This window comes from Populus trichocarpa, chromosome 2, assembly GCF_000002775.5.
Source record: "Populus trichocarpa isolate Nisqually-1 chromosome 2, P.trichocarpa_v4.1, whole genome shotgun sequence".
Lineage (NCBI taxonomy): Eukaryota > Viridiplantae > Streptophyta > Magnoliopsida > Malpighiales > Salicaceae > Populus > Populus trichocarpa.
In genome coordinates, this window is record NC_037286.2 from 177,347 (window position 1) to 448,924 (window position 271,578).

At 35.8% G+C, this 271,578-nt stretch overlaps 41 protein-coding genes, 1 long non-coding RNA gene, 2 other non-coding genes and 4 pseudogenes across 107 annotated transcripts; 25 read left to right on the forward strand and 23 right to left on the reverse strand.

The window, feature by feature from the left end:
- The first annotated feature begins 821 nt into the window (after positions 1 to 821).
- Positions 822 to 3,130, forward strand: LOC112326663 (DExH-box ATP-dependent RNA helicase DExH12-like; annotated as a pseudogene).
- A 63-nt stretch (positions 3,131 to 3,193) lies between these two features.
- LOC7471735 (calvin cycle protein CP12-3, chloroplastic) lies at positions 3,194 to 4,030 on the reverse strand. The gene has a single exon (XM_002301856.4). The coding sequence runs from the start codon at positions 3,920 to 3,922 to the stop codon at positions 3,476 to 3,478; it is 447 nt and encodes a 148-aa protein (XP_002301892.1). The 5' UTR covers positions 3,923 to 4,030; the 3' UTR covers positions 3,194 to 3,475.
- Positions 4,031 to 4,174: 144 nt separating this feature from the next.
- Positions 4,175 to 9,102, forward strand: LOC7471736 (mitotic spindle checkpoint protein BUBR1). Of its 5 annotated transcripts, none has more exons than XM_024596191.2 (13): positions 4,175 to 5,019; positions 5,099 to 5,158; positions 5,348 to 5,492; positions 5,601 to 5,758; positions 6,399 to 6,480; positions 6,576 to 6,642; positions 6,707 to 6,761; positions 7,246 to 7,417; positions 7,513 to 7,595; positions 8,057 to 8,134; positions 8,243 to 8,302; positions 8,563 to 8,601; positions 8,677 to 9,102. In XM_024596191.2, exons 1-13 carry the CDS (start codon positions 4,847 to 4,849, stop codon positions 8,708 to 8,710), a joined length of 1,206 nt encoding a protein of 401 aa, XP_024451959.1. In that variant the 5' UTR covers positions 4,175 to 4,846; the 3' UTR covers positions 8,711 to 9,102. The 5 variants fall into 5 exon arrangements, with proteins under 5 accessions (XP_024451959.1, XP_024451957.1, XP_024451960.1 ...); XM_024596189.2 differs by lacking the exon at positions 8,677 to 9,102 and having other exon boundaries at positions 4,175 to 4,335; positions 4,667 to 5,019; positions 8,563 to 8,670; XM_024596192.2 differs by lacking the exon at positions 8,563 to 8,601.
- Positions 9,103 to 10,149: 1,047 nt separating this feature from the next.
- Positions 10,150 to 13,532, forward strand: LOC7474543 (splicing factor U2af small subunit B). 11 transcript variants are annotated; one of them, XM_024595520.2, is made up of 4 exons: positions 10,150 to 11,209; positions 12,855 to 12,942; positions 13,038 to 13,118; positions 13,219 to 13,532. In XM_024595520.2, the coding sequence occupies exon 1, from the start codon at positions 10,320 to 10,322 to the stop codon at positions 11,139 to 11,141; it is 822 nt and encodes a 273-aa protein (XP_024451288.1). In that variant the 5' UTR covers positions 10,150 to 10,319; the 3' UTR covers positions 11,142 to 11,209; positions 12,855 to 12,942; positions 13,038 to 13,118; positions 13,219 to 13,532. The 11 variants fall into 11 exon arrangements, with proteins under 11 accessions (XP_024451288.1, XP_052306128.1, XP_024451289.1 ...); XM_052450168.1 differs by lacking the exons at positions 12,855 to 12,942; positions 13,038 to 13,118 and adding an exon at positions 11,769 to 12,016; XM_024595521.2 differs by having other exon boundaries at positions 12,852 to 12,942; positions 13,038 to 13,532.
- Positions 13,533 to 16,872: 3,340 nt separating this feature from the next.
- Positions 16,873 to 22,771, forward strand: LOC7471737 (pyrophosphate--fructose 6-phosphate 1-phosphotransferase subunit alpha). The gene is made up of 19 exons (XM_002300579.4): positions 16,873 to 17,078; positions 17,452 to 17,624; positions 17,894 to 18,006; positions 18,190 to 18,264; positions 18,361 to 18,474; positions 18,561 to 18,628; positions 18,775 to 18,858; positions 19,375 to 19,428; positions 19,688 to 19,768; positions 19,865 to 19,958; positions 20,041 to 20,114; positions 20,331 to 20,441; positions 20,545 to 20,589; positions 20,677 to 20,733; positions 21,021 to 21,125; positions 21,216 to 21,332; positions 21,524 to 21,627; positions 21,788 to 21,953; positions 22,429 to 22,771. Exons 1-19 carry the CDS (start codon positions 16,989 to 16,991, stop codon positions 22,555 to 22,557), a joined length of 1,854 nt encoding a protein of 617 aa, XP_002300615.1. The 5' UTR covers positions 16,873 to 16,988; the 3' UTR covers positions 22,558 to 22,771.
- A 1,221-nt stretch (positions 22,772 to 23,992) lies between these two features.
- LOC18096060 (cinnamoyl-CoA reductase 1-like) lies at positions 23,993 to 26,201 on the reverse strand (annotated as a pseudogene).
- Positions 26,202 to 26,824: 623 nt separating this feature from the next.
- LOC7471739 (serine/threonine-protein kinase ZRK1) lies at positions 26,825 to 28,102 on the reverse strand. The gene has a single exon (XM_002301857.3). It carries the CDS (start codon positions 27,968 to 27,970, stop codon positions 26,999 to 27,001), a length of 972 nt encoding a protein of 323 aa, XP_002301893.1. The 5' UTR covers positions 27,971 to 28,102; the 3' UTR covers positions 26,825 to 26,998.
- A 193-nt stretch (positions 28,103 to 28,295) lies between these two features.
- LOC7474544 (cyclin-dependent kinase B2-1) lies at positions 28,296 to 30,798 on the forward strand. Its single transcript, XM_002300580.4, has 8 exons — positions 28,296 to 28,702; positions 29,059 to 29,200; positions 29,311 to 29,372; positions 29,457 to 29,568; positions 29,669 to 29,762; positions 29,866 to 29,935; positions 30,028 to 30,166; positions 30,260 to 30,798. The coding sequence occupies exons 1-8, from the start codon at positions 28,449 to 28,451 to the stop codon at positions 30,350 to 30,352; spliced, it is 966 nt and encodes a 321-aa protein (XP_002300616.2). The 5' UTR covers positions 28,296 to 28,448; the 3' UTR covers positions 30,353 to 30,798.
- Positions 30,799 to 30,867: 69 nt separating this feature from the next.
- On the reverse strand, positions 30,868 to 34,802 carry LOC7474545 (protein PIN-LIKES 3). 2 transcript variants are annotated; one of them, XM_024596163.2, is made up of 12 exons: positions 34,424 to 34,802; positions 34,141 to 34,224; positions 33,863 to 34,042; positions 33,666 to 33,745; positions 33,444 to 33,568; positions 32,831 to 32,952; positions 32,453 to 32,656; positions 32,257 to 32,349; positions 31,808 to 31,908; positions 31,610 to 31,662; positions 31,345 to 31,530; positions 30,868 to 31,138 (listed from the first exon to the last, which is right to left on the reverse strand). In XM_024596163.2, the coding sequence occupies exons 3-12, from the start codon at positions 33,995 to 33,997 to the stop codon at positions 31,014 to 31,016; spliced, it is 1,224 nt and encodes a 407-aa protein (XP_024451931.2). In that variant the 5' UTR covers positions 33,998 to 34,042; positions 34,141 to 34,224; positions 34,424 to 34,802; the 3' UTR covers positions 30,868 to 31,013. The 2 variants fall into 2 exon arrangements, with proteins under 2 accessions (XP_024451931.2, XP_024451930.2); XM_024596162.2 differs by lacking the exon at positions 34,424 to 34,802 and having other exon boundaries at positions 34,141 to 34,373.
- Positions 34,803 to 36,711: 1,909 nt separating this feature from the next.
- LOC7471740 (DEAD-box ATP-dependent RNA helicase 42) lies at positions 36,712 to 41,813 on the reverse strand. 6 transcript variants are annotated; one of them, XR_008058369.1, is made up of 3 exons: positions 41,647 to 41,813; positions 37,146 to 41,406; positions 36,712 to 37,010 (listed from the first exon to the last, which is right to left on the reverse strand). XR_008058369.1 is itself a non-coding variant. In XM_024594109.2 (2 exons), exon 1 carries the CDS (start codon positions 41,293 to 41,295, stop codon positions 37,756 to 37,758), a length of 3,540 nt encoding a protein of 1,179 aa, XP_024449877.1. In that variant the 5' UTR covers positions 41,296 to 41,780; the 3' UTR covers positions 36,712 to 37,010; positions 37,754 to 37,755. The 6 variants fall into 6 exon arrangements, 1 of the variants encoding a protein (XP_024449877.1); XR_008058367.1 differs by having other exon boundaries at positions 37,146 to 41,542; positions 41,647 to 41,806; XR_008058366.1 differs by having other exon boundaries at positions 37,146 to 41,456; positions 41,647 to 41,796.
- A 1,147-nt stretch (positions 41,814 to 42,960) lies between these two features.
- LOC7474547 (AT-rich interactive domain-containing protein 5) lies at positions 42,961 to 49,508 on the forward strand. Of its 4 annotated transcripts, none has more exons than XM_024595346.2 (14): positions 42,964 to 43,338; positions 43,635 to 44,075; positions 44,164 to 44,297; positions 44,393 to 44,432; positions 45,560 to 45,612; positions 45,921 to 45,966; positions 46,310 to 46,402; positions 47,368 to 47,490; positions 47,582 to 47,624; positions 47,719 to 47,788; positions 48,125 to 48,191; positions 48,319 to 48,369; positions 48,683 to 48,775; positions 49,206 to 49,508. In XM_024595346.2, the coding sequence occupies exons 2-14, from the start codon at positions 43,665 to 43,667 to the stop codon at positions 49,308 to 49,310; spliced, it is 1,329 nt and encodes a 442-aa protein (XP_024451114.1). In that variant the 5' UTR covers positions 42,964 to 43,338; positions 43,635 to 43,664; the 3' UTR covers positions 49,311 to 49,508. The 4 variants fall into 4 exon arrangements, with proteins under 4 accessions (XP_024451116.1, XP_024451115.1, XP_024451114.1 ...); XM_002300582.4 differs by having other exon boundaries at positions 42,965 to 43,338; positions 47,582 to 47,630; XM_024595348.2 differs by lacking the exons at positions 48,319 to 48,369; positions 48,683 to 48,775; positions 49,206 to 49,508 and having other exon boundaries at positions 42,961 to 43,338; positions 47,978 to 48,191.
- On the reverse strand, positions 49,367 to 55,100 carry LOC7471741 (AT-hook motif nuclear-localized protein 25). Of its 2 annotated transcripts, none has more exons than XM_002301860.4 (2): positions 53,281 to 55,094; positions 49,367 to 49,938 (listed from the first exon to the last, which is right to left on the reverse strand). In XM_002301860.4, exon 1 carries the CDS (start codon positions 54,578 to 54,580, stop codon positions 53,672 to 53,674), a length of 909 nt encoding a protein of 302 aa, XP_002301896.2. In that variant the 5' UTR covers positions 54,581 to 55,094; the 3' UTR covers positions 49,367 to 49,938; positions 53,281 to 53,671. The 2 variants fall into 2 exon arrangements, with proteins under 2 accessions (XP_002301896.2, XP_024451117.1); XM_024595349.2 differs by lacking the exon at positions 49,367 to 49,938 and having other exon boundaries at positions 53,158 to 54,432; positions 54,553 to 55,100.
- A 12,558-nt stretch (positions 55,101 to 67,658) lies between these two features.
- On the reverse strand, positions 67,659 to 70,406 carry LOC7474548 (3-hydroxy-3-methylglutaryl-coenzyme A reductase 1). The gene is made up of 4 exons (XM_002301862.4): positions 69,314 to 70,406; positions 68,887 to 69,068; positions 68,432 to 68,778; positions 67,659 to 68,282 (listed from the first exon to the last, which is right to left on the reverse strand). Exons 1-4 carry the CDS (start codon positions 70,306 to 70,308, stop codon positions 68,040 to 68,042), a joined length of 1,767 nt encoding a protein of 588 aa, XP_002301898.3. The 5' UTR covers positions 70,309 to 70,406; the 3' UTR covers positions 67,659 to 68,039.
- Positions 70,407 to 77,547: 7,141 nt separating this feature from the next.
- Positions 77,548 to 80,111, forward strand: LOC7474549 (cinnamoyl-CoA reductase 1). The gene is made up of 6 exons (XM_002300583.4): positions 77,548 to 77,845; positions 78,160 to 78,329; positions 78,419 to 78,604; positions 78,768 to 78,930; positions 79,444 to 79,633; positions 79,807 to 80,111. The coding sequence occupies exons 1-6, from the start codon at positions 77,728 to 77,730 to the stop codon at positions 79,937 to 79,939; spliced, it is 960 nt and encodes a 319-aa protein (XP_002300619.2). The 5' UTR covers positions 77,548 to 77,727; the 3' UTR covers positions 79,940 to 80,111.
- A 3,069-nt stretch (positions 80,112 to 83,180) lies between these two features.
- Positions 83,181 to 84,839, reverse strand: LOC112326642 (uncharacterized). The gene is made up of 2 exons (XR_002980502.2): positions 84,089 to 84,839; positions 83,181 to 83,680 (listed from the first exon to the last, which is right to left on the reverse strand). It is a non-coding gene; the product is annotated as an uncharacterized LOC112326642 (long non-coding RNA).
- Positions 84,840 to 85,009: 170 nt separating this feature from the next.
- Positions 85,010 to 90,770, forward strand: LOC7474550 (cinnamoyl-CoA reductase 1). Of its 2 annotated transcripts, XM_052450674.1 has the most exons (9): positions 85,010 to 85,201; positions 85,291 to 88,498; positions 88,596 to 88,678; positions 88,848 to 89,047; positions 89,197 to 89,372; positions 89,514 to 89,699; positions 89,801 to 89,963; positions 90,101 to 90,290; positions 90,463 to 90,770. In XM_052450674.1, the coding sequence occupies exons 4-9, from the start codon at positions 88,936 to 88,938 to the stop codon at positions 90,599 to 90,601; spliced, it is 966 nt and encodes a 321-aa protein (XP_052306634.1). In that variant the 5' UTR covers positions 85,010 to 85,201; positions 85,291 to 88,498; positions 88,596 to 88,678; positions 88,848 to 88,935; the 3' UTR covers positions 90,602 to 90,770. The 2 variants fall into 2 exon arrangements, with proteins under 2 accessions (XP_052306634.1, XP_002300620.3); XM_002300584.4 differs by having other exon boundaries at positions 85,291 to 89,047.
- Positions 90,771 to 94,246: 3,476 nt separating this feature from the next.
- LOC7471743 (uncharacterized) lies at positions 94,247 to 98,603 on the forward strand. 2 transcript variants are annotated; one of them, XM_002300585.4, is made up of 8 exons: positions 94,247 to 95,114; positions 95,319 to 95,442; positions 95,564 to 95,696; positions 96,813 to 96,849; positions 96,955 to 97,195; positions 97,588 to 97,698; positions 97,800 to 97,899; positions 98,217 to 98,603. In XM_002300585.4, the coding sequence occupies exons 1-6, from the start codon at positions 94,884 to 94,886 to the stop codon at positions 97,683 to 97,685; spliced, it is 864 nt and encodes a 287-aa protein (XP_002300621.1). In that variant the 5' UTR covers positions 94,247 to 94,883; the 3' UTR covers positions 97,686 to 97,698; positions 97,800 to 97,899; positions 98,217 to 98,603. The 2 variants fall into 2 exon arrangements, with proteins under 2 accessions (XP_002300621.1, XP_024450773.1); XM_024595005.2 differs by having other exon boundaries at positions 94,293 to 95,114; positions 96,952 to 97,195.
- A 73-nt stretch (positions 98,604 to 98,676) lies between these two features.
- LOC7471744 (SWI/SNF complex subunit SWI3B) lies at positions 98,677 to 102,664 on the forward strand. Its single transcript, XM_024595004.2, has 7 exons — positions 98,677 to 98,809; positions 99,596 to 99,957; positions 100,038 to 100,480; positions 100,732 to 101,142; positions 101,583 to 101,721; positions 102,205 to 102,335; positions 102,413 to 102,664. The coding sequence occupies exons 2-7, from the start codon at positions 99,603 to 99,605 to the stop codon at positions 102,620 to 102,622; spliced, it is 1,689 nt and encodes a 562-aa protein (XP_024450772.2). The 5' UTR covers positions 98,677 to 98,809; positions 99,596 to 99,602; the 3' UTR covers positions 102,623 to 102,664.
- A 2,655-nt stretch (positions 102,665 to 105,319) lies between these two features.
- On the forward strand, positions 105,320 to 106,895 carry LOC7471745 (serine/threonine-protein kinase ZRK1). The gene has a single exon (XM_002300587.4). It carries the CDS (start codon positions 105,545 to 105,547, stop codon positions 106,559 to 106,561), a length of 1,017 nt encoding a protein of 338 aa, XP_002300623.3. The 5' UTR covers positions 105,320 to 105,544; the 3' UTR covers positions 106,562 to 106,895.
- A 2,849-nt stretch (positions 106,896 to 109,744) lies between these two features.
- On the forward strand, positions 109,745 to 114,418 carry LOC7471746 (AT-hook motif nuclear-localized protein 10). 3 transcript variants are annotated; one of them, XM_024595102.2, is made up of 6 exons: positions 109,745 to 109,925; positions 110,366 to 110,965; positions 111,774 to 111,826; positions 112,771 to 112,902; positions 113,378 to 113,539; positions 113,819 to 114,418. In XM_024595102.2, exons 2-6 carry the CDS (start codon positions 110,401 to 110,403, stop codon positions 114,053 to 114,055), a joined length of 1,149 nt encoding a protein of 382 aa, XP_024450870.2. In that variant the 5' UTR covers positions 109,745 to 109,925; positions 110,366 to 110,400; the 3' UTR covers positions 114,056 to 114,418. The 3 variants fall into 3 exon arrangements, with proteins under 3 accessions (XP_024450870.2, XP_002300624.4, XP_024450869.2); XM_002300588.4 differs by having other exon boundaries at positions 110,371 to 110,965; XM_024595101.2 differs by lacking the exon at positions 109,745 to 109,925 and having other exon boundaries at positions 109,942 to 110,965.
- Positions 114,419 to 114,817: 399 nt separating this feature from the next.
- Positions 114,818 to 117,575, reverse strand: LOC18096065 (uncharacterized). Its single transcript, XM_006386068.3, has 5 exons — positions 117,301 to 117,575; positions 116,624 to 116,966; positions 116,010 to 116,281; positions 115,622 to 115,818; positions 114,818 to 115,359 (listed from the first exon to the last, which is right to left on the reverse strand). Exons 1-5 carry the CDS (start codon positions 117,488 to 117,490, stop codon positions 114,925 to 114,927), a joined length of 1,437 nt encoding a protein of 478 aa, XP_006386130.2. The 5' UTR covers positions 117,491 to 117,575; the 3' UTR covers positions 114,818 to 114,924.
- Positions 117,576 to 118,502: 927 nt separating this feature from the next.
- LOC18096066 (uncharacterized) lies at positions 118,503 to 121,646 on the reverse strand (annotated as a pseudogene).
- A 685-nt stretch (positions 121,647 to 122,331) lies between these two features.
- Positions 122,332 to 123,677, reverse strand: LOC7471748 (heavy metal-associated isoprenylated plant protein 28). The gene is made up of 3 exons (XM_002301863.4): positions 123,306 to 123,677; positions 122,931 to 123,003; positions 122,332 to 122,768 (listed from the first exon to the last, which is right to left on the reverse strand). The coding sequence occupies exons 1-3, from the start codon at positions 123,309 to 123,311 to the stop codon at positions 122,572 to 122,574; spliced, it is 276 nt and encodes a 91-aa protein (XP_002301899.4). The 5' UTR covers positions 123,312 to 123,677; the 3' UTR covers positions 122,332 to 122,571.
- A 2,512-nt stretch (positions 123,678 to 126,189) lies between these two features.
- On the forward strand, positions 126,190 to 128,763 carry LOC7474551 (increased DNA methylation 3). 2 transcript variants are annotated; one of them, XM_052450339.1, is made up of 3 exons: positions 126,190 to 126,407; positions 126,988 to 127,979; positions 128,299 to 128,509. In XM_052450339.1, the coding sequence occupies exons 2-3, from the start codon at positions 127,025 to 127,027 to the stop codon at positions 128,361 to 128,363; spliced, it is 1,020 nt and encodes a 339-aa protein (XP_052306299.1). In that variant the 5' UTR covers positions 126,190 to 126,407; positions 126,988 to 127,024; the 3' UTR covers positions 128,364 to 128,509. The 2 variants fall into 2 exon arrangements, with proteins under 2 accessions (XP_052306299.1, XP_002300625.4); XM_002300589.4 differs by having other exon boundaries at positions 126,193 to 126,407; positions 128,289 to 128,763.
- A 1,568-nt stretch (positions 128,764 to 130,331) lies between these two features.
- Positions 130,332 to 134,980, forward strand: LOC7474552 (probable inorganic phosphate transporter 1-9). Of its 2 annotated transcripts, XM_052450380.1 has the most exons (3): positions 130,332 to 131,135; positions 131,701 to 132,586; positions 134,949 to 134,980. In XM_052450380.1, the coding sequence occupies exons 1-2, from the start codon at positions 130,435 to 130,437 to the stop codon at positions 132,584 to 132,586; spliced, it is 1,587 nt and encodes a 528-aa protein (XP_052306340.1). In that variant the 5' UTR covers positions 130,332 to 130,434; the 3' UTR covers positions 134,949 to 134,980. The 2 variants fall into 2 exon arrangements, with proteins under 2 accessions (XP_052306340.1, XP_002300626.4); XM_002300590.4 differs by lacking the exon at positions 134,949 to 134,980 and having other exon boundaries at positions 130,334 to 131,135; positions 131,701 to 132,757.
- Positions 134,211 to 138,899, reverse strand: LOC7471749 (uncharacterized). 11 transcript variants are annotated; one of them, XM_052450383.1, is made up of 6 exons: positions 138,717 to 138,898; positions 137,522 to 138,630; positions 137,320 to 137,392; positions 136,394 to 136,530; positions 135,475 to 135,515; positions 134,211 to 134,998 (listed from the first exon to the last, which is right to left on the reverse strand). In XM_052450383.1, coding segments are annotated over exons 1-5 (1,419 nt in total). In that variant the 5' UTR covers positions 138,816 to 138,898; the 3' UTR covers positions 134,211 to 134,998; positions 135,475 to 135,514. The 11 variants fall into 11 exon arrangements, 10 of the variants coding, with proteins under 10 accessions (XP_052306343.1, XP_052306347.1, XP_052306346.1 ...); XM_052450385.1 differs by having other exon boundaries at positions 134,852 to 134,934; XM_052450384.1 differs by having other exon boundaries at positions 134,950 to 134,967.
- A 1,015-nt stretch (positions 138,900 to 139,914) lies between these two features.
- Positions 139,915 to 141,516, reverse strand: LOC7471750 (cysteine protease XCP2). The gene is made up of 4 exons (XM_002301865.4): positions 140,985 to 141,516; positions 140,653 to 140,888; positions 140,360 to 140,500; positions 139,915 to 140,266 (listed from the first exon to the last, which is right to left on the reverse strand). Exons 1-4 carry the CDS (start codon positions 141,448 to 141,450, stop codon positions 140,051 to 140,053), a joined length of 1,059 nt encoding a protein of 352 aa, XP_002301901.2. The 5' UTR covers positions 141,451 to 141,516; the 3' UTR covers positions 139,915 to 140,050.
- A 10,105-nt stretch (positions 141,517 to 151,621) lies between these two features.
- On the forward strand, positions 151,622 to 154,142 carry LOC7474553 (protein CUP-SHAPED COTYLEDON 3). Its single transcript, XM_002300591.3, has 3 exons — positions 151,622 to 152,117; positions 152,611 to 152,885; positions 153,236 to 154,142. Exons 1-3 carry the CDS (start codon positions 151,916 to 151,918, stop codon positions 153,968 to 153,970), a joined length of 1,212 nt encoding a protein of 403 aa, XP_002300627.3. The 5' UTR covers positions 151,622 to 151,915; the 3' UTR covers positions 153,971 to 154,142.
- Positions 154,143 to 159,575: 5,433 nt separating this feature from the next.
- LOC18096067 (uncharacterized) lies at positions 159,576 to 160,174 on the reverse strand. The gene has a single exon (XM_006386070.3). It carries the CDS (start codon positions 160,075 to 160,077, stop codon positions 159,802 to 159,804), a length of 276 nt encoding a protein of 91 aa, XP_006386132.2. The 5' UTR covers positions 160,078 to 160,174; the 3' UTR covers positions 159,576 to 159,801.
- A 645-nt stretch (positions 160,175 to 160,819) lies between these two features.
- Positions 160,820 to 163,813, forward strand: LOC7474554 (protein PLASTID MOVEMENT IMPAIRED 1). The gene has a single exon (XM_002300592.4). The coding sequence runs from the start codon at positions 161,016 to 161,018 to the stop codon at positions 163,581 to 163,583; it is 2,568 nt and encodes an 855-aa protein (XP_002300628.4). The 5' UTR covers positions 160,820 to 161,015; the 3' UTR covers positions 163,584 to 163,813.
- A 2,742-nt stretch (positions 163,814 to 166,555) lies between these two features.
- LOC7471751 (monosaccharide-sensing protein 2) lies at positions 166,556 to 171,596 on the forward strand. Of its 3 annotated transcripts, XM_052450614.1 has the most exons (7): positions 166,556 to 166,889; positions 167,457 to 167,574; positions 167,838 to 167,963; positions 168,057 to 168,398; positions 169,198 to 170,144; positions 170,364 to 170,551; positions 171,002 to 171,596. In XM_052450614.1, exons 2-7 carry the CDS (start codon positions 167,496 to 167,498, stop codon positions 171,441 to 171,443), a joined length of 2,124 nt encoding a protein of 707 aa, XP_052306574.1. In that variant the 5' UTR covers positions 166,556 to 166,889; positions 167,457 to 167,495; the 3' UTR covers positions 171,444 to 171,596. The 3 variants fall into 3 exon arrangements, with proteins under 3 accessions (XP_052306574.1, XP_002300629.1, XP_024451274.1); XM_002300593.3 differs by having other exon boundaries at positions 167,838 to 168,398; XM_024595506.2 differs by having other exon boundaries at positions 166,556 to 166,843; positions 167,838 to 168,398.
- A 3,936-nt stretch (positions 171,597 to 175,532) lies between these two features.
- LOC7471752 (protein MULTIPLE CHLOROPLAST DIVISION SITE 1) lies at positions 175,533 to 178,508 on the reverse strand. Its single transcript, XM_002301866.4, has 5 exons — positions 178,119 to 178,508; positions 177,642 to 177,977; positions 176,928 to 177,094; positions 176,227 to 176,614; positions 175,533 to 175,942 (listed from the first exon to the last, which is right to left on the reverse strand). Exons 1-5 carry the CDS (start codon positions 178,182 to 178,184, stop codon positions 175,739 to 175,741), a joined length of 1,161 nt encoding a protein of 386 aa, XP_002301902.4. The 5' UTR covers positions 178,185 to 178,508; the 3' UTR covers positions 175,533 to 175,738.
- TRNAW-CCA (transfer RNA tryptophan (anticodon CCA)) lies at positions 178,387 to 178,458 on the forward strand. Its single transcript has one exon. It is a non-coding gene; the product is annotated as a tRNA-Trp (tRNA).
- Positions 178,509 to 181,652: 3,144 nt separating the features above from the next.
- LOC7471753 (RING-H2 finger protein ATL8) lies at positions 181,653 to 182,609 on the reverse strand. The gene has a single exon (XM_002301867.4). The coding sequence runs from the start codon at positions 182,492 to 182,494 to the stop codon at positions 181,892 to 181,894; it is 603 nt and encodes a 200-aa protein (XP_002301903.1). The 5' UTR covers positions 182,495 to 182,609; the 3' UTR covers positions 181,653 to 181,891.
- Positions 182,610 to 188,824: 6,215 nt separating this feature from the next.
- Positions 188,825 to 192,932, forward strand: LOC7474556 (dolichyl-diphosphooligosaccharide--protein glycosyltransferase subunit 1A). The gene is made up of 10 exons (XM_002300594.4): positions 188,825 to 189,037; positions 189,129 to 189,173; positions 189,339 to 189,973; positions 190,056 to 190,203; positions 190,289 to 190,465; positions 190,539 to 190,607; positions 190,754 to 190,843; positions 191,861 to 192,019; positions 192,126 to 192,350; positions 192,567 to 192,932. Exons 1-10 carry the CDS (start codon positions 188,930 to 188,932, stop codon positions 192,756 to 192,758), a joined length of 1,848 nt encoding a protein of 615 aa, XP_002300630.1. The 5' UTR covers positions 188,825 to 188,929; the 3' UTR covers positions 192,759 to 192,932.
- Positions 192,933 to 194,004: 1,072 nt separating this feature from the next.
- LOC7474557 (MLO-like protein 9) lies at positions 194,005 to 198,513 on the reverse strand. The gene is made up of 15 exons (XM_002301869.4): positions 198,163 to 198,513; positions 197,887 to 197,944; positions 197,535 to 197,752; positions 197,167 to 197,283; positions 196,860 to 196,917; positions 196,652 to 196,740; positions 196,335 to 196,409; positions 196,165 to 196,253; positions 195,991 to 196,040; positions 195,851 to 195,891; positions 195,587 to 195,760; positions 195,333 to 195,368; positions 195,180 to 195,247; positions 194,951 to 195,011; positions 194,005 to 194,736 (listed from the first exon to the last, which is right to left on the reverse strand). The coding sequence occupies exons 1-15, from the start codon at positions 198,289 to 198,291 to the stop codon at positions 194,383 to 194,385; spliced, it is 1,617 nt and encodes a 538-aa protein (XP_002301905.4). The 5' UTR covers positions 198,292 to 198,513; the 3' UTR covers positions 194,005 to 194,382.
- A 2,062-nt stretch (positions 198,514 to 200,575) lies between these two features.
- Positions 200,576 to 200,647, forward strand: TRNAD-GUC (transfer RNA aspartic acid (anticodon GUC)). Its single transcript has one exon. It is a non-coding gene; the product is annotated as a tRNA-Asp (tRNA).
- A 149-nt stretch (positions 200,648 to 200,796) lies between these two features.
- LOC7474558 (protein S-acyltransferase 21) lies at positions 200,797 to 205,693 on the reverse strand. The gene is made up of 10 exons (XM_024594234.2): positions 205,350 to 205,693; positions 204,632 to 204,745; positions 204,394 to 204,514; positions 204,001 to 204,197; positions 203,589 to 203,657; positions 203,435 to 203,506; positions 203,172 to 203,300; positions 202,599 to 202,679; positions 202,305 to 202,511; positions 200,797 to 201,954 (listed from the first exon to the last, which is right to left on the reverse strand). Exons 1-10 carry the CDS (start codon positions 205,392 to 205,394, stop codon positions 201,031 to 201,033), a joined length of 1,959 nt encoding a protein of 652 aa, XP_024450002.2. The 5' UTR covers positions 205,395 to 205,693; the 3' UTR covers positions 200,797 to 201,030.
- A 1,655-nt stretch (positions 205,694 to 207,348) lies between these two features.
- Positions 207,349 to 211,632, reverse strand: LOC7483219 (MLO protein homolog 1-like). Of its 2 annotated transcripts, XM_052450277.1 has the most exons (15): positions 211,396 to 211,632; positions 211,248 to 211,305; positions 210,847 to 211,118; positions 210,623 to 210,739; positions 210,184 to 210,244; positions 209,565 to 209,650; positions 209,334 to 209,408; positions 209,156 to 209,244; positions 208,988 to 209,037; positions 208,863 to 208,903; positions 208,595 to 208,768; positions 208,443 to 208,478; positions 208,194 to 208,322; positions 207,881 to 207,995; positions 207,349 to 207,850 (listed from the first exon to the last, which is right to left on the reverse strand). In XM_052450277.1, the coding sequence occupies exons 1-15, from the start codon at positions 211,519 to 211,521 to the stop codon at positions 207,591 to 207,593; spliced, it is 1,689 nt and encodes a 562-aa protein (XP_052306237.1). In that variant the 5' UTR covers positions 211,522 to 211,632; the 3' UTR covers positions 207,349 to 207,590. The 2 variants fall into 2 exon arrangements, with proteins under 2 accessions (XP_052306237.1, XP_024450706.2); XM_024594938.2 differs by having other exon boundaries at positions 207,349 to 207,995.
- Positions 211,633 to 213,096: 1,464 nt separating this feature from the next.
- LOC7474559 (glyceraldehyde-3-phosphate dehydrogenase GAPB, chloroplastic) lies at positions 213,097 to 215,749 on the forward strand. 2 transcript variants are annotated; one of them, XM_024594940.2, is made up of 9 exons: positions 213,101 to 213,267; positions 213,371 to 213,484; positions 213,793 to 213,954; positions 214,068 to 214,235; positions 214,342 to 214,502; positions 214,616 to 214,677; positions 214,760 to 214,809; positions 214,925 to 215,331; positions 215,465 to 215,749. In XM_024594940.2, the coding sequence occupies exons 2-9, from the start codon at positions 213,458 to 213,460 to the stop codon at positions 215,598 to 215,600; spliced, it is 1,173 nt and encodes a 390-aa protein (XP_024450708.2). In that variant the 5' UTR covers positions 213,101 to 213,267; positions 213,371 to 213,457; the 3' UTR covers positions 215,601 to 215,749. The 2 variants fall into 2 exon arrangements, with proteins under 2 accessions (XP_024450707.2, XP_024450708.2); XM_024594939.2 differs by having other exon boundaries at positions 213,097 to 213,484.
- Positions 215,750 to 216,266: 517 nt separating this feature from the next.
- LOC7474560 (serine/threonine-protein kinase/endoribonuclease IRE1b-like) lies at positions 216,267 to 219,866 on the forward strand (annotated as a pseudogene).
- An 816-nt stretch (positions 219,867 to 220,682) lies between these two features.
- Positions 220,683 to 223,276, forward strand: LOC7496848 (glucan endo-1,3-beta-glucosidase 12). The gene is made up of 2 exons (XM_002300598.4): positions 220,683 to 222,241; positions 222,750 to 223,276. Exons 1-2 carry the CDS (start codon positions 220,891 to 220,893, stop codon positions 222,779 to 222,781), a joined length of 1,383 nt encoding a protein of 460 aa, XP_002300634.2. The 5' UTR covers positions 220,683 to 220,890; the 3' UTR covers positions 222,782 to 223,276.
- Positions 223,277 to 224,125: 849 nt separating this feature from the next.
- Positions 224,126 to 229,862, reverse strand: LOC7496850 (glutamate receptor 3.3). Of its 8 annotated transcripts, XR_008058458.1 has the most exons (9): positions 229,540 to 229,862; positions 228,824 to 229,162; positions 227,347 to 228,689; positions 226,987 to 227,264; positions 226,599 to 226,630; positions 226,323 to 226,501; positions 226,095 to 226,150; positions 225,310 to 225,781; positions 224,126 to 224,542 (listed from the first exon to the last, which is right to left on the reverse strand). XR_008058458.1 is itself a non-coding variant. In XM_024594559.2 (8 exons), the coding sequence occupies exons 2-7, from the start codon at positions 228,864 to 228,866 to the stop codon at positions 225,314 to 225,316; spliced, it is 2,571 nt and encodes an 856-aa protein (XP_024450327.2). In that variant the 5' UTR covers positions 228,867 to 229,020; positions 229,540 to 229,857; the 3' UTR covers positions 224,126 to 224,542; positions 225,310 to 225,313. The 8 variants fall into 8 exon arrangements, 7 of the variants coding, with proteins under 7 accessions (XP_024450327.2, XP_002301908.3, XP_024450325.2 ...); XM_024594559.2 differs by having other exon boundaries at positions 226,095 to 226,501; positions 228,824 to 229,020; positions 229,540 to 229,857; XM_002301872.4 differs by having other exon boundaries at positions 226,095 to 226,501; positions 228,824 to 229,132; positions 229,540 to 229,857.
- A 5,815-nt stretch (positions 229,863 to 235,677) lies between these two features.
- On the forward strand, positions 235,678 to 238,004 carry LOC7474561 (probable protein phosphatase 2C 27). The gene is made up of 4 exons (XM_024595750.2): positions 235,678 to 235,985; positions 236,059 to 236,268; positions 236,372 to 236,577; positions 237,072 to 238,004. The coding sequence occupies exons 1-4, from the start codon at positions 235,818 to 235,820 to the stop codon at positions 237,628 to 237,630; spliced, it is 1,143 nt and encodes a 380-aa protein (XP_024451518.1). The 5' UTR covers positions 235,678 to 235,817; the 3' UTR covers positions 237,631 to 238,004.
- Positions 238,005 to 238,354: 350 nt separating this feature from the next.
- LOC7474562 (uncharacterized) lies at positions 238,355 to 240,740 on the reverse strand. 12 transcript variants are annotated; one of them, XM_024595756.2, is made up of 8 exons: positions 240,590 to 240,740; positions 240,447 to 240,512; positions 240,201 to 240,255; positions 239,598 to 239,726; positions 239,448 to 239,499; positions 239,270 to 239,294; positions 239,082 to 239,173; positions 238,355 to 238,590 (listed from the first exon to the last, which is right to left on the reverse strand). In XM_024595756.2, the coding sequence occupies exons 2-8, from the start codon at positions 240,486 to 240,488 to the stop codon at positions 238,539 to 238,541; spliced, it is 447 nt and encodes a 148-aa protein (XP_024451524.1). In that variant the 5' UTR covers positions 240,489 to 240,512; positions 240,590 to 240,740; the 3' UTR covers positions 238,355 to 238,538. The 12 variants fall into 12 exon arrangements, 11 of the variants coding, with proteins under 11 accessions (XP_024451524.1, XP_024451520.1, XP_052306605.1 ...); XM_024595752.2 differs by having other exon boundaries at positions 240,198 to 240,255; XM_052450645.1 differs by having other exon boundaries at positions 240,447 to 240,507; positions 240,574 to 240,740.
- A 1,315-nt stretch (positions 240,741 to 242,055) lies between these two features.
- On the forward strand, positions 242,056 to 244,943 carry LOC7496851 (F-box/kelch-repeat protein At5g42360). The gene is made up of 2 exons (XM_002300600.4): positions 242,056 to 242,408; positions 242,881 to 244,943. Exon 2 carries the CDS (start codon positions 242,959 to 242,961, stop codon positions 244,705 to 244,707), a length of 1,749 nt encoding a protein of 582 aa, XP_002300636.2. The 5' UTR covers positions 242,056 to 242,408; positions 242,881 to 242,958; the 3' UTR covers positions 244,708 to 244,943.
- A 654-nt stretch (positions 244,944 to 245,597) lies between these two features.
- Positions 245,598 to 250,673, reverse strand: LOC7496852 (U-box domain-containing protein 44). 2 transcript variants are annotated; one of them, XM_024594718.2, is made up of 4 exons: positions 250,324 to 250,673; positions 248,940 to 249,509; positions 248,472 to 248,781; positions 245,598 to 247,442 (listed from the first exon to the last, which is right to left on the reverse strand). In XM_024594718.2, exons 2-4 carry the CDS (start codon positions 249,492 to 249,494, stop codon positions 245,866 to 245,868), a joined length of 2,442 nt encoding a protein of 813 aa, XP_024450486.1. In that variant the 5' UTR covers positions 249,495 to 249,509; positions 250,324 to 250,673; the 3' UTR covers positions 245,598 to 245,865. The 2 variants fall into 2 exon arrangements, with proteins under 2 accessions (XP_024450486.1, XP_002301911.2); XM_002301875.4 differs by having other exon boundaries at positions 248,940 to 249,512.
- A 7,825-nt stretch (positions 250,674 to 258,498) lies between these two features.
- Positions 258,499 to 261,753, reverse strand: LOC18096068 (probable leucine-rich repeat receptor-like protein kinase At1g35710). The gene is made up of 2 exons (XM_024592876.2): positions 259,225 to 261,753; positions 258,499 to 259,107 (listed from the first exon to the last, which is right to left on the reverse strand). Exons 1-2 carry the CDS (start codon positions 261,527 to 261,529, stop codon positions 258,734 to 258,736), a joined length of 2,679 nt encoding a protein of 892 aa, XP_024448644.1. The 5' UTR covers positions 261,530 to 261,753; the 3' UTR covers positions 258,499 to 258,733.
- Between the last annotated feature and the right edge of the window lie 9,825 nt (positions 261,754 to 271,578).

Sequence of the window (271,578 nt, forward strand, 5' to 3'; positions counted from 1 at the left end):
TTTTCATGGGGTTATTATGGTCTCATGATTAGGGTTATGGATTTGATAAGTTAAACACGAGTTGGTCTACCATGCTTCCATTTCAATATTTAAAAAGAAGATGTTATCTTAAATTTATTTTGAATCAAATTATATTGTTTAAGTTGTTTTCAAACTTGTTAAATCAATCATGTAAACTCCTATATAGTTTAATATTTTTTTATTATAGAAAAAGATGCTAGCAACCCTGCATGTTTTTTTAGGTTCAAAATAACTTTACCTAATGTGTAAACAATCTATTATAATATATAATTAGCAATATAGAATAAAACCCGTGTGTATATGAAGTCTTTCTGTAAAATAGCATAGCGCAACCAACCAAGTAGATTATGCTTACTTTTGTAGATTCAAATACGATTTCTAAGTTTATTCCTATCAAGATTTCAAACAATGAAAGAAGGGCATGGGATTATCTAGTTTCAGTTTTAGTGAGCAGAGAGCTCGTGCTTCATTCCACCAAAAACACGGGAACAAAACGAAACAGCCCTTGAAACTTCCAGCGTAAGCACCTGATCCACATCTATTAGAACATTAAATTGCTGATGCTTTTAAAGAAGGATACATTTTAAAAACACGATCAAATCCAGGATGAAGGCAGGTGCTTGACTGTACTACCAATAGCAACGAGTGCATTGTATAGACCTGATAGTTAGTTGATGCATCAAAATTAGAAAATTAAGAGATGTTATAGTCCAATTGGATTTGATAAAAAATTCCAGAGGGCTTCTCGATCCACTGCCCTCTGGTGGAGGCCTCAAAAGACGGTATCGTGTGGATTAACGATGGCAACGCTTGCTGTTTTAGCAATGGAAAGCCTAAGAGAAGGAAACAGCCCTCCCAGCCTCACAACACAACGTAGGAATAGTAGTGGAGCAGTTGTCGCAATAGACAATAGTAATAAGAACCACGGAAATTAAACATACAGGAGCCTAGTGCACAAATTAACGTTTTGCTGCAAAGCTAACAGTTAAAGGCATTTCATTGACATCTGACATGGTTTTCATTACCCAGGTTCAGCTTTGTGTTCTCTAATTGGTGTCTTGGCTTCTCCTTTTTTTCTTTTCAAAATGGATAAATTCCAGTTTTGCATACAATTCTTATTCATTTGTTCTTGTTTTCTTCGTAGAGTGTTGGTTGTCTTAAGCGAGCTCATTTTGATATTGTTTTGAGAAGAGGATGGGCCCAGTTAACATGCATAGAGAAGGCTATGGACTTGTGTGGAATGGTCAATAGAGAACGTGGAGGAGCCTCCAGGCTCCCCCTCGTCAGTTCTATGGGATCTCGAATGAAATCCTGATGAAGTTGGTTAAGAAAGATTTGGCCTGGACAAAAAAATTATGACCTTTCACCACACGAGAATGGCGAACTCATCCGTTCCCCCAAGACGGACAGGAAACCGGACAAGTTCGCCCACCAATTTCTAATGCTAATCTTGTAGCACTCGTTCAGCATGTTCCTCACACTGTGTCGAGGAGTGAACATACAATATCACCAGACTTTCAACTGGAGGACAAGGTTATTGATAAGTGGAGCCATTTTGGGTTATCGCGGAGGAAATTATGCTGACTATATTCTTCATCACAAGCACTTCATGCTGAAGAAGTGCGTTGATGATGACCACATGCTGACTCTTGTGCTGCACCAACAAGGAGTGGCAATACTACAAGGGACCAACAGTGTCACACGTAGCGTATATTGCACCTCTTGAAGCAATTGTCAAGGAGTGCTATCGTGGCGGGGAGAGAGTTCGGTAGAGGTCTTGGCATATAGTTGAGTTTGCAGGGGAAATAGCCACTTGCTTGAAAAGGGTGAAATAATCATCAGGACCCCAGAGATATGGTGCTTTGTCCTGACACTGGAAACAACGCAAGTATGTTCAGCAAGTTAGTGTTTTTATCATTGACGAGCTAGCTTCGCTAGATTGGAATTACGCATTAAGAAATAGATAATGCCAATTTTGAGACAAGGATGCAAGCTATGATGCAATTGACAAATACTTCTATATATAGCCCTGCATGCAAAGAATGGAAAGCCTGCTATTGTGTTTGTTACCATGAGAAACTAAGAAAGCATGTGCGACTCACTGCCATAGATCTGATGACATACTCGAGCGTGGATGGTGGATAAAGCCAGCTTTTCTGCTACGGTCCCCATGGAATGGGAGCCTTTCACTGAAAAGATTCAGGAAGAAAAGTTGAGGGCCACTTTGGAGCACGGAGTTTGCTATTTGCATGAGGGCTTTAGCAGCTTGGATTGATAAGTTATGTCCCGACAGCTTGAAGTTGGATGGATTCATTTGTTCCTTGAGTAACAATGTGCTGGGGAGTGCCTTTGTCTGCACATTTGGTAGTTGTGATGATGGGCATGAAAATGTTCACTTGGATTGTCCTCTTCTGCAGATGATGGCTGGTCGACCTATACTAGATAAACCTGCAAAGTGGTCATCCTTTGCCACGAACCTCCCAAAGAATACTACATGAAATTCTTATATGAAGCATTTTCCTCAGAAAGTCATCTATACCATTTCTGACACGGTAATTTTAACACTGAAAGTGTTGCTGGAGTTATTGAGAACAAGCAAGACGTTGTAGGTTATCTCACGTTTACTTTCATGTATAGGAGGCTCACTCAAAATCCAAACTACTACAATCTCAGGGAGAGTCAAAGGAAACTTTGTGATCACCTTGAGTTATCAAGAAGCAAGTAAATGTGTTCTGGAAATCCTCTCTTCAGCCTCAGAGAAGGCACAACTTCCAATATGACCCGGGGAAGTGAAGGTGCTTCAACGATTAGTCAATCAAACAGGTTTTCATTTGAAAATCCAAGATACACTAATCTGCATGTGAAGGCTACTGTGTTGCTGCAAGCCCATTTCTCTACGCAATCTGTGAGTGGGAACCTAGCATTGGACCTGCTAGAGGTGCTCCTTTCTGGCAGTAAGATTGCTTCAAGCAATGGCTGATTTCATTTCTTGTGGGTGATACCAAGAGCAAACAACTGCTTGCCATCAAAAGCGTCTCCCTTCAGAGGAATTCAAAGGCAAAGCTGAAGGAAGCAATCTCTCTATTGATGTGATGAAACACGCACACACACACACACACACTAGTGGAATAGCAGTGGTGCTTTTTTCTATTAGGCAAAGGTTGCATCATCATGATCAAGTACTTATAATTTATTAATTAAAATTATCCTCTTAAACAAGAAAAGATAACATACAGTTCAATAGATAAATATGACTGGCTTATTATAAAAATAAAAATTTCCTGGTTGCCTTGGCATTACCAGTGGTGGAGTGGGGGGTTTGTAATTTACAAGGAGGGGATCGGGGGAAGCAAAACACCATTACAATTATTACACCTACTTAAAGATAGAGAGAGGATCCTGCTTCTCTAGACGGTGTTGATAGGGATGGTGGTGGCAGGACGTGGGTGCGCAGTCAATCTTCATAGACACGACACTCGTCGGTCTCAGGATTGTCCTGACAGTAATACTCGAGAGGATCCTGTTTCTCCAACCTGCGCCGGAAATCAGCCTTTGCTTGGCTCACCTCCTCCACTTCGTCCCATGCCACCTTGCACTCGTCTGATGTCTCGTCTCCCTCGCACACTTCCTTTGCTTCTACGACTTTCTTCTCTATCATCTCTGCCAGCTGCTTCTCTCTCATCTGGGTCCCTTTGAACTTTGCCACTCCTCCTCCTCCTCCTCCCCCCCCTCCCCCCATTTTTGCCTTCACCCTCGCCTCTTTCATAACCCTCTTACTACCGTCCCACTCCCTCGCAGTACCCTTCACAGCAAGAGATCTTCCGTTGAACAATTTGTTGCCAAAAACATCAGATCTTGATGAGAAATTAGATGAAGACAGGATCATGGACAGAGATGCCATCCTCTTCTTTCTCCTCTTTCCTCTTCTCTAGCAATCAAAAGCAAACACAACAGGTCCTTATCCACCTACTTTGGCCTCTTCTTCAATAATATACATGGTTTTTTTTTTTTTTTTTCAGAATTTAACAATACGATGAATGATTACTTGATTAAGGATATGAATGTAATTTCATGGGGTTGGGCTAGGTCGTTGATAGCTTTTGATAAGATACTTGGACTCAACTTTCGATTGATGAATTTACCAAAACAGCCTCCCTGCCCTGGCATGACGGTCCACCACCACCACCACAATCCGTGGTCATTAATAAGGGTGTCTCCATTTTACTTCAACCAGCGGTGTGGATCACGCGAGGGCCCTTTTGCCTGCCTTGAAGATCCAAAAGGTAGAAGGGAGGTGGCGGTGGATTTGCTGCGGTATAGATTTCTTTGGGCATTTCAAAATGGCTTTTATTGTCTCGTTAGAAATAGACTTGAGCATCTGTTTTTCCGTTACAAGTAGCTTTCAATTTTTTTCAAGATCAAGATGTTTTCATCCTAACTTAAGTGATTATTTAAATCATTCTCTTTGATAAACTCTCACATCAATTTAGTGTATTTTAAGAAAATAATCTTTGATTAATAATTTATTAAAGTTTAAACCTTGAAAGTTAAAGTAGGATGTTAACCTATCTCGGTATGCCCTGTCAAAAAGATGGTCTGTATAAGGCATTCCCCAGCCCATACAAACGCTCTTCTCTTTTCGCAGCTCCACTGGCGCTTATATGCGTGGCCCAAGCCCACACACGCTCTGCTTCCCTTTGGTAACATTTCAAAACAAGCAGCGGACACAAATCAGTTTGTATAACTAACGGCTAGTTTTTTATTCCAATCACAATCACAGTTGCAATCTCTCTCTCAAGATTCAAGAAGAAGAAGAAAGTGACGAATGGATCCAGAGACGGAGTTTCTCGCATCAAAACAAGAGACGGGTAACGAGTGGGAACTGTTCAAAGAAAATGTAAGACCCTTGAAAAGAGGCCGCAATGTTGGCCTCTTGAATCAAGCCCTCAAATATCACTCAGAATATCAACTCAAGAGATCTCTCCTGGATACCCGAAGGTCCTTCTTCATCCCTCTTTTCTTTAAATTCGTTTTGTCTAACCTGTGTTGTTCTTACTGATTGATTTCATGGGTGTAGGAAGTTGATCGAAGCTATTGATGAGTACGAAGGGGATGACCCTCTCTTGCCATGGATCGAGTAAGTACCATCCTTCCTCGTATCATCGATATTTAATGAACATAAATTCATGCGAGAGTTGTGTTCTTTTATTTTTATTCTTAATTCCATTTGATTTGAAGGTTGGGAGTACTTAATAATTTGTTATCGATAATTCTTATGATTGGAATAATAATATTAAAGTAGTAAAACTGGGGGTGAGTTTTGAAGGTGTATAAAATGGGTTCAAGAGGCATTCCCACAAGGAGGAGACAGCTCAGGCCTCATACTCATATACGAACAATGTGTGCGTGCCTTTTGGCATTCCGACCGGTACAAGGATGATCTCCGTTACCTCAAAGTTTGGTTAGAATACGTGGGTTCTTACTTTTCTTTCTCAATTCTTTTCACTATTTACCTGTGCTTTCAAATCTTTTGGAGACTCTTTGTCGTGATGAAAACGGTGCTTCGCTTTTTCTGTCAGGCTGAAAACTGTGTTGATGCAGAAGTCATTTACAGTTTTCTTGATGCAAATGAAATTGGCAAGTCACAGTCTGCCTATTACCTTGCATATGCTTTGCATATGGAATCCAAGTCTAAGATGAAAATTGCAAATGACATTTTCAATCTTGGGATATCTAGGTAAGTCTCTCTCCAATACTTTAATTCTATACGACAGAGTTGGTTTGATTTCTAAAGGGCATAAGTTATTATATACGGATTTGACCTGGATTTATATCACTCCCCTCACAATTCAGAACTGATGTTTCACAATTCAGAATGAAACTGTTCTGTAGCTGAAGTTACCGGGAGGGAACTCTGTGTCTGTTAAGATTTGTTGCAGTTTAGCAGCATTTAAATCAATTCACTGTTCTGATGCTTGATAGATTGAGAGCTTTTAAGGTGTTTGCATATGTGTTTGCAAACAATAACAATTAGACTTTTGAAAGCAATGCGAATCTGCACATCATGCACGTAAATGACTTTATTATGTTATTTTAGTTTAATACATGGAAAAGTTCTGCAGCGCATGATGGATGTTGAGGGCACAATCTTATCTTTTGTTCATTATCATCAGCCAAACTTTTTTGAGATCTGATATCTCAACTCTGCAAAAGGCATTTCGTGTTTAAATTCTATCATGCTTTTCCTACAACAAAAGCAACAGCACGCAAGTTACCCGTCCTTCAGTTTGATCTTGGATTCGTTAGTTTTTATTATGCAATGATGGACTTTTTTATACAATTAAATTTTGTTTTTCAACGAACATCTACTTTTGCAGGGATGCTCAACCAATAGAAAAATTGAAGGATGCCTACAGGAAGTTTCTTATTAGATCAATGACAAAACCAAAAGTTGTGGAGGTATCCAACTTTTGTAAATTATTTTGTTTAGTCGATACATGATCAAATAAATGGAAGTGGTTTGTTATTCCATCTGTCTTTTTGTTTCTTTTTAGGATGACGGTGGAGAAAGTCACTTACCAGTCCGAAGCTTTGGAACTGTCTTGTCCAGCGCAGATAATCGTAAGTTTCTACTGCTCTAATCTGCCGTTTTGAATTTGCTGCTAAAAACTCACTAATATTGCAGGGAGGCAAAATATGGAGAGATCCGAACTTGCAAATAAACAAATGAAGCCGGACAGGCAAGCATTTGGCTTTACAGTTCTTACTTTTCTTTTATTTCCTATCTCCTATTCCTTTTCTTGTCCGCATGCATTTATCTCTAATACTTGGTTATTTTGATACCCAAGTATAATGAAGCAACATATCCATTTAGAAACAGTGCACAGGGTTCCACTGTTGTCCCTTTTCGCATAGCTTTCTAGGTTGATTCGTTATAAAACATCTATAAAAAGTCTGTTACAAATATTTCCACTGAAGGAGCAATATATACCTATTGACTTGCATTTCAAACAGTTTGTGCCCATTTTTTTACATCAATTAAAGAATCTGTGCCATGATTTCTCTCCCCTAACCATGTAAAACAACGCGGCATGTTGTATGTATGCAAGTGTTATGCCTGAATGTGCCTAGTGACATGTTGATTTACATTAGCAAACTCGGCCTGCATTATCATGTGGATTTCTGTTCTAACTTGTAACACGCTTTTCTGATTCAATTTTCTAGGACTCAGAAGATCCCCCTTTCTATTTTCAAAGACACAACAAATATTGATGCCATGCCAGGACATCAATCAGTTAAGGCCAAGCCAGAGTTGAATCCTTGGAGCACTCTTGGAGCTCGAGAAGAGAGAAACAAAGAAAATAGTGCAGTGCCTACCAAATGGACAACATACAAGGTGGGTTTGCCTTTTAAAAGAGCTTTCTCGCCACCAATTTTCATAAAAATCCCTTTCCAACAGGCATTTAACTTTGAGAATATGCTGTCTCTCAGATTCCGCAGAGACCTGGAGCTAGATCTGGAGGGGTAACTGCAGGTGCCTCCATTGAAGTGTTTGTTGACGAGGAATGTTCCAAGTAAGCAATACCATTTTCTAAGTTTAAAATGGTCATCTCTAATTGACGGATATAATTTTATCAGGGAGATTACTGTTAGAGAATAATATAAATCATATCCTGGGACCTCACCTAACAGCTTAAGCTATTGGGTTGAGATGGTTCTTTGACATGGTATCAGAGCCTTGATGACCAAGCGGTCACGAGTTCGAATCTCACCATCCCCATTTATTTGATAAAAATTAAGCACAAGGTAATGTAGGTCTGTGCAAGTTTCAAGCCCAAAGGGCTTTCACTTGAGGGGTTGTGTTAGAGAATAATATAAATCATATTCTGGGACCTCACCTAACAGCTTAAGCTATTGGGTTGAGATGGTTCTTTGACAATTACATCAATTCTTCAGTATCCATACACACTACATAGTGCTTGTTGATATGTTAATGTCCTTGTTCTGTTAATAACTTGTTATCATATCTTATCAGAAAGGTTAGAGCACATGATCACGATGGCATGTCTTCGACATTGAGGCTGAGACAGGGGGACGTCCTAGACATTAAGAAGTAAGTGCTAGTTGCTTGGCTATTTGTCTGCCAGCTCAAGGATGTTCTTTATGGAGGATATATTTTTTGAGTGAGAACTAATTGGTTTTCTTGATCTTCAACAAGCAGGGAAACAGATCTCTTAAGGGAGAACCCACTAAGGAATTTTCCTTTGCGTAGCCTCCCTAGGTAATCGAATGGATATTTTACTTTCCTTTCAGTGTTGCATGTTCTCAGGATCAGCTTTTATCTCTGAAGCCTGATCCATATCTTCCAGTAGCGTACGATCCAAGGCACAAATAACATCTAGAGATCAAGTCATGCTGAGATTTTAGATTGTATACTTTGTGTTGAGATTTCGACACTGAAATTATTGATTTGGTAAGCTAGCGCTACTGTGCTATTCATATGAAATGTGTGTGGGTTTTGTTGGTTTTTACTTAATTCAGAATCTGGAAGTTCAAAGGAGGGAGCTTGTGGAGTTCTCGGTATTTTCCTTTTTCCTTTGCCATATTCACAAAATGTTAAGAGATTACTGTATCTTTACCCATCATTTTATAAAGGGAGGACCTGGCAAACGGATGCAATCTTGATTGAAGGAGAATTCCGCATCAATACGAGGCATTCCTGAAAGGCGTGCTAGGTGAAGCAGATCAAGACCCGGATGCTCATGCATTGAGTGAATTGATAGCTTCAAGTACAAAAATCACTAACCAGGAAATTCATTCCACTTGCTTTTTCGATAAAGGGTGGCAAAAGTTGAGATGAAGTTGACAGCAACTGAGGTGATTTTGCAGGATAAGAGGCCACTGGTCATGTGTTAATAATACAAGCATGCATAGGCAACCCCTTAAGAATCACCTTCAAGTACTGCAATAAGATTAGTTAATCATTTTGAATTTCTAAGCCTCGCTTTTCTCTGGAATGGAACGTGCAAATTAAAGAATTTAGCCCTTGATAATTTTATGTGAGAGATATGTCGCGCCTGAGATCGTGCTAGCGATTGTGCTTTAAAGTGTTTTTTTGTTTAGAAATACATTAAAATAATATATTTTTTATTTTTTAAAAATTATTTTTGAGATCAGCACATCGAAATGATCTAAAAATATATATATAGAAAATTTTTAACATTTTTTTTTTAAATTTAAGGGAACGCGGTTTGCACCGCGTTTTCAAACAGACTCGTTATTTAAATCAAACTCAACTCATCCCTTCAGATACCTTTGTTTGTTTTGCACTCTTTTGTTTTTGGTAATTATGGGTGTTCATGTCAACTTATATGTATTTCGACTAATTCCTCGAGATCCTAAAATTAATGATCAGGTAAGCCAGTGGCGGAGGCAGGGGGCTGGCAGGGGTCGGGCCCCTGCAAGGAAATGTTTTTCCAGCACCCCTCCCTTGTATAAAATAACTGAAATTTTAATTTTTTTAAAATAATTCTTTTAATTTGCTCCTCTTAATTTTTTTTTTCTTCCTTCGTTTCTAGTAAGTTTCTGATAGTCCCGTTTGTGGCATTTAAATTAATGACTACTAGGAAATAAATTTAAGATCTGACTAATTGAGTTATATTTTTAATAATTAGTTTTTAATATATGGCAGAGGAGGTATTATTAAGGTAACTTTGGTTTAATATAGATTGATTTTTTTTTCTTTTAACCATTGAAAAGTAAAGATAGTTATTAAAAATTCATTTATGTCTTCGCCTTTGACATAATATATTTTAAATTTCTTATTTATTATAGAACGCTAACACATGGTTTGACTTTTATTTACTGTTTTAAAATCATATAAATGATGTCATGATTTAAACTCATCAAATTAAAAAAAAGAAGCTAACGTCTTTTTAACTAATAAATTTACTATTTTAAATTTACTGTAAATAAAATTCCTACAAATGCATATTATCATTAAGCTCGTACAAAAATGTATTTTAACTTCAAAAATAAAAAAAGTAAAAGTAAAAGTAAAAATGATTTGGAAGTCAATAATTCTCTTACGGTGGTGTTTCCACACACGCTCATTTATTAATGGTACACGTCCATCCCCCTCGCAGAGACAGAGAGACTAGAACCTTCCACAACCCAAGTCAGAGACGACAGCGAGTCCGATAAATCCCCTAAATCTCCAAATTTAGGGTTTTCTTTTTGTTTTTCATGAATTAGGGTTCTCTCCTTTCCTTCAAACCCTAACTAACAAATACAAAACCATGGCGGAGCACTTAGCTTCAATCTTCGGTACTGAGAAAGACCGAGTTAATTGTCCTTTCTACTTCAAGATTGGCGCATGCCGTCACGGCGATCGATGCTCTCGCCTCCACAACCGCCCCACCATCTCTCCCACTCTCTTATTATCCAACATGTACCAGCGTCCTGACATGATTACTCCTGGCGTCGATGCTCAAGGTCAGCCACTTGACCCGCACAAGATCCAGGAGCATTTTGAAGAATTTTACGAGGATATTTTTGAAGAACTGAACAAATTTGGCGAGATCGAGAGCCTCAATGTTTGTGATAATCTCGCTGATCACATGATCGGTAACGTTTATGTTCTGTTCAAGGAGGAAGACCAAGCTGCAGCCGCTTTGCAAGCTCTTCAAGGACGATTTTACTCTGGTCGCCCAATCATTGCTGATTTCTCTCCCGTCACTGATTTTCGTGAAGCTACCTGCAGGCAGTTTGAGGAGAATAACTGCAATCGTGGCGGTTATTGTAATTTTATGCACGTGAAGCTGATTGGGAGGGATTTGCGGAGAAAGTTGTTTGGAAGATATCGTGGATATAGGGTTAGTAGGAGTCGGAGTAGGAGTGTGAGTCCTAGGAAGAGGGAGAGAGATTATGATAGGCGTGAGAGGGATTACAGGGACAGAGATCGAGACAGAGACCGTGATTATCGTGGAAATGGGAGGAGGAATGACAAGTATGACAGAGAGGGAGGGAGAAAAAGACATGGGAGTACAGTTAGGGAAGGCAGTGAGGAACGAAGGGCTAGGATTGAGCAATGGAATAGAGAGAGGGAGGAGAAACAATAATTTGAAGAGGGAGTGTTGTTTTGGTTGGACTAGGAGTGGAGATGTATGCTGGCATTTTTCTCCTATTGGTAACGATTCTAGGCTCTGATGTTTGGTTTTCATGTTTTCTTGAACTTCGAATATTTGACTCTATGTGGTGTCCCTGTCGAGGATTCGAACTATTTTAGTTTCTACCTTAGCTATGTTGGTGATTATGTCCGTTAACAGTTATTAGTTTAGTGCTAATTCATCTTGCTGTTAAATTTGTTTGATGGATTTTGTGTTTTTTATGGTTATCTATCATTTAGTATTGGGTTTGCTCTGAACTGAATTGTAAAACTGTGGGCTTAGTTTGCATATTAACTTTACTGGCAATTCCAAAAGTGATTTTTTCAAATTTATCTCAGCATGTTGTGACCTCTTCTGATGTATGAACCTGGTATATCATGGATACTTGAGTGGTTACTTGGGGCTTGTTAGCATTAGCTCAAATTACTTGCTGTATGTTGTTTATTATTGACCAGTTCCTCCATTTGACATGCGAATTGTTTTTATGCAAAAACATGCAATAGGCTTATTCTATAACAAAGATATTTTTTATTACAACCCACATCATGCTGTAACGGCTTTGCTGTACCTTTTATTTAGGCTGCTGAGAACCTGGGTATGGGGAATACAATTGTTTTAGCATTTAAATAAGAAAACCCTGGGAGGTTGCTGGTCAGATAAATAAGTTCTATATATTTGATTGCTACACTGGGCTTGTTATCAGCTGGTGAAAATCCGTGGTTGTGATTTGAGTTAGAGTTAAGCACTTGTCAATTGGATGAAATTTGTAGCTGATCAAAGGAAGCCTCATTTGGAATGCTGTGTATTTAGAGCATTGGTGAATGAATGTCTAAGTATGGACTCTGATGTCCTGCTAAAATCTTTTCCATAATCTGAAGTGAAACCTTTTTGTTTTCATATAGTGGGAAGGCCATTGTGGTGGGTTCAAGAAACTGGAATTGTGTTTGGATCACTTAGGAAGGTCCCATGTTTTGGTATTTTGTTTTTGGTGACATGGATTTGATGTGTGTCATGTTGATCAATGCTGTTAACTTGAGGCTGGCCCAAGATCCAGAATAGTCTAGGATGTTGAAGTCCTGAAGCACCAAGAACAAGTGGAACTAACCAAACTGTCTTGCTGGAGTTGGGACCCAGCCAAACTCGCAACATTTTATGCATCTAACTACTCTCATGAGTTCTTCTATATCATTTTAAACATGTATTGAGATGCATGGTGCCTTATTAGGTTTTTAGATAATCTGTGCTCATTATATTCAAGGGTGGATTGATAAAATAGTTATATACTATGTTAACTCTAGGTAGTGTTATGAGTTGCATGAAACTGCTACTTTACCTCGGGTCTTGATTTAAGAGCAGTGTTTTGTCCATGCTATGAAATGCATGTATGTAATCCCTGAGAAGTTCGATGATGGAGCATGGACTAGTATCGATTTTCTGTTAGCTGTCTAGTTTTTGGACCGGGATTTTCCTTTTGGGTCGTGGTTAGGTTTTTTAGAGACAAGGTTTTAGTCAGGGCATTTGGTTAACTTTGATCCACAAATACTTGACAGTGGTGCTCAAAAGGCTAAAGCATTGCATTCATGTTTATAAAGGTCCACCCTGTACTAAATTTATTTGGCAACTTTTATGTTTTTATTGGACTTGAAATCACCACTTTTTTAGCAGCTTGTAGGTATAGGGATTGCTCCTGCCACCAGATACATCACAGCGGCAGGGTGACCTGGGGCCCAAGAGTTTTGTGCTCCACATTTGAGTATGGACGAACTCCAATGATTTTTTTCTTTCTCAGTTCATTAAAGGCAAAGTAACATTGTTTGTTTTTCTAATGATTTGTCCAACTGTCTTTAGCTTAGGATCAGTTCTGGAACTCTGAATTGGGCCAGTTGAACACGAAGTTGGTCAGAAAAAAGGGCATGGTGTCCATGTCCAGTTAGTGTATTGAATATGTTGGTATTGTGTCCTCTGAAAAGGGGTAAATATTTTCTGGAATAGTTTCTGATTATCATTTTCTTTTTGCTTCGAAAAGCAGCATGGGCTTACTCTCAAAAGACTCTTGCTATGATACAACATCCTTGACTCGGTGGTTGCTTGCCAAGATAACTGTGGTTAGTAGGAAGAAGTCCATGCACCAGATGAACTGAGTTTTAGATAGATTATTATTTTAAATTTTGGAACAGGAACAGCTTGTGGTCGCGAGTCCTAGATCTTGATGTGCAGAAGAGGCAAAACCAGGATCGTAGGAGGTCTTGCTTGTTTGCTAGTATAGTTCACGGACGGTTATTTCGGTCCCTGTCCAGTAGAAACTCTCAATTAATATAAAATTTACGTTTTATTGGATGCAAAGGTTATACCAGCGTGCTAGTTTTTGCAGCATTGCATTACTGGAGTCTCCTGAAACTGTGGAGGCAGCTGCCCAAATGCTACCGGCTTTAATGTATCAGTATAATTAATGTATCAGTATAACTAGTCCCTTCCACCTTGCCGGGGCCGAACTATTTCTTTTTAAGAAAAATATTCAGGTGCTGAATAAGATAAAAACAAAACATAATGATAAACTTGTAATTATAGTTAAACTAAATTATAAAGTTTTTTTTAAGAAAATAAAATTGTGGTTAGTTTTTTAAACTTATGATCCATGTGAAATATCTAATATGTAAAAATTATAAAGTTTAATTTTTAATTATATTTGAATATACAAAATGATTTACAAAAATATATAAATTTAAAGAATAAAGATAAAAATAAAAAATATAATATTTGGTAAATAGAGATTTAATGATGAAATTAAAAATAAATAATTTTTTTATAAAAAGATCAAGATAAAAATTTAATTTTTTTAAAAAAATAAAGACCGAAGTTGAAATATCAACAATAAAAAGAGTTAATTTTTATTTTTTTAGGGAAGAGAGAGAAAAATATAGAGAAAAAAAAAGACCTATCGGTTCCAAACTGAACCACCAACAAAAAAAAAACACGATGACACTTCCAACGACATAATAAAAAATTATTTTGAATGTCAAGAGGCGCTGCACGGGCTGCCTAACGAGTGCCAGCGCCTCCAAGTACACCACACGCGGATGTCATTTTTTCTTCTTTAGCCAAATATAAATTGTTATTGATCTATTTTAATAATTACAAAAAAAACTATGGTAAAAAGTTGAAAATACCTCTTATTGTAAGATTTATAATTTTTTATTCTACTAGAATTTTCATCATTTCATTATTCATTTTAGTTATTTATTATTTTATTTTTTATTTTTGTGCAAATACTAAATTCTCTCTTGGCTTAAATTACAATAACATAAAATCATTATAGAAATACAAAATCACTTCTTGATGCTAGATTTAAATTTTTGCTCTCAAGGATATTTTAATGGTTTTATTTATTATGCGGTTAAAATAAAAAAAAAAATTATCTTTAATTAATTTAAAAATGAATGAATCATATGAAAATAATTAATACTTCTGAAAACTAGATTTAAAATTTTTGGTAGAAGTATACAATAGTAATTATACTGTTCCCGTGAACAATTTCCATGAATCTAGAGTTACAGTAATTTTTAAGGGCAATAAGGTTTTGTTAATAATTTGCCTTCCCGACCATTTTACTTGATTACCAGCAGCTTGCCTTGCAAATGCAGAGGTGGTGTTACAGAGGCGACATGCTATCCTTTTACATTTCCTAAGGTTACTCCTCCTCTATGAGAACAACCCCACGACCTGTAAACCCGTAATTTACTTACTCGTGTATTTCTGTTTAGTTCATCTTGAATGGGCAACGGGCCAATAGAAACATGCTTAGTTTATGCAACCAGTCTCCAATCCGGCCACGTCAAGGCATCAGGCCAAGATGGTTTGAATCTCTTGGGTCCATCGACACGTGTACGGTTAATTGTCACTCTAGAGACGAGAAAACTTTTACCGAGCGAGTAACGCGGTGAGAATCGACCTCCAACTCTCCCCCAATATATATAAGCAGAAGAAATTATCTTCTTCTCCAATGCTTTATTCTTTTTCTCTTTTTAATTTGATTTCATAAACAGCTTCGAAACAAGCCCATATATATGTCATGCCAATATGTGTTGTTAAGGATGCATGCACCAAATGCTACCAGTTACCTTGTGCTAAACTGGTTACCTTCGTGGATCCTGGTAGATTTGCTAGATGCATGTGCCTTTTCGTCCTTGCTATGTATTTGTGGTCCAGGCGCCACTGAAAGCAAAATTATTTGTTTCTTTTGTGGTGCTGCTGATGACTAGCTAGGTTAAGGTCGATTGGCCATGCGTTGAATTGCTTGATCTTAAGCTACCGCTATTATTGCTTTCTTGCAGAATCCCTGCTCTGGTTCCTGGGCATCGGGCGCCTGTTCACCCAGCCTGCGATGCCCCAGCCAACTCTGGTGGCAGTTCTACTGGAAACCATGGAAAAGAAAGCTCCAGAAAACGCGGCCCTAAGAGGAGAGCCATTTATATATATCCTTGGCAAACAGCAGGAGATGCAAAGCTTCAAGACCAAGGATGAAACAGGCTGATGTGAATCTTCTTTGCTCTGAATTTGGCTTTGTAATTAAGGTCTAGAACTCTTTATCATGCTAAGCTGGTGGGATGTTTGATGAGCACGCAGAGCAAGGTTGTTCCCCGATTCTGACAATTAGGAATCTCAATCATATGTTCATCTTTGATTTTGTCTGAAATCTTGTCTCCATGTCTCCGTACGTTGACTGCTTCACTTTGATCAATCATAACGAGGCCATGCTTTGGAAGGCAGTGGTATGTTTTAAGGGTCCTTTTATGTGTCATGCTTTTAAGGGTCCTTTTTAAAATTCTTGAAGGTTGGAATTAATTTTTTTTTATATATATTTTAATTGTTTTTATACATTGATATTAAAAATAATTAATAAAGAATAAAAAAATAGTAGCTAAATCCCGGCCGCGCATCTCGCCATGCATAGCCAAGGTTGTCTCTTTCTTCGAGATCCTTGCAAGGGGTGGGTTAATGGATAACGTCAAAGAGTCCAATTGTTGACATTAACAAGTGAGGAAACCAGGGGCACAATATCGCGGCCCCTTGCTTGGGGTTCAAGCCGCTCGACGGGGAAGCAAATTAAAATCCAACCTAATCTTACCTGACCTGTCCTTTTCGCTCGGGGGAAACTGTAATGTAAGAAAACGGAGCAGGGTATTAGGTGAGTGATCCAAACGAAAACTTGGCAAGTCAGTGGGCTCCTTCTGAAATTACCAGAATATCCTCCTGGCATATTCCCAGCTGGATCAATTTGGATAAACTTTAGATATGACCACAATAATTACCATCATCATATCTAATCCCTTGCAATGACCCCCGAGCCCTTCAACACTCTTGAAGTGTACACCCTCCTAGAGTAGTGTTTATCCACTCGAAGGGAAAAAAACGGTGGGACGCGACGAAGGGATCCACGGTGACAGTGGGGATAAGAACGAGGGGAAACAAAAAGAAACTCTAGACAATGATGGAAGGAGAGGGAGAGGGCGCCTTGTAATAAACCCTAGAAGCAAGGCGGATTAATGAATTATCAAATACAAGTGGCCAAAACTGGTGGGCTATTCTTTTCTTAATTTTTTTTTTTTTTTTATAGTTGGTAGTATCGCCCGGTCCCCTCCTTTCCCTTCCCCCCTATAAAAACCGTATTTTAAAGCAGAAGCAAGGAAGACTACAAAAAAAAAAAAGCCCGACCAACACACAGCTACCTGCACTCCTACTACCTGACTCCTACTACCTGAACTCACCAACCAAACAACAAGAAGGAAAGGGCAAAGAGGCATGGATTCCGATTTCGGCATCCCTAGAGAACTTTCCGATCTCCAAAAACTCCGATCTCTTTACCAGCCAGGACTCCCTCCCTGTCTTCAGGTCTCTCCTACTCCCTCGCCCTCTCCGATTTTTCTCTTCTATGCTCTTAAAACAACGCAGAACGTATCGTTCTTATAGCATTAGTTACTTTCTAGATTTATTTAATTCTTGTGTTTTATTTTGTTGTAATCGATGTTTCATTGATCTTTTCGCCTGATCGATTTTTTTTTGCTGCCGGCTGGTAGATCTGCTTTAGCAGAAAGAGAGAAGAGAATCATGAATTTTTTTGTTAGTTTGATTCTTTTAGTTATTAGTTCTGGATGGATTAATATATACTTGACAATTCTTATTCATTTATTTTGCTTACAGTAGGAATTGAACAGTTAATGAGTTGGATTTGTATTTATATGTATGGGACCTGTGCATCTTGCAGGGAACTACCGTGAGGGTAGAATTTGGGGATGTAACCACATGTGCGGACCCGGCTGATGTCCACGCCATAAGCCGAGCCTTTCCCCACACCTATGGTCAGCCCTTGGCTCACTTCCTCAGGGCAACTGCTAAAGTCCCTGATGCTCAGATTATAACCGACCATCCTGCTGTCAGGTCTGCCTCCTCTTCTATTTCCATTCTAAATGATTGATCAATCATCCATTTCCCTTTCCCTTTTCTGTTTCTGGTGCGGCTCTTTTTTGAATTCACTGTTATGATCAGCGACCTGATGGCTTGTCCGGTCAAATGCTCTTTCTCTTTGTTTTTTGTGTTTCTGTGAGTGTATGCATTGATATTGGATGTAGTGAAAAGTTAAAAGACTGGTAATGGGCGTGCGATAAAAAGGCTCATATTTGGCTGGTGTATTTATTGTCTCTCAACAGGGTGGGAATAGTCTTCTGCGGGAGACAGTCTCCTGGAGGACATAATGTCGTATGGGGTCTTCAAAACGCTCTTAAAATCCATAATCCTAAAAGCACTTTACTTGGATTTCTAGGTAAGCATAAGCAGCAACATCTCATCCAAGCGTTTCATCTTTGGATTTAATTGTCTTGTATTTCTACCCAGTCTCTTTGCAGTTTTACTTCTCTCACGAACACACATCGTGTACTTGTTAGCCTGTTGTGTTTTCTTTCAAGAAAATGACATCTACTTTATACAATGCTTTATCTGTCACCAGGAGGTTCTGAAGGTTTTTTTGCTCAGAAAACACTTGAAATTACAGATGACATTCTTGAGACCTACAAAAATCAAGGTATGTATTATTACCATCTGAATGTCATGATGGGATCTTCGGTTGTCATTTGGTGATGAGACTTGGCTAATTTGTTATTTTGTTATGCTTGACAAGGCGGTTATGATTTGCTGGGACGGACAAAAGATCAAATAAGAACAACCGAACAGGTTAGGGCAGCACTAACTGCATGCAAAGATTTGAAACTGGATGCCCTTGTTATCATTGGAGGTAAGTTTGATGCTTTTGTATTTGCAAAGAGATGCATATGCAATTTTACAGCAATTACTAAATACGGAAGCTTTTTGCTTTTGAAGGAGTTACATCAAATACAGATGCTGCTCAGCTTGCTGAAACATTTGCTGTGGAAAAATGCCAAACAAAGGTATTTCTGCATGCTTCTGACATAGGATCAGCAACAGTTGCAAATAGTTTATGCTTGCCTGCCTAGCAGCCTTAGCAACTTTTCCCGAGCATATTTTTGTGCTACAACCTCTGCAATTTACTAGATATAGTATTTGGATTTTGCAGGTGGTTGGTGTTCCTGTTACTTTAAATGGAGATCTCAAGAATCAATTCGTGGAAACCAATGTTGGTTTCGATACTATATGCAAGGTATGATCAAATGACACCATACTGTTCTACATTAATCAACACTTTGAGGAAATTGCTTCACCTAGTAAAATGGATCACAAAAACCAAAAAAAGAAAAGAAAAGATGGTTTAGGTGGTATCAAAGTCAATTAAGCAGGAGCTACTGCTGTCTACGTTGCAATATTTGTATATTTATAAGTTTGTGTTGAATCAAGCAGCTTATATAGAAGGAAAACTTGATAGAATTACTGCTCATTCGTGCATTGAAAATTTCCTATATGATAATGTGTGAAACTATGTTGCACAGTGTCAGCAATGCAATATAATGAAAGTGGTTGGGTTCATGATCAAGGATGAAAACATCACCCTACATTGGTTTTTTACTTTCTTATTTTCTTAACCCAGTAGTGCTGTTTGATTCTGTCCTTTGGGAAACTGAGGTGCTAGGCTACTTAGTATAGTTAAATTGTTACGTTGTGAATATGCATGATGGAATTAATTGAATAAAATAAAATTTCACACTTTACTCGCTTGCAGGTTAATTCCCAGCTCATCAGCAATGTGTGCACCGATGCTCTCTCTGCAGAGAAGGTAATAAATTCACCAACCTTTTGACTCACAAACCTCCAGTCAAGAATTCACTGTCGTTGTCTAATTTTTTGAAGTTCATTTAACAGAAAGCTACCTTAAGAAATATAAATTAGTTGGTTAGTACAGCACGTTGTCTTGAAATTAGATGAGATTTTTCTTTTGCAATTACAATTGTGATGGTAAAAGATAAAGGAATATAAGACTATTCCTTACAGTGAATTTGTCTGTGTAACCTTTAACATATTATTTCCTTTTCCAGTATTATTATTTCATCCGGCTCATGGGCCGAAAGGCATCTCATGTTGCTCTGGAATGCACACTTCAGTCTCATCCAAATATGGTTAGTTTTGCAGTTACTTTTATTTTTAGCTTCAAATGACTCTTTTATGCACGTGGCTTTCTCCTTCCTAAACAATGCTTGTTCTGCGTTTTGCAGGTTATTCTTGGTGAGGAGGTGGCTGCATCGAAGCTTACTCTTTTTGACTTGACCAAAAAAATTTGTGATGCAGTCCAAGCACGAGCAGAGCAAGGTTCTAGATAATCTAAGTTGTTGCATATCATGTTTCGTGATAAATTGTGGTATTGGTCATCTCACATGATTAATTGCACCAGACAAGAATCATGGAGTCATTCTACTGCCAGAGGGACTCATAGAAAGCATTCCTGAGGTCTATGCTCTCTTGAAGGTAATTACTTTTGTATCTCCCTCCCTAGCAGCATTTGGGAATGTGAGTGTTGTCCCTAAGACCACAGTCCCAAACAAACAGTCTCTGCATGTGCCTAGAATACATCTACACACATGTCCAGATGCATACCTAATATTTCTGTGCCAGTGTGTATGTGGGATAGCTTGCTTCTCTTTTCCCATGAAAGGGAGTACTGAAATTCTGTGCACCTCTCAGGAAATACACAGTTTACTCAAGCAAGGTGTTGCTCCTGACAGCATTTCATCACAGCTTTCACCATGGGCATCTGCTTTACTTGAATTTTTGCCACCCTTTATCAAGAGAGAGGTTTAAATTTCCCTAACTGATTTGTTTTTCAAGATATGTGTCAATCAATCTTAAGTAAATGAGTATTTTACCTAACTAAAATTTAATATTTTTAATGGCACAGCTGCTGCTTCATCCTGAATCAGATGACTCAGCACAGTTATCCCAGGTAATGAGCATGCGATTCTTATTAAAAGGAACTAGTAAATTTTAAAATAGTGATAAATTGATTTCTTGTTGTTTGTTTTCACCCTAGATTGAAACAGAGAAACTTCTAGCACATCTTGTGGAGGCAGAAATGAACAGGCGGCTGGTATGACATGGCTTTTTTTTTTTTTTTTCATTGTTGATTACCTAGCCCTGATGATTTTATTATATCTTTAACTTGTCTGGTGGGTGCTGAAATAATTTTGCATTTCTTTTTCATGAAATGATTGTATGAGATCTTACAAGTCTCCTTATTGTAACTATCCATGATCTGTTGCTATATAGCTCTGAAAGTTTTGTCAAGCAGAATGGTCCTATTGTTGGTTTCCATCAACTGTCTAATGATTTTTAGTTTGATGCAACTGACTTAGCTTCTACTGGTGTTTTGAGCAGAAAGAAGGGACATATAAGGGGAAGAAGTTCAATGCTATATGCCACTTTTTTGGTTATCAGGCCCGAGGGTCCTTACCATCGAAATTCGATTGTGACTATGCCTATGTATGTTATCAATTAGGTTTGATATGTATTCTCACCTTTTCCAAGTCCAATACAGGGACTTCTATTTAATATTGAGTGTTATTTTCATAGGTTCTTGGGCACATCTGCTACCATATTTTAGCCGCTGGTTTGAATGGTTACATGGCCACAGTAAGTAACCTAAAGAATCCCTCGAACAAGTGGCGTTGTGGTGCTGCTCCTATTACAGTTGAGTTTTAATTCTGTTTCTGCCTGTTATGGCAGATTTCTTTTGTTTTCTTTTTTTCTTTTTTACTTGCAAAGTTCTTTTTCCTTGCAAAATCATGATGCATGCATTGCATCCCAGTTCTGGTTACTTTGTGATGCTTGTAGTGATACAGAATAATAGCTTATCTAGATTATTTTCTGTAAAATCATAGGCAATGATGACAGTGAAGCATTGGGCTCAAAGCCCTGGTGCATCTTCAATTGGAAAACCTGCTATTCATCCAGCTACAGTGGATTTGAAAGGCAAAGCATATGAGTAAGTTCTTTTTAATGTTCCATTAAATGTACATGTTATTTAAATAGTAGGAGAATTAGCCAAGTAGGAACTTTGTAGATATTGTGATCACAACTTACAGAAAGTCGTCATGAACTCAGAGAAGCATGCAGTAGTAATTTTCTGCATGGCTCAATTGCAGGCTGCTGAGAGTAAATGCAGGAAGATTTTTGATGGAAGATCTGTACAGAAATCCAGGTCCCCTTCAATTTGATGGTCCTGGTGCTGATTCTAAGGCTGTATCTCTCTCTGTTGAAGACGCTGATTACATGGGCCGGATCAAGAAACTGCAGGAATACCTTGACAAGGTGCTCAGTTTCTATTCTCTCAATTACGTGTTTCACTTTTAGATATTTTCTCAATATCTTGGATTATCTTCTTTCCCTTTGCACAGCCTATGAAGGCCATCAGATTAGTTTTTTCCAACTGGGTTCTCGGAAAATAAAATGAAAGAACCTAAAACATAAATTAATTTGGTTTATATGTGGATTCATCAGTTTCCTTAGATGGAATTACTGTTCAATTAGTTACGAGGCATGATGATTAGTGTCTTCTGCGTGTATTTGTTCATCATACATTCAGTATATTAGCTGTTTCATATGTTTAAAATGCTTATGCATATTTTATGTGCTATTCCTTTGTGGGGTGAATCAGATTTAGCAATGCTGGAGGATCAGCTGACATAATATTCTACGACTGAATTTTCTCTACTACATGTTATTGCACGAGTGCTATTCGAAATGTGTTTGCTTTCACTGAAATCGTTTTGCTTCAAATTCCCAGGTTAGAAACATTGTGAAACCAGGGTGCTCTCAGGATGTCCTGAAAGCTGCGTTGAGTGTCATGTCTTCTGTGACAGAAGTTCTCTCTGTGATGTCCTCAACCTCATCCAGTGGCCTAACAACCCTTTAAGAGGACAGCTTCAAATTTTCCTTTCCTCGAGCTACCTCTGTTGTTCCGTGGTTTGGCAATTACGTACTCCTGTTGGAACACTTTGTGCCTTTTTTCTTAATTTTTATTTGGAACAGTAGGTAATTAGATTGGTAATAAGCCAACTTTTCTTCTTCTTTAATCAGCTGTAACTTTCACGTGTGAGAATAATGAGGCAAAGTTGAAATTTTGTTAATGCTGGGTCATGTTGGATTAATGTGCGTAGTCCAGGGTTTAACCTGTCGAGATTTAACCTCACCCAAGGCCCGGGTCGAGGGTCGGTAAATCAACATAAATTTTTTTGATCAAGGAATTGGTTGCATCTCTCCGTCGGTATCAAATGAAGCCAAGTGAAAAATTCATGCTCCAAGTACTACTCTGTATTATGTCCCAATGCAAGAGTAAAACTCTTTTGCCTACTCAATTTCCTTTAACTTACGTTCTGGATTTTGTATTCTGATATAATCAGCCTATGAGGCACTGGGGCCCTGAATTCAAATCCGCTCATAAACAGCACCTATACCTCGGAAAACAGCCCCCTCTTCTTCCTTTATACAGCCATTATCGATGTCTTTGAAAGTGTCCCAAATCTTGATACAAGAGAGGTGATTCCTGTTTGGTCATTGGTGATAACACCAGTGCTTCTGGTTTTCTATTAAACATAGGCAACCCTTTTACCAGTTTGCCTGATCCAATTTTGAAACTCATTTTTAAGGATGGTTTAACACTATCAGGAATCATTGTTTTTTATTCCAAAGTCTATGTCTTTAGTGGGGTATGCGCATACCCCGCGTAATTACTCCTGCACTCTCTAATGAAGTCAATCCTTGTGTCTTTTTGAACGAACCCCTTTCTCTGTCTCCACCACCACAACTTCGTACCGCATTCATGTTGGCCGCGGGCAGTGCTGGGAGTTCCACCGGAGATATATTCTTTCCCCTACTTAGAGAGTGTAAATTACACTGGAGATATATTCGTTGGTTATCGTTCCAGTTAATATTCAAAGCTTTCTTGGTGGAGGAGCAGATGATTGTGAAATGCGGTCTTGAAGATGCAAAATGCAAAGGAAAACAAGCCTCAAAGAGCTAAAAGAGGTTGATAAAGTGAAGTGGGCGAAGGCCCTTTTCAACTGGATCATCAAAGCAGAAATTCACAGTAGCGCCCCCCCCCCCCCCCCCCAACAAAGGGTCGTACAAAATCTTATCAAAAGGGAGCTACGCTCCTCTTGAACATTCCAAGATACAAATTGTAGACTACAGGCAGAATAATTAAAATTTGTGCTCCAAACCTGCTTTTCCATTTTTTTTAACGGCATATCCCCATGCCTCATTCTCTGCTACTGTCTTAGAAAGACACTAGCAATTCTGGTGCAAAAACAGAAGTGGGGATTATAGTCAAAAAATGAAAACACCGATCCTTAGGCCACCAGAAAATCTTGGATTTGGAACTACATAATGCTCAAATTGGAATTACAATATTTGCAGAGCAATATGGCTCATTGATCTGGTGCAGACAAAGCACTTTTATTACACTGAAACCTATATCATAAAATGTGGGGCAAATTGACCTGTATATCCATGTTTGTTTAATCCAAGAGTCTAGTCTTTTGATAATTTTCCATGGAGTCAATGAGAGTTTCCTCCGCGATGGACGGAAACTCCAACCTAGACTCTGTAATTTTCCGAACTTATCACAAGCACAAGTATTATCAGATTACCAAGAAACATGAATAAAACCATAAATGGAAATCAGTACTTGTAGATGAGGTTCAACATGTAACATCAATTACGCAAAGAACTCCTAAAGAATCACATTATAGTAGTAAATATGAAATCTGTTTGTTTGAAAATGTGATCTAACGAAGTACTCACCTTTTAGGATAATTGTAGTTATGATATGTACTCCTCAATTTCTCCACTAAATCCTTAACTTTGATTGTGTGCGCCATGCATATGTATCTACCTTTTGCCTCAGGCGTCTCATATGCCAAAACCTGCTCTTCAACCACATCACGAGCATCTACTATCAGCCGAAACCCGTTTTCCAATGAGTTGCACCCGTCTGCAGGGGCATTTCATGCATGCAGAACACCACATAGTAATGAGAAGATTTGCATTTTGACGTGGGAGGCAAGTTAATTACTTGCTGAAGCACGTATAACCACAGTTTACAAACTTTGATATAAATTTTTTTTATGTAATTATTTAAATTCTCCAAGAACGAAAAAATGAAAGTATCAACAGAATGCGGCAAGCTGCTGTTGAATTCTGAAATTGAAACTACAGGATTACAGCCTAGCACGAACAGGAGGCAGTACAAGTTAAAGCTCCGGTGATAAATTAAATACCAATTCTAGTATTTGATGCTCAAACCTGAACGGTATTTCATCTTGAAGTCATCAGAAATACACATAAACCTAGGCAAACACAAAACACAAACAGATTTTGCAAACTAGGTGTGATTTGAATAGCTACCTTTCAAAATCTTAATAAGAGCCTTGGCACTTGCATTAACTGTGGACTGCAGAATTGGCCCTAAAATGAGGGTTGGACAAATTGCTACAACATCAAGCCCTGTCCTTTTTGCGTATTCCCAAGCCTCACTTTCTGCTTCTGTTTTGTAAAGACTATACCAATTCTGGTACCAAAACAGAAGTGGATATTTTAGTAAACAAATGATAACAAAGATGTATTATATCATGGGGAAGAGCGTTACAAAATGCCAGACAATATTCAACTTGGAACTACCAATTTTGCACTACAATAACTTTCTGGGTGTTCACCTCAGTTGTTCTGCAATGTTCCTCATCAGAACAACATGTCTCATCCATCACTAGATCCTTGGGCCAGTTTGGGTTCCTCACAACTGCACTTCCAGAGGACACAGTGATTACTCTTTTTACCTTTGCCTCAGCACTTGCTTTAAGCACATTCAGCGTGCCCTTTACAGCTGGTTCAATCAACTCTACCTAAGATCACAAGGAGAAGGCATGTATCTTAACTAATTACCGTCAAATAATGATTTTAGTTATTCAAGTAAATTCATTGGAAAGAAACCATTTTGAAGTATCCTGGCTTGCCTCGGGGTTTGGTAGTGCAATGGAGGGAGCGGGAGCAGGGCTGGCCACATGGAAGACTCCTCTGCATCCTTCAATAGCAGAACAAAGAGAGTTGAAGTCCAGTAAATCTGCCAAGAGTTTGAGATTCTCGGTCGCCTTGTCAAGTTTTTTCAAGTGAGCGTACTTTTCATCCGCTGTACACCATGGTCAACAAATTTACGTCATAGCATATCGTAAGAAATAATTCCACTCAATAAGTCTGAGCTATTGAGATGCACTAGCTGCTAAGAATCGTGCCATGTTTGCTGCAAAAAAAAAAAAAACTTCCTTAAGAGATCAAACAGTGAAAAAAGATACTGTTAATCAGATTAGGAAATTAGTAATAATAACTTAAGTGAAGCATGAAGTAATACTTAAGATAAAGAGAGATCCTATTAGTTTTAAACTTACTGGGATCTCTAATGGTTCCATGGACAAGCTAGTCCTTAGAGAGAAGCTGATTGACGACCCATGATCCCAAGAATCCTCCAGCTCCTGTCACGCACACCCTCCCCTTCTCCGATGCCATTTCCAAGACCTAACCCTAGTAGTCCCCGTTGTCAAACATCTTTATGTAGGCCATAGCGTGTCCTTTTTAGCTTTTGCATTGAACTAAGGACGGTCCCACACCTAGAAATCTAATAACAATTGTACATTGGCAGCTATCGCACATGACAGCAAGTGGTATGCTTATGCCAACAAAAGCATAAAGGAAAGGACCACCATAAGTCAGCACATACTCACATACTTTAGAGCCCCATCATGATTGAACTGAAATCAAGTTTGCAATTGCAATTCCCCAGTCCCAGTTTGCAAGTTTAAGGCTGCTAAAGTTTGACAAGTACATGGTCCCTGTGTTGAATCATATCTTACGCCTATTCTATGAAGAAAGTTTATAATTTAGGAAAAATATGGAGTGAAAAGGAAAAATTCTAATCAATTCATATTAGTTTGGCTAGAATCAGGTTAGAAGACTAAAATCCTACCGAATTACAAGAGCTGGTCTTGCAAGAATATTGCAAACTTTTTTTTTTTTTTAAAAAAAAAATGAACGATACTTATTAATCAAAACCAAGGTACATAAAAGAAATCTGCAATAACAGAAACCAAGAGAACAAACAAACTAGGTAGCACATGAGACTGATCATGTTCATACAGATAGTAAAATAACAGTTAGGAACTTAGAATTCATCTACATGATATAAAAGAAATCTAGATGACTAAAATCCTACCGAATGCATCAGTTGTTGAGTGCTACATTGCATTGTTGGCAAGCATTAAGTGGAAGTGTTTCTTGCACTTTAGTGATACAGATAACATTTGTAGCTATGGAGCTGCAGTGATGGATCTTTCAATTCGCTGGATTTCTTTTGCTACTTCTATCATTAGTGGCCTATCTTCTCCTGAATCATCGGTGCATCTCAAGGCTAGTTCAATGGATGCTTCCAGTTGTTGCTGATCAATTGCTTCTCCCCCGTTTCCCCTAATCATAGGATCCACAGCTTCATGTACCCGATCCTGTTCAACCAAGAGTTTCACATGCTCTATCAGATGGATTTCCCCTTGACGTGTTGCTCGTCCAGTAAGAAGGACGAGCAGCAGCACCCCAAAGCTGAAGACATCAGTCTTCTCTGTCACAAAATTTGTCATCGTATAATCAGGGTCCAAGAAACCAAATGTCCCAACAAGAAGATCATCTCCAACCTTCGATTCACCTTCAGGAATTGATATGGAAAAAGAGAAATCGGACAACTTGGCAGCATAATTCTGGTTGAGGAAGATATTTGCAGGTTTTATGTCTCTGTGGATGATGGGCCTGGGAAATGCAGTGTGGAGATATGCCACGGCATTTGCAATTTCCTTGGCAATTTTCAATCTGGTTCCCCAAGGTAATGATCCATAATGAATATGTCTATCCAGACTTCGATTCTCTGGATATTCATAAACTAGAGCTGGGCCTTCTGGGATCTCCAAACAACAACCTAATAGCTTGAGAACATTGTTGTGACTGCTCATCTGCGACGAGACCACAATGTCACGGTAGACCTCTTGACCGCCTCTTGCATACCTCTTGATGAAAACAAGACGCCCATCTAGAACTCCCTTTTTCCATTCAAATTCTATACAGCTTTGTAAGGGGTGAATTTTTTGGAAGTCTTGTATGGCTCTGCAGATTTGATCAACAGAGAAGTTCCTGATAGGATTTGATCTACATCTACCATCACAAAATCTGATCCTTTCCTCCAATAACTCACTTCCACGATCCAATAATATCTTGCTCTGCCTTCTCTTCGCCATTAATCCAGCAACCTAGCTGAAACCAAATTAACTATTCAAGGAAACCTAATATTATCGAGGAGATAATTTTCAGAGTTATCAAAAGTCGAAAATTATTTGGTCCTCCTAGAGTTGACATGGTTGCCAGCGAGCGAGGTCGAGGCCGTAATAGACAATCTGTTTATGGCTTATTTGGGCCTGTACCCAGTATTCCATGCAGTTGAGGGGCTAAAGCTAAGCATTTTAATTTGTGAATGGGCCTATATCGGGCTTGGACCATCCATGTCGGAAAAAAGGCTAAGGAGGAGGAGATAGTAGAGGCGTTTGTTTGTGCCGCCCAGTTTTTGAAATTCAAAATAAGTTTCCGTTGGGAAATGATCCTGAGAGGCAGTTAGAAAGAGGTTATAAAAGGACACAAATCTCTCGTGTATTTTGGTTTCTTTGCTGCTACACTTTTTTTCTCAACACACAAACAGAGATAGAAAGCGAGAGTTTGAAAATGGAAAAGGCAGGAGGAGTAGTAGCAGCAGCACCAACGAACACGGTGGTGTCGGCGATGGATGCATTCGAGAAGCTAGAGAAAGTAGGAGAGGGAACGTACGGTAAAGTGTACAGAGCAAGGGAGAGAGCCACTGGAAAGATCGTTGCTCTCAAAAAGACACGTCTCCATGAAGACGATGAAGGAGTCCCAACCACCACTCTTCGTGAAGTCTCCATCTTGCGTATGCTCTCCAGAGATCCTCACGTCGTCCGGTACTCTCTCTCTGCTTTTCTTAGATCTACTTCCTCGCTAGGGTTTCATCTCTGTTTACTAACGATCTATGTTGCATGGGTCTGTAGAGTTTTTTAATCATTTGGTGAATTTAGGGTTTAGATAAACTGAATTTGGGGATTTTTGTGATGTGTCCTTCAATTCCTCCAATTTGCCGTTTCAATTTAGGGTTTTTGCCTGCATTTCCTAATTGTGGATTTCTAAAAGAGAATTATCAATTAATTTGATGTGAATTGCTCTAAATTAGACAAATAATTTTGATCCGATCCGATCTTCTCTTCTATTATTAGGTTAATTAATAATCTAATTATGTGTTAATGTTGTCATTAATTCATAGTTTGATGGACGTGAAACAAGGGCAGAATAAGCAAGGCAAGACAGTTCTGTATCTGGTTTTTGAGTACATGGACACCGATCTCAAGAAATTTATCCGAAGCTTCCTCCAAACTGGAGAGAACATTCCTGTCAAAAATGTGAAGGTATATAAATTCAACGTTACCCCCTTTTTTTTATCATATTAGTTTGAGAGGTTTTTCTTCTTTTCTTTTTAATCTGATCACAAATTTGGATGATCCTTATTATTATGCAGAGCTTGATGTATCAATTGTGCAAGGGTGTGGCTTTCTGCCATGGCCATGGAGTCTTACACAGGTTTCCTTTTATTCTTTTTCTTTGCTTTTACAATATCCATTTTAATCATCATATATGTTAACCCTTTATCTCTCATCCTCTCAGGGATCTTAAGCCTCATAACCTGTTGATGGACCGCAAGACAATGATGCTTAAAATAGCTGATCTTGGACTAGCTCGAGCATTTACACTTCCTATTAAGAAGTATACCCATGAGGTAATTAAATTAAATTAATGCATGCTTGCTACCACCATTCTTCTGTCATGCTCTTACAATATCAATTTGTTGAGCTAATTGAGTGGGATTTCTGTTTCAGATATTGACTTTGTGGTATAGAGCTCCTGAAGTCCTTCTGGGGGCTACCCATTACTCAACTGCAGTGGATGTATGGTCTGTTGGCTGTATATTTGGTATGGATTTCCTCGTTCTTTTCTCTTGTCCTTAATTTTATCCACCAATCTGCCAAGTCTAGAAATGCTCAATTGTTGTGATTGTGTTTTGCCTCAACTCTAGCTGAACTGGCCACAAAGCAACCACTCTTCCCTGGAGACTCTGAACTACAACAGCTCCTGCATATTTTCAGGTTTGGCAAGACGATTCTTGCATAATGATGGAGGCTTTGGTCTTGCTTTATCAATTGGGTTTCTCTTCATACGTTTTGAAACTCTTGTGCAGGTTATTAGGTACTCCAAATGAAGAAATGTGGCCAGGAGTAAGCAACCTGATGAACTGGCATGAGTATCCCCAATGGAAACCTCAGAGCTTGTCGTCATCTGTAACTAATTTGGACAAGGATGGGCTGGATCTACTATCAGTAAGTCATCATGTTCATCAACAATGAATGGTTTCTGATAGTTTGCACAGATCAACGCTGTAACTTACTTTGTTCAAATGCTTGTATTTGCAGCAAATGTTGCAGTATGACCCTTCAAAGCGTATCTCAGCAAAGAAAGCCATGGAACATCCTTACTTTGATGAATTGGAGAAGGAATGTCTCTAAGAAACACAATGGTGTGATTAGGATGGGCAGCCTTGTTTTGATGATCATAGGACCAGCTAAAAGAAGTTCTGTCTGAAAATCTATTTGCTTCACTCAAGCATACTACTGAAAGGAATGTCTCTAAGAAACACAATGGTGTGATTAGGATGGGCAGCCTTGTTTTGATGATCATAGGACCAGCTAAAAGAAGTTCTGTCTGAAAATCTATTTGCTTCACTCAAGCATACTACTGAAAGGAATGTCTCTAAGAAACACAATGGTGTGATTAGGATGGGCAGCCTTGTTTTGATGATCATAGGACCAGCTAAAAGAAGTTCTGTCTGAAAATCTATTTGCTTCACTCAAGCATACTACTGATCAAATCATGTTATATTTGTCTTAGGATGATTGCTTAATGTTGAATCTTCATCAATTTAATGCCATTATTGCTTGCCATTTCTATCAAACACATAGTAAGTTTTGCTATTTACTTGTACAAAATATTTTTTACAGAGTGTTGAAAAATGGCACAGATCTTCAAAAACAATGTTCTCTTGATCAACTTGTAAAGTAGCATTTCCATTACAAGTAAACCTGTGCATTTATGTATCAGTATGTAAGACGGTAACCTACAAAATATAGTTATCTTTCCTACAAGATATGACGCCTTATGTTAGGGCAATCAAGCCACCAGCCACATAAAGAAGGTTGACCAAAGAGTGAGTGAAATTGAAGCCAAGGCATAAGCCCAGAGTATGATAACAGAACATTCAGTCTCTCCCGCTCCAAACAGTTGGGTGATGGTACCTGCCAAATTAGCAGTAACAAAGAAAAGCTTCCAGTTTTCAGTAACTGGTCCGGCTCAGTGGTCTGCTAGAGCATGCTTGAAAGAAGCATGCATCTCATGCTCAAGCTACAAGAAACTCATGCATATATTGCCCACGAGGGGCAAGGCAATAACCGTGCGAAAGAATTGTGAGAGATGGTGCAGCAGCAAGATATGCATATATTACCCATGTTCATTGCAGGTGGAACTGCAAATTGAAGCAGAAGAATAAACTGATACAGAGGATCTTGAGGAATAAAACCGAACCGGAGTGCTCCTCTAACGATGAAAATGCCAATTAGGGGCAAGGCAATATAACGGGCAACTATGATGCCAAAAATGACAGATTTCTGAATTCCTGACCCTCGTAAGCCTGAAAGAAACATCAGTCAATTTGAATAAACAGCTTCTAGAAATCAACCAAAACAGCCAATTCTACAAAAATCTGCTACCTTTCAAAAGGTTAGCCCCCATTATCAGGTTGAGGGTTGGGATGGCTCCATCTCTACAGTCAAGGGGGGGAAACTAAGAAGCTCAGTGAAAAGAAGAAAGGAGGATAGGATAATGAATGAGCAACTAGTTGCAAGTTAAAATACAGGTTGCTAAATCAAGTTAAGCTCAGCTAGAGCTGAGTGCAGTGTGTAAAATACCCCAACAAGGAAGCAGAGTCTTGAATCACGCGAAGAGGAGCATCATTGCCAACCATTAATTTCCGGGTCAGTGGGATGACTCCAATTACAAATCCAACAATCTGCCCAGTGAGTGAGCATGGTGAGAATTAGGTCAACGTATAACCAAGTGTTGCCTAGTCAAATCAGAGAATACATTGAAGTACCTACCTGTAATTTCGTATAGCTACAAGTTCATGGATCAATAGAAAATGTACGATGACTAAGTTGTAATCCCATTATTGATCAGGTTGTCTCTAAGGAAAGTAAAACCAAACCCATCCAAATGATAGGAAAAAAAAACCAAGATAATAAAAGTAGTTTTCATGGCCAAAATCAAGTCGAAGAACTCTACAAATCGCCATACAGATTCAACCAGAAGTGTATTCACAGATAAATGTGCACGAAAATGTAAAGCAATAAGCTCATACCGCTGCAATTGTAGAAGGAGCAAACAGCGACTTCCAATTGATATTTCCGAAGACCACCACGATCTTTTGCTTCAATCCGCTGCGAACCACCATCTGCCACAGGATTCCAGGGATCAATCTATAATTTCCTTGAAAGATGGTGGTTGTAAGTAAAAGGTGAAAAGGTTGAAGGAAATGATACAGTACAGGAAACAACCTCATCAGACGCTGAGCTGCGCAGTGCATATTGATCCGCCTGGTTCTCAGAAGCTAGTAGTGGTTCCTTGCAACTCCCCAGCTCAGATTTGGGTGTTTCTATTGAAGATTCATCAACATGGATCTTATCGAATTGCTTAACGCTCGGAAATGAAGATGCCCGCACAATATTAAACACATAGGACCATAGATAAACAGCTCCAATCTGTAGAGTTGCCATGAGCAATGAATAAGATTAATACCAGAATTAAATCTTCAAAGTCGGACAACATGATAAATTATGTTTCCTGTACCAGTATGTTATGCTTTGGGGGATTAATATTATACAGGTATAAATAGTTTGCAACGCGAGCGGATAGGATTACTATCAAGTACCTACCGCCATTGAAAGTGAAACATAACCCAATCCAAAAGTCTCGCAGATATCAGGAGATCCAAAGGGGCTTCCTTTTTCTTTACAAATTGCTGGGATCATGATAAGAAACATATTCCCCAAATTCCCTGCTCACATCAACATGGAAGTCAAATCAGAAGAAATAAATATTGTGAAAAGGAATGTCACAAGAGGGTAAACATGCGCTGGAAAGAACAAAAACAAGTGGTAAATTCATCAAACTAGAACCACATTGATTGATATCCAAGTTATACAGGATGGTTCTGAACAAAGGCGATTCATCTACTATTGTAGGAGAAAAAACAAAATTCAATCAATAGGATTTCCTGTTTATCGCTTGGTTGCGACTCTAGGTGTAAAGATATTTAAACCAGGCATGTGAAGGTCCAGGTAAAGCTAATGACTCTCTGGCCGCTGCCTTTCAAATCCGAGCAACCCGAACTGCTATCACGAGGAATCAAGGGGCAATGGAATTCTATGTCTCTGGCAACTTAGCTATGACAGAAGTGTCTTGTGGCTTAGGATATGGCATTAAAACTTTGAGACTTTGAAAGACCTGCACCTGGAAAAGGCCAGATAGCATGAAGCGAGTGTTTACCTGCGGCACAGCAACCCACGATGAGGCCATGCAGGTGTGAGGGTGGTCTGGTGAATTGGACAACAAACCAGCCAAGCAAGGAACCAATGACAAATGTGATGAGAATATTGAATGGCATGAACCACCTGTATATTCAATCAAATATTATTAAAATCAGCAGCTACAATCGAACATTGAACAGCATAGGATATAACACAAATTAATCACATAAATATGACTCACATCTTCTTCATGCTGTCATATGTAATAGTTTCAGCAAGGTTGGAGGACACAAGGGCTGGATTGAAAACATAAAATACAACCTGTTCACACAAACAAACAAAAAATGTAGTAAGTGATTCAACAGTTCTCAGCTGGGTTTGAATTCTCGGGAGCTGTCTTGGTAGACAAATTAAATACAAGCGTCAACAGCAGCTTACATTATTTACATGCTTTCTAGCATCTTCTCCCAACACATCAACATGATCAAGAGCAAGATATGATCCAATTGCTGTTATCAAAAGCACTTTCAAGACAGGAATCGATGAAGCAATCAAGAGATCCAAAAGCCCCATGTAAAAGTTTCTTTATCGAATATAGAGATGATTTTCACCAAGCTCCTGCATAAAAGACCAATGACTTGAATGAGATTCTTTTAATTGCCAACTAAAACATCACCAAGAAGAAGAAAACCAAACAAAATAAGGGACATTTGAACCTCGTAGGAAGGGCGAAATTAAATGTACAAAGGCTGTCGTTGACTTCGGAAGTTATTCAGGTAACATGGAGGCAAGAAGCAGCACTGCCAAATTCAAGACAAGGCGTTTATTTCAGATCCCAAAATACCATTATTTTAAAGCAAGTGAAAGCAGAAACAAAGATCCATGGAAACAGCTGTCGAAGAAAGCTCCAAAAAACTAGTCAAAGCTGCCAATGATGTACGATAAAACATAAAGAAGAAATTCAATGCTAGCTTTTGTCTCCAGGGAGGATTTATTTACCTTGTCATGCAAACTTTATGTGCACATAACAGTATAGATGTAGAGATATATATGTGCGCGTGCGCGTGCAAGGAGTCAGTCCTATTCATGAAAATGGATAAGAACCTGCCAAGAAAAAGAAATTTTGAAGGATAGAAGTCAACAAAAATTCAAAGAAACGTTTACCTCTCGCAGTCCCTCCTTTGTTTTCCTTTTTTGGAAGAGAGAAAAAGGAAATAAAACTAGGAAAGCAACACGTAGCATACAAAAAATGGTGGAGATTGTCTGCTTTCTCTTTGCCATTGGTGAATAAGGAAGTCAGAAAGCAGCTTACCATATTAGCCACCATTGATTTATGGACAAGAACCATTCACAATCCTAGTAACAAGTAAATGCCCACCACTCACGAACAGATTCTTTTTATACCTTCACTTATATACGATATATTTGAGTATTTCTCAGGTTTATTTTTAGCTTCAATTGCATATAGGTTGAACACAGAGCAAATCTTTACCAGCTGCATTTTTTCAATGCCTTCAACCTTTTTTTCGCTTAATTATCATTTAGAGTGGAAAAGGGCCTGAACGTAGCATTGTAAATTTATCACTTCAAATGATTGTATCTAGAGATTTCTATCTCGACACTACGAAACTTTCCACCAATTAAATCGGTCATGCTTGATAATAGAAAGAGAAAACAGGACAAAAAAGAAAATAGAAATAAAATTATGATTGATAATAATAATTTATAAGATAAAGTGGATAATACATAATACATAATATTCTCTATATCTTCTTTAGTTATAGTAGATAATACATAATAAAATATATAAAAAATTATTTTATCTTTAATATATATTATAATCAAATGTTTATATTTTAAAAAATAATTAGATAATATTTTCTTATTTCTCTTTAATTTATATTAAATGTTAAAATTAATAATATTATAATAACTCTAGTTATAAAACCAATACTGATCCAGTGAGTTGATTTAGAACCGGGCCGACCTGGAACTTGGACTGATCTAAGTTAAAAAAAATAAAGAAATGATTGACTTGACTTATCTAGTCAAGAACCCGGGTCAATTTGATTATTTTTTAAAATATATTTTGGGTCAACTAGGTTGACCTTCCTGACCGATGACTTGAATTTTATCTTGGGTCGACTCTTGAGGTAAATTTTAAAACTGTGATAATAATCATTTTTATCCATATCTTGAATCAGGTCAACATGACTTGATCTTTCCAGCCCGTGACTCGGGTTTTGCTTCAGTCGACTCTCGAGTCGAGTTTTAAAATAATGTTGATAACAACTTTTATCCTTACATTGACCCGGGTTAACCCTCCTGACTCATGACCCAGATCTTACACCAGGTTGACTTTTAAATCGGGTTTTAAAATTATGATAATAATAATTTTTATTATTATGTTAACTCGGGTCCACCCGAGTTAACTCGGCCCGTGACTCGGACCTTGACCGATGACCTGATTTTTGCCTCGGATCAACCCTTAAGTTGAGTTTTTAAAACTATGATAATAATTATTTTTATTCTTATATATCTTAGTTTGATAATATTAAAATTAAGAGTTCTTTACGACGATAATTTAAGAATAAAAAATAATAAATAGTCTCTGAAAATATATCATTTTTGTACCTCCTGTTTTGAAATACAAAAATTCACTCCAAAATTATCTCATTTAAAAATATAAAAATTCACTTTAAAATTATTTCAAAAACAAATTTATTTTTATATATTTATTTATATATCTTCAACCAAACGTATTTTATTATCCATTATGTCTAGAAAGGTATCGAAACACTATCTTATAAATTATAGAGGATTCGAGAAGGAAGAAAACACAATAGAAGAAAAGACAGACCAAATATTATTCAATAGCATTTAGTTATTATCTCAGGAAATAAAAAACCAACAACATGTACCTTTTATCCGTTTGGTTAAAATGACAAAAAATCATTTCAAAATTATCCTAGAAGTATTTTATTTTATAGCCTTGTCCTCCAACGAAACTATTCTGACACCGTAAACAACCTAAATTATTATTTAATCCACACATAAAAACTTTCTACGGGATTTGGTGATTTTTCTTAAGCTTCTACATTCCAAAAACTTGCAATGGGACTCAGTCAAAAAAAGTTCAATATAAAAAACAATTTGTTTAGCCTCTGCTGCACTCAACCAGCTGCACCTTGCTTGAAACCAAAACATCAAAAAATTCCTTCCAGTTCCAGGTCAACAAGACGTCCATCCCTTTATCCTATCAGATTTTCCATCATACGAGGCCGGCGTTTAAAATGTGAATTCGCAGAACAGATTCTTTCTCATGATAGAAATTGTTGTGTAAATGGAACTGTTTTCTATTAATAATCGTTACTAATCGAGCTAAACAATTAAGCTGTTTCACATCCATTCTAGTTGCACAATCAGAGTAGCCGATAACCCAATCCAGGCAGAACCAGGGGTCAAAAAAGAATTCCAGGACACCAACAATAAACTTGTTGCCATCCTTCTATTCTGGTTTATGCTTTCTTCATTTGGAGTAGCAAGCCTCTCCGAGATGTGACTTTTGGAGTTCTTCTACTCAGAACTGCAAAACCCAAATAAGATATCAGATCCCAAAGGCGACGCAACAAGGAAAAAAGAAAGCAAAATATGCTACCACAGGAGCTTCAAACAATCCACTTTGTTAACCTATAGGAACTAGAAAGCAGAAGCATCGCACCAGATCGCCATCTCTTCAACAGCCATCATAGACAAAGGAAATGTAGGCAGAGGATACATTGGACATGCCAGCATAGGCTTAAAGCGTCCCTCGAGCCACGGGGAAATGAAACAAAAGAGGAAAAAAACAAAAAGAAAGAAAGAACACGAATTAAAAGGGAAAAGGAGACATGGAAATGGACAACAAATTTAACAGCTTATGGATATCTTGAGAAGCTACATGATACAAAAATAGCAGGAGAGGAGAGACAGAAATTAAACAAAAAAAGGAAACGACTGATTGCTTTAGGCTCATCATCCTCTACAAGGGCATTGTTATGTTCTTGGGAAACCCCGTGAACCAAGTATCTAATCCTTCCGACTTCCACGCACCAAAATCATCCATATTTTCAAGAGGAAAAAACATTAACTGTGCAATTTTCAAACTAAAATAAACACCATTCAAGCATTGCCTACAAGTCCCAACTCCACGAGCAAGAAGAAAAGGGAACTAAAATTAACAAAAAAACGATAAATTATAAAGATATATGCAAAAAAGAATCAAAAAATCAAACATCATTGTGTAGTCAAGTTCCAAACTGAAATAAGGAAAGTTTTAGTTGAACTTACACTCATACAACCGAGTATTTTCCTGGTTGAGTTCCACCAGGAAGTTGGTATGTCTGGTTCGTGATGTCTTCCAAAACACGTTTTAGGTCAGCTTTAGCTCTCTTGACAGACTGTTCAGTAGGACCCTCAATGAACAAGTAGAGCTTGCGCTCTCCTGGTCCCGGCACCTTGCCTGGTGGAAAAAACTGCCCCCTGGTAGTAATGGCAGCCCCAGTCCAATCTGAAATTGGGCCCAATGTTTCCTTGTGGGTAACCTTCCACCGAGCATTTTGGGGAAAATCATTGATTTCCAGCTCTGCTTCATAATGTTCAGGCATTGCATCAGCTTGGATCCTTGCCAGGTTGTGTTGCAAATTCATGGCAGCTGCAAGTGCTGCTGCCCTGGCTGCCCCTTCATTATTTGGAACAAAAGGCAGCCCAGTAACAGAAACAACAGCTGGACCTGGATTGGGAGGAACAGGTAATCCACCATTAGAAAGCAATTGAGCAACAGAGTGAGAAATTGGTGGTGCAGGCATGGGGACTTTTGAGACAGCAGCAAGAGCAGCTATCTGCTGAGCAAGGGCAGTCTGCTGTGAGACGTCACCGACTGACTTCCGAACAACTTCATCTTCATCTTCTGAATCAGACTTCTCATCCTCATAGCCATATTCTTTTGCCTGTGCTTTCTTTGCCGCCATTCTCTTTTCATCCTCCTCTTCATTGAATTTAAAACCACTTCCACCATAACCTGTTCCATGGGCTTGCTCAAGACCCTGATTCACTTTTGCCATAAAACCATCAGCTAGAGCTTTCAAATCTTGTGGAACAACTTGCTCAGAGAGTTCCAACGCTTTTACAAGATCTGGTGCATATCTTGCATCATCCTCGGAGATAAATGTGATGGCACAGCCTTTGCGACCAGCTCGGCCAGTCCGACCAACACGGTGAACATAATCCTCATAGTGGTTTGGAGCATCATAATTGATTACCAATTCTAGATCCTTCACGTCTAAACCTCTGGCTGCAACACTTGTTGCAATCATCAAATTGCAGACATTGGTCTTAAAATCCGAAATGGTGGATTCACGATCTGTCTGATCCTTAGCCCCATGAAGTGAGAGGCAAGGGTAACCAAACTTCAGTAAGTTCCTAAACAATGAATCACATTTGTCCTGTGATTGGACAAATATCAAAATTTTTCCCTTCTGGTACCATTCACCAAGTAGTTCTAAAAGCCTAAGCCACCTTTGATCTTCTGTTCTTAATTCAACCAGCTGAGTGATGTCCTTATTCACCACACTCCTCCCACCGACCTGTATTTCCACAGGTTTGTTCAGTACTTTACGAGCCAAAGTTTCAACCTGTCGAGGGAAAGTGGCAGAAAAGAGTACAGTTTGACGATCTGGGCGAATATTCTGGACAATTCTAGTGATTTGAGGTTCAAACCCCATGTCAAACATCCGATCAGCTTCATCCATAACCAGATATGTAACTCTGCGAAGATTAGTGATTTTTCCTCCACTGGTGCACAGTATGTCAATCATTCTGCCTGGAGTACAGACAACTATCTCTGTCCCCCGCTTTAATTCACTAATTTGTTGGGCAACACCAGAACCTCCATAAACAGGCACACATCTGATACTCAGGGCCTTAGCAAACTTCTTTATATCGCTGTGGATCTGCTGCACAAGCTCCCTTGTGGGTGCCATTACAAGCCCAATCGGTCCTTCTCCAGCTTCCACAGGAGGCTGGTCCTTGATATGCCTCAGCATTGGCAGCACAAACGCAAGGGTTTTGCCTGAACCAGTTTTTGCAATGCCTATGCAGTCCCGGCCACTCATGATTATAGGCAGGGCCTGAGCTTGAATTGTCATTGGCTTCTCATAATTAAGTTTCTTTATCGTCTCTAGAATTTTACTTGTGAGTCCTGTCTGGTGCCAGGTTTTAATTGGTTTTGGCACATCCTTTCCATGTAATTTTAACTCCAGTTCTTTCCTACACGCAACAACCTCCTCAGGAGTCATCCTCGAGATCTCCTTCACTTCAATATAGAAATTCTTCCGGAAAGGATTGTAATCAATCTTTGAGTGGTCAACAATGGACAGTTTCTCAGCTTTTGTTTTCTTCACCCTCTTCATGAACTCGTCATCATCCTCCTCTTCTAGAGGATCTTCACCATTTTCAAGATCCCCATAGTCTGAATCAGAATCTTCCCCTGGAACAATTCTCCCTAGAGATTTGTGAGAGCCTTTCTTCCTCTGTTCTCCATTGATTCGCTCTTCCTTCTTATCCTTATTCTTCAAGTCTGTTTTATTGTCATCAGCAGTATGAGTAACCAGAGTACTGTTTAGCTTCTCAACCTCAGGTAACACCATAGAATTCATAAAAGCATCAAGTGGATCAATTTCCTCATCCCCATTAACGGCATCATCCTCATTTTGTGGAGCAGAGATGTCATTCTCAGTGTCCACTACCATTGCATCTTCAACTTCTTCATCAGGTTTTGCATTTTCCTCCAGGTCCATATCCGTCTCAGATTTTCCGGTGGGAGGTGCTTCTTCATCGTCGGATTCTCCTTCAAGAGTCCAGGTTTTACCAGTCTTGGGTTCATTAACATCAGCTTCTTCCCCATGCTTTTCCCTCTCAGTTTCTTCCTTCTTCCTCCTTAGCTCTTGCCATTCCTGGACTCTCCTCCTCCTCTTCTCCATCTCCTCGTCCAATTTCTTCTGCTCCTGTTCTAACTCCTCTTCTCGGGTTTTAATCACATTCTTATCAGAGTCCTCCTCGTCACTCTTTTTCCTCGGGATCTCTTCACTGTTATCCCTGTGCCTGTTTGACCTGCTAATGCTCTGTTCGCGCACTCTCTCCTTGTAGTCATCATCATCTCTTCTTCGCCGCTTCTTATCACGATCCTTGGAATCATCATCACTGTCACTGCTCAATTCCCTACACTTTTCCCTTTCCCTAGTCCTCCTCTCCCTTTCTCTCTCCCTCTTCTCCCTCTCCCTTTCTTCTCTCTCCCTCTTCTCCCTCTCCCTTTCTTCTCTGTCACGCTCCTTCCTCTCCCTTTCTCTATCTCTCTCCCTTTCACGTTCCCTCTTCTCCCTTTCCCTTTCCCTTTCCCTTTCCCTATCTTTCTCTTTCTCCTTTGCCCTCTCCCTCTTCTCCTCTCTGTCCTTGTCCCTATCCCTCTTCTCCTCTCTGTCCTTGTCCCTATCCTTCTTCTCCTCTCTGTCCTTGTCTCTATCTCTGTTCCTGTCCTTAGCTCTCTCTTTATCACCATCCCTACTCCTTGCTGCTCTATCCTTATCCCTGTCTCTATCCCTGTCTTTATGCTTCTCTTTCTCCCTTTCCTTTTCATCAGAATCACTACTCTTGTCTCTCTCAGAACGCCTGATGCTTTCACGTTCTCTCTTCTCTCTGTCTCGATGCCTCTCTCCATTCCTGTCCCTGTCCCTGTCCCTATCCCTGTCCCTGTCTCTATGACTCCTCTTTGAATCCTCTTTGTCCTCCTTCCGTTCCGAATCATCTTTTCTAGATTTATGTTTCACGTCCTCCATAATTACTCGCTCGCTTACTTATTTTATTGCTCAGTCAATGAAACATCAATAAGCATAACCGATCCCCCTGCTTCTAATATAATACGCCGAGTTCTTTCTTCCCCTTGGGGTCTAGCCAGTCAATTAAGAATAAAATCAAATGGAACACTTGGAAATAAACCCTAGCACGTCAATGAACAGAAAATGCAAATAAATTTCAATTGTGGCCACAAAAAGCTTACGGCGGTGCAGCCAGCCAGCCACCCAACTACGTTAATAAACCACCCGATTCAAGATTAGATTGTATCAGTCATCGAAGAAGAAGAAGATCAAAGAGATGAGAACAGATTACTAGAGGAAAAGAAAAATCACCTGAAACGTCTTTGAAAATGAAGAGAGAAAGATCTCTCGAAAACCCTAATTGCTTACTGCCACTTGATTTTGGGGATCGATCTTTCCTTTCCGTTCTTCTCTTCTGTTTTTTCCCGTGTTCGTGTTTATATTACAAGGGCCGGCCTCTTTTATTCTGTTAAGAGTTAAGACTCCACGCCCCTCGCCGTATGCTATGCCAGTTGGTGAATGAGGATCCGTTTGGTTTGCATCTGGATTGGAATTGGGCTGGGTACATTTGAGAAATGGGCCCTTGACCCAACAAAGACAGAGATGGGGCTAATATTTTGATTCTCTAATATCAAAAACAGGGTTGGTCATGACCGACCTTGTCTTGGGCAATAATTGCTCCTTCTCTCCAAGAAAACTGAGACTTTTTTTTTTCTTCTTTTTTTAAATTGCATGATTAAGGGCATGTTTATATCGGTTTTAAAGGGTAAGTCTTCTATTCTAGATACTTGATAAATCTAAGAAAATGATTTTAAGAAACAATTAGTGTACGAGATACATATATTTAAACAATACATCAACCTAGACAATGTATAAGATATTTTAGAGAAGCAGTCTAAATAAAACCAAATCAAATAAAGTATGCCTCCGAGCATTATGTTAAGCCACCTCACCATCCATCATAACAACATTGAATGCTCTTCATGCCTCCTTGTCACGATGAAGCTCCTAAAACAGTGCTCGAAAAGCTGTTCCTAGATGTCATCATTTTTAATTTGTTAGCAAACCATGACGTTTAATGATAAATAAATATTACAGTATTTTCTCCACCTTACCTTTCTATTCATGTAAATTGACATTGCTCATGGTTATATAAATGTCCTGGATAAAAGATTTTAATCTTTCAATTTATTATTTAATTAAACCTTAAGAATACACGTGCTTGCTGTACTTACAACACGTGCTTGCTGTGACAACATCTCACGACAAACTTGATCACCCAAAGGTTTCCAATCCATTAAATAAACCTGTTCAAGGGCATCTCAACACAAAATTATCAACCGCCTCCTCTCCACTTTGGAGCCCTCCCTCGTGAATTTAGCACCTCATCAATAATACTCTCAAGTTTTGTTGGTCAGGTTCAAAGCCTTAACCACAGCCAAATGGGGTTAAAAAGATGAATTTCCTTATTTATCATTTTTCTTTAAAAAAAAAAAAAGGAATTTTGTTAGCTAATGTGGGAAAGGAAGGAAGGGCACAATCGGAGAAACACAAGGGCAATATGGTCTTTATAGGGGCACGGTAAGCGGGTAAGGCAGATCAGCATCAGCCCCGCAATAAAAATGCGTCCAGCCAGGTGTTTGATTTCCTCGAGAGTCAAAGGAGATTTATTTATATCAAAGCAGAGAGGCAAAGAAAAGAAAAATCCTCACTCCCACCCCACAGCCATGGATTTGCTCCCCTACTTTCCTCCTCGTCTCTGCTCTCTCAACAATTAACCCCGTCTTCGCCGATAAATTCGAAAGAATTCGCAAATCGAACCGTCCTTCCTTTGGGTCTGGCACTGACCACACCATATCTTCTACGCTCGTCGGATAAGAATCGATTTCACCCTTCTCTGCCTTCCTCTTCACCTGCATTGCCCGCTTCTGCTCAAATTCAAACCTTAATACGCTGCCGTTTTCTCTCTCCTCTCTCAACCTCCGCCTCTCCAATCTCCGAAAGGCAAGCTTTTACCACTTTTTTTTTATTTATTTGCCCTTTATTTTGAATCTTGAATTGTATAACAGTTAGGTTTAAACATTGAAAATCCTTTTTTAAAAAAACTAGAATTGGATTTTTGGGAGTGATAATTCTTTTTTTTAATTATTATTATTTTTCTTCACAAAATATTTTACTAGAGGCTAACGTGAATTATCCCTATATTTTATTTGTTTTCCAAAAAAATATTAATTTAATTTAGTTTAATACGAGGTAATATAAAAATAAAATTAGTAACAATTCGTTATATTTGCTTACAGGGTGAGCTGGACCCAAAAGAAATAATATTAATGAGCGAAATGGAAGATAGTGAAATGGTTACGGTACAAGATTTGCTGGTAGACTCGGAAGATAAGAAGCCGAGTGAGGCCTCTGTTAAAGAGCAGGAAGAAACTGCTGATGCTTCAGTGGAACAAAAGTCGAATGAGAATGGGCAGACATCGGTTGCTGACGATGACCACACTGTGACTTTGGCATCTGATGTTCCTATGAGTGATACTCAAGCTTTGCCTAATGAGAAAAATGATACGGATGAAAATATTAATCAGCAAGCGGGGGAAGAGAAAACTGATGGAGATGATGGTGGCTGTGTTCAAAATCAGCCACAAACTGCTACTCCATCGACCCCGAGGAGGCATGCGACTCCTAAAGCAAAGCAAGATAGTGCGGCAAAGTCCAAGAACGTGTGGACGGATATTAAGGTAATTGAAACTGCCATCCAAATGCTTGGAATCTTGGAAGTGGATGTAGTGTTTGTGATGGAATGATTATATGTTGTTTGAAATGTAGATGGGGGAGGCTGATGTTGCAGGTACCCCAGAAGAGCGAGCTGCATTCATGAAGGAGCTGGAAACTTTTTATAAGCAGAATACCATGGATTTCAAGCCCCCCAAGTTTTACGGGGAGCCATTGAACTGCCTGAAGTAAGTTTATGTGAAAATAGTTTGAGTTTTTTCTAATGATAAGTATCTGACTTGTAGGTGTGAGTTAATATTGTCGTGTTTCCCCTGGGAATTAGGTTATGGAGGTCTGTGATCAAACTGGGTGGCTATGAAGTGGTATGTGTATTTTCTTTCGCTGTTCAGTACTATTTTTCATTTTCTGTGGGTTTTAGGCTTTGGCAGCAAAACATTTCTGCACATGAATGGATTTTGTAGTTGTATGTTAAGCATGGTTTCTGGAATTGGTGCAAGAAATATGAAAACCTTGCAGCAGAAACTGTTACACTGAATCAGTAGTGTTGACTATCTACTACTGGAAATTTAAATATCCCACATTTGTGGCTAGATCAAATTATAAATAAGCAAAGGGATTAAGAGTAGCATTAGTAGTTGCTTGAAACATATCAGGTTACTGTGCTCCTGTTGTCGAGCATAATGGGCATTGTGCTTCAAAACGCCTGCATGTGCTGACAGCCTCTTTTTTCTTATCATGTCTGGAACAATGTAGGTTTGTCCTTTTGATTGGGAGTTTAAAAGTTAATAAATTTATTTCTATTCCTCCTCAAAACTGAAAAAGCACACCTGCTTTTACAAACTGCAACTAATTTTGAGAGGAATTTGGCATTCTCCTCACATTGGTTAAATGTAGGATAATGAAAGGCAAAAAATTGAAGCAACGATTACATCGAACAAAATTGAGAATCATTCATAATGGATGAGATTAACCAAAAGATAAGGGACGTCAATGAGAATGGTTGGAGAAGTATGGCACATCCAAAGAAAATCAGTATCATTAGCAGAGAAAATGTCAGCATTTTATGAACTTGCTGTTACAGAATTCTTCTTAATAATAAAGCATAAGGGCTTGATTTTTTGTTTGACCTGGGTAATAATGAAGAAAATGCTCGATCTCCATCCAGCTTCTGGAGTAAAAACATGTGAATACGTGATATGTTTCAGGATCTTAACATCTATATAATTCCAGAAATGTAATGGAGTACTTGTTGTTACACAGTCCTGCCCCTTACATGATACCTTTTGTGTTTATGTGCCTGTATTATTTTCTTCCGATCTTTTTGTGAATAGAAACATCTGATTAAAAAATTTGAGTATGAAAATGCAGGTTCAATGCACTTATATGCTGTATTTTAATTGCTCTGTACTTCAACGCTATATTTCATGGATTTTCAGGTGTTTATTGCCATTAACTTATGACAGCTGCTTTTGATCTCTCATATATGTAGGTTACTGCGAACAAGTTGTGGCGGCAAGTGGGAGAGTCTTTCCACCCTCCCAAGTGAGGAAGGATAATTCTTTTAAGCAATCTTGTACAATTTGCATGGTTTATCATAGGATTATAAAGCCAAGTCTTTTTTAAGTAATTTGTAAAATCTGCATGGATTTGGCATGGGATCGTTAAGCATTTTCAGTTACAATTCTTTTCAGTATTTTCTTTTTACGCCGCAGACAGTTGCCATAACCTTCTTTCTGATCTTTGCATCTTGGTTGCGGGCTATGAATGGGTGGCAATAATTTATATGGATGGCTAAAATCTGGAAAAAAAATTATCATTTAATTCGTCCAACTTTTCTCTGTCTCTCACAGGACCTGCACAACGGTGTCTTGGACATTCCGTATTTTCTATGAGAAGGTAATTGCTTTTTTTCTCTTCTCTTCTTTCTTTCTTTGTTGGGTGTTTATTTATTTTATTTTTTTTGTGGTGAAAATGCTCTATGTATATATCCATTTTGTACTCAGTAACAAGTGTTGGAACTCGATGGGTTAGATAAAACCCTAAATTCAAACTTTGTTTTGTTTTCCTCTAATATGGAAGTTGTCAGTGTTGAAAAGTGTCCAGGCTTATCTTTTTTGGAATTGAAGTGAGTTTAGCTGTCCTTATGTGGATGATTTAAAAACTAAGTGGCGGACCAATGGATTGTTGTTCTCTGTTTGACTTTCTTGTAATTCTATTCCTGATCCTTCATTTACTGCAGGCACTTCTGGAATATGAAAAGCATAAGAAGGAAACTGGTGAGCTTCAACTTCCTAGTTCACCCTTGCATCAGGCTACTAGTGTTGAAAAGGAGGTAAACTTCTGTTGTTGCTTTTTTTGTTTGACTGTAGCATTTCCAAAATCTTTTACCTGCTAAAAAAGAGAGAATCACTAGAGCCTGTACAGAACTGCTCGGTGCTATTGAATAAAAGCTTGGCTTGTGCTCGTACATTTGCAATATTGAACTGAACTTAAACTTAAGTGGTTGAACTTGCAGTCTTGCTTAGAAATCAATGCATCAAAAAGTCCTCTGTTTTTTTTTTCTTTGGTTATTTTGAATTGAGGTTGCTAAAGTAGACTTCATTTGTTACAAATACAGGGAGCAGGCAATCATTTGATATTATTATAGCATGTATAGATTTCTATTTCAAAATTACAACTTGTGCTACATATGGTCACAGAGTTTTATTTGATGAGAGAAAAGTGCACTCTATGATTAAAAGCTATTAAAGTTTTCACAGTTCACTAAAATCCATGCCTCTTTTTGGTTGTGTACATGCACATAATGTAATTGATCAATTGCATTTCTGGCACAAAAGATGATAGTCTGTTACACTGGATGAAACGGGATGATAAATCCTGGCATATTGCTGAACGTGAAATCTCTGTGCATCACTATATGGATGCTTCTGCGAAGTGATCAATTGTTATTGTTAGTGTTTGTCTCTTGTCAGCCATACAAATTGCTGATAAACCATACTGGATTTAACTTAGTTTTGCTTATAAACTGTTAATACTCAACTATGAGGAAACCACAAGATGAGGAGAAAACCAGAAGCCTATGGCTAGTGCAAGTATAAATTATGTATTTTCTTAAGCTCGGGGAAAACAATGTTTTTATTGGAATTTATATACTGATGATTTTGTGAGCTGAAGTTGTTTGGAACAAACTAGTTTAGTAAGAGTTAAGCTCTATGGTTTCTGGTTCTCATTCCTTTTGTCCCTGGTTTCCTAATTTGTACTTTTATTCATCTCTCCCCCCCCCCCCTTCCCCATCAGGCAAGTGGGTACCAAGCGCCTGGATCTGGCAGGGCAAGAAGGGATGCTGCTGCTCGTGCTATGCAGGGTTGGCATGCCCAGCGTCACCTTGGACATGGTGAGGTTAGCGAGCCAATTGCTAAGGTTTGTTGTGACAATAACATACACTTCCTTTTATATTTATATCTGTGCAGAACATTGCGGTGAAATGATGCTTTTCATTTCTCCTGAGCAGGTCAAGAGCTTAAATTTTGCAAGGCGTGAAAAGCCTCTCAAAAGTATCGGTACAACTCCTAGATTGAAGATCTTCCTAGTTGGCATGTTTTTGACACAGACATACATTTATATTTTTATCCTGGTTTTCTGAGATAGGTTTGCACAGACAGAAGACAACTAACTTGGAACTTGCCGAGAGACCTATGAATGCTGAACCAGATAAGGAGTTAAGATTGTTCATCATTCCTTTTCAACTTGTTTTCTCAGTTTTGTTCACCACTGTATTCATACTATATATTAAATGGTCATTAGATGATCCTACTGTTTCTTATGCCGTCATCTTTCAGCACAGTAGCAACTGTAGATTGTATCTTTCAACAATTGAACCATGACTTATTTATAGCTGTTCTCTTAGGTTCTTGGTTTCAAACTACCACGGGAAAAAGAAAAAAAAATCATCCATAAAATGTGATCAGTCCAAGAAGTGCCCCGTTTTACACCTTACTGCACGCATGATATAAGGTGTTTTCTTTTTGAGGCTAAATGTTTTTCCCCTTATTAGAGTGGATGCTGAAATTGCTGATATTGGCCCCCCTGCTGATTGGGTGAAGATCAATGTGCGGGAAAGTGTAAGCATCTGCTGTTTTCCTTTCTCTTAATTTCTGTACTCCTGAGCCTTTTCGATTGAATGCCTGACCTAGTTGTCAAGTTCGTTCCCCTATAGCGTACTGACTAATAGATTGCTCCTATACACAGAAAGATTGCTATGAGATATATGCTCTAGTCCCAGGACTTCTCCGTGAAGAAGTAAGCACCTTCTCTTGATTTTGCCCCTTCTCATAGTTTGTCTCTCCTGCTCTCATTCTTACCTCCTTGATGATATTTAGGTGGAATTTATAGATAGAATGCATCGTGCCATGCTTGGCAATAACAAGTTACTCTTTATTTGGTTATACACCAAGCAAGCTGGTTCTTTCTTTTGCACCAGGACAATAGTTGCAGGAACTAAAGATGTTTGTTCTTTCATTTTTAGAACTTGAATTATTCATTAGTAACATTATTATTGACTATATCACTCGGCCTAGAATATGCATGAAATGGCTTTTTTTTGGTGGATCAGGTTCGGGTTCAATCAGATCCTGTTGGACGTCTGGTTATAACAGGTCAACCAGAGCAGCTGGACAATCCTTGGGGTATAACACCATTTAAGAAGGTATTGTTTTTTTTTTCCCAAAAGAATAATAACTTTAAAAGAAGAGAGGTGCTTCTGCTTTATAATCTTTGACTGGAGTAAATGGTACTTCTGTTCCAATATGGATTCACGATGACTTGACCAAGGGAGGGCTGGCATCAGTGAGAGCATGGGAATTATTTATTTATAACTATGAAATGGGGTGTGAGAATGGCATCAATGAGAGCATGGGAATCATTTATTTATAACTATGACATGGGGTGTGAGAAAAATTAGTCACCGACTCTGCCAGCAGTTGGATCATTCATTATGTAAAGCATCTCTTGAGAAGGTGAAATTGTTTATGGTATTTGTGTGGTTGGATTGGCAGAATGTTCTGTGGTGATGGCCTGTTGCTTTAAAATATTTAACTTGTATGTGAAAAACATTTGAAATTGTCTTTTTTGGTCAGGTTGTGAGCTTACCTACGAGAATTGATCCACTTCAGACATCTGCTGTTGTTAGCTTGCATGGGCGACTCCATGTTCGTGTCCCTTTTGAGCACGGATCAGCTTGACTTTCCTTCTTGTGTGAGTCGGAAATCGATTAACTTTTCTAGGTAGAAATCATAAATTTTGGGAGAGACAGACAAAGGCTTGAAAGGGAATAACTGGGATTGTTTTTGTTTCTCTCACCTTGTTAAAGTAGCTCTAACTACTGAACTTTGTAGATGCCAGCTTATTATGTGCAATGTGAAGATCTGTTAATTGTAAAACTGATGCATGTCATTGGGAAAAGCCATATTGATCCTGCGGCTTGAAACCCTGTGTACGACTGCGGTTATAAATAGCTGGTGGTAGCAGTTTCAATTGATCCTGTGACTGAAAACCATTCCCATGGCATTTTCAGAAACCAGTATGCGACAAACTTATGCCAGATACGTTTCCTGCCTTGGCGACGGTGACCTGATCCAAATTCCATTGTTCTGTTTTTGTTTTAAATATACAATATGATTGGGAAGATGTTAATGATGCCTGAAAGCTGGTGCACTGAGGCACAATATTCCACTCCAGCCTTCTCCTAGACAAACTGCATGCTTCGGAGCTTGATGTTTCCCAAGTAATTCCATCTGACAGGGCAGCAGTCTTCTGTATTTTAATCAAAAGCAAAATACAAACCCCTATCTATGGACGCAAGTTTTTTAGCTGCAAAAAAGTAAATGATGCCATGAAAGTTAAATTTACAACAGTAGCCTGTAAAAGTCATGAAAATGAACAATGAGATAATTCCCTCGATTCACGTTCTTAAAAGTATTTACCCTAATTTGGGTCTTATTGCCTCTTGGATTTCTTAAATTTTGTCATCTAGATAAGAAAAATTTGGATTCGGATTGTGATCTAACGTGTGGATAGGGATATAAACAAAGATATTAAAATAAATTGTTTTAATAAAATAGTTTTGGAATATATCTTCTTGTTTTTTAAAATATTTTTTATTTAAAAATATATTAAAATAATAATATTTTTTTATTTTTGTAAGATTTATATCGGATTTGAAAATATTAAAAAATAATAATTTAAAGTTGATTAATTTCTTTCAAAAACATTTTTTTAAAAAAAAACAGTATATAAATATTACCCGCACATTATTTTAATTTCAATTTTATTTCCAAGTGTTTGACATAACTGGCAGGTTTTATCCCATAATAGAAAGCTGACACCCGCATGATGATCCATGACTCTGTCTTAGGAGCTAAATGAACCTTTACAAACGTGGCTGCCATTGTTTTATAATTTCGTTAATTAATTGCTGAGCATTTTCTAATTAAGGCTTTACGATTAGCTCTGATGGGGAAATTAAACCATGCATCATCCTGAGTTTCTCTATATATTTAGCCCTTGCCGTAACTTCTGTAGATTGTAGCAAGTGAATTGGCCGATATTATCATGAGGAATATTAATACAGCTGATGATCACATTATGTATATAAAAGAAGCTAGATTTCTCACCACCTATTTCTTACTGCACCAGTAGAAATCATGAATGGACCTCTCTCTCTGAAATCATGCATGCTTCTTTCGCCTTTAATTTATCCTAAGCATATATACTCCGTCACCTCCCACTTTTATAGCTTGAATTTGGCTCCAGACTTTTATAGGAAGATATTGGAAAAAGGGTGGGTGGGGAGGGAGGGAATCCAAGACCTGCTGCTGCTTGCATGCATGCTATAGTAAACTTACAGTACTGTACTACAAGAAAGCATGCCCTAAACAGGCCCTAATACAGTGCACTGACATTAATGGTGTCGGAATTTCACTGTAGAACATAACATTAACAGTACTTTTTGGGCTTCCCTAGCAACAGGAGGGGGGAAGATGCGAAGTGTCATGATGATTAACATGCCTACTCGCTGTGTTTTCCCACAACATATATATAGAATTCATATATAATTATACCTGCGATCGAGAATATATATATATATATATATATATATATATATATATATATATATATATATATATATATATGTGTGTGTGTGTGTGTGTGTGTGTGTGTGTGTCTATATATGTTGAAACCATAAGGAAAACATACACATCTAGATCATGCAAGAATTCGATTCATTTATATATCAAAATTAAGGAGGAGAAAAAATAGGTTCTGCAACAAACATGAACCTCTATGTATTGCTTTAACCATATATACTATTCAGTAGAGTGATGACTAGAGTCTTCAGCAACAAAAAAATATTTCTTCTCTAATCTCTTCTTCTTCTATTTAGTTAATAACAATCAATTGAGTAAAGATCCCAGGGTCTTAATTGAGGCGCTATATCAACCAAAAACAGAAAAAGGAAAAGGAAAAAAAAGTGTTTCATGAGCTGTTGCATTAGTATATATACATATATACTGCTGGGATGAAAAACATTCTATAACTAATATTCTTAATTAAGAGTTGGTAATTATATATACACGCCAAAGCAAATCGTGCATAGTCAAAGCAAGAGCAGGCCTTCAAGTTTAAATCAAGATCTCGTCATATATATCATGTTGAAATATTAGCTGGCTATATATAGCTAGTTAAATATTCATATAATTAGTTGTATAATGTTGGTCCTAAGCTTCTTCTTATTCAATGTGTTTGTGCGTATGGTTAATCGAAGAATTAAGAAGGTACATGTAGTGTAATTAATATTGTGCGTGCATAGACCAAATTACAGGCAAAACAAAAACAAAAGACTCTGGTGCACATGTGATGTGAGTGTACCATGAGAAGAATATTGTAGCAAAGGTAAAAAGAAATCAAGCCACTGCAGGGAGTTGGGGTTATGATTCTTAAATCTTTTCTGCAATGCAGCTGATCTAGCCAGATGGGTTTGGGGTAAATTAATTAATTCTTTTTTTAAAAAGAAAGAAAGATGAATGCTTAATTCAAAAGTTTCCCTCTTTTCAAGTTTAACAAAAAAAAAATGTCATATATGGTTCCAGCAGACTTTTTTATATGTTGTTGTGGACACTCAGATAACTACTAGAGGCTCAGGGTAGCATATATGGAGAAGATATGTTTTTATTCTATGCTTAATTTATGTTTTGAAAATATAAAAATTCATTCTAAAATTATCTTAAAAAGATCATATTTTTAACCAAACATGTTTATGTTTTTTCTTTTTATATTGATCTCGATCTTCTGTTGCACTAACGAGACACAACGTCGACCTGGTTGTTTGACTACTGCAACAGTAGTATTGTTAACTAGTTTCATCATATCTTGTAACTGACACTAAGAAAAAGCTTTCTAGTTTCTGCTGCTACTGTAACGCTTGGTGAAAACAAGAATTAAGTGTAAGTTGGCACGCGAGAGACAGATATAGAGAGAGTAAAAAAGAGACACCTTAGCTAGGGCATCTACTGTTCTCGAAGTTCAGAAGTAGGTTTTTTTCCTCTCTTTAATTTCTTGTAAATGGAACAACAGGCTTTTAAGGTTCTTCACTGCTGCTTTTCCCCAGGTGGGTAAGCAGAAATAAAATAAAGGAAGAAGACATGGGCACATGCAAGACAAATAAGATATATATGTATGTACAACTGCAGTACTTTGGGGCTAGCCGAGGAGTGATCTTTATTCTGGGGTTCCATGCCTTCAAACAAAGAAGATAATTCTAAAAACAAAGGATGTACTCTAATTAATTAATGGACTAATTGAGAAAAAAATCAGTGTGCTAGGTTGTATGAATATTAATTTGTTATATGACATAATATTATTAAAGGACTAGTGTATCAGGAAATTAAACTCCCACCAGTGTATTATTAATTTGAAGAAGAAATTCATAAACTGATCGATGCAGCACATTTTTCTATTCTAATACAACAAAAACCATATGATATTTCTTGCACAGGAATTATGTATATATTAAACCCTAGCTGGCCAGAGTTGTGCATCAAACTATATAAATATTAATTATTGACCTGATTAAGCAATTAAAAAGCGAAAGAAAGGAAAAGGAACGAAACCAAAAACCCAAAGTGGTTTATACATGAAGTTATACTTACTGACCTTGACAAATCTGTGAATTTCATCGCTCTAGTTCCTATCTGGGTTCCAAAGGAAGTGATACCAGGCAGCCTCCATGAATATACTTCTTCTTCTATTCCTTTTCCCCTTGTCAATGAAGAAATTAGGAGACCGATCTCAATCTTTTTGGCCACCAGAACATCACATCAGGGCCAAGTTTATATATTAATACAAAATATATACTAGCAAGTTGATTGCTTTATGTGTATATATATATATATATATATATATATTCCCTTGAGCATTGATTGCTTCATCGTCAATTATTCAAAGCTGATCACCAGAAAGTCTCTTACGCAGATTCTGAAGCTAATTTTTTCCTAACATCATCACTCGTTGGAAAAAAATAAAAATAAAACCCTTTTTACCCTAATCAAAATGGAGGCCTTGAAGCATTTCCACCCCATGATCCAAACAAATCAGCTGAAAATGGATAGGTCCCATGATGAGCTCCTCCCATAGGAAAAAAACCACCTCCTCCAGTGCTGCTGCCCCCTCCACCATCACCCATCTGTCCACCACTTCCAGTCACACCCGAGTTCTGAGAAGCCGTGGGTTGAACCTGCACCGCCCCAGCTTCCTCTTGATCATCCAAAGGCAAACGCTCAAAAACTGCATTAGCAAAAGATGCAGCCATCAAAACCACAGGACCTGCAGCCATTAAGAGCCCCACAACATTTCCTCCAACAACCTGTCCTTGTCCACCAGACAAAAATATCGACAACCCTCCCGCACCAGGTGGCGCAGGTGGAGGAAGCACGGTTCCAGATAGAGAAAGGATCTCAAACCTTCCGTGCAAAGTAAGCACACTCCCCGCGGGAGAAGCTGGCTGCCTTAAAGTAACATTAGCAACACTCCCACTCCCACTAAGAACACAAACTCCTATCCCTCTCTTCCTCGCATAATTGGACACACTTTCCACTATATCAGCACCACTAGACACCTCAAGCACATGGGATCGGAGGGCATTAGGGCTGTCCCGTGTTACAATAATGGGCGGCTTCGGTTTGTTCTTGGAACCAGCTGGACGGCCTCTAGGGCGGGAACTAGGATTGGTCCCACCGCCCCCAGAGCTAGTGCCAGAAGTAGTCCTATCCGGGTGATGATCACTAGTTGCAATTGGCTTGGCATGATCTGGTGAAGGGGTGTTGTTTTCTTTAGAATCAGAAGAAGGAATGGTTGAAGGTCTTTGAATCAGATGAAGTTCAGGTCTGAGAAGGTTGTGATTGTGATGAAGGTAGCGAGAGTTATTACCTGTAGAAGTTGATTCATAACCAGCCATGGTGGCAGTCCTTGCCACATCTATTCTCTCCCACCACTTGCTATTATTTGCCAGCTTTAATTTGATCTCTTCTTCTTCTTCTTCTTCACTTCTTCTCTTTTGATCTCTCTGATTTCGTCTTTACTTAAATAATTTATGCTAGAAAATATACTTCAGATCATCGAAACCAGAAGATAAAAAAAAATTCATGTCATGATTTTTCCAAAGAAATTGAAAAAATATTAAAAAAAACATTGAGAGATCAGAGGAATTAATATATACTATCAAATATATGTTTTATAGCAAGTGAAAACAAAAATTAGACTAATTAATATGCAATATATATTTCTTGAAGATGAAGATGGAAATGAAAAGAAATTATAGAAAGTCTGGGGTGTGAAGAGAAAAAAAAAATAGAGAAGGGAATTAAGCAAAGGGAATCGATCATTTATGTGATATGAATGGATACACCGGATTATAATCTTTTATTTTTGCCCTTTAACTATAAAGGTATCTCGAATTTATTTTATTAGGGTTTATTAGAATTCCTACCGAGAAATTGTCAATAGGCGTTTAATTAGTCTTTTGGTCGTTGTTTTTTGATATCAAACGAAAGGTCAAGAATACATTAGGTAATGGAATTGTTTATTTAATTACCCCATACTATGTATTAGAAATAATCAACAAGCCTATGGTCCCATTGGTACGTTCTTGTCTTTTAATTAATACCAATCAAGAGATCACGTGTGTTAAATATTGAGTTTGTTTACTTACATCATATATATGTGTAAGAAAGACATAATTAAAATCAACTAATCAGTTTTATTACATCATATACCCAGACTAATCTTCTATTATATTAAACTCGAATCCTTCTTAATTTTTATATATACTAATTCGTAATAAATATTCATCTTTATCAAGGAAAAAAAAACCCTGGTTAGCTAGATAGAAAAGATATGGTGGTGGGGATTTTCATGGTGTATATCTCTTTTTTTTTTTTTGATTTGTTTCAACAATGGTAATGATTGATTGTAAAAGAACCATCTCACTTAGAAGTTTAAGCAATTAGGTGAGGTCTCAATATATAATTTATATTATTCTCTAATATACATTTTCAAATGAAAGCTCTTTGGGCTTGAAACTTACATAGATTCACATTATCTTGTGCTTAATTTTTATCAAATAAATTAGGAGGTTGAGATTTGAACTCATGACTGCTTGGTCATCAAGACTCTGATATCATGTTAAAGAACCATCTTAACCTAATATAGTTAAACTATTATGTAATATTTCAAGATATGATTTATATTATTCTCTAATATTTATTAATAAAAAGTTTTGTCGCAATGATTTTTCTATGGAATAGTGGATTATTTGGCATATTAGGAACAAATTCATATTTGAAGCAATCATTCTAGATTGAGAATATGTTTTTTGTTTTTTTTTTCACAATGTTGCATCTTAGATTAGTTGCTATAAATCTAGCTTCATATATACTGGCATGGATCTATTAAGAAATAAAGAGTGTGTAACAACTTGGAATAATTAGTGTCCGTAACTTATTATACTACTTTCTACTAAAACTATTGTTTTATCTTTTCTTTGTCATGTTAGATTTTCATCCATTACATAGCTAGCTTTATATGTTTTTTTTATATTCAAAAAATAAAGAAGAAAAAAGAAGTGATATGGTTCACAAGGAAAGGTAAAACTTTTTTAAAGAAGAGAAAACATGGTGGTGGAAAATAGGTGATGTAAAAAAAATTAAAGTCAATATATTAATTGCTTAATTATAATTTTGTAATACTTTACTATATAGAAGTACATCTAATAAACCTATTTTTAACAAGCCTAAAAAACCCTTATGACCCTTCTTTCTTGGGCTCCCTTGGGCATACCCAAGGAAATGAGCATGCCTCGAGTGGGGGCTTGACAGTGTGCTGAGCCCTGGGCACACTGGGTCTAGCGCCAGACCCAACTACGATTGGGCTTGATAGCGTGCTAAGCCCCGGCATGCTAGGCTTAGGAGTATACCAAGCCCCTAGCACACCCATAAGAATGTGCATCCTCCCTTAGAACACCCAAAGGAATAATCATCTTCCTTGGCATGACTCTTGGGCTTGGCATTCCGCCAAGTTCACGATAACACGGGTTTGACAAACATACCAAAGTCAAGGCACTTGGACTTGGCATTTCACTAAGTCCACGATAACGTGAGTTTAACAAATATGCAAGACCCAAGATACTTAGACTTGGCAGTTAGCCAAGTCCAAAGTAACGTGGGTTGCCAAATCCAAGGTACTTAGACTTGACAGTTAGCCAAGTCCAAGATAACATGGGTCTAGCATACATGTTAGATCAAAAGTACTTGAACTTGGCAATTAGCTAAGTCCAAGGTAACAATTATCTAGTAAACATGTAAAACCCAAGGTATTTGGACTTGGCAATTAGCCAAACTCAAGGTAACGACCATACTTCTTTGACACACCTAAGGGAATGACTATCCTCCCTTTGGCATGCCCAGGGATGACCATCCTCCATTGGCCCGCCCAATGAAATGAGGTAATGTGAGTCTAGTAAATATGTCAGACCCAATGCATTTGGACTTAGCTATGCGTCAAGTTCAAGATGACGTGAGTTTGGCAAACATGTCAGATCTAAAATACTTGGACTTGACAATCAGCCAAGTCTATTGCACTTGGATGTGGCAGTTAGCCAAGTTCAAGATAATGTGAGTCTAACAAACATGTCAGACCAATAATACTTGGACTTGACAGTTAGCTAAGTTTAAGGTAACGTGTGTCTAACAAACATGTCAGATCTAAGGTACTTGGACTTGACAGTTAGCTAAGTTCAAGGTAACGACCTTCCTCTTTTGGGCAAACCCTTAACATGGGTCTGGCAATCTTGTCAGACCCATGGTATTTGGACTTGGTAAGTAGCTAAGTCCAAGGTAACAATCATTCTCCTTTGGACACGCTCAAGAGAATAATCATCCTCCCTGGTACGCCTTGAGATAATGTGAGTCTAGAAAATATGTCAGACCCAAGACACTTTAACTTGGCAGTCCGCCAAGTCCAAGGCACTTGGATGTAGCAGTCAACCAAGTCTAAGACAATTTGGGTCTAGCAAACATGTCAGACCAAAGGCACTTAGATTTGACAGTTAGCTAAGTTCATGTTAACGATCATCTTCCCCTGGGCACGCCCAAGAAAATGACCATCCTCCCTTGGCACGCCCAAAAAATGACCAACCTCTCTTGGGTCTAACATCGGGAAAGAACTTAGCCTACTTGGGCTTAGCTGCATTTGACATCTTGGACCCCAATCTCTTACACCTTTTAGGTGTATAAAAGTCCTTCAAGGACCCACCATATTCCAATCAAATATTAATATAGATGTAAAGATATTTATTCCTCATTAAATGCTATCAAGATAAGATTATACATTTTAGGTGTATAAAAGTCCTACAAGGACCCACCATATCTCCATCAAACATTAATATAGATGTAAGTGATATTTATCCCTTATTAAATGCTATCATGGTAAGATTACACTCTAGACCCTTATTTTCATAAAATAATAAGACTTATGAGCTATAAATACACCATGAGACCTTCAGAACAAAAGTTCACAAATTTCATTATGTACTGCATATATATTTCCAGAGTGTATCTCTCTATAATATACTTGTATTTTTTCTCTCTAAAAAGATACTTATTTAAATATCAGAGAGTCTTTACCTCCACCAAAAGGGACCTTTTACAAGTATTAGCTACAAACCACCTTGGCCTACCAAGCACCAAATATAAGCTATCAACTATCTTGGCTAGGGAGAATGGATGAAATTACTAAGACCAACTGAATAACCAATTATCCAACCTGAGAGCTCTATTATTATGCTAGTTGGATTTTTTTGAACTTCATTAGCATCATTAAGTTAATTTATCTAACTCACATTCATTCATTAGCTTTATTATTATTAGTATTATTATTTTGTGTTATGTTGTTTCTTTTATTATTATTATTTGAGATAGGAAACGGAGTATATGCTTTAAAATATATGTATACTTTGTACATGGAGTTGTTATTGACACTTCTCTAGTTGCTAATTAATAACCCTTTGGATTTTTATTTTTTTAATTTATAATTTGACAAGATTGTCTTTCTCTTTTCATACAAAATGGTAACATTACCTTAAAAAAAAATAACATTAATAATATCAAGTACATCGAATGGAAAAACATAAATGATATATATATATATAGTGAGATGTGATTTATCCAGAAGAATAATTATTTTAAAAAACTTGTCATTCAAAGGGTTCAAGACAAATTATAATCCATGGCTATAACCTCTCTTGTATAGTAAATTTAATTGTATCTATCATAAGTTCACTGAATGAATAAGGAGAGGGAGTGTCCAATTTGTTCAAGGCAAAGACAGAAGCAAAAGGCAAAGCAAGCATCCTCTTGTCCCCTGTCGTCCTCAGCTAGCTAGCCACATGCTCTCTCCCAGCTGATGCATGACCAGCTGCCCCCACAACCCCACACCATTTTTACATTGGTGTCGCGGGAAACCAATGGCCCTTGCCCCTTTCACATGTCACATCAATCACTTTGCCAAGTTATTCTCTTACACTATATATATATTTGCCCTAAGAGTTTCTCGCAATATTTGCGATATCATTATTAGATTTGTTCCACAAATGGCATATATATATACTTGCCCAGAAATTAATACTAACAAGGAATGATCTTCTGAATTGGAGAATTTGTAATGATTGATCACACCCACCATTGGTATTGCTACGTACTCCCTTTTTTTCTTCAGTTCTGTATCCATATCGATCAATGAAGTTCTATATATTTTGTGTTGCAAAGATGAAAAAACTCCCAGGAAGAGAGATTATGATTGGACCCACGGTAGCTGAACTGGAAGGAAGCTTGATCGATGACAGTACCCGTGTTAGTCAGCTAATTCCAATTCAATTGTCTAAGGTTGGGGTCCTCACGTACAAGTGGAGATTGCATACCATGCTTCAGTCTTGGCTTACGTTCAATACATGCCAAGCAATCACGTCTCCTTTTTTAGTAATGAATGAAAGTACTACCATCCCCACTTGTATCAATATGTATATATAGGCCCCTGCTGCCATGGAGAGTACCAATACCCTAGCAGCTTGATTTCCCTCCTTCACGTCTCCATTTTAAGTCATGAAAGCACCACCCCACTTGTACCAATATATATAGGTCCCTCCTGCCATGGAGACCAATACCCTAGCAGCTCAATTTCCCTCCGTCAGCATGTTGGATACTCTGCTCGATTAACACCGACATGCCTGGAAGAAAAATTAAAATCATCTGAGCATTTTTATTCCACCATGCACCCCTTTTTTTCTTTGGCATTTCAGTTTTTCGATCATCCGGCCCCCGGCCTCTAACTCAACTACGTACAGTCACATAATCCAACCTCTAAATCAACATTTAAATGCTACTCGTTAGTTCTTTGTTACATTAATTATTCAACTTAGTTAATGTTTCAAGGCATATGAAATAAATATAGAAATAATAAAAATATGTCATCTTTATCTTCACTATTTCTATTTATTCTATATAAAAACAATAATTAAATACTACTTTATAATTATAATGGTATTTACGAACAAGATTTGTTCTATTGAAACAATTGTTTATTTACAACACACAGATTATATGGAGAGAGAAAAGTAAGAAAAACTTGAAATTAAAGCTTCGATATTCATGACAGCGTCTTCCATGGCGTGTCTAATTAAGTAATAGGCCAAATGGATGAAACTTGAATTATATTTTAAAACACGGCATGTCAAAGAATCATCTTAATCTAAAAGTTTAAGCTGTTAGATGAGGTCTTAAAATATGATTTATATTATTCTCTAACACACCCCCTCAAGTGAAAGCCCTTTGGGCTTGAAACTTGCACAGACCTACTTTACCTTGTGCTTAATTTTTATCAAATAAATGGGGATAGTGAGATTCGAACTCGTGACCGCTTGGTCATCAAGGCTCTGATACCATGTCAAAGAACCATCTCAACCTAAAAGCTTAAGTTGTTAGATGAGATCTCAGGATATGATTTATATTATTCTCTAACACAGCATACAATATTCCACCCCGTCGATATCATGGATTAATTATTTTTTATTTTAATGTATATTGTGTCATACAAACTGTAAGTCCAATAGACAGATCGATGACAAATTAAGTATTATACTGAAACCTAAAAAAAACACTAAATTTCCTTTTCTTGATTGCCGCAGGTGAGTTTGAGTGCCTTTTTTATTTATTTATCTATCCATCAAATTATATGATTCCAGAGGTTGTTAGATTTCTACTATTTTGTTGCAGTTCATGACCAATCAAGTTCAGTACATTATTAGATTAATCCCGGCCATATCAATTATTAAATGCATGAATATCTGTAAATAATTAAATAAAGAAATCAGGCCTTTGAGTTGAGAACAATGGAAATTAAAAAATAAAGAGGGTATGAGAATCCCTGACGTGGGAATCACTTTTAACAATGTTTAAATAAGCATCTTGCTTTAAAATTAAGAAAAAAATAGATTTGAATAAAATAAAATAAATTTATTTGTATATAGGTTTAGAGTAAATTTATATATACTTTCTGTTAACAGAAACATGTGATACTATGTACCTTTATTTTTTTTAAATCTAATTAAAAACAATAGCTAGACTTTACCTATTTGATGAGATGTTTGCTCGTCACAAGGACGTAGTTAACTTGAACATGAGATCATGATTACAATCATAATATATATATAACCCTATATCGATCACTGCATTAATTAATTTGTTTTCCCTTTTCTTTGTCATCCATGGTTTACTAAGATGCTAGCTTGCCACTAAAATTCAGTGCAAAAGTTCAAAATACAAACATGTATGGTGTCAATATTGTCAACAAGTGAAGTGGCCCACGATTCAATAAGTTGAAGATTGGGACCGGTGAGTGAACATAATTAAAGGGAGACGGAGCACATTAAGCTTGACAAAAGCCTAACAGCACTATCAAATAATCTAATTTTATAGTAAAAAGCAGGAGCAAGTTGCAGGTGGCTTTATAATTAAATTAGAGTACTGGTGTAAGCATATAATGTGCCATGCATGTGGTGGACACCGAGCCCGTTTGTCATCTAATCCCATCAGGGATCGTTTTCGATTCAATCCCCTGGACAAAATCCCTTCGATTCTGATGGTAGTGGCCCCGAAATTACCTGCCAATAGCAAGCCGTTAATTGTTTCCAACGAGGAACCCTACTCGAGCTAGAGCCAAGTTTTTCACACAGCAGATTTTCCAACTCTTTTTGTTGTTAAGAACCCAGGACGGACGTACCTGTGGTGGTAATGCCAAGTCATTTTAGAGAGAGAGAGAGAGTAGGGGAGACGTCCAATTCCCGTTCCGAATTAAATCAATAATCCATTAGAAAAGTCGAACGAAAACGGTAGTGAATATTTTCGAGAGTGGGCGATCAAGGACAAAACAGGTGACATGTAGACGTGCTGACAAGCCATGGGTTCACGTGATGGAGCTCCACCTGGATGAGTGGTTGGTGCGTGTTTAAGCAATAATTGGTGCCTCCAAGTTGATTGCCATGGTCACGTGATCATGTTCTGTTGTGGATCTTGGTCGTGTGGAACTCGATGACCTTTGCCTTGAATATGATCAAGTCCACAGATACGATCAACCAGCCGTTGCTGCCTTTCGGGTCCACAAACCTTTGGGCTCTTTTGCTTTCAAAACCCACTGGATTAATTTACATTTCCTTTTCGTTAAGACTCCTAGTGATTGGTTTGCTTGTTTTTCATAATTACAGGTGGAACGGAGCATTCGTTCATGGTGAAAACCAGACGGACAAAGTCCCTAGTTTACAGCCAAGTCTATCCTTCGATGAGGATGATGGAGAAACTTTGAATCTCACCAATTAAATTCTAAGTCTGCTGTTTTGATAATTATCGAGGAAATTCGTTTTTTAATAATTGCGTTTCAAGATTTGTTTGGCATAAAAAACAAAGTGCGTTTTTCAAGGGTGGGATAATGGCAAAGGGCTTGAGATCTGCACAGTAGATCTCGAGTTTGAGTCGGGGCGTGCACCTTCTGTAAGAGCTTGGAATAGCCGGGGTTTTACTCGCTCACTTGGACCCATAAAATACGCTTTACGGGGGGTGGGGTTTCCTCGAATCCAAAAAAAAAGTTTCAAGATTTATTTGGCATAAAAAACATCAAAATAATATTATTTTTTTTTAGTGTTTTCTAATTATTTTATGTCCTAGTGTCAAATATATATATATATATATATATATATATATATATATATATATATATATATATATATATATAAATTATTTTAATATATTTTCTAGTAAAAAAATCTTTTAAAAAATATTATGCATCACAATACTAAATATATAATTGATAAAAATAATAATTAATCTTGATATATATGATAATACGGAAGTGATATATTATTATTGTTAGTATTTGTCTCTTGTCAATTATTCATGTTCTGAGAAATTAACAAATAAAAAAAATTATAAGATAAGAGGTTTTACTGTACCCCTTCTCATAAATTATTATTTATTGGGATGATTTTTTTCCTTTTTTTTCTTTGTTTTTTTCCAATTAATGTTTTTTTATCATTTAATATTAAATTTGTTATTTATTAGGTTATCTCACTCTCATGATATAGATCATGGGTTTAACGGGTTAATCTGACTAACTTGTTTTTTATTCTTTTTCTTTTAAATGATATATATTTTTTTAATTTTATCTTTTAATATGAGTTTGACTAATAATTAAATTTCATGATTTTTTTTATATATATTAGGTTATTCTGGCCTCATGAACCAGAAATAGTGCTTAGCAGGTTAACTCGAGTTAACTCGGGTTATTTTTTATATTATTTTTTTAATTAATTTTTTTAATTTTATTATTTATCATTAAATCATTTAGAAATGATTTTTCAGTAGAAATAGCAATAGCAGGTATCATCTAACCTAGTTAGCAAGGTATTCGTGTGTGTGTACACGCGCCGTGTGTGTGTGTGTGTAAAAGATGAGGATGGTGATAGATTTGGAAGAGGCATGTACTTACAAGCCAGTTTCGAGCAAGTCGGTGGCTTTGTTGATTCAGACAATAACCCTCAATATTGCTTTTGTGATCCTTATAACTGCCATTAATTGATCTATAACATGCATACATGCTACTCTGATATTTATATAAATCTGTAAAAAAAAATAATTTAAAATCAATTATAAATATTAATTTAAAATCAATAAATAATTTTAATAAAAATAAATAAATAATTTTTTTAAAAAAAAAATTGATGATATGCTGTTCCTGGTTCATCTCTAAACGATTAAGATAGCTAAAAAGTTAGTTAATCGACTCCTTAAACTAAAAACAACTTATTTATCACCATTGTTTCAGCCAAAAACACTTAAGAAATACTCTAGATATCTTAATAAATACATTTATGGCATTAAATCAGAATAAAACAATTTAAAAAAACTAAACTTCAACCTGAACCGTGATGTACTTTATATATATATCAAGAAAGGAACACAATTATTATTATTATTATTATTATTACAGGGAGAATTATGGTGGAGATGATGCTGATGAGGATGCTAATGCTGAGAATGATTATGACATTAACAAGGATGAGACTGGGGACGAGGAACCTGTAATTAAGAACCCTTAATTAGCTCATGAATTCATTATAAACCTCCACCTCACAAAAAAAGATTCTTCGTGATACTTGAAACTATATATTGGTATAAATACATACCTAGAAATACTTGAGAAAGACTTCACAGAACAAAAGCAGATTGACTATCCATCAAGTCTTATAAGATCGTAGTACGTAAGACCACACAAAAGAATTTAAAGAAAAAAGTCTGCAGATAAAATGAGAAGAAGACAAGGCTTCGTTGCTCACATGTAGAGAAGCTTTTGGAGAAAAACCCCTGTTTTTTATTATATTATATATATATATATATATATATATATATATATATATATATATATATATATAAAATAGATAATAGTGGGCTAAAAGCCTATAGTTCCTAGAGCCAATACTGTTGGAATTGCACTCTTGCTAAGATGGGAGTTAAAGGCTTACGCTGCTTATCTTGGCCCACAATCCACAGCCCATTGGGCTCATTGCAGGACCACCTCTTTCTTAATAATTTCAAGTCTTAAGGATTTATTGGTAAGGTTAGTTAATCCGAGGGATTTGATGTTTTAAGGAAGAGTTGTAATGATAAACTTGATTTTGTTGAGGATAATTTGATGGGAACAATAAATTGTATTATTTGCACGAATTGAGAACGAAACTCCTAACGCCACCACACTATTTTTTACTAAAATAAAATAGATACACGTCACTAGCTACATGTTTTAATACTCAATATATATAATAATAGGTGAAAATAATTAACAATATGATAATGTATAATTATCGGAAAAGTATTTCATTTTGAACGAGACAAACTAAAATCAAGAGAAACATTTGTCACCCGTCTTTCTCAAGAAAGACGAAAAGAAAACGTGTAAAGTTCAAATAAATCTTATTGAGAAGTTTAGCAATTTTCTTTCTTCATATGTTTTTTTTTTTTTTTTTGCCCGTTGATAGAGAATGAAGGATCCATGTATATATATTCTTAATCAAAATGAAGACTTATTGAGAAGTTTAGTGGCTATATTATATATAATTATATTAAGAAGGATCAACTAAACGTTTGATTACCTTCTCGAAACAAAAAAGAAAAAGGAAGAAATAGAAGCGACATCTCAACCAAACATCTCAAACCCTTGAAAAACGAGGGCGGCTTCAAATTTGTCCTCCTTGATGAAACCTCTTCTTCCACATGATTGGATGTTGCCTCGAAATTCAAGGCCGCAACGTTTTCATCCATGTGTTTTGCGCGATCCATAATTACGACCCCTTCTCTCCATGCGCATGTCACAGAATGCGTGACGTGGATACACTTAATGCTTCTAATCAGCATATGTGGCTGTGAAACATCGTTGGAGAGAATACCAGTGGAAAACACTGAATCTTCCTCCATGCTGGACATGGCTGCTGTCAATCATCTCGATCCATAGAGATACGATGGGATTTCATTAGCTCTAAGAATCCTAGTACAGGGATTGTGTGTTAAATTTGTTGTGTTACAGAGTGAGTGCAAGTAGTAAACTTCTGGTCAGGAGGATTTCTACTTGTACAAGGTCCTGTTATTCTCGTTGCAGGACAAGCTCTCAGACTACTAGCATTGAGAGCTTCTCTTGAGCAATTACATGTCTAACTAAGCTAAAATATCCTGTACTATTCATTATCTTCCTCGCAAAAGATCCCCTTAATTTGAAGCTTATTCAGCAGACCAGTAAACATCCCTTTCTGTTCTTATTCTAGTCTCAAGGTGGAATCATGCTAAAATGAAGTAAACAGTTTCAAAAACCCCTATTTTCTAAACATGTGCTCCATCCTTAATTGGTCACCGAAAACCACTTCAGATAAACTGAACCTATCTCCAAATAGTTTCGGTATGAAGAAGGCAGCAAAATATGATGATCAACTGGGTGTCAACCATAACAAACTAAACCCATTCAAACTTCAGGACTTCCATGCCTAGACTCACACAATAACCGATTCTGAAACATGGAATAAATGGAGAATTATCGAATCGCGAGTGCAAGTAAGAAAACAGTAGCAATGAGCACTAAGGCAGCCCAGCAAAAAAACTTGAATACCCAATAAAGCGAAAAAAGGAGACATGCTTTAATGCTGTCATTCAATTGTACTAATTATCAAGTTTACCAATTTCATTTTGCTGTTTACGGGGAAACAGAAACCCCTATTTTCGACCAATCATAAGGTTTGATGAAAGCCCTCTTCTGTTTATAACAAAATAGCAAATGGCACCATTGTTTTTTTTTTTTTTTTTTTTAATTTAACGTGGGTGTCCGGGCCAGCTTGCGCGAACCTCGACTAATCTCACGGGCCCTGAAGTTAACGACCATGTAAGCCTCTAGTGGCCATCATATGAGCAACTATAGGGCTCGAATCTGAGACCACAGAGGGAGCAAACCTCTTGATCCCAAACTCTTATCACTGGGCCACCTCTTGATCCCACGGGCCCTCAAATGGCACCATTGTTGATCTGAGAAGAAGTGGAGAGAGTCAAAACATTGCTGTGGTGCAGGCTGAACAGTGGCTAATGAACCGGCAGAAGCAGAATCGGGGGGCCGGCCGTCTATGTACTATAGCCATCTTTACTTATTCGGTAAAGGTTTTTGCTGTGTCATTGCGATCTCGACAATTGCCTTAAACTCGTGGAATAGATTTGAAGACAACCTGATAGAGCAATCTTGGCTTGAACGGCAGATACACATTTATCATTTCAACAAGAATCAAACAAAAAGAAAGGAAAAACAAGAAAACATGGCAGGAAAATAGTCCACCGAGAAGACGTGACATGGACCCTGAAGTCTGAACCATAGCTTGACCATGTTTCCTAATCAGGAAATGCACAAGGCTCAAATTCTAGAATACGAAGGAAAAGAATCGAGTATACTCTCAAAACAACTCTTTGATTAACGGTGTGTTTGAAAAAACGATTCAAATAATATTCTTTTAAATTTTGAAAAACTTTTATTTTTTTTATTTAAAATAAATTTTATTTTATATTTTTATATTGTTTTAATGGGCTAATATCAAAAATAATTTTTTAAAAACATATTATAATATATTTCTAAACAAAAAACAATTTAAACCACCAACATAATTCCAAACACGAATAAAAAGTCTCCTCCATGGCAACTATATGTTTTTTATTAAAAAAAAATATTTTTTTAAAATATTTTAAAATATTTTTAGATTATTTTAATAATTTAATACCAAAAATAAATTTAAAAAAATAAAAAATATATATTATTTTAATATATTTCTAAATAAAAAAATATTTTGAAATATAATTATAAAAAACATTCCCGCATCTCGGTAATAAAATGAAAAGTAAAAACACTGCCACAACTTCAATCACTCATGAGACACTCTGGTCCCCAACTCCAAACATAATAATTGTCTATTAAGTATTAACAACTAGGAGAAGAGAGGAAAGGACTTGAAAAATTCACAACAAGACAGAAACATATACTACGGTGGGAAGAATCACTCGCCCACATGTGATCAGAGGATACAGCCATGTTTGCAGAGAGAGCGGAGGGAGGAGCACAAAGCACGATTATCCATGTTCTCATTCCTCCCCCCCCACTTCATACAGTAGCACCTTTACACCTGTGCAAGCTAATCAAATCTCACATGTACCGTTAGCCTTGATTTTTTTTCCTACCACACCATTTTCTTTCTCTCTTTTATTTCCCTTACATCATTGCTGGACCACACTGCCTTCTCACTAAGATGCAGCTTTGGATATGTCTTTGCTCGATCTGTTGTATTTCATGTGACTCTTGACAAGCTGCCCTTGTGCAATGGCAGCCATTAGAGAGAGCTCCCCGGCTAAAACTGAACCAGCTACTATGGTAGCCAAGAGTCTTGAGTTTGAGCCAGGTGACTCTTTGCTTGCACCCTTGACACCAAGTAGATTCAGGCAGGCGGATTGCGATACAAGTTGAGTTCCACCTCCAACTGTACCCACCTGATAGAAGCACAAATTCTGTCAGCTTAAATCATCGAATACCAAATAAAGAACTCCGATAATGAAGGATTATAACTAATAGTTTGCATCATTAAATAAATAAATCTGCTAGTATAACGACAGTCTCATAACATGAGTAGTTTAACTACCTCAATGCTAGGCATAGTCACAGAGATGTGAAGATCCTTTCCGTTGTTAACAGCCTCCATCATGGTAATGCAGTGAGAACTCTCAATATTCTGTGCTGGATCCTGGCCAGTGGCTATGAAGATTGCAGAGACAATATTGCTGGCATGGGCATTAAATCCACCAAGAGCACCAGCAACAGCAGAACCAGCAAGATTCTTGAGCATGTTGAGCTCCACAAGGGAAGCAACACTTGTTTTCAACACCTTCTTGACTATCTCTTCCCTGATAATTGCCTCACAAACAACCGATTTCCCACGTCCTTCAATCCAGTTTACAGCCGCAGGTTTCTTGTCCGAACAAAAATTACCTACCCATTTGTGAAACATAAACTACATTAACTTCTATAGACAACAAAAAGACAATTAAACCTTAGTTGGTCTTATGAGTGTAAGTTAAGAAGAGCAGAGTAAATTACCAGAAATGCCAATAACTTCCATGTCATGGAAATCATTCTGAAGGAAATCAAGCACATTCTGAACCCCTTTAGAGACCATGTTCATCCCCATTGCATCCCCGGTACTACATTTAAATCGCATATAAAGATTCTTCCCAGCCATAGAGCATTTAATTCCTTGAAGCCTCGCAAACCTACTCGACCTACAACCATCAATAATAGTAATATCAGGTAACTGTCAGAAATGGAAATCCAACCCTTTCCACAGCTATCCTATCTTTCCCTTTAATAACAACCAACATAATTTCTCTTCTTAACTAAACGATGCAGCCGCATACAATACCTGGAAAATCCTCACCACCACAAATACATGTACAGTAGATAGCCATCAACATAAAAAAAAATCTAAAACACTCAGACAGAAATAGAGAATCCAATGAAAACTGACCTGTTAAAAACAATGGACAAAGTATCAAAGTTATCAGGATCCTCCAAGAACAACTTCAATTCCGAGGCTCGTTTCGCCGTCTCGAATCTAACAACAGGAGCCCTAGTCATCCCATCTGCCAACAAAACACTAGTAGCCCCACCGGAAGCGTACATTGCCTTACACCCTCTGTTCGTACTTGCAACCAAACAACCCTCTGTCGTTGCCATTGGGACCATATACTCCATCCCATTCAGCAACAAAGGGCCAGCAATCCCCACCGGAATCTGGACGTAGCCCACCGGCATTTCGCAGCACTGTCCTAAAATTGAATCATAATCAAATCCTTCAATAGGTAGACCCTCTAGAGATCTCCCAGTTGTCCTCTGCAACGCCTCCCGTCGAATCACAGCTGCTCGTTTACAATCACCAAGCTTTGATTCAAGCGAATAAGAAGGCAATGTTCCTTCTGTGACGGATTTAACGATTTCTTCATCTTCCACGGAGGCTAAAGGTGTAATTATTGGTTCAGGATTGGGTAATTTGGAAATGGGAGGGACGTTTGCGGGCGGAGGGCAAGTAACCAGACGGTGATCTTCGTTGATGAGGTAGTTAGGATTGTCGGTATCTTCCAAATCCCACGTGTCGTGAGAAGGGCGCGTGATGAATGATTGAACAAAATCGATTCCAAAAAATCCTAAAAGGTAAATAAAGGAAGCCATTAGGGAAACAATGGCGGCGATTTCGGGGAAAGTAACGACATGGAGTGGCGTAGAGTCACGGATCTTTTCACGCCACCGGTGGAGGAGGTAGTAGGCTACGGAGAAGAAAAGCGTGAAGAAAATGGCGTTTGTCAGGTAGAGAGGGAGGGGAAGCGCGTCTGATGCTTTCGGTGTCGGTGATGGAGAGCGGTTGTCGACGGAAGGAGCAGGTCGCTTCTGGTGATGGTGGAGAGGACCGCCGTCGTTAGAGGACGTGGTGCGTGATGATTTAGGTGGCAGGCGGCGGGAGTCCATCCGTATATTCCGGCGGATAAATTTAAACTGAGTTTTGCTTTCGGGAAGTTTGGGCGTGCTGTTATAGCACGCTTAGTGGTTGTGCTGAGAGTGAACTGAGGGCATCAGGAGAGAAATTTATAAGGGAAGCGTGTGACGACACGTGTGGTGTCTGCGAAGTGTCTAGCTGTTAATTGCATAGTTTTGAAACCCAGAACGGGTCGACCCGGGACCTGACCGACCCGAACATGAAACCAGTCCGGATCTAAGCAAAAACCTGTTTGGAAGTTGATCTGGCAAAACTCGGTCGATCCGGCAGGTCGACCCGGGACCCGGCTAACTCAAGTAAACCCGGCTGAGACACGATTTATTTTTCATGCTTTTTTACTGTAGCTTGTAGAAGTACCAACAGATGTAGAGGTCATGCTCTGCATATGCTTTATTAACTATTGAACAATAAAAAAAAGAATAAAAAAACCATTAGAGAAATCCTATGCATAAAACCCATCTTTCCAATCTTCAAAATTCAAAGCTATATCACTATCAGTTGCGATTTGCCTTAAAAACGAATGGCTTGGCTTTTATTTTATTAATTAATTTTAGCAGGAGAAAAGAAAGAATAGCTTTTAAATTCTAATTTTTAGGTCAACCCGGGTTAACCCATCTGACCCATAACTCGATTACTATACCGGATTGATCACCGGATTGGGTTTTAAAACTACGGTTAATTGTTTCTTTGTTGCCTCCCGCTGGCAAGTTATGAGAAGCTTCTCTTTATTTTTACAGCAAAGAAAATATAAATATTATAACTACTTATGAACTAAGAGTAAAATTAGAGGTTAGTAAATAGGTGAAATAGATTATTTTATTATTATTTTTAAAACTTCAATTTTAAAACCATCATTTAAAAAATTTATTCTTTAAAATCATTCTAAGAAAATAATTAACTAAATTTAATTAACACACGAATCAATATAAAAATATTTTGATTAAGTAAAAAAAAATTGTAAGGTTTTAGTATGGTTAATAAAATCATTATATAATAATGTCACTGTAAAGAGAACTACTGTAATATATCTTTGATGGCCAAGAAAGCTGATTTATGTAAAAGTTTTATTTTACTTATTTAATTTTATTTTTTTTATTGGTGGCAAAAGAGCAAAATTGGGAGTGGGGGTCATGTTGTAGTTACTGTCTATATAAAATACCACGGTCCATAAAATATCTATATAAAAAAAACATAATTTAGCAAGTTATAAAAAGAAATACTGGAGGCACGTTGAGATTTTAATAATGAAATCATTCATAAATATTTTCACTATATGAATTTGATAACGTGAAAAAAAAAATCAATAAGAATTGAAGTGAATCAAATATACAATGAGTTTTTTTATCACCATTGAACAGCTCGTAGAACTATTAGATATCCCGTGGAACACTCTCTATTAATTATTTATATTGTTGGGTTTTTCTTATTAAATTTTTTTTAATGATACTAGTTGTGTTGTTGGAGTTTTAATGTGTTTTTAATTTTTTATTTATTTTCTCTTTCATCTCTCTTTATAAATATTATTGAGAAGAGAGAGAAGAGAAAAAAACAAAAAAAGAGACTTTTACACACCAAAACTTCAATGATAATACCATCAATATTGTTATAAAAATTTCAACTAAATAAATCTAACAATATAAAAAAAAATCATTAATAATAACTAGAATGAACCATATGAGCTGTCAAAAAACAAATAAGTCACACATTATTTTTAGATGATTTATAATACTCATTTTTGTTTCCTTATTTGAAGTTGTTGAATTTTTGATAATTTGATTTTATCATCTTGGAAGTTTCATTATAACTATGTGATATCTTTTTTTATCTCCTTTCTTTTCAATGTAATTTGTATTAGAATATTTAACAATTTATGACAATTGTTATGCGTAAATGGAAGAGCCATACATTTTTTATTTTTTCTAAATATTTTATCAAGTGTGTTGTTGCTGTTATTATTATTATTATTATTATTATTAGATTTCAAAAAAAAAACAATTGTCGGCTGGCTGGGCTCCGACAGATTGTAATCATTGCTGGACTTGGTGCTCTGCTTTTGGATTCATAAATAATAATAATAATAATAATCCCCCGCGGCTCACGTGAGATCCAGGCTAGCAGCTGTTTCTCTGAAACATTTTACGTACTTCAATTATACGACTAACATGTCTTCTGTTCATCGCTGAGGTGGATGATCAATTACTGGTTGGCTCTCACCTACATGTATAGTTTTCCAATCCAACAGGAGGACTTTGAAAAAATATTTAGGCATGATTCCATTTACAACTCATAAAACTGAGGTAAATTGTTTTTATTAAGATAACAAGGATTTTTAAATTAAATTTGATCATGTTAACTACATCATGGTAAATTTGACCAAATTAATCGAGATTTTTTAAGTTAAATATTATTTAATTTAATTAAAAATTTAATTCAAGTTAATTTTTATATCTTAAATTTTGTAGATAATTCATTTAATTAAGCCAAAATTAATAGCCATGTCTATATCAAATCAAAGAGGTCTGACATGCTCACAAGTGATGATCATGTATGATAGGATATATCATGTTTAAGATTAGGAATGAAAAAACTAGTTGTTAATCTCTATAATAAACCCAGAATTAACAGGCTTAAAAAATCCTTTTAAAAATAAAAAAATTATGGTTTCAAGCAATGTGTCCAAGTCCAACTAAGAGAAAGACCCACCTCACTTGGAGTCAGCTATATATATATATATATAAGTCCTTTAAGAATTTAACATATTTCTATAAAAAATAATGTTTATGTAAGAGATATTTTTTCTCATTAAATCTATCAAAACAAAATTATATTTTAGTTTATCCTCTCCATAAAAAGACAAGACTCATTAGTTATAACTACACTATGAATCATTCAAATACAATGTTCTGAATCTCTATTCCCTACTACATATTTATTTTCAAGAAACTAATTAAGGATTAATTTGAAAAATAAAATAAATGAAGAAAAATGATATAAATAAAAAAATGGACTAAAATTGGAAACAAAATAAAATGAAACAAAATTCTAAAGGACAAAATAAAAAAAATGCAAAGGTCAAAAAAATAGCAACCATAAGAATAAGAACCAAATTGAATAAAAAATTAAATAAAATTAAATGTTAAGAAATGAAAATGAAAAAAAAAAAACTTTAAGAAGCATTAAAATAAAAATAAAAAAAATAAAAATTGAATTTAAAACAAAATACAAATCGAAAGATACAACTGAATATTTAAAGGCCTGGCACAAATATCAAAATCCATGAGAGAGAAAAGAAAAGAAAGAGAAAAAACATCATAAAAAAAAAACCATGCTGTAAATACAAAAACACCCTCTCAAGCTAGCCTTTAATTTTTTTGAATCAAAGATTAAATATGTTATTTCACTATATAAAAAATATGCAAAGATAACATAACCCTCTTCTCAAGGTAAATATTTTTAAAGGTAAAAACATCATTTTGTTATGCAAATAAATAGAAAAGGACGCAAAAGCCCCGAACAGAAGGCGACGAATTTTTTTAGCCTTTCAGAGCAATTTTTTATCCCACTCAATTGACAAATGACAGTACTTGGATCTCATGGAAAACATGATTTTATCCCTCTGTCAAGGCAATTGTTTATTGTAGTAAATAACAAAATGGCCAATATATTGTCTGAATTTACAGTGTTTATACTCATATGCACATAAAAACAACGATGACTTCTAGTTTTTTTTTTCTTTGTAATGAGAAAATTTTGATTTTATTTTAATGTAGAAATGGCCACTAAAATGATCGTTTGGCTTGGAAGTACGGATCGAAAAAATCTTTTTGTCTGCTTTATAAGCCAGGAAATGGAAATTACGTATACAATATTTACTCAAACTTCTTTCCAAATCAATTTCCAAAGTCAAGTTTAACAATTATAGCAGCCACATTGAGAATCCAGACTATACAAAACTCATGAAGACTTGTCCCAGAACAGGACAGGACCCTTGAGAAAGACCTCAAAACGATGAAGAATCCCACCCACTGCAGTATCCACGAGGCAGCGTGTATCACGAAATGAGAGGGTCCAACGACAGAACATGTAATGATTATGATTTTAGCCTTTGGATCTATTTGGATATCTTTAGAATATCACAAGCGATGGTTACTGGGAGTGACTGGAAGGGATTAATTAGACAATGAATAAAGCTGCAGTTGCTTCGACAGCACTGAAGTAGATTAACTTCTTTTTTCCAGGAGTTACTAGCTAGCTAGCCGGAGAGATACATGTCTGGTGGGATTAATTGACGTAGGTATGCTTGGCAAGAACAGCGCGGTACGTCGAAGACTAAAGATAATGTCTACAATATTGTGGTTGTTTTCAAAAGCATCGACTCCTTGACGAGTGGCTCTCTCTCACCCAGTACCACCTCTCGTTAATTCATGCTAATTCTTGACTGTGAAGACCATAATTACAACTTTTGAAAAAAGAAAACAATTCGACACCATACATAAGAGTACTTAACGGCGATAAGATTGATTCATGAAACCATCTAGCTAGAGTGATCATGGCAAATGATGGACATCACATCTCTCTTTCATTAGAGATGTGATGAGGTTACGGATAACCTTTGCTGGAAAGGATAATCAGAGGCAGATAGAAGCTGAAGACAGCCACGTTGAGTTGGATTAGCCATCTAACTTGCAAAACAAGTCCTTTTTCTTTTTCTTTTTCTTATAGATTTAGAGGAAATCTTAATTTCTAAGTTAATTTACGATAGAGTTTTTGTTTATGAAGAAGAAAATCTCACCTTGTAACTCAAAGTGACAGTATTTATAACATTGAATCCATCTGAATATGTTCATATATATATATAAAGGTAATCCAGTCAATTCTCTTGTCACCTAAACTAACAAAGGGCTCTCCCTGCGAGTATTTAAGTAGTGTTTGTTTGTTTTTGTTTTTCGAAATCTGACAGGCATTGTCTCCAATGTTAGCATGTCCACCCTCTGTTCTGCACTTTTTTCCTGCTAGTTTGTTTTAAATTAATATATTTTTAATATTTTAAAATTATTTTAATGTTAAAAATAAAAAAAAATATTATTTTAATATATTATTCACCAAACATTTTCTAAAACGCCCAGTCGCGTTTGATGGTCAACAGGAGGTAACTGTCAGCGTCGAGGTATGGCTACTAGCTGCGTGTTTCATGCAGCTAGCTGCGTATTCATGTTTCGTATGGCTAAAGAGTCCCATGGGCTCACGTCGCGAATTTATTAATGAAAAGAATCGATCGATAAATGCGTTCGGTAATTGATGGTAGCTAGGAAACTCGTGGATTCCGAGATTGCATAGCGCATCACCAAATGTTGAATTGCCAGGCCAAGAAAAAACTTGAGAAGATGTGTCTCATAACTGCCCTGCCTAACATAACAATAATTTGATGATAGGTAGGTGCTCAATTGAACGGACCGAACCGCGTCTCAAGTAATTTCAATCATGGGCCAGACATCCCACCACGTGGCCCAACTAAAATCAGAAAACTATTAACCTGCGTGGGTTTTCTACCATAGCTGCTACCATTCACACACTACAAATCTCTAGCATGGAGTTATCATGATATTTAAAATCCAACACGGATTATTTATTAGATTACATTTAATGAATTTATTTATAAAAATTATTTTATAATAGAGATTGATTGATAAACATTAAATTTATTGAATAAAATAAAAAAATTAATATTCAAGGTTATACATATTAAAAATATTATAAAAATAAATATTTAATCTATATAAAAATTAAAGATCAATCATACCAACCCTAAAAAAAATAAAACACACCCAATATAATTAAAAAAACGATCGTTATTCAATGAAGGATAAAAAAACCAAAAAAATCATAGAAAAATGGTATTAATTAAAAAATAAATTTAAAAATTATTTTAAAAAACACACACAAAACGCCATTAATATAAAAAAATTAGAAAAATGAGGCCAGGCCTAGCGCTTGATCCAATAAAAAAAAAAAAGCACACACGTGGGTCTTTTATTTTTTAAGAGTTTAATGGCGCGGACGATGCGTCGTCCGCCATCGTCCGCCCCAACTGGTTGCAATAAAAAACAGACGATGCGTTGTTTATTAATCCCAAAATCCGACCACTAGTTTGGCTGGAAAAACAGCTTCCTTTTGTTTTTACCTAAAACACCATAGGAATTTTGTTAAACCAATCCATGATCTCTAAAAACGCAAAAAAGCAATCCAAAACCCGATACCCACTTGGAAGCATAAATCTTCCCGAGCTCAGATTGTGTTTTTGTAAGTGTTTTGAAAAAAACCCTAATAGAAACCCTCTTATCGTATGAAACCATTTGACATAAAAACCGATCGTTTTGGTAGTCTAAATCTTCTCCAACGACAACCTTTTCTTTCTAAGTCGGAATTCAGCGATTTTCTCTCTCGCCTCCACCAATAAAGGACTAAAAAAATTAGGAAAATGAAGTTTTATAGAAAAATATATTTTAAAAAAAATTATAGGGATCAATCACCTAATAGCTTTAAAAGATGAGGAATGAAAATGAACTTTTCAAGATATTTCTAAAGAACCACTATGTTACACGTGTTTTTCACTTCAGTCCTGTCTTTTAATTCAACTCTCACAACAAAAAAAACATGTAATTAGACTTTAATATGGGTTCAAAAGGGCTTAATTGTACAAAATAAAATATCGAGGGTCAACTTAAAATTTATCAAAAATCACACTATTGCAATCCACAGCAGTGAAAATGCAAGTGAGTGAACAATAACCATGTCTAGAGTAAAAGAGCTTATAATAATTTCTTAAAGTTTGGGGCGATAACGAAGATAGACAAGAGAATGGAAATTAAAAGTGCCATCACAATTCCATCCCGTTTATCATTCCCCGGTGCACTTAGGCTGCCAAGCTAGGAAATGACAAGCTGACAGAGTCCTGTAGTGTACGTTCCAGAACACAACAGGACATATTTTTTGTTGCCGTTGATGCATGTTGCAATAATCTGGATTCATTAATTGAATGCAAATAGAGGGCGTGGGTTTTTGTTCTTGAATAGTATTGTCGTGGTAATGGCAGTTCGAACTTGTTGCTGTAAATTCGTGACGACTGAAATCTTGATATTATCATATCATCATCCAGCGGCTGTTGTTGCCTCTTTCGCAGAAAGGAATACAAGAATAACCGGTTGTTCTACTAGTTGCGGGCCCTGTTTTTTTCAAGGTGTAGTAGCTAGAAAGCCAAAACACAGGAAAAAGACAACTCCTTACCAATAAATAAAGGAACCCTAAAAGAACTTCTATTTTTGTGTGGAAGGCAAGACAACAGTGCAGACAAGTGCTAAACTAAAAGACTGATTGATTACGAAAGCTTGGAAATGGCAGCAGAGAAGGGGAGGGTATGCGTGACAGGAGCTGGAGGTTTCTTGGGCTCTTGGCTCCTCAAGGTTCTTCTATCTAAGAACTATCTTGTCCATGGAACCGTTAGAGACCCCGGTCGGTATCTACAAAACTGTTAGCTATTTATTTTCATTCTCTGTTCTCGCTTTGGGTTACTTGTATTGCTATGCCCCATTTTCATGTATTATTCAGATCTTTAAGCATTTAATCGATAATACCCAAATTTGTAATGGTTTCATTTTAGCTACATGTCATTGATTCACTGATGGCCGCATTTTAAATATTCGCATCTGGATTCGGCAGATAGTTGTTGTCAAAAATCGAAGCTCAGCCTTTATCAAGTGGAAATATGGAATTGTTTTTTTTTTTTAATGGTGCTTTAATGCAAATTTGTTGACAATATCATGCAGCGGACGAGAAGTATGCTCACTGGAAAACCATTGACAAGGCATCTGAGAATCTGAAACTCTTTAAGGCAGATTTACTGGATTACAACTCTCTTTGTTCTGCTATCAAGGGATGTGAAGGAGTCTTTCATGTTGCCAGTCCTGTTCCCTCCACTACAGTACCAAACCCTGAGGCAAGCGTGCCTAATTAATTAGAGTGTTCAACTGACAGTGTGTTTGATGGTGATTGATAAAGAAATATGCCATCTTGTAATGATTTTAGGTAGAATTGATCGAACCTGCTGTAAAGGGCACATTGAATGTGCTCAGAGCATGTGATGAAGCAAAGGTTAAGCGAGTTGTTATTGTGTCCTCTATGGTTGCTGTGTGCATGAACCCAAGCTTGCCAAAGGGTCAAGTGATGGATGAGAATTGGTGGTCTGACAAGGAATACTGCAGAGCAACCAAGGTGATAAACTTGAAGTTAGTTTTTAATGCAAATTTGGAAGTCCTGAGTTGAACATATTTTTCTGGTCTTACATTTTGTAATTCTATATCATGAGAGTTAATCCCACAGACGATTTAAGTTTTTCCATTGTTTGCTATTATCTTTGGTTCTATTTGTGCACCAGAACTGGTATTGTCTGTCCAAGACAGAAGCAGAAAGTGAGGCGTGGGAATGTGCAAAAAGAAGTGGACTTGATGTTGTAACAATTTGTCCTTCCCTCATCTTGGGGCCAATTCTGCATTCTGCAGTAAATGCAAGTAGCAAGGTTCTTATTAAACTCTTGAAAGGTAGCTAGCTATCCATACGATGCCCAGGTCACCTGGTTTTACTTTTACCTGTGCATGTTAAATGTCATCTTTACATACAAGTAATCCAAGGAATTTTTTAGTGTACTTTTGATGATTTTTAACACTGAGATTCTATGAAAATTAAGAGTATTAAATACTCATAATAAAATTGGTCCTTTGATTCATTATTGTAGCTTTGACCTAAGCTGCGTCTGATTCAATTTGTGCTGATGGCTGTGACCCTGTGGTTTGGACTCTGGACTTCCCAGACAGCTTGCCACATTTGATCATACTTTAGTTTTTCATGCTTGGATAACTCAAATATTTAAACATTGCTGTTGTAGTCTGTAACAGTGGCTTATGGCTCACTCGAGGCTAGTAACTTGAAACCCAGGTCAAAAATACAAATACTATTTGTTAGTTTAGTTTAGTTTAGATATGGTTTGTTCTGAAGCAGAATTTTATGCCATCTTCTCATTGCTCACCGGTGTTCTGCACGAAATGCTAATGCAGAAGGGTACGAGTCATTGGAAAACAAGCTCCGAAATCTAGTAGATGTTCGTGATGTTGCTGAAGCACTGCTTTTGGTATATGAGAAGCCAGAGGCAGAAGGGAGATATATATGCACAGCTCATGAAATCAGAACAGAGGATTTGGTGGAGAAATTGAGAAATATATATCCTAACTATAATTATCCTAAAAGGTAAGTAACTTGAAAGATCTTGTACTCATCCATCCATATTATTCAAGTTCAGTGCTATTCTACTTTGATTCTCTTGTTGGATGATGCCACTCACTCACCCTTGCAAGGATTGCTTTCCTATTTATTTTTCGCTGTTTTTGGCAATATGATTGCACATCTTCTTGCACTGGCAGCTTCACTGAAGAAGAGGAAGGAATAAATCTGAGTTCAGAAAAGTTACAGAGGCTAGGGTGGAGCTACCGGCCACTGGAGGAAACTCTCATTGATTCGGTGGAAAGCTATCAGAAGACTGGAATCTTGGATTAAACAAAATGGGCAGTTCATCTTATTCCCTTTTTTCTTTTCAATTAATAAATGCGATTTGCTAGCATGTTGTGTCGATGATTCATGTTGATACCGTGACTTGTATGGATATTTGTTTTTCAATCAGATCAACTAAATTATTAAGAATAACAAGATGGAAATCATGTTAATACAATTTCCTTTTTAAAAAAACAGAATATTATTGCAATTTTTTTTTGATAACCCGAGATGTCCTGACCAGCTTACATGCATCACGACTAATTCTCGAATCCACTGAATTCCTTGCAAGCTCTGTAAACAGGTGAGACACTACAAGAATAACAAAGGTACACATAAAGATTCGAAACTAGGATGTAGAGACAGGAAATTCCTTACTAGGACTGCTAAGCCACTAACCCGGGTGTGAATGTTATTGTAATCTTATGCCGCATGTATGGGGTCATAATTGTTAAACTTGGAGCGTTAAAATATGAATTTTTAAGATAAAACTGATTCGATAAAATTCTTAATGATTCATAACTCTATTAAATTCTTAATTAAAATCTGATCAGTTTAATAGTCAACGCAGCAGTATTGATTTGATAAAGAACAGTCAACTTGCAAAATCGAATTCGGCGATCATGATAGGGGCATTGAAGTCAACTAACTTTTCAAGACTCATTCCATCATCTAGGAAGAGCACAGAACCCTCGGGAAAGACGTTCGGAAATTCCATCCATTAGAACATTACAAGTGATGAGTTTAAGTGTTTGCTGTATAGTGATTTTTAAAAATTAAAATGTATTAAAATAATATCTTTTTAATTTTTGATATTATAACATTAAAATAATTAAAAAATATTAATCCAGTACCTTTTCAAACACAAAATAATTCTAAAAAACAAGTAATAACAAAAAAACGAAAACTCCCAGATATCATTATTATTAGACATCCAGCTGGAAAGAGGAAAGTGAAGATGAAAAAAGTCGCCCCCCCACGTTCTTAATGACATCCAGCTGGACTAAACCCCATCTAACCTCTAATTAATTAATTATTATTAGACATTTGGGCTTATTTAGAGTATAAACTGAGCCCCCATAAACTAATGTTATTCGGTCATTAATATCGTGTTTTAAATTGCATTTGATTTGAAAAGATTTTAAATTTATGTTTCTTCAAGTTAAATATGGAAGAGATTCTGGCCCTTTATGTTTACATGTGATCCTTAATTGGTCTCCAAGATCTAGACACCCCTAAACTAAGTCTTTGTATCCTAAAATCTAAAGTTTTGACAGTAAGAACTAATCATGGAACTGATCTGGTTTAATAAGATTTGGATGAGTTGCCAGTGAATCCAAACTATGAATTTTGAAATGATATTGTTTCAAGATAAAAAAAAAAAAAAAAACAAGAAAATAACATCATTATGCATTAAGAAAATCTATTCTACAAGCTAGATTTTGAATCACCGAGTTAACTCATTCGGTTTTATAACCATGTTTGAATTCTATCCATGTCCAGCAGCATCCGAATATCAAAGTTACAAAATATTCCTCAGGGTTATGAGCCGAAGTCCCTCCCTCATTAGTTTTTGTTTCAATAGCATCTGCTTGTACCGGCAAGCTATGTAAATGTTGTTGATCATGGGTGGTTAAGGAAAATTCTCGTAAGCTGACACAACAAATAGCCAAGTTTCTTAAAGCATGAATGGAAGAGAATCATAAGATCAACAATGCGATGGCATTTATGAGAGTCTTATAACATATTTTGAGTAATTAAGAAGAAATTAGGACAATAATGTAGGCATATGCCCAAATTGGAGATATGCTTTGCAGGGCCTTAATTACATGGCTTAAAAAGAACAGGGATTTAATGTCATCATTGTTACAATTAAAACCTGAAGCCAAGTTTACTAACATAACTTAGAGCTGAGTTGTTCTAATGAATTAGTTCTGCGAACCAAGCACGTAATTTTTAGTTATTGAATGGCAAGAATTTGAGTATAAGATGGCCTTACAATATCTGGAGCGAAATCAGTTCATGATTGCCAGTAGCAGTACGCTCATTTTAACAAAGCGACCCTGCTGGGGAAAAAAGGAAAGAAAGTGACAGACAATGATCAATTGTATGGAAGAGTCACTCATTAGCGAACAGATGAGTGAAGTATCCTGTAGAGACAACAAATTAGAAAGATGATGTGATGAATCAACTCGATTTCAAAGAAACAACTTATGCACCTAGCTATAGACAGCTACAACAACATGTAGTATACAAAACTGAAGCATGCGCAGGTACAGAATCCTGGTATAAATGCTTGCAAACCAGTGCAATCAATGATACTATCAAAGATCCCCCATTGTAAAACTATGGAAAATGCAATATGTTTCTCGATTGCTTCACCTTTCTTGCATGTCTGGTTTTGAGGATTGAAAGCAGGACAAAGCTAAGACACTGAAGAGGATGAATGATAATATGTCAAACCTTCGACACATACACACCGCATAGGAATCTTATGACAATATCTCATAATTCATTTTGTATTGTGATTGCTACTTTAACAACGAACCTGGCTGAACACCTAGCATAGCCAGCTTCCAATCCCTTCAAAGCCTTCCTCCGACCATTGAAAGAGCAGAAGCAATGTTTTGAGGTTTTCAATTAAATGTTGGTGGGGTTCTCACGGGCAACCTCGACAACAATCCAAAAATAATCTCAAGAAACGGGTTCTTACAGTCGAAAACCTCTGTGACAATGAATACACAACCAACCATGCAATCGAAACTAAACATACACGTCTTTTGTTCAAATTAGTGAACCGACATAATCAAACAACCAAATCTCTTTAAGGTTAAGAGTAAATAAATCTTGAAGGACACCATGGGAAAGTTATATAACAACCTCTGTATTTTTTTTAATCTCATCAGAGTTATAGCAACCAAGTTAGAATTTCAAGCCTAGATCCTACTCAAGCTCACCCTCTATACATATATTATCTTCAACAATGCTAAGGGCTTGAACTTTTCCAAGCCAAATGGAGAAATTTATTTTTTGTGGTGATAAGTAATGAACAATATGAAATAACTAGTTCGCGTCTAGAGGCATAGCTGACACTTTATCGAAATCATACTACACAATTTCTGGATGTTGCCAACTGAAGCCTGTATTGGGATTTGTTCCTTTGGCTTGCAATAGAACCTCAACCTTTCGTCCAGTTTGAAAAATCAGAATCTATGTGAAAAAGGAAAGCATGAAAAACACAAACTCCTAGTAAAAAAGAAACCATCCATTGCAAAAAGTAATTGGTGCTCACACAATGTTAATTAGTACTTGCCAGTATCTGCCACCCATCAGAACTCATCAATGATAAAGATACATTGGATTGATCACTTTATAGGCCTTCCCTTGTTTGATATTCTACAGGAAACAGGAGTTAAAGAGAAAAGGGTCAGATCTCCAGCTTTTCCTCACAAACAATTATAAGAGACATATAAAATCATTTTTCCTTCAGTTAATGCATATAAAAGAAATTATCACATTTAGTGTCAGTTGATTCTTAACATGTCTCAAAGCCCTGGATTGTATATACCAACTCCACCAGCTCGGCAAATATTATTGCCCTTACAGTCACATAGCACATCCATTCGAGTGCAACCTAACTTCACTCAAAGCAAGAAAAACATTCAGCTGATACAATTAAAGATGATTGATCGCTAATTATAGACCAGGGATCAATCTTTAAGGTGTTTTGGCCCCCGGCTTCAGAACCTGGGAAACAAAGAAAAGAGGTTCGTGTGAATCCCAAATCCAAAATTCCAGAATAAATGTAGAAAGTCTGAGTGCTTGATAACAAACTTCTCCTTAAACCCCAAGAATTATAACTCACACAAAAACAGTGCAAGTCTTTTTATCAAAGTACTTTTTGTTAGAATTAAAAGCTTAGCACTGAACAATCAGGTCTAAAATTTCAAACAATGATAGTTGCTAAACCCAGAATAATAGACAGAGCTCGCAAGAAACTGTAAACCCCAATTGCACTCTGTAACAGGCATTTAATCAAATTGGAAATGGGCAAAATGTTGAAACAAAAAAACACCGACTATAATCTAAAAAAAAAGCTGAATAAATAAACATACAAAATAATAACAGGGAAATGACAGAGAGATTAGGGTTTACATTAGAGGATTATATCAGCCGCTGAGACTATAAAGATGGCTTCCTTCTTCGTGCCAGAGATCAGAGATTTTCCTGTTGTAGATGTACGTGATGTGGCAGAAGCACTTCTGCTGGTATATGAAAAACCATGAGCAAAAGGAAGATACATATGCACATCATATTCGATTAGAACTCCTGCATTAGGGGACAACTTGAAGAGCATGTATCGTAGCTACAACTACCCCAGAAGGTAATTCTCGTTGGTAGCAAGAAAATGAAAGATGATTAAAGCACTAGTTGATGCACCCTCAAATTTGTTTTCATCTGTTTTTTAATGCTATATTATCGATTGACTATGCCATCACAGTTTCATTGAAGTAGAAGAAGATGTAAAGTTGAGTTCAAGGGAATTGCAGAATTTGTGGTGGACGTACAGGTCCGTAGAAGGGACTATTGCTGATACTGTCAGGAATCATCAAGTCTAGCCAACTGATTTTGCTGAGAAATAAAGTCATCCTAAAATCTTACAGCAGATATATATACTACCTTGTATCCTAGGTTTTCCTGTCATATTCTGATATCCTAAAAAGCTTAATCACCAAGCTACATGTTCACATGGAATGGTTATTTACAGTTCCCTTATCTCATTGGTTATGGATCTCGTCATCAATGTTTACGCAGTATATAGCTTGTAATATTCTATACGAGAAAGTCTTGATATGTTTCGAACTTTGCTTGACCGAGATTGTAGATTGTGGTCGGTATTAATAACTTCGAATGATCTTGTCATCATTTTCGCTCAGACGACTGATCTACAGAAGCCAGGTTTTAACCGTTTGATTAAAAAAAAAATTCAAAGTGACATGGATTTTTTCTTAAAAAACAATTATATTATTTTTATTCATTCGGTTAACTCACCTAACTTGTGGCCTGAGTCCTGGCCGGTACTCTATGTACATAAATATATAGGAATTATAGAAAAAACTAAAAGAGATCAGATTAACACTCTGGATTGTGAGGTGTTTTATTGTGGATTCAAGCAGTGTTTATCGCCAGAAAGTTTGTTGATCTCGCGATGATTTTGTTCAATTTCTTCTCCTGCTTTCTGTGTCCTTCCATTTATTGAGAGACATGGTAGTTTGGAGGCCACAATTTTCCTTTGCTTTTTAACTTCTTGGCAGCTAATCTTTTTCTTTACCTTCTTCTTTTTTGAAACCAAACAGATAGAGGAAAGATATACGAGAGAGGCTGTTATGGAGAAGAAAAGGATCCACTGAGAGGGTCTTGCTCTTGCACCAACAATGATGAGGTCGGTGGTGCAGACGATGGCGCTTTCAATGTAGATAGGAATCTGTGAAAACAACAAAGAAAGTTGTATCCTTCGAAATCCTAATTTTTTATGATTTTTTTTTCCTGGTTGGGAAATAATGCATTCTTTTTTATTTGTGGTTTTTGGTTAATGGGTTTTGATTTCTGGGATATATCTGCACTTTTACTACATGCTGGGTTTTAGATTTTAATCTAATTTCTTCATTTGTGGGATTTTAATTCTTCGGTTTGGGTGTTATTTATGTGTTATTGCATTAAATTATTACTGATGTTGCTGGCTTTTTTTTTCTTGATGAATTAAAATTGTATTAACAACTCTCTCTATGAAGTTGGTAGCGATTCAGAGCAGAGTTCGAATGTTGTTGCCGTAGTGGCCTTCTCTTGCATCAAGGGCAATATGGCAAGGTTTTGGCATGTGAGTTTCGTTTTTTGCTGCTCAAGCATCTATATTTTTTTTTCATTTTTCAAATTCATCTTCTTCTATTTGGTTGCAAGCTACATGGTGCTGGGTTAATTGTGTGTTTCTCGGGGTTGGAATTTGAATTTAGATGTTTTTCATCTTAAAAAGGTTTAAAATTTGGAGAAAGAATAGTTGTTGTAGCTTGCTGGCTTAGGGATAAGTTGGTTAGGTCAATTCTTTTGAAGGCATTAACAAGCTTTTCATGCCTTTTTTTATGTGCACGTAAGGAATTATATAACGATTCATCATGCAACTTATTCACCTCCATTCATGGATCAAACACAGACCATGTTTCCTTCTGGTTTAGGTCTCTGCTTTGAGTTTTTCCAGTTGTTTTGCATCCATGGGTTTAGTGTTAGGGAACTAACTGAATTAGACTTTAAGCCTTTTCCATCATCCATGAGGTAGTCCTTTACCGAGCCATCTATGTGCAATCGTGTTTTAAAAAATAAATTAGAGTTGTGCGGTAGCATTGTGAATGACAAGGCAGATAATTGGGTAAGTGTTTTAATGAGTTTGGACTATCTTCTTTACATGTTGCACACAAGGTGTTTGACAAGGATTTTGAGAGAGATGTGTTTTATTTTGAAGTTGTTCCTTGGATTTTATTCTTGCTGTATTTTGAGCTTTTAAGCCCTTTTTTGGATTCTTGATGCACTTAGGGAAAGACATGTTAATTAAATGATGTTTGGGTCAATGGTGGATGAAAGAGACTTTGACAGGAGGTCTTTGTGTTTGTGCATTTCGTGTTTTTATGGATTTCATGCTTGGCTTACAGATGCTATTAATTCTGTCTTTGGTTATGTTGTTCTCTTGATAGAGATCTATATTGTTTTTATTTTTGCGTGTCACGTTAATGGTCCTTTTCTATGCAATTGTTTTATAATGGAGCAGCTTCAGAAAAATTCAGTCCCTCGCATGGCATTAGACAAGGTGACCCTTTTTCTTGGTATATTTTCTGTATTATGCATGGAAGAATTTACTCATTTAATTACAGAACGTACGTATATTAGAAAATGGAATCCTGTAGGGTTGTAAAAGATGGGCTTGCATTTCACATTTGCTTTTCGTTGGGGGTGATTAAATACTATGTGGAGTCCTCTATAAAATCATATAGATGTTATTTTGGGATGTTTAAAGAAGTTTTGCGCCTCATTTGGTCAAAAAAATTGGTGTTTTCAAAACCAAGATTTTCTTCTCCAAAAACACTTATAAACAGGTATCTAATGCAATCAGCAGTGGAGATGGTTTTATATTGATATCTGACCTCAAAAGATATTGCTGAGAGAGTTCAGAGCAATTTGTCAGCTTGGAAAAATCAACAATTTTTCTGTAGCTGGAAGAGTCGCTCTCTGTATGTTAGCAGTCCATATAGACAACTCATCTCCCCCAGGAGTGTGTGCGAGGCTATTGACAAAGTGCGTCCAAGTTTTGTTTGGGGGATACAATAGAGTACATATAAGAGTGCACTTGATGAACTCAAGGACTTGTGTCATTAAAGATTATTTGGGGATTAATGACCCAAGATGATCTCTTATTGATTAAAGCTGTTAAAAGATGATGCAATGACTTTTAATCAGTTAGGTTTGGTTCCAAAGAGAAAAGGGTCCATGTCCAATCTTTGGCGTAACATTGTCAAATTGCAAAAGGTTTTCTTTACAAGAGTCAGTTGGATGACTGGGGAAGGATAGTTGATGAATTTTTGGAAGATTAAAGGGTGGAAAATGTAGGCATTTTCGTTGATCATGTTCTCCATGACGGAGTTCCAAAGCTTAATAACATGAATGTTATTGAAGTGGTGATGGCTAATGGAGAGATTACCTCAACGGCTCCCTGATAATTGCATTCAGGCCTTTGCATTAACTTGTCTTCCATCATGCTCGGATAATGGTTCTGATGTAGAACCATGGACCAGGTGGTGAATTCTCCGCTGTTACGGCCTACCACCAATTCATATCATGTGATGATTGGAGCTTGCCTAATGCTCTGTGTTAGAGTCTGAAGTGGCCAGGTCTGGACCTGATAATTATTATCTTTTTATGGCTTGCAATCCATAATAGATTAAACACGAATGAATAAAGATAGAGGCCACACATGGACTACCGTCATATTCGCAATAATTTTTCAAATTCAAGTCCATTGTACATGTGTTCAGAGATTGCACAAAATATATGGAATCAGTTCATTGCACAGAAGGACACAAATGTTTTCTTCTCTATGAGTGGGAAAGAATGTTTTGTTGCTAATCTTAGCAGAAATACTTACAATACCAGTGGGAAAGTATGTGTGCATGTGTTGTCTGAAGAAAACCATTCTTCATTTGACATATTTGTCTATTTAGATCTGCAAGCAGATTGAGGAAGATGATGTCATCTGTTTACACATGCATATATCTATTATGAGCACAACATCATTCAACTGCGATCTTTTTCTTTGGTTATATTAAGTTTTCTTTGCTGGGCATAACACAACTACTTTTGAGTCTCTTCACTATATACAGCTTCATATCAAATTTCTCTTGGTCCTGCTATTTCATTGCATAATGAAACCCAACACACCTCAACATTTTTCTTGGTGAGGAAAATAATTTTTTTATCCGGCCTGCAGTGAAGCACGGGACACCTGACTAGTATACAATACAGGTCGAGCCCTAATCTTATACATAAACATTTATAATTGTAAAACAAAATCAAAGATAACTGTGGAATTTCTTTAATCAGAGATATTATTATTATACAGAATAGAGACATTGGGCATGGTTATCCGGTAGCATAATTATATGAACACAAGTCATTTTCAAGTCGCCGTGAGTTTTTGGGCAGGTGAAGATTAATTGAAAAGTCGTTGGTGGAAAATTTAATTGACGACGACCATTGACTAACTCAAGTATCAAATATAAAGAATTGTCAAATTAGACTGCAAGCTCAACAGAGAACATGACTGAACATTTTGTTTTTGTGTTTATTGGTGGTTGGTAACTTCGTATACAAGACGTTAAGAAATAGGGTACTACAAGTCCGCAGGCATCTTTAAGAGAATTGGAACTCAGAATCCGGATTGAGAGAGGGAGTGAGGAAAGATGTCCGAGAAAATTGTGTGTGTAACAGGTGCAGGAGGGTACTTGGCATCGTGGCTGGTAAAGTTTCTTCTTTCAGAGGGCTATGTGGTGCATGGAACTGTGAGAGACCCAAGTAACTCCTTTAACTTAATCTTCTGCTACTGATCATTTGACTGCTAGAACTTTGAGTTTGTTTATCAAACTTAACTGGTCTGTTGGCCTTGGAATGTCTACAGCTTTCACCATTTTTAATTTTTTTTGGTTCATTCAATCTCTTTAAAGGTGATGAAAAGAACGCACATCTGTTGAAGTTGGAAAACGCTAGAGAGAATCTGAAACTCTTCAAGACAGATTTGCTAGATTATGAAGGTCTTTCTACTGCAATCTCAGGATGTGCCGGGGTTTTTCACGTTGCTTGCCCAATTCCTACAGATCCTGCCAGCATTCTTAATCCCAAGGTGACATCTTAGCCCACATCAAAACTAGTTTCTAGAATTGAATGACTAGGCTCTCCACTTCCTTAACAGGCAGCACACCTTTTATTTCTGGAATTGACTTTTTGCTGATGAGCTGCTGGTTGTGACGTGAAATTTCTGCAGGACAAGATGCTGGAAGCGGCAGTCACCGGCACACGGAATGTACTGAATGCTTGCTCCATAACTAAAGTGAAGAAAGTTATTGCTGTGTCATCTATAGCTGCTGTTATGCTAAACCCAAATTGGCCAAAGGATCAGGCGATGAATGAGGAGTCTTGGTCTGACTTCGAGTTTTGTAAGGCAAATGAGGTATCTAGAATCAACCTTGTAAAAGTTATAGGCACTCACTGATTTCGTATTCTGGCTCAATTATCATAAGCTAACTGATTAAGTTCATTTATAAAAAGCAGCAATGGTATTTTCTTGCCAAGACAAAAGCAGAAAAAGAAGCTTTGGAATATGGAAAGACGAACGAGCTCAAAATTGTGACCATCTGTCCCTCCATTATCATAGGGCCTTTGTTGCAGCCAACCATGAATAGCAGTAGCTTATACCTCCTAAGTTACTTAAAAGGTTCTCATTCTAAACATTACTCCCACTTCATAATTTCTATTTGAAGAATTGTATCACCAATTAGCTGCTGGGGTGTGTAAAACTGTAACCTTGGCATTTGGGATCCAGCTAACTGATGTTGTTACCATGGAAAACAGATGGATTGGAAACACTAGACAGTGGAACCCGTTCTTTTGTAGATGTGCGCGATACAGCAAAAGCACTCTTGCTGATATACGAGAAGGATGAAGCTGAGGGAAGGTATATATGTTCATCACATGATATCACAACTCAGGATTTGGCAGAAAAGTTGAAGGCAATGTATCCCCATTACAACTACCCCAAGAGGTATATCAATTATATATCAAGCTTAATTCCCACCAATAAGGCAACAAATAATGAGCATCCTTCGATTGGCCTGCTCAACTCCGAAGTACATGATTTTATATGCTAAGAAATCTTGTACTCTTCTTTTCCCTTTGTGGCCTTGCTCAACTATGTTGTGTCCATGTCATGACAGTTTTTCCGGAGGGATGCCATCAATGGACATGAGTTCAGAGAAATTGCTGAATTTAGGATGGAAGTACAGATCATTAGAGGAGTCACTTGTTGATGCTGTCAAGAACTACGAGAAGAGAGGCGATTTGGCTAAAAACTAATAGCTTGCGAGTTGTTTTGAAACCGAAGATTACTTAGTTTATTTCTTGAGTGCTCAACCTCGTTGTAAGAATTCATGTGTGCTTGTTATTGTGGACTGGTATTTTCATAAGAACCTAAAAAACCCTTTAATTTTATCTTTTATAAATAAAAAATCATTTCGAAAAACAATTCAAACGTAACATATATTCCAGAGCTTCCTTTTCTGCTATTGTCTTGGCATGACAGTACCTCGCAAGCTCCCAAGTCAGACCAGTGACTGCTCATTCATCACTTGATCCTTTGGCCAATATAGACGACACAACGATGACTTTCTTCACTTTAACCTGGGAGCAAGCATTCAGTACATGCCGCGTGCCTGTAACAGCTGGTTCCATCATTTCTTTCGGTGGTGGTGAAAAAAACATGTCGTTAACACAGATTTAAATCATAAAAATAAATGATATTTGTGTTTTTATTTTTTATTTTAAAGTTGAGGGGAATTCATATTTAATGAAGAAAATTCATATTAGATGTTTTTTTTACCTTTAAAATTTGTGAAAAATAAATCTAAACTCGGGTTGATTTTTTATGTCGGGTCGGTTTTGGTTTTTGAGATAGTTTTTTTGTTTTTTTTTTTTTGATGTAATGGATATGTTTATCATGGTTTTCAATGTGTTTTATAGGTGTTTTGAGTAAAAAGTGGGTTGAAAAACAGGTTTTTGAATAAAAATAAATTTAAACTCTAATTTTCCAACTACCACAGTGGTCGGAATCTGGGCAAAATTAGATGACGTGTTGTCCTTTTGTTTCTCTTAAAAAAATTGGGACGACATTGCCCCAGGTGCTACAAAAAAAAAGATCCAGTCACGGGCCCTAACAAAATGGGTCAGATGGATGATGAAGTATTGAAAATTTTACTGTGTAGAGAAGTTTGAAGTAAATTATTAACAAGAAATTATGTTTTGATGTTAAGGATGAACATAATTGGGCGGATGAATTAGTACCAGTAATTGAACAGATGAATTAGTACTGGTAATTGGGCGAGTGAATTATTGCCCGATAATTGAGCGGATGAATTAGTACCGGTAATTGAGCAGATGAATTAGTAACGGTAATTGGGCGAGTGAAGTAATGCCTGATAATTGAGCGGATGAATTAGTACCGGTAATTGAGCGGATGAACTAATGCCCGATAATTGGACGGGTGAATGAGTGCCGGTAATTGGCAGGATGAATTAGTGTTCGATATTTGAGCGAATGAATTAGTGTCTCTAATGAGGGAGTAGTACCCTAGTGAAATGGCTAAAATTGGAATTAATTGGATGAATATGGAGGTGAAAATATTAATGATTCATAATAAAGTATATAGAAAAAATATTTTTATATGAGTGTATTGAAATGATACATTGCATTTATTGATAATTATGTTGATAAAATATTAATCTTATTTTTAGGACCCTCGCAGCAGTAAAATAGATCTTGCTTGAATATATACCACTTTTTGTGTATTTATATTGTTCAACATGTATTTTAAGAATTATGAATGATATAAAAGAGGTTGAATGAACCTTTGTATTTGTAGAACAAAATTGTTATATGTAATTAATGTGGATGTCATACTTAAAAATATTTGTGTTGTATTAAATATTTGCATTTTATCATAGTAGCTCGTAGGATTAGAAATGTTAAAATAATAAAAAGAAGAAGAAGAAGAATTTACCCTAAATTTTTATATTTAACTAAGAAATTATTCCAGATAAAATAGTGGGAGCCTTACATTCATAATCTAAGTTTTTATTGTTTTTTCTTAGAATCAATTAACTTTGCAAGTTATGTAAACCTTAGTATTATTTGTATATTTGTTTTTATTGATCACATCTTTATTATCGGACACTACATGTCTATTATTTTTTGTGATGTATTGATTAGGAAAGAGGTTAAAGATGATTGGACAATAATTATGATATGAATTGTGTCAAGAATGAAGATGTCGATAACTTGGTATGATCCTGTTACAAGGAAAACTCTGTCAAATTTTTTATTAAAAAAAATCACACCGAATAAAAATTAACACTTATAAGTAAATATGTTTTTTTTTGGGTCATGACATTAGTATTATTGAGAGGGTATTTAGAAGTGTGATAACGTTTGTTTTTTAAGGTGTTTTTTACTTGGAAATGTAACAAAATAATTAAAAAAAATTTTAGACATAAATACATCAAAACAATTCAAAAATATATATAAAAAATATTTCTAAACAAAAAATATTAATTATTTTTAGAAACCACGTCCCAAAACGCAAGTGAAAGCTATGTTGCTTTTTAACTCAATAACAAGTTGGTTCAAGATCAATGGCTATATATGTCAAAAAAAAATACATTCAATCTAATAGAATATGTTACATTTGAACTCGTAACAATTTAATTATTAAAGAAGCTATGAAATAGAATGAAATAACAATAAACTCCAATTTATAATAAGATAGTTGAGTTAAAATAAAATGTAGGTGATTAAAGAATTTGGCTGGATGGTTTCAGAGGTAATTCCTGAAATGCAACGAGAATCATTTGCTGTAGCAAAAACATCATCATGAAAGAGAAACATCCTTTGTTTTCTTCGAAGTAGTTCTGTATTGCAATCCTGTCTCTGCAAATCAATTGCATGTCTCGGGAACCACGAGAAAAGAAAAGCACACGACATAGACAAGTGTTTTTGGACCTGCGGCCCCTTACAGTGCTGCAATCGTGGTCCATAACAGGTGTAATAGGCCCCCAATGGACCCAAACCCTACCCACTGGTTTGAACTCGGTTCAATTGCCCACTGCCGACCCCTGTGGCTCGTGTCCACAGAGAGCGAAATGACCCTCGCGTTCCCATCAAAGTACAACAAGACGCCTGCCGTATTTTTAAACATAAATTGGATTCCCGTTACCATGATATCATCATGCCTCTTCCATTCCTTCAACATTCAATTTATATTTCTAGCTGATATTTTTTAAATGTTTATAAATAATTTAGATATAAAATATCAAAATTATATGGGGGAAAAAAACATTAATTGAAGCTTATTTGTCAAAGCATAACTTAAACTTTACAAGGACAACATTAGCAGATGAGAAGAATTCATACAACGAGGCAGGGCACTCATTAAGTGTCAAGGGGCATACCTACCTGCCAGCTCGATGAAAGGAACCAATGATGCATGTCACAGCCAGCAAAGCATCATCCATCGTGAGTGAGAGCAGAGGGCCCCCCTTGCTACGTGCATCTCCACGAGCTTTATCCACTTGCCACCTTTGTTAATCATGTATTATTATTTTTATTATTATCAGTGATCAAATTAACATAAATTAAACAGGATTAATCGTATATAAATCTTCTTCTTCAAAAATAAACTGTGATAATAATTTCGACATGAACATGGAATATAGTTTGGATTGGAAACTATTACAGGAGGAGCTCAGGATAATCCTTGGAATCAACTTAAATAAGGGAGCTGGAACAGAAATTGTATTTAATAATAATCTGTATTTATTTCCCACTAGAGATTAGATTAAGAGAGGGCGTGGGGCCCACACTGGCTGTCTGTTCATCCATCTGGGTCCACCTTTTCTTTTCTCTTTTTTTTAACATTTTCACCCTCTCCTCCCCCTCCCCCTCTAGCCAGCCAACAAATCATGAATCCTCCCCCTCCCACCCCTCTCCTCCCCCTCCCCCTCCCCCCTCTCTCTTCATCCCCACCAACATCATCAATAAATATTTACTCCTGTCAATACTATTAGTATCACCCTCCTAAAAAAGATTCTTCCCTTTCCTTTCTTTTTTGACACAGTACCCTCTCTTTCTCTGTAGTATATCGAGTATTGACCATCCAACTTTTATTTTCCCACACAACACAAGTCCAACTCTCCCTTCTCTCTTTCTGTTTTCCATCCCACCGACCTCACCCCACTTCAACTCTAGGGTTTCTTTTTCTTTCCCCTTTTCACTTTCTTCCTTTTATTGTGATTGTGATTCTTTCTCCCCCTATTCAACCCCATCACTTTGCTTTCCGATCTTTGTCAAAAACAACACTCCTCTTTCTTGATCCCTTTAGAATTCAATGGATTCTCAGTATATCTCATCAAATTCTGGGGTTTCTCTTTTAAACCAGCATGTCACTTCTTAGCACCCTCTTCTTTCCTTTCCTTTTTATTCTTCGAATCTTATAAAAATTTTGAATTTTGAACTAGCCTTTTCTTGCTTCTTCTTCTCGTGTTTCTCTTTTTGGGTTTTGTTGTTTGAATTGAATTCAATTGTCAATATGGCTTATCAAGCGGTTCCGGGTCCTAGCTCGGGATCGAGCTCAAGCTCAGGGTTTCAATACATGAATTCTCCATTTGGAGATACAACTTATACAAAGGTCTTTGTTGGGGGGCTTGCTTGGGAGACCCAGAGCGAGACCATGCGTCGTTATTTCGAGCAGTTTGGTGATATTCTTGAGGCTGTTGTGATCACCGATAAGAACACTGGCCGATCAAAAGGCTATGGTTTTGTTAGTATTTACTCATTCACTTACTCATGCTTGATTAATAGTCGTTTTGATCAAGGTTTTCTTGTGCTTATTTTGATGATTAAAAGTGATCTAGATAGCTGTTAAATTCTGGATTTTTTCCATTGTGGATAAATGGGCTGTGTTTTTATTTGATGGATGAAGAATGACATGGGTTTTTGAATTGTATTTGTGTGGAGGGTGTAGGTAACTTTCCGAGAACCAGAGGCAGCTAGGAGAGCCTGTGCTGATCCTACTCCGATGATCGATGGGAGACGGGCTAACTGTAATTTGGCTTCACTTGGACGACCTCGGCCACCACAGCCTTATGGTATCGGTTTTTCTAAATGCAAGAACAATTTTGTACTGGATAAGGAATATTGAAAGCCAATATGATTCAATTCTTTAGTTTTATTCGGGCTAATTTCCTCTGCTTGCTGCTTTGTTTCTAGTTGGACGTCTGAGACCAGCTCCCCCATACATTGCAAGTGTGCAAACCCCCAGAGGGACTTATGCTGGAAGTTTTGGCTACCAGCAACCAGTTTCTTATGGCTACCAACAAGGCTTGATGTATCATCCATATGGGTAGGTTTTATGCTACATTCCAAAGTAAACAATAATTCTACTTGTTGCTGTTAAAAAGTTTCCTCAATTTGGCTGGTACAAAGTATCAAATTCAATTTCATGATATGTGAAGAAGGATTTTTTTTTAAAAATTTTTTGTCCTCCTTATTTATGTGTTATCTGAAGTCATGTATTCATTTTTGCATTTACGTATCTGGTTGGCTTTTTAAAGACGCTATGGCAATGCCATATTTTGTTTCCTGTCAATTCCTGCCAACTTTCCCAGGAGTTGCGCTTAGAATTTAGTAGAGTTCAATATGGAATTTTATGTCAGCTCATTGTTAATTTGTAAATATCTGTTTTTTTAGGCTAGTTGACTAAAATTTGTTTGATGGGTCATGGTTCAATTTTAGGTGTAGTTTCTATTGTTCGCAATACTGATGTCTACTTAATATAGGCAGAACCCTAACTTCAACTCTAGAAGTAGTCTTTATTGCTCCTCGTATGCACTGCATTTACTCATCAACCTATGTTGTGAAGCGAATGAAACTATGGATAGAGTGGCCACGGTTTTCAAGTTAGATTGGGTATATGTCCTTTGCAACTACTTTCTCTTTTTTACATTTCCCAGCTCCCTTATACGTGGCTATTCATATACACACCAATCACATCATTGAACGTCAGTTTGAGATTTCTAGCTGCTCTAGAAGTAAGTCTGTTTCCTAGAATTCGGGGTTCCTTTTGTCCAAGTTACAGTGATGTGACATGGTGTGATTGGTAATTGCAGGAATGCAAAAAGTGGTAGTTGCAGAGGATATGTGCCCCAGCTCATTGTTTATTGAACAGGCAAGATCACAGTCATGGTTTGAAATGTGTATATAGAAAAGAAAATAAACTGGAAACATTAGTTTTTGGGGTGTGGTGCCCATCGCACTGTGCATTTATCCTTTGGACATATTTGAGAGAGAGCTCATTTTTAGGAGAAGTAACCATGTAGTTTTCTTGAAAAATCCTGGATTCTTTCAGTGTTATGATGATATGTTTACTTTGTTCTCTCCATGTAATATGATTTCTATGTAAAATTCCTTTCCCTATACTGATCTTTTTGCCATCTCTATGGTTGGTTCATCTATTCAGCTATGCAGCATATGGACCTGAATACGTTTATCAACAGGTAAATGGTGACAGGAATTAGGATCTTTTTCTTGGGTTTTTAAACTGTCTTAAAACTACCAAGATGACTTGATACTGATTATTGTTGCTGTCTTCCTACTAGCAGGGTGTTTACAACCCTTATGCTGCTGGCCAGCAGTACCTTCAGATATATGGAGTTCCTGGAACAGTGAACACAGGCATGTATCCTTATGGGCAGTTCGGTCAAAATGTTCCTGGAGGTCATGGTTATACAACAATGCAAGGATATGCTGTGCCAGGTCATCATATTATGCAGTTTGGTGGACCAGGTGTCAATGCAATGACAACTTCACCTTTGCCAACGATTCAAGCACCATATCCTACAGGTTAACATTTCAGCTCAAAATCTCTTCACTGTTCCATTCAAATGTCAAGGACATGAGAAAACTAGCTGATGTCTGATCTTGTCTATATTTTTCATAGCTACTTTTGGCATCATAAATTGACTTCATGCACAAAAGTGCTAAGAAATTAGTTGTGAAAGTGAGGGGAAATTCCGTTCACAGAGAGAAACTATTGAAATGGTACCTGTTGTGGGCTCAGAAACAAGTAGAACCCTTTGAGGAGGGGACTAATAATCGTCTTAAACTTTCGATGATAAAGGGAGGGTAAAAAATCCTACCAAAGAAGTGGCATTGTTATGCAATTAACTGATGAATGTTGCATAAAAAAATAACCACACTGGTAAACCTGATTGAGGAAATGCATTGGTTTGCAGGTATAGCTGCAGCTGTTCCAGCACAGCAACAGTTTATTGTTCCCGCTCCTTCTCCTCAATATATGCATAGTAGCGGTTCTGACCAAACCACTGGGTGAGGAGCTGATCAAGGTGAGTGGCATCAAACGGCCATGGGAAGTATGGCACAATGTTTTCAGACCTATGCTGCCACCATTATGTTGTAACATGGACCGATTGTTTTTCAATCTTAGGTATCCTTAAGACTGCAGCAGGACTAAGAGCAGCGGAACTGCTACTTGCGTGGCGGGCTTCGAATCTAGCCTTGCAAACTATTTACCTTGCATTCTAGAGGTACAATCTTTGAGTTTTCTGTAAGCATGCATATTTACTGCTAAATGAGAGCGTGTCCTGTACTGAACTAGAAACTACGGTACTTAAAATTACTACCCTATTGTTATTTAGAAAGTAAACCTCGATTTTGGCGAGTCTCAAACCATACTGTGAAGGCATAAACCATCCCCTTCACTTTGTTGGAGTCCAGTATCAACCTTTTTTTGAAACTATATTACTGAAACTATGCCACTCGTTCTTGGTGGTTTACATGTAGCATGAGGCCCTTAAGATAATTGCATGGAAAGTATTAATCTTACAGATTTGATGTTGTGCAGGTCATACGTAATCATGCTCACCAGAGAAGTCGAGGGGGATCTGAGCTGCCCCGAACGGGTGGAGAAGGGATGTGGGAAATTCTTCCTTTACCCTAGTGTATAGAAAACTCTTGTATGCTGCCAAAACTCAGGAAGAGTAACAGGCAGCATTGCATTTTATGGATGCTGGAATTGGTTCCTGGCAGCCATATCATAGGAATAATAAGAAACCGTAAAAAGAAACCATCATGTTAGAATCAACATATGATTCTTTTATAGTCTAGTAGTCCCAGCATTTGGGTGTATAGGTAGTCTCGTGTCTGTGTTGGTGTCCTGCATTGTATTTAACCATCACTGGTGCTTTGTTCATACTAGTACTAGCGGTTCTCCCTTTTTTCGGGCTCTCAAGTCTTTGTAATTCGGATCATATGGAAAGCAGACCTCAAAACATGGGGGAAGCTCCACGTATATTTAATTTAAAAAAAAAAAAAAAGTTGTGTGTGGACGGTCGTCTCCTTGCAAGGTCTGCCCAAATATCTTGTCTATGAACTTTGGTTCAAGCGTTTTGGCCCCTTCAAGCAGCAGGAGGGAGAGGAGAGACTACGTATAAAGAGGTAAGCGAAGTGTCCATTGTACGGAACTGATTCCCCTTTCACAAGAATCTGCTACATGGTCGCATCCATTTATTTGCAGGTTGGTGGCTCAACAATTTGCCTTGTGTGTTTGGCTTTATAAAATTGGGATTTGTGAATTGGCAAAGCGCGTGTTGCCAAACAGGCACTAAGAGAAAGGAATATTTTATTTGTGTTTTACATAAATAAAGTCACCAATTGAACTTCCTTTAAACGGGTTGAACCGACCATAAGCAAATTAAGTCAAACAATTTGGCTGCACCCCTAACATTTGACCATTGTATTCACTCGGTACAAGGAGTTTAAAGTGAAATTACAAGTGCTATAAAGTTTAGAAAATATTAAATACATGGAGAGTTGTATTTTTCCATCTCACAAAAATATGAGATTCAAAATGTGAGATGGAGAAGGACAACTCTTCCCATGCTAAATAATTACCATAAATTAGTCTATAGTTTAGAAAAAATAATCAATTGGTTCCTGCAGTTTCAAGAAATATATGTTTCTTGAAACTATAGACTATATATGTATTTTAAAATTTATCTATAACTTTTTTCTTCAATCTATTTTTAATTTTGATACATATAAAAAAGAAAAAAAATAGAATGGATGGAATAATTAACAAGAAAAGAAAGAATTTATTAAAACAACTAATATTAAAATACTGATAAAAAAATATTTGATTATTTTTAAAATTACAGGGATTAATTAATTTATTCTAATACAAGGACTAAGTCATAATTAATCCCTCATCATTTTATAATTCAGTCATTGGATGCACACCAAACTACGTCGCTTTAACGGGAGCAGAACAGCATACCACTCTCTATCCTCAAAAGGAAGGAGCCTGCTCGTTAAAAACATAAAAGAGAGAAATTACGACTCGTTAAACAATTCCCACCTTCAGCAACATCCGAGCGCTCTCTCTCTCTCTCTCATTGGAGCGCCTATAACAGCAGTCATGGCCTCAGTATCACCCGCACCACCATCTCTCCACCCCAAAATCCCTCTATCCTCTACCGTCAAACCTGAGATTCAACCTCCCACAACCGCCGCACCTTCTCCCCGACCACCACAACCACCTCCTCCCTCCTCCGAACCCGACGTCGTCCACATCCCTAGCTACTCCCGTAAGTCCTCCAAAACCCTTATCCATCATCCCTACATGATTGCATTATATTTGAATCAATTATTTTTTGTTTTTTTATAGGCTGGTTTTCATGGGACAACATACACGAATGCGAGGTCCGATTCCTCCCAGAATTCTTCGATTCGCGATCGCCTTCGAAAAACCCTAGTGTTTACAAGTACTACAGGAACTCAATCATCTCCCAATTCAGGAAAAACCCTTCCGCCAAACTCACTTTTACTGAAATCAGGAAGACTCTCGTAGGCGATGTGGGGTCCATTCGTAGGGTTTTTGATTTCTTGGATGCTTGGGGTTTGATCAATTACTCCCCTTTGAATAAGCAATTGAAGTGGGAAGATGGCAAGGATTCTTCTTCCAAGACTGCTGCTTCGCCCGCCGGTGGTGGTGGTGGTGATGGAGGGACTGCCGGTGATGCTAATGCTAGTAATACTAAGGACAATTGTAAGAGATTGTGCAGTGGTTGTAAGTCTCTCTGTAGCATTGCTTGCTTCTTTTGCGATAAGGTAACTTTCTCTTGTTCTAGCAAATGCTTTTTTCGATCTAGGGATTGATGTTGTCTTTGTTTTCTTGATTTTGAATTTTGATGCAACGCTTGGTTTAATTCAATGTCTAGAGCACATGCCTGTGTGTAATGTAATAATTGGATGTTAATGTCGGACAGTGGTGTTTGAGTTTTTTTGTGTAAGCTAATGTATGAATGAGATGGTATATGAATGGTTTGGATTATTGTTTACTGTTTGTTATTGTTATACAGTATGATATAACTCTTTGTGCCCGGTGCTATGTGCGTGGAAACTATCGGGTTGGTGTCAGTTCATCGGATTTCAGGCGGGTGGAGATAAGTGAAGAGGCAAGGACAGATTGGACAGAGAAAGAGACTTTGCAACTTCTTGAAGCTGTTATGCATTATAGGGATGACTGGAAGAAGGTTGCGCAACATGTTGGTGGTAGAAGTGAGAAGGACTGCATTACTCATTTTATCAAGCTTCCTTTTGGAGAGGTTTTTACTGATTATACAGACGTAGGGGATGTTGACAGCAAGTATAACCAAATAAAGGACTGTGATGATGATGAATCTGGACGAAATGGTAATGGTTCTCCATCCACAAGTAAAAAAATACGTCTCTCACCTCTTGTGGATGCAAGCAACCCAATAATGGCTCAGGTATAGTCTTCCATTCATTTTTAAGTTTGAAAGTACTGAAGAATTTTACCAAAAATGTTTGTCTTAGAAAAAAATGAAAAGATCATGGCTACAAAAAAAAAAAGAGAGGGCATTTTCAATCAAAATTCATAGAACTTTGAGATTTAGACGTATGTGTGCTGGATTTGATTGGTTTAGGAACCACTTGGTTGACCAAAACTTGACCGCATCCTGTGCAACAAAAATATTGTCCGTGAGACTATTTTTTGATCTTCAAACAATAATTAAAAGTGACCTGGTATAATTTCCTCCCTTGCTTCCTTGAACATACGCTTAATAATCAACCTTGATTTGCATCATACTTGGTTTCAATTTTGTTGTGGTGTGAATCCATGTAGTGTCATTTTTTTATTAATTTGATGTCAAATATGCACTGATATATTTATTTGAAATTTTCTCAGGCTGCTTTTTTATCAGCTTTGGCGGGCACAGAGGTTGCAGAAGCTGCGGCTCGAGCAGCTGTAACTACTCTGACTGAGGTGGAATATGGAGGAAGTAAAGGCAGTCTTGAATTTGTTTCCAGGGTTACAAAACACCTAGGTATGATCAGCTTCTCCAAAATATTGCGTTGGTGCACTGATGTGAAATAGATTCTCTAGGCTGTATGCTTTTGTTATTATGAAAAGCTAGGGTTTGGTCAGTTGGGAATATTCTAATCATCTTTACTAGTTTTCAAGGGGGTTTACACAATTTACTTAGATTGTGAGCGATAAGCCTACAAATTGCCATCCATATCCTATCAAAATAATGGAATCTTAGTCCAGACTCAAGTACTGAGGGAGTCCTTTTGCTGCATCTGTAGCAAAGAGCAAGGTTGATAGATAAAACCCGTTCAAATTAATCAATGAAAGGAAGTTCATTTGTCAATATCCCTGTTACATTTGCCAATCAAATATTTTTATATCTTCCATACATCACCTAATTAAAGAGTTGTTGCGCTCAGTCTTGCTATGATCAGGAATGTTAATTTATCTAGACCATCCAACTCTCATAACATAATGAGTTTTTGTTCTCTGGGTACAGATTCTGGTGTTGCATCAAATGGTGACACCAATCTAAGCGCTTCAGTAAAAGCTTGTTTGGATGCGAATTCACTTCTGGAGAAGGAAGAGTCGGATGTGGAGAGAGCAATTTCCAGGATTACAGAAGTTCAGGTGCACAGGATTCTTTATCCATACCTTTTTCACTCTTGAACGTGTCGATGGTTATTAACAATCTCAAGGTTTTGCAGATGAAAGAGATTCAAGATAAGATTCTTCGGTTTGAGGAGTTGGATTTGCAGATGGAGAAAGAGTGGCAGCAGCTGGACCAAATGAAGAACCTTCTCTTTGCTGACCAGCTCAGCGTTTTATCTAAAAGAAGTGTAACAACAAAAATCGACGAACGTGGTTCAACACTGAAAGCAGAGGAACGAGGGGATGAAAATGCAAAAACTGATTGATGTATTCAATTTTTATATTAATCAAATGTTAATTTATTTTCATTCTGAGACCTCCCCATTTTCATTCTCAGGTCACAATAAATCGGTATATAGCAAAGCAATCTGAAATTTATGTCACAACTTACTAGCGACTAATTTATTTTTGTGGCTTATGGTACTTTTGAAACAGTAAGTTGACTTTAAAATTATATGATTTAAAAATTAATAAAGTTGGACTTTGTGTAAAATCGGTGAACTCTAATAAATAATCAGGTAAAATACTTCCTAATTAACTCTCGTTTCTCAACCTTTGTTTCCTCTCTGTCTAACAATCTTTTCACGCTTGTTAGGCATTCTGAAGCCCTCTTTATTGCAAACGAGCGCCGCCCGGCCAAAAGCAGATCCATCACTTCTTGATCGAGAAAGCAAATCCTATGCCGCATCGTGGCGTCCTCTCCACCAGCCATCGTAAGATGTTTTGTTTATTTTTTTATCCTGTGAGATTATAGTGAGGAGTTGCATATGAGATTTCCAAGAAAGAAGATCAAGAAATTGCTTTTAACAGCTTGGTTTTTCAACGCAATTTCTTGAATCTCTGTTTTGATTCTTTTGTTCGTAGGAAACCTTTTCCTCTTGTACGCTTGTCTTCTTGAACATTCTAGCAATTGAACAGTCTTTTTTATTTATTTTTCCTTCCCATCGTGCACTGGCTGGGGATCAACTGAACTAATAATACACTGTGATTATTTTACAATTATTTTAAGGTATTTGGACCATGTATAAAAAAATCATTCATTATTTTACAATCCAAATTTATACTAAATTTTCTGTAGATCGATGAATCTCATAGAAGCTAATGCTATAATTACACAAGTCGAAAAGTATAAAATAAGTGAAAATAATTGTTTGGGAATAATAAAACTTAAGGTCATGTCCATCAATAATCAATAATTGTTTGTCTGCATTCTCTTACAGGACAAAAACTGACCTTTAAATGAAGACAATTTCAGAATTATATTGATTTTATCGAATTAAGGTTTTATTCATAATTTCATGGCATCCTTGATTAAAAGGATTAAAAGGGAGGGAAAAGTTGATCCCATCTGCAAACAGATCTCTCACAGTGAGTTTCTCATCTACAAACAGTCCACTTAGACTGAGTTCGGCCCAACTTCATGGAAAATTCTTAGATCCAGCAAACCCACAAAAACTTAGGGTTCCTTTTATAAGCCCATTTTTACTGGGTTTTTATTAGACTCTTAGATAGCATTAAAAATAAAAATATATTTGGTTAAAAATAAAAATAAAAATAAAAATAAAAATATAAAAATAAATCCATCTCTATGATAATTTTAAAATGAATTTTTATACTTTTAAAATAAAATGTAAATAGAAAACATGTCTCTAAAAACAATATTTATTATTTTTTTATTCCTAGAATAAAATTCAATATGTTTTTTATGTGTGTTTTATGTTGTGTTGAATTAGGTTCTTGATCAGGTTAGGTCGAGTCAATCCTTCATCTATTTTTTTTTTAAACTGAGATCAATTCAAGACTCAGGTCAGTCCGTCAAATCAGTCTTGGTTTTATAACTAAGGTTATTATAATATTATTAATTTCAACACACAATATAAACTAAAGAAAAAAATCTAATTATTTTTTAAAATATATAAGTTTGACAACAATACATATTAAGAGTAAAATAATTTTTTTATATTTTATTTTATCTTGGCCACCATAACAAAAAAAAATACAAAGACAATTATTTTATTTTGTACATCACTATCAAACACAATTCTATTTCTATTTTTTTTTTCTATTTAGTCTCCTCTATCTCCATTGTTTCTGTCTCTACTGTTCCGGGACATTAATCAAACGCTATCTTAGTGTGTGTTTGATATTGATATAAAGTATTTTTTAAAAATGCTTTTTACTTGAAAATATATTAAAATAAATTTTTAGTTTTTTCTTACATTAGCATATTAAAAGTATAAAAAAACATTAAAAAAATTATATCAATACTTTTTTAAAATAAATACACTTTTAAAAAATACCTAGAAAAAAAATTACTCTACTTCAAAATGGGTTCTCAATGTATAAAGGGCTCTTCGCTTTGAGTTATTTTCTTTTACAACTAAAAGAAGTAATTATAATTAAAAAAAAAAAAGAATTCATTCAACAATAGAAATTCTAGAGAATGTAACTGCAACGTTGAAGAGCATTATGAGGATCAGTCGTCAAGAAATTATACAAGAAAGGACATTTTTGTGCTTCAAACGATCTTAAAGATGTTCTCTCAAATTGTTTGATATATTTAAAGAAATTTAATAAATTATAGTACTGGATATTATTTTTAAGATTTGAACCTAAATAATCAAAAAAGGAAATATACTCTTTTAATCATTAAGCTTACTTCCTTCAAGTTATTTTTTATTGTTTGATAACGAAAGAAAAGTAGTAGTTATTGTTATTATTATTATTTCTCAAGATCTATTAATGTATTAAAAGAGACGAAGAGGGTCACTTCAAGAAAAAAAAAAAAACTAGCAATTTTTTAATAGAAAGTAAACTTACCTTTCTAGTTTCTTCAATGGAAGTTTTCAAGAAAAATGAAAGAAATTTTTAATCATGGCTTGAATGACTTTATGTCATCCAAATCTAATTTTTTAATAACTTGCTAGTGGAGAAACAGATTTGGAAATTTCCCTAGCATTTCAATTATCAGTATCATCACTATGAGTGGCTTGTATACAAAAGTAAATCTCTAACACGTTTGTCTTTCTTGACTTTGGTTAGGGTGGCAGACAGTTTCCCCGAGGTTTCTCTCTCCTCTGCACCTTCCTGTGATCAACTAAGAAGGTGCAAATGAAAGAAGAAATTGTGAGATATATAACATGGTGATATTTCAGTTAAGCTGAATTGTAGTGAAAGGGGACAACAAGATGGAGAGAAAAAGGCAGAGGATATGTTTGGATAAGAAAATGCATAAGAGGGAAAGGCAGAGGATGTTCTTGGATCGTGGAGGTGAGCTATTGGAAGAGCTGATTGCTTTTTGTAATGCTAGATCCAACCCTATCAGGAACTTCTCTCTCAACCAACTCCAAAAAGCCATTGATGACTACCATCCAAGCCATCCTCTTGAAACTCTCACAGATTTAGAAGATTCAGGTTTTGAATGGTACGAAGGAATTCTTGAACAGCGCCTTGTTTTCATCAAGAGCTTTACGCGTTGCACTAAAGAGGTCTACCGTGACATCGTGGTCTCGTCGCAGATGAGCAGCCACAACAATGTTCTCAAGCTTTCAGGTTGCTGTTTGGAGATCCCAGCAGGTCCAGCTCTAGTTTTTGAATATCCAGAGAATGGATGTCTGGAAAGACTTATTCATGATGGATCATTAACTTGGGGAACCAGATTGAAAATTGCCAAGGAAATTGCAAATGCAGTGACATATCTCCACACTGCATTTCCCAGGCCAACCATCCACAGAGACATAAAGCCTCGAAATATCTTCCTCGGCCAGAATTATGATGCCAAACTCTCTAATTTCTCTCTCTCCATATCAATCCCAGAAGGGGAATCACAAGTCGAAGATCAGCTCGCAGGGACAATTTTTTTCGTGGACCCTGTTTATGTTCAAACTGGTTTTGTTACAGAGAAGACTGATGTCTACAGCTTTGGGGTGCTTCTGCTCGTTCTTCTTACTGGACGAATAACACTTCAAGAGCGAATCTTTCTGATAGATTATGTGAAAGACTTGGTTGAACAGGATCAGGTAAATGAAGTTGTGGATCCTAGGATTAGGGGAAACAGGGGAGAAGCAATTGATCAGCAACTGGTGGAAGCATCCATTGAACTAGCCTTGAGATGCACCAATGGTTCAGGAGAAGATAGGCCACTAATGATAGAAGTAGCAAAAGAACTCCAGCGAATTGAAAGATCAATCACTGCCGCTCCGTAGCTATGGACATCCTTATAGCCCGCAAGATGCTTCTTGATGCTTGTCATCCAGTACCATATTTCTTTTGCCAATTACATAGATTCTGAAATCGCGTCTCTTAAGATTTGGTAATCTGAGTCCGATAAACTCTCTTATTAATTAGTTTACCATTAAGTGGCCATCTTCATTGGCCTGATTGGAAGGCATGGTTTGCTGTACCAATGAGAACAGTTCTTACACCTTCCATATGCGAGCGAATGCTAGCACAATTATCTTCAATTATACAGAACTTTTGTTGATGAAGGGACTTTTGTGCTTAATGGATTTGTGGAATAAAGCTGAATTTTGAATTCCATTTTTAGCAAAGCAAAGGGATTTCTACTACACTGTTGTTTTCAAGGTAAAATCTTGAACTCCACATCTATACCTACGTACATACCCTTTATATTTATTTGATAATTGAAGTTGAAAAACAAAAAACAGTGATTCAATCTTCTTTCTTTGACCTCAACAAAAGTTGTCTTTGCTGTGAGTCCATAACCAGTCTAACATGGTGCTTCTTTAAGAAGCTCTCTTCGCGAGTCGCAGATTCATGCGAATCGAATGTGATAACTCAAGAATTTTTAACACATGGCCGCCAAAGAAGAAAATGAAAGAATGATACCTGGTTTACAGGTAGTTCATGTCATCAAATGAACCTGAAGGATGAAACAGCCTGCAAAACCAAATAGTTTTCACACACCTTCCGGATCTCGGTGCCAAATTTCACCGATTCTTCATCGACAAACTGCAATAATATTGTAAAACAGAACTTAAATTTAGTAACCCCGCCACCATTCCTGAGTTTTTACATCACCTGCTACTTGTATATACAGAGATCAAAAGATTCAGAAGCAATGTACCGTGGCTGGGGAATAGATATCTTAAACTTGTTCACATCATCGGTATAAACACGAAAGCCCTCTGCCACACTTGAAATTCAGCAGTTATATATTTCCTTTAATTAGAATAAATGCTAAAAAAAAAATACAAAAAATCAAGTATAAACATTAACGTAAGAACACCACAACGAAAAATCACCACTACTAATTACTGTTGTACTTCGGTTAATAGTACTTGGTTATTTTTTTTTATATAAAATATATACAACATGATTTTTTTTATAAATACATATTATATGAATTGATTTAATAAAAATTAATGAAAGTGATAAAATTAATTATATGTATATTGGGAACAAAATTAAAAAAAAAACTGATGTGAATATTTTTTAAAAAATAAAAAATAAACCTTCTGGAGACTCTAACTTGAGCGTACAAAGAGTTATGAAACATGAAGTGATTATGGATATAGGTTTCAAAACCATGCTTTTCATCGTAATTACTAATGAAAAATCTTGATTTGGGTTTTGAAATGATTGAGTTAATGTTTGATTATTCTTGACAAATGATTGCGTGAAAATCATTGCACAACTCTACTAGTCTATCCACAAACAAAATACTCCCAGTGTGCTAGCTAAAATTCAAGAAAGGAAATGGAGAATTATTCTTTAATAATAATAATAAAATATCTGTCTTTTTCTTGTGTCTTTTTGTAAGTCCCTGAGATTCCATTTTAATCTTTTTTTTTTTTTTTTACTAACCAGATCGATGAGAGCTGCGGTCCAAAATTCTAATTAATTACCTATCCAAAACACCTCAAACTTCATCTTTTCTACATACATATTTCTTCTTCTTTGGCAGAAGGATTAAAGAAAAAGACCCTTGCTGAGGATCTAAGATAACATTAGCATCCATTCTCAATTTGTCTTCTTTTTTTATTTTATTTTTATTTTCATTTTGATGAATAATTTTTCATCATCATCACTAGTATCATTAACTCAACATTCAAGTCAACTTGATGATCCATCAATTCAAAGCATCAATTAAATCAAATTAAATTATAATTTATCTAATTAACTTGATTAAAACTCATGATATAGGTTTTGAGTCGGGTCATATTTAATAACTTTATCATTGACTTAAGATCTATCTTTAATGTTAATTTTCTCAAGAAGGTATTAATTTTAATTATCAGCAATATTAAATTGCAGATTAGGATTCTATTCAATTACGTAAACATATCAATGATAATAAGTAAAACCTTCCGATTATATTAATTAACTTAATTATGCTAGAAAGATATTTCCTTATTTAGCTTGCCATAACTCTTTCACCCACCAATAGGTTACCTCTCCTCTCTCTCTCTCTATATATATATATATATATATATAAACTAAGAAAAAAAGCATATTCAAATCAAATAACATCATTTAATTATACTTATTTTTACTAAGCATTAATTAGGGTGGATAAATTAAGTCGTGGAACCTTTTATTTGTAACTTTTAAGGGCCAAAATTAAAATTAAGGCCACTGATCACTTGGTATAAGAATTAAGTAAATTCAAACCAAAAGCTTAAAAAAATACAGTTTAATTTTAGTTGATGGACCGACAACCTCGCCACCTCCCTCAGTATTGTAAAACTGTCAAGCCTTCCCATCACAATCATTAAACTTAACCTGGTATCGAATCAACACAAGGTTAAGATTCTTTGTTAGGAGGGTTATTCTTTTTTATTTTATTTTTTTTAAAAAAATCAATAAGTTTTTAATCAAATTTAAAAGTCACAAAATCAACCTACTCTTTTTATTTACTGTGAAACAAGGTTTCGGGTCCAGCTACCAGTTTTAACACGCACAAGTGGAATTTCTTGTAAGGACTTAAAAGAGAAGGAGAATAGACTAACCACCGATCCATCCAATTGTACAAATGTCCAAATAACAATAATTAAATTTTATACATTATGATTTCAAGATAATATAAACAATTGATGCAAAATTGTCATAACTTCCATACCATAACATTCCTCGAGTAGGAATGAACCTAGTACTCGCTACGAATTGACTTACATGCAAAACTATGGATTTCTTTTAAATCCTGATCGCCACGTGGATGCGTGTACATCAATTTAACACTCCAGACTCAGAGCACAGGCTAATCTTGAAAAAGAGGGAGGCTGCACTAAATACAATAAAATAATAATCACGGAAGCAAATTTAGGCCTACTTTTTAGTTTTTACCTGTCTTTTTTTTTTTAATATATATAAAAAATAATAATAAAGTTCTCTCTCTCTCTCTCTCTTTCTCACCGCAAGGGAAAGGCATGAGAAAGGGAAAACCCCCCAAAAAGATTATTTAATAATAATAATAAAAAATAGTGTTTGAATTAAATTATTAACTTAATATTCAGATTTCTCACATTTCTCTGAGAAATACCCCTTGCAGCTCTTCATTTCCTCCACCCCCTGTGAATTCCTTCTCTTTTACTTTCTCCTAATTTATCGGTAAGTCTATTTTATTTTATTTTATTTCTCTTGTTTTCCTATTTTTCTTTTTAATTTAAAAAATAATTAAAAGTTATGACGAAATTCTTTCCTTCCTTTACGCAAAATACTTTCCTTTTCAGATTTTCTTCTCAGAAAAGGATTCCTATTTTCTGTTTTAACAGTTGTTATTATTTTTTTCTCTTATGGGTTTACTAGATTCTTGTCTAGATTTATGTCCCCTAGATTTACGCGGATTCTTCTGTTTCTAGTTTAGTTTTTTTATTTTTTTCTTACAATTTAAGACAAATTAATGATCTCTTGCTACAAGAAGAGAAAAAAAAAAAAAACCCTTCCTTGCTCCTCTCTTGCACGGTTCAGTCGGGAGCAATAAATTTTTGAAATTTAAAGAGTGTGAATCTTGAGGTTTTTTTTAGTGATCTGAAAGTGATTTTTTTTAGGACAGAGGTTGTCTGAAAATTTAGTAGACCTGAAGATGTCGGGGTCGGAGACAGGGGTGATGACAAGCAGAGACCCTTTTAGTGTGACAGGACTGCAACATAAAACTGAGGTACCGTCACAGCCGGTCATACAAAACATGCGTTTAGCCTTCAGTGCTGACGGTGCTGCTGTTTACAAACCGATAACCACCGCTACTACCACTACGGTGGCGTCACCTACCTATCAGCCTGGTGGGGTGGAAGGATCGGCTGTTGGGGCCTCGGTATCTCCTCACTGGATTAATGTAGGAGGGAGTGGAGGAGATCCAATGAAAAGAAAGAGAGGTAGACCAAGGAAGTATGGGCCAGATGGCACTATGGCATTGGCTCTTGCGTCTGCACCTCAGTCTGTTGCTGTAACCCCACTAACAAGTTCTGGTCTCTCTTCTCCTCCAGCTCAGGCTCAGGTTCAGCCTCTTGTTCTTACTCCATCTCCTGGGTCTGATGTTGGTGTCGCTGGTCCTGCTGTTGCTCTCGGAGGATCAGTGTCGCCTACTGGGGTAAAGAAAGCCAGAGGCAGACCTCCTGGTTCTAGCAAAAAACAGCAACTTGATGCTCTCGGTAACGACCAATGACCCATATATTTATGGGTCTATATATGCACACATACATATGCACACATATATATAGTTTGTTAATTTATATTTTATTAAATTTATCGATTTCTTTTTTATAAAAATCAATTTGTTTTTCTTTTCATTATTATGAAAAATTGAAAATTATGAAATATGGGCGGTGTCAATATAAGTGTCAGTGACGTGGGGCGGTCGGAATGAATGTTTTATAGAGGCGACAAGTTACAGTAGGCGGCGGCGGAGGAGGAGGAGCGTGTGGTAGAGTTGTGAGGCACACAGGACATGAGATAGAATAGTTGTTGGTTTTGCTGTTGCTGAGATGCAACAAGTAAAGAAAAAAGAATATTGAACTGTGGCTACTGGCTACCGGGGGTGTAAAATACAAAAGGGCTAATCTGACATGGGATTCTTATTTCCAAAAATTACTATTATGCCCCTTTTTGAATTTTTTGAATGAAAATAAATTTATTATTTTCCTATAAAAATATCGGTGTTGAATTTTTAATTGAATAAGACCAATCAAATTCCTATAAAATCCAGTCTCATGCAACACACACACACACGTATGAAACTTAACCAAAAAGATGATGCAGCTTCATGCTATATCATCTCAGAGAATAAAAAAAATTTGTTCGATGCTGATTGCCGAATGCCTCCAGCCTGCATGATTCTTTTGTATTATTTTTTTCTGGGGTGGGGGGCTTATGTTTAAAATTCTCAATATTTTTATTTTGTATATTTCTTGCTGTATTTACACGAATATTTTCTGTATATCAATGTGTTTCTTTTTGCAGGATCAGCTGGGATTGGATTCACGCCACATGTGATCACTGTGAAAGCTGGGGAGGTTTCCATTTTTCCTTTATATTATAACTCTCTTTTCTTTTCCATTTTTAACTCTTTCTGCTTCTGGGAGGTAAATCTTAGTTGTTGTTTGCAACTCATCACCATGATCACTGTAATCCTTTTTTTTTCCAAGGCATTACCGTAATATTATTTGGCATATCCATATCAGTTGGCGATTAACTTAACTTTGATGATTGAAGCATGGATTGCTTGCCCATCTTTTGATTTTTTACCTCCGAAAGCTGGTTACTTTACTCAGTCCCGGCATCGGTTTTCTTGTGTTCCTGAGTCACTATGGAGGGTGACAAATTTTATATGACCTAAGAAACATCGTGATGTTATATTAGGAAAATCGACCTGTTCTACCCCGAAGGCCAAAGAATGAGAGAAGAAATGCTGGCATGCTTATAAATTTGAATATAATAATAATTGTGTATCCCAGTACTTAGAAGTTCTTTTGGTAGTTGATCAATCAATGCATAGACTGCAAGTACGTAGCTTAGAAGGAAAATGGTGAACTACTTAAAGTGGACAGCTTTAGGGGAAGGTAATTCAAACTAGTTCCATAATGATCGTTCATGTTTTGTTGGTAATTAGTGACTTTTAAGGCAATCAAATTGCTTTAGTGGGTGAGATATATGGTGAATAAGTGCTACTGATATGAGATTGTTTATCGTCCTTGTGCCATTGATATGAGAGGTGAGGATTTGGAAAGTGCTGAACTTGTTAAGATTGCTTATATGTCAAATGATCGTGTTTCTGATATCTTAATCATAACTCATGTCGTTGATACTTCAGCTTTCGTAGTATTTCTTTCCTCGTAGAAAACAGTTTGCTTTTCTTTCCAACTTGTTGTTTTGGTATTATTTTGTTGTTAAACTTATGATTATTAGCACATAGTTTATCTTGTAATTGGTGGTTGACTTTTATTTTATTTCCTTTAAGGATGTATCGTCGAAGATTATGTCATTTTCTCAGCATGGTCCAAGGGCTGTTTGTATCTTGTCAGCAAATGGTGCCATATCCAATGTGACTCTTCGCCAACAGGCCACATCTGGAGGAACTGTAACTTATGAGGTGAGTGACATCGCATAAATTTTTCTGGAAACAGAAAATGTCCAAGAATTTAATAAAATCCTTTAAAAAATTTCTTATCTTCTTATAAAGTTGAACACTAAAATCTGCAAATGTCAATAAGGATTTTAACCATTTCGAATCTCTGTCGGGGAGGTATATATAAAACCATGTCTGAGTTGTTAGCTGTTGAAGAATCAGCTTTGTGGTGTCAAATTCTTGCCCACTTGTTAATGTTACTTTTGCTGATTAATATTCATGAAAGTAGAGGATTCATGCTCATGAGGGCTTCCTTTCATTAGATTTTTCGGTCACCTTTTCCCAACTTGTTAATAGCTTTTATATATTTCCATGAACACTGTGTTTCAGTTGTGCACTGGAGGCAATTCTGTCCTTGCTGATTGTGGTCCGGTCCACCTCTGACCAAAGTCTTCACTCATTGTTTCTTTTCAAAAAAATTTGCTCCTTCTCAATTCAGGGAAGATTTGAAATTCTGGCACTTTCTGGTTCATATCTGCCATCAGAAAATGGGGGTCAAAGGAGCAGGACTGGAGGTCTAAGCGTGTGTTTGTCTGGCCCAGATGGTCGGGTGCTAGGTGGTAGTGTGGCTGGTCTTCTAATGGCTGCAGCCCCAGTACAGGTACAGGCTGAAATCTGTGAAGACAATTTCACTGTAGTTTTAAGCAGTCTGTCTTTACCTCCAAAAATATTTGGTCTTGTAATAAAAGTTGCATGCGATAGAAGTGCATTTCATGATATTATTATCATCAGAATTTCACATGCTGTCATATCTTTTATATCACGTTAGCACATACTTGAGCTAATTGATACTGCTTGAATTCTGCTTTTCTTACCGTTCTTTTACTCAGCATTAGTGAGTCTACCGGCTAATGATATTGAGCCATCTATTTCATTGCAGGTAGTTGTGAGTAGTTTCATTGCAGATGGTCGCAAGGTATCAAAGTCAGCAAACCACATGGAACCTTCATCTGCAACATCAAAGCTTCCCCCAACTGGTGGATCGACTGGGGTGAGCAGCCCACCGTCACGTGGGACTCTCAGTGAATCGTCAGGTGGGCCTGGTAGTCCACTGAACCAGAGTACTGGAGCCTGCAATAACAACCCACAAGGCATATCAAACATGCCATGGAAATAAATCCTTTTAGCTTTTTGACTAATTAGTGTAGTAGTACGCGTTGATTCTAAAGAGGTTCGGAGTCCCATTTGTATTTTAAGTCAACTGTTAGTTAAATAAGACTAGAGAATGTTTTCTTGCATAGTAGCACTGCTTGCTGGATAGTGCCAATGAGGTAGCGAGGCGTTTCCATTCCTGAGGTTGTGTGAAGTCTAAGAAATGTTCGTGCTTTGAGAAAGCTTTAGATTGAGATGATTAGCTTGACTTGTATTGACTTACTAGTAGTAGGCCATTTCTTGCTGCTGTTATCGGAGCTCATATGCAATAGATATTAATCCTTGTTTACCTGCTGATCAAGGCCTTAAAGGTGCTCGTTTTAATTCAGGATTGTGTTCTTATGTTCTTCAATCTTCATGCCCATGAATTTTCTCCCCGTGCTATTTTTCATTCTAGTTGTAGTTCTGGTCGTTTTCCTGTCAATAGGCACATGACTGCACACAGTCACACAAAGCATATAGCTCAGTTAAGTCCATCTAATAAATAAAAGAAAACAATGGCTCCAAGCACCACAAGTCTATGAAACGGGAATTTGGATTTGGATCCACTGTGGCTCTGCAAAAGGTCGCATCTTTGGTAGTAAGTTCAAGCTTGACTCAACAGAGGAAGGCGAATCAGTTTGAGATTGGCTTGCTTATGAGCTTATTTTCCAGCTTAAGCAAATCAAAATGGAAATTAGTCGAATATTAGATAAACGGTTGAAGCTCCAAAACGAACTAATAGGCCTAGTCTTAACATCTCAAAGCTTGAGCACTACTGCTTCCCACCAATGGGAAAAGAGGTGTTTTACAATGATCAAACAGTACAGGAGAACATTGGTTAAAGCCCAGATTTTAACTCTTGGCTCTCTTCAACAGAAAACGCAATGAAAAGAACCCGAGCGCAAATGTCTGCCAAAACCATGCTCTTGCATTTGCAGGATCCACCATTTTTGCCAGATGCCATGCATATAGACCCTCGCCAAGATGTGCTGCCATAGATAAAACAAAAACTGCCCTTATCACCCACATAGACCGAAAGAAGAAAAGGGATATAGCTCTTAAAAGCGGCACTGGTCCTATGTCTGGCAAGTAAGCAACACCGAACAATGAAATCATTCCAACCACAACAAAGAGCCATGCATATATGTTAGGACCATCCAAAGCTTTCCTTTTCCTTTCCTGCCAGTATGAGATAGTTGCAGCCATGCCCTCCCGAGGACTAACCATTGGAACATAGCCAAGCTCCTCCTTGGCTTTTAGGAATGAGAAGTAGTGGGTCACGCCAACCTGCTTGAAAATATAGTGATTGCAAAATTAGCAGTAGGCATATCAATCAAATTCATCATTTTCATAGAAAAAGAGTAAAGCCATTTACGTTTGTACAAAGTAGAAAGAAAAGGAGAATCATTTTCTATGCCAGATGAAAAAAATAAGAAACATGTGTATAATTTGCAGTGCATTTGACTTGAGTTCCAGGCATGCCGCCAGACTACTAGAGATGAATAGGTCAATCACTGTCAAGGACAAAAATATGATATTTTGAAACAACCTTGTATACTTCAGCAGGAAGGATGAGTGGTTGAGGAAGCCACCACCGATTCAACCATGGGTACAAGACTGTATAGATAGCAGAGAACATCCTTCCCAGAAAAAGAGCATGAGAGACAGATAAAGCAGCCTTTGGTAGGTCATAATCCAGGCTTCTAAGCAGAGGCCGCAGGAATTCAAAACTGTTGATTGGAGACCCTGTAAAAGTAGCAGGTTAAATACTTCCTCTTTTCCATGGTGAGCATGATCCTGTATCAAAAACATTCATCCCATATTGCCAACTAATATTTGGGAATATAAAGTCTTTAAGAAAAAAAAAATTGGATTGTTATTGTTGTATTAAATTTGTAAACAAGAATGTTATGAAAGGAAATGATTTGGGTCATTACCATCAGATATAAAGTATGGCTGGCCAGCAGCAACTGGATGCCCTCCTTTTTTGGGAATGTCATCCAAAAGCCCCATGCTTGCCAATATTATTGCAAGCACAAGGTTATCCACATATACCCAGTCTGTCTTCACATTTGAATCACCAATTTTGAAAGGCAGAAGACCTAGCTTGGCAAAGGATACAATCCTCGGAAAATGCCTTTCTTCACCTGGCCCATATATAGCAGCGGGACGAATTGCACACGTGTAAAGACGTTTTCCATTGTTCTTCCTATACAGCGAAGAAACAAAGCATATAACTCTTCCTATTATGAAAATATGATTGCATGCATTCCAACCTATCCCCTTTTCTAGTTCAACATTGTCAGATGCTATCAATAAAGCAAAACTAATTAAGTTCATTCATTTTCAAGACCAATTACATTCAAAATTCAAGAAAAATCTGACTGCTATGTCAGTTCATGATTCACACCAAGTCTATCATCTATACAAAAAAAAGAAGAATAAATCTTTACAAGGTACTAGGCAATATATCACCCAGGATAAACTTAGAATCACACACTAAGTAATTTAGAGAGCAACAGAGTAAGCTTTCTTGCAAGAGATTACTTACTTAAAAGGTCGGCCATTGTGCTTTAAAATCAACTGTTCAGCAATCGATTTGCTCCGCCCATACGAATCAACATGGTCATCAATAGGGAAGTAAGGTAAGCTTTCATTGCCATTCACAATCTCCTTTCCACCGAATACAACATTATATGTGCTCACATAAACAAGCCTTCTGATCTCAAACTCGAGACAAGCCTCCAAAACAAGACAAGTTCCACTAATATTCACCTCATCAACCCGACCAAACTGGAGCATTTCTTTCCCCGACATGCCATACGAAGCAAGGTGGAAAACACAATCGGCCCCACGTAAGGCTTTATCAACATCTTTTTTTCGAGTAAGATCCCCTATATCATCACAGTCTTAGTAGCTTAAGCCAATAATCTACATTAACTAGCAGTGAACGACAAATTCTTCCAACGAAAAAAAATAAAAATCCAATTCAAACCATAATCATCACCAGATAATGAAAGAATTTATAAAGTGAAGAAACAAAAGCAGAGAAACCCAAAAACAAGATGTGTTTTTGAATTCATGGAAATGGTCTTAGAATTTACTGCAGTAAGTCAACTACATGATGAATTGATCAGCACATTCTTATTCCATACAAAAGAAATAGATTTAAGAAATAAATAGGAAATTGATACAGTAATAAAGAAAGAGAAAAAAAGAAAAGATAACCTTGAATGAGTCGAACCCCATGATTCTTGAGATCATCAGACCAAGGAGAAGTGAGTCGGAGATCAAAGGCTCGGACTTGGCGAGCACCTCGACGGACCAGCTCCAGACATAAGGCGGAACCCACGAAACCCAATCCACCTGTGACTACAAAGGTGTTGGCCTCTATCCCTTCATTCTCGCTCAAGTGCATTTTGCTTTCCGTTTTGGTTCCTTTTCTTGCTCTCTCGAGAAGGGTAAAAAAAGAGAAAATCTTTCCTGCTATTTTTATTAGCAGAATAAAGTTTAACCTTTTATACTTTTTTTTTTTATTAATATTAATATCAAGTACATGTACTTTGATTAATTTTACAGATTTTAAAATTAATAATTATATATATCTCTAGAAAATTAATAATTATATATATCTCTGATAACCTGAAGTTTGTGATAACCTTTTATACTTATACTTAGTACAACTCGAAATGAGAAAAATACTTAATTCTTTACCCTCTATTTTTTTTTTTTAAGAATATGTATAATTTATAATTTTTTTTGTTTTTGTTTTTGATACATATAAAATTATTTTAAAGAAATGATTTATTGGGTAAGAAGATGCGTTATCTCTTAATTTCTTAGATTTAAATTTTAAATTTATAAGAAAATATTATTTTTTATAAACATAAGATGATGAAAAAGGTGTATTTATAAGATCATCTAAAAAAAAACTAGTTTTGACTAATATATAAATTCATTTAAGAATATATTTTATTGTAGATGAATAAACATATAAATCAAATATAATGGCTAAGAAAAAAAAGATAAAAATTATGCATCAATAAGTTGTTTGTTCATAAGATGCGCTGGAAAGGAAAGGAGGTCATGGAAAATCGGGACCTAACATTAACAACCAGAGACTTGTTTTTTTGAGAAATTACTGGTGAATCTACCTTTAATTTTTTGAGTTATAGAACATATTTTTAAAATTTGACCGGAGACGACTTGCTACAAGGCTCGAGATATGGAGTAGATCTGAGTTAACCAGATCTTTTTTAAAAGAATTAACAAGTTTTTAACTGGTTTTTATTGAAATGACCCGGATAAATTTGGGTTTCTATCTCAATATTTTCTTCAATATGAACCTGTTTAGGTTTTAGATCGGCCGTCTGGCATAACTTTTTATATTTTTGGCAGCTGCTTTCTTCAGTTCCCAAACGGAGCCATGGTTTTGTTTGGTTAATGTCTCAGGATATATACAGAAAACATAGCGTTTTTAGTTGCAGAAACATAAACATAGATATAAAAACAAATTTGTAACAAAATAAAATAAAAATACAGAGTATCCTCGCAAGACAGAAATCTCCATCTCCCATCCATGTGGAACACGAATTGGATTCGTGAATCATGTTTCAACTAGCAGTCGTGTACTGTACTGGGATTTTTATAAACTAAATGTGAGAAGTGCAGGTGGGGAACATCATGTACTGGGGTTTATTTGAACTGTATCTAAAAAGGTCATGGCTACCTCTGAAGGCATGGTGTTTATGGGGTAGTGGAATCAACAAACATCACATTTTATGCAAATCATCACGGCTGTCTAATGCCTGAATCGCCTGCTAAAGGACAGTCGGTTTGAGTTTTAAACTGCTTAGGCGCTTATTCCCAAGTTTAAATGAATCAATCAGTATTGAGACCAGTCAAATTTTGAGCTCACTAGTTGAAGCTTTAAAATCCAACTGCCAAGCTTGCTTGCTCTCTATTGTTCTCCATCAGGGAAACAGGAAGGTGTTTTACAATGTGGCCTCACTCTTGGCTCTCTTCAGCAGAAAACGCAATGAACGGATTCCGAACACTAATGTTTGCCAAAACCATGCTCTTGCATTAGCAGGATCCACCCTTCTTGCAAGATTCCATGCATAAACAGCCTCACCAATATGTGCGGCCATGGCTAAATGAAATATTGTTCTCACAACCCACATTGATCGGAAGAGGACAAGGCTTGTGGCTTTGAGAAGTGACACCGGTGGTACTATGTCTGGCAAGTAAGCAGCACTGAACACGGAAGTTATTCCAATCACAACAAACAACCTTGCATATATGGTAGGTCCATCCAAAGTCTTCGTCTTCCGCTCCTGCCAGTATGAGATAGTTGCAGCCATGCCCTCTCGAGGACTCACCATTGGAACATAGCCAAGCTCCTGCCTGGCTTTCAGGAAAGAGAAGTAGTGGGTCACACCAACCTGCTTGAAATACATTAGATTCAGTAATACAGTGATACGATATTAGAAATAGGCACATCAATTTTTATTTATTTATTATTTTTCTTGAATTGTAAGATGAAGAAAGTAAGAATGCTGCCTAAACATTCATGCATGATTTGCGGCGACTTGATTTTCAGGCATGGATGTTAAGCAGAAAATATGATATTTTGAAACTACCTTGTACACTTCAGCAGGAAGGATCAGTGGCTGAGGAAGCCACCAGCGATTCAACCACGGGTATAATACAGTATAGATTGCCCAGAAAATCCTTCCCAGCATAAGAGCACGAGGGACAGACAAACTGGCCTTTGGTTGGTCATAATCCAGACTTCTAAGCAGTGGCTGGAGGAATTCAAAAGTGCTGATCGGAGACCCTGAAAGAGTAGCAGGTTAGATCCTCAATCCCTCCATTACCACTGTAAAAACCAAGCAATCTTTTGAAGACAATTATCTCACATTGAGGACTGGAAAGAGTCTCAAGAATTACCAATAGTTCTATTAAATCGTAAAGAGGTTTGCTTTGAAGCCAATGGTTTGGTTATTACCATCAGATATAAAGTATGGCTGGCCAGCATCTACTGGATGCCCTTCATTATTAGGAATGTCATCCAAAAGCCCCATGCTTGCCAATATTAGTTCAAGCACAAGGTTATCCACATATACCCAGTCTGTCTTCACATTTGAATCACCAATTTTGAAAGGCAGAAGGCCTAACTTGGCAAAGGATACAATCCTCGGAAAATGCCTTTCTTCCCCTAGCCCATATATAGCAGAAGGACGAATCGCACACGTAAAAAGACATTTTCCATTGTTCTTCCTATACAGCAAAGAAACAACCCATATAACTCTTTTCCTATTATGAAAACTTGTAATTATGAAAGTTATTGATGCCTTTCAAGTTCCGATTCATCACCCTTTTCTAGTTTAGCATCTCAGAAGCTACCAGCAAAGAAAAACTAATCAACCTCACTCCATTTTCACGTGCATTTTTCTTCAGCAAAGAAAAATCTGATATGTCAACTCAGTCCTATCACATCATCTTTACAAGAAATGAATAGATCTTTATGAGGCTTTTATCAAATGACGAAATAGAGATATGCATAACAAGAGTGAGGATTCTTGAAGAACATTAACTTACTTGAAAGGACAAGCATTGTGCTTCAGAACCAACCGTTCAGCAATTGATTTGCTACGGCCGTATGGATCAACATGGTCATCAACAGGAAAGAAAGATAAGCTTTCATTGCCATTCACAATCTCCTTTCCACCGAATACAACACCATATGTGCTCACATAAACAAGCCTTCTGATCTCAAACTCGAGACAAGCCTCCAAAACAGGAAAGTTCCATTAATATTCACCTCATCAACACGACCAAACTGGAGCATTTCTTTCCCCGACATGCCATACGAAGCAAGGTGGAAAACACAATCGGCCCCACGTAAGGCTTTATCAACATCTTTTTTTCGAGCAACATCCCCTATATCATCACAATCTTGGTAGCTTAGCAGGTTGCAAGAAGTACAAAAATCTCAGGAACTTGTCCTAGCAGTTAAGAACGAAATCAGCGCGTGCTTGATTCAAAATCTAATTCAAACCATTATTGATACAAATCCAGCAATTAATGATGAATTTGTGGAAATGCTCTTAAGATTATTGCAGAGTGACTAACCAAATATATATATACTATATTATTCTCTAAATTAATTAATCTTTGCTTGATCTTCTCAATTTATATCTGATTTGCACATAATCAAAAGTAAGGGAAAAAATACTTAAAAAAAAGGGATTGATGAGTGACTGGAAGAAATAAATAAAGGGATGATGGAACCTTGAATGCAGCGAACTCCATGGTTCTTGAGGTCAACGGACCATGGGGAAGTGGGTCGGATATCAAAGGCTCGAACCTGGCGAGCACCTCGGCGGACCAGCTCCAGACATAAGTAGGAGCCCACGAAGCCTAGTCCTCCAGTGACTACGAACGTGTTGTCTTCTATCCCTTCATTCTGGCTGAAGTGCATTCTGCTTCTTCTTTCCCTTTCTCTTGTTTCTTCAAAAGTCTTGCTTAGGAACACGACAGAGCATCATAACCGTCAAGGATCAACTACTTAAGACAAACTACATATCCATCCTCCGATTATGTAAACAATTTTAATTGAGTTTATATAGTTTAAAATTTAATTTAAAATGGCCCTGAAATTATCATAATTGAATACTTAATCAATATGCCGTCTCTTGAGGATGACTTATCAACAGAAATTAAAAGAATTCATTTACCATTTATATTTATTTTTCATGTGTTATTATTAATACCACTTTAATACTTTTTCAATGATATTTTTAGATTAATTTACACGTCAATCAAAATTATTTTCTAAACTGATAGATTCAGATAAATTTAATAAATTAACCTACATACTAATCTCAAGATTTAAAGTCAACAAATTCTCTGAGATTAATTGTGAGAAATATTACTTTGTTTAATATAGATGCATGGTACAGAATGATATTGTCATACCAAATAAAGTCTCTATTCGTTCTCAGTGAACGTCCTGCTGCTGCTCTTAGTTAATTATTCAAGAATTTGAAGGCGATAGAGAAAGAAAGGGTTGCAAGCAAAACAGATTCCTTCTTCAAATTTAACCCAACTAGCCTTCGCACAACTCATAATTCTATCATTTTCTTCTCCATGGTTCCAAGATTTCATGCCATTGCGACGAGTTAACTGTAACAAAGAAGATACAACGCAAAATAGAAATGCTTAAAAATATAGAAAAAGAAGAAAAGAAAAAGAAAAAGGAAAGAATATGGCTCCGCAAAATTTAGGATTCTTCTATTTCACTCTGTGTATACTATCATCATTCAACATGTAAGACTTCCTTTGAAAAAGAAAAGGTAGAAGGGGAATCAGAAAGGGAAAAAAAATACAGGCACGAATCACAACCTTGGTATATGATCATCCCCTTCAGGGGTTAAAAAAAAAGAAAAAAGAGGAAGGAATAATTAATAGAAAAAGAAGCAAAATAAAATAGTCTTAGAAGAAGTTGACGTTGTTGAATCCCAAGCTTCCATAACTTGCACTGGCATAAACACTGAGAAGCTCGTTTTGGGGAGACCAGAAATCAGCTTTAAGACCTCCTCTTCTGATGGCTTTAAGTATTTTGTTCCTATGTGCATATCCTGTGACCACCACTTTCTGACTATTAACATCCACTTCCACTTTCTCTATCCCTGAAAACAAGAAAAAATTGAACAAGGGATCATCAAAAACATTGAAATGTATCACATGAAAACACTAGATGTTGTCTAGATTCATGACTGGCTCGATTTCATGCTAGCTAGCTAGGACCAATAATTAAACACAGATCAAAGTGACTGGGACAAACTGAGTACCTTTCAATTTTGACAGGCATTTCCTCAGTCTTTTCTCGTGTATGCCAACCATCTCCACCTTCAACTCAACAGTCTGCAAAAGGGTCATACATGCATAAATACAAACTTCTAAAACTAAAAGAATATAGGAAACTCTTTGCCTTAATAAAGAGCAGTTCCACAAGTGGGAGCTAACAAGATCAAGACCTGACCAAAAATATTAATTTACTGGCCTTTGCCTTGGTTGATGAAAAACTGAACCGTTTTTACTTGGCCTTCCATGCCATTAATTTTTAAGAAATATTGGTGACATTTGAGAGAAGAAACTGGCTTAATTATATGCTAGCTAGTGCCTGTAAAAGATATTATATAGAAAAGGGAAAGAGAAATAGGTACCTCCATGATGGAATGATGATTGAATAATGATATGGAGATGATGAGATAAAAAAAGGTAAAGAAACGAACAAGGACGACAGGATACAAATGGAATGATGAGTTGGAGAATGAATGCAACAGAAGGGGAATGTCAGGCTCTTATATAGCAGGGGGAGAGAGGGGGGACATGAAAAAAGATGGAATAAACAATATTAAAGTAGGTTTCTAGTCCTGTGCTTCTAGGATTAGACGAAGAAACCATCTGCTTTTCTTCGCTTTTCTTTTTCAAAGACAAACACACAGACATGACATGTAAACCAGATGACAAGAAAACCGTTAAGATGGAGAAGTGTGCTTGAAATATGACATGTTGTTTTGCTAGCTCAAGATTCAAGACTCAAAGACAGAGAGTACGTAGTTCCCTCTGCGCAAAGCAATGTGAGTCTCAAGCATTTTAAATCATTGGGTTTGACGAGTCCAACCTTGCCTTTATTTTTATGTGGGGATGGCATCGCAGCAAGTTAGGATGAGGATACCTGGAAAGATTCACAAGCTCATCTTGACCATCCATCTATTCGAACAGTTTGGATCAATTCTTGGTGGGTCCTAGCAGTACTGATGTTATATTCTTTTCTTCATGCAGCACTCTTGTTCCTTGTTAATGGTATATGATCTTCTTTCTTCTTCTTCTTCTTTAACATAAAACGATGTACATGCATAAAGTCTTACCAACAAACTATCGAACATAAAATATTATAGAAATTCTCATTAACAAGCTTAAGATACGTTCACAAATAATACTAGTTTAATTTTTTTTTAATAAATCTCGATAGATTGATAATACAAATTAATTGGCTAAGTATGAATTTTATTTTATTTTACTAAAATGATGTTGTTTAGAAAAATAATTAGTTGGAATTGACTTGCTGGCTCATGGATAAATCAAAGACTTAAATTGTTCTCGAATTGAGTCCTGTAACTATACTTATGCTTATGATCATACCAAAAACAAAAAGCTCGGTGAAAACATGTTCAAGCTGAATAGGAAAAATTCACACAGCAAGTTAGGTATTTTGAAACAGAAATGTTAGCTTGGATCGATGCGTTTTCTCTCCTTTTTAATTTCTTCAAGATATGGCATTTTGTTGTGAGTGACTAGCTAGCTCTCTATTCGAATCCAATGAAGACCCAATTCTTATCTTCCTATCATTCCCATCACATCCATATTTTGCTTTTGATAATTAAAGGGCCGCGTCTACATTAAACATTAAAAAAAACACAAGACATATATGCAGCAGCTGTTCATGCTTCAGAAAGAAGGATGTGAGGAGCCCGGGAAGATTCAATTTGGGATGCTTGGGATCAGGGTGAAAGGATGAAGAACATGCATCGGAATCTGGGATCTCTCGAATTTTAATTGCAAGAACATTTTTCGAGAAACACTACACATATTTCGATTTCTGGTCATCCTCGATCTTGCACTTTTTTGACTTGTGATGGCAGTGTAGTGCTTTTCGATCATAACTATTAGTGTGTCACAAATGACAAGCCACATTCTTAGCTCCGCAGACAAAAATTCTGCTAAAGGTGATGTCCGGTATAAAAAAAAGCCACTTGTTACATGTTTAATATTTAGCATACGATAACTATAAAAATATTATAAGGATGTATGAGAGTACAGTAGAGATTAATTTAAAAAAAAATTGTTTGGAAATAAATTAAAATAATTTTTTTTATTTTTTAAAATTTATTTTTAACATCAGCATATTAAAACGATCCAAAAACACTAAAAAATTAATTTAAAGAAAAATATTCAAATTTTAAGAAATGAAGGGCCAGCTTCAATGCCAAATAGAGTCTAAAAGTGATGAGACGTTGAAATCAAATATATTGGTGGAATAAGGTTTTTTTGTGATTGGATTAATTACGGGTCGGTCAAGTGTAAAGGAATCTATCTTGATGAATGTCTTTGAGATACCGCAAAAAATTTTCTTTTGGAGTGTTTGATCAGGACCTTTAAATGTCAAAGTCAGTAAATTTATAGAGAAAAAAAAACATAATAAATAGGCTAAAGAGTATTAAATTTTAAGAAGAAAGTTGTTCTTGTGTTAATTGTTTTTTTTATATAAAAAAGTTTGAATTTTTAATTTGATAGTTCAAGAAGTATTTTATAGCTCTTGAATCTTTTTTTTTTTTTTTGGATAGAGAGGCTCGAGAATAATTTTACTATAATAAGATTTATGAAGAATAAATACTTCATACATAAGACTGAGTTCAGGTGGTGCGTCTATGCCTATAAGAAAGTGTTGGTTGTTCCCAGCACATGAGCTTGGAATGACACCCGAGGATGCCAACCCAGCCTGCTACCTGAGTTTGAGTGCTCTGCCCGAGCCATTCAGTGATGTTTGGAAATAGACTGAAAATTTAGGCCTATGACTATCATTGGTTTTGTGTTAAAAAGAATAAATCTTGATAGGAAAAGATAAAGATAAACAAGTGTCTGATTTTTTTTTTAATTTTTACAATTATGTATCTCAATTTTAATTTTTATTAATTGATTTGTTCATTTGTTAATAGCAACATAATCAAATGTTTTATGTGGATATTTCTTAGGAATTTATTGTTAATATATACAAATTAAAAAAACAAATTATTAAAATAAAATAAAATTTATAAATTTAACACATAAAAAAAATTATAATCCAATAAATCAAAAATAAAAATTTAAATAGTTTACTTACCAAAATATTTTCAAGATGCTCCAGCATCCTTATTTGACATGAGAATTTCGTTTGCTAGAATATCATGACACGTCATCTACGCCCTTGTCCCCGAACGACAAGTCACGAGCATCGACCGACAGCGTGTCATCTGAAGAAAGAAAAAGCTACAGGTCGTCTAAGAACAAGAGTGCAATTAACGACGAACGTGAGCTACAGTTTCTTGAAAATGCTTTACTTTCTCATGGTACTCGAAGGCAGAAACATGAAATTTCACAAAACAAAGGCTTGTTTTGAGCTGGTTCAAACCCTAAGTTCATCTTCAACACAACCTGAATGGGAGCTGTATCCATGAACATTTATCTCTGCAAACCACCATTTGTTGAACTGCAGTGTTGAAAAGGTAGCATTCTACTCTAACTTGCTCCCTCATTTTGTCTGTTCCAACCATTTCTACCTCGATTATCATGGTTGTACTAGGAATCAATGGGGATCGATAAGCAAGAGCTTAAAGATATCAAATGCCTTGATCGTTAATGAATGCATTTATACGATATGGCTTATAGTGGAATAATGGAGGTTGCCAAAATGTTCTTTTGAATTTTTACTCCCTGATTGCTGCTAGAGAGGAAGCAGCTTACCCCATTGAAGGACTCAATTTAGTTTAAGTTTTTGATCAAGGATCAATGTAAGGAAGGGACCAGAACCATTCTTATAGATTTGTTGGATTGCATGCATGCAAAGAAAGACAATTATTCTTAGACCCTTCACTTCAATGAATCTCTTCAACAAACATAAACTTTTGTAGATGTAAAAGATAGAGGGAAAAAAGATCAGCTTTATGACAGTAGATGCTGGTTGAGCAGTTTTCTCTGGCTTTTCTTTGAATAAATAAGAAATGAAATCATACTATTTGTATCTTTTACTGTACCGTTGCTATCTCACGTTAATTAACATCTTATTCCCCATGTTGATAAGTGCAGAGTTGTTTCTAGCTGTAAAAGAAGCTTGGCTTGAAACATGGATGTCAAAGAGAAGAATGCTCCTTTTACAGGATTCGTCAATGCACCATCTGATGACCAGCATTTCTTGCTCAACTTCATCATGAGTACTTTCTTGGGTCCTGATTTGTACTCTGATAACCCAAGATGCTCAGCAGCTCATAGATTAGCTAAAGGGTTACCACCATACACTTCAAACAACCTTGGTGACTCGTTTCTCCGCATTTCTCAATTGGAGAACTTGTATTACTATGTCCTAAGGAATGCTCATCCTAGCCTGGTTTTGAATCCAATTACGCTGTGTTTGTATCTTAAAGGCAAGTTGCATTTGTCGGGCTCAGAGCCACTAGAGGATTGTAGGCTATTCACAAGTTTTTTCCCTTTAAGTATTCATGGCCATAAAAAGGACTCGGCAAGCCAGGAAATTGTGAAGGGGATTGTACTTATTGAGAAGCCAGATACATCTTACATGAAAGAGGACCTAGAAAAGTTCAAATGGTTATCTGGCGTGGATAGTTTGAAGATTGATACGAAGAAATGCCTAAGTTATGAGCATGAATCCCAGAAAGGTGGAGAAGAAACTGAACAATTTCGCATGCCAAAGAGTGACGAGAAAACTGCTGGCACTATTTCATCAAGAAATGAGAAACCACCAGCAATGTTTCAACATAAATACAAAAGGCGTCGCCGTTGCAGTCTTTCAGTGTCAGAATTTCACTGTGGTGTTTCTCATCCACAAGGGCATAGTGAAGAAAGCAACACTTTTGGGAGGAGCTGCAAATTGGATGGGCCCACTACAATGCCTCGTGTTGCTTTTCCTAAATTCAAAGATTATTTCACTGATAAGTCTGTCATTTTGACTGGTACAGCAAGAAGGGAGTTAACTGGACCCCCAATCGGAATTGTTGACATAGGCATTAGCAAAGCTGCATACTTTTTCCAAGTTGCTCTTCCTGGTGTGCGTAGTGATTCTTGTACGTCTTTCTGTTGCCCCTTAATTCTCTTTAATTCATTGATGCTAATATTTAATCAGTGCTGTACTAATTTGTGTCATCCTATGTTTTGGATTTCGTTGCCTCAAATGTTCTTGGGACATACTGCATGCAAAAATTATCACATTGCTGGCTAAGAACCCAATAGCAGATCATGTCCCCATCTTTGTTGCTGTCCTTATTTTCTCAGAAGCTGCAGCCATTTTGCTTGAGTGGTTGCTTTCCTCGCAATTCTTTTCAGAACATAATGTGCTCTTTACTTTAACATATTGATAATATTTGCTGTATCAGGTGAATTCAGTTGTGAGATTGAATCTGGTGGAAAGGTTCATATCCAAGGGTCAACAAGCGGTGGAAAGATCATAAAGAAACGGTCACGTGTTTTCCATATGAAATCTCAGCAAATGTGCCCACCTGGACCATTCACAGTTTCTTTTAATCTTCCAGGACCTGTCGATCCAAGGCTGGTTTCACCCAAGTTCAGAACTGATGGCATTTTTGAGGCAGTTGTCATAAAGCAAAAGTAAAATGGGGTGATCTTCATGCACTTGGACAGCCTTAGACTCCTAGCATCTAGAAACAGTGGAACACCACTGCAATTTTGCTCAACATTGATGGTAATTCCTATGCTATGTACACTTTGAAGAACTTGATGTTGTTCAATGTAGGAACAAGGGATGGTAGAAGAAAATAAGGTTGTAGTTGTAGCTTGTTCAGCTAATGTCTTCCTCTGTAATATATATAAAGAAAGTGGAGTGTGGATCTAGATTTAAGTGGGCCAGATTTCATTTTGTTCCTGTCAGCCCATTCCATCATAGGCCTCACCTCCCCTTGCTGTTCATGGCTTCCAGGCCTTTAGAGAGGACAAAATCATTTCGAATGGCATGTGAAAGGATTTCAATGCAAAGTTTATAGATCTCACGAAAAATTATCATTTCCCTATTCTAATGAACAGTACTAATGGGTCTAGAGCTACATTATTTTGTTAATGAGTCAAAAAAGAAGTCACCGTCTGAGAGGCCCTCGAACTAGACAAGAAAATGGCTCCACGCGGCCGGCCTTCCTCGTATACGGTCCATGTGTCCCTTGTTATGATTTTAGGATCAAATCTAATCCTGTCATGTGTGGCCTGCAATGAACCTCTATACTTGAAAAAATCTGAGAATTTTCGGTTGAAAATTCAGTAGAGATGATTTACAAGGGTCTAATCTTGATTTCAGCTCTGGTAATTCTAACTTCGAGTCATTGTTTTAATTTTCTGATCTCATGTTAAGAACAAACTAGTCAGTTTTGGTAATGTATAATATAATAAAGTATCCATAACATCTTTAATGTTTCAGTGAATCAAACGATAAATTAGCTGTGGTGATGCCCGTTTCAAAATCTTCTTATGATGTTTAACATCTTCATAATTCATATTATAAGGCATCAAACTGTGTATGTAACAGTAGTATAGTTAATGCAGTTTCTTGTAGTCTAGGATCGTCAAAAGGGGAGCAGACAAGAAAATATCTTCCAAATGGAATCCCAAAAAGATTCTGGTAAAACCCATTTGATTTCTCAGCTACCTCTCTCCAGATATAGACATCAACGAAAGTTAACGGAAAGTTACCTGATTCGCATATTCATGGAATATTAGGGCTTCTCTGCAAATTACACATTAAATCCAGTCTAAAGTCTTTGATGCTCGCCAAGTTTATTAAAAAAACAAGTTATGTAATGTATGGTAAAGATTTTGGGTGACTTTTGTACTGGGTCCACTTACTCTTTAATGTATTAATTAGCTTGATCATTTGGCCACTCCTTGGATGGTAAATATATCATTCTATTATATTTTGTCCTATCAACATCCCCCATTTGGCCACTCCTTGTTCGTATAATTGCCAGTTCATTCCGTCACTTGCCTTAAAAATTCATTACCTTAAATCAACTCAAGTTCAAATTTGAATCACAGTTTGATTAGATCAATCAAACTAAACCAAATCAACCTCTCTAATACAATATAAAGTTTAATTTAAGTATGTTTATAAATTAATAAGTATTAAATTAATCAAGGTTTAATTATATTGTTATAAATCCCTATCTATCATGAACTTATTATTTTGACATAAACAGGGTAGGAGATGCCATTGTTACATCATGATTTTTTTAAAAAAAAATTTAACCACTAATGGTATGATATAAACGGTGTCAATAGATTTTTTAATGATATTTGACTGAAGGACCATATTAGTAAACAAGGAAAAAAATTAGAAGAGGACAAAATCAGTACTAATGAACAGTAATAATCCAAAAGATTTTTATATATAAATCCCTTTCTTTGCAATTGAGTACGAATCCAAACCCAATTTTAACAAACGAAGCTGCTCGAGATCTCTCTCTCTCTCTCCCCTTTGTTACTCATTCTTTCCCGCTGCCCTTTCGAAGTTCTTCAGCAATGGCATTAAAAGTACTGTCTGCCCTTGATGCGGCAAAAATACAGTATTATCACTTCAAAGCCATAATTATTGCAGGCATGGGCCTCTTCACTGATGCCTATGATCTCTTTTGTATCCCTCCAATCATGAAACTTCTTGGCCGTGTATACTACGAGGACAAACCTGGTCAAGACAAATACCAAATCCCACGAATTGTTCTTGCTACCATGTTAGGCACAGCCCTGCTGGGTACAGTGATTGGTCAACTAGTCTTTGGTAGACTTGGTGACCGAATGGGAAGGCGCCACGTATACGGTATCTCATTGATTCTCATGGTTTTCAGCTCCATTGGGTGCGGTTTCTCCTTCTGCCGGACCAAAACCTGTGTTCTTGTCAGTTTGGGGATTTTCAGGTTTTTTCTGGGACTTGGGATTGGTGGAGACTACCCTCTGTCGGCTACAATCATGTCTGAATTTGCTAATAAGAAGACACGTGGAGCTTTCGTAGCAGCTTTGTTTTCTATGCAAGGGCTTGGGATTCTGGCTAGTTCCATGGTGACTATGGTGGTATCAAAGATTTTTGAGGCTGCTGCTTCCAAGAATTTGTCAGGGAATCATACACCAGAAGACGCTGACATTGTTTGGAGGTTGATTCTGATACTCGGTGCCGTCCCGGCTGGACTCACATATTATTGGCGCATGATGATGCCTGAAACAGCCAGGTACATAATGTGTGTGTGTGTGTATTTGATAAATTACAATAATTCTATTAAAATATCATGAATTCATTAAGATCATTCCAAAATTTTGAGATTCTAAAAGGCCCTTTAATGCGTAATTATCAAGAGTAATATTAATTTAAGCTTGATTATTTCTGTTGACTTTTATACGTGGAATTGACGAGGAAGGAGAGCATAGAATGTAAAGGCAGCCTTCTTAGGTTGACCAAATGGATTATAATGATTTTTCTATTCCTATATATGATGAATTATATGATCTGTTTGTCACCAAATTAATTATTAATCTTTCAAATAATAATCTTGTAAATATTAAACTAAAATATAGTTTCCAATCATGCCATGATTAACCTTGTTTAATAAATGGAGTAGCTAGCTAAACATACTCAGTTAAGAATTTCGAGCAAATTCATCATGACGTCTCAAAACCCAGTGCTGATGATTCTTTACGATTAATTAAGAAAACCGAGGTTACTTAAGCAAGTTGATTTACTAAGTTATTGTATGACTTGCACTCCTTAATGTTCTCACTTCTCGTATCATGACTCAGGTACACAGCTCTGGTGGAGAATAATGTCCTGCAAGCAACCAAGGACATGGAGAAGGTCTTAGATGTTTCAATCAGCCGAATAGCCGAAGATGATCTCATATATCTGCAACAAGATCCACCGTCTTATTCCCTACTCTCCAAGCAGTTCTTCCGTCGCCACGGTGTTGATCTCTTCTCCTGTGCCACCACGTGGTTGCTTCTTGACATTGCTTTTTACAGTAGCAGCCTCTTCCAGTCCCAAATTTACAAGATGCATCTTGACTTGAAAAACACCAACGTTTATGAAGAAACTTTCAAAGTTGCTGTCTTCCAAGCCATGGTAGCACTTGTTGCTGCAATTCCAGGGTATTGGTTCACTGTCTATTTCATTGATCGTATTGGTAGAAGAAAAATCCAAATGATGGGATTTCTCTGCATGGGTATAGTTTATTTTGCATTAGGAATCCCATACCAGTATTGGGGCGAACACAAAAATAAAGGCTTCCTATTCCTTTATGGTCTAACTTTCTTCTTTGCAAATTTTGGACCCAACACCACGACTTTTATTGTGCCGGCTGAGCTTTTTCCGGCGAGATTTAGATCAACTTGCCATGGAATTTCTGGGGCAGTGGGGAAGGTAGGTGCTTTCTTTGGGACTCTTGGGTTCTTGTGGGCTTCAAACCATAATGGCCCAGATGATCTTCCAAGAATCGGACCAATGAGAATTGCTCTAGTAAGTTTGGGTGTGATTTGTCTCTTTGGAATGGCTGTGACATACTTGTTCACGCGAGAAACTAATGGGAGATCATTAGAGGAGAATGAGAATGAGGACGAAAATACAGAGCTGTGCTTGTTCAGATGTCATATGGATGCTGATCGCCACCCAAATACATCTGTTCCTCAATAGGTTACTACTCTGTAAGGAACTAAATTTACACAAATCCTGTAAATGCTAGAGCTGGACAAGAAAAAACAGATAGATCACCTACAATTTCTTCTGTTCTTTTCTCTGTTCTTCCAGCTACATTTTGGCTGGTGTATTAATATATGTAGAAACCATTTTGTTGAATTCGTACTATTCCTTTTGTATCTGATTACTCCTAGTTCACCCAGATTCATAATTTGATCATGCATCTTCGATGTGGCTGGTTTGTGCTTCCATTTGCTACATCATACAAAATTATCCAGCTTAATCTTCCCGCGGTCTAATAAATTTGGGTATTTCATTGCTTAGGTGGTTAAGATGTTTAGCATACTTATTCACATACAATCTACAATATTAATTAGAGTTTTATAATTTTATATAATTAGTGTTTTACTGCTGTCTCGATATAAAAAAAAAAAAAAACAGTGGATATAAAAAATGACATATTTCATTGGTACTTTACTCCAAAATTAATATTTCACGTTTATCTCTTTATATTTTTTCAATTAAATATATTTATGTTTTTACTTTTTCTGCTTCTTCTGTTCCGTAATAGTAACAAAATATTTAGTTTATTAGATGAATTAGGGACAAATAAGGACATAAATCTCATGGTGAAGTGTCGTCTTCATTTTATCCATCATTTACATCTGGCAGCATAATCAATGATTACCAAGATTAGTCTTCTTTTCCTTGAAGGCTCTACCATGGTGTTGCAGGTTTTCAATTTGTTGTTCGATTTTATTAGATGAATTAACCTCAACCTACTTCATCGCTGTCTCTCTCTCTCTCTTGTTCTTTGAAAAGGCATCATGGTTCATTGATTATTGCTACTTCATTATATTATCTCCTAATTGATGAATAATTTCTGGACATATATATATATTATTAACGTGGGTGTTCGGGTCAGTTTGTATGCACCTTAACTACAAATTTTGAAATTAACGATTATATAAATTTTTAGTAAAATTTAAACTAATAATTTTTAAAAAACAAATCCAGAATTTCAAGAGATACTCAGGATATATATTGGTTAAAGGACTTGGTAGTCAGCTTAACATTTGTGAACGTGGACACTCAAGCATCACATTTTCATTCCCGTGGCTGCACAATGACCAAAAGAAAGAATTTCTCTCTCGAAGTCCAGGATGGAATTTTCTTGAAGGAATATTCTAATCAGTCAAACACAAAAATCATAGCTGGAACAAAAATTTTCTTGAAGGTTGTTGTGATTTTTTTAAAATATTTTTTAATTTGTTAATATTATTGTTTAGATTGGACTGCTATTTATTGATTTCATTCAGGATGCAAAAGTAAGAGTAATAATTTTGGCTTGATTATTTTTGTTGACTTTCGTATGTAAGGAATTTGTTATGTTTATTTTTGTGTTTCAAAAGTATTTTTTTTTAATTTTTTAATTTATTTTTTCTTTGCTTTAAATTAATATTTTTTTTGATGATTTTAGATCATTTTGATGCGCTGATTTTAAAAATAATTTTTTAATATATTTTTAAATAAAAAATAATCACAACCACACTCCTAAACAGATACATTAATATTAACTAAAAAAGAGAACATGGAATATTAACTAAAAAAGAGAACATGGAACACAAGGTGAAAAGCTCACATACTTTATTCTACTCAAGAATTTAGAACAAATTGATCGGTTTTTTCCTTACAAAGTCTATACCCAATGTACAATTAATTAAAAAATTATTTTAATATATTTTTAAATAAAAAGCACAATCTTTATGCCCGGAAGGCAGATGCACCTCATTCTCAAACGTAGTGTATAAATTTACTTTGTTATTCTATGATTTGCACTACTTAATGTTCTTAATTTTCATATCATGAGTCAGGTACACAGCTCTGGTGGAGCATAATGGTCCTGCAAGCAGCAGGGACATGGAGACGGTCTTGGATGTTTCAATTAGCCAAATAGCCGAAGATGATCTCATATATCTGCAACAAAATCCACCGTCTTATTCCCTCCTCTCCAAGCAGTTCTTCCGTCGCCACGGTGCTGATCTCTTCTCCTGTGCCACCACGTGGTTGCTTCTTGACATTGCTTTTTTATAGTAGCAGCCTCTTCCAGTCCCAAAATTAATGGGGTAAATGGGGAAGGTAGGTGCTTTCTTTGGGACTAGGATTCTTGTGGGCTACAAAAAACTATTGCCGAGGATGATCTTCCAGGAATCGGAGCAAGGAGAAATAGTTGTTCACACAACAAACTAACGGGGGATCATTTGAGGAGAATGTGAATGAGAGCGAAAATACAGAGCTGTGCTTGTTCAGATGTTACATAGATACTGATCGCCACCCAAATACCTCTGTTCCTGGAGAGGTTATTGCTCTGTAAGGAACTAAATATACACGTTTCTGTAAATGCTAGAGCTGGACAAGAAAAACCAGATAGATCACCTACAATTTCTTCTGTTCTTTTCTCTGTTTTTGTTAAACTTTCAGAGTGTGTTTGTTTTTAAGTTCAAGATGCGCTTCTGAAATCATTTTTTTTTGTTTCAAATTAATTTTTTTTATGATTTTAAATCATTTTTGAAATGCTAATATTAAAAATAAATTTTTAAAAAATAAAACAATATTATTTTAATGTAAAATAAATTTTAATAAATAAAAAAATTATTTAGATACATTTAAAAAAAACACTTTAAAAAACAATTACTATCAGAATTTCAAATAGTACCAAAGTAAAGCTACAAAACAAAGTGTGCGGCCATGATTGAGTGCACAAATTTACATCTCAACAGGGAAGCAAAAACTGAGAAGCAAAAACTGAGAAGCAAAACGCTCCACTAGAGATCGCTACCACACTTTACAGGATTTTAAGACAATTATATGGTTGACTTCCTTACCGAACAGTGTAACCAAAAAGCCAGTCGCCCAGCGGTTTGCCCTAAGAAGAATAGTTTGACACAATCATGTTAGATATAGAAAAGACAAGTTCCTGCAACTCAGAAAACAACAGAGACAATTTCAAATAGGCTATGGGAAAATTTGGTAGTGATAGGAGATAGAAAGGATAATGTACATAGAAAAGTCAATTTCTATTGTTAACAGACTAGATGGAAAATCATTAACATTAGATTACAATAATAAGCGCTACAACATGAAAAACAATATGAAATTAATGAAAAAGAAGAAAGAAAGAGAAAACAAAGGCACCATAAAACCTGCACAAAATTTCAAATGAGAGGGTTTGACAAGAAAAAAAAAGAAAATCAAGTCCACTTGCCAATTGTAAAGAAGCGTTCCGTACTTAATAAGAATAAAAGGGGAGAGGGTGGGAGTTTGGAAAGCCAAAGTAAACTTAGTATAATATTTGTGGTTCCTCTGTTATATGACCGGTTTCTGCTTTTGTTTAAGCATGGAACGCTGTCATATACCAAGAAGCCTCTTGATTAAGTAAAAATTTGAACAGTGCTCAGCAGTCCGATTGAATAAAGCCGAACTATCCAAAGTACATACATTTATGTGTTTTAAATTTTCACAGATTACTCTGTTATTGGATGTTTAGTTCAATGAGTTCACTCCAACTCTAATGAATGGGAGGATGCGGAACTCATCACTCAAATATAGCCAGGACAATAAATTACCAGAGGACTTGAGAACACACTTGAGAATATTGTACCCCACTTGGATAGAAGAAGCAGAATGATGGCTAACTTATTTATTTGTGGCTATTGCAAACCCCCAATCATTCCAAAATAAATGGCTTCAACAAAAAGCGTGGATAAGTGTGTGACCACGTGCATTTTCATAACATCAACTTACTATTTTGTCATATTCCTCCACTTATCCTTGAGATCAGTGGGAGTTCGAGTTGAATCAAAAACACGATGACCAAACTCCAAAATTTTTCTCCATGGAGTATTTTTGTTTCCTGGTATAGCAAATTTCTCCACTCCTTCCTGAAGTCAGAATATATGCCAACCACTCAGGCAAATCAATCTTTAACATTTCTCTGCTGATTCAGTCATCCGAAAGCTATAATACTCCTTCAATGACAGCAAATTAAGAGCTATAACAAGATAATATTTGACTTGTGTTTTTTAAAAAAGAAAACTTTGCAGTGGTATTTTCAAGAATTTGTAATCAATTCACCTAATGAAATGAAAGTGACAAATCTTTAAGCATTTCAGACTTGAAGTCTCCACTATCTCTGGGATGATTTCTTCCACTTAATCATCAATTTATCATGATTCGAAGATTTATCAAATATGTTATTCATTCAATTATGACATTAAACCTACAAGACAGCACATTTTAATTCAAAGACAAGTTGAATGGTGCAGATTTAACCTCTGGAAAGTACAATGATTCCAGCAATTAAAAAAAAACAAGGGACAAAGAAAGTTTTCATCATTGACTCCAACATCAAAGACCTTGGGGCACATTATCCCAAAAAAAAGACCTCGGGGCACTCCATGTCTGACAAACTTAATACCTCAATCCCTTCAACACTTTCTTGACCATTCCCTGAAGGTGTGTTAATTTCTCTTTAGTTACAGCGTCCAACAATTGCATTTTGTATTGCTTAGTTCCCTCAACACGTTATCCATAACTATTTTCTAAATAACAATTTGTACTTTATTTTTCTTTTGACCATCCATCCGTAAAAATATGTTGCAAAGATGCAGCGCCAAGTTCAGGTATTCTCCTATGGTCACATCTATAGGCAATGCTATTTAAATTCATACCTTTAGTGTGTCTTCCTCATCAGCTGTCCAATTCAACCTTTGACGCTTTTCATTACGAGGATAAAGGTTGGAGCTGCCAGTAGGGGGAGAAAAGGTTGAGTTAAAAAGATCCATTTGTACCATCTTAGCTAAACAATTATGTTATTGAAGTGATCAAACTTGCATGGAGATTTTTTTATTCAAATAAAATAAAAACACTCACGATATCTTAGGAGATTCCAGGCGTTGTCTGGGCTCTTTGGAGAGGATAACTTTCTTTTTTTGGATTTTAGCTTCCTTTTCATCAATGGTGTGTGGTTGAGGGGGTGCTTCCTTCGAAAGTTTGGCATCCAGAGACTCTGCTATATTCTTCTTACCAATATGCTTGACACGCCTCCGAAGCACAACAGATTTCCCAGTGTCCGAATCAGAAACATGAGGAGCCTTAGGTGCAGCAACTCCTCCACCAGAATTGGCTTCTCGTGCATCATGATGCACTTGTTCTTCTCCCACACATTGACCTTGTTCTTTGTCATCACATCCATCCTGATGCTTTTCTTCTTGTTCTTTTTGTTCTTCGTCATCACATCCATCCTGCTGCATCTGTTTTTGTTCTTTCTCTACATAATGATCCTTTGAAGATTCTGCTCGCTCTCCACCCTCAAGAATTCTGCCATCCTTTTCCCGTTCTTGCTTCCCTTCCTCACCTTCTAAGGTCTCAAACTCATGAGTTTCAGATATATTTCTCTCATCCCTAATTTCATTGCTGATTGAATCCTCAAGTGACTCAATCCCCTGTATTTTCTCCTCTTGACTCTTATGTCCATTGTCACTACCGTCAACAGCACCAGGCAAAGCACCATCCATTTCATCATCAACCATCACTTCACAACGATCACAATCACTTACCTTGAGACCATCCTCCACCAGCGCATCTCTATTTTCAGCACCATCAAATTCCGCTCTTTCCCCCCCATTTCGCTTAGCCTCACCACCCACCATTTCAGGATCTATAAAACCCAACAACGCCTTCTTCGCCAACATAGCCTTCCGAAAAAGCTCTTTAGCCCTACCAACCTCCCGTTTATAAGAACAGTAAGGGCAACAAAACCTACCCGAGTCATCAAAAGCAAGCTTAAAATTTGCACACTTTTCATGAATAGAAACTGGACAGCCAATCACACAACAAACCAACAATTTCGATTTCCCACGCTTATTACAGCTTAAACATGCATCTACCTCCATCCAATCACCACCGTTACCCACATCATCATCGCTTCTGCTTGATTTTTCACTTAAATTAGCATCGCCTTCATCACTATTAGCTTCATCCTGTGATTTATTTTTTTTAAATAATTTAATTAAAACAAGAAAGAATAAAAACATAAAATAAAAGCAGAGAGAAAGAGAGTAAGTACCGGACTCAATTGAGGAAATGGGCGTAGAGTGGAGGATGAGGGAGGTTTCTGAGGTGATTTTGAAATGCGCCGCTGCCCGCCGCCGTATTTACTTCTCATTTTTCCTCCGGAATTAGGGTTTTTTAGGTGAGTTTTCGAGTGAGCACAGAACTGGAGTTGATTTTTGAGTGTGTGTGACAAGAAACGAAGGGTTTTATTTTTATTTTTTACTCTATATTTTTATTGGTAAATATCAAGTATACCCCCAACTTCCTAGGACTGTCAATTTTCATCTAAAATTTTTTTTTTATCAAATATTCCACTAAATTATTTTGATTTCTCAATTAATTTTTTTTATATATATTTAATAATATGGTTCAAAGTGCTTTAATTTAAAAAAATTAAATTAATATTCTTTTAAATATTTTGTGATAATTTAAAAATAAATAATGAAAATAATATTAGAAAATAAAATATTTGAAGAAAAAGATTTACTATCGGAAATTATTTGATGAAATGCTTAAAAGTTTTAAAAATTATAGATGGTATTATTATAATTATAAATTATGAATAATAATTTTGTTATTTTAAAGCTTAAGCGGCTCATATTACATTTATTAGCTTAAAAAGTAAGAGTTTTTCTTCCATGATAATTTTCAACATCCCTATTATTAATTGTTTGGGATTAAGGATTGAGATTAAGAATAACTTGAGCATTAATGGTAAGATTTGATTGGTAAGGAAGGTATACGGGAGCATCTTAATAAGTTAGAGGCATTTTTATACGCATCCCGTATGATTGATTGTTTACTATTATATACTTAAATTCAGGTTTGTGCACCCTTCAATTGATTCAGTATTTTGTTTCGGTACAGGTCACCGTTAGTTGCTATGATGGCGGTTGCTGTGGTAGCCGGAGCGGCGGTGATGATTAATTAAGAGAAGCACTGCTAGCTATAGCTGTGCACAGGGGCAAACATCATCTATATATCATGGACCTTTCATCTTCATCTGTAAGCCTATAAGTTGGTGATATTTGATGCGTGTGATGGATCGTCCATGCTGCCATTAATCATATTTTCTTTTTCTCTAAGATTACTAGAACAAAGGCTGTGCTTGTCAGAGTGGGAATTTGGCAGAACTAGATATATAGGGATGAAAGCGAGTTTCTTTCTTGTAAATTTCTTCAAACTTTAATGGATAGCCAGCCAATAGAAAATGTGAAAAAGACAACAACTTGAGTGATTAAACATTTAGAATATCAATTTACTACAAGACATCACCCGATGACATCCAGATTCCAGAAATGGGAATTGAAAGAGGAAGACAAGAGCAGAGACCATTTAGCATGTTAATTACTTCTTTTTAGTGGGATAAGAAGCCATTTTGTTGATACCACAAAGCCCTGCAGGCTTGCCAGTGTTTCTCTTCATCCTTATGTAACCCTTTTCTCCCCATTTAGATCCCCAGGAGTTCTTAACGATAATGTAATCCAAGCCATTGGTTGATCCATACCCAACGGCTGCCACTCCATGATCTAGCTGAGTTCCACAATGACCATCAAAAACACCCTGCAACATAAATCAATGGAGTTAGCCTACCATTCAGAATGAAAGATACAAAGCCAGTGTTTGTGTGTGTGTGTGTGGTAAATGTTGACCTACCCCGCTGTAAAACTGGAAGTCTCTGCCAGAAGCCTCAATGGCCACACTGAGGGGCTGGTTGGCAAGTGCCTTCAATAGGCTTTCTTCACTGTTTTGTGGGACATCATGGTATCCACTAATGGTCACTACCTCTGATTCTTCCTGCAAGACCAAAGACATAAATCAAATGGTACTGCTTATTGCTATTCATTCATCTCTGGAAAATCAAACAAAAACGAAGACTGTTTGGCCTGGATTAATAATTTGATAGTGAACCATGAAGGAATTAATAGTTTTCTCTTGTTAGCTAATACCTTTCTCATCTCACAGGTGCCCTCTTCCATGATATATGGGTAATCTACCTCCTTGTGGAGTCCACCATTGGAGATTATGTAAGAAAATGCATAATCCATAAGTCCTCCATTGCACCCATAGTTATTAGTAGTGTCACAATCGACCAACTCTTGCTCGGACAGGGATGTCAAATTTCCTGTAACAATCTGATTTATACCTTCTACTGCTGCTACTGTTGAAAAGGCCCAGCAGCTACCTGCACAAATAAGCATTGACCATGTGACATTACTCAATTTATTTAACCATGGCTACTTTTGTATGCAAGAATCTGAGATTGAGATAGGACACTTACCACATGACCCCTGGTTCTTGACATCAGTAACAGCTCCTTTCTTTCTCCAATCCACTGACTTTGGGATGCTCATGACATCCTTGTAATTGAATTCCTGAGAACATTCTCTTCTTTCAGACATGTCAACCTTCAAGCCAAGATACTTGTTTTTGAACTCTTCATGGCTCAAATCAGAAAACTCATTCAATCCAAGCCAGTAGTTAACGACCTTCTTATTGGTCTCATCAATGTGGAACAAGTTATCTTTGAAAATCTCAAACCTGAGCCATTTTTCTTCCATGCTCTCATAAATCTTCCCATGTTTTGATATCCATGATTCAAAGAGATCGATGATCTTATCCCCGGACGTCAAGTCTTCAGGGGTATAGCCCACAATTGAGAAATCACGAGCTAAACCAGAATTGGCGAAGAATGACATGAAAGAAAATGCAAGAAGAAACATCAAAGAAAGTGAGGAGAGAGCCATTTTAGCTGTTAATTGGATGGATGGATACAGAGGGAAGGGAGGGTGGTTTATAAGCAGGTGTTGGCTTTCAAGTAAAGTTGTTGGATTGTTTATTTTTCTGAATTCTGAGACTTAAAGATTGGTTCTTAATGTTAGATTGCTTTCAATCTAAGCATATGACATGATCATGTATGACATAATAATATAGTAGATTAACATAATATATATATATATATATATATATATATATATATATATATATATATATATATATATATATATAGGTTCACTGCATCATACAATTCACTTTTAACATCTAATCCTTGTTGGCTAATGTCTGTTTTAATATGCATAGTATTTTTTAAAAATACTTTTTATTTGAAAATATATTAAAATAATTTTTTTAAAATTTTTTTACATTATCACATCAAATCCATCAAAAAATATTAAAAAAAAAACATTAATGATATTTTTTTCAAGGCAAATACACTTTTAAAATATATCCAAACACGATTTCAAAAATAAAAATAAACAATTATGAGGTATTTTTTTATAATGTAAGGAGGTGAAAAACTTTGCTTTAATGTCACCTGTAATATTTCCTGTAAATATTAACTTGCTAAGTTGGTGTTTCTAACCTATTTGACAAAATCTTTTTTCTTAATTGTTTTATTTTGTATTAAAATTATATTTGTTTTTACGTACACAACAACAAAAACATAAACTTTATGCTTTTATTATGGGATATCACAAGAATAAACCAACATTAAATATATTTTAGTCATGTTTACATCTATCAAAACTAAGTCTATCTTCTAAGCAATATATACAACCTCCTTATTTATATGATACACCTAAGATGAGGAAAATAATGAAAGGAGTTGGAGTAAGGTTATATAAACAAGGAAAAAAAAACTTCGGCATCCCTTTCCAAGGTGAGTTCAGGCAACACCTACAGGCTACCAATAACTCGGGTCGGAATGCGCTCACAATCACTTATATGAAGTATTAAAATGGGCTAGCGCTTATAAACCAGCAAAACTTTGATGTTAGGCCAGCACAAAATATCTCTACCAAAATGAATACAAAAAAATGGTTGAATTGTATCATTTGCGTGTTTTGCATTGTATGTATTTTTAATTAAAAATATATTTAAATGGTTTTTTTAGATTTTTTTTAAAATATTTTTAAAAGCAATTCCAAATACAAAAACAAACGGTGTTGTAGAGTACGACACAAATAAGAACAAGTTAGAAATCATTAAACCTTTTTGGACCACAAGAAAGAGATAACAAAACATTTGGTGTCTTAACTTATTCAATTTTCACAATTAGGTGTTTTATTTTTTAGTTTTTATCAATAAAATTTTTAATCTATTCATAAAAGCACAATCAAGTGTTTTCATGGATACCATAGACACAAATTGATAACTAATTCCATAATCATGTCAAACTCATGATCATATTATTGTCCAAACCTTAAATTGTTCATGTTCTTCCTCACTTCCCCACCTCAAAAAAAAAAAACATATGACATGAAAGCCTCGATCGAGTTCTTAGGTATAAGGTGGCTTTGATCTAGTCATGGTTGATGAAAATACCAACAACAATAAAAAAAAAAAATCCACATAAAGATACTTGATTATGCACTTATCAATAGATTACAAACTCAGCTGATAAAAATTAAAAACGAGATACTGAATCATGAAAATCTAATAAATTCAAACACCAAACCCATCATCAACATTGAGAAAAAGGTTTTTTTTTTTTTTAACATGGCCTTGCTATTAGCAATTTAAAAGCTACACTGCATTTATATGCATTGTGATGAGTTAATTTTTTGTTAATATTTTTATTTATAAAAAGATATTCTTAAATAAAATGAGTTTGATAAACACATCAGACCTAAATTATTTATGATTGGCAGTCAACCAAGCCTAAGGTAATGTGGATCTAGCGAACATGCTAGATCCAAAGAACTTAGACTTAACAATCAGCCATGTCCAAGAAAACATGGGTCTGGCGAACATGGCAGGTATAAAAGAACTTGGACTTGACAGTTAGTCAATTTCAAGATAATGTGGGTCTAGTGAATATGTCAGACTCAAAAAATTTGAACTTGATAGTTAGCTAAGTTCAAAGTAACGCGAATTTGACAAACATAATAAACCCAAAAAACTTGGACTTGATAGTCAACTAAGTCCAAGAAAACATGAGTCTGACAAATATATCAGATCCAAAGAACTTAAACATTATTAAGTTCTAAAATTATATTTATGATCTTGGACGATTTCTACAATATAAGTATTAAAAACGTGATAAAACACCATGCCTCTCCATAAGCCTTCACTAGATGTTGTTTAGTTGACTCCAAGAGATAGTTCTGAGCTCTTATGTGTCCCTGTAGCCTGGAATACTCAGTCCTAAAAGAATTCATTTCAACATTTTGGGCAACCTTTTCTTCTTTAAGTTGCATACTTTAGACTTTTCTGAACGATACTGTTCAATGGTCTTCTTTCTTCTGCCCACCTTCTCTTGGAATGGCACACATCTTTCATAATAGCATAAAAATTAAATTAAATTGTTATCTTATTTGAAAAGCTATTTGTCTAGTAATGGTCAGATGATGCTAGGAGCTAGGTCGGTCAGTCCTTCAATATCTAAAAGAAATTTGATGAGTTTTTTCAATGTTTCAATCACGTCTAACCCACCAGGTACGTACCAGCATGAACCTCCCCTGTAGACTTTCACTTGTATGGCAGTAAAAGATTGTTATTTCGTAGCACTAGGCTGAGCTAGGTTGCAGGCATGGAGACTGTGCTGTTGTATCATGGCAATTTTCTTTTGGAGGGGATGGACCGGTTCTTACTGTTGATTACTTTTTCAATCGAACAATTTTAATGATGGGTGAGTGAACGTGTGTAAAGCCAGGAAACTGGAAAGTTCACGCAGCAAGGTATAATTAACCACCAAGTTTTCATTAATGGTAGATGATTAAGTTGAGGGGCTGAACTTACGTTAACTCTGTGGTCCAATTTGTACCTGCCTGAAAAGGCCGTCGCTCACAGAATATAAAAGAGCCAAAGGGGGCAGTAGATTGCATTAAATGCAGCAAAGAGTTACACACTTGGCATCTACAGCGTGTTTGGGAGAGAGGAGAGTGGGAGCAAGCCATTGCAGTCCATTACTTCCACTGTTTTGGGAGAAAGAAAGAAAATGTAAGAGATGAACATTTTTTCTATGAGCCCACCAGAAATCAATCTCTCAATATTTTTTTTTTATATATATTTCCATCTCTCCCATCCAAACAACAAAAGAAAGTTAAAGCTTTTAATTTCCTTTGATTCTCAGTCCTTACGATTCTCTTCGTTCCCACACAGAGCGTTGAGTTTAAAGTTCGAGGCCGGCCACTTGCTATGTAATTGCTCCAGAGGAGTCCTGACTCCTGAGACATGCGTACCATGCCTACCCAAACCGGGAAGGCGAAAAAGATAGCCTTATTGCCGCAAGACGATAAGCAAGCCATTGCAGTCCATGGATGCACTAGCTATAGCCATTGCCTAGCTACACGAAAGGCCCACAATGCATGTGTCTGCAGGAAGGAGTCACCTCCATCAACATTTCTCTCTTCATCCGTACGTCTACATATCATTCACATGACATAATAATATTGAAGAAAATAATGAGTTCTTAATATCACAACCTCCCAAATCACTTGAACATGCGTAGGCAAAACAAATAAATTAAAAATATAATTTTATACTTCAATTTTATAAGGTTAAAAATTCAGATCTCTCTTTCTTTTTGTCACAGATATATTACGACCATGAATCGGTTTTATATAAGAAAATTAAATATCTGAATTTCTTTCAAGTATAAAGAACTCACTATTATGATCTATTAATTTAAAAAAATTTCGAAATATTTATTTTCCTTGGTATACCAAACTAAAAATATTAGATTTTTTTATGTAATTCAAATTATTCGTTATAATTTAAGAAATTGTACTTTACATTCTTAATTAATAAAAAATTTCAAAATTAATAAAATAACCAAATTACCCATGAATAAACTTAATTAAAAAATCAATCAAATAACATATCAATCTTCTTTTAAGACCCTAGCTAAATTCAAACGTTAAGGCTAGCTGGGACCCCAATGAGTGGTTTTTTAGGCAATTAGATATTTGCCACTCTGTTTTATCCTTCCATTTGCTAATTAACACTGTTGGTTGCTTAACCTTGTGCTCTTCACACCATGGTTTTGCTAGTAATTTGCTTTTGTTCTAATTAATGATTTTGTTCCCACTTTTTCTCCAAATATATCCGAAGAAATACACAACATGTGAAATGAAAGACTGCAAGTTCTTCGTCTCAAGGCCTTTATACAATGAAAGAACCTGCCTTGAAGCAATTGCCTCCCAGGAAACAGAAGATGTGTTCCTGCAAAAGCCGCAACCATACTTTTTTAAGTGATCTTACCCAAAAAGGCACATTATCAAGGTAATCGATCTCTTAATTGTTTAACCCATAACCATAGCTCAGAAACCCTTCAATGTTCTGCTAGTTAAATGTCTAGAATATTCAAATATATTGCAACCTATATATAATATATGGACCGCATAAAGGATTTCATCGATCAGCAGAAATTGCAAATTTACAGATAAATAAGAAATTTGCAAGTATCAAATCTTGAAACATGATTACCTCTAAATAATTAGCTAGATTATGGGAAACTGATCAAAAGGCCGGTTCAAGGGAAGGCTGCAAGAGTTAACAAGAAAATCAACGGTAGCTATGGAGTTCGGCTGGATTGTGGGTTTATGGTTGGAGATGGTGGTTGTGTGGGATTAAGGGGAAGGGAAAGGATTGCGGACTTGGTGTTTAGGGAAAGAATACGGGTGGAATGGCAGTTAGGGTTCTTCTTCCTTGCAAATTTTCAAAACCCAACATGTCTTCTTCAGATCCTAAAACCCTAGAAGAAGCAAGACCCTCCTTTGATGATCCAGCATCAAAAGAAGCCACTGAATCATTAACTTCAACAAAAACCTTTGACGAAGCAGATCAATTAAACAAACATACCCATGACTGAAAATCAAGAGGAAGAAGAGAAAAGAGTGTGGGTACTCTTTAGTCATTGAATAGATTATAATGGTAATATTATAAATAATGAGATTTTAAAAAAAATGTTAAGTGTTAACGGTAATAAAATTCAAATTCTAATTAAGATGTAACTTTTCCCACTTATGATAGCAAAGCACTGCAATTAGGTGAAAGCAGTTAAGGACCGATCCGGAGAACACTTAACATATTAAGAACTGTGTTGAAGTATTATTGCATGCCGCAAGCAAATTAAAGTGGCAGGAAAAAGGTATGTACATGCTCCTAGATAGATCCCTAGCTAGCCTGAATCAAGAGCATTGGTCCCCTGTTTCCACTTTTAATCATGATCCGGACATGATTAATTAATTTTTAATATCGTACTATATGGATAAGGAAGAGAAGTGTTAGTGCTCATGCTAGCTCCAATCAATGGGAAATAATGAGGTCTATGATTGGGAGTCTGTTAGGTTGTGTTAAATCGAATGACAGAAACCTAGCACAGGTAGGAAAAAGGATTCCAATGGCTGAATTAAAATAATGAGGGATACTGACCTTCCTTGCTTCTTCTTTGATGGGTCCTCATAAGTACCTGTAGCAGAACCATGCATTAGCGTGGGAGAGAAGGAAATGGTGCCAGGTCCTTCCTCGCCATTCTATTTATTACCATGCCACTAATTAATATCTCGATCGTCCGTTTCCATCTGGCTCTTGTTTTAGGGTAATTTTAACATAGCCCTCGATAGATTTAGTATTATTATTATCACCATGCCACTGATATCTCGTCCAGAAATTGTTTCTAATTTATTATTTTTTTCCACTATCCTTGAGGACAATGACATGAAAATCCTCATAAAGCTGACTGACGGGATTAAGAAGTCCCACCAAGTGGCGTAAGGGAGTGGTAACTACTTGCTACCACATGTGATAATGCCAAAACGGACTCTGGGGTGATCAGACATAGGCCCTAGTTCCTACAAAGGTGAAAACAAGAAGATAAAAAAAACCGTAAAAAGGAATGCATTAATAAACAGAACTCAGATAGGTTATAGGAGGAACGTAGGCTTATGTAACCAGTGAGGAAAATTATACGGAGATAATATTTAAGATTAGAGCCTGGCTGGCGCTGCTTGGTAGTAGTATCTTTTACTTGGATGAGTTACTAAGATCTAGATAGTTATATAGCTGCAGCAGCAGCAGCAGCCTAGCTAGGAAACCTGTTCTTTTACCTGACCATGCTACACGTGCAACGCCGACACATTTTAGGAGGAGAAGATCCCCATAAATGCTCCCAATTCCCGAACAAATTGATATTCAAATAGCTATGAACTTGCTTGTAAACCTTACTGACAGTTTTTATTACACTTGAATAATACTATAATCAATGTTTTTCTGGCTTAGAATTAAGGTTCCTGTGAAAGGATACTTTAGCATCAATGCAGTGTCAATGATTATTTAAACCATTAGTTTTACTAATTTATTCAAATTCAATTATATTAGAAAATATCGAATGTAGAAAATAACTGTGAAACCCCTTATTGTGTTTATAAAAAACAAGAATATTTAAAAAAACAAAAAACAAGAAGAAGAAGAAGAAGAAGTCCAGATGCCATCAATATATATATATATATATATATATATATATGAACAAATTAAATTTACTGTACACGATTCTTATATATAAAGAAAAAAAAGAATTCGTGTATATATAAACAGCAGTTCAAGAGGACAATAAGGTGTTGTATATATCCACTGTGCAACAACAGAGAAAAGCTAGGTAGCTAGAGCAAGCAAAGGGGGCATAGTTTTAAATGATGGATATTATACAGGGTAACGATTTTTATCTAGTGGAATCGGGCACTCTTTTACCTTTATAGACCATTATTCTGCAAACAATGGATGAACAAATATTAACCTAAAATTTAACCCTCAATGAAAGCCGGACACAGGCCGAGAGTACTACTAGAGTCCGATCCCAACCTTCACTTTCACCCGAACCTTCGCATGTTTATTCTTTCAGAGTTCTTCTCCGCTCACGTCTAATTAAGCTCTCAAGGACTCGGATTAGTCAACAGGAATGAAATCTAAGGTAGCTGGTAGCTCCAGCGAGAAGCGGAGTTTGCGATAGAAGAGCCCCTGCTGGCGGTTTTTTTTTTTTTTTTTTTGTATTTTAAGTTCATATTTTTTATATTTCACTCTTTTTTAGTTACAATAAGTTTTTCATATGTTTTTTTTTATCTAATATAAATGCTGTTAATATTGTATATTTATGAAAAAAAAAAACTATGTATTATTAATAATAACTAATAATTAAATTCATGACAATAGCAGTTGAACTATTTTTTAGAACTTAAAATTTAAATTCATGATTATTTCATCGACAAGACTTTGATATTATATATAAAAAAATTAATCTCAAAATAACAATTTAAATTATTAAATAATATTTTAAAATATAATTTATATTATTCTCTAATATGTATAAATATTGATTCTGTTTGTTGGAATCTTAAAAGAGCATTTCTTTTTTTTTTTAAAGGATGTTTGAAAAATTCCATGAATTATTACAATTTATTTGAAACATAAGCTGGTTTATATAAATAAGGTAACGTTTAATATTAAGAGAAAAAAAAGATTAAAAAGATACATATAAATTGTTATATTCAGTGTTTTAAAACCCGGCCCGGCAGGTCGACCCGGGACCCGGCCGACCCAGGTCTGTGGTCGGGCCAGGTCTAAGCAAAAAACATGCTGGGAATTGGCCCGGTCAGACCCGGTCGACCTGGAGGGTCAACCCGGGACCTGGACGAACCGGTCAAACCCGGCTGAGACCTGAGTTTATTTTTTATATATACTCATGACCGAAACGACATCGTTTTTGCCTTTTACAATTAAAAGTTCAAAACGAGAAGAGCAAAGGAACGAACACAGAAGTGAGAAGACCTAATTAATTTCAAGAAATCTTCAAACCCATTTCAGTCGCGAAGAAAAGCAGAAGACTCTTGAATCCTTGATCGCCGTTTCAAATATAAAAATAAGGTTAGATGAGTGTTACTTGTTTCTTTCTTCTTTCGCTATCCTCTGTTTCAAATTGAAACATCTTTTAAATATTCTTTCCTCTGTTGAACTTGCAAAAGAGTTTTGCTATAGTATAACAGTGGCATCAATTCTTCCCTCTGTTGACCCATTTGCTTTGAACGGGCAGGCTTGCAGCTCCACGGGTATGTATCTCATTTTCTCTGTTCTTTTATTTTTCTGCGACTTCAAATGATCAAAGACCTGAACTTTGCTGTGAATATTGTTGTGAATATTTCGTTCGTTCTACTTCTGTTTCTGCTTCTGCAATTAGTTGTTATTGCTTCTACCCTCTGTTGTCCCTGTTTGTTTGCTTTTATTTTTGTTAATGCTCAACAATTTGCTGTTAATTTTGTTATTGTTCTGCTTAAGTTGAATTTGATGTCCCTGTTCGTTTGCTTCTGCTTCTGTTAATGCTCACCAATTCTGTTTATTGAACTTGCAACTGTAAGTGTATGTGTTCACATGGTTATAGAAGCGTAGGCTTTCTTTTTCAACCGAGATTGATTTTTCACTACTGTAAGAGTAGTTTTTTTTTTAGGTTGACCCGGATCAACCCATCTGACCCGTGACCCGATCACTTGACCGGGTCGATGACCGGGTTGGGTTTCAAAACTATGGTTATATTAGTGGGATCTATTATCGAGTCTGACATTAACATCACAATTTAATGATTCCTAATATTATTAAAAACTTTACCGTTTCCCCCCTTAATGTTTAATTAGCATATATATATATGAACCTCTTTCTTTATGATTTTAAAATAAAAATAAAATAATGATAAAACATAACTCTTCATTAAAAAATCGAAAAGATATAATTTATAAATACTTAATATATAAAGGGTATTTAAAAAATATATAACAATTTTAAAACATATTATAAACAATAAAATCACTTCACACACACACAAAGCAGGTATATTCTTTTTTTTTTTTTTTTTATCTTGTTTTGAAAAACAAATGCCATTGTAACCGTGTAGAAAGAATGGAATGGACAGGAGTGAAGATAAATCTCAGAACATGCAAGAAATATCTCAATCCATGGCCATATGGCTTATCCTTGCCTTTAATTATTCTTTACTGCTAGCTAGTGTAATCACGTCAGTATTATATTAGTTTATTCTGATAATAAAGAATTAAGTACGTGAGGATGATCTCACTGTGCCGGGATGGGAGCCTCGTGTTTCTCCATAAAAAATCATCTGACTCCTAGCCTAGCTATTTGTAAACATGCTCACACACGCACGCATAAACAAAATCTCTGCAACCACTCTAAAATTTGGGGTCTGCAACCCTATTCCTTCGTGCTACAACATGTTTAATCAAGTCCTATTGCAAGGAAAAATGACTGATTGGATCCTTCTATGTTGGTGGATCTACAGTAGGAAAGGTAAACATGGAATTTGCAATGTTCAAGATATTGATTAAAAGATTTATAGTTTGGATTATTGATTTAAAAGCATGCCTCTCAATACAGACAATGGATATATGTTGTTAGAGGCGAGCAAAATTATTGAATTATTTAAAATATTTGTAAAAATGGACTAAAATTTAATAATAATAAAAAAACCAATGAGGAATTACTATCAATATGGAAAATGGATACTTGTTGCTAGAAGCGAGCAAAATAAACTGAATTATTCAGAATAATTATAAAACTAACTAAAAATTAATTACAAAAAAATAATAAGGAGAAATTAAATTGCAAAAACTGGTTGTGATTCTTTTTTTAAAATCCTATCAATAGAGACAACGGATGCATGCTGTACAATCAGCATGGTTAATGTTCTTCACTAATGAATACTAACTAAGAAATAAGAATAATCTATATTAAGGACATTATTCTTGACATAGAAGGGATTTAGTCACAATTTTCCTTATAAGAGGGATTTTATTAAACATTTTGTAGTAATATAGGGACCAATAGGGTCTTCAGCCCCATAAAATTTACTACCCTTTACCCACACACGCATACACGAAAAAAAAAAAACCCAACGTAATCTTTGCTGATCAGCCATTAAAAAACTTTCGAAAATCTTGCCTGATTGGGAAGCTTTTCAGGTGCAGTTCTGTACTCCCCCACTTAGCTTTTGTGTCCAAATCCATCTCTTTCTGCTTCACTCTCTCCCTCACAGTTTCCCAACCTCCTTCCGTTTCATTGCTTTCAACGAAATCTCTATAAATTGCATGCCACTACAAACCATTTTCCCTCATCCGCTTCCAAATCCCATTTTTACAACCTTAAACCCCCCCCCCCCCGTTTTTTTCTCTCTCTCTCCCTCTCTCTCTCTCTCCTTGGCTTTGTGTGAAGATGTTGGCAATGGAAGAGCTTCTGTGTGAACTAACTTGTGAAGATATAAACGAGCAAGGGTTGCCTCCAGGGTTTAGATTCCACCCAACAGATGAAGAGCTTATAACCTTCTATCTCGCTTCAAAGGTGTTTAATGGAAGTTTTTGCGGTGTAGATATTGCTGAGGTTGATCTTAACAGATGTGAACCCTGGGAGCTTCCAGGTACACACATGCACACACACATACTAGCCTATTGCTTCTCGATTTTAAACGAATGTGCTACGTTTACATGTATGATTCATTTTTTCTTCATGTCAAGATGCGTGGCACCACCAAAAGAAACTGATCAGAATATTCCCTTTACCTTTAATTTGATGCTATAACTTAGCTTGCTTGATATATATAAGCTAGTAGTGGTAGTTTCCAAAAATATTATGTCCCTTTTCTTTGCTTTTCTACTTGAAGATGCTTCTCTCTTTTCAGGTGAAGCTAGGTTAGCTATAATTAACTATATGAGTTTAAGCTGGATCATCCTATATGTTAAGAAATGCCCTTCTTTTCTTGGAAGGGAACCCGATTTTTTATATGTGATATACTTTTTATTTATAAATTAATGTGTACACACATAGCTTTTAAGCCATTCACTTCTGACAAAATCTATATTTCATTAATATGAGTTTGAGTGGTGGTGTTGGTTTTCTTGTTGTTTAATCAGATGTAGCAAAGATGGGAGAAAGAGAATGGTACTTTTTTAGCTTGAGGGACAGGAAGTACCCAACAGGGCTGAGAACAAATCGGGCCACCGGAGCTGGCTACTGGAAAGCCACAGGCAAAGATAGAGAAGTATACAGTGCCTCAACTGGTGCCTTGCTTGGCATGAAAAAGACCCTTGTTTTTTACAAAGGCAGAGCTCCTAGAGGTGAAAAAACCAAGTGGGTGATGCATGAGTACCGCTTAGACGGTGACTTTTCCTACCGTCACTCGTGTAAGGTAATGTGGACCCTTTCTCCCCCACTCGTGCGCCGTGGGAAACCAAGCTAGCTTGCTGTTATATTTTGTCTGGTTGTGAGTTGACTTGTTGTTCTTGATCTGAAATGGGTTTGCTGTCCACTACGATTAGACAATTTTCATTTTGTTTATTCACCTTTGGAGGGTAGAATTTGATGTGATTGTTTTGATTTAACAACTCATTGTCAATGGCCTAACATTTATTTATTATTCTGACTGGTTCAAAAATGTTACTATTGGCTTATGCCTTCTGCATTGCTAATAATAATTAATTAGTTATGTTCTTAATCTCATGTTCCATGGAAATTATACTGAGATTGTTTAATTTGCAGGAGGAATGGGTGATTTGTAGGATATTTCACAAAAAAGGAGAGAAGAAAAATGTGTTCCTCCAAGCTGGACAAGGCTATCACCTCATGGAAGCCTCTTCACCAGCAAATTCAGGTTCATTGCCTCCACTGCTTGAAGCATCAGCATCAATATTTGATCAGTGTCAATCCAAGAACACAGTTGTTGAGGCCTTCCAAAACGCTTTTCTGATTCATGAACACCAAGAAAATGACCTCAAAAGCCTACTCAACCCACTTGTTTCCCAGTCCAATGCCATGTCAATAAATGGCTTCCAACCATGTTTTTCACCTACCTCCATCTCCATCAACAGCACCACCACATCAACAAATAAAAACACAGACACGAACACCAACAACCAATCACCATCGATGCTCTTCAAGTCCATCCTCTCATATCAAGATTGCGCATTGAAGGAACAATCCAGTACTCTTTACAAACAGTGCAACACTGAGGCCAACTTTTCCCATTTTCAGCTACATGATGCTCACTTGGGTTGCGTGGATAAGATCATTCACCCAAATCCATACCAAAATAATCCCTTGTTTTTTGAGATGGATTGTAGTAGTAACATTTTGGGGTTCTCAGAATCTGCTTCTGCTGCAGACACCATAGCCCATGACATGTCCACTTCAATTGCATTTAGCAGAGCCGGCTTGCAGATGATGTTAGATACTCCCATCAGACTTCCTGCAGAATCTTGGCCATTTGATCCTTAACGATTTTCCAAGTCCCCAAAAACCATTATTGCTGCAATCGATCTTAATGCTGTGTAGATTTGTAGTGTAGCTCCTCTAGCCATTGCGATTGGCAAGTCCATCCATGCACGTATCTATGCTAAGATTGAGGTGTACTTACAGTTATTGTACAAGGATTGCTTTGTTTTCGAGATTTGTTGGCTACTTTATGGGTGTTTGGAGATTCTCAACTTTTTATTGCAATGAGGTGGAGTGATCAGCAACAGTTTCTGTTTGATATGACCCCATGGATGGGATTGGAGGTTGTAGATACACTAGAGTACAAGATTTTTAATTATTTCAATTTATGATTGATGATGATTGGGTCCCTCATCCTGCCATGCCATGCGCAGAAGTACCTTGCTAGCTTGGTCCCTACACCCTCAAAAAACTTCTGTTTAAAGGCATAAAGTCGATGGCAAACGGCATAAAGGGGTTGTCCGATAATCATAACGTAGCATATGAGTTATCTACATTGGAAACATCTGCATGTAAAAAGAGGCAAAAATAGGTGTAATATAAGCACAACACTCACAAGTCACAACCATTAGATAGACTACAACTATACTAAGCACACTTAGGCAGTGAGAATGCGGTTGAATTTGTATTTTTAAAATAAATTACAAAAAAATTTCTTACTTAAAATTAATTAATTTATATTTATATATATATATATTCAGATTATTTTTATATATTAATATCAAAATTAATTTTTAAAAATTTTAAAAATAATATTATTTTAATATATTTTCAAACTAAAAACATTTTAAATCACAATTCTTATTACACTTTCTAATATTTCCTTAATTAGTAATTCTATTTTTGTTATGACAGTGGTTGTTGGAGACATTTATTACCCCATTAATGAGCTTTTGGTGAAGAACCTAGAAATGACAATAATTGGGATCGAGTTAGGCATAGTGATAGAATCTGATGGTCTCTTTTGTTTTAATCCCATCTCAACCCCAAAAAAATTCACTATTTATATGAACTATTATACTCAACATAAATTAATTGAGGGGCGGAATTCATTATTCTTTTCCTCACAAAATATTATTTACTTAAATAATATTTTTTTAAGTTTCTTATATTTTTTTTTGTTGATTTTCTCTTTTTATTTTATCCTTCAATATTTTGTTGAATTGAAATTAAATTTTATAATTTTTTTTATTTTTCTTTCTATAAGGTCATTTCAATCTCATTACTCAAGTCATGAGTTTGATAGATTAATCCAAGTTCACTTAAGTTATTTTTTTAGTTTTATCCTTCAATATTGAATCTTAGTGCTAATGTTGGATAAACATAAAAATTAACAGCGGATCTTCGAGTTCAAGAAGCACGAATCCTTGAACTAGCTAAAGGTCTTCGAGTTCAAGAAGCACGAGTCACCCTAAAACCAACCATCAGAAACACCAAGAAAAGCAACTAGGCAAATATGATTAGGGAAGAATCCAATATGCAGCGGGAGTGGAAGAACAGAGTCTACAACAAACTAGTAATATGAACCCCAACCACTCTCTCAAATCTTTCTTGTATTCCTAAAACTCTTTTTTAACACCTTGGAGTTGGAGTCCTTAAGGAGTTGGGAAGAATCCAATATGCAGCGGGAGTGGAAGAACAGAGTCTACAACAGACCAGTAATATGAACCCCAACCACTCTCTCAAATCTTTCTTGTATTCCGAAAACTCTTTTCTAACACCCTGGAGTTGGAGTCCTTGAGGAGTTGGGATTCTCAATCTAATTCATTTTATTTATTAATTTTTGTGTTATAAAGACCACCCACATGTGACATGGCCTGAAGAGGATTATCCGAGCTCAAAGCGATCCTGTACTCTTAAAGTCAATTTCATGGCTTATAGGCCGTCATAGCCATCTGATGAGCCCTTATTTCTAATGAGTCTAGTTTGATGGTGGAATTTGAAATGATTTAGTTTGATGATCTTATTTTTCCGTTCTGAAGAAAGTATATGTTTGTTTTCTCATCCAAGAACTCTTTGATAGTTTTGATAATATCATGTAAATGATTTTTGTTGTGCCTTCACGATTATTATATGGATGGTAGGCTTATCCCATGTCGTCCATCTCTTGCATGAAGGATTCCTGTAATCCTATTGTATTTTAGGAGCATGATTCTTCAAATAATTAAAAGTAACCATTATTTGTTATACCAGGAAATTAAAAAATAATAATTTTTTGAGTGTTTTTATCAACCATAATGAAAAATAAATGAATAATTAATTTTATAAAATAATAAAAATAAATGAAGATAAATAGAAAATGAAATATATATTTTACCCTTGTTGAATATTTATATGCAATTTTTTAAGACTTGTGTATATAAGTTTTATATATAATTATATAAAAAAAACCAATATAACTATAAAAGCTTAGATATAATTAAAAAAGGATTGCATAATATATTTTTTTAATTAATATTTTACTTGTTTTTTAAAATATTATTTTATTTAAAAGATGGCATAAAGAATGTAGTTCAGGCTGGGCCAAGAACGCCTGGGCTTTAGAGAATGGCCCAAGCACTCCAAAGTATGGAAGGATGGCCCAGACATGCATGGGCCCTCATATTCAGACCACTGCTTAGATTTAGAGCCCAAACTAATTTTTTCAGTGGGGTTTTTTTGACAAGTTTTTCTTTTATCTCTTAGCTTTTAGGGATTGAAAAGTGAGAAAAACAAAATTTATGAACAAAACACAAAATCCTAAAACAACATGGACAGCTTGGTGTGTAAAATGAAATGCTAAGGATCGTACCAATTTTTTTCTTGTCAAAATGAAAAAAAACACTGTATATTTTTTAAAACTTTAATCCTTGTTATTTTAATTGTTTTTTCAACTATAAAATTAAATTATATTTTAAAAAATAATTTTTTCATCCAGCTTCAGAGTTTTCTCAAAGTCTTTGTGTACACTAGAATATATATATATATATATATATATATATATATATATAAAAGGAGGAAATACCAACACATAAAATTAGATCAACGTAATATTTGAGAATGAAATTGTAATGAAAAAAAAAACTATTCAAGGAACAATAACGCACAGTTTCAATTGTTCTTTAAACTATAAGCTTTAATTATATTTAAAAAAAAATTGAGTACACGATAACATATAAAGAAATGGAAATTCTAACACTTATCAACATAACATCTAAGGATGAAATTGTAATAAAATAAAATTAGATGATCAAAATAAAAAAAGAAAAATAAAGTTATACCAACATAATATTTAAGGATTAAATTATAATGAAATAAAGTTAGATGATTAAATGCAAAAAAAAAAAGAGAGGGAAGAAGTTAGACCACCATAATATTTGAAGATGAAGTTGTAATGAAATAAAATCATATTACCAAAATTCAAAACAATAAAATAAAGTTAGACCAAAGCAAAAAAAAAAAAAAAAAAAAAAAAAAAAAACAATGATTTGTACGTCAACTATATTCCGAGAGTTTTTGACGATGAAATTGTAATGAAATAAAATTAGATGACCAAAGCAAAAAAAAAAAAAAAGAACAACGTTATGCATAAAAAATCTAAAAGACAATGATTTGTACGTCAACTATATTCCGAGAGTTTTTGAGTTCTAACCTCTTCTTAATAATTGAAAAAAAAAAAAAAAAACTGGAGACAATTATCTGTATATTCACTGTAAAATTTCAAAATGCAAGCATGTCACCCTACTGCTTGATGATTTTAACCCTGCTATGCTTTCAGGCTGGCATGTTTGCTAATCAAGAGATGCTGGATCCTGCTGGTGTCATGATCTCAAATTTGAATACTTCAAGAAAAAATGACGGTAAAGATTCCATCAGTTTATGAGCCTTAACTCATGACAGACCCTTGTGAAAGAAAGCCAGATCGATGTCTTCAATGAGGAACCCTCACACAGTCACGTCCCTTACAGCCGAAGAATGATATTCATCATCCGCTTCTGCTTTAGGGATCTGAAATTTCACTTATTTTGGAGCATTTATCGTTGTTGCTGCTGCTGTGGAAGTTCTTGGCAGAGGTAGGTGGCGTAGAGTATAGAGCGGCAGCCATGACGCCAGGTAAAACGCCGAACCTTGCTATAATCATAAACAACACCATTGTCTTCCTTTCAATCTCTCCACAGAGCTCTGCTTGCGATTGCGATGATTGGCTGGCTTTCTCCGGTGAGGTGATGATCGCTGATGAGTGAGGACGGCTTTCTACTGTTTGTGTGCGTGCTTAGCGCGAGATGCCCACTCCACTGGGGAACCCTGGGCTTTTGCATTTTGTTGTTATTGGGCTTAAAAGATTATAACGGTTATGGGATTTTAGGCCTATGGCCCAACCTACCACCCTTAGGTTGGGCTTTTTTGATGATGGATATACACAATTTTTCTATTTTTTTTTTACAGTGAGGTAGATGGTGTTCACTTTGAGAAATTTACTTTGTTCTTCATAGTTATTCTTTAATAATTCAAAGTGAGCACAAAAGATAATTACCATGTTTGAAAATGAAGCATTGCAAGCATAATTATTTGTTTAAATCTCAAGTCGTGAATTAACTCTAAAATGATATCAGTAAGATAATTATTTAAAATAAAGAATGTTATTTTCAATAAAAAAATTAAAAGAACATATTTGAAATTAACTTTATCATATCTCTGTCTTAATTTTTTTTATTAATTAATTACTAGATTAGTTTATTAGATCAAATCAATTTTAGTAACTATAAAGATTAACTCTTAGGCGTCTAATTATGTAATAATAATTGACAATTTACTTATACTTTAAGTTTTAAAAGCATTTATCACTTGATTAAGCATGCATTGCACTACTAGAATGAGTGATATCTTGAGAATTACTGTGCACCCCAATTTATATGAAAATGTGTGATTATTTTCAAAAATAAGTAGAAAGGAAGATGGATTTTGGACCTTGGATTAAAACTTTTAAAATTGATATTAAAGAATTTTTTTAAAAAATATATCAGATCGGTTTAGAGTGTATTTTTATAATTGTTTAAAAAGGTGATTTAATTAATTGTGGTTGATATACAAACTGATTTGAAAATATTCCTTGCTGGAAAAAAAACCCAGCTTTTCCACTATCAGCATATCAAGCCATTTTACATGCAATTTACTTATTTTTAATTAACAACAATATCATTATCTAATTTCCATAGAATTCACAAATTATTTCCACCATTATATCACCAATAAGGTTAAAAAATAAACCATAGCTATTCTGAATTTCTGATTTAAAACTTATTTATTTGGAAATGTAGTAACTTTTATATTTTAGTAATTTTAAAAGTATATTTGTCTTGAAAAAACATCAAATTATGTTTCTTTTAATGATTTTAATATAGTGATGTTAAAAATAAAATAAAAAATTTAATTTTTTTTTAATATATATCTAAACAGTGTACCATATTACAAAACAACAACTTAAATTTACTTCCCGGGTGAATGGCTACATTACATTTGTTTGTTCGCCATACTCTATATATGCCTAAATAATTCATCTCAGAAATCCATTTCCCATTCTATGAGTGAAACGAACATTATAAACTCACATTTCCCATTTTAACACGAATGAGCATAAAAAATCACTTGAAAAAGAAAAGAAAAACCATGTAATTAATTACAATGCCAAAGAGAATTTGTCCTGGAAGCTGAGAGCTACTGAATCTGTGTAAAATTCTTGTAAGGGTTTATGCGCGAAGAACAGGCAAACCTTTATGAATTGTTTCGGAAGACATGGAAGGGGATGTTGCAAGAGCTGTTCAAGGCAATAATAATATTGTAGCAAGAACGTTGATTTATGGAATGCCATGACGATTGGCTGCTGCATCAATTATTGCCATTTTTCCTGGGGAGAGGTCATTCCCTGAAAGTGTGGGAGCATCGGTGCCACCTCCACCTTGATTAGGCTTAACTTCTTGGTGTCCTTCAGTGCCATAGGCTATGCGCTTGTAATCCTCCAAATCTGTATACTTCAAGTAGGGACTGCTCTCCATGGGCAATCCATCAAGTTTTCCTTTCTTCTCTTCAACACCCTCTTTCCTATTTTCCATTTGCTTGCTGTTGTTCTCCATCTCTGATTTCTTACAATGGTCTGAAACCTAATTACTTATGTATCAAACAGCTTGCAATATTTCAGTCAGAAACCAAACCCCCGTATTAATCGAGCCATTTGACTTGTTCAGATTGCTTGTCTCGCCATTAATACCCAGTGGCCTCTCTCCTACATTCAAGCCACATCATCATGTCTTTTCGTGGTGGAAAATCCCTTGAAATAATAGTCAGATGTTGCGGAATCATCCTAGTTAAAATATTTCAAGACAAGCTTTAATGTCAGTTTAATGACATTTGGTAGGTACAAAACTGATGCAGGCAAAAAACTAAACCAGTGTGCGTGTGTGACCGTTACTTTACTACTAGGGCGGTGAGCCAACATCTGTAAACCAGCTTTCGCTTATCATCCATGGCAGAAATAGATTTTTTTTATGCATCTATCTTCGTCTTTCTAGTAAAATAAGTTTCTATCCCTTTTGTATTTGTCGTTTTTAATACTGAAACATTATCCAAACACAACTTAATAGAACAGATGCTGGAATTTACTGCAATGAACAGAGCAACTTTGAAAGGAAAAGGAAATCTAACCATGCAACTACCAAAAGACAATAAATACCTTGGGCTCAAATTGCCTCGTTTAAAATCTTGTCTTCTTTTGTTTTTTGTTGGAGTAAAAAATCTTGTCTTTTTCGGACAATAAAAAAGACATAACACGAACGTTCTTCTCTTGTCCACACCAGCCACAGAATTTTTTTGTTTTGGAAGGTATAGCCATTGCCACATATAACTATCACATACGGATGTTGTTTCTCCACCACCTCAAAAATCTTTCAAGCATGTGAATTCTATTTATTCTTCCTCTTCTAGTTGTGTTTATCTGCAAGTAATCTCAGCATCAAAAGCCACCTGCTTCACCAGTTTCTTCTGTCAGCTTTCTTTCTTTCTTTTTTCTCGACTAATGGCAACAGATAGAAGGAGATCAAATACTCAACTGTTGGAAGAACTGGAAGAACTTAGCGAGTCTCTTTATCAAGCCCAGACTTCCACCAACCGCAGAACTGCTTCCCTCGCATTTCCTCGATCTTCAGTTCCTTCTATAATATCAGATGAGAGTGGCACAGCAAAAATCGATGAAAAATCAAGCAGCAGGACTTGGTCCAGGCGGATGTCGTTGTCGCCTTGGCGGTCTAGTCCAAAGCCTGATGAAGAAACTGAGCGCAGAACATCCAATATTAATCAACCAGAAATAAAGAAGCTGGATGACATAGCTACTTCAACAGAGAAAAAAGGGATTTGGAATTGGAAGCCAATCCGAGCCCTGTCTCATATTGGGATGCAGAAATTAAGCTGTTTGTTCTCTGTTGAAGTAGTTGCTGTGCAAGGCCTTCCAGCTTCCATGAATGGACTCCGGCTTTCGGTTTCTGTTAGGAAGAAGGAGACAAAAGATGGTGCGGTCCATACAATGCCATCAAGAGTTTCACATAGCGCTGCTGACTTTGAAGAGACGCTGTTTATCAAGAGTCATGTGTACTGCACTCCTGGCAAAGGGAAGCCGCTTACATTTGAGCCCCGTCCATTTATGATTTATGTATTTGCAGTTGATGCTGAAGAGCTTGATTTTGGGAGAAGTATAGTGGATTTAAGTCGACTTATTCAGGAATCCATGGAGAAGAGCCAAGAAGATACTCGAGTGCGGCAGTGGGACACGAGTTTCAACCTATCTGGGAAGGCAAAAGGAGGAGAGCTTGTTCTCAAATTGGGATTTCAGATTATGGAGAAAGAAGGAGGGATTGATATTTATAGTCAAGCTGAAGGATCGAAGTCTAGTAAATCGAAAAATTTCTCACTTTCACTGGGACGTAAGCAGTCTAAATCATCCTTCAGTGTCCCAAGTCCAAGGATGACAGGACGATCAGAAGCTTGGACTCCTTCGAAGGCAAATCCAGTTGCAGATATTCATGGAATGGATGACTTGAATCTTGATGAGCCAGCTCCAGCTCCTTCATCATCCCCCTCTATTCAGAAATCAGAAGAACCAGAACAAAAGATAGAGGATCTTGATCTTCCAGACTTTGTAGTTGTGGATAAAGGGGTGGAGATTGAAGACAAAGAAGAGAATGAGAATGTAGATTCTGAAGAAAATGTTAAAGAAAAGTCACATTCAAGCGAAGTTGTCAAGGAAGTAGTTCACGATAAGGTACACCTGACAAGACTATCCGAGCTCGATTCAATCGTTCAGCAGATAAAAGCTCTTGAATCCATGATGGGAGAAGAAAAAACTGTTAAGACAGGAGATGAAACTGAACCACCAAAATTAGATTCAGATGAAGAAACAGTAACGCAGGAATTTCTCCAGAAGCTCGAAGATGCAGAAACTAATGCTTTCAAATTCAATCAACCTGAAATTCCCCCTCTGCATCTCGATGGAGGTGATGACTCTTCAGAGGCTGAATCCAAGGTATATCTCTCAGACCTTGGGAAGGGATTAGGCTGTCTGGTTCAAACAAGAGATGGAGGCTACTTAGCAGCTACGAATCCTCTAGATACTGTTGTTTCGAGGAAAGATACTCCAAAACTAGCAATGCAGTTGTCAAAACCACTCGTTCTTCAACCAGACAAATCCATAAACGGGTTTGAATTGTTTCAGAGAATGGCATCCATTGGTTTTGAAGAGCTTTGTTCTCGAATTTTATCATTGATGCCCCTCGATGAACTGTTAGGGAAAACTGCAGAACAGATAGCGTTTGAAGGCATAGCTTCTGCAATCATCCAAGGGAGAAACAAAGAAGGCGCTAGTTCAAGTGCTGCTCGTACCATTGCTGCCGTTAAAACAATGGCAACAGCGACTAGTACAGGCAGGAAAGAGAGGATATCAACAGGAATTTGGAATGTAAATGAAAGCCCTTTGACAGCCGAGGAAATCTTGGCATTCTCATTGCAGAAGATTGAGGCAATGGCAATAGAAGCCTTGAAGATTCAGGCAGAAATGGCAGAGGAAGAAGCCCCCTTCGATGTTTCTCCACTCGCTGGAAATGCAAGCACAGACAGTGGGAAGGATCAAAATTACCCTCTGGATTCTGCCATTTCACTAGAAGATTGGATAAAGAACTACAGTTTAGTTTCTCCAGGAAAGCCAGCAACAATTACCATAGCTGTGGTTGTCCAGCTACGGGATCCTATAAGGCGATACGAGGCAGTTGGCGGACCTGTGGTTGCACTAGTTCATGCGACACAAGCAGACATCGAAGAGGACAATTACGATGAGGAAAAGAAATTCAAAGTAACAAGTTCGCACATTGGGGGCATGAAGGCAAAGTCAGGAAGAAAGAGGAATGTGTGGGATTCGGAGAGGCAAAGGCTAACTGCAATGCACTGGCTGGTTGAATATGGACTTGGAAAGGCAGGGAAAAAAGGAAAACATGTGTTATCAAAAGGGCAAGATCTCTTATGGAGCCTTTCCTCAAGAATCATGGCTGATATGTGGCTCAAACATATGAGAAATCCTGATGTGAAGTTCACAAAGTAGGAAAAGAAAGGCCCAAGTCTTGAATGGATTGGTTCCTGTGGTTCATTTTACAATCACTAATGGATGCCAAATAAGCAGGTCACTTTTTGTTAAGTAGTAGATTGAATAAGATTTTCATACATAAGATTTGATCTGATCTGTTGCAGTTGTAATCAAGTACCTTTCGGTGCATTCTCTTGGTCCTGGTCTCCTCCCATTCATTTGATGAGAATTGAACTAGATTAATTTAAGTTTTTACTAAGAAAAACCTCGCATTGTTTTATTAAAAACAGTTTTTTTTATACAGTCAGGTTAGATTAAGAATGAACGAGTCATCCATCGACCAGGTTTTATAAACGAGGCTACACTCAACTAAATCCAATATTTGAAGAAAAAAGCAATGATAATCATTAATATACCTTGTTCCATTGCTGCATATCACTTGCATTCTCATTCTCCTCGAGATGGGCATTGGCAAGAAATTAAAGAGAATTTCCCCTCCTTCAATGGTTTCATAAAGTATTTCAAAGGTTAAGGCTAAGCTAACCGGTAAACTCTGTTGTGGCTCTAATTGAATGCTGGGCTGATGTTCTAGGATGTCTAGATAATCTCCCATTTGAACTGGATCATAGTCTAGAATTCTCGTGTAATTGGGCTTAGGGCTCCTCTGTGTAATTTTTGAGGCTTGCAGACCACTAAATTCGATGTACTTCAAGAAACCATTAAACATGTATGCCGGCATGTTGCTCCCCTGCATCTGCACCCGTTAAGTAATATTTATTTTCCTCTTGGATGACGACGCTTAGAGTACAGTCAGTTCCACCTTTACTTGAAACAAAATCTATACTAAAATTTATTATCCAGACCAAAAAACATAAACCAGTGATCACACATTAAGGATCGACAATGAGTTCGATCAAAAATAAATAAAAAATTCGACATGTCAATAGTATCCATGTCCCTCTTCTCCAGCATGTCTCTAAGTCTCTTTGATCAATTTGTAATTATGAAAAAAAATACAAAAAATCGAGAGACCATCTGCATGTTGGTCTCGGACATGCCCTCATGCCTTATATCTGTAAGACCATTTCCTTTTGCCCTCTTGATTAATTTCCAGTTTAGTAAATATAGAAGCAACGTTCAGATTTGGCCAGATACGTGGGTCCGGAACAAGTTTCAAAAACTAAATATGCGAGTATAGAGTAGCTTGAAGGTGACGAGGAGGAGTTGAGCAAAATTATAAATCGGATTTTTAAAAATATTTAAAAAATATTTCTGAGAACAATCTTTTTTTTTTTTAAATATAATTGTCAAATGCAGTTTGTTCTTGGGATTTTTCATTAAACAAATGTCTCCCATCATTATCCAAGTACCCCTTATCTTAAGCAAGCAAGCGCTGTGTAAATCTTGTCTGGGTGCATACATGAGATTCTTGAAGAAAACGCTGGCTGGAACACAGTTCAGAAGCAAACATGTGAGTGAGCATTAAAACATGAACCTGCTGCTTCCTACGAGCGAGGACAGTTGCTGTGAGCGACTCGTCCAAATCTTCTACCTGTCTTTGTGTTAATAATAGGAAGGGAAGAGGAAAAGGGAAAGGACAGATGCCTTTAATTTTCTGATGCCTGGAGTGCCACAGCCCCGTCGGCAAATTAATAATGGTCCATGGAATCGTAGCGCAAAGACATGGGAGTGGCACACGGTGATTAGTGGCCTTGACTGTTCCCCTAACAACTCTTGCTCCGTAGTCCACGTAGGAATAGTAAAATTGGCCAAAGGCTAACAGGAATTACAAGATTGCTAGCTTGGCATGGTTTTACAGGTTCAAGAAAAAGAGGCAAGCTCTAGTCTTCCCCATGTGGCTTCCGCCTGCATTAATTTTAGCTAACAGTCTCCTGCTAGGAGCTGCTGCTTCTAATCCTTCACCCTCTTCCTCATCTTGACTGGTAGTTTTCCTACTCTTTCCTCGTTTCAATCCTGTCCTCCGATAATGTACTGTCGTGGCCTTTCCTTGTGATGGCTACGAAACCATGTCATGTGTATGCCCAGGGCAGCTATCTCCGTTCATTACTCCTGTTTTTTTCTCTTCATAATACAAAATTTGAGTGTTTTTTTCCCTTTTTAAATAACACAATCCTAAATTTATTTAGAAAAATAGCTCAACTATATATATACACATATATATGGTTGCGCCGCTTCCATTTGCGCAATGAAAAAAACCCTTAAAAGGATGTGCAACTGGGAGTTGCGCAGCCTTTCAAAAAATTGATGTTTTTAATTTTTTATCTACAAGTTAATAATTCATTCTTATCCCTATCCTTGTATGTTTTTATTCTAATCTCCAATTATTTATTTTATTAGATATCACACTTAATAAATATTTAATTTGAGAAGAGATTTTATCTATAACTTTATATATAACAAAATATATATTTTTATTGCTCCATGTGTAAAAGAAAATAAATAATATTTTATTGCTCCATAACTAATCCCAGTTCAGTTGAATCTACCTTTTCGACTGCTTTCAATACATTGAATGCAAAATCATGCATTGTTTAAGCTGACTTTCGGGACTAAACAATAATGAAGGTTAGGTGTGATAATGGTTATTTTTTTAAATATGTTTTATTTGAAAATTTATTAAAATAATATTTTTTTATTTTTTAAAAAATATTTTTAATATTAATATCAAAATAATCTGAAAATAAAAAAATAAAATAAAATAAATTTAAATTTTATTTAATCTCCGGAGTTTCGAAAAAGAATTCCTAAAAGCGATGGTAGAAAATTTGCCACAAAGGGATATTCTTACCTACGAGTCCTCACTTCGTCGTGCCAAAAAGTGGAAATTGGAATCCCTTTACAAATTCTAAACAATAAAAAAAATAAAAAATAAAATTGTCAATTGTAGAGGGTAGAGAAGTCCAGTTCCTACAGGGTAAAGTACAGTTCAGACCCTGACCACATCAATTATTAGAAATACAACTCTAATGAAAAACAGAAAGGGAAAGGAGAAGAAGACAATATCTACTGCCACGACCCCTTGATTGGTCCATATGAATGTATATAGACACGGTATGGGAGGTTACAGGCTGACCCTTCTTTGGCTTGTACTCAGCTCCCTAAAACTTGCCATGTTCACACAAGTTCTTGAATTCTAAGCACATACCTTTTCTCCTCAAATCTATCCCAGTTTGAAACTATCAGAGTTGTTTTCCGGTGAAGTTGGTATCTGGGTTACCAAGAAAGAGATTTGTCAAGTTTTTAACTCAGTGAAGTAGGTGACTGAGTGTAGTGTAACTGTTCAAGGATTGTTGGGATAAAAAGGTATGATTTCAGTATCAGCTAATCCTGAAAGCAGAGTTCTTTGTTGTGGCAAATTAGGACTGTATAAGGGCATGGCTTTTCCTCTATTTCTGAACCCCTCTTCTTTGGCTTGTCATTTGGTGTATCTAACACTTAACAAGATTCTTATCCACATAGAAAAACAGCCTGTACTTCAGTTCAGTTCAGTTCAGTTCACACACTTTGCTTGATATTTTATCTTCCTTTTTCCTACTACAATCCAACATCATTCACTGTTATCAGGCTTTACTTTTTAAAAGTTACTTTTCTATTTCTCTAAGTCTCTGAAGCCAGCCCCTGTGCCTTGTTTTTTTGTTGAGTTTAACGTTTTTGGCTGCCAAGAGATGAGCAATCTATAAAGATCTCCTCTTTCTGGTTTCTTTTATTTGCTGATGATTTTGGACAGTCTTGTATTTCTTTCTTGACTGAGTGGATTTTTCATTGCTTATTTTGAATTCAGGGGATTCACTGATTAGATACTGTATTGGATCTGTGGTTCTTGACTTCTTGTTGTTTGATTGCTTTATCTGGGTGTTTATCTTTTTACAGGTGAGTTGGATATTGAGGACCTGATTCATTGGTTAAAACATGAAGGGAGCATCTCTAGTGGCTATTGCTGCTTGCGTTGGTAACTTCTTGCAAGGATGGGATAATGCTACCATTGCTGGTACTTTTCTTTTACTTTATCATCTATCTAATCTTTGATTTGGACCGAGAAATGTTTGATGTTAATAATTAAAATTAAAAACTTAAAATTCTAAAGATTGAAAATATTGAGATTTGTTGTCCATGGTGGATGGTATTTTTCCTAGGCTTCCAATTGGAACATTTTCTCTTACGTGTCGGTCGTTTCTGATATTTTCTTCTCTCACTTTTGGTGTTGAATTAGGGACTGAATGCAGTTCTGAAATATTGTTTCTATGTTTTCAGGCGCTGTCATTTACGTCAAGAAAGACCTCAAGTTGCAATCGAGTGTGGAAGGTCTTGTTGTGGCCATGTCACTTATTGGAGCCGCTGCTATCACAACATGCTCAGGACCCATATCAGATTGGATTGGTCGGCGTCCAATGCTAATAAGCTCATCAATTCTCTACTTTGTCAGTGGTTTGGTAATGTTTTGGTCACCCAATGTTTATGTCTTGTGCATAGGAAGACTGTTGGATGGATTTGGCGTTGGTTTAGCAGTTACTCTTATTCCACTCTATATTTCTGAGACCGCCCCATCAGATATAAGGGGAATGTTAAATACTCTACCTCAGTTTGCCGGTTCAGGTGGCATGTTTCTGTCGTACTGTATGGTTTTTGGGATGTCATTGACAACTTCACCTAGTTGGAGGATGATGCTTGGAATTCTTTCCATTCCTTCTTTACTATATTTTGTACTCACAGTGTTTTACTTGCCTGAATCTCCTCGATGGCTTGTAAGTAAAGGAAAGATGCTTGAGGCAAAGCAGGTTCTCCAGAGATTGCGTGGCAGGGAAGATGTTTCAGGTTTACTCATTATTCTTTCACTGTTGTTCTTTCTCACTCTTTTTTCCTTCTGAAAGAAGGTATAGAAATTTAGATCATGGGTTGAGACAATAGCCTGGTCTTTCTTGTTTTAGACAAGATGCCGAATCTCACTGAATCAAATGGTAGTTTGTTTGCATCATTAGTTTGAATGCGTGTCGAAGTATTTCCATGGCTGAATGACAGTATGTGTAATTCACTGGGAACAGATTTTTTAAGCACCCAACTTTACACATGCAGCTAACTTCAACAGCTATGTTTTCATAGATCAACTTGACTTCTTTGTTATACATGATAAATCTAGAAGCTTTTGGTGCATGCTAATCTTTCCCCAGTAAGTGCACTCTGAAGTGGTTTTGAGGGAGTCCTGTTTTTCTCAGCAATGATCTCTTTGGAATTGTGAAAACCATATTGTGGCAGGCCATCTTTTTTATTTTAATGGTAGAGTTCCAAACACTTTACATTCTTCGTTCGCTATCCTTAAAGCCTGACCAGTTATTTGGAGATCAAGGTGAGGTGTATAGCTTTATCTGCTGATTATACTTTAAATTGACGAGGAGCTTAACTTGATAGGAGGGAGTAAAACTATTTCACTGGTGTGAGTTCATTTCTTTCCAGCTTCAGTGTTCATAAACGTGAGCATAATGTGTAGATGTTTTTAATAGTATTTGGATTTTTTTTGGTGAATTTCCAATGGTAGGAAATTTAGGCTTCTCCGTTTGCATATGTAGCTTATTAAACTTGCTTATGTGGCTGTTGCTAAAGCTTCTATGATGCACAGGCGAGATGGCTTTACTGGCTGAAGGTCTTGGTATCGGGGGTGAAACATCCATAGAAGAATACATAATAGGGCCTGCTGATGAAGTCGCTGATGGTCAAGAACCCATTGTTGATAAAGACAAAATCAAGTTATATGGACCTGAAGAAGGCCTTTCCTGGGTTGCTAAACCCGTAACTGGACAGAGTTCTCTTGCTCTTGTATCGCGCCAAGGAAGCATGGTGAACCAAGGCGTGCCTCTTATGGACCCTCTTGTGACTCTTTTTGGTAGTGTTCATGAAAAGCTCCCTGAGACAGGAAGCATGCGGAGCATGCTTTTCCCTAATTTTGGCAGCATGTTTAGTACAGCAGAACCTCACTTTAGGACTGAGCAGTGGGATGAAGAGAGTGTACAAAGAGAAGGTGAGGGCTACACATCAGAGGCTGGTGGTGAGGATTCTGATGACAATTTGCACAGTCCACTAATATCACGCCAGACGACAAGCATGGAAAAGGATATGGCCCACCCAACTTCCCATGGCAGTGCTCTGAGCATGAGACGGCATAGCAGTCTATTGCAAGGAGCTGGGGAGGCAGTTGACGGTACTGGCATTGGTGGGGGTTGGCAGTTGGCATGGAAATGGTCCGAGAGAGAAGGTGAGGATGGAAAGAAGGAAGGGGGGTTTAAAAGGATTTATTTGCACCAAGAGGGAGTTCCTGGATCCCGACGCGGGTCTGTTGTTTCACTTCCTGGTGGTGATGTTCCTGTTGAAGGTGAGTATATCCAGGCTGCTGCTCTGGTAAGCCAGCCAGCTCTTTATTCAAAGGAGCTTATGGATCAGCATCCAGTTGGACCCGCAATGGTTCACCCATCTCAAACAGCTACAAAAGCTCCGATATGGGCCGCTCTGCTTGAACCCGGAGTTAAGCATGCTTTGTTTGTTGGGATGGGAATTCAATTGCTTCAGCAGGTAGTCTATGACTTCATTTGATATCTTTTGCTAATTTGCTCCCCCCCCCCCCTCTCTCTCTCTCTATATATATATATATATATATAAGTTAAATTTAAGCTCTCAATTCATTCTAATCCAAATCCACATGAATGGTTTTCCTACTACTCTCATTTTGACCAAAATCATATTGTGATTTATGTTGTCAATAACTGTTTTTTAAGAAACATTCGCATGCAGTTTGCTGGTATAAATGGAGTTCTTTACTACACGCCTCAAATTCTTGAAGACGCAGGTGTTTCGGTTCTTCTTGCAAACTTGGGCCTCAGCACAAACTCTGCATCATTCCTTATAAGTGCATTTACAAACCTCCTTATGCTTCCATGTATAGGAGTAGCGATGAAGCTTATGGATATCTCAGGGAGAAGGTGATTTCCTTTCTGCATTACTTCCTTTTAGTTTTAGTTCTTTGATTGCACTAGGAACAAACCAACAAGGAAACTCTTCCTTCTACTGCTCAGTTGCCTAATAACGAAACTTGTTCGTTATCCCTTTTATTCGAATGTGATCAAGTTAGATGAGCACCATCATCTTCTCAATGCATCCTTGTGCCCCTTACTGATCAAGAGATCAACTCAAAATTGAAGTGGGAGCTGCAATGTTTTTTCTAGAACAGGGGGACCTTTTCAAATTATTAGCAAATGAGAACATCCAGTTTGATTTTTCATGAGAAGAACTCCCTCCCTCCATCTCTTTCACTCACACACTCTCTTGCTATATATATAGGGGAGGGTCTGTGCACATGCTGTTTTTTCTGTCAGTCTTTACATCTATTAATGTCTTGTGTACTTATTAATCTCCTCATCTCTCTGTTCCAGGACGCTCCTACTTACCACAATTCCTGTGCTGATACTTTCCCTCGTCGTCTTAATTATTTTTGAACTAGTGACTGTGAGCGCAATCGTCAGTGCTGCAATCTTAACTGCCTGTGTTATCATCTTCATCTGCTGTTTTGTGTCGGCTTATGGACCAATTCCTAATATCCTCTGCTCGGAGATCTTCCCGACAAGAGTCCGAGGCCTCTGCATTGCCATTTGTGCCATGGTTTACTGGATTGGAGACATCATTGTCACCTACACACTGCCTGTGATGCTAACTTCCATCGGCCTAGTTGGTATCTTCAGCATTTACGCCGCTGTGTGCGTCATCTCTTGGATCTTTGTTTTCTTGAAGGTCCCAGAGACCAAAGGAATGCCTCTTGAAGTCATTACTGAGTTCTTTGCTGTGGGCGCAAGACAAGCTGCTGCTGCCAAGAATTAATGATTCTGGAAAACTTAAAGCGATTGCTGATTATCTTTGCAGTTTTAGCTGCTGAATGTGCGACCCAACATCTTTTTGGAGAATTTTGCACATTGTAATTAAACTGAGAGTGGATGTATTTCAATTATAACAATTAAATTATCATTTTTCCAAGGTTTTGCATCATAGGATGGGAGAAGGTTGATTCAGATGATATATTTTGTGATTCAATGCCATAGTGTTTAGCTTAATGGGAAAGAATGAATTTAGTTTCTTAACACTGGACGCGGCACCTTGCTAGCAAGGAGGGAATCGGGAGACAATTTTTTTTATAGGATTCAGTTCGCTTACGTTCGTTTGTGGGGCTTAAATTATGGTTCCCAGCTGGGCAATGTATGGATAGTGGAGCAATTAAATATATCCATGAGATCTGCAGATTGATGACCAAAACCACAACGTTTACATAGACCATCCCCATAACCTGACCAGACTTCAATGTACCTTAGCAATAAACGTAAACATCCATTGCAGCTAATGCCCTATGTTTGTGAAAGATTATTGATGAATGATTTTTCCTCTTTGCTTTTCCGTTGATTCGTCAACGTATAAATACAGGAGAAGTCCAACCAAAGGTTTGATACAGATTCTAGAGATTGCAACTGATATATACAACCAAGAAAGATTTAAACAAATCAATTTTGAATGATTTGAAAGACTTAAACAAATCAATTTTGAATGATTCATAACATCATCCTAGGACTAACAATAACAGACGTTAGTAATAACACACAGTATTCTTCTGTTATGCCCATGGAGTGCGGGTAAGAACTCCAATCTTGGATTTGAGATCAAGAAACCGTTGTCTAGGAAGAGACTTAGTAAAAGCATCAACAAGTTGATCTTCAGATAAAACATGACAACACAGAGAGCATTATCAGACCTAAGCCTAAAGTTTAGCCCAAACCCAACTCAATTAACATAGGTATTTTTAAAAAATAGTTGTAAGAGAATTGTTTTACCCTCTATTCTCCTCTTTTCCTCTCTATCGTGACTCTCCCTCATTCCTTACCAAGGATTTTAGTTTAAACTTAAGCTTTGGGTTTCAAGAAAGGTTAAAGAAAAAATAAATGATTTTCTCTTTTATTATTTTCTATTAGGAAGTTGGTGGTGAAATGATTAAAGAATAGTTTAGGGTTTTATTATGATTTAATGATTAAATAATTTAAGAGTTTTAATTATTGTATTAGGATGTTAGTTTGCTTAAAACGAACTGATTAGATAATTGAAATTACGGATCTTAATTGTTTTTTAGATTTGTAGAATTGAAAACTGACATATTGAAATTCTATAAATCTCAATCAACTAGTCAATCAATTGGTATGAATCGGGTGACCGATTGGTTTAAGTGTTAATAGTTGATTAATTGGTCTAAACCAACTAACCAATTGGCTTGTGATGGCGGTTGACTGATTGACCCAACAGTAGGGGTGAATCAAGTCTGTTAGGTTATTAGTTTGAGGTATGTTCGAGATTAATTAAGTGAATCAATTTGGCTTTTATAATTGTGTTTTGGTCTCTAAACTTAGAGTTTTAATCTTTTATGTTATTTTGTTTCGAATCATTTTTTAGTGTTTTTCATATTTGTTATAGGTTCTGTTAGCGTTTCTCCTAACGATCTTCAATAGTCTTTGGTTTTGTATTCTTTTGTCTTCATTTTCAGGGTGAATAAGATAATCTTTAATATGCATATAATATAAATATTATATTTATGTTAATTATATGATGAGTACAATTGATAAATTCTTGAATATCTATATATATTGCTTTATTTACTGAGTACTCATTGTTGATTTTGTACTCGCATTCTATTGAATTGATTTATATTTTATATGAAATTTATTTGTTTTGATAACTATATGAGCATCTATTATATATTAATATCGGTATATTTGTTATTAACTTTGTGCTAATGAATATTTAGTTTATATGCACATAGTATTTTGTATACGTAGCTGGTAAGAGAGGCACCGACCTATAGCGATTGATCCTTCCATAGTGATCAGGGCCGCAAACCTCGTCTGTTATCATAACCTTAGGGTTTCGTTTGTTATTTAAGTCAACGACTTTGTTTAATGTCTAACATATATCTCATTACCATATGTTATTATATTTAATGTACATGTGTGTGTGTCTATTTGTTTCAATCCTTACATTTATAAATAGCTAAAATATATATTAAATGTTATTCTCTCACTGAGTTGGTTGAGTTCACCCCTCTATTTTAATTTTTTTTTCAAGTTCTTAGTTTCTGTTAGCCGGTAGACTTTGTTAAGAGTTCCTATTTTTTTATTTTTGATCGGTATGTCTTGTTTGCTTCTGCAAGGTTTTTCCTTATCGATTTGTTTTAATGTCATAAAGTTCTCTACTATTACACTGTTTTAGTTTAGGGATTAGATTTTATTAAATGTAATGAGTATTTTAAATTATAATTTGGTTTATTGGTTTTAAGGAATATTTTAAAGTTTACGAAATGCTACGTGAATTTTATATATATTTGTTTTATAATATGTATGTTCTGAGGTTTAGCATAGATTGCGTGTCCTTATAGCTCCGCTCATGCATTGTCGATTATGGACTCTGGATTCAAGTCGTGACATGAGTCATCTCCAATTATAATGTAATATGAGCCAGTGTATGGAGTATATAGGGAAATGTTGCTTAAGTCATAAGTGACACGGTGAGAAACTCCATTGTCTAAGAGACAGGTTAGATAAGTAGAAGAACCGGTAGCATAATGTGTTTGTGGTTGCCATTGTGAGGTAAGATGAGTGGATGAAGTTGAGGAGTTTTTGTTGGGCGAGGAAATTAGAACCAGCTGAAAAGAGGAACACCTTTTAATAGTGTGGCCTTATTGTCTGCAGATTTGGAAATATCCTAAGTATGGACGAGAGGGACAGTTGTTAGGAGATGAAAATGGTCCACCATTTTGTGGTACGAAATACCTATTGGTATTGTTGTTGGATGGATGCCAAAAGTTGTGGGAGATGGAGCCTGAATGAGGGCATAATTGTGTCGGCTGGTGGGATTTGTAGTGGCTGGAAAGGGAGATGGTTCTTGCGTTGTTGTTTGTAAGGAGGCTTCAAAGTTGAGCAGTTTTTTCATGAAGTTCTTCAAAGGTAATTGAGGAATATCTAGCTTGAACAACATAAACCAGTTCTTTGTAATCACCTCCAAAACCATCTAGGACTTTCTCTGTGAGATCCTCTATACCAAATAGGACTCTAAGAAGAGCTAGTTTTTCAGATCATACTTTTATGTTCTACAAAAAATCAGATACACTTTCATAACCTTTTGTAAGGTTTTTTAGTTGGGTCTTAACATGTTTAATGCGTCCACGAGAGGACTTGGCATATGTGTTGGCCAAGATATTTCATGATTCACAATTGAGGAATGAATGGAATAATGGCTAGAGAGAGAGCCAAAGATGACATTGAAAATGAGCTAGTCTTGTCTAATCTAGAGATTATATTCTGAATTTGGGATGGTGGTATTATTTTGAGCAAGGTTGGTTGTGGGACATGGTTTTAAGCCACCAATATAGTCTAGGAGGTCATGCCCAATGAATAGGTATAAATTGCAATTTCCAGGAGATGTAGGAGATGTAGTTGCTGGATGTTAATATAAGAGGAGTTTAGGCAGCCACATTAATGGTGACGAGGGTATTAAGAGTTTCATTGGTGTTGTGAATGATGGTGTGGGAAGAGTTATTGGCCATGAGTGAGGTAAAGCAAAGAAAAAAAAATGGACATCACTTAGATATGCTCTGATAGCATGATTTTTTCCTCTTTCTTTTTCATTGATTCATCAACGTATAAATACAGCAGAAGTGTTAACCAGAAGGTTTGTTCCAGATTCTAGAGATTGCAACTCCTATATAGAGATAAGAAAGATTTAAACAAATCAATTTTGAATGAGTCATAACATTATCCTAAGACTAACTATTACAGATGTTAGTTATAACACACAGCAGTCTTCTTGTTAGTTTGGACTGCAACTTCCAGATACATTTGGTGCGGACTGTGAAAGGTCAGCGTTCTAAGATGGAATATATGAAAAGAATAAAGTCAGATGGGGGGGTCGTCATTCTATTCACAGCCCAACCTCAAAAGTTCTTTACAACAAACCGGACGAAGTAACTTGACAACAAGATTTAACTGGCAACTTCATATAAATATTCAGATCTGTTTGGTAAGACTTGAAAAACCATAGTTTGCAGCAGAATAATCATATTTGACAAAGGATATTGATAGAGTAGCTTAGGGCTTCTGCATTTCCTCCGGGGATGAACTGCTATTAAGAGAATTCAGGGAACGATCTGATTTCAAAGGCTTAGAATCACCAGATTGGCTATTAAAGGAGCTGCGTTCAACAAGCTCATTTGACTTTGGATTAGACTTGAATGATCTCTCAAATTCTTTAGCATTTCCAGTGTCGATGACTAATTTATTGAGTTTCTGCTCCTGCAAACAGAAAGTAAAATAATAAACGAGGGAACTGCAGTAAGGGTATAGAAGGGAAATACATCCAGCAACGGCAATAGAAACATTACGATAGATTAATGCAGGACCATACAGAAACGAGATATATGGACAGGTCTACAAAGTTAATTAGGAATGGACCACGCAGCATGTTCTCTAAATTAGTTACTCTTTGGGTGATGCAATTCTCATTGCATGGGAGTGATTCTCTCCTTTCTAGTTGTAAATCCTCAGGGCATAAATGCATAAATCTTAGAAGTGCTTACATTCTGTAGCGTCTCTAGCTTTCTTTGTAGCGCCTCATGCTCAGCTTGAATACGGAAAGGAACACCATGCTTTTGATAAACATTGTTTTGAGCCAAGTCTTCGTCAATGTCACTGGCAGTAGTTGCAAAAGGATGATTTGCAGGAATCCATCTGACTGTGTCAGGGTCAACATTTGGAGGTATTGAATCTCCTTCTTTAAGGAAAATTGTTGGTCTTTTCCACTGGTATGCCCGTGACCTCCTTCTCTGATGGATGGCTTGTTGATCTTTGGTTAGTGTAACTGGAGCTAAGCGATAAACCTTTCCACACATCTCAACGGTTGAATTGCTCTTGCTAACTTTAACCAATGGATTATTGAACGGATCCTCGTATTTGAGAGGACTTGATCTGTGAATAAGAGGTTTCACAATGAAACCACATTATTATCACCAGCACAAGATAACAAAAGCTTGGCATGAAATGTGATCCTTAGAACACCTAGTTGGGAAAAAAAAAAAAAAACAGAGTGGCAATGGAGGGGATGGTAAAGAAAATTAGTTTCTACAAATAGAGATCATGCAATGGCAATCATTCTTCAGGAATAGAAGTGGGAATTCTTGGCAAATCATTCAAACCACAGAAAAGTAATTGTTCTACAATGTCCACTGAGACGATGCAAAGTGAAGATAGCAGCAGAAAGCATTGGGGATTGAAATCATACATGCCTCTTCTATCAGATCTCAGCTGGCCACGTCTAACAAGATCAGCTACAGAGCCAGGACGGCTTTGCCTTAACTTCCTAACCACATATACTCTCACAGCAACAACCAAAAATGCAGTAGCAACACATAGCCATATTACAAAATTGCTTCCAGAAGCTCTTCTCATCTGATAAGCCAAAAAACTCTATAAATAAAAGACTAGAATAATCTACAATTAGAACACCAAAAGGCCCAAAACACTACTTATGAATCACATGATCTTTTCATCAAAGAAAGCCTAACAACCTAACCTCAAAAAATCACAATATCAAACAAGCATTGCCATCTCTTGAATTGATCAAGTTCAGAAGTACATTGTACCCATTCTTGCTTCCATTTTACTGCGATAGCTTAATGAAAAACTTCTAACAACTTGCACATGATCAGAGACTCAAAGTAGTTGTTACCCAAAAATGCTAACCTAGTCAACAATCCAAACAACAAATTTGGTTCCACATTTTTACTTCTACAACGTAAATGTCATGTTAAGATGACATTGTTGCAGTTTCAAATCCAATGCCTGGTGGTTCAATTCAAGAAGCCTATCCAGTTCCTAAAAATTCCACATTTTTCCCAAAAACACAAGCGTTTCCAAGACTACAAAAACACACACCCATGCTTCCAATTATAGGAATTCATATTCAACGATGATTCAAAAGAACTCGAAAACTCACCACAAAATCAACAGGAGGGAGAGTGACAATCATTCCCTGAAATTTGGAAAAAGGGTCTTTTTTCCAATCCGGGAGCGTAGTATCACTCTCACTCTCTTTCTTGTTGGCCGCTGCTTTTGCCACATCTTGAACACATTGCTGCTGCTCTTCCTCCTCCTCCTCTTTGGGATTCTCCACATTATCATTATTTTTATTAATTGCTTTAAAGCGAAAACTTGGATTAATTAATAAAACTCGATTGCATCTGGGTTGTGAAGAAGACAAGAAAAAATCTCTCCCGAGTTCCACTACCTTCGGAGAAAACCGGTGTTTCGATGCCCAAAAAGAAGTCGGCCGCTACATAACATCAAATATCATTGTACAAAATAACATTCGCTATACTTAATAAATTACAAAAAAAAAAAAACAACAACAACAACAAGAAAAGGGGATGATGATAGTAAGATTAAAGAATAAAAATCATGATTAATTAATTACCTGGACAGAGAAACAGTGAAATTGAGGAGTCCAAGCTGATGGTGATGATGTTGTTGTCGTTGTCATTTTCAAAAGGGTTTTTTTAGGAGTCTAAAAAATTTCATTTCAAAATCAGCTTCGATTGATGATGCGCCAGTGCCATCACTTGGTCCAAAATCCAAACACAAGAGCCTCACGTTTCAGTCCCTCCCTCACCTGTTTCTGTTTCCTCTCATTCTCATCAAACTTTATTCTACTATTATCATTCTGCGGCACAAGATTAACAAGTGGATCCGTGGCGCAATGGTAGCGCGTCTGACTCCAGATCAGAAGGTTGCGTGTTCGATTCACGTCGGGTTCAATCCCCTTCTTTTTGAGAGATTTTTTGGTTTTCTCTTTTGAGATATATTTTTGGTTCCTACCTTCCACTTGTTGAGAAAAATCCTTGTCACCCCCCTACGTATTATCATATATAAAACACTAAAAGACACGGTAAAATCATTGGAGTCCATTTTATTGAGGTTTTGTTTGTATTTGTGGTTATGTTTTTTTAAAAAAAAATTAAAATTAATATTTTAATGTTAATATCAAAAATAAAATTTTAAAAATAAAATAAAAAAATTATTTTAATACATTTTTAAGAAAATAAATATTTTAAAATACATGTTATTATAATATCAAATACTATTTTACTCTATTTGTTTTTGCATTTTTTTGTTGTAATTTTATTTTGCATACTGAAAAAAATAATGTTATAAAAAAATATATTATTAACATTTTTTTTATTTTTTGCATGTGCTGAATTAAAAAAAAAACTTTAACATTTTTTTTTTTATGTATCTCATGACCGAGGACGATTCCACTCAGCCTCGAGCCCTGCCAGGCACTCACTTTTTGAGTCTTGAGATGGTGTAAAATAGTATATATAGTATTTGAACCCTCCTTTAGAACCTGGGGATGCCTCAATTTAAGACATTTCCAAACTGGGTGATTTGACAGTTTCAATAAGTTTGGGACTTAATTGCAAGAATCTTTTGTTTTGTCCACTCAACTAAGAATTATGAGTAATTGAGGTAGGGGCTGAAGTGGGGTCTCCATTTTTTCTTTTTGGTGACAAAATTGGTCAAGTCCTGAAGCCACTTTAGCCGCCTTGAAATAAATAAATATATATATATATATAGTAAGCAAATTCAAACTCATACACTCCATTGAAAAAGATGCCTGCCTCCCCCACTAGATCTTAGAAAATATTTAAGATGAAGATTGTGGCATGACTGATTTGTTGCAAGAAGGCACAATGAGTTATTCTGGCCCTTTTTCGGGCCATGGAGGGCGGTCTTATTTTATTGAATGGCTCCGAGGGAAGAGGAATTGATTGTTAATGAATAAATAAAGAAAGTATACCATTACCTTCACGCCGACTAACACCACCTTTTATTAGGTCAAGATAATGAAGAAGATGACTGCATTCCTATTCGATAATGAGTGGTTCTTGTTGCGTTACAGTGTGTTTTTTATTTTTATTTTTATTTTTATTTTTATTTTTGTTTTAAAATATATTAAATTAATATCTTTTTAGGTGTATTAATAAAAAATTAATTTAGAAAAATAATATTATTTTAATATATTTTCAATTAAAAAATACCTTTTAAAAGTATAAGCTTCTATACCTGATTGTTTGTTTATAAATATTTAATAATATCTCAGTGACTATTTTAATGCCTCTTTTTTTTTTTTGGTTTATAGCTAGTGGGTTTCTTGACTCTTATGACAATCAAGTGACGTGGTTGCCTAGTTTATTATACTTAATTTTCTTCCTCGACAAGTTGAAATGTATAATGAATGATTTGTTGTTGTTGCTAGGTATCAGTTAACAATGTAATTCCACCGTTTTTTTTAAAGGTATTAATAGGTATTTTTAATTATTTTAGAATTTGAATCAGCATGACAGATTCATCTGGAATCTATTCTATTAAAAAAAATATTGGATTGACCATCAATATCATTTTGATTCCTTTTAAAAAAAAAAATTAGAGAATCAATCCTCTTGACCTGTGATCTTGATCTTGTCATGGATCGATTACAAGTAAGGTTTTAAAGTGTACCTTTTAAAATAATTTTTAATAATTTTGATTTTGATGAACAACATTCAAATTAAAGATTTTTTTTAAGTGCATTACCGGACACAATTAATTATAAAAAATCAATATAGACACAATAACTAATTTAAACATTTAAAAAAGATAAAATAAAAGATAACATATAAACAAACTCAATTCGTAGGAACGAAACACTTGATCTCTTGATGGAGATCAATGTGGCACTACAAAAAAAAATAAAAATCAAAATACAGTTGATGTTCATGATATATTCAACTAACCCATTTTTTGCCACTCATGGTTTTACCTACCATAAGCACTTGAAAACTTTCTTCATCTTCCAATACAATGGCTCCTCCTTTATTTATTTTCCTTGGTGTATAAATGTCGGCGGTTGCCACTTTCCGACACCATTCTGGTCTGTGGATTAATATCTCTACCAAGACATTAATGTTTGTTTCCAACCATAGTTTTGTAGTAAATGGAGATGCGCTTTGGGAGCTCGGACGAAGCAAACATGATTTAGATCTGGCGAGGAGGGTGGAAACTATTTTTCACCTTTCAACATGAGTTTCTTTTCTTGATGATGAATTAGCTTAGTGATGCATCCTAATAGAGCTATAGCTGTTTAGCCGCTGGGCGTGTCATCGCACGACCAAAGTTGTGGATATTTATTGGTTAATGTTGACAAGTGCCTCTGGCCTACAGGAATCCTCCCCTTTCGCACGACCAAAGTTGTGGATATTTATTGGTTAATGTTGACAAGTGCCCCTGGCCTACAGGAATCCTCCCCTTTCGATATTTGTGATGTTTTAAGAATATATATATGTGATTAATTGTGAAGATAAGAATAAATATATTTTAAATAATTTCAAAATGAATTCTTCACAGTGATATTATTTTCTAAAGTTTTAAACCCAATATAGGTTAAGTCTTAGTTAACCTGAATTAATTTAAATTTTTTATTTTATAAAAAAATAAAAATAAAAATATTTTTTATTAAAAAAAAAGAAAAAATCAATAAAATATGAATCAAACTAAATTTTTAACCAAATTATTTTCTCTATTTTTATTAAAAGTTGACCCGACTTGACATAGAATCACAATTCAACCCACCAAGTCAAGTCTTACAACAGTGCTACTTTCAACACTCTACTCTACCCTCATTCAGAAATGATATCATAACCATTCCAAGAGCAAAATAGAAGTTACTCTCAGCCTAATTCCCATCCATTCAAAAAAAATAATAATAATAATTGTGCTGCACACAGAAAATAGATTCCCTCGGTTATTACTTTCTGTTTTTTTCTGTGAAAAACAAGTGAATAAATCCCATAACCAATAAAGAAATATTGAGAAAGGATGGCACAAACAATTATAATTAAAACATTTTTTTTTTCTCGCATTAAACCCTTCTTAATTGCTATGTGGGAAAATGTTTAAAATTTACACAAACTTAAATCCATAAAAATACAGAAACACTCTACTTATTTATAATCAATTCCATCTTCAATCTTCCTTGATCCTTTCTAAACCCTAAATTCCTAATATAACTAAAATTAATTTCAAATACTGAATTGACTAATCCCAAGCACAATTACCAACAAGGATTAAATTACTGGCTATAAACATTTTTTCTTTATATATATATATATATATATATATAAAGAAGTATCCAAATAAGCTTTAATTAAGCTAGGGCAAGAACCTATTAGCACCATCTTCACGCTCCTTTAGGCTAGCTTCAGTTTCAGTTTCAGCTCCACCACCACCACCACCACCACCATTAGAAGAACTCGAACCTGAAGGCAAACCACCACACTTCTGACACCTGGCAACCACCAAAATCTGACGGCAAGAAGGGCAAGAAGAGTGAGACCCAAGCCATGTGTCAATACAGCTCACATGAAACCCATGTCCACACTGAGGCAACACACGGATTTCATCTCCAGCTGAGAATTCCGTCAAGCAAATTGCACAATCGGGGAGTTTCCCGGAGAAATCTTCAGAGAAGGTTTGTTTAGGGAGAGAGCGGAGGACTTTCTTTTTTAACCCTTTGTTGGCGACAGAAGGAGGAGGAGGGGGAACTGGTGGTGTGGGATTCCGGGATGAGAAGCGGCGGAGCCAAGCGCAGCGAGCTACAGCGATGAGGCCAAGAACGCAAATTAGAGCGCAGAGGAGTGCTGCTAGTATGACCATGAAGTCTGAGTCCACCGTGGCTGATGCTTGTGGAGGCGACCCAGTGGTGGTCGCCGAAGAGTTCGCGACGGCGTTCAGGAAGCTGAAAGGACGAGCCATGTGAGCGAGATGAGTAGAGAGCAGCTCTGTTTTGTTCCTTTTTCTTTGCTTTTCAAGAGAGTGAGAGAGAGAGAGGAGGAGGGAGAGAGTGTTATCTACTTTAATCAAAAGGAGGGGGTTTGAGTGTTTTTATAGGTAAGGAATAAAAATAGGCCACATTAAATATGGAAAATATTGTTTTACCACTCTCCTATATATATATATATTATGATATGCGGTCTAAGAATAATGGCTTGTGGTGTCTAAACTTTTAATAGCCACGTTAGACCAAGAAGTTGGTTTAGTAGTTAAAGGAAACATACTATCTTCTTTTATTTTTTAGATTTAAATCTCGAAGAAAGTCAGCATCTAATGTAATTTACTTTTTTTAAAAAAAATACATCGGGTCAATCTTGAAGATTGTCTAAATAAAGGACTAAGTCTAGCATGCATGCATACATCTACAATTAAAAAAAAGTTATTTTTAGTAATTACTATCAAACATACTTTTCACTTAAAATAATTATTTATGAAAAAAATATTTTTTACAAGTATAACTTAAAATCAAAATTTATTTTTTATAAGCAGAATCTTGTTCTAAATCAAGATTATCATTATTTTTCAATCTAATTTAATTTTTCTGGTCATTTCTTTGATTGGATTTTTACATGATTTAATTTTTAATGAATAAAGTTAGAGTTTATTTTTCTTTTTACATTTTAAAAGTATTTTATTTTTTTAAATTTTTTTTAATATATTAATATTAAAAATAAAATAAAAATTATTTTAATATATTTTTAAATAAAAAATATTTTAAAAAACAATTATCTCTATAACTGTTCTCGGCGGCTTCCTTTCTTTTTCTGGAAAAAAGTAAGCTGCTTTCAAAGTTGAGAGGAGAATCACGTTGTGATATTGCTCTGCTAAAGACAAGCGAGGAGACCCCCTCTTCCCCACCAAACAATAATTAATTAAATTAATTACCTTTTTGTCACCTTGTCATCTAAGCTTGTTCTTGTAAAGACACTGCTGAGTGATTTTCTGTTCCCGTCATGCTACCCTGTTTAACCCGGTGAGCGCCGAGTAACCTTGGCATTCAACTTGTCCGACACGTTCTTGCGATATCCATTTTTTCTATAATTACACGTCAATTACTCGGAGCATGAATTTTATGTGTCTAGTATTGTATTAATTTTTACCGAAAATAAATTAAAAAATTAGGAGAAGGTTTTTAATAAAATCATTTATATATATTAATTAACTAAATATCTTTAAAATTACAATAGAAATAAGATAGAATTTCAACCAATTCTCACTGCATTACCAAACATTACCAACTTATCTTGTATTTAATTATATGTAATGCTCGAGAAAGGAATACCAGAACATACGACGTCCTCCAATTCCAATCCATGGCCTTTAGCAATCCAAGGACGGGTCCCGTGTTTGGAACATGAGGTCGTAGACGTGGGAAACAAGCTGTATCGTGAACGTTGAGACATTTCGTGCCTTTGCCACCGATACAGTCATTAATATTGGTCGAGACATTTTCTGAATTGTTGGTGAATATATGAGAACGAAACCTCTTTTTTTTTTTTTTCATTTTCTAATTTCAAGAGTATGTTTATCAGAAAAAATGGATATGAAAAATGATGAAATTAGTAAAAACATTATAAAAAATACAAACACGTAGGATTAAGATTTAATATTAGAGGGATCTGTCTAAGTCTAATCACTTTATAGTTTCTTATCCTTTTTGTTAAATGATGAATACCTTCACATTCAATCCCTTATTTTCTATCTTTCCTCCCGTACCTCTTAATAAATAGACAGAGTGATGGTCTTGACTGTAACATAAAATTAATTATTATTATTGAGATCTTAATTATTTTATAGTTAAATTCTTGAGTTAATAGAGAATGAAATGAAAAGAATATAAAACTATTTTTTAATATTTACAATACAGGAGCAAAATAAACATAAAAATGAAAAGAAGAAAGATGAGGAGATTAAAAAATAATTTTTAAGTATGTGAAAATATTCTTATATTTTTTATAAAATCAAATATAATTTGATCTCTTATTTTTTCATGTCTATCTCCATAAAATACAAGTTGAGCAACATATATAGGATTTTTTTCACAAATACCACCGGTCATGTTTTTCTCCTTTTTTATTCAAGAAAACAAGAAATGCAAATGGGAAAAAAGAGGGACGGGGTGAGAGAAGAAGCAGCAGGGTCTGATTTGATGACCTGGGCCCTGGGGGTGGGGAGCAGGAGATCTAGCAAAGTTCTGAGTTAATGTGACTGAAACTCGATTGAATGAATGAATGAATGAATGAATATGCTGGTAAGCAATATCGATGAAGTACAATCAAGTGAGCCATAAAAAAAAAAAAAGTCAGGTATAATGCTTCCTTTGACTGCCCGAGAACCATCTCCTTTCTTTCTTGTCGAGGTAGCAACATGTCGTGGATAAAGGGAGGAGCCAGAAATTTTTCATGGCTGAATTATTAAATAAATATATAAATATTTTTTAAGATTAATTATTAATTTATGTATATAAATTTTTGAAATTAATAATAAAATTTTAATTCAAATACACTATTAAAAAATAAATTTAAAACTACATAAAATTATAGTGAAAGTAAAAATAAAATCACTATTTAAATTATATCCTTTGATGTTTTGTGAAATGTAATTCATCTATAATCGAATCTGAATCGATATTATAATAACCCCTCAATCGGGATAAAATAACAATCTCATGTCAACTGGAAAACAAAGTAATGAAATTTTCTCTCTCTTTCAATTCCTCCTTCCTTCACTTGATTCTTCTTTAGATTAGTGTTTTATAAGTTGGACTTTGTAAGTTTACAAGGTTATTCTCTCACTTTTCTTTGGATTTTTTTTATGTTTTTCCCTTACTTTTCTCTATTTCTCTCTCGTCTTTTCTTTTCTTTCTTTTCCTATTATGCTTCCGCCAAGTCGGAAACATATAAAAGGAAGGAAGAACTTATTTTTTATTTTTTAATGGCAAATAATCATTTTACTCTTAATGAGTCGTTTTGCTTTTATTTAACGGTCCCTTTTTTTTAGTACTACCAAGCTCCGTTCATCCTAAAATTTTAACAAGATTTTATTCAATATATTTTAAGATCCCTCGTAAAATTTCAGCTCAATCTGATGATCGGATTGAAAATTACGTTCAATAATGTAAAACTGGTCAAATTATGATTTTTCATCAAATTTCTGAATTTTTTTAAAAATTCTGAAATTTTAACCGAAGTTAAAATATCATATTAGAAGGCTCCACATAAATTTTTAAAATTTTTTAATACTTCAATTGAGAATTATGAATTTTTTTACATAAAAATAATAAAAAATATTAATAAAATTTTGACCTGAATTATAGCGCACCAAACCTTTAAAATGTATCCGCCCTTGGACTGTCCCACCCACCTTAGTATAAAGGCGAAGCAGCAACTGCAAAAGAGATTCCAATGTCATTTTCCCACAAAAATAATGAGATTCCAATTTCATTTAAAGAATCTCAGTCTTGTATACTGCCACGTCGAGCACCACGCTGTGGTAAAAATGGAATAAAAACAAATACAAGGGAATTCTTGCTTTCACAGAAGCAGAATCAGAGGAATGGAGGTAAAAACGACACTCCCTGTCTCAATAATCCATAATTTAATTATGATTCTTATATATATATATATATATATATATATATATATAGACCATGTTTGTTTCCCGGAATTCACTTTCCGGGAAACCACTTTCCAAACTTTCCTGTGTTTGTTTGCCATTAGAAAAGTTGGTCAACGGAAAACATTTTCCGGTCAACGGAAAACACTTTCCAGTCAAAGAAAAATTTGGTTTGGTTTCAGGAAAATGTTTTCCCTTTTGGCTGTGTTTGTTTTCCGGAAAGTGGTTTCCGGGAAACCACTTTCCAAACTTTCTTGTGTTTGTTTGCCATTAGAAAAGTTGGTCAACGGAAAACACTTTCCAGTTAAAGGAAAATTTGGCTTGGTTTTCAGGAAAGTGTTTTCCTGGAAAATTTGGGCGGAAAACACTTTCCGGAAGTTGTGAAAAATTTAGAAATGTCATTATTTACTGATTATATCAAATTTGATCCTCAAACTTTTGATTGCTATATATAATTTGTTTTGAATATTTATTTTTCAATTCCATCTCTTAAAATTTAATTTTTATATTAATTTTGGTCCTTATTTTTATAATTGCTATTTGCTTTTTTCTTATCATTTTTTTATTGAAATTTTTTATCTATCAAATTTGGTCCTCATTTTTTTATTGTTACTTATTTTATTTGAAATAATTTATGAAATGTTAATTATTATTATTTTAATTTATTCACTTTTCATTTTTTTTAATTTTTTAGATTTGATCTCTATTATTTTGATTATTATTTATTTTATTTGAGATAATTTATGAAATTATATTTTTTTTCAATTTCATTCTCATTTAACTTTTTAATTTATAAGATTTATTCCTCATTATTTTAATAAACTTGAAAAAAATAAAACATTAATAAGTTATTTTTCAGCTCATTTTCCATGACATAACCAAACACTGGAAAGTATTTTCCAACTTATTTTCCATTACACTACCAAACATCGGAAAATACTTTTTTGGAATTTACTTTCCCCGGAATTCACTTTTAAAAAAAAATTTGCTTTTCAGCAAATAAATGTGTCACTGGACGGAGAGCGCCATGGTTGTGCGAATAAATGGACAAACAGGTTTCTTCTGATCCTGGTCATGATCCCCAACCTAACCTACAGCATGAAGGATTGTCTGGTCGGGAAATGTGACATGAATCGATGTCAGAAGCAGACGTGGCAAACAAGGTGTGGAAACTGTGAACCCATCTCATGCAGGGCAAGGAGAAAGAAAAAAAGACTGTGCGTGCGTACGCGACACACTTGTCGTGCTTGTGACTTGTGAGCTGTGAATTTTATGGTAGACGACATTGGCCAACTACCACCGAGGTAAGGGCCATGTGAATTGCTAGCTTGTCCCCTCAAAACTCACCCACCTTATTCTTATTGCGCCCCTTCTTTTCTTCAACGCACTCATCTCCTCTCTTCCTTGTTTTCTGCTTCAACAACATATAATTTCCTTGTATCTGTATCCATTCAGGCAGTGAAGTAGAAGAACACGGAACAACAATGTTCAAACCATGGGAAAATTAAGGACAGGAAGCACAATTCTCAATTTACCTGCACAGTACAAAGATGAGCAATTGTTTCGTCGAGATCACCCCTGCAGCTATGTGCTCCTATTGGAATTCTAAGCAGACTACCAGCAGAAACCACTCCCTGCAACCTACAATGAAAGATGGACCAGTCACTGCAAAAGTAGCATGGACAAGAACGTTAAATTATGGCCAGTTTATGTAAAAGTTAGACCAGCCACTTCAAGAAGCATATCCAGTTACAACCAAAACACCAACCTGTTTAAAATCATAAACAAATACAAATAAACAAAGTCACAAAATTGTCATACAGGAACGGAATTTCTAAGAAGCTCTGGAGAGAATCCAAACAACAACCAAACTGTTTAAAATCTTTGTCAACATCACATCGTCCCTTGACATAAAAAAGCTCAACAAACCATGATTTGTCACAGGAAAACCCCTTCTTCCCATGATAAAAAGTACCGAGCTTTTTCATGCTTATCATAATGCAATCCCACTCCAAGGCTAGCAGACAACTACAGTTAAAACCAGTACAACGTCAGCCTCTATGCTCGAAAAGACAAGAACTTAGTCTTCAATTAAGGATTACAAGAAACATACATCTGGATAAAAGTGTCTTACCATTGCGCTAGCATAACCGGGAGCTCCGATTCTTGTATCTAGCCCCCATGAACCTAACCAAAAAAATAACCAAAAAAAAATAAAGTCCCATGTTTGCATTCTAAAGAATTCCCAAATATAGTATCAAGAAATCAATAATATATATTGATCCTTCCACTCAGGCCATGATAATTATTATAATTAATTCAAGAGAATTAACTCATGATTTAGTATCTAGTGAAAAGTGATGTGATATTTAATTTGAATTTTTTTTAAAATAATAAAACAATTTAATTTTTTAAAAGAAAAAATTGTTTTGAATTAAGCTGAGTTAATAAGGGTTTGATTTGAGTCTTTATAACTATGCTCAGATTCGATTTTAGAAAATAAAAAATGCATAATAATAGTAATAGTAATAGTAAGAAGAAGAGCGCATTGGTGGGCCGTATTATACTAGTGAAGGTGCGAAGCCAGAATGGGCTGGCCCGACCCGTCGAAGAAGTCGTGTTCCATCCAATCTATGAATGTGAGATGGAATCAAACCTTAGAGCTGAGGAAGGATCCATCTCTCTATGTTCAAGTAGTTTCCTGCAGAGAAACGCCGTGCTGATCGACACGAAAGACTAGTCATGGGGTTACGATTTGATTTACTTTCTTTGTTTACGACACTTGCTCTGCTCTCAACAACAACAACTACTGTTCTTTCCGATGTCATTCTCTCCAAAGTCGATCGCCGTGTAAGTTCTCATTTCCCGAGAGATCTCATTTCTTCGATTGTTGTTTTTCCAGTTTCAAAATTATGCTGATGTGATCTATCTTTTCTTGCAGATTGATTTGACTTCACAGATTGTGCGCGTTACCTCCACATTAAAGGTGCTTCGCTGATTTGCTTCTTCTTCTTCTTGTTTTTTTAAGGATTTTGATGTTTGATGATGGTGTACTCAACTGGAGATAAGTTTCTTGGATTGCTTGGAAATGGTTATTGGCCTGTAAATCATTAGCTTGCATTTTTCTTACTCTTTTACCCTCCTTTTTTAGGTGGAGAATGCTGGTCCTGGTCCAGTTTCTGAGATTTTGCTTACTTTTCCTGAGGTTCAGGCCAAAGATTTGGCATACTTGACAGCGGCACTTAATGAGGGGAAAGGGAAAGGGAGAAACTCAGGGAGTAGTCTCCCTATAAATGTTGTCAATCCAGAGGGAATGCCCCCTTCCCTGACTTGTCATTCAATATCATTACCCAAGGCTTTGGCTGAGGGGGATAGTTTGACTATAGTTGTCTTAGCAGTATTTACTCATGCATTACGGCCGTTTCCTGAGGAAATTACGCAAGCTGATATTCAGCTAGTTTTGTTCCAGGATACTGCTCACTATCTTTCCCCTTATGCGGTTAACGTTCAGTCCCTTACTGTTAAATTGCCCAAGGCTAGAATCGAGACGTATACGAAGTTGGAGAATACAAATGTACACGGCTCTGATATCAAATATGGTCCATATCAAAACCTGCCTCCCTTTTCGTATGCACCCGTAGCTGTTCACTTTGAAACCAATCAACCATTTGCTGTTGCTCAAGAGTTGGTGAGAGAGATAGAAATTTCCCATTGGGGCAATGTGCAAGTTACTGAACATTACAACATTGTCCATGGAGGTGCTAAAAGCAAGGGTGAATTTTCCAGGTCAGTTGTTTTATTCTTTTCGTGTTATTATTATGGTGGTGACTGCTATCGTATTCAAATTTTGATTCTTAAAATCCTGCAGGCTTGACTTTCAGGCTAGACCCCACCTTCGAGGTGCGTCAGCCTTCAGGAATCTTGTTGCAAAATTGCCGCCAAGGGCTCATTCCATTTATTATAGGGATGAGATTGGAAATATATCAACATCTAATGTTTGGGGTGATCCTAAGAAGGTGGACATTTTGATTGATTCAAAAAAAATTTGACAATTAGAATAATTGCTTTCGTTTCTAATTCAAGTCTTCTCCTTAATTGCAGACAGAACTATTGATTGAACCTAGATATCCATTGTTTGGAGGTTGGAGAACTACTTTTACTATTGGATATGGCTTGCCACTTCAAGATTTTTTATTTGAGTCAGAGGGAAAACGTTTCATTAACTTCTCTTTTGGCTCCCCTATAAATGATTTGGTCATTGATAATATCATTGTGAAGGTTAGTTCAGTGGAAAACGTTTCCTACAAGAATGTTTTCTTTATGTGGTCTTGACTTTGTTTTCTTGTTGCAGGTTGTTTTGCCAGAGGGATCAAATGATATATTTACTTCCACCCCATTTCCGGCAAAACAAGGACAAGAGGTATTATAGAGCTAAGATTTCTACTGTATTGTATTCTTATTTCTTATAGCTGTTTCCTTTTTCTTGGGCATGTTTTCTTCTCTACTTCAAAAGACTGAGGCTATCTACCTTCATTTGATTGTCTTTGTCTTTGTGATCTAATGCAGACCAAAATTTCTCACTTAGATGTTGTTGGTAGACCAGTTGTTGTGCTGGAAAAGACCAATGTTGTTCCTGAACATAACCAGTATTTCCAGGTACTTCTATGGACTCTTTCAAAGTTTCAATATGTATGAGCAGCATTGAAGTGCTAAAGTGTGAACTAAGGCCATTTTTACTACTGTCTACCAAACTTAACTTTATTATGCTAATTATTGAATATCAAGTGATTGACTAGCTGAAGACTAGAAAGTTCAACACAAATGGTAACGAGAGGGGTATTGGTCCATCTATAGTGTATTAAAAGGCATGGAGGAATGCTTTTGCTACATGTAATTTGGCTTGGTTTTGAGGGTGCTTGATTAATTCTTGTACAATTGTAGCATTGTTTTTGTGTTCGAAACATGTGCTTGTGCTCCAATTATTTAGACATATTTCACCAATTTGGAAAAGGCAGATGATATGTTAATCTTGTTGTAATTAAACAATAGCCTACTTGTAGTGTAAGGCCTTCTGTATATTAATGGATTTAACAGATTCATTGATATTTCCTCCTTTTATAGTTGTTTTGCTATTTTTGGAGAAGTTACGGGACTGAAAAGTGATGGTCTAGTCTGTTTGGGAAAGCTGTAGCTGTGGCTTTTGAAAAGCTACAAATTGTAGCTTCTAAAAATAATACATAGAAAGGGTTGTGATATTAGCTTTTAAAGTATTACCAAACACTTAGAAGCCACGGCCACAACTAAAAGTCACAGCCAAAGGAGATTCCCAAACGGGCACTTAATGTGGCAAGAAATTGTAGCCATTACTGCTTTCTTGTGTGTATTGTGGTGCATGCGGGAGGGTAAACGTCGGGGTTTCCCATCCTTTGAGACTTGAAGAGTTCATCTTTTAGACTGACTGAATTTCTAATTTTCCATTAAGCTGAAATGCAGGACCTAGATTTCTTAGATCTCTTCGTGATGGAACTTGGTTTTCCTTGTATTTGATGTACTCAACAATTGAATGTATCCTTCTGTGGATCCAAGAAAAATTAGAAACAAAAGTAGCTTCTGATTTTGGTGCAGTGCAGTGTATTGAAGACTATTTTGAAAATAACCCGGTTTGTATTGCAGGTCTATTACAGGTTCAACAGCCTTTCGATGCTTAGGGAGCCATTTATGTTAATTTCTGGATTCTTCTTCATTTTTGTTGCTTGCATCGTATACATGCATGTAGACATGTCAATCTCGAAGTCCTCTGCTTCTTATTTGGCAAAAATGCAGTGGGATGAGGTAAGTAGGATGTTATATGATGTACCCTTTTCAGTTCAGTCTGGTGTAATTGTTTGCAAGTGAAAAAACCAACATATATAATAGAATTTGCGATTTCTGATTTCAGGTGCGGGCAACAATTCAGCAAGTCCAAAGTGTCATCAACCAATGCTTGTATACGCATGAAAAGCTAGAAGCATCACTGCGTGATCTTTCTAGAACTGGGGATGTTCAAGCTTGTAAAACTGCTCGAAAGACAGCTGACAGTTTGTTGAAAGAGTATTCCAAAGAGTTAAAGCCCTTGCTTTCATTCTTGCAATCTTCTCCTCAGGCTACTCAAATATTACCTAAGGTTTGTCTATCTACTCATCCTTTATAACCAATAGAGGATAAATTTGTGGAATTTATTCCAGGAACTTAACAGCATTTAACCATCACCAAGGACATGAATTGTTACACATGTCAAAACTTGAACGATGTACCGTTATAATGTTCTGTTACCATGCTCACCTTCTGTTTTGCTGTGCTTCCACATTCCCGAATGTAATCAATGCTACTGGTTATGTAGGTGGAGGAACTGGTGGCAAAGGAGAGGGAATTGCAAGAGAGGCTGATAGCGAAGCATTCAACCATAGTGGACTGCTATGAGAAGAAGATTGGAGGAAGGGAACTTGAGAATCGGGTTGCGTCGCAGCAACAGAAAGTTGTAGTTTTGAAGCAGGAGGTTGAAGACCTTCTTGATTACATTGAAGAGATATAGTTCAAGGTTTAGGTAGCCTGAGTATTGGGGTCAGAAATTGGTTATCTAAGTTAATACTTGATGAGCTAACTGCAATTTTCTACGGCAATAGTTCACCAAATATAACTTTTACATGATAATGATATTCGGAACTGAGCTTATATGAACTAATCATGATCTGCCTTGCATGTTGAATTTTGAGTCTGGCACTAGGGTCGGGTACGGTTATCAGGCAGAATCATTTAAATTCTTTCTCAGAACTTCTCAAAAAAAGTTTTTTGTGCGCATTTCAAATGCCAAAATCGTAGCCTAAGTTGCAATTTTTGACCCCTGGTAATGCATTGCTATCTATTGATGATGCTCATCAGCTTATGCACCCGATATGCCATAATATAATTGATATTTTGCTTGTATTCTTGAAAGAAGGAAAAGAAATCAAATCGCCATTGGCACCCATTCCAATGCAATTTTTTTTTTTTAAAAAAAAAAACCAGAACAGATAGGTGGAAAATTCTTGAGAAACTGAGCTAAAATGCAAGACCTTTTTCTTGACAACCGGCCTACTTTTGCTACTCTGAATTTATCTGAACATGAAGGGAATGCGTTTCATCTTCCTTATTTGCTGAATCTTTAGTGATTTGATTTAGGTTGGGAAGGCGTTTCATCTTCCTTATTTGTCTGAATCTTTAGTGATTTGATCATAGGTTGCCTGTTCGCTAGCGTGTGTGGAAGGGAGGGATTATTGGAAGCAATTACGGAAAATATGACAACGTATATGCAAACCAAATGGAGGAAAAAAAGCCGTAAGAACTTCCTGCTGCTCAACATGGCACTCTGACATTCTAAAGAAAACATGGAAAATCTTAATTTACGGATGATCAAGAGAAATGATCAAGATTTACATGGGAGAATTATGTTCTAGTCTTTTTTTTGGTCTGGATTTTGCAAAACCTTGATGATGATTAACAGTCCATTTGTCTAAGCTCTGTATTGAAGCCATGATGATGGCCGCTGGAATCCGAAAATGGCTTACGGTTATAAAACTCCCGCTAAACCCACATCTCTCTATCCACTCCTGTCACTGGAACCACCATTTTGCCCCCACTTGGTTTTTGGTCCACTCTTCTGCCTTTTTCAATCAGATTTCAACCAACAACCAGATTCTTGGGTTCGACCGGGTTTTATAACTATACTGAAAATAACTAACTGCAAAAGAACTACTATGATGAATTCAATAATGGGCTTGCGAGAATTGTCTTCCACAAGGTTTACCAAATATAGGACTGAAATATTTGTATTAGTACAACTTGCTACACAAACAAAACTGTTGATGATGTTTTTTATTTCATCTACGTGTCGTATGAGGTTCTGGGAACAAATTTTTGTTGCTCCAAATGTGTAGCAACAGCAATCCGGAACCAGCTATCATACCTATCTTTAGACATAGGTTTTCTTGCTGCACAGACCACAGCAATGGTCATGCGAAAATAAAAGGAGAAAAAAAATTCTGTATTGCCACACCTAAAGTGACCTTGTCAGGAACGTAACAGCAGTATTGTCTGGTATTTCCACTGCTACTGTGTGGGTGTGGGGCCCTTGAGACAAATTTTGTCTTGCGGCTAACATAACCCATCCATAACTATGCTTAACTCAGTAGATCCCGTTGGACAAATGGGGAGCTGTTGTCACTAGGGCGATGCTGATGATTGACACTGAGTTCCACATCCACAGTTGCCGTGATGTTAGCTGTGTGTTGATCATGGGATGCTGCTTCTGCTTCAATATCAGAGAAATCTGGACCTTCAATACCAAATTTATTAGGTCGAGGACGTGTGGGGGATGGGGAATGCACTAAGGCATCCGGACTTCCACCCAGAGTCTTTGTCGGGAGCTGATCCGGTTTCCCTTCATTCGTTTTCTTTACAGCCTTCTGATGCCAACTCTTTAGGGCCTTTGAAGTTTGTTGATCAAAGATTGAGCGCTTCATGGTTGATCCCATCTGAAAATTTCAGGCAGGAAAACTAACTTTCAATGCTTTCATGCTGGCGCGGAGAATATAATATCCTGACAGGACTCAGGAGTAGTTGCAGATGGAGCATATTGCTATGTTTTGTCTCACTTCTTTTAAGTATTTCTTTCGATTTGCTTCCACATCTGTAAAATGTTTAACCTAACATGAAATTTGGAAAGAAAATGTGAAAAACGAGTAATACCTGTGTAACAAGGGCATAGAGTGGAAGTGTGGCATAGCTGCACAGGACTTGGGCTCCCACGCTGAGAATTTGAAACTTCCATTTGGTCATTTTTTCAACAAATTAATACAAATTCTAAGTTCATAACGTTACAGTCAAGCTTTTCTACTTCAGCATCGTATTCAGGATGATGTGTAGGCCTCTGGGGCTGATGCAAAAGAATATGCCTAGGTGCTTCAACATGACTTACCCGAAAGTAACTCTGACGAATATGAGGACTGTATCTTGATTCAAACAAGATTCCTTCCCGAACTCATACTGCAGAAGCAGGAAAATTAATCATAAAAATCCTTCTGTGATCAAAGACAAATACAGTGAGAAGAGGAGAACGACAGGCCATTACCCATGCCCAAAGGAAATATGTTAGCTCAAATGCATTCTGGACAGGAAGAAAAACCAAAAAGCTCATTAGAAAAATACCGGAAATCGTAAGATAAAGATACAGGACCACATAAACTTTTTCTCAAGTATCACTAATTTTTCTTCAAAAGAGACAGGAGGGGATAAGAGAACTAAAATTTGCTGACAGAACTATCTGTCTCGAAGCAAAAGCTTCTCTACTCTGTCATGCGAAGAAAAGAAGGTGCCGTGTGAAACCTGAAAGAGGACAAAGTGGATGAGATAAAGGACTAATTCAGGCCAGGAAAACCAGAAATTTCTGTCAGACACTTGCACAAGTGGTATCCCTTGAACCACAGCATGTCTTTCTTTAATTTCAATAGCCATTTGTGCTATAATTGCTTGTAGTTTTGTTCCAACTGCTAAGGTAACCTTCAACAAAACCCATGGAAATATTAAATCTTTACCCAGTTAAAATGAAACTACACGAGAAGACAAGTCTTTTGTGAACAAATTTCTTACAAATAAAGGAAGAAAGGAAACACAGAACTGAGCCTTCCATCCTGAAAAGTACAAAACCAATAACTAATAGGAAGCCTTGGTTCAAGTTTGATGAAGACTACGAAAAGGCTAAACTGAGAAAAGAAACAGGAAGGACTGACCATGAACGTTCGAGAGCAGATTGAGAATTGCAGAGGCCCATAGTAGTGGACTGCCAGGAATGTAAAGATAGTGAATTGGAAACTTACAGAAAGACAGTGGATATATGAAGCAATACTTGTGACTGCTATCTGGACAACTAAATTCATATGTTGAATATAGTTTGACTGCTTTACCTGATTCCAACGACTACCTTGAAATCATCTTCTAATGTTTTTTTGATGTACTTTTGAAAATTAAACTTGCTTCCAGGAGCTAGATGGACCTATAAGAAAAACTCAATTTACTTGCCTATCATACTAATTCAAAATGATGGTTAAAACTTTTGCACCTGTTAGAGACTCACAGAAATGAATCCATGTCGCATGGTCAAGTAATCAGACTTTCGAACGGATCTGAAGAATTGTCGATAAAAGCATAGCTGGAAGGATTAAAAATTCAAGCACATTTGTCAATACAGAAGCTAAGAACATAGGACTGAAATTAAATTCAAACATTTCAATGTTAAAACACGACATTGATTCAAATTCTACTATGGATAGGTCAATGAAAATGCAAGCATGGAGTTCACAATTCAAAACTGATGCTAAAACACCAACAATTAATCTAAGCGGACATGAATCATAAGAGAATCTGAGGTGAAAACAGTGACTTCTTTCTTACCGAATAAAAGAGGATTGGAGTTTTTGTCCAGAAACTTGTGTGTCCTCTCACGAATGATGTCTCATGAGTGAGCCTGAATCTTGCAGGATCTGAACAATCAGCACTAACCTCACTAAATGCACAGCTTAAGATCACCAAATTCTTGAAAAATAAACAATGCATGCCTCAATATGAGGAATGTAGAACAGGTTATTAGCATCTAGAATACCATTCATGGCATCATGCTCCCTCCAACTCTCGCGTTCCCAATCCTTCCAATTGCGTATCTGCATACGAGGGACTATTATAGCTTAAGGTCATGGAATGGAAAAGAAACGAGGTTATCTCCAGCATGGAATGGAAAAGCATCAAAACCCAAACAAGTTGCTGTTCACTTTTCAGAGACCGGTCAGAATTTTCTGAAGATCTCATTCTCACCATGTCCCTTGCATCAGCTAATCAATGGCAAATCAAACTTCAAGGGACAAAAAAGAAAAGAAAAAAACCATTATAGAAACCCAAAATGTACTCCCTACCTTCAATTTTCCAAGCATCATTGTTATGGCACTGTATACCACATGAAATACTGCTAAAAAGAATATGAAGATGTGCAACTGATGCAGTCCATCGACAGATATGAGAGGCACTGACCCCTGAAAACACAAATTGGCAACCATGAGTTACAGAATAGGATAAGAAAAGGCCAGCATAAGGTCACTTCATGAGTTACAGTTTCTAAACAACTTTGTATTATTCAAAAGGACTAAGGTTGCCTTTAGTTAGTGTCTCACGACAGAAGTGACAAGAACATATTTAGTTATAGGTACGGAGACGGAGACAAAAACACTACCTAATTAACAAGGTTCAACTATTTGACGTTTCCTTGGAAACAAGGCATACTTACATCTTTGCACTCTTTACTTCCACTGTCACCAGCTAAAAATCTATGCTGAGACCATAAAAGCCTGCGATGATTCTCCCCTCTACTGCCAAGTTGTCCTTTTTGACCCTTCGCCGGGCATGGTAACATTGTATTTGCATACCTCAAAGGAATACAGATACCAGCAATATAGCTTTGGGAGAATGTCAGGGTTAGAGATATGAATCCTAAAACCATAAGCTCTGCAAAATTTACCAGAAAAAAACAGAAGAAAATATTAATGGTCCCTTGTAATTCCCTTTTTTTTTTTTTTGTAATGATCAACTAGAGAAACAAAAAGATTATAAAAAGAACTGATGAAAAAATATCAGCATACCCCCTTTAACTTTCTCAAGAGCATCAAATAAAGCAGTGTTGTGTTTTTTTTGGAACCACTGAAATAAATTAAAAAAAGAACCATTATTTTACCAATAAAAAAGGATCAATCATGGAGGAAGAAGAAATGAAATGCATATTTTCTATCACGGAAATCAGAAAATAAATGCAAAACACAAATTGATTTACATAATGTTATGGAATGCAATCGAAATGAATTTGGCAGGCATCAAAATTAAAAAAGAAAAAAGAAGTTAAACAAAAATAATTTATTTACCTGTCCAGTTCTATGAAGAACCTTGTCCAATATGATAGAGACAATAATCATGGCAGCACAAACTACAGAGACTGCCCATGTCGGTGTCTGCTCGAGGTCTCTTGCACCCGGGGCTTCTCCACCAGCCATTTTCGTAAATTCTAATCTTGAAAGAAACAAAACTCAGACACAGAAACAAAATGCACGAAAATAAAGGATCCCTCTTGATTAAAACCTGTGAACATTAACTTGTAAGAAAAATGCAATGGTTTTCTGAGAGTTTCCTAGATTAATAATAATAATAATAATAATAATAATAATAATAATAATAATAATAATTCATTGGCTATTTCTCTGTTTTCTTTTCTTTTATTGAATTGAGAATTTATGGTGGTTATTATTATTCAATATTTCTTTGCTTGCACTCCTCTTTTCTCTTTTTCGGCCTTAGGTTATCCCATAAATATCACAAGTGTGTAAATATAGTATAATATAAAAAGAAAATAGGAAAAACAAAGTGTATTTTCAGGCACTATATTGCTAATTTAAAAAGGGAAATTTTAGCACGAATAGGCCAAGAAAACGCTATTAATAAACATCCCTCCTATTGTTGCCATCATTGTTTCCCAAGCAGAGGTAGTGTTCGTTCTGTCTAAAAGTAGTGTTTGGTTAGAGACGCCAAGATCATCATGTAGAGGATCCGTGAGGATGTAGTGACTGAAATCCTTTCATGTTTTTCATACAAATCTGTTGTCCTTAGCAAGCACTAGAATCAACTTGTGTCAGATCCTAGGTTTGATACAAATCATTCTATTCTTTCCTGAGCTACATGGCTTTCTTGCTCTAAGTTCTGGATCCTTACAAGGTTTACTACTGTTCTGTTTCACGACCAAAAGTCCATAAGATAATCAAGCCTAAACAATCCCACAGGAAGTACAGGGCCATCTCCTGAAAAAGATTTTTTGAAACAAACATTTTGTTCGTATTCTCTCTGGTTTCCATCTTTCTACTCATGACCCAATTTTCATGTCTAGTTTTGGGACTGTACCAGAAAAGATTTCTGCTATCCCAGATGACAAGTGGAATCTGGGTGTGGCTTGTCCGAGTTTATATATAGAGCTCAAATCTTGGTTTCAGGATAAGAAACTTATCTTTTTCGGATACAAAATTAGGGTCCAAGTAAGTGGAGAAATCCCAGCTTCCAACTGACATGTGCGGCGGATCGATTTTGTAAAGCCAAAGCATCCAGTAGTGGGCTTGGATAAATGTTTGTATTGGGTAAGGCAATGCGGTGACATTATTTTGCATTTGATGTACCATTGTTATGCCTCCAGGATTGAAAGACCAAGATTATGAAGGAGAGTCTAAGCCAGATGAAGGAGAGTTGCATGTGTGCAATATGAAGCCAGAGAAATCGAAGAAAACTGGCATGCCACCAGGTATAATGATGGTGCCGATCAAGATTCAAAAGCTGATGCCATGGATTGTGCATTTGAAAACTTTGGCATCATCAAATACTTGTGTTCACATCCCTTTCATCCCTGCCTTAGCTCCTCTCAGAAGCAGTAATCCTTCTATGTATCTGTGTGCACAATATGAGGAGGTTGTCTTGAGCAAGAACTTGGCTTCATTGACCAGGCATGCATGGAGTGCTTATCGCTTGTAAAGACTAATTTGCTACTTAGCTTATAAATTATTTTTAAGTTGAATAGTTAACTCATATTCTATAGTGATTTACATTCTATACAATGTAATTTGCAAGTTTGAGCTCCGATTGAAGAGCTGAGTCCCATTTTTTTTTGTTCTAAGATCCCTAGTCTTAGTGATCACTTTTTTTTCTTTTTTTTTTCAATTTTGTATAAGAAAAGGCAACGAATTTAAAATACTAGCTTGTTTTATGGCTGTAGTAATTGATAATTATTGTTTTAAATTCATTTTTTTCTTTTTTCTTGGAAATAAATAAATTAAAATCAAATTTTTATATTTAATATGATCCTCCATCCAATCAGATGAGGAATAGATATAAAAACGAAATATTTTCGTTTTTTTAAAAATAAGTTGTGCTAAGTTCTTGCCAATCAATGATCAAATCCAACATCTAGTTGGGATCACTGTTCCAAAGAATAATTAATAAATTGATAGAGATTTCATATCAATGGAAAGCCTCCCTAATCTCTATAAAAACAGTAAATACACAAGAATCACAAACAGATCCTGTGTAACAATAATTTTCTAAATATTCTTCATCAGCCAAGCAATTAAATATTCAAATTACCAAGGGATACTATACAAGAACAGTTTTCTAAATATTCTTCATCACCCAAGCAATTAGAGTTTCAAATATGAGGGAATTTAGAGTAAATCGGGATGCCAAATAAACCACATTCTTTTAATAAGTTTTTATGTTTTAATTGAGGAGAATGTATCGAACTGTGTCGTTGTAGTATAGTGGTGAGTATTCCCGCCTGTCACGCGGGTGACCCGGGTTCGATCCCCGGCAACGGCGATTTTAGCTTCCCATTCTCTTCCCTCCTACTTTTTTCATTTTGGAAAATGATGCCTAGAAGAGATTGACTTAGTTTACCTCCATTAGCCTTGGCCTTGCCCATTTACATCCAAAGCAGGAGTGCTTGATCATTATCCACCCATTCGGTCAAGACAAAAACTTGTGAATGCCATTATAAATAATCATAGAGTAGACACAAGTTATCAGCAATCAATTTATGTTGCTGTAAACCCTATGTCCTTTGGCGATTGCATTAATTATGGAGGTTAGCAAGAGCAGAGTATCAAAAATACTGCACAGGAAAGGAAAGTGGGAAAGTTATTGTAAAGAACCTAATTCTATGCATCTGGAAAAACAAATCACTGTTCTCTCATTTTAGTGCTCTAAGGAGACCTAGATGAATACAGGTTTTGTTGGGAATCGCTTGGGACAAACACAGGAAGTTGGCCACCCCTCTGTGATCTGCCCTGCTGAAAATGACTTGAGGTAGATCCTCTATCCTGGCTCAGAGTCAGTGAACTACCAGTCCTCCCTCTGCTTAGCTGCTCATTGACAAGGGGACCACCAAAAAATATAGATTGATCTGTGTACAAAAGCTCTGTTCCCCGAACCTGGGATGAAGAACCAGCACCTCTTGTAGAAGAGACAAAGCGTCCAGCTTCTGGATCCCAGTAAACAGTTGTTCTCATATTCTCTGCTGCACCTAAGTTTCTTCTCATGGGAATTTGGGCCGCATTCTCATGAGAAGGATTCCCATTTACTTCACTTTGTCTTGCTGACCAAGGAGATTCATCTGCTGAGGTTTGATAAATGGGGTTGAAGTGGTCTCTGTTTGAAGTTTGCTGCTGTATTGGAGAAGTGGCAAGGTTGGAGACATTAGCACTGCTAAAATTGCCAAGACTCTGATGCCATGATCCAATGTCATCCCTGCTAGCATGACTAGCATTGCTGGCTGGATATGAGTTAGTCATGGAAGGAGATAGACCTGGCATCACTGCTCTAGCATTTTTATTTTGAAACCCTTGATCAGTACTGATCGGACTGCTTCTTCCACTAAAATTGCTACTGGACAAATGATCAGCATCATATGGGTTATATCGAGAACCTATGGGACGTAGCACGGATGATGATGCTCTAGCCTTTGCAGCTGCTTTAATAGCCTCACTGGAATCCAATTTAGCAAGTTTCCATGCACTGATTCGAATAGGACGCTGTGGTAACTTTTTGGCTTTGTCAGCTTCCTGTATTGCATCTGGATCAACTGTGGATGGTAAGCGTCCTCTCTCCAAATGTGGAATAATTTCATCCTGCTCATTGACAACCCAAAGCTAATCAAAACCCAACCTCATTGTTAAAGGTTATGAGAAGGGAACACAAAATACCAAAGGATATAATTACTACAAGCAGTGCACATAGCAAATTGTAACAAAAAAAAGAAGCAAATTCTACCCTTATTCTGTTTTAAGTTCTTCATTAATGGAATAAAATAATCAATACTAATTGTAGTTGAAATCTTCCTTTTCAAAGACAATTCTTGCAGTCATAATTTCACGCAGTTGTTACGAGAAAAGAGAAGAATCAAGCTATGCTTAAGTCTTAAGTCCAACATAGGCAACACCAACTTTTCACAGTAACTTCATTTGGATGGAAGTGGTACCTGGTGGTCCATGAAGATTCTTGGAGGGGTACACCAAGCACCTTTAAATTGCAAACTCATTCCTATAGAGCTTCTTCCGCTCACTGCAGTAACAGCTGAACTGGTTGGTGAAGATGGCAGACTTTGCTGCTCTCCTCCTTCTACAGATAGTCCAGGTGGTTCACTCTGAGTTCTCATGGCAACTACATACTCATATGTTGTGATACCCTGCAACAATAAAAAAATATCACCAATTGCATATTACAGCGGAGGCAAACATGGTAAGAGAGGAGGCAAGGCTATTTATGAACGCACCTTTCGAATCAGAATCAAGTGGAAAAAAAATAGTTCCCCCAGAGGCACAGTGGCAAGCAAAGATAGGAATGTGCACAGGGCCTGGATCCATTGTTAAGTTAACATTATAGAATACAATAGTATAGCATTAACAAAGAGAAAATTTATTGTGGTAAAAGCCACAGCATACTCCAGTCCCATCCAAATCATACATGTATCTACAGAAATGTGCAAAACAACAAGAAAACAACTCAATGTTACCAAAACAAAAATTCCACAATTAAGATCATTGTAAAGTTTTCATGCGTAATATACTAGAGTAGCAGTATGAACTTAGCATCTGTAAGGACCAATTTATCATTTCTTCAACAAAACCCACACCGATGATACTTTTCTGCATTTCTGAGTCCTGTTATAAATAATAACAATAAGAAATGCACATTTGTCTCTAACCTAATATGTTGATCACACAAGTAACAACAACCAGACAATGCTTGTTTATAAAATTTGAAGTACCTTTCCAATAAACATAATCAAAATACTATGTTTATGTAGACATCTTGTATAAATCAACAGAGAAATTGGGAAGCATACCACTACTGTTGCAAAAGGGGGGCGTGAGAATCCAATGCCAAGTTTCTCCACTATTTGATGATCCATGGCCTTTCTATCTACAAAGCATCGAACAAGGACAGCAACACCAACTCCGAATTCAACAACAAGCTGACAGACAGACACAAAGGTAAACAAAGATGAGAAAGCATATTTTGTTTGGATCTGGTGAAGGTATCTGATGCAAGAGAATTATGATGCAAGAAAACTAAGAAACAAATAACAAACTAAATCGGAAATTTTACCCAGACAAGGCTTGTTGCCATAAGGGAAACAAATGTGATGTAGTTTTTCCTCCCTACACAATTGTTCAGCCACTGCATCATAGAACAGATATTTCATAAAGCCCAATATTGCGGAAGGGATAGGAAACAACAAGGATAAACATCTAAAACTCACACGACAGTGATGATCAAATCCATCAACACATTTGTCACAACTTCTGCAATGTTTGCTGAATTTGCGTACCTGGGAAAAAAAAAATCCAGCAACATGATATAATATGTGAGCTTTATTCAAAAAGAAAAGTGTGGAGGGAAAATGAACACACGCTCTCCTACAGAATGTAATTCTTCCCTGCCATTATGGTAATGATTGTTCAACTATGGGTAACTAACTCAATCGATAACCAAGATTTCCTTGATTGGTTGGCTTGCTGTTTCCCCTTTTTTTATCTTTCCTTCTACCTTTTACCCTTATTTTTCCCTTTCCTTCATTTTTGTGTGTGCATGGTTTGTGGGCAGGGGATTCCACATAAAAAGGAACTCTATCCCAGGCAATCAAAATAAAACCTTATGGAATAAACCTGCACCTCAGCATTGCACAGTGTACAGAACAAAGCATCCTCTCCAGATTCTTCCTGTAGAATATCTTCATCTTTACGGCAATCTTGTTTCACAAGAAAACAGCAAAAGAAACCTCCAAGTCTTGAACACCAACTTGAACCGTATTTATAGGATTTCCCTCCATTTTTTAACCTTATCTTGCTAGGTTCTTCAGCAGAGTTTCCTGATGAAAGACCATGAAGCTTTTATAATTTTGTTTTAAAAAAGGAAAAATATAACGAAAAAGCTTATATCCTCAGCAGAAGTTTCATAACTCCACAATAGACAATATGTTCATTTAAATAAAAAGGTTGAGCAATTGCCCACCTACATCTGTCATCGATTTTCTAGTTAGAGAACTGCATGGAACGTAGACTAACCAGGCAGATCTGTGTCATTTTCTGATTTATGGCCTGCTGTCTCATCAGCTTCTAGTAGAATTCCAGGATCGGCCGGATCAATTGCAGTGCATCTTACATAAAGAATAAATACGGAGAGCGCCTGAGAAAATCAGAAAAGACGGAAAATGCAATAAGGCAACAAAAACACCCCAAAACAAGAAATCAATCTGTAAAAAAAAAGAAAAGAAATGGCAGGGAAGAGCATCATTGTGCTTACCAATACAGAATAAACACCAATAGCCACATATTCATAAATGACCTTCCCAAGAAAGGGAGCGAAAAAGGCATAGAATGCAACAGACAGCACGAAGAAAACTGTAATAGCCACAATCTGTGCACCAGAAACTTTCAACATCAGTACTTTAATTTAACAACAAACAACAACGCTTGTTCACAAACCTTCCCAATATACAGAACCAAAGACCTCAAAACTCATTTGACCACACACCATCATGCATAAACCATCTATACCATCAACATTTTGCAAAACACTACTAATCAATATCCACTCATATGATCTTCAACCATTAGCATTTAACTTTGTTTTCTTACCACAACAACACAGGTAGGTCCCTCCCTGGCTTGATTCACCTTGCTTTTCTTAGAAAATGGGCAACATGAGTAGAACAAGATTATGCAAATTACGGTAACGCGAGGTCACATCAAGCCATCTCAACCACACTTGGCTCAAAAATCCAAACTTCAACAACCCATTTATCTCATAAACCAAGCCATTACTAATAAAAAAATTACCTTCAAATTTGGACACTCTAAAATAGAAACAAACACAAATTTTTATTGGGTTTCTCTCGTAGTACAGCAAAATTATTCCACTACAGTAATTTAATGCAAAAAAGAAAAAATTTCCAAATAAAGCCTAAATTTTTACTCATAATCTGAAAAAAAAAAAAGCAAAAAGAAAGAAAGAAATGCACCTGAAAAGTATGAACGGGGAGTTGCCATCCATGTCGCCTAGCCATAATTTAGAAAATAAAAAATAAAAAAAGTTCAAAATTTTCAATTAAATCCAACTACCCTCTAAACCCTGTGACTAAACACCTTATGTAAATCTATGTGCGAGAAAAAATAATTGAAAACTGCTGCATTTCTTTGTATTCTACAGTGGTTCAGTGAAGTAAAAATGGGTTCAAAGCGGTCATCAATCAGAGAGAGCGAGAGACTTGGATGAGCAGGAGGAGGGGGAGAATTGGTTTTAAGGAAAAAGACTGGATTGGACTACACTTTGAGACTGAAAAATGCGTTTTTGTTTTTGTTATTTATTTATTTCAATACTGTTTTTCGGGCAACGGTTTGATTTTAATAAATACTGTATTTGCACTTTGGGTCATTAAAAAACCCTAATTTGCAGTAACAATTTACATTTTTTCCTTTTTTTTTTTATACAAAATTTCGTTAATGTTTTCCCTTTTTTTTGTTTATTTTACCTAAATTAGGAAGCTTCTGGTCTCTATCAATCCCATAGATATGTTAGTATTGTATCAATTGTTATGATAATCTATTTAATGAATAATTAAATCTATTCAGTGTTTTTTTAATATTCTATTTATTTTTTTATAAACTCCTTTTATTTTGATAGTTTGTTAGACGATGATGATAAAAGAATAAGTATTTGAGAAGAACTATAAGAAAAAAAAATGTTTGAGCACAATGTATAGGCTTTGGATTAAAAGTGTATTGGAAGTGCAATTAATAAAAAAGATAGAAAATATATATCTACTATATTCAACATTAATAGCATATAATATAATTTTAATGAAAATATATGTATTATATGTGTATATTTGAGGCATATATAAAACGAATATATCAAAACATTATAGAACTTCAAAATGAAGATTTTTGCATCAAATATCAAGATTGGTAATATGGGATTTACATTAGCCATATACCTAATGTTAATTTCTTACTAAAAATAAGATACAATATATAGTTTTTAGAGATAAATTTGTCAGAATTGCTTAAAAGTCAAACACTTATATGTTAAATGTTATATACAACTAAAAATTTAATATTTTTTTTATAGTATTTGATTATTATTTTGAAATAAAAAATAAAGATAATAATAATAGATAAAAGATATGTTCCTTACACTTTCTATTTTAAGAATACATAAATTTATTCTAGGATTGTTTTAATTTATTTTATGTATTTGTTTTTATTCTCTAATTAACCAAACACGTCATTAAACAAAATCTTAATATACTTTTATAACAAAAAAAAACCATGAAATCATAGAAATAATTAAAATTATATGATCATATGTTTTATTTTTACATGAAAAATGCTTGACCTTGAAACTCTTTCTCCTGCTGCAGATTAATATGGCGATGTACAAAATAATATGTTTGTTCGATTATTTTTTCCCTTTTTTTTTCCATCAAGGAAGAGAAGGCCCAAATGATGCTAAAATTATGAATCAGCCTCATCCCTCTAGAAAAGGGAAGCTTCTTGTAATCATGTAAAATCATAATTATATGTATATGTATATGTATATGTAAGCATTTTGACTTAGACGCTTAGCCTAATTGAGCTGTGCTGCCTAATTAAGGCAATTAATTATTAACCATCATTAAACTAATCTATGCGTGCATTTTTATTCACTATGACTGAGATTTCTGCCCAAGATGGTTCCCATTGTTTAATTGCAAATGCTTTCATGATAAGCATTCTAATTATTTATTTAACCTAGTGGGCTCCTGCTCCTTTGATTTTCTGTATACTATATTCATCCACTGTCTCACTAATCCCTTGTCAGATTCTCTGCCCATCTGCATACAACCAAAACTTTACGTCAGATTTACCAGCTCCAAGTTGATTCTTTTAACTATTGTTTTTTTAAGTTTCCTGCCAAGTACTGTGATGACTGCATGAATGAAAAATTAAATTGCATGAATAATTAATCGGTACTCTTGATTTCTCACTAAATTGGCATGTTACGTGGTATTATTGACGATCTTCTGTTTAACTTGATACACAAATATTCTATCTCTCCATTATTTTTCCCCCTGCAATGTTTCACATCTATGGTTAATTCAGCAGGAGTCGATTTACAGATTAGATAGATCAAAAATCGGGGGGAAATAATAATAAAGTGGACTTAATGCTAACTATACAAACAACAAGAGTTCATAAAGGGAAAAGGAGAGAGGCATCCATCAAAGTTTGACAAAAGAAAAGTCAGCACTATGGGCTTCACTTTGTTCTTGATGTTGATCTTGTTTTCTTGACTCGTGCCTATCATGATCAGGGGAAGCATCAAGCTCCGAGAGCTCAGTATCGGATGCGTAGGACATCGCCGAACTAATGACACTTTCGACATCCGGTTGACTTGGCCTGTACTTGTGAAGCAAATGTATAGGCGATGTACCTCGGCTTGGAGTGGAACCAACACTCATGAACCCTGGACTGGAACCACCTTGACTCATGAACCCTGGACTAGAACCACCTTGATCACCTCCTGATTGTCTTGATTTCTTTCTTAGCTTTGCTGCCTTTTGCCATTTTCTAAGTGCTCTTGCTGTTTGTTCCTCAAATATTGCTTTCTTCATGTGAGAACCCATCTGTTCAAAACGAATAGGAATTTAAGTTAAGTAATTCAAATTTGCTGAGAGTTCTTTAATTTAGTTGAAATGTTTGCTGGCGTTTGTTTACTATTTCGGGACGTAAAAAACAAAGACAATTGAGAGAGTCATGTTCTTGCGTCCTTGATCAAACATGTTTCTATACTTTTTATATCTTTTTTTTTTAGAATTACTTACTTGTGTAACCAATGAATAGAGAGGGAATGTTATATAGCTACACACGAACTGAAGGACCAATCCAAGGAAAACCCTTGTCAAAATCACCGCCAGGTTTTCATGGAAACAAGATCTGATCCCGAATTCATACTGCCATCACAAGCCAACCAAATCGACTCCTTAGAGGGCTGCTTTCTTAAGTGAAACTTTAGTGAATTGAAGGGAAAAATCAAATAATTCAAAGTATACGAGCCCTCAAAATGTTCTTACCCATGTCCACAAGAAAAATGCCATTTGAAACGCATTCTGTAAAAATAGATCAGCATTAGTAGTTAGTACGTAAACATTCCATATATTTTGAGTAATTAGTTGGTAATTATCGAGTTTAGAATCTGATCAGCAATGGGGATGCATATGTATACCTGGAACAGTGTGTAATGTATCAAGAGGAGAATCCAATGGGGTCGATTAAACCAGAAGAACTTGTTGTTAGGCTGAACCACTGGAACTCCTCTAACAACATGACTTCTGTCTTGGATATCTTGAGCCATTTCCATGATAACTAGTTCAAGTTTAGTACCCACCAAAAGAAGTATCTGCACATTGAGGGCATATCAAGAAGATAGATACAAGGAACAGATTTTGTTTTTGTAGGAAAGAATTTAATGAATATTTATGTGCATTTCTTACAACTAGAGGCACAACTGTCAACCAGGTGAGCGTGTACCATCCTGCACCGTTAATGAGCCAAATTATGACCAATCAATACCATCAAGTTCGTAAGCAGATCATATGAGAGAGTAGAAGAGGCTCACTGTAGACATTCAACAGCAAAAAGAGGATGGCAAAAACCCACAGTGGCAAGCTGTAAAATCATAATAAATAGACTGTTAACATCGAGGCCAAGCTATATACAGTAAAACAGCAGTAACCTCAATCCATTGCTTTGAGCTTAAGCACTAAATATGTGTCGAATAAGATACCTAATGCCCACAACCACCTTGAAGTCATCTTCCATGCATCTTTTGATGTACCTGTGGAAATCAAACTTGCTATTTGGAGCAAAATGTGCCTGCAATGCTATATATCAGCAATCCACTAACTAGACTAGAAACATATTTAGCCTTCAAAACTATAATCAAGATGAAGACGACAACTTACGTTAATAAATCCATGTCGCATAGTCATGTAATCCACCTTCGTTACCGAACCAGTGAATTGCCTGAAGAACGCAACCTGCCAAATAAACAACGTTAAAATGAATACGGACCACCCCAGTAAAGAGCCAACTTGTTGGATATAGTTTGGCCTGGTCAGGATCTAGATTTCTGCATAGCTGGTTTTCAAGTTGGAGTAATAGAGAACATAAATGGCATAAATTAATAAGCTTACAATCCATTTGATTCCTGGAGCTGTGGAGATGCCAGAGTGACGCCTCACGAAGGAGGTCTGGCGAGCAAGTCTGAATCTTGTTGGATCTGAAAAATCGATAAGAAGGCCCATTAATCCTTAAATGGGCTCGCAACAGATCCCATGACACATTCACATTTATTATTTATTGTGTTTTGGGGGGTTCAAATTGTTATTTTCTTAAATTGATTTTTTTAGAATTTTAACATCCTCAAAAATGATCTTGAAAAGTATTTTAAAAAGCACTTAAATCATAAAGGCATGCAAATCCTTAAATCATGGTTTTGATGCAGCAGAATGTAACGCATGTTATTATTATTATTATTAATGGCTATGTCATGAATTATACGTTACATGTAAAGTATTTTAAGATTTAAATATCTAAAAGTAAACAAATCTTATTGTGCATGTGTATATAATCAATTAATATAAAATTATTGACTGTGAGTAGATAAAATACATTGATAAAAAAGCAGTAATTGTTCTCTAAAAAATAAATTAATATTCTTTAAGTGTGAATTAATTCTATTATACTATACCATTTATATTTGATTAGTGTCTTAGAACAAATAAAACAAAAAGAAAATGTAAAATACATTACCGTTTGTAAACTGGTACTCTATTGAAGAAGTCTCCAATTCCCAAGCCTTCCATTTCTTCATCTGTTCAACAACCCCAGTCAACAAATTCTTCAGAGACGTCTACCATGAATGAATTCTAGATGCATTGCTAGAATTTTATGAACTATAGCTTACACACATAATATTATTAAATTCAGTTTAATTCAGCATATTAGTCGATTAGAAAATCTTACCTGAATTAAATTTTAAATTAAACAGGTAAGAGTTGACTTAATCAAATATGGTTAATTAAATAAATGAATTTTTGATCCAATCAAAATTTAGTATGATTATATTTTAAAAAAAGATATTATTTTAATTATTTAAATAAATAATAGTACGAAGCCTAGCTGAGTAGCATTGTGTTGTGTATGTATATATAAATGCATAGAGAGAGCTAATTATGGAATTGAAGCTTACTTTTGCTTGCCCCAGTGCCATAGTAACGACACTGTAAAGAACATGAAAAATGGCAAGAACAAATAGAAATATGTGCAATTGGTGCACTCCTGTTTGCGAAATCAATGAAACTTTACCCTGCAACCAAATAAAGAGAAATAAGGGATTAATTTATCATATTTCCACCTTCTCCATATTCGTTAATTCTTATCGATTACAAGAAGTTAGCTTTGTTAATTAATCACCTTGGAGCAATAGCCGCCGCCGCCGCCGCCAGCTGCCGCTAAAACTCTGTGGATTGCTACATTTCCGGCAAATGAAAATAGTTTCCTCTTATGATCACCTCCATCATTGCCGTCACCTCCTTTACCACCATTTTTATCTTTATAGTTGTCCCCAACGTAATCATATTTGCAGGGAAGCATGACGTTTTCGTATTTCTCAGGGATGCATATCTTTAAGATGGCGCTTGTACCCACAGTAATTAGCAACGATATGAAGCCCAGTAGCATTAATTCTGTAGTGACAAACATACTCGTCAAATTAAACTAAAGAACCCAGCAAGGTGTAATTTTTAATAATTATAGACGCAGCTAAGCACTCGTCACCAAAAATGTTGTTTCTAGCAGCGATTAAATAGACTTGCCAGCTTTAATTTTCTCCAAAGCTTCACTCATGGCCTTCTTTTGGCGTTTTTGAAACCACTGTAGTGTGCATCAAAGCACAGGGGAAGTGAGAACAAATTAAAATATAGAGCTGAGCACAGATTTTAAGCCGATGTAAGAATCACTCACCTTTCCTAACGACTGAATCCCATGTTCTATGAGAACAGATAAGACCACAAACACTGCACAAACTGCCGCTACAGCCCATGTAGGTGTGTTTTGCAAGGTCTTGTCTCCATAAGAACCAGCTGCCATGGTTGCTAGCCAAATTGCACTCCGTTCAAACTTCAAGCACTTGGTAGGAAAATGGGCAAACTAGAAATATTTCTCGGCCAAATTTATGGAACTGATGACCAATCATGGAAATGGAAGGCGCGCAATGGTCGTAGATTTATGCTTAAGATTTGCCAACAACAACGCGGTTTTAATGTGTAATGAAATTTGTCATTACCTTTTGTTGTTATTACATGAGGCTGGGAATATTAGCTTTGTCATCTGAAATTCCGTCACTTGGGACCCCTTGACATGAGCCGGCTGAGTCAAAAATCATTAATGGGATGGATCGAACCATTGTCATGGCTCTACATTAATGAAATAACCTTCAAAGTTTTGCATATAAAAAAATTACTATAAAAATTGGCTTCTTGCATACAGTATTTTTCATCAATCTCTGGAGACTTGATGCATCATATGTGGTTAGAGAATGCGTTGAAAGAGTCAAGAAACTAGGCAGAGGTTACCATTTCAAACAAACCCACTAAACTAATATCTGTCGTTTTGTGATTTTAATTGTTCAAGATTCGATATAGTTTATCGAATTTATGCTTTCCTGTACTACGCAATATTGCTAGTGATGTTCTTCCTTGATGTAGTTGCTTGAAATAGGATTCATGCCGTGTGTCGGAGGATGACATGTGAAGAGAAAGAGTATAGTTGTTAGACATGATTCGTAGATTAGAAGTCTTGAATTAACGGGATCATCAGGTGAATTTGGGTTAATCATGTATAATATCAAAATAATGTCGGTTTTTTTTTTCTTAGTGTTAGTCAATCAGGTCACGAAAAACTTTACCGGTCTAAATTTCTTATTCGGTGCAACTAGAAACCTATTTCGAGTTAAGCTATAGTTTCTGAATTTTCAAGTTTACCAACTATAAGAAAGAGATATTTGAGCAATCTGCGCCCCTGCTGTGCCGTCCGCACATGCTGGCATTGCCATTTGTTTTGATAGTTCTCCCACAATACAAAATGATGTGTTCTGTTTACTTCCAGGAGGTCAGGGCTCTATGCCACTAATTAACGAGTGCTTCATATAGTCACAAATGATTTGGGAGGTGGAAGTGGCCGACGGATTGTTTCTTCTTGTTGTAGTTTTCCTTTTCTTGTATTTTTTTTTCCTGAAAATTTTGCATGGACTAATTCCTTCCTCGGAAAACTACCAAATGCGATTCTTTATTCGAGACATTGATGCACATGTTCTTCCTTCCTGACCTGAATATTTGACATGGATATTTTGTATTTTCCAGTGATCTCCACCATGTACAATGGCTTTCCCTGTTAGCCAGAAAAATAAAGAGGAGAAATCTACTGACTGTGGGCCGTTTCTCCACTTCATGTGGGCCACGAGGTACAAAAACTACGTATCTCACTCAACAAATTAGTGGCAGTTAAGGGGCCGATGATTTTAGAGCCGTGAAGAGGGCGTTCGGGAAAATACAAAAGGGTGCACAATCTGTGGTTCAGATTCTCATATTACAAGCTCAAACATCATCTTATCCCATACATTCCCATGCACAATTCTTACCACCACACGTTCTTTTAACTTAGTTGCAACCATACTTTAAAAGATTTGGAAAATTATGAAGGAAATGTAAAATGAGAGTGACTAATGAAACGAATTGAACTGTATTTATAGTCAGGAAGGAATTGAACTGTATCCCAGCCAATACCAGACTTCCATCCAAGACCAACCACTCTTTCCCTACTCAATGCTCCTCAAAGGTCTCTCTCTCTCTCTATGCATTATACACACAAGGCACCCTATTGTAGGTGCTCTATGTTTCTGTCTTGTGTGTGATATTTTGAAGTTTACTTGGATATGCAGAGGCTAGAAGTGGCTGAGTTTTCTGGTCTTCGAGCCAGTTCATGTGTAACCTATGCAAAGAACGCTAGTGAGGGATCCTTCTTTGATATGGTGGCTTCCCAACTTGCTCCCAAGGTTAGCATAATTATATTTTGCTTTAGCACTATGTTTTTCCATCTGACAATTCTTCAGCATAATTGTATAGTTTTGCATGAAAGTTTAATCATATTACATTTGATAGCTTGATAGCTTGGGGTGGGAAATTTGAACTTGAAAACTCTTATGTAAAGGAGACATGTTGATAATATTAGCTAGGCTACAGCTTGACTAGTTTGGTTGCTTTATTTTAGTGATAAAACTCTGTATTTTGAGTAGACCTTGATATATGTCCAGCTAACCCTAACCTTGATTCATCGGGTGCTGGATTTTTTCTCTAAATTTAGGTTGCAGTATCAACTCCTGTTAGAGCAGAAACTGTATCCAAATTGAAGGTGGCTATCAACGGATTTGGACGCATTGGCAGGAACTTCCTGCGATGCTGGCACGGTCGCAAAGACTCGCCCCTTGATGTAATTGTTGTCAACGACAGTGGTGGTGTCAAGAACGTAAGAAAAATACTATAATTAATCTTAATGGTATCCATTCTGGAGAATTAACTTATCATCATTGATTAAATGAGAAATTGACTAATCGAGTAAGAATGTTGTGCATCAATCAGGCTTCCCACCTATTGAAATATGATTCCATGCTTGGAACTTTCAAGGCAGAGGTGAAAATTGTGGACAACGAGACCATCAGTGTTGATGGCAAGCCCATAAAGGTTGTTTCCAACAGAGACCCTCTTAAGCTTCCTTGGGCTGAGCTCGGGATAGACATTGTTATTGAGGTAAGCTGTGCTCTCAACTCTCTCCCTTCTGAACTCTGTAATGGACTTGTCAGTTTTGGTGACAACTCTTTGTAAGATAATCATATCATCTGACTGAATTGAGCAGGGAACAGGAGTTTTTGTAGATGGTCCTGGTGCTGGGAAACATATTCAAGCTGGTGCCAAGAAAGTTATCATCACTGCTCCAGCCAAAGGTGCTGATATTCCAACCTATGTTGTTGGTGTTAATGAAAAGGATTATGACCATGAGGTTTCCAACATTGTAAGGTTTGTGTTTTAGCGAATCCGGCATACGAAAAGCAAGCACTACTATATATTCTCGATCATTCATTTTATTGCATATGATATATTGCAAGCCGATAAAATTCCACTGCTTGCAGCAATGCTTCTTGCACCACAAACTGTTTGGCTCCTTTTGTGAAAGTCATGGATGAGGAATTTGGTACGAATCCAATTAAAATCAGATCTGAAAAGCTTAGATGCATATGAGGGAAATGTGTGTGATTGTGTGATTACTTTGGCAGGCATTGTCAAGGGAACAATGACAACCACCCACTCCTACACTGGAGATCAGGTAAACCATTAAGAATTCAATGCTCTGCTGATATAGTGAATCAGTGATTTAGTCTACTTCATTAATGACATAGCCACTTCAACAATCACATTGAATTATATTATGTGCTATCCAGAGGCTTTTGGATGCTTCACACCGAGACTTGAGAAGAGCCAGGGCTGCCGCATTGAACATAGTCCCAACAAGCACTGGTGCAGCCAAGGCTGTATCTCTCGTGCTACCTCAGCTCAAGGGCAAGCTCAATGGCATTGCACTCCGTGTCCCAACCCCTAATGTCTCAGTTGTTGACCTTGTTGTGAATGTTGAGAAGAAGGGCATCACAGCAGAAGATGTCAATGCAGCCTTCAGAAAGGCAGCTGAGGGACCATTGAAGGGTGTATTGGACGTGTGTGATGTTCCTCTCGTCTCTGTCGACTTCCGGTGCTCTGATGTTTCTTCAACCATTGACTCTTCATTGACCATGGTCATGGGAGATGATATGATCAAGGTTGTCGCTTGGTACGACAATGAATGGGGATACAGGTCAGAATCCTAAACTAACTCAAAGCTTATATATATATATATGTGTGTGTGTGTGTGTGTGTGTGTGTGTGTGTGGCTCTTTTATAAACTGATGAGAGTATCCTAACTATGATGATATGATTTATGTTTTCAGCCAAAGGGTAGTTGATTTAGGTCATCTTGTAGCCAGCAAGTGGCCAGGTGTGGCTGCGGCGGGAAGCGGAGACCCATTGGAGGACTTCTGCAAGACAAACCCAGCTGATGAGGAATGCAAAGTCTATGAAGCTTAGAAGATTTTGTACGAGAGTACAGTCAATAATGCCTGCTTTTTGCTGTGACGGTGTTACAGATTGGATTGATTACTCTTTTGTGTGTGCATTATGTTACTTGATAAATAACATGATTTTCTTTATTAAAAAATTGATATTTCTATTATGCAGCTTCATGTCAAAATAAAAATAAAAATATATAGAAATAAAAAAAAATTATTTATGTTCCATTCAAGATTCAGGACTAGAAATCAGTTAATTGCCACGTCACTTAGCCTCATCAATAGCACCCACCATTAAAGCGTAGCACTTGATAATTACGAGTAAGTTTTTATTATATTTATATCTTATTAGTTATTCATAAAATAAGAAATTAAAATATTTATATTCTATCAGTTAAATCTTGAATATTCATTTTATTTAATAAAAAGAATATTTTAGGTATATATATAGTATTAAGGAGGGTTTAGATTTGATTTTAGATTGGGTTGAATAATATTTATATTTTATCTATTATTTATTAAATAAGTTAATTATAAAAATAAAACCCATCCATTAATGAAATTGTGGTTGAATTATCATCCTTAATTACTCTTGTACCCAACCATATATAAATTAAATAAATAAACTCTCGCCGCAGCGTATAACGGATTAAGCTGCTTCTCTCTCACCATAATTTCTTAAAAAATCCCTAAATCAGAAAAACCTTTAAAAAAATCCCCAATTCACGAGCTAAAAATCGAATTCGAAATTTCCAAATGCAGCGATGAAGCGCTCTTTGATACTCCTTTTACTGTTAATTATAATCTATCACAACTATTCTCTCAATTTTGCCTCTCTGATCAGAGCAATCCGGTCACCAAGCTTTTCAACCCTCTATTGCCGCCAACACCGGAAGTAAACCTCATACTTAATTCATTTTGATGCAGTAGTCAACAATATGTGGCTGTAGTCAACAATGTTTTTATTTTTTTTATTGATAATGACATGGGTTTTCTTTTAAAAAAAATTATTTGTATGTTTGTTGGATGGTCTGTTGTTTTATTGGAGAACGAATAGTTTTGTTACTTAGTTTGTTGTAGCTGATTTTTGTGCAGCGGAAGCCGTCACTGAGTGCAGATGAATATATTAGAATGACGCCACATATATCGGAGGATGGAGAAATTACGACTGCTGCTTTTCTTGTCAATGCCAAGATGGGGAGAGTGATTCGCACATATAAGTTTGATAATGCTGCTTCGAAGTTGGGGATTCAAGCGTTTGAAGGTATTACTGTTATGTTGTCGAAAGATGCTGGAGAATTGGTAGAATCTGGTGGTGTTGATGTGGGAACTTTTAAGCATCTGGTTTATATCACGAGGACAGATTATGTGCTGCAACACCATGCTCCAAACTCCACTGAGATTTTATGGAATGTGGCATTTGCGGATTCTGAGGCTGAATTTCGGTGTCAGGGTATTCAGAGTTCTTTTGGTGGGGTGTCTCTGAATGCAAATGAGGACACGGATGTGATCGAGTGGCAATTGCCCTGTCAAATGAAGAGAGTTGCCTTCTGAATTCGTAACCACAGCATGTTTGAATTTGATATACTAGCAATTACTCATATAGGAGGTGGAGCCACCTTTCTTCCAGTTCTAGATAACAAACCTCCTTTCGGACATGTTCCTAGATAGCCGGCTCTTCCCAATAGTGGAGGCATACCTATGCTTGCGTCACCCTCTTCCGAGGCCAAAATCCCTGGGATATTGGCTCCTTTCATTGGAAACAGTGCTACAGTGAATGCTATAAGCCCATCTGCTGAAATGATAGCAAAACAGCTGTGTTGTCGATTATGGGGTTCATCTTTTACAAATATTTAGCATCCAGAAAACAGGGCAAGTTGAATAAACCTATTGAGGAACTTCAAACCCAATCTGGGATGCCAAAAAAGAAGAAAAATCAGAGGTCAGGAAACAACAAGAATAATTCAATAATGAGAAAATGCAGAAATATGTGTCTCTTCAGTATAAGGTCGGTTAAACGAATGGAATTTTGCCTGTTGAAGGAAATGAAAGGAATTTGTTATTGAATTTTACTGATCACGTTGATGGTCGTAGAATTGGCAAGTTGTTAGTTTCCAACAAAGAAATTGCTAAGGGGAGTAATGGTACGGTTGTGCTTGAGGGAATTTATGATGGCCGTCATGTGGCTGTGAAGCGCCTGGTGCAAACCCATCATGATGTGGCTTTGAAGGAGATTCAGAACCTTATTGCCTCGGATCAACATCCAAATATTGTTAGATGGTATGGGGTGGAGTATGATCAAGACTTTGTTTATATTGCATTGGAACGCTGCACTTGCAGCTTAAATGACTTAATTTATGTTAACTCTAAATCTTTCCAAACTCAAATACCATCCAAGGATATAGCTTCCAACCACTGCCTGAGTATATGGTTCGACTACATTCAATGCCAGAACATAACAGGAATGTTGAATTGTGGAAGGCCAATGGCTATCCTTCGGCACAATTGTTAAAATTAATGAGGTCAGTTAATATTTCCCTTCTTGTTTTCTAGCAATCCATGATAGGTCTGTACATTCTAGAACAGTAATTAAAGAATTAAGGTTTTGCCTTGGATGGTGCATGCGCTTCTTTATTTTTTTTCTGAATACTTCTTTTAAGGGCTTATAGACAATGCTTAATCGGCACTACGATAATGTTTTGTTTTGGACATTCTAAATTCAGTCAGATCAGAATTCATGTCATTAAGATGGTCCCTGCTCTTGAATCAGCTAAAACAATAAAGTAGATTACCTAAGAAACTGGACTAAAGTTGAAGAACTCTTTATTTCTGCAGAGATGTGATTTCTGGGCTTGCCCATTTGCATGAACTTGGAATTATACTCGGGGACTTAAAGCCTCAGAATGTTTTGATTATCAGTGAGAAATCTTTCTGTGCAAAGCTTTCAGATATGGGCATTAGCAAGTGCCTTCGTTGGGACATGTCTTCCTTGACCCAACATCCAACTGGTAAGCATGTCATTTTTTTGTTGTCAATCCAATTATGCGAATAATGATCACACTTGCCTTCGTTGGGACATGTCTTCCTTGACCCAACATCCAACTGGTAAGCATGTCATTTTTTTTTTGTCAATCCAATTATGCGAATAATGATCGCACTTCATGAGACTCGTTGCTGCTTTCATCCACCCCTCTTTTTGCTTGTGATTTCTAATGATGCTGGCTAACAGGTTATGGGAGCTCAGGCTGGCAAGCACCTGAACAACTACTCCGTGGATGCCAAACACGTGCATTAGATGTGTTCAGTTTAGGCTGTGTTCTATTTTTCTGTACCACAGGGGGTAAGCACCCTTTTGGTGATAATATTGAACGTGATGTAAATATTGTCAATGACCGGAAGGACCTATTCTTAGTAGAGAATATACAGAAGCTCTGGATCTTTTCTCTTGTCTCTTGGATCCTGACCCAGAGAAGAGGTAAGACAGTCTTACACTTCCAATCTGAAAAGATTTTTTTATGCTCCTTCAATTATTTGTTTATTTGTAATTTGAAACGAGTCCTATATTCTAACACATCCTGTTAGTATTATTTTTCATGTGATAACGTGTTCCCTGTATATGCTGTAGGCCAATAGCCCAGGAGGTTTTGAACCATCCCCTGTTTCGGACTTCTGAGAGAAGGCTCTCATTTGTCCAGGATGTTAGTGATCGAGTGGAACTGGAAGATAGGGAGAATGAATCAGAACTCTTAAATGCATTAGAAAGTACCGCAACACTGGCACTGACTGGAAAATGGGATGAAAAGATGGAAGAAGCTGCATTCATTGACAACATTGGCTGCTACAGGCGTTATACGTTTGATAGTGTTCGTGACCTATTGCGGGTCGTACGCAACAAGTCACATCACTGTAGGGAAGTCCCTCAAGAGATTAAAGAATTATTACGGTCACATCCAGAAGGATTTGAGAGTTATTTTTCACGTCAATTTTCAAAACTCTTGATTGAAGTTTACAAAGTGATCTAAAGGTATTGCAAAGAGGAGGAATTTATTTGTACACAGACAGCAATATAATCTAGCAAACCACTCTCATTCTCCATACCTATCATGGTTCCTCTGGACAGAATAGTTATAGGTTTTGTACATAGAAACTGTATCATATCACAACTTGCAAACGTCAATTGTAACCCACCCAATGGTAACATCTTTTAGTTACGTTTCTTTTACCACCGAAGAGGCCCAGCTGGCTCCAGTTAAAGGAAATGTTACATTTCACCATACTTGGAAGATTTTTTGAGTTGAATATTGCCTATACTCTGAGCAGCCTGATCCATGATGGTTTTTGCGTTTGGGTTTGAGGATTCCAGATAGGTTTGTCTAGATATCAATAGCTTTTAATGAATGGTCATCATGCATGCAAGTGCAATTATTTGCCTCTCTCAAAATTTTGAAAACTCTCACTGCTGTAGGGTCCAAGCTGAGATTACACCGGTTTCTTTCACATTGTTGTGGACAGTTTTTCAAACTCCTGATGATATCTTTTCTATCCGTACTCTGGCAAGCTACCGCATTTTTCAACTGGGAGTATCATGAACTACAGGTCTCAAATTTTACCCCTGCACATATTTCTCAAATTTTGGATGACAGAAGGGGTTATCCTATCTTCTGTCATCCAAGAGGCATTCAAGCTCTAGGAAGAGGTTATCCTTTCATAATTCTCATAAATTAGCTTCTATTTCTCTAACCTTAACTTTGATTCACCAACCCCATCCCCAGGATAAAAGAAAACCTTACAAGAAGCCAAATTTGGGTACAGAAACTGAACCGTTCACGAGAGTGCTTGTTGAAAGGCTCTAAACTTTTCAGGCTGAAAACCCTAAATTATTTTATACTTTAGTTGATTATATTATACATGGGAGAACTAAACGCTATCCCAACCAGTGCGTGTGTGATGCTGGCCGATCATATATGTCAGCCAAATAATCCAAGATCCCTTCAGAACAAAATTACAGTTGGATCCCAATTTAACCCCACAAATTAACTTTATCTCCACCGTTTGCTACCCAACACGAGTGGCCCACTCATCATCACCTTTTGATCTGGAGTTTGAAATTTTTGCATCACACTGTTTCCCAGTCCAGGATTTCCCCAAATTTTGGCACCAGGAATAGTTTATCCATATAGTGCTTAGGTAAGACAAGTAATTCTAGCAAACGCCATTGTCATTTTCCCTCAGAGATATTGGTTCATAAATCCTCTATACTAGCAAAATTCTCTCACTAGTAGCAGCCCAGCAGCCCCAGTTGAACCAAAATGGCTCCTGCCTCTCTCCTTGTCCTTCTCTTCCTTGCAACTCTCAGCCCATTTCCAAACGTTTCTGCTGTCGGTGTGAACTACGGCACTCTTGGAAACAACTTGCCATCACCAAAAAAAGTAGCTCAGCTTCTTCAATCCACACTCATTGACAAGGTGAAGATCTATGACACAAACCCTGAAATCCTCGGGGCATTTTCCAACACCGGAATTGACCTCATCGTAGCAGTCGAAAACTACCACGTGGCAAACATCAGCACTGACACATCAGCTGCCGATGAATGGCTCACCAATCGCGTGGTTCCCTTTATTCCTGCCACTTCCATTGTTGCCATTGCTGTTGGTAATGAGTATTTAACAACAGATCCTGATCACTTGAAGCCAAATGCACTTATCCAGGCCATGCAAAACTTGCATGCTGTTTTAGTACAACGCGGACTTGACCGAAAAATTAAGGTCACAACTCCACATAGCATGGCAGTTCTTGCTTCCTCATTCCCTCCTTCAGCTTCAACTTTTGCCACTACACTCATGCCTGTTATGACCTCAATTGTAGGGTTTTTGGCTGACACAGGTGCCCCTTTTATGGTCAATGCTTACCCTTATTTTGCTTATAGGGACAATCCTGGTATGGTTGACCTAGAGTATGCCTTACTAGGGAATGCAAGCGGGGTTCGTGACCCTAAAGGATATGTGTACAGCAATATGTTAGATGCCCAAGTTGACGCTGTTAGGTCAGCTATTATTGCATTAGGGTTTGGTAATCGGACAGTTGAGATGACCATATCAGAATCCGGGTGGCCATCAAAGGGTGAATCAGGTGATGACGCTGCCACACCAGAAAACGCAAAGACTTACAATACTAGGTTGATTGAACGTGCACAGTCTAATAAAGGGACACCAATGAGTCCTAAAAAGAACATAGAGATATTTGTGTTTGCTTTGTTTAATGAGAATAAAAAAGAGGGTGGTGTTAGTGAGAGGAATTTTGGGATGTTTAATGGGGATGGATCTAAGGTGTATGAAGTGGATTTGAGCTGCCAGTTTTGCAGTAGCAATGGAGGGACATTAGGGTTTGGGGAGAAGATGTCAAGTGGAGTAAGAGGTCCTTCAGTTTGGTGTGTGGCTAAACCTCATGCTGATGAGAAGGTGCTTCAAGCTGTGCTGGATTTTTGCTGCGGACCAGGTGGTGTGGATTGCAGAGAGATTTATGAAAGTGGTGATTGTTTTGCACCAGATAAGCTTCATGCACATGCATCCTATGCCATGAATGTTTATTATCAAATCCATGGGAGAAACTACTGGAATTGTGACTTCAAGGGCACTGGACTTGTTACTTTCAGCGATCCAAGTAAGAATTCAAGAATTTTCCCTTCTCATTTTCCTACTTCAGAAGGTGTTTTAGTTCTTGTTAAAACCAGTTTTATTAAACGTGTCCGGTCCGGCTGGATAAACCCGTAATTAACCTGTTAAATTGAGATTGCAACTTAGTCAAATATGTTAGAACCTGGTTTAACTATTTTTTGAGAATATAGTTTTTCAAAAAACGAGATTGTTTTTTAATATTTTTTTAATTGACACTATTTTTGCATTCATCTTGTTTAATCATGATTAGATCACCTGATCAGATTATTAACTTATTTTACTTATAATTCGGGTTTTAAAATAATTTATGGATTAAATTAACAAGAATTAACTCACCTAAAACATGACTTGAAATGAGCTTAGTATGATCAATAACTTTGTTTGAAACTTTAATATTAAAAAAAAGAGTTTTTTAAACAAAATTAAAATAAGGGTATTTGTTATAGATCAGTTGTTCATCAATTCTTTGTTTTTTCTGTGAATGATTCGATCAGGTTATGGTACGTGCAAATACTCACAACAATGACTAATGAGCGAGAAATGGCAGGAGCCTTCAAGAGGTTTCTGTGATTATTAATTCATGTAAAAGTGATGTGAGAGACACCTTGCCTCGGTTGCTGCAAAGACTTTGTAGAATTAATTCGTTGGTTGCAGCTGGTGGATTAATCGATGGATTTGTTTGAATATTTTGGTGGTTTGTCTGATAAAATTAAAGTGTCTTTTTCTCTGAAGAGAACAGAGTGAGCAGCAGCGAGCACATGGCGGCAGGCAGGGTCTCATGTCATGTCTCCATGATCCAAGGCTTTTCTTCCTGCTTTGGCCTCTGTGGTCAGAAAAACTGGAAAAGCTCTCTCTCTTTCTTCGGGAAAGAATCTTTTCTGGTTTCCTACTTTCGAAAATTGGGCCCTTGTAGCTGTAGTGCTCTCTTCTCTTGTTTGAACGTGTGCTTCCATCGACACCGTTTTCTATCGTGTCAGCTCTTTTTTTTTTCAATAAAAACATTATTTAATTAATCAAATAATTCTTGCCATTCAAATCTTAATTTTATAAAAACTAAGAGGTGTAAATGGCCATTTGAAGCCCAGCCAAATCCATCGTCTAGCTGCATTCTATATTGAGAATTTTGAAGACCAGAACTTGACGAATGTAAGGTTGTAAACGTGTGTTTTTAAAACTGGTTTTTAAAGAATTCATTGTATTAAATTATAGTAAAATATCAGGTTATATATATATTTACTCAACGCCATGAATACAAGCTTTTTAAATTTTAATTGTTTTGAAATATCTTTTCATTTTAATTTTTACATGAAGTTAGACAAGTTCCTTAAAATAATTTTGTAAACCCTGGCTAAGAAAAATCAATTAAAAAACCTTGAAAAAATACTAAATTAAAATGGTATTGGAGACAAGTAAAAATTGGTCGATGAACGGTTCGACCGGTTGATTACAAATAAATAAAGAAAAAACTAAAATTTCAATTCTTCTCGTGAAAACAATTGGTTAGGACTGAGAAGAAAATAAAATTTAGGGAAATGTTTTGAGAAAAAACTAAAGAATTAGATAAGGCAATGAAGGAGGTGAGAATCGACTTAGATTATATTATGTGTAATAAGCATTAAATAAAAAGATACAAGTGAGATCATTGGTACTATACAGCAGTAGAGAATAGCTACCAAAACACAGACTACATACATGTTGGTGCTAAATACTTTAAAATTATTGATTATTTATTTAAATTCAAGCATGTAACTAAAGTTATATATTTAATTTATAATTTGTGATATTGAATAATATGTTAAGCTACTTGCAAGGATTCACGCCTGATTTGGGCAACATGGTTAACTACCCTGGATAAGAGTTCAGGCCAGAATTTGATCTGAAAGAAAATACTGTCATGGAAATTAATCAGTTGTCCGGGAAAGTACTAGATAGATTTATTAGTAGCTTTGAATTGTGAAGTATATATAGGGGGGGTTAATCAGATGTTCGGGACAAGAATATATTCTTACAAATATACAACATATTTTTACAAATATATATATAAAAAAATCTATTACAAGGTGAGGCAGGTCGGTTGTCAATGACAAAATGCTGCAAAAATATCGATACTTTTTGTGTTGTGCTTGGAAGCATATGAACAGGACAATTTATGATTCTTTGCCGAGGTCAAGATTACAGTGATCAATTATAGGCCCCACTCCTTGTCTGCTTCTCTCCTCTCCCCTGTTTTTTTTTCTTCCTTCTAGCAAAACTCATTTTGCTGAATGTTAAGAGCGTGAAGAGCAGTCTGCGGATTGAATTCGTAACAGTCAAGTTAGTTTCAACGAGATTAGGTGACAAAGTTAAATAAGTGTAGAGAGAACTCAGCCAACATGTTATTCTTGATCTGTTAACACTGAAATTCTAACGTTTCCTTTCTTTATGATTTGATACAGGATTCTGGGATAGATATCAGCAATGTAGTGGTTGGTGCCATCTATGTAATAATATCAGCAAATTTCAGTGAAACTGATCCATGCATTGATGTTGAACTGAAGTAGATGGAAAGATTGATAACATTCTGAATTAAGGTCAAACAAATTCAGAATTATGCATTTATGCTCGTGGAACAAAAATCTGTAGAGCTATAGATGAGTATTGAACAATTTGTTTCAAAGTCCACCTCAAACTCAGGACTAATGGTGTTGTTTTTCTTTTGTTTGTAACTCTAAATCAAGGGGATTTTAGTTAGCCTACTTTTCCTATTTGATCTGAAACTTTCTCAAATCAATCAAGTTATCAGCGGACACCTCTATTTACAAGAGAAATGGGAATCTTCCGAGAAGCTGATTCACAGGTTCTTCTCTCCATAGGAACAAAAGTACCACTATAATCGTTACTAAACTTGCTGAAGAGATGAAATCCTAAACAAGATAGATAATAAACTTACTTTTATACTATCTCCAATATTCTCAATGTCATCTTAAAGCATTTTTAAAAAAGAAGAAGAAGAAGCAGCAGCTTTCAAGGTATAAAGTACTATAAAAGGATAAAAATGTTCATTCATAAGCTTACTTGCTTATGTTGATGTCGCTCCAATCGTCCTTTCTGTTTCTTTCTTCTTGGGATTCCTCAGTGACTCACCGTCCTGATCTTTCCCAGATAATGATCTTTCCAACTTCCTTCTTTTACTCGCATTCTTTGTTGGGTCTTCCTTCTGATCCATTAATGTCAATAGTCTACGGATACACCCAGAACGTGAGGGACATTGACCAGGAGAAGCAGATTCTGCAGGGGCAGCATAAAACAGTCGTATAATCTGCAAGACGTATATGACGAGTGAAATGAAGCAAGCTAGACCACAAAGGAGAAAGAGGCCCCAAAAGCTCCTAAGGTAAAGTTTATCTGCTTCAAGCTCAGAAGTATCCGAACTGCATGTGCTTTGCATCAGCCACTTGTCATGGATCCGTTGGAGATCACCATTCTCTGATAGTGCTAGAATTGCAGTCGACATATCCACAGCTAAGGGAGAGTCTCTTGGAAATGCCTGGTTTACAGAAAACACAGATGACCAGAGGAAAGAATCAGCAATGGAAACTAACCATTACCTTGAAAAGATGTTTATGTATAATGGTAAAGTGCACTGCATGTATGTCCAGGGATTCGGATTGAGTACATTTAGCTTGCATAAAACATAGTTTTGAGGCTAATAATCATGTGAAATAAACCTTTTAAAATGTTAATGCACTGTTTTGACAGATGTTTTATGGAAATCTTATCCTTTTTAGATCTAATGCAGTAAGTAATGCTCTGCCTTTAGCGTGAGAAAAGAAAAGATGGATCAGAAAGCAGGTACTCACGAAACCCCAGCCACTTTTTGTAAATTCTCGACCCACAATCCTGAACGTGCACTGCCCTGCAAGGAAAAGTTCCACATAAGGGCGTTCATCAACAATGGCAGCAACACCCCCTTTTCCAGGACCGAGTTGGAGTGCTTTAGCATATTCTTCTGGTGATCCCAGGGCAACAAGCCTAGATTTTGATATTCCAATTTCCTCACTCAAGTAATATTCAGCAAAAGAACCCACCTGGTACCCTACTGGCTCATCACTTTCCTTCAAGCTTTCAATTCCTTTAATATGAGAAGATAGTTGCTGCACTGTGAGAATTGACGTCAAGCTTGCAGTGTAGTTTGAGTTGATTATTAAAACCACAAAGAGCCATATAAGTAGCACAAATCGCGCAAGGGTGCTCATAGTGTTTTCTCCTGCAAAGGTTTTAGGAAATCAACTCGATCAAATAAATGATGGTGCTTATGGTCCAAGATAAGCATAAAATCTTGGCAAGAATCTGATTTCACTTACTATGAGTGGAAAATAGAGTCGAGAGACTGAACCTGCATGGGTTAAGAAAAAATGTATCAGCATTGATTGTTTCGAGTACTTTCAAGATGTTATTTGGTGATATATTTTCTGATGTCTGACCCTCATATGATACAGTCAGCTTTACAAAATGGTGCTTGAATTGCAAGAATACAAGTACATAATTTTAGCCAAGCAGCATGGTACAGAAAGCAAATTGCTTCCCACAATCAAAAAACAGAAGGGAAACATTTATAGCAGTAACTGAGAAACAACAGACACAGATGCAAGAATGATAACATTAAAACTCAAGGAATAGTGCAGACATGTATGAGAAAGTATTTCTCTTTTCTTGAATTTTGAAGAATTTCCATGTGACTTGAAAGCTCACCATATAACAGTTATGATTTGCCTTTTAGGTGGCCCCCTGAACTCATCATTTATCCTATGCTCAAGAATCCACACAACTAAGCCAACAACAAAGAAGAAACAACCGGTGACAATCCACAAACGGGCACTAAATGGCCCCAGGAAAGCCCAGGCTCCTGAGTTTGACTTCCTAAAAGGGGCCACAACAACCAATCCAGATGCGACATATGGCTGTGTAAAATCTAGGATTTTTGTCCTGTTGGTGACAATGGCAACGTCACCAACAACAGCATCAAAGAACTGCAACAAGAATATGAGCGAATCAGACACTGGAATATATAGACTCAACTTGAAGTTGCAAACAACTTTACTATGCACTCACACCCGTCGTAATTTTATACACCAGCTCTGTGTAGCTTGGATTGTTTTTACCATCTCCAAAGGGGATAAACTGATATTGAACAGGATATGGTAATAAAGTTATTGCAGATGTAAAAACATCTATGCAGAAACCCTTGAATGTATCTGTCCCTCGTGCTTGTGATACAAACTCCCGGAAGCTGACCCGAAGTGGCACACCAATTCTCAGTTGCTTCCCATTGTTAGCAAAAGCCCATCCACGTGGCGTGAACAATGTATCTCCAGGCCAAATGACTTTGTACAGTTCCTGGTTTGCACTTGAACGATTTGGTGGCTTTGTATAAAGTATCTCAGGAGGTACGACAGTCAAACCAGAGTAATTGGACCAGTAACCAATCCGTTTGAACCCAGTTCCGAACACATTATTAACATCATATGCAGGAAGGATAAGAGATCTGTCTGTGTCAAACTTAATACGGCCTGTCAAACCAACAAGATTACTCTGCAATATGTTATTCAGCAGAAGTTTTCCGTCATCAAAGATGCTCATTGCCTCAAGGTGGAGACCACTATCTTTCACTGAACGTAACCTGGAATAATTAGTAAATGAGATAATACCACCCTGGTTAAAAAATGCATCAATAGCATGTGCAATTAGCCAGACAGAGTCATAAGCATAAAGGCCATAAGAATTCAGCCCCAAAGAACCACCAGTCAATTTGCGCCACCTAGAGTAAAACGCTCTCTTTCGATCTGAATCTGGTGTATGTTGACGAAAAAAGAGAACTCCTTGAATTGAGTCCATGGTCTCTGATGGGAGAGGAGAAGCAGAATCCAAAACAGACGAGAGCCAATTTGTAGCAATCCATACCCACCCATTACCCATCATTTGAAGACGGTTTGCCACAGAAAAGACCTCGAAACCCACATCAGGATTTACATGGAGAACTATAACTCGAGATTCCATTGATGCAACCTTAATAAGCATATCTAAGATGTCAGTCCTATTAACTCCAGAATCCGGGGGAACCCCCACCTTGTAAGATATTCTACAACGTCTCTCTGCAAGTTTATCACCCAGAGCTGACATGCCATTTCGTCCATAATCATCATCAATGTAAATGGCAGTTACCTGCTTCCAACCATAATAATCAACAACGTCTGATATTGCTGCCATTTGGTGCAAATCGCTATGGGTGGTCTGAACAAAAAAGGGAAACTGCAGAGAGTTGAGACTGGGGTCTGTTGCTGCAAATGACAATAGGGGAACTTGAAGCTGATTCGTAACATGGGATATGATACGAGCAACGACAGAAGATTGTGGGCCGATAATGGCAACAATATCGGTCTCCATAAAACGCAAAGCTGCCACAAGCATTATGATTAGAGTACATGATTAAAAATCCAATATCCTCCATGATAAGTAGTTAAACACACTAAGTGTAGTCAGCAACTGACATTGAAAGCAAAAGGGAATTGAAGATGTAGCAGTAAATTACCTTCAACCATGCCTAGAAACCCACTGCAATTAGAGTTTCTCATATCAACATTGAGTTTGGTGCCCCGCAGAATGCTAGAATTCGCATTTACATCTTTGACAGCTTCCTGAATAGCAATCTTGGCAACTCTTCCAATCGAAGATTCGAATGTAAAAAGAGCTCCAATATTCACAACAGCAGGCCTTGAGGTCAGATTCCTACTATATCCAGTTGTTGAAAGCAGTAAACAGATGAGAAATACCCAACAACCAAACCTAATAGAATCCATTTCAATTCAATAACACAATTATCTTCTCCTCCAAAACGAATCTGCCAGCACAATATTGATTATGAAGGGCTCTGAATAACGTGTAAAAAACCAGACCTTAATCAGAATTATCAGCAACAGCAATTTCAAAAACAGCAGTTAATTGACTGAAGAAGTAAGCAACGGTCTCTTCATGCATGTATGCAATAAAAAGATATCTGCAAAAACTATACTTTTAAACAACTCGTCAAGCACTGAGTTGCACAGTTCTCTGCTGAGAAAAAATAAAACTTCAGAATCCAGACAAAAGCATGAACTCAGCCATAGCAATTTCAAAAGCAAATTTGCTTCATTTGCTACAACAATGGCCCTAAGCTATAAGAAGACAGCTAGCAAGTAGAAACAAGAACCAGATTCTATGTTCAAGTAAGGAACAAAATTCCAGAAAAGCCCGTGTTAAAGAAATTACCAGGAAAGAACCCCATGACGAAGCCAAGAACAGTTCTTTCTCCTATGAGACTTGAGAGCGGGACAAGTCACCAAACTTTCTTCATTGGTCACTTGCCTCTTCAGAATTGAATTGGAATTAAATCCTCATAGCGAAAGAAGTACGTCATTGTTCAAATGGGCAGCAGAAGGCATCATGTTTGAAATTCGGTTCAACATGAGATGAGATTCCCAAGTTGGTGATAGTTTTGTCGTCTACAAGAATTTTTGGAGGGGCACAACTTCTTAGACAGATAACTGTTGCTTGACTTGATTGCTTGAAGGTGGATTCCAACTATCTATTCTTAGACTCCGTTAATTCATGTGATACATGATGATATCAAGTACGCATTTAATGTCATAAATAAAATATGATTGGGTTTGATTGTCTTTACAGTTGAACTGCTGTTTTGTTTTTTTTTTTTTAATTGCTTCAAATTATTTAATATTTTTTATTGTTTTGATATAATGATGAAAAAAATAAATTTTAAAAAATAAAAAAATATATTATTTTAATATATTTTTTAAAAAAATACTTTAAAATATAATTTCTAATAAATTTTAAAATTGATAGTTAATGTTACAAAGACAGTTTTTGCAAGGTCAAGTTTTCCTTGATTTATTGAATTTTATTGCATCTCGAGAAGCTAGTGTGGATCATTGACAAATTAAAGTTATTAAATATCTTAGATGATGAAAGTCTTTGAAATGGTGGGAGGGATGTGAAATATATTGGTTAAATATATATCATTGGAAGTAAGATTTATATTAAAAAAAAGGTAAAAATCTATATATATATCTAACTTGGGATGATTTAGGCACTATGATAAAACTTGGCATGTTTTAGTGGGTTAACTCAATAATTTGTTAATTTAAAACTTGATTTACATGAGATTTATATTTAACCACGTAGGAATTGATTCAATTAAACTTAATTTTACTTTTAAAAAACATAAAACGATAAACGTTGACCAACCTAGGCCATGACCCATCTTTAAAGCAAGTCACGGGCCACGCTAGATTTTACTAGGTACATAGTGGTTGGCCTATATATATATATATTAAAAAAAATGTAGGGTATTGAGCACTCCTCAAAAGGGGATCAACAAAATGCTTCGCTTGATTTAGAAATTTGCGGGAGTAAACTTTAAAGATGCTTCACAGTGCATGCATCATGCAAAGGTCACGAGACCCATTGGCACGTCTTGATATTTAATGTAATTAATTAATCAAGTTCGAAACCCTTACACTGCAGGTTTCCGACAAGAACAATTTCGATGGAAAGGACCTTGAATGATGCTGGCGAGGTTCTGCATGTATCGAAATGGAAGAAGATATACATAGAGGAGAACTATGAAAAGCACTTAATTTGATCTTATTCGATTCTTATTGTTGATCAACTTTCTTTAATTAGCTACATTGATCCCCTATGGATCATGACAAATAATTTTATCGTATATTACATGGTTAAAGCCTTAAATTATTGGATGGGCAAGAACAAAAGAATTGTTTCAGATCACGTGAAAATGTCGAAAAAAATCATGATGCATGTAAAAATATTCTTATACCTCTGAGCAATATTATAAATTATCCCATCACATTGATTTTGTACATGAATGCTTAAAGAATCAGTTTATTTATAATATTTGTATTATTTAACCATTATTAACCTATCAAAGTTAGATAATATAGATATTATAGATGATAATGAATTAAAAAATATAAAAAATAAATTTCATGGATTATGTAGCAGGTTGAGATTTTTAAAACTTAGTCAACTCGACCTAACTCGTATATTTTATATTCTTTTTATTTTATATTTGATAATTTATGGATTGAAAATGTCTCAAGTCCGAATTTTTTATTAGTGTGTTTCCTATTAGATTTCTTTAACAAAAAAACTTGTCTTTATATTTAATAGTGATGCAATGTATAAAAATTAAATCTAATATTGAGGGTGTTATAAAATCCACTAATCATATTGTAGATTCTTCTATAGATATTTATAATATTCATAAAAAAAAAATCCATGATATATCCAATTAATTCACTTCAATCTAAAATAAGACACAAAAAATAACTCAAGTCTACATGAGTTAACCTTTTTAAACATTATTCTCAAGTCATGAAGTTGAAATAATATAATAGAAAGTAAAGAAAATAAATCATAAAGTCTAATTCTCAATCAACCCAATATTAAATGATAAAATTAGAAAAAAAATTAATTTAAAAAAAATCCGAGTCAACTGGATTAACTTACTAAACTCGTGATTCATGTTTTAAGAGTATGATAACTTAATAAAAAACAAATTTAATATGAAAAAAAATAATAAAAAACATTGATTGAAAAAAATTAAAACAAAAAACTAATCCAATAAACAATAATACATTAAAATCTCATCTCTTTAAGTTTATTGGTAATAATTAGAAGTTGTATTTGTATCGATCTACGGACCTAAACCTGGCTCATCTATATACATAACACCCATGAAACCCTTTTGGGCTGGGTCAGAGCTACCTGTTTTTTTTAATACTAAGTTGATTGAAAATTAGATTTTATAAATTATTTTAATTTATTTTTTATGTGGTTATTTCGGTTTCATGATCAAGATCGCGAGTTTTATAAGTTAATTTAAATTATCTTTTAACATGATAATAGAATCATATCAAATCAATTTTCATATTATTTTTTTTATAAAAAAAATCATTAATAATATCTAAATTTTTTTATATTAAAATAATTTTAATCCAAATAGCGTGTACAGTGATCCAGTGACATGTTTTGATCGATGGGATTTTATTGAATTGACAAAGGAAAGAAAAGGATAAGATGATCATGGAATAATACTCGAGGAATTACGATCAAAAAGGATCGTGCAAGTTGCAACCCGACATGCAAGAAAAGTTCTTGAACCGGATAATCTAAGGCTCGAGTTACCTGGATTTTATTAAAACAATGGATTACCTGGATTGATTGAGGTTAATTGAAAACGTTTTTTTATTTTATTTTAAAAAATCTTGACCAGTTTACTGGTCCGTAAGTTAATTTTTCGGAATGACCAGATCAAATTTAAATCGAGTGTCTTTGATTCTCGTCTCAGGGGTCGGAGCCGATCAACCCACCTTGCCGGCCGACTGAAAAACTGTGCATGCAAGCGAGGGTGCATGAATGAAAGATGGAGTAGCATATTATCCTTTCGATGTCAAGATCATCACCCATTGTTACTGCTATTCTACTCCAACCCCACCGACGAATGATTGTCTTTGATTTTGATGCCAAATCTTGTAGGCTTTCACAGCTATGGTATCTAGGGTGAGCAGCTCAAAAAGAATACTTCCTCTCTCCCTTTTTTGTTTTTTCCTTGGTTTTGCTGTTAAAAGTGGTGACGAATTTCGGTTAATTTCAGTTGAGTTTTTATTTTAAAAAAATAATCAAATTAAAATTATTATTTTTTAAAGTTAAAAATTGAAACTAAATCAAAACCAGTTTAAATTAATTGATTTTGATTTGATTTAGTTCGATTTATGTTGTTCAAAAACAATAAAACCAAGAAAAAACTTATATTCACAAGTCTAGGAGAAATTCATCTGTCAAACCAAAGTGTAATAGATTTAATTATCAGTTTTAAAATGCATCAATCGGTAATTTTTTCCAATAAAGTGATGAAGATCAATAACGTAAACTTACAATTATTTACTCCTTTTTAAAACCTCATGATTTTTATAGTATTAGAAATATATACGCAACCATGAAGAAAGAAAACTAACAGGAAAAACAAAATCTATGAACTTATTCCTGTTTATATAAACCAGGACCTGATTAAATTCTATTTAACACACAAGCAAAACTAGAATTGCAGATTATAACATAATAGAAAAGGCAAAAAATCTCAAAATTTAATTTTGAGATTTTTAGGTTTTCTAAAAATCCAATCTTTATGTTTTCTAATTAGTTAATTTAATTTTTTTCTTGGTTAATATTTTTTAAATTTAATCGGATTTTCTGGTTTTTTCTCACCCAGGCTGTTGGTATCCAAAAAAGTGGGTTCCGCAGGGCAAATCATTATATTATGCTGTTGATTGAGCACTTGGTACAAGATACATAGCCCATTCGTTTTCAACTTGAACAGTGAATTAACCTTGCACGGTTGCACCAGCTCAAGTATGCTTCCGTGACTCCTTGGACTTCTAGTTTGGGAAATAGGGAGGAAAGTTGCACTCCATTCTTTATGTAACCGGTCGCAGATGTTGACAATGATAACTTAATGTAATATTGTGGAAGTAATTGTTTTTTATGAATATTATTAGCTTGGTAATGTATTATAATAATATTTTTTAAAATTTATTTTAATATTAGTTTATCAAAATAATATAAAAATGAATAAATTTAAAATATAAAAAATATTTATATTTTTAAAAATATTTTTATACAGCAAAAACAAACAAAGGTACCCGACAAGCTGCATGAGCAAGGTGGATGTCACGCCTCTAGCTTGGGTTCGGTTACATCTTTGGTTAGGCCTTGGGCTTGCATATGATATCATGATGGTAACCCACAACTTGGATTTGTGACTAACAACGACTCTTTCGAGCCCTGTGGCTCTGCATATCCTATCCACTGTGTTTCTTCTTCTGCACGCAAATGGTCACTCAGTGTTCTCTCATTGATACAAGAAATGATCATGATTAGATGAAGCAAGACGAGAGCGCAACTCCATTTTAATCTGACTGCCGGGTCCAAGTTGAAACCTGTGTTATTATCTAGCAGTGAATCATTTTAATTTAATAATTTAAGTGGTAAGGTAATGCTTTTTTAAAATATAATTTATATTATTTTTTAATATATTCTCTTTGTAAAAAAATAAAAGTACTTTAAATTTAAAACTTGTATAAGTTCTCACTATTTTATACTTGATTTTTATCAAATAAATAATAATGGTAACATTCGAATTTATAACCGTTTAATTATTAAAATTTTAATATTATGTTAAAAAACTATTTTAATTTAATAATTTAAACTGTTAAATATAATTTTAAAATATAATTTATATTATTCAAATGAATATATAAAGGATATAGCATCTTCTGGTTTCAGACTGGCTCTAACCAGCACATGAAATCTAAGTAAAGTCATGGTTATCCTAACTATGACTGAAACATTGATCGCCACCGTCGACCGATACCTTCCATAATTAGCAAAATAAAAGGTTGGAATGACAAAACCACCTAATTATAATTAGAGCAGCTATACCACACACCAGGGAGAGGGGGGAGAAAAATTTACAAGAAAAGAGACAGAGGACCATATCAACCCATGATCTATCTGTTTGTCGATAAATTTATGATCTGCCTGTCGATTTAAGGTTCAATCATTACATCCATTGATTGATCTAGTTTATTTGTTTACATTTGATCCATCCTTTGAAACACAAAAGGGTTTTTCTTGTAATAAAATAAAATATCACTACAAGGGTCTCACTGCACAAAAAACAATTCAGCTCTCAAATCAGCAAAACATCAAAAGCATATGTAAAAATAAATGAAAAAAACGTATTAAAAAAAAATTAAAAGAGAAATATAATAGTAAGTTAGGTGAGTTAATCTAAATTATTTTATTTAAAAAAACTATAAAATAATATGATTTTAAAAAATATATATTTTTCACTAACCAAATTTAAACCAAATATAAAATTACCAAATTGATCTGTCAAATCATATATAATATTATAATTATGCAATTTATCATATTTTTTAACACTATCATTTGAAAGTTAACATTATCTTACAATGATATTGCAATGTAGTGTTTTTTAGAAAGGTCCTTCTAATAATCAATGCTTGATAATAATTTTCACAATAAATACAATTCATTTAATACATTTTAAAAAAATCAAGCTAAAGAAAAAAAAAAAAAAACAGATAAAAGCAAAAGAGAACCGGACCGTCCATTCAGCAGTTAGATGATCCAACGGCTGGGACACAATGGCGGTACCAATCCACTAACAACCAAAACAACGATCAAAACAAACAAAAAACCCATCAACCAAAACAAACCACGTGTCATCAATCCCATCTCCAGCTAGCGGTAGATTCATCACAAGATCACCTGGAATCGCCAGTACCCAAGCAAATACCCACACCATTTCCCCTCCCTTTCTCCCCTTCTTCCTCCTTTCTCCCTTATTCCTGCCCCTTTTTTTCCTAGGGTTTCTCCAACCCCCATCACCACCGTTGATTTTTTGTTATGATCGAGAACAAGATATGGCAGCAAGCATGGATTTTTCACCGCCATTTACTCTACTAGAAGGCGGTTACAACAACAATGTGTCAGAAAATTTAGAGAATCTTAAACAACCCACTAATGGTAAACCTCCGTGTCATCTCCGTCAAAGTATGGACTCCGTCCGATTGCTCAACGCTTCTGATCTGGTAAGTAAGAAGGAAATTGATGATTGGATGTGCTTTTGATGAAAAGATTATGAATTGATTGATTTCTGTTTAGGCCCTTAATGTTGGGGTTGGGGTTGTGATTGGTAATTCACCGGCTGAAGAGGAATCGGAGTTCTTTCCGGCGGTGTTTCGATCGGGAAGTTGTGCTGAAGGAGGGCCGAAACAGTATATGGAAGATGAGCATGTTTGTATAGATAATCTTGTTGATCATCTAAGTGCTACCACCAGCGCCAATTGCCCTTCTCCTGGAGCTTTTTACGGGGTGAGTATATTTGAAACGTTTGATCTGTGTCTCTGGGAATATGGACAAGTTGTTAGTATCTGGAAATGGGTTTATATTGATTTTTGTTGATGTTTGTGGGCAGGTGTTTGATGGGCATGGAGGTACCGATGCGGCTTCATTTGTGAAGAATAATATCCTGAGGTTTATAGTCGAGGACTCCCATTTTCCGAATTGTGTAGAGAAGGCGATTAAGAGTGCGTTTGTGAAAGCTGATTATGCGTTTGCAGATGATAGTGCACTTGATATCTCTTCTGGCACCACTGCACTAACTGCTCTTATATTTGGAAGGTAAGTGAGATGTGTTTTTCGGTTAGATTTGGAATATTGAGGAGGATGTTCTTACCTAGGGTGTAGTATCAGTTGGCCATTGACCTTTAAATGTACTTGATCGGAGGGCGGCTTAGTTGTTTTGTGATTTGTTCCTGTAAAGTAATAAGAAAGCTGGAGAGTGAGTTAAAAGTGAGAAAGTAGAGGATGGTGATAGAAATGGGAGTGATGTACATCAGATCTGTCTGAACTTTTAGATTAAGTTGAACTGGGTTCATTAGCATGCAATACAAATAAATTAACTTTATATGTTGAGAGAATTAAGTGCTCGATCAAGGGCCTTTTGTTGTTTTTGTCTACTTTTAGTACTGTGCCATCCTTTTTAGGGATGCCTATGTGCAAACATGTCTTTCTGGCAAGTTCAGGATGTGAGAAACACTCTGTTTTTTTTCCTTAGCCGCTTTTCGTTTAGGTTTTGAGGTTTCATTCTCTGAAATAATTTTACTCTTTTACAGGACATTGGTAGTTGCCAATGCTGGGGATTGTCGAGCAGTGCTGGGAAGGCGAGGTAGAGCAATTGAGATGTCCAAAGACCACAAACCTAACTGCACATCAGAAAGACTTAGAATTGAGAAACTTGGTGGTGTCATTTATGATGGCTACCTCAATGGCCAATTGTCTGTTGCACGAGCCCTTGGAGACTGGCATATGAAGGGCCCTAAAGGCTCTGCCTGCCCTTTAAGTGCCGAGCCTGAATTGCAGGAGACAAATTTGACCGAGGATGATGAGTTCTTGATCATGGGCTGTGATGGCTTGTGGGATGTAATGAGCAGCCAGTGTGCAGTGACAATTGCTAGGAAAGAACTGATGCTCCATAATGATCCTGAAAGATGCTCAAGAGCGCTGGTCCGAGAGGCACTCAGACTCAATGCATGTGATAATTTAACCGTGATTGTTATTTGTTTCTCCCCGGATCCACCCCATCACATAGAAATCCCACAACCCCGAGTTCAGAGGAGTATATCAGCTGAAGGTCCAAACTTACTGAAGGGTGTTCTAGATAGTAACTCATGAAAAAAATGATGATCCATCACACCTTTGTACAAATACATTCGAGGTTGGAATCAGTAAGAACATCATTTCCTCCGAGCTGCTCCTGATATCCACAAGGCCATGGCTGCTATTCAGCTTTATTCAGGGAATAAATATGGCACAGAATGTGATTCTTTGAGTTTCAAAACCCTTTACAGTTGATATAATTTATGTTGCACCATTAGGAGTTCATTGTTCAGCTGTTTAGTTTCATGGACCTCCCTCTCATTCTTTACTTCTCCGCTGTACATAATTTGGGGGAAAATTGAGAGGTGTGATCTAACACTTCTCTTTTAAATAGTTGATCTCTTTGTTGTCATTCAATGAATTAATTGATTGCGAGGGATTTCCATGGATGCCTTGCTTGTTCCCCGGGTCGTTCTGTTATAACTGTGGTTTTATATAGCCTCTCTCCCATAAGCTTATGCCGTCAATTCCGTGAGCTATGTTTGTGCGTTTTGATGGTGAGTTGGTTTTTTAAGATACTGCTCGCCTGAAAGAAAATAGCTGATGAAATGAATAGTGGAAACGAGTTTAGACTCACTGAGTACCTGTAGGACGACAGTGAACGAGGAATTCGTGCTAAAATCCACAACTTTGAGTTTGACATAGGTGCCTGGCGTGGTGCCATTTGCTACCAACTTTCCCAGGTTTTCAAACTTCTTCGATATAAATTCAATTTTAAGCAATAAAATCACAAGAAACATGCGAAAAAATGGCATAATTTTCAGGTTTTTGATGAGAATATGTGATACCAAAAGTCCACAGTTGTCCCATCAAAAATGAAAAAGTAGTATCATGTGGAACACTAATTCAACATGGTACAAAGGCTGTCGATTTTGAGAAAAACTTTCCCACGGGTGATTGATTCCAAAAATTATTGGAGTTTCTCATAGTTCCCCATCTGGTTCATCATCGTCAGCATCCACCTCATGGGAATCACTGCATAAATAGATGAAGCTTATGTTAGTAAATAAATGAGAGCATGATTGTCAACCAGCATTTATGCAAATGATTAGACTGCTATCAGGTAGTTTACAATCTACAAACAGAACAATATTGAGGAAATGCCCAGGTGTAAAAAGTTTTTTCTTAACCAGTAGTTACGCATGAATACAGGTACTTCACAATCTACAAAACAATATTGATAAAAAATCCAGGCCCAAATTGTATTTTCTAGTTTTTAGTAGGGGCATGAGCCCAATGTGATGTGTATTGGGAATGCTGCTCAAGTCAGTGAATGGTTATCGATTCTTCCAAGTTAGGTAAATTGGCGGTCCTTTAATGCCAAGTCCCTGGGTTAATATATACTGCTAGCACTGACCTCGTTCATCTCAAGCACCAAGCAAGGCACACCTCTAACGGTAGTAACTATCCTTGTAACAAGCTAGTTTGCCTAAAGCAGGTATACTTGGATTTGGATTCAGCATTACCTTGACTGCTTACAGTGCTTGCTCAAATCCTGGCATAGAATCTTGCTCAAACGTCCTACTTTCACGGATCCTTTCTTTATCAGTTCTGCCAACTGCAAGATTAACCGTTCTTAGTAGCCTGAATTGTTTGCATATGTTAAAGAAAGACCGTTAACTTAGAAATGGCAAAACAGGATATGAAAACTCACCTCATCTTCAGTTTCCTCCAATAACCTGTCCCATTTTAAACATACAGGTTAGACTTGGTAAGCCATAAACTAGATGACATTAACATCCTTGGAATATGAGTGCAAATCACAAAGCCATTGAAGTGTATTTTGCAATGAGCGAAAAAGAGAGGGATGGCCAAACCATTTGCCATCTCACCTTCCACAATAAGATGATAAATCTTTTGAATATGCCTTGGCTTCTTGCTTGTCTATCAACAAATAAAAATAGAAACCAGCTTAAAAATTTGTAGTAGTTGAGTTGAACATAAAAGTTCAATGAGCAAGAAATGAAGAATGTATGACAGACATGCTGAGTTAGAACCAACCATCAGCATCACAACTAACAGGGTGGGCCAGTTCACCAGGGAAAAGGAAGTAATTCCACATCCTAGAAAAGCAAGGATAAGAAACTCTTTTGGTGTTCCAATCCCATTCTCTATAAGAAAGAAAACAAAATCATTGAAGAAAGAATATAGAACTTGAAACAAACTCCCTGAAGACAGGATACAAAATTTATGCTTGAATAGAATTCCTTTGCCATTATAGGGGCATCAAGATCTTCGTTTCCAGCTTTCCATCAAAATTTAAACTCACATGAACTCATAGGCTAGTGGACATCACAACTGAGCTACCACTCCTTTTGCAAGAGTAAGCCAGAGGTCATAGTCCTACCATCATTCACATTGTCTTACATCAAACACGAAAAACACCAATCGATCTACCATTTGAGATTAAATGAAACAAATAAAAGCATGAATTATTCAAATCAGCATGAATTATTCAAATCAGACATTCAATATAAGAAAAGGAGGAACATCATGGCTGCCAGGGACAAATTGGTTAAAGCACAATAGCCAAACCAAGACAAGAATAACTCCATGAATTCCTGACATGAACAAATACTTACTACCTGAAAGATTGTCCCAGCTATCCACTCTAACCCATTCATATCTTTTCGAGTCTACCTACAAAACATATTGAAAAGGATATTGAAAGTTCACTGAATCTGGTTTTTTTTTTTATATAAAAAAAACATAAGGCAATCATAAGAAAGCAGCAATATTAACAAGACACTACTCGCCATGGCGAGGAGAGGTAAGCAATAGATAACATAAAACTGAAAGGAAATAATGAAGCTTTACCTGTAGTCAATTACCTTTCCTTTACGTTGACCTTTAGAATCCAGTCTATGTCTCATATCCAAATGATCCCGCGGTCTTTCCTACACAATAATTTCCAAACCATTTTATAATATTGAAAAAAAATAAATAAAAAATCCTTACATTGGAAAGGCCATACTCTATCTCCTCCTGCGAAAGAAATAAGAAACAGTGATCGATTAAGCTCAATTAACCTCGGAAAAATTGATTAGTGAATAATCAAGCCCTAATAATCATCAAAAGGTAACAATATAGTACAGAGAGAATTAGAGGATTCTTGAAGATGTGAAAGAATGGAGAAATCGAAAGTACCGCAACTTGGGAAGGTCCAGGCCCAGGGATAGGCCCATGATACCGACAAGGCCAAGATGGACCGCGTTTGGGTTAGAGATATCTGGGCTAGTAAGTGAGATTTCATGGCCCAGTATTTGTCTCCCCTCTGCCTTTTCTTCTATTTTCTTTTTAAGGTTTTAGAATTATTTTAAAACTCATTCGACGAACAAGTTGAGAATTAATAAGATATAATATTTAATAATAAAAAAAAGGAAACTCCGTCCATGTGGTCCAAGAAAGCAAGGCTGTTCATCATATATTTTTTCTAAGTTCTAAAGTCACGATGCATTAAAATACTTGTGTGGACTTTATATTATTCTCTTTTATAAAATTGATATTCTCTTTCTCTGCTGTCCGTCCGTCCATCCATCCATCCATCCATCCATCACCATTGCTCGAGATGAAAAGCTGTGAATCAAATTCAAGGGCACTTGCTCACCAATTAATACGACAGTTTCCTTTTGTTGTCAGAGACATCGGTGCCAGAAATACATCATTACAAACAGTACAGCTTAATGTGTCCGTTTTACTTTTTTTTTTTTTTTTTTGCCCTCTCCACTCTCAATGATTTTGCACTGGAAATAGAACATCAGTCCATGTCTTTTTGTGCAGCCAACAACGTGGTGGAATTTGTTTTTAATTCGTTTTTTTTTAAAGTAATTCTCAAACTATTTTTTCACTTTCAATGATTTTGCACTGAAAATATAATATCAATTTAGAATCTGTTTCTTTGTGGGGTTATATCTAAGAAAATATTTGTTTTTGTGGTTTGATTTGTTTTTTATCTGAAAAATTATTAAATTAATTTCTTAAATATTTTTAGTATATTTTAATTAAAATTAGCAGCAGCCATCCTTCCAATAAATATGTTTTTTTTTCCTCTAGTATTCTTATATTTATTTATTAATTACAATTTTTTTTTTAACAATTTAAAAAACATAATTTTTACATCGTTATTATGGATTTAAATTTTTGCAGATACCGATATTAATATTTAAATTAATTAAATACATATATTTTTCGTCACTAAATTAATCCCTTTAAATTTAATTAATCCAAGTTAATCACTCATTTTTGTTTCAATAATCAAAATAATCTCTTATTATTATCGGCAAGAAATTGGAAGTAGGTCTCGACTTACGAGACACCTCACGGGCCCACTCACAACCTACCACTGAAAATTTGTCACACACCACAGTCACTCCACGACGTCGTATTTCCCACCTTCATAGAGCCCCGAGCCCCACTTAACCCTCGAAACCAATCAAACACTGCTCCACCTCGAGATCCTAGCAACCATCAACGGCTCTGCTAATATCTACTCTCCACTGAGCTCAAGTTATCTACCATGTCCAGACTCTGCAGAAAAAAAAGAGGTGAAAAACAAAAGGGAGAATGACAAATGGAAAAGAAAAGCGCTGACGCGTCGCTTTTATAAAATTAATATTACAAGTATCATCATCGAGTGCCATGTCGCTTTACTAAATACTGACCGACCGCCTTAACAAAAAAACTTGAACTGGATCCAAGCTTCAACTCTCTCAAGTCTTTGTTCATCAAGATTGGAAATTTTTTTTTCACTTCGCATTGTCAGATTTATTTCTTCCTACTATGATCTTTGTAATGTAAGTAACTCTCTCTCTCTCTCTCTATGTTTCTTATTTTTTTTATCTGTTTCTGGGCTTTGGATTTTGTGGTTGACGTTGGTATGAGGGTAATAAATTGTAGATTTCGAGTTAGTTTTATGCTAAAAATGGTTGTTTTAAGCTTTCCTGTTTTATATTTGAAATGGGTTGCGTTCCTTTCTTTCAGGGTTGTGTTTTCTATAATTGGATTTGGTTAGATAATATGGGGGATTCTTTGTTTTCCTTTTCTTAAAAAATGATTGTTGTGGGTTTTGGTTGAAGTCAAATATTTTTGATGATTTATAGTTGTGATTTTAGTGATGTAGGATCTGGTTTATTGAAAAACTATGTTATGGATCTGATAAATTGAATGTAAAGTCTATTTTTTTTGTTTTAGTTTTTGGTGTTCTTTTGCCTCTATGAAGATGATTGGGGGTAATCTTTGTTGGGTTCCTTTTTTTTTTTTTTGTAGATGATAGAAGGTGAGTAATGCTGCTTACAATATGGTTATGGGGTGTAATTTGTCGTGTGGAAACTAAGAGAGGACGGAATGTTTTCTGAGAGATTAACTGGAGAGGCATCTCTTCGCCGGGAATTGGAGGCTCTGAGTGTGTCGCAACGGCTAGTGAGAAGTGTTAGCCAGAAGTTGAGGAAGAAGAATAATCTTAGAGGTGAAGGAGAGGAAGAGGATGATTCAAGGGGAGTTTCTCTGAAATGTCTTACTTTGTATGGTATGGGTGGGGGCTGCAAAGTTGGTGCTGACACAGGTGAAGAATTTGGGGATCCGAGTGGTAGGAGGAGGTCATGCAGTGCTAGTGAAGAAGGAAAGGGATATAAACCAATATGTGGGAATGAGGAGACAGGGTTCGATTGTTTCTCATATGGGGTGAGAGAGAAGTTCTGGAAGAAAAACAGTAGAAAGGATTTAGAGCTTGAAGATTCGATTCAAAATAGCAGGTTGCATATGTTTCTTCCAGATGATGTACTGGAATTATGCTTAGTGAGACTCCCATTGACCAGTCTCATGAATGCCCGCCTTGTATGCAAGAAATGGAGATACTTGACCACCACCCCTCGGTTCCTGCAGATGAGACGGGAAGGTGCATATCTGAAGCCGTGGTTGTTTCTGTTTGGTGCTGTTAAAGATGGATATTGTTCCGGAGATATATATGCATTGGATGTTTCTCAGGACCAGTGGCATAGGATTGATTCCGACATTCTAAAAGGAAGGTTCATGTTTTCTGTTGCCAGTATTCAAGATGATATTTATGTTGTTGGAGGTTGTTCTAGCTTGACACACTTTGGTAGGGTGGATAGGAGCTCATTTCGGACACACAAAGGGGTGTGGGTTTTTAGCCCTTTAACAAAATCTTGGCGTAAAATTGCACACATGAGGTGTGCAAGATCAATGCCTGTTTTAGGAATTTCTGAGGTTCATTCGGACTTTACAGTGGTTCACAGTCATCAACATCGACAAGAACGACGTTTTCCTAGGTCACGTGTTGGTGGGGTATCGGATGTATATGAGGACCCACACAGGCTTTCACTGAGACGACAATATAGAAAGGCTTTTGATGAATATGAGCCTTCATTGTTACCCAATAGAAAGTCACACAGGTTCATCAGACAAAAAAATGATCAATCAAATACAAAGTACTGTAAGAGGTTTGTATTGATTTCTGTAGGAGGTCTTGGATCCTGGGATGAGCCATTGGATTCTGGAGAAATTTATGATCCCGTATCAAATAAATGGACAGAAATCCAGAGGTTGCCAATGGATTTTGGGGTGGTTTGTTCTGGAGTTATTTGTAATGGGATTTTTTATGTTTACTCCGAGGCAGACAAGCTCATGGGATATGACATTCAAAGGGGCTTTTGGATGGCAATCCAAACCTCTCCATTCCCTCCTCGTGTTCACGAGTATTACCCTAAACTTGTATCTTGCAATGACCAACTATTTATGCTTTCAGTCTCCTGGTGTGAAGGGGATGGTCAAATAGGCCAGAGAAACAAGGCTGTTAGAAAATTGTGGGAGCTAGATCTCATGTATCTTACTTGGACAGAAGTTTCACTGCATCCCGATGCGCCAATGGATTGGAATGCTGCATTTGTTGCAGATAAAAACCTAATATTTGGGGTTGAAATGTTCAAAATATTTGGTCAAGTTTTGAACTTCTTGACTGTATGTGATGTGTCTGGCAGGGGGACAAACTGGAGCCACCTTGCTAGGAATCACATGACTCATGAATTGGACGCTTCCTCGTGCATGACTAAATCATTGGCTGTCTTACATCTCTGAAGTCCTTAGTGAATGCTGATTTGTGCTGAGAATTTTAGACATTTATTTACCCACACTAGATTTTGAGCACAGATTGTGATTTGGAACATCCGAATTTCATATTGAATTCTTTGGGCATGATCAATTTGCTTGTCTGCAATTTCATCTGTGTATTTTCTTCTCCACTGTTTATATAATTCATCCTGTATTCCTGATCTTGTTTATGTTCAATAATAATGAATTTGTTCTCTTGTGTATCCAGTACTCCAAATAGGAGAAGTTTGTTGATGATAATCCTTTATATCCTTCACTTTACATTTCATGCTTGAACAATGAATGTTTATGGTGGCAATTGCAGGGAAGGCCTGTGTGGACAATTGATTTGTAGATCCTACTTCATGAAGCAGACTGTATTTGGTGACGTTTGTGACCACAATTTTAAAGATTCAAGATTGTCCAAATCGATCCAGCCTCAAGACCAAAGTCTCTGGATCCTTGCGTTAACAATGAATTTTTATGGTGGCAATTGCAGGGAATGCCTGATGCTAGCAATATGGACAATTGACTTGTAGATCCTACTCCATGAAGCAGACTATTTTGGTGACGTTTGTGACCACAATATTAAAGATTGAAGACTGTCCGAATCAATCCAGCCTCGAGACCAAAGTCTATGGATCCTTGCGATTGCTTCAAAACTTTTTTGTCTATGCTTGGATTAAAAATTTGCCATAAAAAAGAAGGTTAAGGTACTTTGCTTAAACTCAACAGCTGTACCCTTCCCTTGAGGATGTGGTTCAAAACCTGTAATGCCATCACTGACCTAAGCTGCTCCGATTCTTAAAGGTTACAACACTGGATTATTCAATAAATTGTTGATTGATCTCAGAAAATATAGAAGGTTAAAAGAATGATTAATCTTGGAAGATGGAAAAGAACTATAACCAATATCCAACTCTCAGTACTAGTACAATATATGTAATCGTGGAAGAAAAAAAGAGGAAAAAGAAATAAAAAGGAAAGCAAGAAGTAGCATGATTAGAAACCAATGAACACTTTCAAAACCTTTACAGATGAAAAATCTGTTTACAACAATATCTACCTGCAGCTTAACGCTAGCATAACCATAAATGGCTCGGGACACACGATGAATTACATACAGCTCCAGGATCGGTAAGCGGCCTAACCCATATTTGGAAAGATACCAGAGAAATTGGGTATCTTATCAACATGTTTCAGGGCACGCTCAGCAATCTGCCGTGTTCGATAGTCAGCATGCTGGAAAGCATCAACAAGTGCAGTACTCACATTTGGATCTCCAGAAACTTCATATGCTATGTCTTCAGTCCGTAAAAGTCTCTCAACAGCCCAAACTGCCCTCCTTCTCAGATTCTCAGTTCGTTTCTCCAGTAACACGTCAAGAATAGGTCTAATTCCCTCTGCCGCACACAACACTGCAACCCCTTGTTCAATGGCAACCCCATCATCCAACAAAGTAGAAATTGCTGCAAGAGCTGCTTCAACCACTTTCTCATTCGTGTGGTCTAAAAGAGCTACCAGCTTCTCAACAGCCTGTCCTTCCAGAAGACAGAATGAATCTTTTAGGGAACATGTTCCTCGGTGGAGCCGGCACAATCCAGTTATGACAGGCTGTTTGCTAAGACATGAAAAGATTGAGGCACAGAAAGCAGGAGGCGGTAACTCAGGCAATCTTGTTAAATTTTTTGACTCTTGAGATAAGTTCTCTAGTGCCATTGCAGAGACCATCTGTACATTGTCAAGCCCATTCGACTGAAGCAGTTCAATGAAAAGAGCAGCAAGATTGTGCTCACGGGAGAGATTAATGGCATCCGGCTCTTCAGCCAACACAAAAGTAACCCTTGCAAGAACCCGTACTAGTCCTTCTAAAAATGGTGTCATAAAGCGGGCACCCCTAATCTCCCCCTGACGGATCTTTACCACTATGGAGATGATTAGGGGAAAGGCGCTTTCATCTAGCATCTGCCTAGTGAGACCCAAATCCCTCTCTGGGAGCTCAGCTAAAAGGCCAACTGCAGCTGCTTGCTCTTCTGTGATTCCTACGTTTTCTGCTACAACCTTGAAAAGGCTTCCAAGCTGGCCAACTGTGCCACGGAGAGCATCAGCTAATTCCTCCCCCATGTGTGGAGAGACATTCTGGAGAAGTTTTATGGAAGCTACACGCAAATCCCTCTGGGGGGCCTCAATAAACTGAACCAAACTGATAATAGCACCTGAGCTTTTAATGGCAGCGACAACATTTAAAACAGTAGATGGAGAACTAGTCAGTCCAACAAGAACCTGCAGAAGCTTGCATTCAATAGCTGGACCAGTGTTGCTAATTAGATGGAGTAGGTTCTGCACTATGTCTTCTGAAACAAGAGTCTGATGGTCAGGTCCAACAGGAATCAAATCAAAGTCATTGCCGGAGTTTACAACATTGGAGAGAATTGTGGCTGAGACCTCTTTGAGACGCATTGGGAGCTGGTTGGAGCCAACAGTAAACAGGTCTTTGACAAGAGGAGGAAGAATTCCAGCCTCAATCAAAACCTTGGCACTTGCCTCATAAGAAGAAATTTGATTCAAAGCTTTCAAAGCAGCTTCTCTTGACTGTACATTACCACTTCTCATTATATTGATCAGAGATGAACCAACAGCTCTAGCAACATGGACTTTCACATCATTGTTCAAGACTAGCTCACCCAGGTATGAAGCCATAGACAGTTTAGTTTCTGGTGGGCCTGCAACATTTTCTTTCTGGTTACACATTAATCAGAGGAATATGGCATGTGTATGATCAGATGTATGCATTTGGACCTAAATATCAAGGATGTCAAAGAACCATCTCAACCCAAAAGTTTAAGATATTAGGTGAGATCCCAAGATTTGAGTTGTATTATTCTCTTACACACCCCTTCAAATGAAAACCCTTTAAAGTTGAAAATTGGACAGATTCACACTACCACGTGCTATTAATTAATTTTAATTAAAAGAAAAAATGAGATTCAAACTTATGATCGTTTAATCATTAATGCTCTAATACTATGTTAGATAAGGTCCCAACCCTTCAAGTGAAAAGCTCTTTCTCAACCCAAAAGTTTAAGATATTAGGTGAGATCCCAAGATTTGAGTTGTATTATTCTCTTACACACCCCTTCAAGTGAAAACCCTTTAAGCTTGAAAATTGGACAGATTCACACTACCATGTGCTATTAATTAATTTTAATTAAAAGAAAAAATGAGATTCAAACTTATGACCGTTTGATCATTAATGCTCTAATACTATGTTAGATAAGGTCTCAACCCTTCAAGTGAAAAGCTCTTTGAGCTTGAAACTTGCATAGACCCACAATGTTTTGATATCATGTCAAAAAATCATCTCAACCCAAAAGCTTAAACTATTAGGTGAGACCTCAAGATATGACTTATATTATTCTAACATGATACTACAATTATGGGAAGAAAAAATACGTGAAACCAATTTTTTTAAAACACCAAGTTGAATTTTGGAAAAAAATAGAATTGGAGGACCAAATGAAGCAAATACTTCAATAGCAGCATCTGTAGATCTACAAAATAGCAACTAGCAATCATGATGTGTAAAAAAAGAAAGGGTAAAAGCAGCAAAAGTTGCAATTTATATGGCTTCTACCATCTTACCTCCGGATCACAAATTTTAACATAATTAGTACAGGTGCATTAGCAAAGGACAACCCTAATGTTTGCATGAAATTAAAAAATAATAGAAACATTGAGCTCAAAGGAGGTACCTTCAAGGATTTGATTCAAAAGAGGTTTCAGTCTACCATTTTCAGCCATCTGCCGTACATTGTTCTCACACTTCTCCAGATTTTCCAGAGTTTTATCAGCCTTCTCAACAGTTGAAAGATTTTCTGATTTGCTGCTTGTCATTCCAACCAAAATGAGAATTGCTCCATTGATTGAACCAATCTTCTCGCACAAGGCTTCGGATTTTGAGAGCTCAAGCAGCAAGGAGACAGCTTCTTCCCTTTCTATGGATTGCTCATGAGACAAAAACTTAACTATGGTCCGCACTGTGTCACCCTCAGCCAGTATTGCCTGGAAACAAAGAAGATCCGTTAACAGGAGACAGGCAATGTATAACTCTGTTGATGTCAAGGAAGCTACACAGCAACACATAACTATAATAACAGCAACGCATCACTCTAATGATGTCATGGAAGCTATACAGCAATAACAAGCAAACCTGGCACGACCTTATTATCAGCATCATCCTCGACCACAGTTTGAAGGGTTTCCAAAGCAATACACCGGACTCTACGACTGGTACTCTTCAACATTTCAACGATCATAGGTATTAAATCAGCATTGCGCACAACATGCTTATTCGATCGGCTCTTATGGCACATGTATTGAATATACTTCAAAGAATGCATAACATCACTTTCTGGACTGCCCAGGTTTAGAGATCTGCATGCCATATCAAGTTGAACAGCTTCATTCCTAGCAGTCCACTCTTCAATGGTGTTCCGCAAAGCTATGCTGGGGTTGAGGTCTGTGCTTTTCAACTCCTTTTGAGTCAAGGGGCAAACCAACTTCCTTCCACTCTCCTTGCATTCCTTGAACCACTTCTCTATTGCTTCACGTTCAAAAGTTTGACCATTTTCTAAGGTGACAGGATCACGCATAACCTGCTTTGTTAAAGGGCAGACAAATGCATCATAAATAGGCTCTACACGGAGTCTTTCAAAGTAATGACTGTCATCTGATTGGCTACCAGGATCATAACTTCCATCCCAGCTTTCGGCCATTTGATCTAAATAAACCTGCTGCAATTAAGCAGTGTCCAGTCAGAAAACGCTAAACTTAGTTTTTCCCAAGTCATATCCTCGCTTTGATAAGGCAGTAATAACAGCACAAGGAGAAGATTAAATTGGCCCAAGTTTAAGAAAAAAGAGATTAATCACAGTAAAAGAGAGCAAGCAAGCATACAAAAGTAACGTTTCCCTTCTAATCCAGTGACAATACCGAATTGGCAATCTAAACCTCAAAATTGCCATTTCGCAAGCTCAATTATCCAGTCTAGCAGATAACAAGTTCAACTATAGCAATGAAAGAAAATGTGGAGATGAAGAAGTGCACAAGCAGGCAGGCACTGACGAGTTGCGCAAAGTAATAGCACGCCTTTCCCTTCCATTTCAGCGAAAATTGTGGATAATTGTGCGGTAAATCACCAATTCTAAGTCCCCGAATTTGCTCAAATTATCTAATCTAGAGGATAACACTTGCAGCAAACATTAAAAAAAAAAGAACAGACAAGTCGAAACAGAGAGGACATCAAGAAGTACAGTAGTACTGATGGGCAACAAATGTTCATAAATGCATTAGGGATTGGCAAAACATCTTTAAAATATTCAATATTAACGATGCCCAACAGAATCACTAACACTTTTAATCAATGATTTATCAAATTAACCGAATTCCCCCATTAACACCACAAATCAAACTTAAACTCAAATACCCTTTTCTTCTTACTGCTCTGTGAGCAAATTAGGAAACAGCAAAGATCACAAGCAAGAGAAAGAAACTCCTTACATTTCAAAAACATTGAAATGCAAAATCCCATTACAACAGCCATACCTATATCCTCCTTGAGCTATCAAAAGGTCTCCAATTTACAGAGATTCCAAAAACCCTCTTCCCTACTTCTTGTTTGGCAATTCAACAAGTAGGTCCAGGAGAATTGAACCATCCATGAGGCCGATTCAACTTCGATTATTAGGGCTTATTTCCCTTATTCGAAATGGGAAACTAATATGAGTAGGAAACCGAGAGGAAGGAGAAGTAGGGGAAGGGAGAAAAAGGGTGCTGTATTTTGTTTTTTTTTTAATATTATAATAAATATTTTGTAATTAAATAGTGGTAAAATAGAAGAGAAACCAACAAGAAGAAGCAATCAAGAAAGGAGAGTGAAAATGATCAGCAAAGGTAGAAAAGGTTGACCAAAACAAGATAGTCGTCATGGTTTTTTATTACAGTTATTTTTTTAACTTTCAGTTGACGACAGAAAGAGAGTGAAAATATTTTCCCTTAACTATGGTCAGTTCTGTGTTGTCGGAGTTTAGAAGCTGAACCTTGGGTCCCACTTAATTGGGTAGATTCGTGGGAGTCTTGCCTGTTTATGGTTGAAACTGAACGATAAACTATAATTGAAGGAGAAAATCTAAGCAACAACCATCTCTGCTTGATTAAGCAATAAGCGGGAAAATTGAAAAATCGTTGGTTTCTTTTTTCTTTTTTCAGCCTAATCTGAACAACTTTCTCGCATTTCTAAATTTGTTTGGATTTTAAGTGAGGATGTAAATTTTAATAATTAAAGGCTCTTGAAATTCTGGCTCCGTTTACTGTAAATATTTAGAATGAATTACTCGTAATCTTTTTTAAACTGACTTTTGATTTTAAATGTTTTTCTTTAAAATCATAAAACTTAGACTTAACTATTTATTATTATCGTGTTAGAAGTAACTTTTAATCTAAAAAGAGATGATTTATTTATTTTAAACCAAAGACTTTCATGGCATTCTAAGTTTGATCTCAAGATTTGTAAATCAGAACCATATAACCATCCATCTTAAACAAAGTAGTTATTTCAATTTTTATTTTTTTATGGTGACGGGTGAATTGGATAGAGTGTGATGGATATCCAATTGAAAGATCATTTGGATTGAGGACTTGATTAAGAATTAGGCAATAGTTGGAGGACTTGACAAGTAATTGCAGAAGTAGACCTGGACAACCCTACAATCTTGTCTTTTAGGGGAGTACTTGCCTTTTGGTTTTGGATGATGAGGCCCTTGAGTTGCCACGTTTGTGGGTTCTGGTAATTCTTGCAAGAATTTGAAATCTCGTGCTGATTAGTCTTGCTCGTATAAAAAGGCTTAAGCCGATAGCTGCTTGGGCTTTGTTGCGTATACATGCTAGAATAGTTTGTTTTTGTTTAGGTTCATCTAGTTACATGCCCCGCGTGATGCCGCAGGTCAATTATTTTTTGCATTTTAAAAATAGCCAAGATCTAAAAGTGTTAGGTTTTTTTGCAAAGTTATATCCAAGAGTCTCAGGTTTGGTTGCAACGCCTGACCCAAGAGTAATGTTTATAATATTAATAATAACATTAAACTTGGGTTAACCCTTAGCATAAAAGTATCTGGACTGCAATACCAGACCCAATAGCATTGGACGTGGGTCTGGCTGCAAGGTCGTGTCATAAAAATGTGATAATTAAATAGATTAGTTAAAAAGAAAAAAAACCAACAAGAAGAAAAAAACTAATGAAAAAAAAATATATGAATTAATTGGGTTAACCCTTCAAACCAGGTTAACCCGTCATACCTTGAATTCGCATCGTGAAAGTTTGATAATTAAAAAGAAAAAAATAAATTAATGGGTTAACCCAGAATTAACTGGGCTAACTCGTCAAACCAGGTTAACCTGTCAAACCCGAAATCCGTGTAATGAAAGTTTGATAACTAAATAGAAAAAAATTTAACATTAACAATTTAAATTAAACGAAAAAAATTAATTAAAAAGAAGAAAAAACAAAAGGCATCAGCCTTTTCACTGTGGACTGCACTGTGCAGTCTACAGTCAAAGACATAAAAAAAAACTAAAGGCATCAGTCGAGAACTACTTAGAAAAAAATTTAACATTAATAAACTAAATTAATTAAATAAAATTAATTAAAAAGAAAAAAGAAAAAAGAAAAAAAAACCTCTAAGAAGAAAAAAAACTAAATAGAAAGAAATTTAACATTAACAAACTAAACTAAACGAAAAAAATAATTAAAAAAAAAGCAAAAAAAAATAAAATTCAGGTTAACCCGTTAAACCCGGGATCCGTGTCATGAATGTCTGGTAACTAAATAAAAAAAAAGTGAACATTAACAAACTGAACTAAACAAAAAAAATTAATTAAAAAGAAAAAAAATCCGGGTTAACTCGTCAAACCATGTTAACCTGTTAAACCCAGTATTTGTGTCATGAAAGTCTGATAACTAAATAAAAAAAAAATTTAACATTAACAAACTAAATTAAACAAAAATATTTATGAAAATATTAATAAAAAAATTGACGGGTCAACCCGGAATTAACTGGGTTCACCCGTGAAACCAGGTTAACCCGTGAAACTCGGGATATGTGTCATGAAAGTCTAATAACTAAATAGAAAGAAATTTAACATTAACAAACTAAACTAAACGAAAAAAAATTAATTAAAAAAAACAAAGAAAGAAGCAAAACAAAATCCCAAAAAGCATAAAAAAACAGCTAAACAAACTTAGACAACTTAAAAAAAAAAAAAAAAAAAAAAAAAAAAAAAAAACACAAAAACAAAAACGCCTTAGGAATTAGTGTTTTACTATGGACTGCACTGTGCAGTCCACAGTAAAACACTGATTCCTTTTAGCTATTTATGAAAGTTTGATAATTGAATAGGAAAAAAATAATTACGGGTTAACCCAGAATTAGCTGGGTTAACCTGTCAAACCCGGAATCCGTGTCATGAAAGTTTGATAACTAAATAGAAAAAATTTAACATTAACAAACTAAATTAAACGAAAAAATTAATTAAAAAGAAAAACCAGAAAAAAATCCGAGTTAACCCGTCAAACTCGGAACCCGTGTCATGAAAGTTTGATAACCAAATAGAAAAAAATTTAACATTAACAAAAAAAATTCATTAAAAAAAACAAAGCAAAAAAAAAAAAAAACAGCTCAGTGTTTCACTTTGGACTGCACTCGAAAAAATAATTAATTAAAAAGTAAACCAGAAAAAAAATCTAGGCTAACTCGTCAAACCCGGAACCCGTGTCATGAAAGTTTGATAACTAAATAGAAAAAAATTTAACATTAACAAAAAAAATTAAACAAAAAAAATCATTAAAAAAATCAAAGAAAAAAACAACTTAAAAAAAATAAAACAAAACAGCTTAAAAAAAAGTAAAAAAGGAAAAAAAAAAAAAGGAAAGCAGCTGCTCAGCGTTTCACTGTGGACTTGCACAGTGAAACACTGAGCAGTTTTAGTATATTTTACAATTTAACATTAACAAACTAAATTAAACGAAAAAAATTAATTAAAAAGAAAAACCAGAAAAAAATCCAGGTTAACCCGTCAAACCCGGAACCCGTGTCATGAAAGTTTGATAACTAAATAGAAAAAAATTTAACACTAACAAAAAAAATCATTAAAAAAAACAAAGAAAAAAAATAGCTTAAAAAAAACAAAGCAAAAAAAAAAAAAACAGCTCAACGTTTCACTTTGAACTGCACTCGAAAAAATAATTAATTAAAAATAAACCAGAAAAAAAATCTAGGTTAACCCGTCAAACCCGGAACCCGTGTCATGAAAATTTGATAACTAAATAAAAAAAAATTAACATTAACAAAAAAAAATTAAACAAAAAAATCATTAAAAAAATCAAAGAAAAAAACAGTTTAAAAAAAATAAAACAAAACAGCTTCAAAAAAAAAAAAAAGCAGCTGCTCAGCATTTCACTGTGAACTTGAACAGTAAAACACTGAGCAGTTTTAATATATTTTACAATTGAAGGCCTCGAACAAGAAAGAAACTGATGCGGGGCTGTAAATTTGTAATCATTAAAGAAAATTATTGAATATACACAGCCATGGGATAATTAATAAAATCCTAAATAAATATATTATCCTTGCATTCTAATATAATTGCAGAATTGCATCTGCGACTTGTCAATTGTCACCAAGATAATGGGTATATATATAGAGCTTTCATGCAGGAGAATTATGAACTGTCGTCTAATCATTTGTTATAATACTGTCGTCTAATCATTTGTTATAATTAGACTATATATGTAAAACATTTAGCATATACGATTTATTGACTATATGGAGCTGTCGAAGTTCAAGAAAAAAATCTGATGCTCCAAATAATATTTTTTAACGAAAATAAGCTCTTGTCGTTAGATATTATTTGAATTTTACCTAGACTATGTAAAACATTTAGCATATATATACGATCTATGAACTTCCAAGGAAAAATATGATGCTCCTAATAAATATTTTTCCTGGCTTGTCTAAGAGCATCAGGACAGTTGCACATACCCCAAGCTTTTTCTTATTTAAAGATATCATGAAGGGGAAATTAATGGGATGATCAATGTGATAACAAGGTAAAGAATTTCAACTTTAAAAATTGGTTTCAATCTTTTATAAATCAGATGCTGATACGAAGGAATCATGTACTCATAATCGGATACTATGATATATTTTCTCTGTTAGTAAATGTCTCTGAGACCGAAAATAATCTATAGCTAGGCATCCTGTACAGCTACGTACAATGTTGTGTATTACTACGTACTAGATAGATATGGTGGAGGGAGGCCATCTCAATTCACCATCCTTTGAAGTCTGTGATGTTTTGAAATTAAATGAGTAGGTAAAAGGCAACAAAGCCCTTGAAGGCTAAAAATGAGTATAAATGAATAAAGGGTATTGTAGTAATTGAACAAAGAGTTGATAAATATAAATAGAAAAGAAAATGGAAGAAGATAGTTGTGTTTTAAGAGAGAAAAACTGACGGGAGAAGAGAAGAAAAGGGGAGGAAGAAGAAGAGAAAAGAGGGAAAGATAAGGGAAGGAGAAGAGAATTGAAGAAAATAAGTTTAAAGATAAGATTATGTATAAATGTGTGTTCTTTAAGCTTTTAATTTCTGTTTTAATAAAGGTTAGGGTTTTGAATATTGTGTTTTGGGTTTGATTGATGAATTAATTGGAATGTTATAGGTTGATTGTTGTGGGTAATTGATTATTTAATTGATTATGGAAGATTGTAGGTAAAAATGATGATTTTGAGTTATGATTTGTGTAAATGGTGAATTTGAGTTAGAAGTCTGGAAAGAACAATAGGTAATCTGTGAAGAATTCTGGGTTTGAGGTTGAAGATGATGAAAATTCAATTTGGTCCCTCAATTTATGAAAATTACAGTTTAGTCCCTAAACTATGAGAAAATTATAATTTGACCCCTAAATGTATTTTGAGGTTTAGGATGATGAATCTCAGTTTGATAATTGATTTGGAATATTTTTAGTTTAGTCCCTCAATTTTGGGAATTTACATTTTGGTCCCTAAACTTTATAAAATTACAGTTCGGTCCCTGGTTCGTTCTAGACAGAATTAAGGATGGTTCATGGCAAGGTTGTTAAAATCGCGTTTTGACTCGTAAAATCGTACGATTTTACGAGTCAAAACATGCTTTACGTGCTGAATCGTTTGAAAAAATCGAAAATGGGTAAAATCAGGTTGAAATCGGGTGAAATCGTTAAAATCGGATGAAATCGCAAAAAATCACGATTTTAGGGTCGATTTCACGATTTTAACGGAACGCATGCACTGAAGCAAAATGTCTCCCCCTGCTCCAGCTGTCCAGCGCCTATTGGTTGTGCAATTAAATGCACAGTCACGCGGTCTTCACTCGCTGCAGAATATGTGAATTTTGTCTGCATAGTGGACAAGAGGGCTGCAGAGATCAAAATTATAATTTAAGAAGTGGATGTCAGAAATCAAGAGGGCTGCAGAGATAGAATGTAACAAAATTCGTCAAGGCAATAATATTAAATTATAATTTAATTCAGATTTTTTCCCCATATCTTTTACTTTTCTTTGTTATGTTATTTTGGCTATTCATTCCCCTTAAATTACTTATGTTTTTTAAAAGTACGTTAGCAAGTAAAAGAGATTTTATAAATATAAATTAGATATAAAAATAGTAACGGGATAATTTAAAAAATTATATTTATTATAATAGGTTGATTCACGAAACTCATAATTAGAAGCTTAACTCGTGTCAGATTTTAATTTATACAAATAAAAACACTGATTTTAATAAATTTGATTACTTTGACTATATTTTTAACCATTTATTTAACCCGATCAATTTAATATTGCTTTATGTGCTAATTTTTCTTTTTTTAGTTAGCGAGTTGGTTGTTGCAGATTGTGTCATGTAAACTAATAATCCTCTTAAGATGGTTGTTAATTATTAGCTAATGAAAAGTTATTTAAATTATGTATGAATTTTTATTTGAATCATGTATTTTAAGATGCTTGAACTATTTTGAAGCATGTATTTTAAGGTGCTTGAATTATGTATGAATTTTTATTTGAAACATGTATTTTCAGGTGCTTAAACTATGTATGAATTTTTATTTGAAGCATGAATTTTTTATTAATGTATTTTAAAATTCCTTACGATTTTACGATTTTACGATCCGTTTTTACGATCCGAGTTTGTATTGCATTTTCCGTGCCGTGTTAAAATCGCAATTTTAACAACCTTGGTTCATGGGTGAAATTTCAGTATGGTTATGTATTTACAATTTGGTCCTCCAATTTTGGTAAAATTACGTTTTGGTCCCTATTTTGAAAAATTGTCGTTTTAGTCCATAAAATTAGGAGACTAAACCTGGTTTTTATTATATGCATTGGGATCTTTTGTTCGAGTTGTTTTTTAGTATATTTCATATATTGTTGTAGGTTCTCCTAACGATCCTCAATAGGATTTTCGGGTCTTTCGTCTGACATTCCTTTTAGTTCTATATTTTCCGGGTGAGTGGAATAATCTTTAATATGCATATATGATAAGTAAATATGTATGTTGATTATACAATGAGTACAACTAGTTAATTTCTTGAATATTTATATATGTTGCTTATTTTCCGAGTACTCATTTATTCTTGAATTTGCACTCGCAATCTGTCGAACTAGATTCTATTTGATATGATATACGTTTCTCTGATGATTCTATAAATATCTATTATGCCTTGATATGGGACTTGTCAGTAACTCCATGCTAACGAAGAGTAGTTAGCCTATGTACACATAATATTCGGTATACCTAGCTGGTGAGAGAGGCATCAGCCTGTAGCGACTGATCATCCCACAGTGGTCACCTTCGAGTGTCATCTGGTCACCTTCGGGTGTCATCTGATCTCTGACATGTAGTCCACTACGTTATGATAATATGTTTAGTATGTATATGTATATGTATATGAAGATAAATCATCTTGCAAACTATTAATATCTAAAATATTTAAAATGTATATTAAATGTTATTCCCTCACTGAGTTGGTTGAACTCACCCCTCATTCTTAATATTATTTCAGGTTCTTAGTTTCTGATAGCAAGTGAACTTTGTTGAGTGTTCTCGCTTCTTCAGTTTTGGGTCGGTATGCCTTGCTTATCTTTCAAGGCTGTTTGATTCGATATCTTAGACGCTCCACTATTACCTTGTTTTAATCAAGTTTGGATTTTGACAATGTAATGAGTATTATGGATTATTGTTTTTGTTTTAATTACTGATGAAGAGTTTTAAACTATCTTTTGGTTTCATCAGTTTTGAATAATATAATATTTCTGAAGATTATGAAATGCTGCGTGTTTTTGAATAAATTATGTCCGTTTTGAGGCTTAGCGTAGGTGGGGTGTCCTTTCGGCACCGCTCCTACGTTGCCGGTCACGGACCCGGGATTCGGGTCGTGACAAAGTCAAAGCTTGGTTCCAAACATGAGACATCAATCTTGAAGTGGAAGATGATTGAAAATTCCATCTGTGCCAAATGATAAATAATAAGGTGCATCATTCAGAAAAAAAATGAGCAAAACATGTTGCTCAGATAGTGACAGGAGTCAGAACAGACTGTAGAGAGTAGATCCAAACACTGCTTTCAGGCATCTATTATACAAGAGCTTGCAGGGACAAATTAATGGAGTTAACAAGTATCTTCTGCATATTTCAAGTGGGGATTTGCCTAATTATAAGATGAGTGATGATTTCAATTTAACCTGCTAGACAGAGTGGTAGACTTAATATGATGCTCATATATATTGATACTATCATGCAAAAAAAAGTGTAGTGTGCTAAAACAAAACAAAAGAAAAAAAGTTCATCCAAAATTAAGAAATACTATAAACGCATGCTCTTGGAGGCTCTCGTTGAAGTTCCAGGTGAGCTCAAAGTTGACTTTTTCAGCGAGGAACTGTGATCTCACCTACATTTGTGTGCATGCCAAGATTTCGGAGCTCCAACAAAGAAATCTCGAGACCTCCCAATAATCTCTTGGGAGATAGAAATTCTTGAGACACGAATTTCATTGAAGGTCGATATTTTGGATTTGAATGCAAGCAAGAAAATGCCAGACTTGCAATAATACATATATTCTGTATGACAATTTCATTTGTTGGAGGTGGCAAACGAGGATCTAACACTTCTTTCAGTGTCATAGCCCGAGCAGATGATGATAGGATATCTCCCGGATGCTTTCCCATCAAAGTTTCAAGCGCCACTACTCCAAAGCTATAGACATCACATTTCTCTGTCACCACCATAGTATAAGCCAACTCTGTAGATATACAAAACGAAATTAAAATATATATATATAAAAAAAAAAACTGAGAGTTTGCTTTAGTTTTTCAGTGCATGAGTGGTAAATATGCATGTTAAGAAGAAATATTTTTACCTGGGGCAATGTATCCATAGGTACCAGCAAGTACAGTATGGTTGGATGAATCAGGATCGAGAAGTCTAGCCACACCAAAATCAGCAACAAAAGACTTGGATTCTGAATTCAACAGAACATTGCTGCTTGATATGTCTCGATGAACAATTGGTGGGTTGCAATCATGATGCAAGTAAGATAATGCGTGAGCAATGTCTTTGATGATGTGTGCTCTTTTCATCCATTTCAATTCCACAGCTTCAACATCATTTCTCAAGGCACAAAACAAGCTTCCCTTTTCCATGTACTCGTAAACAAGAAACATGCAGCGCTGGTGTAAACAGAATCCATAAAGTTTTACAATGCTCCTGTGACGTATTTGTGTGAGCAGTTTCACTTCATTTTTGAAACTCTTGTCAAAAGCCGGCTCCTCTGCCTCTCGATGATGAAGTTTCTTCAATGCAACTAATTTCCCACTTGGAAGTTGTGCTCGGTAGACGCTCCCATAACCACCGGATCCAATACAATATCTGAGGTCAAAGTTCTCGGTCGCTGTAATGATGTCTTCGTATGCAATCCTCCCATCATAATTCCATATGGAAAACAAGCCTCCATTCTTTGATGATGTTGGCTCAGGTTGGGTAGCCTCGCATCGAGACAGATAACAACATCCGAGACACAAGAGACACAGTGAAATGGTGGTGATAGGAAGAAATATCTTGATGGAATGAATCCTTCTGTTAGTTTTTGAAGGTAACGAACAGTTTGAGAAATCAGGGTGTAAATCTTTGTTGCCCTCAAATGCAGTAGCTTTAAAAGTTGCGGAATAGTTGGTGATTTGCCCATGAAGAAGTAAATCACATGTGAAATTAAAATCAAAGGGTGGTCGCAAATTCAAGGGAACAAGGCCTGAGAGATTATTGTAACTAAAATTCACATATTGTAAAGAGGTCAAATCATATAGATTGGAGGGTATCTCTTCACTTAAATTATTGCAGCTCAAATCTAGGAAGGTCAAATTATTACAATACTTCAAAGATGAAGGGATGGATCCATCGTTTTGGTTTTCAAAAAGGTTTGGTTCTCTATAACGGCCCATTATAGAAGGAATTAAACCACTGATATTGTTTGAATTCAGATATAAATCTGTCAAATTTCTCAAATTTCCTATCTTGATTGGGATAGATCCATTGATTTGGTTGTAGGAAAGATCTAGAAGAATCAAATTGGATAAAAGGCCTAAAGTTGAAGGAATTGAACCAACTAGAATATTATAGGAAAGATCTACAAAAATCAAATTGGATAAAAGGCCCGAAGTTAAAGGAATTGAACCACCTAGGATATTAGAGGAAAGGTCTAAATATTGTAGATTCATCAAATTTCCTATTTCCAAAGGGATGGATCCTTCGATTTGGTTCTCACAAAGAAATAGAGAAATCAAGTTGGCTAAAAGACTCATAGTTGAAGGAATTGAACCAACTAGGTTATTAGAGCAAAGATCTAAATCTTCAAGGTTCGTCAAATTTCCTATTTCTAAAGGGATGGATTCATTGATTTTGTTCTTAAAAAAGATCAAAGACCTCAACTTGGCTAAACTACCCATTGTTCGAGGGATTGGACCATTAAGTGTATTATTACTCACGTCCAAAATCTCTAGATTTTTCATGTTCCCTATTTCACTAGGGAGGGCACCTTCGAAACTATTGTGATCCATATGTAAATGCGTTAGATTTTCCAAATGACAAAGTGCCGAAGGGATTGGGCCGCTGAAGTTGTTATATGACAAGCTCAAAGTAACAAGATTTTTAAGATTGCCTAGTTCTGGAGGGATGGAGTTGCTGAAATTATTGGAAGAAAAATCAAGCTCAACTAATCGGCTGAGATTTCCAAGTGAAGACGGTAACTCACCTGCTAGATTATTTGAGGACAGGTTGAGGTATGTGAGTTGTGGAAGGATGGAAATTTGAGGCGGGATGCTCCCACTGAGCTCATGGTTGGCCAGGTGGAGACGGGCAAGGTTTGAGAAGCAAGAAAAGTTCATCTTTCCAAACTTATTTCCCACCTTGACGAACTCTGGAGGTGGGGAAATGTCAATGATGCTTCCAGCCCGATCACAGACTATGCCAGTCCACTTGCAGCGATGTGAGGTGAGGTTGCGGTAGTGACTCCACCATCCACTCTCAAGCAAAGCCTTCCCTTCTGATGCTAGCAAGGCTGAGTCATCAAGTGCAGCCACAAGACCAGTACTAGATACAAAAATACAGGACAAGAAAATTGAGGTGCTTAAAATTGCAAGAAGTTTTGGCTCATAATCAATGGATGCCATGTTTGCGTGTAATGCTTCCCTTCAATGATAATGCTAAATTTATGATTGAAGTGCATGGTTTTTTCATGAACTCATTCCAAGTCAAGTTCCTCTGGTCTTTCACGTGTACTATTCTTACTGTCTTTTTGAAACCAAAGATGATGCATGGGCATATGCGTCCACTGCAAGACTTTTCATTCTATCAATTCCAATGCCTAAGACAATAGCTTCAGATTGTCTAGCTAGTTTTTTTTCTTTTTCCACAAAGGAGAAAAAGGTTCAGCAATCACCAATAGTATCATTTGGAAATTAAGAAGGCCATCAGTTAATCTGTTCTCCCTGATTTTCGTGGAAAGAGATCGAGCAGAAAATAATCCAAATACATGTATTCTGATCCTCTTGCCATTAATTTGTGGATTTCATTCTTAGTCGATCCGTATTGCCCACGTCTTTTAGGCCTTACTTTCATAAATAGAGTAGATATTGTTAGGACTATGTTGGAGCTAAGATTAATTTTTTTATGGTTAAAAACTATGTAAGTGTTATTATCGTGTATTTTAGTTAAAAAAAATTATAACATGTAGAGGTTAAGTTAAAGTGACCTAGTTAACTTAACAGGTCAAAAAACAACTTGAAAAACCTTTAAAAATATAATTTGACTAAAAAAATTCAAGACGGCATGTTTTTGAAAAAATATCGAGATGAAAACATATTGAATCGACTCGGGTTAACCTGTCAAATTCACGACCCGAATCATAAGACCGGAATAGCCACATACAAAGTAAATCAAAATCAAATATAAAACTCAATTCTCAATTAAACCAATGTTAAAAGATGAAATAAAAAAATCAATTAAAAAAAGAGACCAAAAAAGAAACAACTCAGGTTAACCTGTCAAAGCTATAACCTGGGTCATATGACTGAAATAACTCAATATAAAACAAATTAAAATAAGTTATAAAGTTTAATTCTCAATCAATCCAATATTGAAGGATGAAATTGAAAAAAAAAATTAATTCAAAAAAACTGAATCAACTCAAGTTAACCAACCAAACTCATGACCTATATAATAAGACCGAATAACCTCATAGAAAGCGAAAACAAATATGAAGCTTAATCCCAAATCAACCAAATGTTAAAGGATAAAATTGAGAAAAAATAATTAAACTAAAAAAATAACAAACGAACCTGAGTTGACCTATACAACTCGAGATAAGAAATCTCAATGTTTAGGGATGAAATAAAAAAAAACAAAACATGAGTCAACCCAGGTTAACTAGTCAAATTATGACCCTGGTAATGAGGTTAAGATAACTTTATAGAAAGCAAAACCAAAAAAATTAAACAAATATTGAAGGATAAAATTGAAAAAAATATAAAAAAAAATGACTTTATAGAAATTAGGATAACCTTATAGAAAGTAAATAAAAAAAATTATGAAGCTTAATTTTCAATAAACTCATTATTTAAAGGTTGAAATTGAAGGGAAAAAATAAACATAAAAACAAGATACAATAAAACGACCTTTGTCTACACGAGTTAACCTGCAAAACATGTGATCCAAGTTCATAAAATCGGGATAATCTCATAGAAAACAAACCAAATAAATCATGAAGTCTAATTCATAATCAACTCAATGTTGAAAGATAAAATTGAAAAAAATACCAATTAAAAAAGATAAAGAAAAAAACTCGAGTCAACTGGGTTAAGCCGCCAAACTCGCGACTCGAGTCATAAAATTGAGATAACCTCTTAAAAAACAAACCAAAATAAATCATGAAGTATAATTGTCTATCAACCCAATGTTGAAAGATGAGATTGAAAAAAAAATTATCAATTAAAAAAAAACTCAACTCAATCAAGTTAACACACCAAACCCGTTACATAGATTATAAGACTAGGCTGATCACGTATAAAGCATACCACAATAAATTATGAAGTTCAATCTTCAATAAACTAAATGTTGAAGTATGAAATTAGAGAGAAATATAGATTTAGAAAGGAAAAAAAAACACTATTAAAATAAATAGTGTTTTATGAGGTGATAAATAATAAAATCATCACCTCTTTTAGTTTATACTGCTAGTTATTTGATATGCGCTTCTCTGCAAGTCAGATAATGTTTTTGGAAGAAAAAACATATGCAAGCTTTTCAAATGTGTTTTTGTACAAAAAGAAATCTAGTTGTAAATCTAAAGGCATATACATGCATTTAATTAAATAAATCGAGAATCATCTCTACTGATAAATGCAAAAAAAAATATGTTAACGTGTCGATTCAATTTGCCTAGCTACAAGTTGATTATTGTTTTTTTCTAACGTAAATGAATTAATGTGTAGATGTTATTAACGTGTTTTTTTATGGCGAGTAAAACATTAATTGTGAAATAAAAGGTCAAAACTTACATATAATAAAATATAATGAAGATCACAAGAGTTAATAAAGAAATGTAAGATCTCAAGTATATTTTTTATGTAATATAAAAATGGAACAATGTTGTAATTGTTACATTGAAACATCATTTTCTTATTCTTTGTATAATAATTTTTCAAGAAAACAAATTACGAAAGAATAAAGATAAAAAAAAAATTAAAATTAAAATTAATAATATTACAATGTTTGTGTATTCTGGTAATTTTAGAGCTAGTTTGTTGTTTATTTTTGCGTTTTAAAAGCATTTTAAGAAATTTTATTTTTTTACTTCAAATTAAGTTTTTTATGATTTTAGATATTTTTGATTTGATGATGTAAAAAATAAATTTTAAAAGATAAAAAAATATATTATTTTAATATATTTTCAAATAAAAATTATTTTAAAAATAATTAATAGTACAACTAGTACTATTATAAATAGCTAAAAGGAATCAGTGTTTTACTGTGGACTGTACAGTGCAGTCCACAGTAAAACACTGATTCCTTAGGCGTTTTTTTTTTTTTTTAAGTTGTCTAATTTTTTTTAGCTGTTTTTTTTTATGTTTTTTGGGATTTTTTTTGCTTCTTTCTTTGTTTTTTTAATTAATTTTTTTCGTTTAGTTTAGTTTGTTAATGTTAAATTTCTTTCTATTTAGTTATTAGACTTTCATAACACATATTCCGAGTTTTACGGGTTAACCTGGTTTCACGGGTGAACCCAGTTAATTCCGAGTTGACCCGTCAATTTTTTTATTATTATTATTTTCATAAATATTTTTGTTTAATTTAGTTTGTTAATTTTAATTTTTTTTATTTAGTTATCAGACTTTCATGACACAAATACTGGGTTTAACAGGTTAACATGGTTTGACGAGTTAACCTGGATTTTTTTTTCTTTTTAATTAATTTTTTTTGTTTAGTTCAATTTGTTAATGTTCACTTTTTTTTTATTTAGTTACCAGACATTCATGACACGGATCCCGGGTTTAACGGGTTAACTTGGTTTGACGAGTTAACCTGAATTTTATTTTTTTTTTGCTTTTTTTTCTTTTTAATTATTTTTTTCGTTTAGTTTAGTTTGTTAATGTTAAATTTCTTTCTATTTAGTTTTTTTTCTTCTTAGAGGTTTTTTTATTTTATTTTTTATTTTTAATTAATTTTATTTAATTAATTTAGTTTATTAATATTAAATTTTTTCTAAGTAGTTCTCGGTTGATGCCTTTAGTTTTTTTTTTTTTATGTCTTTGACTGTGAACTGCACAGTGCAGTCCACAGTGAAAAGGCTAATGCCTTTTGTTTTTTTTTTTAATTAATTTTTTTCGTTTAATTTAAATTGTTAATGTTAAATTTTTTTCTATTTAGTTATCAAACTTTCATTACACGGATTCCGGGTTTGACAGGTTAACCTGGTTTGACGAGTTAGCCTAGTTAATTCTGGGTTAACCCATTAATTTGTTTTTTTCTTTTTAATTATCAAACTTTCACGATGCGAATTCAATGTATGACGGGTTAACCTGGTTTGAAGGGTTAACCCAATTAATTCATATATTTTTTCTTTTTTTTTCATTAGTTTTTTTCTTCCTGTTGGTTTTTTTTCTTTTTAACTAATCTATTTAATTATCACACTTTTATGACACGACCTTGCAGCCAGACCCACGTCCAATGCTTTTAGGTCTGGTATTGCAGTCCAGACACTTTTATGCTAAGGGTTAACCCAAGTTTAATGTTATTATTAATATTATAAACATTACTATTGGGTCAGGCGTTGCAACCAAACCTGAGACTCTTGGGTATAACTTTGCAAAAAAACCTAACACTTTTAGATCTTGGCTATTTTTAAAATGCAAAAAATAATTGACCCGCGGCATCGCGCGGGGCATGTAACTAGTACTATTCTATTTGAAATCCCACGCTGGTATAAAAAGGCTTAAGCCATTAGCTGCTTGGGCTTTGTTTCGTATACATGTTAGACTAGTTTGTTTTGGTTTTGGTTGAATTGAAGGCCCTCGAACAAGAAAGAAACTGATGCGGGGCTGTAATCATTAAAGAAAATTATCCAATAAATATGGACCTATCGAATTAATAAAATCCTAAATAAATATATTATCCTTGCATTCTAAAATAATTGCAGAATTGGATCGGCGACTTGTCAATTGTCACCATGATAATGGGTATGTATATAGAGCTTTCATGCAGGAGAATATGAACTGTCATATAATCATTTGTTATAATTAGACTATATATGTAAAACATTTAGCATATACGATTTATTGACTATATGAACCTATCGAAGTTCAAGAAAAAAATCTGATGCTCCAAATAATTTTTTTTAACGAAAATAAGCTCTCTTTTTTTCTGTCGTTAGATATTATTTGAATTTTACCATTGCTTTGCTTTTGGTTATTATATCAATCCGTCTTGCCCATGTCTTGTAGATTTAAGTTGAAATAGTGAAAACATTATCAAACATGCATGCTCTTCGATGCTCTTGTTCAGTTCAACATGAGATCAAAGTTGATATTTTCAGCAAGGAACCATGATCTCTCCTACATTTATGTGCATGCGAGATAAAAAAAAATTGAGACACGAATTTCATTGAAGGTCAAGATTTTGGATTCAAAAGTAAGCAAGAAAATGCTAGATTTGCAAATCATAAAGTTTTTGAGAATTTAATAGTAATTATTTTTTAAATTATTTTTTTACTTGAAAATATATCAAAATAATATATATTTTTATTTTTAAAAATTTATTTTTCACATCACCACATCAAAACAATTCAATAATATAAAAAAATTAATTTTTACATTTACACTGCATTCAAATTTTTTATTAAAAAAATAATTAAATAAAAAAATTAATTTTTTTAAAAAACACTATTTGAAATGTATTTTTAAACTGCCTTTAAATTTTAATTTGTAAATAATGTAAGTACACTTTTTTTTCTTAAGCTTTTTTCCAGAGATAATAGCAGCTGCAATGTAATATTTTTAATTTTTATAGATTCTGTATATATTGAATTGGGAATTGGATTGTTTTTTTTTTTTACAATAACAGTAGATTGGTTAGGTTGGACTCAACTTGTAGGCTAGGACAAGCTGATTATTAGTCTATATTGACGTGCAAGATCAGTCGGGTGCGCGCGCGCGGGGGGCCTGAATAGTGACAGTCTCGACTCAAGCTACTTCTAGGAAAGTTTGCCAATTGCATGCTCTTGGAAGCAACCGGATTATCTACTCTATTTATGAAACAAAGGCCCTACAAGACGTGGAATGAGTCCATGAAAAACCCATGCACTTAATTCATTCATAAATTTCGCAGGCAAGCACTAGACGCAAACATGGCCTCCAAGACTGTCTGTCTCGACTCAACCACTTAAAGGAAAGTTTGCCCATTGCATGCTCTTGGAAGCAACCGGATTATCTAAAGTCTATTTATGAAACAAGGCCCTACAAGACGTGGAATGAGTCCATGAAAAACCCATGGACATAAAGCCATTGATGATGCTCTTTTTTAGTGACTTTTCTTTGCATATGACCACTGCGATTTGATAGGTGGGGCAGTAAAGATTCTTCAAAAAATATACTCTTTTTCTGGAAATTATTCGTTGTTGCCGTGGATTCTGTTCTGATTGGCTTTAGACCAAAATCATCAGATCCAAAGAAATCTCTCTCGTTCTCAGAAGAGTCCTGCTAGATGACACAACCAAATAATTGAGGGCAATTTGAAGAGATATCTTGTATTTTTAGTCATGTTTGTTTGCTGGAAAGTAATTTTTTTTAGAAATTAAATTCTAAAAAAATAAATTAAAAAAAATAAATTATTTTTCGATGTTTGGTAATATAATGAAAAATAAATTGGAAAACACTTTCCAGTATTTGATTATGTCATGAAAAATGAGCTGAAAAATAACTTATTAATATTTTATTTTTTTCAAGTTTATTAAAATAATGAGAAGCAAATCTTACAAATTAAAAAGTTGAATGAGAATGAAATTGAAAAAAAATATAATTTCATAAATTATCTCAAATAAAATAAATAATAATCAAAATAATAGAGATCAAATCTGAAAAATAAAAAAATTGAAAGATCAAGAAATTAAAATAATAATAATTAACATTTCATAAATTATTTCAAATAAAATAAGTAACAATCAAAAGAATGAGAACTAAATTTGATAGATAAAAAATTTCAATTAAAAAATAATAAGGAAAAAGCAAATAACAATTATAAAATAAAGACCAAAATTAATATAAAAATTAAATTCTAAGGGATGAAATTGAAAAATAAATATTCAAAACAATATATATATATAGCATCAAAAGTTCGAGGACTAAATTTGATATAATCAGCAAATAATATGACATTTCTAAATTTTTCACAAGTTCCGGAAAGTGTTTTCCGCCCAAAATAAATAGAAAACACTTTCCTGGAAACCAAGCCAAATTTTTCTTTGACTGGAAAGTGTTTTCTGTTGACCAGAAAGTGTTTTCCGTTGACCAACTTTTCTAATGGCAAACAAACATATGAAAGTTTGGAAAATGGTTTTTGGTTTCCGGGAAACAAACGCAGCCTTAAAAGAAGAAATAATTGAGGGCATTGTGAAGAGATAACTCAATTTCTAATTAAATAAATATTAAATGATAAAATTAAAAAAAATCAATTAAAAAATTAAAAAATAAATAACTCATGTCAGCTCGTATTAACCTGTCAAAACTATAATCTGGATCATATGACTAAGATAACTCTATATTAAATAAATCAAAATAAATTATGAAGTTCAATTCTCGATCAATCCAATATTGAAGGATGAAATTAAAAAAAATCAATTAAAAAAATTGAGTTAATTCAGGTTAACCAGCCAGACTCGTGACCTATGTAATAAGACCGAGATAACCTCATAGAAAGCAAAAACAAATATGAAGTTTAATCCCCAGTCAACTAAATATTAAAGGATAAAATTAAGAAAAAAAAATTAAACTAAAAAAATGGCAAACAAACCTGAGTTAACCTGCGACTCGAGATAAGAAATCTCATTATTTAGGGATGAAATTAAAAAAACATAAAAATAAAAAAGATCTTAGTCAACCTGGGTTAACTTGTCAAATTGTGACCCTGGTAATGAAACCAGGATAACTTTATAGAAAGCAAGACCAAAAAAATATGAAGTCTGATTTCAAATCAAACAAATATTAAAGGATAAAATAAAAGGAAAATAAAAAATGACAAAAAAAACTGACCTGAGTTAAACTGTAAAACTTGTGATTCGGATCAAGAAATCATGATAACCTTATAGAAAGTAAACAAAAAAATAACCTGAGTCATAGAAAGTAAATCAAAATAAATTATGAAGTTTAATTTTCAACAAACCCATTGTTGAAAGTTGAAATTGAAGAGAGAAAAAATTAATCTAAAAACAGGACATAATAAAACGACCTCAGTCTACACGGGTTAACCTGCAAAACACGTGATCTAAGTCATAAGACCGGGATAAACTCATAGAAAACAAACCAGAATAAATCATGAAGCCTAATTAATAATCAACTTAATGCTGAAAGATAAAATTGAAAAAATATCAATTAATAAATACAAAAAAAACTCGAGTCAACTAGGTTAACCAGCCAAACTCACGACTCGAGTCATGAAATTGAGATAACCTCATAAAAAACAAACCAAAAAAAATCATGAAGCACAATTCTCAATCAACACAATGTTGAAGGATAAGATTGAAAAAAAAATATCAATTAAAAAAAACTTAAATCAACTGAGTTAACCCGTCAAACCTGTGACATAGATTATGAGACTAGACCCATGTATAAAGCAAACTACAATAAATTATGAAGCTAAATCTCCAATAAACTAAATGTTGAAGTATGAAATTAGGGAAAAACATAGGTTTGATAAAAAACGGGAAAAAAGCACTATTAAAATGAATAGTGTTTTGTGAGGTGATGTACAGTAAAATCATCGCCTCTTTTAGTTTATACTACTAGTTATTTGACATGCACTTCTCTACGGGTTAGATAATTTTTTTGGAAGAAAAAACATATGCAAGCTTTTCAAATTTGTTTTTGTACAAAAATAAATCTAATTGTAAATCAAAACACATATACATGCATTTAATTAAATCAATCGAGAATCATCTCTTCTGATAAATACAAGAAAAAATGTTAACGTGATCTATTTGTCTAGCTGCAAGTTGATTATTATTTTTTTCTAACGTAAATGAATTAATGTGTGGGTGTTATTAATGTGTTTTTTTATGGCGAGTAAAAAATATAATTGTGAAATAAAAAGTCAAAGCTTATAAATAATACAATATAGTGAAGATCATGTGTGTTGGTAAAGAAATGTAAGATCTCAAACTCATTTTTAATGCAATATAAAAATGACACAATGTGACAATTGCTATATTGAAATATCATTTTTTTAGTCTTTATATAATAATTTTTTAAGAAAACAAATTACAAAAGAATAAAAATAAGAACAAAAAAATATTATAAATTAAAATTAAAATTAATAATATTACAATGTTTGTGTATTCTGGTAATTTTAGACCCAGTTTGTTGTTTATTTTTTTAGTTTTAAAAGCATTTAAAAAAATTATTATTTTATTTTATTTTATTTTATTGCTTTAAATTATTATTTTTTATGATTTTAGATTTTTTTGATGTGCTGAAGTTAAAAATAAATTTTTAAAAATAGAAAAAACATTATTTAAATATATTTTCAAATAAAAAATAATTATAGTAAAATAAAAAATGGATTGTCAGTGATATTACCATCCAGTCCTGTACGATTCTTGCAAGAATTAGAAATACCGCGCTGGTATAAAAAGGCTTAGCCAATAGCTGCTTGGGCTTCGTTTCGTATACATGTTCGTATAGTTTGTTTTTGTTTAGGTTCAATTGAAGGCCTCGAACAAGAAAGAAACTGATGCGGGGCTGTAAATTTGTAATCATTAAAGAAAATTATTGAATATATATACACAGCCATGGGATAATTAATAAAATCCTAAATAAATATATTATCCTTGCATTCTAATATAATTGCAGAATTGCATCTGCGACTTGTCAATTGTCACCAAGATAATGGGTATATATATAGAGCTTTCATGCAGGAGAATTATGAACTGTCGTCTAATCATTTGTTATAATACTGTCGTCTAATCATTTGTTATAATTAGACTATATATGTAAAACATTTAGCATATACGATTTATTGACTATATGGACCTGTCGAAGTTCAAGAAAAAAATCTGATGCTCCAAATAATATTTTTTAACGAAAATAAGCTCTTGTCGTTAGATATTATTTGAATTTTACCGGTATATTCTAAATGCCTTGTTTTATAATTAATGGGTTGCTACTGTAACAAGTTAAGGTCAAGAAGGCTTTCATATTAGGCCTAGACAACATTATTTTCTTAATTTTTCTTGTTTTTTCTACATGTATTTGGATTTTTTTTCTTTATTTTTTCTGGTTATTTTAGAATTTTTATTTTCAGTAAAAATAAGTTGAATACTTATTTAAACAAGTTGTAATTTATTTTTATAACTAGTAGTATAAACAATTAAGTTGTATTAGGCCTAGAAAACATTTATTTTTCTTGTAATTTATTTGATTATTATTGAGAATTATTTTGTCTTCATGTGATAAAT

Excerpts from the sequence above, each read along its gene's own strand:
- LOC7496850 (XM_002301872.4), bottom strand. The coding sequence starts at position 229,091 with ATGGATTCTATTAGGTTTGGTTGTTGGGTATTTCTCATCTGTTTACTG. Across the intron at positions 228,690-228,823 it reads GTTTCTAGGCATGGTTGAAG|CTTTGCGTTTTATGGAGACC; the intron begins GTAATTTACTGC and ends TGCTTGTGGCAG. Across the intron at positions 227,265-227,346 it reads TGTATAAAATTACGACGGGT|TTCTTTGATGCTGTTGTTGG; the intron begins GTGAGTGCATAG and ends TTCTTGTTGCAG.
- LOC7474544 (XM_002300580.4), top strand. The coding sequence starts at position 28,449 with ATGGAAAAGGCAGGAGGAGTAGTAGCAGCAGCACCAACGAACACGGTG. Across the intron at positions 28,703-29,058 it reads AGAGATCCTCACGTCGTCCG|TTTGATGGACGTGAAACAAG; the intron begins GTACTCTCTCTC and ends ATTAATTCATAG. Across the intron at positions 29,373-29,456 it reads GGCCATGGAGTCTTACACAG|GGATCTTAAGCCTCATAACC; the intron begins GTTTCCTTTTAT and ends TCATCCTCTCAG.
- LOC18096067 (XM_006386070.3), bottom strand. The coding sequence starts at position 160,077 with ATGGAGAACAACAGCAAGCAAATGGAAAATAGGAAAGAGGGTGTTGAA.
- LOC7474553 (XM_002300591.3), top strand. The coding sequence starts at position 151,916 with ATGTTGGCAATGGAAGAGCTTCTGTGTGAACTAACTTGTGAAGATATA. Across the intron at positions 152,118-152,610 it reads TGAACCCTGGGAGCTTCCAG|ATGTAGCAAAGATGGGAGAA; the intron begins GTACACACATGC and ends TTGTTTAATCAG. Across the intron at positions 152,886-153,235 it reads CCTACCGTCACTCGTGTAAG|GAGGAATGGGTGATTTGTAG; the intron begins GTAATGTGGACC and ends TTTAATTTGCAG.
- LOC7471735 (XM_002301856.4), bottom strand. The coding sequence starts at position 3,922 with ATGGCATCTCTGTCCATGATCCTGTCTTCATCTAATTTCTCATCAAGA.
- LOC7474557 (XM_002301869.4), bottom strand. The coding sequence starts at position 198,291 with ATGGCTGGTGGAGAAGCCCCGGGTGCAAGAGACCTCGAGCAGACACCG. Across the intron at positions 196,041-196,164 it reads AAGGTAGTCGTTGGAATCAG|TCCACTACTATGGGCCTCTG; the intron begins GTAAAGCAGTCA and ends CATTCCTGGCAG. Across the intron at positions 195,248-195,332 it reads CATATTTCCTTTGGGCATGG|TATGAGTTCGGGAAGGAATC; the intron begins GTAATGGCCTGT and ends CTGCTTCTGCAG.
- LOC7471751 (XM_002300593.3), top strand. The coding sequence starts at position 167,496 with ATGAAGGGAGCATCTCTAGTGGCTATTGCTGCTTGCGTTGGTAACTTC. Across the intron at positions 167,575-167,837 it reads GGATAATGCTACCATTGCTG|GCGCTGTCATTTACGTCAAG; the intron begins GTACTTTTCTTT and ends CTATGTTTTCAG. Across the intron at positions 168,399-169,197 it reads TGGCAGGGAAGATGTTTCAG|GCGAGATGGCTTTACTGGCT; the intron begins GTTTACTCATTA and ends TATGATGCACAG.
- LOC7474559 (XM_024594939.2), top strand. The coding sequence starts at position 213,365 with ATGCAGAGGCTAGAAGTGGCTGAGTTTTCTGGTCTTCGAGCCAGTTCA. Across the intron at positions 213,485-213,792 it reads CTTCCCAACTTGCTCCCAAG|GTTGCAGTATCAACTCCTGT; the intron begins GTTAGCATAATT and ends CTCTAAATTTAG. Across the intron at positions 214,503-214,615 it reads GAGGTTTCCAACATTGTAAG|CAATGCTTCTTGCACCACAA; the intron begins GTTTGTGTTTTA and ends CACTGCTTGCAG.
- LOC7474556 (XM_002300594.4), top strand. The coding sequence starts at position 188,930 with ATGGGGTTACGATTTGATTTACTTTCTTTGTTTACGACACTTGCTCTG. Across the intron at positions 189,974-190,055 it reads AGCAAGGGTGAATTTTCCAG|GCTTGACTTTCAGGCTAGAC; the intron begins GTCAGTTGTTTT and ends AAAATCCTGCAG. Across the intron at positions 192,351-192,566 it reads CTACTCAAATATTACCTAAG|GTGGAGGAACTGGTGGCAAA; the intron begins GTTTGTCTATCT and ends CTGGTTATGTAG.
- LOC7471746 (XM_024595102.2), top strand. The coding sequence starts at position 110,401 with ATGTCGGGGTCGGAGACAGGGGTGATGACAAGCAGAGACCCTTTTAGT. Across the intron at positions 110,966-111,773 it reads ACAGCAACTTGATGCTCTCG|GATCAGCTGGGATTGGATTC; the intron begins GTAACGACCAAT and ends TTCTTTTTGCAG. Across the intron at positions 113,540-113,818 it reads TGGCTGCAGCCCCAGTACAG|GTAGTTGTGAGTAGTTTCAT; the intron begins GTACAGGCTGAA and ends ATTTCATTGCAG.
- LOC7496852 (XM_024594718.2), bottom strand. The coding sequence starts at position 249,494 with ATGGCCGAAAGCTGGGATGGAAGTTATGATCCTGGTAGCCAATCAGAT. Across the intron at positions 248,782-248,939 it reads AGGATGATGCTGATAATAAG|GCAATACTGGCTGAGGGTGA; the intron begins GTCGTGCCAGGT and ends CTTTGTTTCCAG. Across the intron at positions 247,443-248,471 it reads TTTGAATCAAATCCTTGAAG|GCCCACCAGAAACTAAACTG; the intron begins GTACCTCCTTTG and ends AAAATGTTGCAG.
- LOC7471752 (XM_002301866.4), bottom strand. The coding sequence starts at position 178,184 with ATGACAACGACAACAACATCATCACCATCAGCTTGGACTCCTCAATTT. Across the intron at positions 177,978-178,118 it reads TTCACTGTTTCTCTGTCCAG|CGGCCGACTTCTTTTTGGGC; the intron begins GTAATTAATTAA and ends GATGTTATGTAG. Across the intron at positions 177,095-177,641 it reads TCCCTCCTGTTGATTTTGTG|ATGAGAAGAGCTTCTGGAAG; the intron begins GTGAGTTTTCGA and ends TTGGCTTATCAG.
- LOC7496851 (XM_002300600.4), top strand. The coding sequence starts at position 242,959 with ATGTTTTCTGAGAGATTAACTGGAGAGGCATCTCTTCGCCGGGAATTG.
- LOC7474561 (XM_024595750.2), top strand. The coding sequence starts at position 235,818 with ATGGCAGCAAGCATGGATTTTTCACCGCCATTTACTCTACTAGAAGGC. Across the intron at positions 236,269-236,371 it reads CTCCTGGAGCTTTTTACGGG|GTGTTTGATGGGCATGGAGG; the intron begins GTGAGTATATTT and ends GTTTGTGGGCAG. Across the intron at positions 236,578-237,071 it reads ACTGCTCTTATATTTGGAAG|GACATTGGTAGTTGCCAATG; the intron begins GTAAGTGAGATG and ends ACTCTTTTACAG.
- LOC7474543 (XM_052450168.1), top strand. The coding sequence starts at position 10,320 with ATGGCGGAGCACTTAGCTTCAATCTTCGGTACTGAGAAAGACCGAGTT.
- LOC7471737 (XM_002300579.4), top strand. The coding sequence starts at position 16,989 with ATGGATTCCGATTTCGGCATCCCTAGAGAACTTTCCGATCTCCAAAAA. Across the intron at positions 18,859-19,374 it reads GTTTCGATACTATATGCAAG|GTTAATTCCCAGCTCATCAG; the intron begins GTATGATCAAAT and ends ACTCGCTTGCAG. Across the intron at positions 21,954-22,428 it reads TGCAGGAATACCTTGACAAG|GTTAGAAACATTGTGAAACC; the intron begins GTGCTCAGTTTC and ends TCAAATTCCCAG.
- LOC7474548 (XM_002301862.4), bottom strand. The coding sequence starts at position 70,308 with ATGGACTCCCGCCGCCTGCCACCTAAATCATCACGCACCACGTCCTCT. Across the intron at positions 69,069-69,313 it reads TTGTCCATTGTTTTTAACAG|GTCGAGTAGGTTTGCGAGGC; the intron begins GTCAGTTTTCAT and ends TGATGGTTGTAG. Across the intron at positions 68,779-68,886 it reads GGAAGTTATTGGCATTTCTG|GTAATTTTTGTTCGGACAAG; the intron begins GTAATTTACTCT and ends ACAAATGGGTAG.
- LOC7471744 (XM_024595004.2), top strand. The coding sequence starts at position 99,603 with ATGCACACCAAACTACGTCGCTTTAACGGGAGCAGAACAGCATACCAC. Across the intron at positions 99,958-100,037 it reads CCACATCCCTAGCTACTCCC|GCTGGTTTTCATGGGACAAC; the intron begins GTAAGTCCTCCA and ends GTTTTTTTATAG. Across the intron at positions 102,336-102,412 it reads CCAGGATTACAGAAGTTCAG|ATGAAAGAGATTCAAGATAA; the intron begins GTGCACAGGATT and ends AAGGTTTTGCAG.
- LOC7483219 (XM_024594938.2), bottom strand. The coding sequence starts at position 211,521 with ATGGCAGCTGGTTCTTATGGAGACAAGACCTTGCAAAACACACCTACA. Across the intron at positions 211,119-211,247 it reads TTTGGAGAAAATTAAAGCTG|AATTAATGCTACTGGGCTTC; the intron begins GCAAGTCTATTT and ends TTGTCACTACAG. Across the intron at positions 209,038-209,155 it reads AAGGTGGTTGTGGGCATTAG|CTTGCCACTGTGGGTTTTTG; the intron begins GTATCTTATTCG and ends ATGATTTTACAG.
- LOC7474550 (XM_002300584.4), top strand. The coding sequence starts at position 88,936 with ATGTCCGAGAAAATTGTGTGTGTAACAGGTGCAGGAGGGTACTTGGCA. Across the intron at positions 89,048-89,196 it reads TGGAACTGTGAGAGACCCAA|GTGATGAAAAGAACGCACAT; the intron begins GTAACTCCTTTA and ends ATCTCTTTAAAG. Across the intron at positions 89,373-89,513 it reads CCAGCATTCTTAATCCCAAG|GACAAGATGCTGGAAGCGGC; the intron begins GTGACATCTTAG and ends AAATTTCTGCAG.
- LOC7471739 (XM_002301857.3), bottom strand. The coding sequence starts at position 27,970 with ATGGCGAAGAGAAGGCAGAGCAAGATATTATTGGATCGTGGAAGTGAG.
- LOC7496848 (XM_002300598.4), top strand. The coding sequence starts at position 220,891 with ATGGCTCCTGCCTCTCTCCTTGTCCTTCTCTTCCTTGCAACTCTCAGC. Across the intron at positions 222,242-222,749 it reads TGTTACTTTCAGCGATCCAA|GTTATGGTACGTGCAAATAC; the intron begins GTAAGAATTCAA and ends TGATTCGATCAG.
- LOC7474562 (XM_052450645.1), bottom strand. Across the intron at positions 239,174-239,269 it reads TGGAGGAAACTGAAGATGAG|TTGGCAGAACTGATAAAGAA; the intron begins GTGAGTTTTCAT and ends TTAATCTTGCAG. Across the intron at positions 238,591-239,081 it reads AAGCACTGTAAGCAGTCAAG|TGATTCCCATGAGGTGGATG; the intron begins GTAATGCTGAAT and ends CTATTTATGCAG.
- LOC7471736 (XM_052450166.1), top strand. The coding sequence starts at position 4,847 with ATGGATCCAGAGACGGAGTTTCTCGCATCAAAACAAGAGACGGGTAAC. Across the intron at positions 5,493-5,600 it reads TCAAAGTTTGGTTAGAATAC|GCTGAAAACTGTGTTGATGC; the intron begins GTGGGTTCTTAC and ends TTTTTCTGTCAG. Across the intron at positions 7,418-7,512 it reads CCAAATGGACAACATACAAG|ATTCCGCAGAGACCTGGAGC; the intron begins GTGGGTTTGCCT and ends GCTGTCTCTCAG.
- LOC7471750 (XM_002301865.4), bottom strand. The coding sequence starts at position 141,450 with ATGGCTCTCTCCTCACTTTCTTTGATGTTTCTTCTTGCATTTTCTTTC. Across the intron at positions 140,501-140,652 it reads GCACCTGTGAGATGAGAAAG|GAAGAATCAGAGGTAGTGAC; the intron begins GTATTAGCTAAC and ends TTGGTCTTGCAG. Across the intron at positions 140,267-140,359 it reads ACTTCCAGTTTTACAGCGGG|GGTGTTTTTGATGGTCATTG; the intron begins GTAGGTCAACAT and ends TTTATGTTGCAG.
- LOC7474549 (XM_002300583.4), top strand. The coding sequence starts at position 77,728 with ATGGCAGCAGAGAAGGGGAGGGTATGCGTGACAGGAGCTGGAGGTTTC. Across the intron at positions 77,846-78,159 it reads TGGAACCGTTAGAGACCCCG|CGGACGAGAAGTATGCTCAC; the intron begins GTCGGTATCTAC and ends AATATCATGCAG. Across the intron at positions 79,634-79,806 it reads AACTATAATTATCCTAAAAG|CTTCACTGAAGAAGAGGAAG; the intron begins GTAAGTAACTTG and ends TTGCACTGGCAG.
- LOC7474558 (XM_024594234.2), bottom strand. The coding sequence starts at position 205,394 with ATGGCTAGGCGACATGGATGGCAACTCCCCGTTCATACTTTTCAG. Across the intron at positions 203,301-203,434 it reads TGGCAACAAGCCTTGTCTGG|CTTGTTGTTGAATTCGGAGT; the intron begins GTAAAATTTCCG and ends TCTGTCTGTCAG. Across the intron at positions 202,680-203,171 it reads CCCCTTTTGCAACAGTAGTG|GCCCTGTGCACATTCCTATC; the intron begins GTATGCTTCCCA and ends CAATGGATCCAG.
- LOC7474547 (XM_002300582.4), top strand. The coding sequence starts at position 43,665 with ATGAGCGAAATGGAAGATAGTGAAATGGTTACGGTACAAGATTTGCTG. Across the intron at positions 44,076-44,163 it reads ACGTGTGGACGGATATTAAG|ATGGGGGAGGCTGATGTTGC; the intron begins GTAATTGAAACT and ends TTTGAAATGTAG. Across the intron at positions 46,403-47,367 it reads CTACTAGTGTTGAAAAGGAG|GCAAGTGGGTACCAAGCGCC; the intron begins GTAAACTTCTGT and ends CTTCCCCATCAG.
- LOC7471743 (XM_024595005.2), top strand. The coding sequence starts at position 94,884 with ATGGCTTATCAAGCGGTTCCGGGTCCTAGCTCGGGATCGAGCTCAAGC. Across the intron at positions 95,697-96,812 it reads TTGATGTATCATCCATATGG|CTATGCAGCATATGGACCTG; the intron begins GTAGGTTTTATG and ends TCATCTATTCAG. Across the intron at positions 97,196-97,587 it reads TCAAGCACCATATCCTACAG|GTATAGCTGCAGCTGTTCCA; the intron begins GTTAACATTTCA and ends ATTGGTTTGCAG.
- LOC7471748 (XM_002301863.4), bottom strand. Across the intron at positions 122,769-122,930 it reads ATGCCTGTCAAAATTGAAAG|GGATAGAGAAAGTGGAAGTG; the intron begins GTACTCAGTTTG and ends TCTTGTTTTCAG.
- LOC7474551 (XM_002300589.4), top strand. The coding sequence starts at position 127,025 with ATGGATGTCAAAGAGAAGAATGCTCCTTTTACAGGATTCGTCAATGCA. Across the intron at positions 127,980-128,288 it reads TGGTGTGCGTAGTGATTCTT|GTGAATTCAGTTGTGAGATT; the intron begins GTACGTCTTTCT and ends TTGCTGTATCAG.
- LOC18096068 (XM_024592876.2), bottom strand. The coding sequence starts at position 261,529 with ATGGCATCCATTGATTATGAGCCAAAACTTCTTGCAATTTTAAGCACC. Across the intron at positions 259,108-259,224 it reads CTATGGATACATTGCCCCAG|AGTTGGCTTATACTATGGTG; the intron begins GTAAAAATATTT and ends GTATATCTACAG.
- LOC7471745 (XM_002300587.4), top strand. The coding sequence starts at position 105,545 with ATGGAGAGAAAAAGGCAGAGGATATGTTTGGATAAGAAAATGCATAAG.
- LOC7474554 (XM_002300592.4), top strand. The coding sequence starts at position 161,016 with ATGGCAACAGATAGAAGGAGATCAAATACTCAACTGTTGGAAGAACTG.
- LOC7471749 (XM_052450381.1), bottom strand. The coding sequence starts at position 138,815 with ATGAGAAGTAAATACGGCGGCGGGCAGCGGCGCATTTCAAAATCACCT. Across the intron at positions 138,631-138,716 it reads CATTTCCTCAATTGAGTCCG|GATGAAGCTAATAGTGATGA; the intron begins GTACTTACTCTC and ends AATAAATCACAG. Across the intron at positions 135,516-137,319 it reads ATGAGGAAGACACACTAAAG|GGCAAACCGCTGGGCGACTG; the intron begins GTATGAATTTAA and ends TATTCTTCTTAG.
- LOC7471740 (XM_024594109.2), bottom strand. The coding sequence starts at position 41,295 with ATGGAGGACGTGAAACATAAATCTAGAAAAGATGATTCGGAACGGAAG.
- LOC18096065 (XM_006386068.3), bottom strand. The coding sequence starts at position 117,490 with ATGCACTTGAGCGAGAATGAAGGGATAGAGGCCAACACCTTTGTAGTC. Across the intron at positions 116,282-116,623 it reads CACAATGGCCGACCTTTTAA|GAAGAACAATGGAAAACGTC; the intron begins GTAAGTAATCTC and ends TTCGCTGTATAG. Across the intron at positions 115,360-115,621 it reads TTCCTGCTGAAGTATACAAG|GTTGGCGTGACCCACTACTT; the intron begins GTTGTTTCAAAA and ends ATTTTCAAGCAG.
- LOC7471753 (XM_002301867.4), bottom strand. The coding sequence starts at position 182,494 with ATGGCTCGTCCTTTCAGCTTCCTGAACGCCGTCGCGAACTCTTCGGCG.
- LOC7474552 (XM_052450380.1), top strand. The coding sequence starts at position 130,435 with ATGGCATTAAAAGTACTGTCTGCCCTTGATGCGGCAAAAATACAGTAT. Across the intron at positions 131,136-131,700 it reads ATGATGCCTGAAACAGCCAG|GTACACAGCTCTGGTGGAGA; the intron begins GTACATAATGTG and ends ATCATGACTCAG.
- LOC7474545 (XM_024596163.2), bottom strand. The coding sequence starts at position 33,997 with ATGGGGCTTTTGGATCTCTTGATTGCTTCATCGATTCCTGTCTTGAAA. Across the intron at positions 33,569-33,665 it reads TATGACAGCATGAAGAAGAT|GTGGTTCATGCCATTCAATA; the intron begins GTGAGTCATATT and ends TTGAATATACAG. Across the intron at positions 31,663-31,807 it reads GACTCTGCTTCCTTGTTGGG|AGATGGAGCCATCCCAACCC; the intron begins GTATTTTACACA and ends CCTTGACTGTAG.
- LOC7471741 (XM_002301860.4), bottom strand. The coding sequence starts at position 54,580 with ATGGCTGGTTATGAATCAACTTCTACAGGTAATAACTCTCGCTACCTT.